The 288,358-nt window shown below is 40.7% G+C and overlaps 4 protein-coding genes across 13 annotated transcripts; 1 reads left to right on the top strand and 3 right to left on the bottom strand.

Annotated features, from left to right (window-relative positions):
- The first annotated feature begins 38,522 nt into the window (after positions 1-38,522).
- FZD8 (frizzled class receptor 8) lies at positions 38,523-41,816 on the top strand. The gene is given in 2 exon segments (XM_068404617.1): positions 38,523-40,249; positions 40,251-41,816. Coding segments are annotated over 2 exon segments (2,010 nt in total). The 5' UTR covers positions 38,523-39,206; the 3' UTR covers positions 41,218-41,816.
- An 18,025-nt stretch (positions 41,817-59,841) lies between these two features.
- GJD4 (gap junction protein delta 4) lies at positions 59,842-64,297 on the bottom strand. The gene is made up of 2 exons (XM_068405534.1): positions 64,234-64,297; positions 59,842-61,028 (listed from the first exon to the last, which is right to left on the bottom strand). Exons 1-2 carry the CDS (start codon positions 64,295-64,297, stop codon positions 59,842-59,844), a joined length of 1,251 nt encoding a protein of 416 aa, XP_068261635.1.
- Positions 64,298-81,434: 17,137 nt separating this feature from the next.
- CCNY (cyclin Y) lies at positions 81,435-217,264 on the bottom strand. Of its 2 annotated transcripts, XM_068404670.1 has the most exons (10): positions 216,859-217,264; positions 136,121-136,195; positions 130,245-130,279; positions 119,581-119,681; positions 115,974-116,009; positions 111,603-111,660; positions 111,383-111,502; positions 96,426-96,592; positions 89,501-89,663; positions 81,435-83,647 (listed from the first exon to the last, which is right to left on the bottom strand). In XM_068404670.1, exons 1-10 carry the CDS (start codon positions 217,010-217,012, stop codon positions 83,531-83,533), a joined length of 1,026 nt encoding a protein of 341 aa, XP_068260771.1. In that variant the 5' UTR covers positions 217,013-217,264; the 3' UTR covers positions 81,435-83,530. The 2 variants fall into 2 exon arrangements, with proteins under 2 accessions (XP_068260771.1, XP_068260772.1); XM_068404671.1 differs by lacking the exons at positions 130,245-130,279; positions 216,859-217,264 and having other exon boundaries at positions 136,121-136,196.
- A 12,396-nt stretch (positions 217,265-229,660) lies between these two features.
- CREM (cAMP responsive element modulator) lies at positions 229,661-284,055 on the bottom strand. Of its 9 annotated transcripts, XM_068404483.1 has the most exons (10): positions 283,920-284,055; positions 278,713-278,825; positions 277,924-278,047; positions 269,748-269,894; positions 265,029-265,120; positions 264,741-264,886; positions 258,062-258,250; positions 249,713-249,857; positions 245,820-245,946; positions 229,661-231,531 (listed from the first exon to the last, which is right to left on the bottom strand). In XM_068404483.1, exons 2-9 carry the CDS (start codon positions 278,751-278,753, stop codon positions 245,820-245,822), a joined length of 1,011 nt encoding a protein of 336 aa, XP_068260584.1. In that variant the 5' UTR covers positions 278,754-278,825; positions 283,920-284,055; the 3' UTR covers positions 229,661-231,531. The 9 variants fall into 9 exon arrangements, with proteins under 9 accessions (XP_068260584.1, XP_068260582.1, XP_068260587.1 ...); XM_068404481.1 differs by lacking the exons at positions 229,661-231,531; positions 245,820-245,946 and adding an exon at positions 246,892-247,611; XM_068404480.1 differs by lacking the exons at positions 229,661-231,531; positions 245,820-245,946 and adding an exon at positions 247,518-248,010.
- Positions 284,056-288,358: the final 4,303 nt, after the last annotated feature.

The following is a 288,358-nucleotide window of genomic DNA, read 5'->3' as shown; positions in this document are numbered from 1 at the left end:
CAATGTCATGACATTTCGAAATGTAATTATTCAATTAAAAAAATGTTGAAATTATGCCCTGCTCCATACTAAAGAAAACCAAATTTAAACTAAAGTTTAAGGTATTATTTTGGTGATTTGGGTTTTCTCCTCCCTCATTTGATCAAATCTTTGGTCAAGGAGCTTACTTTCAAAGTCAAAAAGCAGCACAGTGCTTGCAAGCAGAAAACTATGCCAATATTTAACTTGGACTAGAAGAATTCCCCATGTGTTGGTGGAATCAATGCACAGTCACCAGAAGAGTTGGTACTGACAAGGTATGTACCTGGAATAAGACCTCAGAAGCTTTGTTGTAGTGATCAGGCAGCATATTGCAATTAAAATCTGCTTTTCCAGTTTAAGCTAATACTTCTGGCAGCTGACAAAAATGAAGCATTTCTGGTAAATGCTTTCTACATGCTTTTTATTACTCACAAATATTTAAGAAGTTAATTTTCATTTGACAAAGCTGAATCTCTCTCTCCTGCTTGTCTACTTAAGGCACAGTGATGATGGTGTTTTCTAATGGTGCAAAACCTCTATAATAAGATGTCCATATCAATGTCAATTATATGTGAGAAAAACTGAAGCAGAAGTAAAAACAAAATGTTGGAACACTTTTTGAAGACTCTACAAGGTGTTTATGAAATTCTACAGAGGCAGCAGGACCAGAATATTTTTGCAAAATGCATTCTTTAAAAACCTTCTCAGTCCTTGACTCAGTAACAAAATGAAAAGGTGGGAGATAAGCATTACCTGAAACCTTACCAGCATGACCGAGTTCTCTGTTCTATTGTCAGTCATCATGACCAACTCCCAAGTCATGGTACAAAGGTAAGTTTCATCCTGCTTTTTCATGGAAGTCAAATATGTTCCTGCTCTCAAGGAAATCAATAAAACTTTTATATTCATGGCAAGAAAGAACTCTGCCCTACATAAACATCTAGCGAGCTAAAGAATTCAATTAAGTTTTCATTTCTCTCAGTCAACTGCAGATCACAGAGGAAGCTCCAAAGACAGCAGACAGATGATGAAAACCTGATCAATGGCTATCACTTCCATTTAGATAAAAAGTCACTCACTTTTCAGCTCTGCTTGGTGCCCAGAAGAGATTAGATTAAAACTAAATCAAGAGGAAAAAAAATCTAAACAACAGCCGAAGAAAACCTTTTCCAGCTCTTGTAAGTATCCTCAGTTAATCCTACCATGTAAAGTCAGGCTACCAGCAACAGCTAAAAGCAAATTCCAGAAGGCTTTTGAAAGTTATCAGTACTATTGGGCCTTCAGAGAAACCCAGCATGAAAAGTTAATCTACCTGTTTGCTAAAGTTGCCCCCCCTCAATACTGGATTTTGGACTATATTAGAGAACTTTCTAAAACATGACTGGGGCAAACATTGCAAAATTTTGTGTCTGTCTTACCCACTATTGTGTACAGCCGTGCTGTGTGTGATTGCAAGAAGTTCTGGCGTTATTCAATTGTTACAAAGTCACTGCAGAAATTTGCTAAGATCTGTCTATCATACCCTGACTTATTTCAGTTTTGTGAAATGCAGATAAAGCACTGAGATGCAGGATCAGCAGCTGATACTTTAATTTGTGTTGGATAACAGTTTTGCAAGTGGTTTCATAAAGCAAAATACAAAGAACGTGAATTCAGCTCATTGTTACAAACAGAACACAAGTAAAGGGAGAAGACATTTATTTCACCACCACAATGCTGTCATCACACATAGGAGTCTCTAAAGCAACAGAAGAAAAAATCTTGACATTATTTTAGAAAGTCTATGCTTTATTTAAAAGCTGAGGAATTACACTTGGTTCATCCTACCAAATTCTATGTACGGCAGCAGTTCAAATATGAATAGCATATCTCAGCGAATTCGCTCTCAGCCTGCCTCACCTTCCTAGATGCCCTTACACAACAGATACGAGGCCCTGGAATTGGCTGGGCAGACAACTGATGATGTGGATGTAGGTCCTTACGGGGTGGAAGGGTCATCTAGGCAGCCTACTCCCCATATCACAACCACTCATGCTAAGAAAGAAGGGTACTTGTCACAGATGACTCCCTGACTCCCTGTTCTGAGGGGAACAGAGGGCCCCATATGCCAACTGGACCCAACCCACAGGGAAGTCTGCTGCCTCCCTGGGGCCCGGGTAAGAGATGTCACTAGAAAACTCCCTAGTCTGGTGAAGTCCTAAGACTATTACCCGCTATTGGTTCTCCATGTTGGCAGTGAGGAGGTAACAAAGAGAAGTCCTAAGGCAATCAAAAGAGACTTCAGAGCTTTGGGAAGGGTGATTGAAGGATCGGATGCTCAGGTAGTGTTTTCCTCAATCCTTCCAGTAGGAGGGAAGAATATTGAATGGTTTAGGCAGACCCAGACGATAAACACGTGGCTCTGAGGTTGGTGTCATCAGCAGAACTTTGGGTTTTTCGATCATGGGATGGTCTATTCGTCACCGGGTCTACATACTTCCGATAGGACACACCTTTCCCAGAAAGGGAAATGGGCATTTGCTCAGGAGCTAGCAGGGCTGATTGACAGGGCTTTAAACTAGATTGGAAGGGGGAATGGTGCAACACCAGGCCAGTCAGTGACAAGACACGGGATGGCACGACACAGTTCAAAGAGCTGAGTGCTAGTGAAATTCTTCAAACTGCTCCATGAGATGATGGGCACAATGAACCGCATTTGAAGTGTTTCTACACAAATACGGGCAGTATGAGGAACAAGCAAGCGGAGCTAGAAGCACTGGCCCAGTCCCAGGGATACGATATTATTGGCCTAAGTGAAACCTGGTGGGATGAGTCCTGTGACTGGTGTGCCATGATGGATGGTTACAGACTCTTCAGGAGGGATAGACAGGGCAGGAAAGGTGGGGGGGTGGCACTGTATGTGGCGGAGGGTCTGGAATGTATGGAGCTTATAGTCGGCAATGGCACAGTTGAGAGCCTCGGGGTACGGATTAAAGGACAGACAAATAAAGCGGATTTTGTTGTGGGAGTCTACTATAGGCCACCTAGCCAGGATGATGATGCAGATGAGTTATTCTTTAAGGAACAAAGCGATGCACCTAAGTCATCTGCCCTGGTCCTTATGGGGTACTCCAATTTGCCATATGTTAATTGGGACCCCGGTAACTACAGGCCTGTTAGTCTCACCTTGGTGGCTGGCAAAATTATGGAGAAAATTAGTCTGGGAGTTATTGAAACACATCTCAAAGACAATGCAGTCATTGGTCCCAGCCAGCATGGGTTCATGAAGGTAAAGTCCTCTTTGACAAATTTGATTTCTTTCTATGACAAGGTTACCCACCTAGTTGACCAAGGGAAGCCAGTCAATGTAATCTTTTTGGATTTTAGTAAAGCTTTCGATACTGTCTCTCACAGTATCCTCCTGGGCAAAATGTCCAGCAAACAGCTGGATAAACACATAATGCAATGGGTGAACAATTGGCTGACAGGTAGGGCTCAAAGAGTTATAGTAAATGGGCCTACACTGGGCTGGCAACTGGTCACTAGTGGGGTTCCTCAGGGATCCATCTTGGGGCCAGTGCTCTTCAATATCTTCATTAATGATCTGGACACAGGACTTGAAGGACTACTATCCAAGTTTGCTGATGACACAAAATTGGGAGGAGCTGTTGACACTCCCGAGGGCAGAGAGGACCTGCAGAGAGACTTAGATAAATTAGAAAGGTGGGCGATCATCAACTGCATGAAGTTTAACAAGGGAAAGTGACGGATTTTGCACCTGGGACATGGCAACCCTAGATGTACATACAAACTGAGGAACGAGAGGCTGGAGAGCAGCCCTGCGGAAAGGGATCTGGGGGTTCTGGTCGACGGCTAGTTGAACATGAGCCAACAGTGTGCCCTGGCAGCCAAGAGGGCCAACAGTGTCCTGGGGTGCATCAAGCATAGTATTGCTAGCCCGTCGAGGGATGTGATTGTCCCGCTCTACTCCACACTGGTGTGGCCTCACTGTGTGCAGTTTTGGGCGCCACAGTATAAAAGGGATATGAAGATACCAGAGAGTGTCCAGAAGAGAGCCACAAAGATGGTGAAGGGTTTAGAGGGGAAGCCATACAAGGAGCAGCTGAAGTCACTAGGTGTCTTCAGCTTGGACAAGAGAAGACTGAGGGGAGACCTCATTGCGGTCTACAACTTCCTCACAAGGGGAAGTGGAGGAGTAGGCGTTGACCTCTTCACCCTGGCAACCAGTGACAGAACTTGAGGGAATGGCAGGAAGATATGCCAGGGGAGGTTTAGGTTGGATATTAGGAAAAGGTTCTTCACCCAGAGGGTGGTAGAGCACTGGAACAGGCTCCCCAGGGAAGCAGTCACCACGCCAAGCCTGACAACATTCAAGAAGCATTTGGACAATGACCTCAGACACATGGTGTGAATTCTGGGGTTGTCCTATGCTGAGACAGGAGTTGGACTCAATAATCCTTGTGGGTCCCTTCCAACTCAGGACATTCTATGATTCTATGATTAGCTGGCTGACATGCACCACACTGTGTAAAGGGATTGAAGTCAACCAGCTACAAGTACAGACAAGCCTTAAATTTCACAATTGTACAGACACTTGCAAAAGCATTGGTTTTGGCTGTGGGGTTTTTGTTGTTGATGATGGTTTTCATATTTTTATGTTACACGTTATTAGTCAATAGAACAAGAACATGGAAATGTTCCATGCAAGAAGGACAGGGAACTGCTAGAGAGAGTCCAGCGCAGAGACACAAAGATGATTAAGGGGGTGGAACATCTCCCTTATGAGGAGAGGCTGAGGGAGCTGGGTCTCTTTAGCTTGGAGAAGAGGAGACTGAGGGGTGACCTCATTAATGTTTATAAATATGTAAAGGGCAAGTGTCATGAGGATGGAGCCAGGCTCTTCTCAGTGACATCCCTTGACAGGACAAGGGGCAATGGGTGCAAGCTGGAACACAGGAGGTTCCACATAAATATGAGGAAAAACTTCTTTACGGTGAGGGTGACCGAACACTGGAACAGGCTGCCCAGAGAGGTTGTGGAGTCTCCTTCTCTGGAGACATTCAAAACCCGCCTGGACGCGTTCCTGTGTGATATGATCTAGGTAACCCTGCTCCGGCAGGGGGATTGGACTAGATGATCTTTCGAGGTCCCTTCCAATCCCTAACGTTCTGTGATTCTGTGATTCTGTGATTCTGTGATGGAAATGGTGCAATGAATAGCATTTCTCCAATGAGGCAGGAAAAGGGGATGTGTAGGTCCAATGGTTAAATTTTCACTGAAGCACTTCATGCCAGAAAACATCAGTTTAGAAAACTGCTGCTTCCCCCCACCCCCGCCCCGCTCAGGAAACCATCTTTATTAAACAACATTTCTCACTAAAAAATGAAGGACTGGTTCTTCTGCTGCAGTTTCAGACATTCATTCCAAAAATTGCTGGCATTATATTCTGAGATTTACTTCAATTTTTACACTGTTATTATTATTCTAACATCAATTCATAGAAGCACTGCAGAGTGCCATGGCTACTAGAGGAAAGTGAGGAAATAATGAAAAAATAAAAATCAAAACACATCAATATAAATAATAATTTGGAAATTAAATTACGAACTGTTATTTTGGAAGAACACAGTAACCCTACCCTCAAAGAAAAAGAGACACCCATCAATTACATTTTCATTGTTTCCATTCCAGAGGAAGACTGGAGAATTATTACTGTAACAAGAAATAGAAGAGCCAATATTTCCCACAAATAAAATTTATTATTTTACCCAACCCTACAACTGCAGCATCCCATCTTCAACTACATTTTCTCCCTTTCCTCTCCCCTCCTCTCCACAGACACATGGGAGAGATGAAACCTATCTGCAGACTTCACCATAACCAACAGCTTCCATATTTATGAAGACCCAGGAGCTAAGGTAAGCTTATTGCTAAGATGACAGTTGTGTCTAAGCAGAGGAAACACAGGGAAAAAAGAGAGAAAAGGGATGAAACAAAACACCTGAAGTAGAAAGACTAGCTCAACAGTAGCTTTTTAGATCTTCAAAAAAAAGCAAATGAATACAGAATATGGGCTGACTAAGCCTTGTCTAAACTAAGGCTGCTCAGAGGATACGTGGTAGCACACCTGTGAAGCCTCAGCTTCTCACAGCAGTGAAGCAAAGGGCACACACATCTCAGTATGATTTTGCATTATGAGGAACATCTACCACATAAAAACAGTTACACATCATTGTGTGGAATTCTGGGATATCTTCAGCTTTGCTATAAATTTACTGCTATATTATTTTTCAGAGACATTTCTTTTCCTAGATGCCCACAGTTAGCATTTGATTGATTAGCGTGGCTTTTCTAGCTTACCCGCTAATTTGATTTGAACAATTCATTTGTTAATATAGTGAAACACACGTTTGAGATTACAAATTGTTTAACAAGTCTTGACAAACAAGTCCCTTGGTGGTCTTGAAGTTTCTCAGAAGCAGATGGGTGAGGTACAATTTTATAGATTCTTTTTCCTTCTTGTGTAAAACTGCTAAAGTCTGAAATAGGCTTTAGTGCAAACAAGGGGCATTGTCAGACAATAGAGACAATTGCCTGTGTTAGCACAACAATTTATTTATTTGCAGAGAACCACTCAGTCTATTTGTTACCAGAAATGTGCTAATTATTCCTGCTAATTACATGCACAACCTTCATTATCACCTATATGAGGAAGAGGACTCCTCAGGTTTCAGTGACAAATTACTGTGTTTTCCTTCTGAATGTACTTCTAGACAGTCCCTGTTATCTAAAAAATAAATTGGCTAGCAGGAAGCTTGTCTCTCAGAGACATTCTGCAAACTAAAAGCAAACATATAAATATCATATCAAGTTACTATTGCTATTTTTTCAGGCAGGTATACCCAGAAGCTCTCAGAACTACTATAGTAATTTACAAGCTCCTAATCCTAACAAAATATACCACGCACTGCTAAATTCCACTATGTAACTGCTCTCAGAGCCCTTTATACATCTACAAAACAATGGATAAGATAGCAGGCATTAAGTTTTAAAAACATAGCAAATAAGCCCAATGGTAAATTACACAGTCAGTACAACACAGATATCATTTCAGTGAATAAATATTATTTAAAATTCATAATAACTGAAGTGAAAAGGACAGCAAAGTGGCTGAATTACCCACTCTTTCATTATCACCATTCTAATTCAACACATAGGACCTTGCCACCAAGTCCTTGCAATGCATGTCAGGGGCAGGGGAAGTTTCACACAGAAGGGGGAGGAAGAGGAGGCACGCAGGATGGAAGTCTTGGTTCAAAAGGTAGGAAACATGGTGAGTGAAGGAGTTACAGCACAACGAATCCAGCAGAGGGATGAACAGAGAAGCTGCAGTGAATTCTCAACACACAGATAAGTCAACCATTTTAAAAAAAAGTTTTTAACTCTTACATTTTGCTTAGTACCCATTAGGTAAGTTTCGGCCATTCCTGTATGACACATTGCCAACAGTCTGCCTCTGCTTCCATGAAAAGATGTTCTGGAGTATAGTACCCACTGTCCATCCTGCTTATAGTTACTTGAGGTCTCCTCAATTTCTGTGTTTTGCACAGCAGAACATCAATACCTTAATAATTCAGAGTAACAGCAGTGTCCATTAACGGACACATGAACATCATCGTACAATTCCAGAACGTGGACTTCAACCACAACTTTAGCAGCACCAACAACACTAAATTATACAAAGCAACAGCTAATCCGTGGCTGGATACAAATTGTGCAGTCCTGGCAATACATCAGGGATGGGACAGACTAGCTCAGACAGGGCTACTGAAAGGCTAGAAATACAGTTTCATAGTGAATCAGGTGATGATCAGCACCCACACGAAGTCATATTTCAACACCCACTCCACCTTACGAAGATAAAGCAGGAGTGGAGGAGTGGATTCAGAATCTGGATGTCTACAAGATACAGCCCCACCTGTCCAGACCATCAGCACCAAAATGCAATGCCCAAGAGCACTGAACCTAGCCTTAGAGACTAGTTCCTCCATGACTCACTGGATCTATGCCCTTCCTTCACATTAATCTGGGTATCACTTGTCATACAGCCCTCTCTACTACATAAAACGTAAGATATTTATCTTCATCTTTACTTGCATTTGTAGCCCATTCCTCAGACCCTCATATCTATTTTGTATATCAAGAGATTGACTTAAGCCCCTAATTCACCCATGATACCTCCCATGCCTACTTGTTTCTGTTTTTAAGTAACTGTGTTGGTACTTTCTGCAATGTTCTCCTTCAGAGGCAGGAAACCCCCATAAATAACTATATGGCAACTTCATTAGTCTTCAAGTCTCCCTTCATCCTCTCCTTTCACTTGAGGCCTTCAAAAACCTTAGTAACAACAATGTTAATGATACACTCAGCTTCCATACACTGTACTACTTAATACAGAGTTTCACTGCAGTTTCCACCTGTATATCTTGGTTTGTCTCTTGTGTCAGAGGGTAAGTTCTCCAAAGCAAGAGCCATCTCTTTGGTGTATTCTTGTAGTAGTTAGCATGTCTTAAACACTACTTGACTATAATTAATAATAATAGAAGAAATAGTAGTAGTAAGAGGAGAAGGAAGAACAGTACAAGTTTTCCAAACCAGAAATGCAGGGAAAGATTCAACATTTGGAGGCCAGCGAAAGATTCAACATTTGGAGGCCAATACTACTTTTGACATTATTACAAAAAAAAAAAAAAAATTAAAGGTCAATGGCAGACCAGCAGAAAAAGCATGCCAACTAGCATGTAACCACAGCTGCATGCACTTATAATTTTTATTTTAATTTTAGTCTATAAGCCTAACTGAGGTTCTAGCATATATGCATTGTCTATGTTTGTGTCCACTAGCTCAATTATCACCTCCATTCAAATAAATCAAAATGAAAACAAGTGGACAAAAAGGAGGAGTACTGTACTGCAGTAGTTATTTGTTTATTTTTAAGTCAGAGATATTCATGTAAAAGTTAGAACGTGTATGGTTTTATTTCCCCAAAATTTCCCCACTGCCATAGCAGCTGCTTTGTTGATAGGATATTAGTCCAGTCCATGAGGATAATAAACCAAACTTTTTACCTATGAAAAACTCTCACCTCCAAATCCTAGCTTATTACCAGGTTTTCTCTTCCAAAGCACAGGAAGGTTTCACCGGCATAAGCAAAAAATCCCGTCCCTGAAATTTAGAACACACTTTTTTAACCAGTATATCACCCTGTACAACTGAAAACCTGAAACGAGAACAGAATAATAAGCATTGCTGCTAGGCCTCTAACAAGTGGCCTCCAACCTATTGTACCCAAAAGTAGTTCAGATCCAGAAAATGCAAAATGAACCCATGATCAATCTGTTGAAAACTGGTCTCAACAAGCAAGAGTTCAGCAGCAGAATGCAAAAGCAGGGCATAATTTACTCATGATAGAAAGACTTTTTTTCCATTTATTGCAGCTCACCAGATTCTTTTATCTGTTTGTCAATAACAAGAACAGTAACATTTGACTGACTTAGAGAGATGAGGCCATGTGGCAACGAGAACAGGGGGAGTCTAAATTTGAGGCAAAAGTGATGGAGGAGGGGGACTGCTCTGAAAAATAGAGGTGCATAAAGAGAGCTGCATGGCATCAAAATTATTGAGAGCTGGAAGTGAAGAGGAAGATGGAAAAGCAGGTGATTTCAGCCTATTTTTGCTATGACACAGAGGAGGAACAAGACATTGATTTCACAGTGAAACATCTGAGCAATAAAATCATGAGTTTGCCTAGAAGGCAAACCCTTTCAACATGGACCTTAATATCTTGTAATTTGCCTGGACTGAATTACGAGGACATATTTTTGGCATGGCCTATGCCACAAAATATGAGTAGGATTAAGAGCATTCAAAGTAGCTGACAAGATGCTGAAGCAGAAGAGGACCTTCCCACAGAGAGTAGAAAGTATGGGTCAGCACTGGATTAGCTGACACATAGACTGCATCTTGTGTTCCAGTGGCTTAATCGCTTCACTTAAACCTATCAGCATGTAAAAGTAGCAATAGAAAAAAATTATGAACTCTTTGTCATAGCTGGAGACGGCAACTATGCGACAAAGAATGACTCAGTAATATTTCTTGCTTCTTTCCTGTGTATGAAGTTTTCAGAGATTACCTCCTTTCCTCTTATTCCTTCCAGTCTAATATTAAGATAAGAATTTCAGAATTGTTACAATTATAACAGTTCAGTAGTAAGGGCAATTTTTTCAAATGTAGGAGCTTAGAGACTTACACATCTACAGCTACGAAGAACATGGATCCACTCTTCCTGCCGATACCAACACTGGCCTACCAAGTTCTCCAAGAGAAGAAGCAAATACTGAAGCTGGAAAGAACTGATCTAACTCAGAATTATAGTACTACTAGAATTTATTTTATGAAAATCCATGTGCCCTAAAACACCAAGTAATTTTAAACTCATTTACATATGGTGGGCAGGAGGATGTAGTTGTTGGGTATGAGATTTTTTTAGATCTACATTTTCCTTCAGGTTTTCACATGCTCCTGCATAAACATTTCCTGGCTCAACATTGTGTTTGCTCACACCACAGTTCTTCCACAGAGGCATTTACTTCCTGCTGCAAAGAAGGGGGAGGGAGGCAGTGTGCAGTGTAGCACCATTTATCCTTTTCAGACAAGGCTTGATTTAGAAAAGAACCAGCCACAACTTGCTGGGTACCAGAAGCCAAATAAATGATTTTATTGTTTGATTATCCACATCATTCAAAGACACTGTAAGTGGCAATTGGCTTGCTTCCTGACATACTGGGACCTGGGTTGCTCAACAAGTTTCTCTTGCACAGAAATGCTATGTTCCTGGAGTTGAAAGGCTCCTGGAACTGTTTGTTTTCAATTATTTTGTCTTGGACTGAGCACCTTAACTCCTCCCTGTTCTCTAGCACAGCAGCTAAAATGGAGCCATCCTGCTGGAGCCTGTACAGCCAGCAGCTTCCCTAGGGACCCCCACACCCTTCCCCTCACATTAATGAGTAGCTAACTAACAGAGTAAATGGAAATAAATTAGCAAGTAACTTATCCTGGTAGATGTCAAGGAAGAAGAGAATCCCAAAGAGGAATTTAAACAGGGAAAAAGATGTATGAGCTTTACAGTTCAGCATAAGAAAGAGCACTTGCATAAGACACTGCACATAAGAAAAAAAAAGAAAATGGTTTTAAACAAAATTGAAAGTCTCCAAGGCTTGCACTACTAATGGAATTGAGAGGAGGGATGAAAAATGTTAGCATTATCTCTGGCTCAGGAAGTCCCAAAGCCATGATTCAGTAGAAGGTAGGAGAGTACACCAAGAAAGGATCATTACATGCTTGACATTTTCTTATACGCTCCCCCAGGCTGCTGTCAGAAACAGGACACCCGGCTAGACAGATGTTTAGTCTGATCCTGTATGACTGTTCTTACTTTGTGATAGTAAGACATAAATGTGGATAGGAAGAAAGTTATGTGCAACTCGGGGAGATCCCATGAAACTTGAAGTTGATGCAGGCATAAGAGTCGACAGTGAGGGGATTCAAACTGGGGGGTGTCAACTCTGGGCAAATTCTGATCACTATGGACTTCACCCCTTGGAGAAGTTCATGCTGTCCAAAATTCTTCTTGTACATTTCAGGATTTGTCTTTAGAACATGGGGCACCTTTGTAGTCAAACCACTTCCCCTACCCTCCTCTGGTCCTTTAGTTAAATATTTCATTCTTTCAAAAAAAATAAAAAAGCTTCTTTCCTCTCTGTCTGTGAATTAATATCTGTCATCATGCTATTGCCAATGTGGACATTTTCTGCAGTGCATTTTCTAGGTCTTTGCAGGAAAACAAATCTTCCCAGTGCCACCAGTCCTTCTCATATGCAAGTCACAGAATCACAGAATCACAGAATGTTAGGGATTGGAAGGGACCTCGAAAGATCATCTAGTCCAATTCTCCTGCCAGAGCAGGATTACCTAGATCATATCACACAGGAACGCATCCAGGCGGGTTTTGAATATCTCCAGAGAAGGAGACTCCACAACCTCTCTGGGCAGCCTGTTCCAGTGTTCGGTTACCCTCACCGTAAAGAAGTTTTTCCTCATATTTATGTGGAACCTCCTGTGTTCCAGCTTGCACCCATTGCCCCTTGTCCTGTAAAGGGATGTCACTGAGAAGAGCCTGGCTCTATCCTCATGACACTTGCCCTTTACATATTTATAAACATTAATTTACATATTTATAAACATTAAGTCAAAACATACTAAGTGCAGTGTCCATTATCATAGAATCATAGAAGGGTTTGGGTTGGAAGGGATCTTAAAGATCATCTAGTTCCAACCCCCCTGCCACAGGCAGGGACACCTTTCCACTAGCCCAGGTTGCTCAGAGCCCCATCCAACCTGGCCTTAAACACTGCCAGGGAGGGGGTATCCACAGCTTCTCTGGGCAACCTGTTTCAGTGTCTCACCACACTCACAGTAAAGAATTTCTTCCTAATATCTACTTTAAATCTACCCTCTTTCAGTTTAAAACTGTTCCCCCTCATGCTATCACTACATGCCTTTGTAAAAAGTCCCTCTCCCGCTTTCCAGTTATCCCTCCAGCAGGCATTTGGGAGCAAAAGCAGATATGCAGAGATACTTTGCAATATAATAACAATGTCAAGATGTCAACCATAATTTCTAAGTTGTACATAGATACCCCAAATCATCACAGTTCAAACACAGCTGGAACAGTGGGCCAGGAAGGGTTTTATTTCCTACTTTAGTATAGACTACAGCAAAATGAGGAGCAACAGTGACAAGGAATTTTCTTTCAGCACGGCCATCAGAAATACCACCTTTTCTTGCTCCTAGCCATTTTAATTCATGCTCTTGTTACAGTCAGGCAGGCTTGCTAAAGAAACTGTATATAGAAAACATTATATAACAGTTGTAGCAAGTAGCCTATACAGCAGCTTATTTGCTGTGACAAATTGCACAGCGCATGCCATGCACCAATACTCCATATTCTCTTCTGGGTCACTGAATCGATTCTCGTTCAAATTCCAGACAAACCATTTCATATGCAAAGCCACTAAAGGACTAGAACTATTTTCTTTTGCTAGCTCAGACTAGCCTCTACTGTAGGAGCTAGGACAGTCTGCAAGGCAATACGCAACATGGATGCAAGCCCACTCAGACATTGCTTGGATGACTATCTAGCCACTATATGTCACATAAAATGGAGCTGCACCATCTTTCTCCCAGCAGTAGCAGCTGTCACTGCATTTTATGAGGAGATGAAGCTGTCCACGGATATTTTGTGCTCTGGAAATATTTACCAGATCAGTTCTCCCAGGTAACTCTGATCCCAGAACATCTGCTTCCTGGATCCCAGCCAAGCTCAAGGAGCAGGGCAACCAGCTCTGATGAAACAGGGCTGTTTCGGTCCTCAGCTGCAACAGCATGCCAGGCACCATGTAACTGTAAAGTTGCTCGTGGAGCTTATGTGTCTCCACGGCTAGGCTGCAGTTAAGGATGCATTGTTACAGTCACGGTTTTGGACGTACAAAGCTTAATCTTCCAAATCTCATTTTAGGAAAAAAAAAAGGGGGGGACCTCAGTGACCTATTTCTCTCAGCAGTATTGTAGACTCTAAAGGTTATTCCTCAACTGATTGAGAAAATTACTTACTGGTTGTGTGCACCACAGCCTGATCCCTAAAATGAGTCTTCAGGACAGAAATGCTGTATAAATAATACATGAAATAGTTATAATGGAGTGATTTTCACTGTGGAGGTATTCATCTCACTTCATTTCAGCCATCTTTTAAAAACCAGTATTTTCTTAATTAATTATCTAGTGTCTCTTTCATAATGGGAGGGTGATTTGGTGACCATACCAGCTTAAGCAGCAACTTCAACAAGGTCAGACCTGCCACTTAAAAGAATAAAAATACTCATGGACAAAGTTTAAAACAGATGGAACAACTGGCCAGAGAGCAATACTTTCTCTCTGTTCTGACAACAGATGAAGAAGCATAGGCAACTAGCTTAGAGAGCAACATCCATGTGTTTATGTTATGATAGTCAATGTCATCTTGTACCAGAAGAAACAGGAGACACATGCAGAAGAATTTATTTAAAGCTAATGCACTTTAAAATACAGTGATACTTATTATTACGTTCTTAGCATCTATAAACTTTTTCTGCTCTGGGATTCTTGCAGAGTTGAAACTTATGCAACAGGCCAAGTACACGAGGCAAGATTCACACTATACTATTAAAGAGAAAAAGAAAAGTTTCTCAAAACAGCATGAGAGTTGTTTAATATATATTACCCTACACTGTCCATCAGAGTAACACTAGTTCTTATTGCTAAGTAAAAATATATGTGTGTCTATGTAAAGAGAGATACAGAGATGGATATTCTGTTAATTTAAAAGGTTAAAGACCTTTAATCAATCTTTACATATTAAGGAGCGTTTAGCATTTCTATCATAACACTCATTCCAGTCATAACGTTGTGCTCTTATGGATGACCACAATTAATCTGCTACCTCCCCAACTAATATTTTAATGACTTTAGAGTTATTTAAGACCCCTTTCAGATCAACAGCCCCCCATGACTGAACTGCATTTCAACAGGAAAAACTTTACTGGGGGAGGGGAAAAAGGTAAACTCTGTTAAACCTAATGCTTATCAGTGATACTGAGCAGCAACTTTTTTGATGCTGTCTGACACCAGATGAGAAATCACTTTCTAATTAAATGGAAAAGTAGCATATATATGAGGTGAGAGCTAGTTTCTGAGTGTGGAAGTAGTACCATTTTCTCATTTTGCAGGGTAAGTCTGCCCTGCTTCCTCAAAAGAAGACACAGTAAAGGAAAATGTGACCTTGGAAAGATTTGCTATGTATGACATACAAAAACTGTTATTCCCAAGACTCCACATCCCCTAAGTGTTTCAAAAACAGGCACAGAAGAATGAAAAACCAGAGAGGTGACAATGATGGCATCAGCAAAATACCTTATGCCTCACTCAAGTACTTTATATTCAAGGCACAAGTTACAACTCATGTATTTCATTAAATCTACCTAATTTATACCAGAATCCATTGCCTCTTTGTATTTCAAGGGAATAGAAATATACGAGATATTGTGGACAAAACTGGTACTTCTTGTGGGAATAAAATCCAAACAGAAAAAGAGGGAGAGAGAGAGACTTAGGCTTAATCTTCCTTATTACTTGATAAGAAGCATTTTCTGAGTAAAGGTGCAAGTCCTTTGTGGTTCTGAACACTCCAGTATGCTGTACCATACCTAAGAGTAGAAAATGTTTCAAATATTTAACAAATCAGGGCTAATTATATAGAATAATTGAATCCTCAATATAAAGCCTGAGAGACACTATTCTTCCAACGTTGCTTTCTGCTGATGTGAATACCATGAGAAGAGATAAAGCTACAGACCTGTTAATACAAAGAAGACAGTAAAAAATGACTTTCAGTTTTGAGAAAAACACTAGGCTCTGGATGTAAGTTAATTATTAAAGTTCAATTCCCTTTTTTCCCACCCAAAAAAAGTTATTTTAATTACTGCTTTTTTTTATGCCAAGTGTCTGTTTTACTTAAGAGGAGAAATGACTTTCTATTTGAAGCAATGCCTACTAGAAATAAGAGTTACTCAAGGGCAGTGTTTTATTGATAAAGCCTTTTTCTTTATAATCATCATATGTCATAACATTTCACAGGATTCATGAAGCTCATATTTTTTCAAAGGCAGAAACAACTGGAAGTTCTGATCTGGAGCTAACAAAAAACCCCAAAGCACTGTCAAGAGTTGGAGTAATTTTTTCATTTTAAACTCTAGATATAGTAAAAGACATGGCTTCATAAAAGTAGGAGAGGTTATTTGTTACCGTAAGAGCTACCATTTTTAAACTGTTATGAGTATTTGCATACATTTACATTCACTGAAAGCACAGCCATTCAGAACAAACAAGGTTCATTAAAAAGACAAACATGCAGAGTATGACTGAGTGACAATCTACACAATGGCTGATTTAAACTTTATCGGTTCTCCTCCATTCACCAACCATTCTTCTGACGAGGAGGGACAGCTAAGGATGCCTTACATCTCTTCGGCCACTTTTTATTTTTGATAAACCCTGGAGTTGCCTCTGTTAAGGTGAGAGAATACACTAAGCAGTCTGTCGAAACCTCTGATACGGTCTCTGACTTCTAACAGGCAACCTTAAATTAATCTATCTCAAGTAGTGGAATAGGTAGGAAAACTGGTTTAGCAAAAAGACATACACAGTTCCCTTAAACAGTTCAACTTTAAGGCATGTCTTCGTGCATTCCTACTGCCTGTGACAATAGTAACACTTCCTTTCAGCCTAATAGGTCCTGAGCCCCATCTTTTGTCTGCTGATTAACTGCTCTATTCATTGACCAGACCACTAATTGCATGCTCCTTATAGTTACCCTACATTACTGTAAGAATTAATGAGACACAATTACAGCTCCCAGAAATCTCAGGCCTAGCCAACTGCAAAGCACTCCAACTGAATAAGAACTCCCCAAGAATAAAGAGAAAAATTCAGCCTATTGTTCACAGGAAGCAGCATGTTTTTTGTTAAAAAATTGTATTTATTTGAAGCTGTTTCATAATTAGGCCCTGGAGAAAAAAAAAAAAGGAGAGAACAGAGAAAGAACTTGGGAACCAGCATTCACTGAGAAATCACAGTGGATGCAAAGAAACACGCAGACAGTTCAGATATGAGGACAAAAACATACAGGATGGAGTGCATGAAAAATCACTGCTATGATTAATACAAGCATCTATAACCAATCAGCTGTTTAAACAGAGCATGTCCCACTGTATAGGCATTACCACTAATGCAATCTTATATTTTACTAATATAGCTTCAGTGTTGAACAATGTAAAATAAGCATATGGCATGCTTCTGCACTCATGTCTCTGCTATGAGATGGAGAAAGAGGAATTTAATTTCCCACTCCTGGAATTTAACATGCATTAGAAGCCAGCGTCATTAGCCATGAAAGTCAAAAGGAAAGACAGAAAATGAGTATTTTGAAAATCAGCCATATTGAAAACTGCCCTCACATTTAATCTGTGTAATCAACAGCCACAGCTATTCAAAGTCTTAGTGACTACAATCACTACCTATTAGCCTGTAAATAGTTCAAAAGCTATTATTCTCACTTGAACAATTTTCCAATACACAAGAGACAGCATTAAGTTAATGAAGTTAACATGCAAAGTCAATATTCTTTGTTTTGAAGTAGTCTTCTTCCATTGGTTCAACATATTTTCACCATATAAATTTGATTTAAATTACATGTATAGTTTGACAAAGCCGCTGGTACTTAAAACAGAGCTTGAAATGCAGCACTACACTTTATAGTCCCGGTAACCATTTTCCAGGGTACAATTTATAGCAGCCACTGAGACCCCAAACTAAGAATGTCATAGACTGGCACTGCTACATTCCAGAATCAACAACTTTGGACAGAGACAACATTTTTTTGTACGACTCTACAGGGATTCTCAATAATTGCACCTAACTGCGGTAATAGTTTAAATTCATGGAAAATGGATGTTCTTCTGATACTATCGCTCACTGATATCACAGCAGAACGCTTTCCTGCAGGAAGCAGGCAGTTACCACCATGTGGTGCTGAATCCCAAGCAGGAAACAAGGCACGAATATGGATCAGAGACGTTTGTGTTCAGTGTATAATAAGTCCAATATCCCTGTCATAGAACAGCAATCATTAACTCGGGCATCTTTTGTTAAATGGCCCCTGTGGCTGGACTGGTAACAGCAGGGACTGAATTTGCAATTTCTGTATCTCAAAATACCTCCCTTTTATGGTCCCCGATTATGATCGCATCCAATACCATAGTTACACCTCTACCTACCATCCTCAAGACTAGATTCTTCTGTCAGGGAGACTGCAAACCCACAAATTCATGCATTTCCAAAGTAAGTCCCTAGGACTTGAACTGAAAATACCAATTTCTATTAACCTTGGCTGATTAATAAACCTCAGTGCAGGACCACGGAGCTTACATGTGCAGCTTTCACTCTGGCAGTACTATTTGAAATGGGCTTTCCACATCTCTTGAAAAAAACTGTGAAGGAAAAGGAAACCTTTGTCTCAAATAAAACTACTTAGCTTGTTCAAGCTATTCCTGTTTCAAGCCTGAAAAGAGAACAAGTCCAAATTCATGCAGAGTGTGATGTGAAATTATTTCTGCTAGTGCAAATAATGTATTCTGGTATCTGGTCAAGCCTTCATTTCCCATGTTATGAAATAACTTCAACAAATACAAAATATGCAGATGCTTGAGGCTAGCTGTAATTTCTAGTTAGGGTCTCTCTCTGCATAAGAGAAAAGGGAGCCCTTCCTGCAGACAAACACTAAGAGCCCACTCTTTAGGGCATCAATACCAACGAAGGCAGAACATCTAAATGAAAGATAATTAGAGGCATACAGGAACTGCATCTTAAGAGACAAGGGAAGGTTTCAAGTCATAATCTGAGTTCACTCATATCATTTCTACTCTCCTATTCCACTACCAATTTCTTTCAGAACTACTTGTGATTTATGGTGCTGCATGTAGGATCAGCAAAGGACAATTCTGATCCATCAAGTGCTTCCATGCACTTATTTTTTCTGGAACTGATTCACCCAAGGAAGCTTCCAGTTTTGTACTTCTCGTCCTTTAGTTTGTGTGTTGCATATCACAAGCTTCACTGCTAGGGAGTTTCCTTCCTTCCTTTTCATTGTTATATCTGCATCCAGCCTCCTTTCTTCCTGCAAGTAGTTCAGTTAAACGATGATTATGCCTATACTGTCTCCAAAGCGTGGCCCCAAAACTATCCTCAAGACTAGAACCACCAACAGGACAGGTGCTAAACATGACAATTCACGCATTGCCAGGCATTATTCATGCAACTTGCAGCTGTAAGACAACCCTGTAGACAAAAGATGAACAGGAGACAGATCACATACTATCCTAAGAGTTGCTCTAGAGGTTGTTCTTCAGAGCATTGTAAGCATAGGCTATGACATATCATCTCTGTGTGCAGTGATAAACTTGCATATAAGTCCCTACAGGATGAGGCCTACAGTTGATTTACACTAGAAAGGTTAATACAGAAAATATACTAACAAGACTCCTCTTCCCAAGCAACTTATACCTATCCCTCAAGAGAAGTAAAATGTACAGGTAAAAGAACTTCTTACACAACTTCTGCACTATGGTTTTTGCTGGCATAGCTATGTCAGCAAAAAATTCATATCCCTCCCTGACAGGCCTTCTTGATAACACTTTTAAGTGCAAACCAGGTGTCAGTATTTCAGTTATGACAGAAAAAGTTCTACAGTAGTCATGAGCTGAATACGTAGCCTTTTGTGACCTGGAAAAGCCCTTGCTTCCAAGGAGGTCAAATACTATGATCATGTTTCCCACCAGCATAATCTCTCACGAGCACTGATTAATACAGTACTAATATGGTACTGTGTTAACCCATACAGAGTAGGTGAAAATATCATATCAGTTGACAAGCCACTTACAGTCTGCATTCCCATCTAAGAAATGTTTATTTACACTACATTAAAGCCACAAAACATCCAGTGCATGGGAGGCACCAACACTTCTATGTAAAAATGTGCTGTGATTTTTGGATTAGACTAAAAATAATTTTAAATCTATTACTCTCTGAACATTTGGCATTCAGAAAGATGTAGATGATTCTAAGAAGAGATTCTATAGATTGAGTTCCCAGATGCATCTGATCATGAAACAAGATGACCAAGCACAAATATCCTTAATTTTAATCAGCATCGTTAGGTAGAAAGTTAATACTGGTTTGAGAGCAGCTAGATTGCTTTTAAATACAATGTTCATAACTAAATACATAGACCTACCATATTGCATTAGGCAACAACCCCACAGCTAAAGAGAAGACTGGAAGAAGCCATGCTGCCACAGGCAGAGTTGCAGAATGTCCCTCGAGAATCACCAATATTGTACCTGTTCCTCACCTAGTTTACCACATTCTCATTGTCTCCAGTTCAGTTGCTCTCCGATCCTATGAGATTATTTATGGAATGTGTTTAGGCCTTGCACTGATGTGGCAATAGATAAGGCCCTTTGAAAGCACCCCTCACTGAGACAAGTGCAAGGGCCATGGTCCACCTGGGATGTTCCTCAATGCAAGCGATGATGCCCTGTGATAAAAATCAGCATGAATAAAACAAAGTGTTTCTAACTACTTATACATGCAACACTCACGGCCATTGATTAGCCAAGCAGCATGAATCTCTGAGCTACAAGAAACAGTCAATCACATTAATGTCTTTAATTAGTTAATTAGATTAGACATTAGGAAAAATTTCTTCACAGAAAGGGTTATTAGGCATTGGAATGGGCTACCCAGGGAGGTGGTGGAGTCACCATCCCTGAAGGTGTTTAAGAAAAGACTGGATGTGGCACTTAGTGTCATGGTCTAGTTGACACAGTGGTGTTAGGTCAAAGGTTGGACTCGAGCCCAGAGGTCTCTTCCAACCTAGTTGATTCTGTGGTCGTGTAATTAATGTTCCTTCATTGAATATACAGAAAGAAAACAAGTTTCACAAGCAAAAAGCAGTCTGTGATATCTAAGCATTTAAATTATTACTGCAAAGTGTATCCTATTCCTAAAACCTTTTTTTTAGCATTTTTTATAATCCACTAAAATTACTCATAGCCAGAACTGTAGCAAAACTAGGATTGTGTGAAAACTGTCCACATACCACTAGCCGAGAAAAACACTGGTATTAGTCCAGAAACCAATTTACTTTCATAAGTCAGATTTATTCTTGCAAACAACACTGAAGGGAATCAATTTTGCAATGAGACAACAGCAACACAGAGCACATGCCCCCTTCCATCCTCACCTTATTCACTGCTCAGCAATCTTTCTTCAATCCATTTAGCTGCACAATCCAAAAATCGTATCATCACCTTGGACACCAGTCCGTGACAGGGCGATTTCCTCTTTCCTGTGTGGTTGGTGGCCTATGTATCCTCAGCATTGTGTGCTCTTAGGCTTTCTCTGTCAGAAGTCCACAAAACACACAGATAAGACGATCTGTCAGCCCACTCGGGCTGGAAACCACTCCCTGCATTCTCCTTCCCCTGGTATAACTTTACTCACTTTTTAGAAAAGGACTGTGGTACAATACTAACTGTGTTGAACAAATCAGGACCCCCCATCTCCACTCGTTCACCCTTTCCCTACTCCACCTACGCCTAGAAGCCTTCGCTTTCCCTCATCATCCACCCTAGAGCAGCTACTGACACTTGTCTAGCTCATCACCTGGGCAGCAGCAGAAGCCAACATCTGTAGGTTGTTTGCTTTCTTCCAGCCACTTTCATCTACCAGGACGCAGGGCAAGGGATCCCTCCTGCCTAAGACCACTGTGGTCCTGAGGAAAACTTGGTTCATGATCACATGAAAAAAGATGCACTGCAATTGAAGGATGGTAGATTTTACAGAGCATTCTTTAACAGTAGAGTCCTTGTTTACGTCTGTTTTCATCCCTTCCCACTTCTGCTACACTTTAAGGGAAATTTTACTGTGGAAGTTGAAAGTCTATCATGGGAAGAAAGCGTTATGCTTTCATTGTGCACTTCAGTTACAGATAATCTGCGTACCGAACTAAAGAACGGAGAAGTCAGATCATACACAGACAGAAGAAAGATTGATTTATGCCCTGATTTACTATTACTAGTTTCAGAAAAGCAACCATCAGAGCCGTTTCAGTGGCAGAGGCATTAGACTGACATAAGATTTTGCATTATTTAACTACCTGTGACATGTACCCCTAGCCCTACCCTTTTTGTCAGTCAAAAGAAGTAGAATTTGGCTAATATGCAACTTGCATATTGGGCATACATTGGTCAAAAAACAGACTGAGTGGACAAAATAGTCAAATCCTGTCAATTTTGAGCCTCAATGATTCCTTTTATATCATCTTTACAAGGTAGCTAGCTCTATTAATACCAAAGGTCTTATGTTTCATACATGCCAATGTGAGAGGGAAGATAGTCACTGGAAACTAAGTGTGCTAGTGCCTTTATTAGGTACACAAAGTATAAGAGTGGAAAAAGCTGAAAAGGAACAGACAGCCCAAAGAAATACAGGATAAGACTAGGAAGAAACATATCCCAAAGCAGAAGCATAATTAAGCATCCAAATTGCCAATTAACAGTAAATAGCCAACAAGGAACATGCATGGAAGAATGCAGGGATGTGTGGAGAATTAAGGGGCTATATTGCAACTAAGCTTTACTCATGGAGAATTTCAAGGCTCCTAAATCCTACTTAGGAACTTCAACTCCCACTCAGTTCTACAGGAAATTAGCCACCTCCACATCTCCTAGGAGTCAGGCTCAAGGATCGCTACTATAAGGCATCAGTGTACATGCCTCTGGTGCCTGTCTCGCTGTATTAGGCAACCAGAGAACATTAAGAAGAAACTCTTGATGCACCAGTGACTCAGAACAAAACTCCCACTCTACCATAAATACATTTAATGTCCTACACATAGGACCATTTAATGAGACTCAGTAAAAGCACTGGAAGAGCAGCTGTATTGTAGAAATGCAGAGTATGGGGGAAGGGAAGTTACAGGCAATTGCTTATCCTGAACCTACAGGTTCAGAAATTTCCCCTGTAAAGCTGCCAGCCTTTCTTCACACACAATTATCATGTACCATTTGTATTAATGTAGAGCCTACAAGCTCAGGTCATGGATCAGTCCTACACAGACGCAAAGAAAAAAAGAATATGCCTACACATCTGATGAAAGTCATGCAACCCAAACATCAGCCATAGCACAATTTTTAAAAATTTTATTGGCTCAGAGTAAATCTAATACTATCATCCATTGTAGAATTATCATTAAAACATTCTTCATGTTACAGGTGAACAGGCTTAGAAAGGAGAAATATGCATTGAACTACAAGGAGGAATACAGCTTGTATTACATATACTCTAGGTGGGCAAGAGGAATGCCTTCTTTGCATGCAGTGGGTTTTTTATATAGATAGCTGGATAAAATGTATTCCATGTAAATGACTTACAAAAACTGAAGAAACGGGAACCACTGCAGTAATTAAAACCTTGGAGAGCTTTCTGTTATAAACATGAGAATATGTTTGTATATCACTTGTAACACATATTCCCCAGCAATAATTTACCCTTCCACTCAAAACCTTGTGCAAAGATACTTCACTGTTACCATGCACAAAAATCAAAATAACTTATGAGAAAGCAACAAAGGAAATTTGCATCTTTCAGGCAACCTGACACTAATATCTTCGTAGAGTTAACTATATTTTAATGAAGATGTTCTCAGCAATACAGGTGTTTATACTTCTTTTTTTCTTCACACTTGGATTTTCTTTCATTTATGTCACCATCTACCTTGCAAGTTTCAGAAATGCATCATTTACTCATGACATCTACTTTCTTTCAAACCCCCTCAGTTACACAGATGACCAGGTTAAAGAAAAATCAAGTGGTTTGTCTGATAACAATTAGTGTCAAAACAAACCATATATGTTGTATTTCTGTTAGCTGAAGTCATAATAAAAAAAAACAACCCAGAAAACAGTGCTTCCTTTACTTTACCTTTTTCCAGAATAAACTCTCATAATTAAACTTTCTACTTTTCCAAGTAGCTGACTATGTATTCCTGCACAGCAGGAGGTTCTCTCCACAGACATATTGACTTGGACAATAAACAAAGCAGAAATCCCTGACTGGAATTTACAGCTAAATTTAACCATGCATATTGTTAGTAAAATTTGCATATCTGTCTTTCAACATTAAGAAAAAATAAAAGTTGAAATTCAATGAATTTGGGCACTGCACTATTTTACAAGGAAAAAAATGAGATTTAAGTTGTAATTTCCATATTTATTGAGGCTGTATGTCAAAGGAAATCTGTGCAAAAAAATCCTGGAGCTGCCTTGATGAGATTTGAAAGATGACAGCGTACTAATAGTAAAGGAGCCTCTTCTTAACAAAGATGGCTTAAACAGTACCCATAAAATACTGATGAAGGACCACTGAATTCTAGAAAACATTGTGGCCAAGAAGGCCAATGGCATCCTGGGGTGTATTAGAAGGGGTGTGGTTAGTAGGTCAAGAGAGGTTCCCCTGCCCCTATACTCTGCCCTGGTGAGGCCGCATCTGGAATAGTGTGTCCAGTTCTGGGCCCCTCAGTTCAAGAAGGACAGGGAACTGCTAGAGAAAGTCCAGCGCAGAGCCACAATGATTAAGGGGGTGGAACATCTCCCTTATGAGGAGAGGCTGAGGGAGCTGGGTCTCTTTAGCCTGGAGAAGAGGAGACTGAGGGGTGACCTCATTAATGTTTATAAATATGTAAAAATGTTTATAAATATGTCATGAGGATGGAGCCAGGCTCTTCTCAGTGACATCCCTTGACAGGACAAGGGGCAATGGGTGCAAGCTGGAACACAGGAGGTTCCACATAAATATGAGGAAAAACTTCTTTACGGTGAGGGTGACCGAACACTGGAACAGGCTGCCCAGAGAGGTTGTGGAGTCTCCTTCTCTGGAGACATTCAAAACCCGCCTGGACGCGTTCCTGTGTGATATGATCTAGGTAATCCTGCTCCGGCAGGGGGATTGGACTAGATGATCTTTCGAAGTCCCTTCCAATCCCTAACATTCTGTGATTCTGTGATTTCCAGCATCTCTTATCTCTCTGTCCTTCAACCACAAAATACATAGAAGCAGTTAACACATTTTGAAAAAATATCACCCATCTTTTCCCCTCTGTGTCGACCTTCCCCATGAAACATTAACAGATCAGTCAGCATTGGCTTCTTACAATTAAAGATGGTGGAAACTTTCACTGATACTTTTTCATTAATTTTTTTGTTACAACACTGTATCACCACTAACCCTCCAAAGCCATGAACCATAAGTAGCAAACAGTCACTTTCTCTTTTTTGATTTTTGTGTCTGTTCTCACAGCATCCTAGACACCTGGATGTTTTATGAATCTGATTGAAAGGAGTTAGTGTTTCTAACTCCTTTAAAACCAAGTTACTTCACCTGAGTCTGCCTATTCACAAAAATTAGACATTGGGATGCAGTTGTGCCAGCATAAAATGTTTTAAATCATCACAAATACTTCCACACTGAAGAGAGAAAGTCATACTACTTGAGGTACTTTTCCAGTATAAAAGTTGGATGTATTCCAGGGATTATACTGTTGGTTGGGTAGGGTTTTTTTTTTATTATTATTATTGCTGTTTTTTAAACTGAAGCAGTAAATTTTTATCAGTAAATCTCTCAAATTATGAAAATGCTCACACTACCACAGTGTGTACTTTATGGCTTTCTGTACTTGCACTTGCTCTGGGCAGGATTTCAAGGGCACCTGTAACCTACGCTTAGGTCTTTAGAGTTTGGCTACCCCTCAACTGGAGGATGGAGAAGGAATAAATGGCATTCTGGCAAAAGTGAGGAACTTGGTCATCACTTTAAGACATTATTTACTGTTGACTGTGCAGATAAGTGGCCCAGTCTTTCTTTTCTTAGGTATCAGGTGGAACAAACACAACTATTAACACTGAAACTACAAGATTTCTAACACCCCAGTGAGATGCACAAATCAGGTCATACCTCTCAGAGCACTTCTAGCATACCTTGTAGACTTGGGCAGGAGATCTCTGAATCATGCTCCTGAATTTTTCCTGCAAATATAAGTGCAACTTTTTTCTTTTCTAATAAACAAGCTGCACTGTGAGAGAAGTACACTACAACTACCACCTCTAGCATTCAGGCTGTGGCTCTAAACAGCTTCGTACCATTGCAAGGTCTAACTGAGGTTGGTGACACTATAAAGTAGCACGGTTCCCTACAGACTACTCCCTGGTGAGATACAGGCATTGCATCATTACATCAGAATTTTCAGAAAATGTTGCATTCAGATATTGTGCAACAAAGACAGCTGAGGAGGTGGGGGAGTAATTTTATCCTGCAAAAGTGCAATGAAAACTAGGTAAATAACCTCAGTGATACACAGCATTTACCTGGAAGTCACCAACAAGCTATCTGCATTCTGGTCCAATCATAGTAAATCAAAAAACTACAAGAAAATATGACTTCCAGTGAGGTAACCACAAGATGCTGAGAGTTCACTGGGATGTGTTCATGACATTGAAGTCAATGGGAGTCAAGGCCCACAATTCTCCAAATACAAATTGCTGAGTAGGAAACCAAGCCAGCAGTTAAACATTTCAGAATCAGGCTCTGAAATTAATGAGTTAAAGATTAATTCACTCACAGACTGTATGTACATGGTCACCTCATGGGGCCATCACCAGGAAGACAAGAGATCTTCTTAGAAGAACTGGCTCTACCTGAGACTAATTAACAAGATATGCTGACTGTAAATAAAAGCAGGAGGTGGTAAACAGAAAAGAATAGGAAGTTTGATGGGGCTCCCAACTGATGGTGTATGTCAATAAACGTCAGCTGAAACTTAGATACTGCTTTTGTACTCTCTTAAGGAAATCATTATTATCACATTATTCTGTAACACAGTCTAACCTAATCTCCATGCATCATACTAGGAAAGATATTTTTGATCAACTCTACATTTGTTAATTGCAAACCCAAGCATATTGAAGTTATTTTGATTTACATACAGAATGAAGCAGCTTATTTAAAATTGCAAATTATAATATTCAGTTTTACTGCCCATAAAACTAACAACTATTTCTTATATCCCAATTCAAATTAGGGACCCTTGTAAAAATACTGTTTGTTTCAAAAACACCAGTGAGATAGCACAAACAGCTGTATAAAATAGACAAGAGACTGATACACACAATGGCAATTAGGCTTTTTAAGCACAGAAACACTTTTTCAATTTACCCTCATCACTTCCCAAACCTGTAGAAGATATATCCCTTAACTCCGGGTTTTGGCATGAGTTTCTTTACATGTATTTCACCATAGCATTTTCCTTCACTGACTCTTTCACAAATTTTCTGACAATAAAGGGTTACCTGTAAGAAAAACAGTTTTGATAATACTGAACATTGAAAAGATGGTGATATTCATTATCCATTCTCTGCCCCACACCCCCAAAAGTTAACTCCCACTGCAAGTTGGACTTTGCTGTTTCCTAATGCCCTCCCACTTGAAGACCCGATTTGACAAACATTTTCTCAAGCAAGCAGACACTTTAAAGTAACGAGGATCACTGACATGAGGATAGACTATTTTGCATGAGAAAGTTTTGCAGGATGTAATCTTCCATTTTCCTTGAAGTTTAAGTAGTTACAACCTACTACTTAAATGAAAGAAATTTAATAGTCTCAGTCCAATTACTTCTGAACACGTTTATTTCACACTCAATTACTTCCCACAATTCTTCTAGTTTCAAAAGAGTGGACAGATCTGGCAACTCTACTTGCTTCTCACTTCTTGACACTATCATTAAGATTCAGATTAAGGCATACAAATGACGTGAGAGAGGTTGCACTATTCTTGACACACTTTAGAGACAGGATTACAATCTCTTCACTTCACAGAACTTCTAAGTTCATTTTAAAAGCATTTACATATTTTCACTGCATTTTTAGTAAAACATGGACATATAATTTTTTTCCTACTTTTTCCAACTCATGAATTCTATTGTACTAAAATTTCTTCCTTAGACAAAGATTACTTGAAGTAAAGCTAATTGACTGTGTAGCACTATGCTTCAAAAAGTATTTGGATTCCACGCGTGAACAGATGCAAAGTGGTACCATAGGAGCTCACTCTTATACTTCAATATTGCACTTCCCTTTCTCCATCCTCTTTCTCGCCACAATTATGGTACTAGAATGATGAATCTCTTTCTCAACAATACTCAAACTATTTCTTCCTTTCAAACGTTGTCTGGCTATTATATTTTCTTGCAAACATTTATTTAAAATAATTCTAAAATAATAACAGGGAAGAGGGAAATTACTGGTAGTCGACTGACAATGTACTATAATCAAATTCTGCTGACAGAAATTTGAAGGAAAAATGTATAACCTGTCATGAAAAGAAATAAAAGAGACCCCATCTATTTTGGTCAGTACAACTACCAAGTAAACTTAAGTACACAGGAGTATAACTAGATATATCTACTTCCAGGTAATCATAAAACTTCCGACGAGTTTATTAAAAATACAGAAAAAATTAGCTGCTGTCTTACAAAACTAAGCATATGCTCACTAACAGACTTGATCATTAATGCCCGTGAAAGCTACAAAAGCGTAATATTGCTTAGCAGTCATGAAAGATCTAAATTAAGTTGCCATGAAAACAAAGTTAAAAATATCTGGAAAGATATTTCTGTAAGAGTGCTAAGATGCAAAACAAGCAATAAAGAATAACAATCAACTTTTGCTTAAGAAACACCACATGTTGCCAGTTGCTGATAGATTCTGGCTACAAACTGCATTCTAACACTGAACTAATGACAGAACATAACACATACTAAAACTAATGTAGGTCATATTAACAATTTTCCTCTCTGAATTTCAATATTCACTTTGTTTTCTCTTCTTGCCTTAATACAAAGTCCAGTGAACTCTGCAGGAGTCTTACACTAATGTTCTACTCACCAGCTTTGGAAGAACACCCAAAAAAGGCTCACAGTTGTATTTAAGACACAGCTGTAGCAAATTCTTATTGCTACAAGAAGAAATAAAAGAGAAATGGAAGCTGCAAAAGCAAAAAAAAAATCAACAGAAAGCTTGAGACTCCAGAATCACAACCTATTCAGATGAAATTCTCTATCCCCATGCTCATATCTCTTGTGATTGGCTTACACTTTTCTTGGAGGAAGGGGTTTCATTTCTGGTAAGTTTTGCTGAATTCCAGATTGCCAAAGCCCACACTTACTCATTTATCAGTGTACTTCTCCTTACCCAAGGATGGCTACACTGATTCAGATCAAAGGTCCGTTTAGCTCAGTATCCTTCTTCCAAAAGCAAGCCACAAGTCAGAGCCAAGAGAAGAGAGCATGAACAAAGAAATCACATACATATTTTCCCAGAATAACTCCCCAGCCTTCAACTATATTCTGCTCAGGAATTCCTGAGACTGACGTGATTTATCTGTTTAGCTTGCCCAATGGGTCTTCTCTTTCAAGCACTTAGCCTATTACCCCTTAAACTCACGTATACTCACAACATCCCAAAGCAAGGCTACCTTGGGCAAAGAACTAAGAACCATATCGCAGTGATGCTACGTTTTGTGCATATTCAGTGTTCAGTGGATACAGCTACTCACATCTGCTTATTAAACCCAGCCAAAACAAAAAAGCAAGATTGACGCACCCCTTGAAAGAAACTTTGAGTTTGCACACATCCCAGCAAGCTGAGTCCAGTGGGAACTAGCATTCTGAGCACGGTAAAATGCTGCAATAGCAAGAATTATAACAAGGTTGAATATAGCTGGAAAAGCAGGCAGATGTCATGAGTGAAAACACAGACACCCTAACAAAAGCAGCAAAAAACCTCTGTGAGCCTCCCTCAGTCCCACAACTGAATTTTGATCCAAGAAGGTTAAATATAGGGCTGCTTGAAAATTTTCCACTGCATCTATTTTTGATGGGAAACAAGGCTTTCAGCTAAACACTTTTTGGTTGGATTTTTTTTTTTTTGGCATCTCTAAGTATGTGCTTCTGCAAATATACTTTTCTTACCAAAAAGCCAAACTTACAAACCGAAATATTTTGATTGAAAACAAAAAATGTTATTAAGAAATGCTAGTGTAGCATCTCATTAAATCTGTGGCTTACCTGCTTTATGTGGCAGATCTCCTCTATCAACTGGACTTACCATTTAAATGACAACTCTGATAATGGATCACTTTGAGGGATTCCCTACTTCCAGCACTCCCTTCCAAGAGGAAAGATCATGGCACAGTGTCGAAGGTGGTAGGCAGACTCAGCCTTGCAGACTAGGACCAGCAGATGATAATGTCAGAGGAGGATTACAGCAACATTTTTCAAATCAAGAAGTTTTAGTTTTCAGACAAAGCCTTCCAGTTCTCTGAATTCTGTCAAAGCATGTAGTTTTTCCTGGAAAACTAAGACAAAAATGGAAAAAGCTTTGTATTTTTTACCAAAAATTCATGCAGGAAATTTCACGGGTCAAGTAAGGTCTTACTAATTAACCTGCAGATTCAAACCCAGCATCTGGATCCATCCACACACAAATCAGAAAAACTTTAAACAGCAGTAAAATGTTTCAAATTTTCCATAGCAATCCTGTTAGCAGGACTGTTCAAAAGCCAAGGAGCTAAAACCAAACAAAAACAGTAAGGGCTCATTAGATGGAATAACTTAGTGTATGATGAGCCCTAAGTTATAAAAGACTAACCAGCCTAACATACAAAAGCAAAGGATGAAGATAAGATTCAAAAAATGGCTACACTTACTAGGTAAGAAATCTGTAATACAAAAAATCTGTAATACAAAAAAATCTGTATAGCAAAATTGGCAAAGTGGCAAGAAAATGAGATATTCCATTTATTATTCCCTTTCAGGGTTCTCTAATTCAGTGAGAGAAGTAATAAATTTGATAAGGCTAATGCAATAAAAAGTGAGAGTAGCAGCTATCCCATTATGGCTCTTATCATCCCTTTTCTTGGAACCCCACAATCCACTGGAAGAACTGAAAGCCTCTCATCCAGAAACAGGCCCTGACTAGACCAAGACAGACCCAACTAATACTACCAGGGACAATGTTAGAACTAAATTTCTATTATCCATCTCTTCCCTTGTGGCTGTTTCCTGCCATACAATTGTGTCCCCCACCCCAAAGGCAAAATAAATGTATAAATAGAAGAATTAAAGACATGAAATCCATCTTTTCCATCTTTTGTAACACTGTTGTGAGCCCACAAAAAACAACAGCAAAAAATCTCATATCAGTGGGGTACTATTTTCTTTTCCCCCACCACACACACAGAGGACTATTACTGCCATCATTAGCACCAACTAAGAACCAAGAAAATTCAAAGGAACTGGCAAAGGAACATCCTTATTAAAAACTCAGTGGGTGAAATGAAAGGAAGGACATTTTGCTATTACAGTGAAATTCCTCTCAACACTTTGCTTTTCAATCACACCATTCTTTTACTAAAACAGAGAAAGGTTTTTAAGAGCGAGTTTCTGCTGAGACTAGACACCTGAGAGTTCCCTATAAGCAGTTCCAAACACTGCCTAATGCTGATTCCCTGCACAGAGTTAACATCTTTGACTGTCTAATGCTATAAAGTGAAAAGTGCTAACACGACTTGTCGTTCTTGAGGCCAATTTATTCATCAAAATTAGCACAAGCCCAAGCCTGCTGTCCTTATTCATATTTGGAATCACCAGCCACTTACGTGTTGTCCCAGCAAAATTACCACAGTGAAGGATTAGTCAGGATCTAACCCTAGAGATAAAAAATTTGTTTAGAGTGAAATACAAAGAATAAATATTCAAAATGAGTGATGAAAGATATGTTTGTTATTTCCATTTTAACTCCAGGGCAATGAGTAATTTCAGTAAGAATTTCTCAGTGTGATTTTTATCATTCAGTATTTTAAAAATTCCTGCTGTGCATCCTCCGTCAAAAGTTGGGATTGAAAACAGTGAAACTTAAAAAATGTCCACTTCAAACACGTATGCAAAACATTATTCTCTTAAATTATGCTATTACTGACTTACGAGGTGCAAAAAGTAGTGTCAGAATTTATGAACTTTGTATTGTTCAAGGATTTAATGACATGCGTTCCTCTTCAAATCAGTTATACAAAGTTTCACTTTCTCATACCTGGGTTTTATCCTTATCCATGCCTTGCAACACAAAGTACCATTTTTTCTTCAGTTCACTTCTTACTCATAAGTGCATCACCTCATTAATTTCTCATTTAATTTACAGCATGTGAGAGGGCATACATGTAAGCTAATGTCTCCACATAGATTATGCAAAAGTTAGCAAGTCAAAGTGGACTACACTGCCTCACCTTGTCTCTGCATCAATTGAGATAGCCCAGGCTAGCCTACTGCGCATGGGGCACCCTTAGCTCAAAGCCTTTCGTATCTACTTCTTTCATGTCTACTTCTACCAGGCTGGACCAGCTGGTAGAGAGCTGCATACAGGCTGGTCTAGATTTCTTGCCAGGAGACCCACGGCTCCTTGCAGGGTAGCAACTGAGCCGCTCCAACTCTGATTTACAGTATATGAGAGAGAACCCTGCATGCCCAGCTTCTCTATTGTGGTTCTTCCTTATACCCTGTCAGCATCAATACTCAGAGTTGGGAAGAGTTACTCATGCTACTACCCTGTCTGCTATCACCTAACCCAAATATATATGCCACAGAGTTAAGTAGGTCAAGTTAATAGATAGAGCCCCCTTAATTCCTCCAGTAGATCTGACATCAAAGACCAGACACATGCCTGCCAGACCATCTTAAGGCCAGATTGTAATTTTTATTTGGAAGCTGCCCACCCCAGATGGCTATGGATCAGTCAGGTAAGCCAGGTGGCAATGCAGGACCAGTGGATATTTACCAGAAGCTTTGCAGGGGTTTATAACCAAGTTGTTAAAAATGAGGTCTCCACAACTGAAGACTGACCAAATGGACTTCCCAGCTCAAGCCGGGAGTAACAATGATGCATGTGCCATTTGAGGATATATGAGTATGAATGACATTTTGATGGAGCATGGAGAGAGGACCACAAATGTGACCACAGAAGTCACTGGCATGCTAGAGGTCTGGACAAGCTTTGACTTTTAGGAGAGAGTGGTGCTTGTGTATACTCTCATATTATCCCCCGAGACCAAACCTCTCCCTGCCAGCCTGGATCCACATCACCTTCCCAAGATTCAAGAGTGCATTTCCATTCTAATATTCTAGCAGTTGCCAGAAAGTAACCGTTATCTGGGCAATCAGAGGAAGACAACAGTACTCACTATGTCCATATATACTTAATACGGTTAGCAATTTAACTGTGTGATATTTGTGTAATTCTCCAAATATGGTGACAACGAATCAATAGACTGTTTAACTCAGGACAATTTGTCCTCAAAAGTCACATGATATGCCACATGTGAAACATCACACCATGAGGTATTACAATCTGTAGCACAGGTAGATTATAAATAAAGCTTGCTAAATAATGGGAAAAAATTAAAAAATAGTATTAAGGAAAATGAAAAGGATTGCCCTCAAGAACACTTATTTTCTTTCATAATCCTTATAATCTGCATCTGCTTGCATTCCTTCCTCCTGCATTGTTTCACTAATGAGAAATGAAGCAATATAGGATTACACTGAGTGAGCCAATACATGGCAGCCCAATCATCAGCTGCATAGTGCAGGAGAACAAAGTGCAGGAGAATAAAGGTAAGCCCTTCGATACACGTTCTTATGTTGCCCTCATGCTAAACTGCTGTTCCCAGTGACTTCTTACGCTCATTCTGCCATTCGTGCTGCTTCTCTAGTGGAGCCTACACATCCAAAGCAGCCTCAGGAAGAAGTCTAACCATGGTCTGCTCCTAAATTCAGCAGAAAATCTTCCAGCCACATTCAGGGCCACAACCTGCAGCTTCGCTGTTGGAGCAATCCTCAGAACACAGCACTGATCAATCACACTGTCATCCTCCTTTATGGCAAAGGGACAGCAAAGTACTCTTCCAGCAGTTTCTTCTCCTTCTCTGCCACCTGCTCACTGCACTCCAGAAGTAGCTACTGCAGCAGTTTGTACTCAGTCTATTTTATTTTTGCCTAAAGTCTCTCTCACGTCTCACTAACCAAACAGTAGCATCATAGTGCTGTGCTCATCTGTGACCAGATCTGACATCCCTGAAAAGATGTAAGCAGAATACTGTTCTTCTCTACAAAAGGTTCGCATGAATCACAATAAAATACAGGCTGCCTCAGAAGATGTGTCAAAGCCATTTAATTTGTTTGTCAAAGGAAAAGTATCTGTCAAAATACAAGATATATATGCATGCTGTACTCTCCCATCCCTGCTTCTTTGCAGGTTTCACAGTGCTGGATTTTTACTCGTAATTTCTGCTTTGCAGACTTGCAGAAGTACAAATCAATGCATTCCTTCCCATACTTGGACTGTCCACCATGTTGCTCAGTTCTGGACTACATGTGGCATGCGAGAGAAAAGGATGGATTGGAAAAAAAACAGTTTCTCTTACTTTTAATTCGTACTTTTTAGGGAAAAGCTGAACATAGTAAGATGCCACAACTCCACCTTATGCTGTCTACTAACTTGCCTGTAAAATACTCTTTCTTCCTGTTCCCATTTACCCTGCCCTCAAAAAGTTCCACAGTTTCTAGTTTCATTATGTTGTTCAATATACTGGCCATGCAAAATCCCTTGTGTCTTGTAGCTAACCAGTATTTGCATAGACAGTCTCTGGATAAAGCTCTGTGGGCTGTAATGGGAAGGAGATCAGCCTAGACAGCCCCTCTGGGTTTAATCCATGAAATTACTGCCTTCAGTCAAGACTCCATTCTAATAAGATTATTTGAACAATTTCCATGGACTGAGTTCTTCTTTTCAAACATTTTTATAAAAGCACCATTCATTGACCTATCCAATGCAGACAATGCCACACTAAAATTTAGTGGAGAACATTAGCTAGGAGTTAAAAAGCGATTTTTTTAATCTTAGAAACTAAACATCTTTATTTTTAAACCAACAAAGTACCATTTTAAATCCTAGATTTTGTGTGGTATTTTTCTTTCCAGTAAAAAAGAAATAGTAATAAACAAGAGCCAATTTACTAATCTTGAACTAAAATGTCCTGTAGTTACCTTTTCCTGGTTTGGTGTGATCAGTGTAATCCCAAATGCAAAGCCTTAGATGCACACAAAAATTAAGCTTATGTTAGAGGGGCCAGTGACAAACCTAAATGTTTGAATAAAAGAGGCATGAATATCTGTGGCAATAAAGACTTGTAGAAGTGTTATGTACTTGTCAAATCTATAGGTTTGCAAAAGGTTGTAGTACCTGTAACATTCTTGCTGGTTTTATATTTCTGCATGATTTGATGACTGGACATCTGTTTTGAAATCCTTGCAAAAAGTGCTCTGAAGTGATCTGTATTGCTATAGCAAAGCTCAGAAAAAGCACCTGCTGTATTTTCTGGAATAAACACATAAACCATTTCAAAGACTTGACCCTTGATTCCTTCAGCTCAGTACTTCTACTGACTTCAGGGAAGTCTCAGTATATGAGGCACACACAATGGGCCGTGATTCCACAGCCTTGAGCTATCCAGGCTGCTTTTCAGTCACATAAAGCAAAGCAGCCTCCCCACAGCTGTGCTGTTTTATACACCTGAAAGACAAATTCAAAAATTATCATGGTCTTACCAGGAAATTTGGATACGCAGCCATTACTAAATTGCCATAAAGTTCCATATTACCAATTTTGTCATTACTGAACAGCTTCAAGACACACAGTATCTTTGTGCTGCATCTCTTTTCACGCTGTAAGAAAACAAGAGCATATGAACGACAGTAAAAATGAAGCCAAGTGTATGGTTGAGAAACTTGGTATTCTCTTATTTCTAGGAGAGTTATAGTGTAATTCTAAACTGCAGCATTCAGCATGTCTCCTGAGCTTCCTTGCTGAAATAGTGCAATGGAAATTTTACAGCATCTGTGTTGCTTTTGGAAGCCATCACCTCACATCTGCTGTCTCTGTAGTGCAGAGCTTAAGTTCAGCATAAAAAGGTACTTTGTAATAGGCAATAGGAATCCTGACAGAGCGGTAATTTACAGACTCGCCCAGCTCTCCTGACCAGGCTCACTCGTTTCTACGTTCTGTAGAGATTTTTAAATAAAGTATTCTTCAAGCAGCCAACAGCATAACAGTCACTTAAAATGGACCATCACATCCAGGACTAGAAAGAGACTTTTTAAACCTCTGTCAGTCATGGAGATCTCAGCCAGATGACAAAGTTTTCATTCCATTTTCTTCACTGGGCATTGCTCAATCCCCTAACACTTTCAGTAGGGTATTAACTAAATTAGCACTAAAATAACCATCTGCTACTTTGGGAAAAGTTCTGATTTTGACCAGAAATACTACTACAGATGTAGTAGTGGGACTGATTTCACAGCCCGGGATGTGGAACACGGAGGAGCACGGCCACGTCCCCCGAGCACTGATCTGTCACGTCTGAACGCCAAAACCTTCCCTCAGATGGGCGCTGGGGTCGACAGAGGGGTTTTGCCAATTACCGCAATGATTGCCCAATAAACGTGTTTATTGCCCCATTATTGCCCATTTCCTTCTCACGGGGTAATCCCCGCGTCCATTTAAACAGCGAGACAGACGGGAGCGGAGAGGATCCTGTTAGCACCGCCAACAAACTTGGGGTTGCTGTTTTGTTTTGCCTCACGCGTTTAATTTCCTCCCGGCGCCCGCTCCCGCACCGCCCCCCGGGCTCGATCCCCTCCTCCCCCGGTCCCCCCCGTCTCCCGGCCCCGCTTCTCCCGGTTTGAAACCCGGCGAATCACAAAATTTCACGCCGCCGAAAGCCAAGCCCCGCCGCGCCGCCACCCCGCCGGCTCCCCGAGCGGCGTGTTCCCGAGATTACAGTCATTACAGCCCCAGCGTGAGCTCCACACAAGCGCGAAGCGCAACAGCGCGGCAATTAACAAACAAACGCCCCGTCCTGGGAGGACGACAACCCCCCGGGACGGCCCCGCCGCGCACCGAACCCGCGCCCACCGCCCACCGCCGCTCCTCTTAAGGTGGGCCGGCTACGGAGGGGCCGCCGAAACTGACCCCCCCCCCCACCGCCGCCAGAGCGAGCGGGGGAAAGCAGCGAATCCCCTCAGGGCCGCCCCCCCGGCGGGGAGCGCGGCAGGCAGCTGGGCCGCGGCCTACGCCCGCGGTGCGGCGGGCGGGACAGGGGGCGGCCCGCGGCCTTGTGCGGCGGTGCGTGCGCGGGCAGCGAAACGCGCGCGTGGCGCCTCAGCCGCCTCCGGCCCTCACGGCTGCCCGCGGCGCGGCCCGGCCCCAGCACCGGGAGCGGCGGATGCCCGCGCGCGGCTGGCGGGAGCCACTGCGCTCCTCAGCCGCGCCGCTGGCCGGCGTTGCTCCCTCGGAAACCGACCGAGTCACCCAGCCCTCGGCGGCTCAGGGAGTCCCGCCTGCGCTGTTAGGCTGACGCGAAAGCTCGGGGAGCCGCGGCCCGGCTAAAACCGGACACCCGGAGCTCCAGCCGGGCCGCAGGTGATTCGCCAAGGGCGCCCACCGCAGGCCGCCGAGCTGGACCTCGGTCCCTCCCCGGCTGCAGAGGCACCGGCTCGACCCGACCGGCCGCGCACACCTGCGCCGGGAGCTGCCCTGCCGGTGGCCGCGCCGGCCCCCGCGGGGAAGCGTTCACGTGCCGGGAACTGAGGTGCCCACGAGGAGCTTCGGCCGCCGCCCGGTGTCCGCTGTGCGCACCCCGCTGGTGTGGATGCACGCGCGTGCGTGTACCCGCGCACCGCGCTGTCTGCCCCGGGCACAGCGCTCGTGCTCGCTGCTGTCGGCTCTTCAGGGATGCCGCTGTTACTAATTTTGTATTTCCTCTTTGCGCGTCAGCCTGAGCCGTGACCCCCGTAGGGGAACAGCAGTACCGCATGTCGGGCTATGCGTGCCACACCGTGTACCGGCCGCTGTGCAGCGGGGGACTCTTGTGAGGCCGGGAAGCCCGAGGAGGCGAGGCCAGGTGTCGGCCAAGCCACCGCTCGGCGCCACCGGGTCCCGGCTTCGCCGCGCTCCCACCTCCTGCACTAACACGTGCAACAGCAGCCGGTCCGGACTCGGCCTTGGCATCGCGGTGCAGCGCACCCAGCACGCACCGAGGGACGAGCAGCGTGTGCAACGCTCAAACCGGCACAGGCTGGAAGCTCCCGCGGGCGTGATAGAAAACCGCTCCCGAGGGGACCGCGGGCAGTGCCTGACCGCGACTGCTGCTCCTGGAGCGAACCTGACTTGCCCGGGACCCCTCGCAAGGGGAAAGAAGTACCCTGCAGCAGCCCGGGCCGGTGTTTGCCCGCCGCAGCCCGCGCACCGGGTAGGGAGCGTTTCACGGTGCAGAACCGCACCTTTCCGCAGGGACAGGAGCCCGTACAACGCAGAGAAACGGCACCGAGCATCAGCCGCCGCGCTGCAGCCGGTTGCCCGCTCCACCTTAAGGAGGGCTGGGGCCGGCCCCCTCGCCCCCCGCCCGGACCCGTCTGATAGGCGGCTGAGGCCATGAAGGCGGGGCCTGGCGGCGCTCAGTATAAATATTCATGAGAGCGCGGCGGCCGGACTGGCGCTGCCGGGGCTGGAGAGTGAGAAGTGGCGCGGAGGCGCTGCCGCGCTCCCCCCGCGGCTCAGGTGGCGCGATCGCGGCCGGGGGCACCCGGCTCGCCCCACCGGCGGCGGCAGGGGACGAGGAGGAGGCGGAGAGCGAGAACCGGCCGGCTGGCGATCGCCCGCGGAGCTGGGCGCTCGGGCGGGCAGCAGGAGGAGCCGCTCCGGCCGCCCCAGCACCGGCCCCGCCGCTGCCCGCCCGCTCGGGGCGGTGGGAGCCCGGTGCCGCGGGGCGCACCGCCTGGTCCCCGGGACGCCTCAGCCATCTTGACCGCGCCGCGCGGGGCTTGACGGCGAAACTTCTCTGTCCCCGTCGCCGCTCCGTGCCCGACCGGCGCTGGAGCAGCGGCGAGAGAAGCGGCGACCCCCCCTGCGCAGCCAGCCCCGCGAGGAGCGATGCGACGGCGGCTGAGGGGCCTTCCGTGAGCGGACCCCCCCTTCCTCCGGCGCCACGCGGGAGCTCGCCGGTGGCTCCCCTTCACCGGGTGCCCTCGGGGCCCCGGGGGCTGCGAGCCCTCTCACCTGCGGCCAGCACGGAGGGGGCCGCCCTCCACCCCCCAGAGGGGTAGCCGGGGCGGGGGGGTGCTGTGGCGCCGCGCTCCCCGTGGCTGCTGAGCGGGACGGGAGAGGAGCCTGGGCCGCCGCCCGCCACCGAGCATGGAGTGGAGTTACCTGTTGGAAATCACCTCGCTGCTCGCCGCCCTGTCCCTGCTGCAGCGCGCCGGCTGTGCCGCCGCCTCGGCCGCCGCCGGCGCGTCCTCCTCCTCCTCGGCCAAGGAGCTGTCGTGCCAGGAGATCACCGTGCCCCTCTGCAAGGGTATCGGCTACAACTACACCTACATGCCCAACCAGTTCAACCACGACACGCAGGACGAGGCCGGGCTGGAGGTGCACCAGTTCTGGCCGCTGGTGGAGATCCAGTGCTCCAGCGACCTGCGCTTCTTCCTCTGCAGCATGTACACCCCCATCTGCCTGGAGGACTACAAGAAGCCGCTGCCGCCCTGCCGCAGCGTCTGCGAGCGGGCCAAGGCCGGCTGCGCCCCGCTCATGCGCCAGTACGGCTTCGCCTGGCCCGACAGGATGCGCTGCGACCGCCTCCCCGAGCAGGGCAGCCCGGACACGCTCTGCATGGACTACAACCGCACGGACCTCACCACGGCCGCCCCGCCGCCCGCCAAGCCCCCGCTCCGCGGCGCCAAGCCCGGCGGCCCCGCCAAGGCGCCCGCCGCCCCCGCCCCACCGGCCGAGGCCCCGCGCAAGCCGCGGCCGTCGCCGCCCTGCGAGCCGGGCTGCCAGTGCCGGGCGCCCATGGTGTCGGTGTCCAGCGAGCGGCACCCGCTCTACAACCGCGTCAAGACGGGGCAGATCGCCAACTGCGCCCTGCCCTGCCACAACCCCTACTTCAGCCCCGACGAACGCGCCTTCACCGCCTTCTGGATCGGGCTCTGGTCCGTGCTCTGCTTCCTCTCCACCTTCGCCACCGTCTCCACCTTCCTCATCGACATGGAGCGCTTCAAGTACCCCGAGCGCCCCATCATCTTCCTGGCCGCCTGCTACCTCTTCGTCTCTCTCGGCTACCTGGTGCGGCTGGTGGCCGGGCACGAGAAGGTGGCGTGCAGCGGCGGGGCGGGGGCGGGCGGCGCGGGGGCCGGGGCGGCGGGGGCCGCCGGCGGCGGCGCGGCGGGGGCTGCGGCGGCGGGGGGGGCGCGGCGCGGCGGGCGGCGCGGCCGAGCTGCAGCCGGAGCTGGCGGTGGCCGAGCACGTGCGGTACGAGAGCACCGGCCCGGCGCTGTGCACCGTGGTCTTCCTGCTGGTCTACTTCTTCGGCATGGCCAGCTCCATCTGGTGGGTCATCCTCTCCCTCACCTGGTTCCTCGCTGCCGGCATGAAGTGGGGCAACGAGGCCATCGCCGGCTATGCGCAGTACTTCCACCTGGCCGCCTGGCTGCTCCCCAGCGTCAAGTCCATCGCCGTGCTGGCGCTGAGCTCCGTGGACGGGGACCCCGTGGCTGGCATCTGCTATGTGGGCAACCAGAGCCTAGAGAACTTACGGGGCTTCGTGCTGGCACCGTTGCTTATCTACTTGGCCATTGGCTCCATGTTCCTGCTTGCCGGCTTCGTCTCGCTCTTCCGCATCCGCAGCGTCATCAAGCAGCAGGGCGGCCCCACTAAGACCCACAAGCTGGAGAAGCTGATGATACGCCTGGGGCTCTTCACCGTGCTCTACACTGTGCCAGCTGCCAGCGTGGTCGCCTGCCTCTTCTACGAGCAGCACAACCGGCCCCGCTGGGAGGCCACACACAACTGCCCCTGCCTGCGCGACCAGCAGCCTGATCAGGCCCGCCGCCCTGACTATGCTGTCTTCATGCTCAAGTACTTCATGTGCCTGGTGGTGGGCATCACCTCCGGTGTCTGGGTCTGGTCTGGCAAGACCCTCGAGTCCTGGAGGGCCCTCTGCACCCGCTGCTGCTGGGCCAGCAAAGGTGCTGCCGTGGCTGGGGGCACAGGGGCAGGAGCAGGTGGGCAGGCGGCAATCGCCACTGCAGGAGGACTTGGGGCTGGAGGCGGTGGCTCCCTCTACAGCGATGTCAGCACTGGCCTGACGTGGAGGTCAGGCACCGCCAGCTCTGTCTCCTACCCTAAGCAGATGCCCCTGTCTCAAGTGTGAGGAGGGGGAAAGAGGCCAAAGGTTAGGGAATGAGGGACACGGGCCTGCCTAAAATGCCCCGTCACTGTTTGGTGCCATTAATGAACCCCTAATGGTCCTTATTAGCCACAGCTTGTATAGAACAATGCAGCTGGCAGAGGCCCCAGGCTCCAGCCGCCTCCTCCTTCTCCTCCATTCATATGCAGAGAGCACATACTTCAAGGAGCCAGCTTATTATTTTGCTGGCAGAGGAGGGAAGAGGCTCACCCGTGTCTTGCAGAGGGCAAGGCAAAGTGGCTTCTGATTCACTCTGGACTAACAGCAGCTCTTTGCTTGTGGAGGGGAGGGTCTTCCTCCCCCTGCATCCTGAGGTGGGAGTCTGCTGGGACTGCAGCTTTTTGGGATCTTGATGACCAGGCAAATGCCTTACAATACAAACTGAATCAAAACATGTCTTAATTATACACCCCAGCTAAATACGGGTTTCCTACATTAAAGGATGTATTTATATAATTATTTGTTACTTTGTACAGATGTGTAAAATATGTATATATCCAAAGCTATACAGTCTGTAAATTTTTTTTGTAAAAAAGTTTAGAGGCTACCCCTGTAAGAGCAAATATGAGTATTCTATTTTGTCAATAAAATGACTTTTGATAAATGACTTTTTCAAGCTTTCCCCCTACTCCTGCCCTGGTTATTCCAGCTGCTCTGTCTTCAGGTGGTTCTATAACCTCTGAACTACATTCATGCTCCAGTCATTACTGTATAATAGATGGCTGCCTTTGTTGAAGCAGTAAGCTACTTGGACACAAGGAAAACAAGTCATTCAACAAGTTGTTCTGAAAAACTGTTTGCCAAAACTGGGAGGTGCCTCACCATAGCTCTCTGCTTTTTGAAAGATGACAGTGTCTTTAAGCTGAGCCTTTATGAAAGCGTCATCTCACATGTCATGTTAAATATCCTTTTAAAATGGGTGTCATTTTAGGAATGCGCACTCATGCCTCTCATATCTCTTGTCTACCCTTCTGTAAGCACCTGCCTTTCTGGGGATGCATACTGAAGTGTAAAAGGTTAATGTTTTAAATTCATAGATCATGTACTACACTGGGACAGCGAGGTGAGATTTGTTAGATCAATCTCTCCTTAACAGATTAAGCTAACATCTTAACCTTTCATACTTAACTTTTGTATATCAAATATGGTCCTTTTTCAAGAGAAAACGTATTGTTCTTCTGTCAGGGCTAAGCTAATTTATTTGAGCAGAAGGCTGTTGAATTAGCAGAAGAATGCTTTGGCAATTGTTGAACTTTTTACCTGTCTGCCCAGTGGCTCAGAACATCATTCCTTTAAGAGGAGCTAAATGAATAGGGTTAATCTGTAGGGAACTTGGTTTCTTTTGAGTTTGGGAAAACTTTGATCTTTTCTCTTCACAAAACGTGATGTATAGGCTGAAGTTTATTTCGCTGCTGCCTGGTTCCTCTTGTTGCAGACCAATTGGCCACCGTGGAGCCTTAAAGTTCTTCAATTAAATGGACGTGGGACTTTTTTTTTTTTTATTTTAAGAGGAAGACTTGTAACAGTTAGTGAACACCAGAGGGAAAAGGGAGAACAGCCTTTTAAACAGCTTTTCCCTGCATTGTTAGCCAGACTGCAGGCAGCAAGGCATGGCTTGGAGCATTATAGAAAAGAGCTATGAATGCCCTACAGGTGGTCTGCTCACATAATCTCCCCAATTTAAAACATTTTCCTTTACAGGACAATTGCATTACAAAACTCCCTTCTCTTTTGCTCCTAATTGAACCAAAGAACAACTACAAGATGTTCTTTAAAAACTGAGTGTCTAAAAAAAAAAAATTGAAAATCTATTAACTACATTCTAATCTGTTTTCTAAAATGGAATTGCTCAGAATACCAGGAGTAAAAGCTGCATTAGACATTATTCCAGATATTTTTATGCCTTCTGCTTATATTCTATCAAATTAGCAATCATTTAAAAGTAATCGGTTAGGTTGTGTGCTAGCAGTGAAAAGATAGCCCCAGGTCCCTTATTAACCTGTCAATCACCATAAGAGATGGGCAGCTACCCTACTAATGACACAGATATCAATCATGATTTGTGGGAAAAACCTTGTTCCATTGAGCACTGACTTGATTATTGGTGTCCCTTTCAAAGATCCCGTAACTTAATAGACTTCTCCACTTCTACAAAGTTACTGGGATCATGAAAAGGAGGAATTGAAAATGCCAATCTCTAACTCCTTAGAGGGAAAAATAATTTTAACTTCTCAAATGCAAAGGATGTTCCACTGGGATTTATGCATGGTGCCTATTTACACACCAATTGACCAGGATCAGAATATTGACATACCTGTAAGTTGAAAAGGCCCTAGTATTTTCCTGTACTGTATTGCTGGGAACATTTTATAACAGTTGCTGAAACATTTAAATCAATGTGGCCATTTTCCCTGCTGTCAGTGGGGCTGAGGTAGAGGTCTTTCTGCTGGGGAAGCCCCATGTATGGAAGCACAATCACTTCTTCAGATAACAATCTGTGTTCCTTCTCCTCCAGTGGGTTCTAGCAAGGAATACCAAAGCAGGGGTACAGCCACAACTACTCTGTGAGAAATTGTTTAGATAGGTCTCTCGCAGACTGCTGGTACAGGTTGCTAGCGCTGAGATAAAAGCATTCCTAGTAGAAGGAAGTAGCTCTGTGGCACAACCTACCCTGGAAAGAGCTAAGTGGTGCTGCAGGTGAACTTAGGAAAGCAGGCTCAGAACTAGTTAGGTTAACAAGATGCCTGCTTTGGCATTTGGAAGTGGCTGAGTAATACTGCAAAGGTTAAAAAAATAAAAATGAGACAAAATGCAAATCACTAAAAACACAAACTTGGGGAAATGGTGCTAGAGAAGTTAATTTGCAAGAGCAGATTTTTTGTGAATCAACATAAAATTTATGTCTAGGGAAAAAAAAAAAATCAGAAAAACCAACAGCAGGGCATTTAGGTATACAAGAAATAAAAATCCACAGCTACACAGAACTTCACATTATTATGATACCCTTTTTCAGACTTTAAAGATAAATATGCTATGAAGATCCAAAAAATATCAGTGTGGTGAGTTACATGTTAACTTTCAAGGTCTGATGGTAAACTGCCTTCTCCCTAAATTTGCCAGAGAGCTACTAAAAACAGTCCCAGCAGACCTGTGGCCCAAGCCCTTGCCTGTGAGCAGAAGTGCCCTGGGCATCCCTGCTGGCATAGGCTCACCCATGGGCAGGGCCAGCACCCATGCACCCGGCAGCCACGCCAGCTCATGAGAGCCGAGGGAAAGCCTTACTGTCACTGATGTGGCTCCATAGAACAACTTGTGTAGCAACATTTGGAGAGCTGGATAGATGGCAACTAAGAGGCTTCTGCAGCTCACAGAAAGGTCTAACTAAGTGCTCTGTTCAGGAGAGTGACTAAGCCAGCAGAGAAACATGGTTCGGGATTTTTTTTTTCTTCTCTAGTAAGCAACATACCTTTAGAGTGTTCCTTTTCTTTCCAGACCCCCTCCCTGCTTTAAGTGTTCCTCCTTCAAAAGCAAATCCTATGGATTCTTCTCCTGCTGTAATGACTGAATAATCCTGCAGCCTTCAAAGGAGCTGGCCCAGCTGCCAGTGGACCTTTTAGAAAGAGGAAGAGCAGCCCAGGTGTGCTGCAGAGCCTCAGGAGGGCCACCCCACCTCCCCTGGGCCCTGCTGCTGAGTCCCTGGGAGCTACCTGGAAGTGTCCTGCAACCTGCTCCAAAGTTCTCCCTGTGCAGGGGAAGCTTCCCTGGAGCTTTGATAATCAATTATGGAAGGGAAGGGACTTCAGACAGCGAGGAATTGGGAAATTCTTATATATTGAAATAATATGACTGTGGCCAGGCTTTCTGGGAAGGCTATGAAGGCTAAGACTGGCACACAAGGAGCCTTTTTTTTTTTTCCTTCTTTCTTACACAGTATTTTAAAATCAAAGTACTGGGGTGCTCACCTATTAAAGAGTTCTTCAAATATGCTTGATTAGTCCTAAAAGGTCTCCCAGGTGGGGTGGGAAAGCTGGAGGCAGGGGCACCTCCCTGTGCATACTACCCACAGCATGCTTCACCCCAGCTTCAGGGCCCAGGTTCTTTCCAGATTCACTCGGGCAGACACCTTGCTAGACACCTGAAGGTGGCTTGTAGGAAAAATCAACAACAGTTTGTCACAAGAGGAAACTAGTACTGGGAGCCAAAGCAGAATGCCCAAATTTAAAAAAGAGAAAGCTGAGAAAAAAATACCAGAGTCCTTGGGAGAAACCCAGGTCCACTTTGGAGGATAAAAACTTCAATACAAACGAGATACTACTGTTTGATCCCAGTGGCTGTGCTCAACATAATTCTTTCACAAGCACTACATGCAGCACAAAAGCCAAACCTAGCCTGCCCAGTAAGTTAACCTTCTTAACCAATAAAGACATGGAATTTTGTATTTTATAGACAGGCCACCTAATGTGGGGAAAAACTGACCTGATGATAATGAACATCATTGAAAAAAGACAAAAGTTGCTCCTAGAGTGAAAGTTCATCTGCAATCAAGATCATGCTGGAGGAAAGCTCAATGTGGGCCAGTCAAACCAGCTTGTAGAATCACAACCAGTTTCCGAAGTGCCTGTTACAACCTGCCTGTAGCACATGCCCTGCTCCTGCACTCTGTTTCCAGAGCCACACCGCCTGTGTTTCTCTAGGCACACGCTTCTTCCACTCCCACCCACCGTGGCCTACCCAGCTTCTGGCCCTACAGGGAAGCAAGTGAGGAACAATCACTCTCCATTGCCCATCCTGGCCACGTTCCCTTTCTTTTTGCCCTGCATACCAAAACTGAATGATATTGAAAAGACAGCACACCTCTTCCTAGAGTTAAAGAGGCTGGGCAACAAAGGTCACCCTGAAAGCAGCAGGATAAGCCTAAGAAGAATAAGGAAAGTGATTCACAGATGACGGTTCAAGGAAGAAATATTAAACATGGCAGACTCCCTGCATGTGATCATGATGAGTTCTAGGCAGCCTTTAAGGGAACTCAATTAGAAATGTTCAGACAGCTCTATTTCGGCTTTTATAAATGCCCATCATTATTGTAATCAGGTATATGAATTTCACTAGTTCAGCAGAAAGGATCACACATCATAAATGCTGTGGTGGTATGGAAATAACTAGTGTCTGGTATTAAAATGTGGAGCCATAATCTGAGGTGACTAAGGATAGTCAAATCACTTCAGAAACCTAAGGTCAAATGCTGAACCAAGCTTTTTGAAGGCTGAGATAATGCTTTTTCACTCCTACAATTCTCTTATCTATGATCTCAAAACACTTTACATTCACTTGTGAATTAATAGTCAAATTTCTTCTTGGGAGAAAAGTTGCAATAATACCAGACTAATGAAACTTCAGTGACAAGTCTAGGGGAAGAGCCTGGATGTTCCGGCCCTGTTCTGTGTTTTCAACAATGCTCCATTTCACAAGCACGTCCTCACACCTATGCCCTCCCCATCAACACACACACACACCCCCACACCCCCCCGCAAACACCACAGTCCCCCATGCCCAGGGTGCACCGCGTTTTCCCAGGCACAGCACCAAATCTGTCACCAGCTTTCAGTGAAGACGGCACTTTCGGATGCCAATCCCACTGCTGCCTTTATAACTTACAAAGTACCCTAGCCCTTACAAGGAGCCTGGGTGAGGGGTGTGATCCTCTTCATCAGGAAGACATGATTTAGGTGAAAAGCAGCAGACCCGCGTGGGGCCATCCGTGAGGCTTACCGAGCCGAACCTGCTCGCCAGCCAGCAGTGCCCTCCGCTGGGAGAGACTGGGAATGTCACCCCGAGGCCCTTCCGCTGGTCCCTGCTCCCGCAGGGCTCCCCAGCTACCGTTTGCAACCTTTTTCTCGACATCTCCTCTCGCTGCGGTGCGTGGCGAGGGCCGTGGCGTGGGCGATGCCGACCCCCCCCCGTCCCTGTGCGAGCTGGGGGGCAGCGCCCCGGGACCTGCCGCTGCCTGCACCTCGCCCTGCTGGGACCCGCTGGGCAGGGGTGACTGTCACCGCAACAGCAGGGGAAAATACAGAGCTGTGGTGTCCTTTTGTAAAACACAGCTTTCCAAGAAAATATAAATTTAGTCAGAAAGATGTGGGCAAGTTACTATACATGCCCGATATATTATGAAGGAGAAAGCTGGACTAGCTCTCTTGGCTACTGTCTGATCTGTTTAATAGGTTGCAGAAAAATAATAGTTCTTTTCCAATCATTTTTGCCTTCTGTGCGACTTGTTAGATGCTTTCATGTATGTTTTAAATGCATTAGCTAGATGTTCTTTCCCCCAAACATTTGTCCTTGCTAAATTATACCTAACATTTATCACAAAGAAGCTTTAGTCTCAATTATTTTTTCTACTTGTTTGGTTTTTTTTTCCAGAAAATAAACCTATGCCTAGAATGTCCCGTTTTCACATGTTCTGAAATTATGAAGAATAATTTTCATGCTATGAACTGACTTGATTCAAAATGTATATGTTAGACATGATACCCTTGTCATTTCTCAGCGGTTGAAGCCTAAAAGGTCTCTTTCAATGTAAATCAGAAAATGTAGCAAATCTGGCTTATGAAACAAATGACTTGTTTTGGCTTTCTGTCAGAATGTAGGGTGGGAATAAAATTAAATCTGACTTTTTGGAAGGGAAGGGGAAAGGTTTCCCATCCAGCTACAGAACCTGCAGGTTTGGGGCAGCTCATGTTATGTACCTTGCTGCCAGCTGGAGTTACAGGCTCCCAGCACGGCAGAGGGGAGAGCAGCCCCTCCGCAGGGAGCTGCGCTGCTTGCTTTCCCCAAACCTACTGTGCAGAAAACACATTTACCCTTATGATTTTCAAGCTGAAGTTACTTCTTTGCAAAACTCTAGGGAAGCGATATTTTGCCTGTATCAATTTGGAAAATGGTTTTCCAGGATATGGAGAAGGGCATTAGGAACAGTCAGATCAGGAAACCAGAGACCCACAAGGAGCTTCACTGCTGCCATCCTCCAGCTCATTAGTGTACAAGAATTGTGTGTGTTGTTTTTAGCAGCTAAAGAGTTGTTTATGGCTTCTATGTTCTCAAGCCAAAGTGAGTGAGGGGTGCAACCAGGGCAAACGCATCAGAGCAATGCAAATCACTGACAAGGCATCGTGAATGCAAGCTGAGCAGAATTTAAATACAATCCATGAATGAGAGGAAAGATTTGCATGAGGGAAAGAATCATTAGAATCTGATTTAACAAGCAGTATATAAAATGGACCTTTGCAGCTTAAAATGAAGCAAAGCACATTCACGTTATACATTCTCAATGAAAAAAAAAAGCCAAAATCACAAAAAACCTAATTTATTAGTAGAGCTTGGAATAGAAATGGTTTTCACAGAACACCTTTAGATCTTGATTCAGAAACTTGTGCTTGATTGCTTTCTTGAATAGAAGTGGATCATAAGCATGTAAGGTGGTAAGGACTATTTAAGTGCATGCCAAAGTCCTATTGATTTCAGTGAGATTTTATAAGATGCTTGAAGTAAGTGTCTGCATAAAAGTTTTCCTGAACAAGAGTGCTTTTCTGAATTAGGGTTTAACCTATGAATTTACACAGTGCTTTCAAACATAATTCCTGCTGGGAAAACAGGATAGATGAGAATAAAAATGAAAAAAATTATATACTTCTGCATGTCTTAAAAGAAGGTAATGGAGAATTATTCTGGGTAGAATTATTCAGGGTAGAGTTTTCTGTAAGGTCCAAAAGCCAACAGTGAAAAATCTGTAGAAGTTGAAAGTGAATAATGTTCATAGAGCAAATTTCATAGACCCTCTGCTGGTTTCATCCCAACTAAATTATGGAAGATTTTGAATATAAGGTATTATGTAGATAATGGCAAGCTCTTGGAAGAAAAGGGATATGTTATTTTACATTAAGTGATATTATATTTTATCTTTGAGAAAAGTAAGATAATTGCTTTTAAGAAACTCCTGCCATTTTTCATTTCTAATCAGTTGTCACAAACACTGGGCAGAACAATCTTTTATTTTATGTCTCCTAAAATGCAATGTGTCTGCCTCCAAATATCTTGTCTTTTGAAGCAATGGCTAAGGTGGCAGATTCTGATGTGCTGTGTTTTCTGATAATAAGAGATCATATATCCCTATCAACACTGTACAGTCTTTCATTTCTATTGAAGCACTGGTCTAGCTGTGTATTTACATCTCTGAGCACATTCCTGTGGAACTGCAGCGCTTCTTTTTGTGCAGTTCTGTCAAGTAAGTCATCAGCAACAAGACACATGAGAATTAAAAGAGCTCAGTCTACAGCTGTGTGGCCATATTGACTGTACTTGTGAAAGTTAGACTTTAGTGTCAATTTTCCTTTTGGCGTTTTGGAAGCTTTCAGAGTGTTGCAGTGGTGACTTGCAAGATGTCTTTTTGAAATCTATGAAAGGTATGACCAGTGTGGTTTTGGTTTTCCTGCTCTTTTCCTAAATAATTCTACTGTGAAAATGTTTGACATCATATGATATTCCAAGTCAATAGCAATACTATTCTCCTGACTTTGCTTTCTCTGTCTCTTTTGTTGAGCAAAATCAATATCACATTTGGTGAAAGGTAACATCCTCTACAGTAGTACTTCTCCAGCTGTGACTGTTGCTTAAATATTTGTTGATATTTTCATACTTTCATTTTTTCTTTCTTCTTTTTGTCCCCCCCCTTGCAAGTGCCATGTTTAGGTGAAGGCTGAGGTTCAGCTCAGGACTAAGACATCTAAATGCAGGTAGGTATATAAATATGTGGTTTTTAAAGGTAAGCTATTACCTAAACTCCTGTTGCAGTGCTAGTAATGTAGTCAGTGGGTCCTGGCAGGTGATTCAGTTCCCTGTAAAGTAAACTTGTGGGCCTTAATTCAATTGCCCAGTCGTAGGCTCCAGGTGGTCCTGGAGACTCCTAGCCAGTTTCTACCTGCCTCTCCAAATGATCATGGGTCTCCTGTAATTTTCTGTCATGTCTGAAAGCTGCAGGTGAAGCTCTCAGTTACTCTCTGGTAACTCTAATAACATAGGATACCTTTTGTTGACAGCTGATTGTGATACCAGACGGTTCAGTAAACTATTTTTTAAACATATCTCCTTGGAAAGTCGTGGGAGTTTGGACACCTACCTCACAGCTATGCGGCAAAATGTAGGTGACTTAATCTTGAGCTGAACCCTGCCAAGAGAGTCTGGTGTGATTCTTTTTACCAGCAGTCACATCTCTGTTGCAACATTTCAATATTTTCTCTGTGGTGGATTCTTTAATTGCTGCTTCCTCAAGTGTCACACTTTTTGCTGGGCTCTGTCATGTCTTTGTACAAGCTAGTACAATTTCTAGTTTTGTTTGTTCAACAGAGAGGTTGTTTCTTAGCCACTGGTCTGGCCTCTTTGACCCCCTTAAAAGCACCCTGCACATTCTCTGCTAACGGTTTGGGAGGGGTTATTCTTGACAAGGCCTTTGATTGGCATAATTGCAATTTATTCAGTGCAATTATAATTTATTGAAAAGGTGTTATTTTAGTATCACCTCTTTTGGCAGTCCCCTCACCTGCCATGATATCTATGTGCTTTCTTCTACCTCTTTGCAGTATATTAACTTCTCCGTTCTTTACTTGATACTTTAAAATTTATTTTGCTGCGGCTTCGTTTTCTGGCAACATTTCAGGGAGGCTATTGTTTACTTTGGTTTGCTTCCTTTCTTCAGTTTTCTTCATTTATCCAGTCTTCAGGATGGCTGAAAGTGCATAACCATGTGTTCTTAAACCATGCAAGTTCCATCAGCTCCTCTAGAGAGCAGCAAATATGTTCAAATAAAATGCAACATGATTCAACCTAATGTTGCCTGAAACACAATCTTTATTAACTGAACTAGCTAAGTACTGATAAAGACCGAAGAACTACGAGGAATGAAGATCCTATACCCGAGTCTGGCATTTTTCAGACATTGTCTGAGAACTGTCCTAGCCCTGGCGCTTAGTGTGGATGTAGCTTCCTACCCTCTCTAAAAGCCCTGCTTAAGCCCAACCCCAACTCACCAACATCTTATGGCAGAGCGGAGAAGGAAGGCAACGGGGGTGCAGACTGGTACAGGGACCAGGCTTGGATGCCCACCAGATCTGTGGGCTGTAAAGTTTCCCGTCCTTACACACACAGGTCTGTCAGCCAAGAGGAAGCACTCACTTTCTGAAAACCACCCACAAGTTCTCCATTCCTGATGGCCATCAGTGGGCGTTTGACAGATGGGGCTCTGTCTCCTGGTGGGTGCTACTGTTTAAGGGAACTTGGCACCTGACACAGAGCCACAATTATTTTTTTTGAAAGAAAAAAAGTCAAAGTAATGAAAAGTTTTCCCAGCTGTAGACCTCTTCAGACTAACACCACCATGTGTTTGGACCTAAATAATACACAAATCTTCAAGAGAAAGACAAGGCTCCCTCTGTTCTTTAAGATCAGTCTCCAAAGCAAGACTGACAGCTGCCTGCCTAAGCACTGGCACAGCTGACGTAGACCTAACAGCAAAGCTAACTCCTTCTAATGGGAAATCCCATAAAAAAGAGGTTTCAAAAACATGCTTGTGTTTGCAGGCCTGTCTCTGGTAAGGTTTTCTGCCAGTAAAGCTTCTTGGCTGATGTTTGAGTTTGTATTGACTGTCTAAAGCAGCTTTTGCAAAGGTTTTTCTCTCAAATATAAGCCTGGTCAATTAAGCCCACTTAAGCCATCCCAGAACTGCAGAAGGCCTATGGCTGCAAGCAGAGCAGCTTTTCCTCACGCTTTTCTGTGACCCCCACTATATTTCATCGCCACTACAAACCCCCTGCTGGCATTCACTTCAAATTACCAGGTACAGAGGTACAAATGGGAACCGCCTTCCCCAAAATAACCGCCTGAGCTCTGGTAAACACGAAGGGCACTAAGAGACAGCTCTGGATGGACAGAAAACATTGCCAGTGTAAAAGCTACTACCAAGGCCACACTGAAGCAAGGGGCTGAAATCCCTTCTGGAAAATGGACTGGAAAGGATACAGACGAGCTGGCCTGTGACAAAGCTGGAGGAGGCTGGAAGAGCCAGGAAGTGGATGGGGCTTAATATCTTCCATTGCTTGCCTCAAGGACACTCACCTCATCGTGGCACACTAGCCAAAGGGGTCAAGGCAGGCAAAGAGGTGAAATCTGGAACAGGTATGCCCAGAGAAGCTGTGAATGCCCCCTCCCTGGAAGTGTTCAAGGCCAGGTTGGATAGGGCTTTGAGCAACCTGGTCTAGTGGAAGGTGTCCCTGCCCATGGGAGGGGGGTTGGAACTGGATGATCTTTAAGGCCCCTTCCAACCCAGACCATTCTATGATTCTATGATTCTCTGAAATACAGCAAGAGGTAATGTTCCATATGCAGCTAAAGACCATGTTTATCACTGCATTTTCTCTATTCCTGGGTCATCTTTCATACCAGGATCCTGCCTCTTCAGTAACTGCATGGCACAGGCTAGGTTCTGCTGGTAGGCTGAAAAGGAAAGGCAGACACAGTCAGATACAACTAGTACAGCAACACAGGCAGTCTGGTAAACAAGTTCTGCCTCATTTTTGGAAACACGCTTTGCCGAAGATCCTGGAATCGGTGGAAGTGGTACGACAGGGTGGGTGGTGGAGGCTGTACCTTGCTGCTTTTTGAGACGTGTTCTGGTAGCTGGGGCAGCCCCACGTGAGGTGCAGCCAGCGTACTGGAAAACCACAGCCTTCTGCACCATGACACCCCACGTGGTATTGAGGCAGGCAAAACACAAATAAACGGGCAAAACTGGAAGAAGCTGACACTCATTAGCACTTTCCTTTTACAAACCAATTCCTGCAAACACTTACATGCACCCTGCATGGTGGTATGCTAAATTACAGGGAAAACTCAGTGCTCACTGAGATGGCAGATGAGGTCTTCTGTTGGGTGCTGACTGAGGCACCTATACCTTCATGATATTCTTTATATAATCTGTTTTCAAGGAAGATATTGCTGATTCTCCAGTCCAAATAAATTTATCTATAGTTAACTTTGCAGATACAGAAGTGTGCATACAATTATATTGCATAACTACTAAAGGGTTGTTCTGCAAGGTGGCCTTAGCTTTGTAACAATTTTCAATGTAACCCTATAGCATAGGATTCATTTCAACTGCTCTACTAATTTCTCGTGAATCAACAAAAGAAGTACTCCATGTTTAAGGTGCTCAGTCTGTATTGGCAGAGGCCTGCCTGCAGGGATGCAGTGGGCAGCTTTGTAGGGACTGGGAGGTCCTGAAATTTGTCTCTTGGTGCCCCAAATGAACTGTTCTTATGATGACTGCATATACACTCCAAAACCAGGGCAAAATTCATATAGAATTTGGTGTCAGAAGCAGTGCGGGACAATATTTAAACTGAGCTGTGCCCAGCTTCTAGTAGGCTGGACCCCTGGTCCAACAACAAGAATATTACTCACTGGTATCAACAAGCATTTCAACAGAAGTGAACAGCCTGAACATTTTCCTGAACCCAGACCTTTATCTTTAATTCATGGGATCTTTGGGCTATACCAGCAAGACTTCTCAAAAGGTAAAGTGTGCTGAGCCAAATTGTTTCTAGATCTGCATCTTTTAGGAATATTTTAGGAATCTCATATAAGAATAAAACAACTGCTTGGATGTTTTAATCAGCTCCTTTTTTTGTGAGAGCAATACTGTCCTGAGGAGGAATGAAGTGTCAGCTGCCAAGTTTAAACCACGCTGGTACCATTTTAAGGATTTTTGCTGAAGTACAAAGAGCTAACTAAATAGAAAATATGAAAATGTTGTTCTAAAGGATGTCAGTATTTCTGTCCAGAAGTCATTAAATATGTCTTTCGGACATGGGTAATTTGGATAAATTATTTCCTATTTATGTGCACATTTGCATGGTCTCTATTGCTATAGACTCTGAAAATTGAGATGGATTTCTTCTAAACTGAAGTAGCTGTGTGTTTCACGTAACTCCAGGCCGTGAGGCGGGTAATTGTTACCACCTCTATCTGTCTTTACTACAAACACTTCTGTGTTTAGATCATTCCTTAATTAGGCTAATCCTTCGAATTCATATGGGTTTGTGCTCCATGGGATCAATTCTGAGTGACTGGTGGGAGACAGGAGTGGGGCTGCAAGGCAAATTCTATTTTTTTCCCCAGTCTTTCAAAGAACAGGATCCTTTCCAGACTGTGCACCAAGACATATGTGAAAGTCTCTGTTGAACCTGTACAAACAGGTATCTATCAATGCATCACATTTGGTAAACCGTTATATATGTTCCATGTTTATGTTTCAGTAAAATGCTTTAGGAAGAGACTTGCTGAAGGAGAAGAAAAGCTTGGATTTGTTAGCCAAAGTATTACACGAGTTGTCCATCTGCCTACCTTAGAATATTTTCTCCAGACCCTCAAGGATAGCACAGAGCCTTAGGAAAAAGCAGGTACCAGAAACAAGGAGCTAATCACACTGTATATGGTCTGTCAGATGTAAGAATCACTCACACTGATTTCTAGAGAAATTAGCAGGAGTGGGTGTCTAATTCGTCAGGACAAGAAAGGCATTGCTTAACAAGCCTACTGGGGCTCTAAAAGCATCTTATCCTGTTTTTCTTTAAAAAAAAAAGAATATTGCCTATCTTCAGTATGAGGAAAAGGTAGGAAATCACAGAGGAAAATGCAAAAATTCATTCCACGAGGTCAAAAATCTTCTGTTTCTTTCCATTATTGTTATTTCTTTGCCCAAAGTAACACACTCAGCAAGAAAAGATCCCCAAACACACTCTGGTGTGTGGTGCCTAAAGTTTCACAAGCAAAATAGATGTTACACATATAGGAAAGACAGAAGTGAAAGGACTGACTTCTGATTGCCAACCCCAATTCCCCCATCTTTCTTGAGGGCATCTTATATAAACTTCAGTTTCTAAAGAAAAGCTCAGAATCTGGAGTCATCTTCACTCAGTAAATTGTTCCTCAGTGAAAGCTTTTCAAAGCTAATCCGCTACTCAACCTAAAGTGTTAGCTGCAGAACCTGAATTAGAGACAGCTCTCTAGCTTCTGGCATTTCCATGTTGCAAATGGCACAGGATCAGAAAACAGTTCTTGGAGTTAGCACTGTATGTGTATTCTCATAATTAAATCATACTTGTGGAGATGGCCTGGGACATCCTGCCTGTCAAACCCAAACGGAAGAAAAAAGAAGGGAAAGTGGGAGAAGGCAAAAGCTAGTGAAGTAGATTGTGATTGTAATCTAGCGACATGGATGATGGATAATTTTTATTGTAGAGTTACAGTTCCTACTTTCTGATCAGATTTCTGCCTTGCTGAACTCATTTTCCAGAATTGGCATTGCTGTGCATCACAGGCCAAGAGTTCATGCTCTGACTTTGAACAGAGACCATCTCATTTGCAGAACATTTTAGCAACTCAATTACATGATAAGAGCATTACATTGTAAAATTACTTCTCTATCAGTTGAACATCAGGCTATTAAAAGTGGTACAAAAGAACAGAAGTTAAAGAACAGCCTTTTCAACTACTCCCCTATTTTTGGAGATACATTTCTTTATTATCCTAAAATACTACAAACAGTAATAATTTATCTGTTTTCCATTGTAATCATGATATTAAAATAATGTGCAATTAATACCCTCTTTAATGATCCCTTCTAGAGAGATAATCACTGCAATAATGATGTATCACATAAGGACAGATAATTTTAATAACTTGAAAGAATACACTAAGGATCTCTCTACATTGTTAACTTCAGATTTAATACTTATCCTGGTCTGAACTGAGATATTCATGGAGAACAACAGCTGCTAATGGGAAATTATGCATTCCCTAGACACCTGTCTACCATGTATTTCACAAGAGGAGAGAGTCACAGCTTTCCATTATGCTGATGAGAGTAAATCAAAGTGACCCAACCTAGAGTGTGATGAAAGAGGAGAAAGTGATTATAACTGATTGAAATTTGGGGTTTGGCTTCTATTTTGGTATTAAAAAGCATATCCCAAACTAAAACAAAACAAAAGAAATAAAAAAATTTTGCTCAGAATAAACGTTTTAAAAGTCTATCTTATTTAGGGGTAAAAAAAATTCTTTTTTTTTTTTTCTTTAAATCATGCTGATACTGCAGAAACTCTCAGTGGTACTTGATTTTGTTGCATGGAAAACATGGAAATTCTGTGTCTCCAGCAGCCTAGTAGACACCTATTTAGCAAGAGAAGTGCTATGATGCAGTTGAAGATACTAAGAAAACAATCTTTTTTTAGGCATTTTATAATTTTCCAATAAAAATATTATTTCCCATGTGAAAACTATTTTATCACAGATTTCTTGTTCAGTTCCAACTCTTATTTCCAGGGGGCTCAATTCCTTTCTGTGTAGTCTCATGTTCAGTACCACACAAGACCGGGTGAGCAATATATGTAGCTTATTTATTGTTCCATAAACCCACCTCAGGGTGCAAGTGGTACTTGCGCTGCAGCTATGGCAGCCCCATCTGAATGCAAGGCAAAGCTTCCTGAGGGCAGGATTAGGAGTATTGTGTTTTCAACACATCTTCAGGAATGCTTTTCTAAAGTAGATAGGTTAAGAAAAGATTTGAAGAAACACTGGCAAAAGTAAAAAACAGTTTTTGTAACATTTTTCTGAGTATGAAATATGTTCTGGAAGGACTTATGAAACCAATTCACAAACTTAAAAGGCTAAATCTCTGCTTAAACAGCAGAAAATCTTGTTGCTTCCTTGCCCCACATCTATTACTTCTTTTATTCACTCTTTCTAGGATATTTAGACATCTTCACAGTACCTTAACATTAAGTGATATTGAATATAAGGAGAAATTAGAGGTGATCCTCTTCGTTCTTTCAAACAGATCTTCTTTCCTGGTTCCTCCTCCTCATTGCAGATGCCCCTGCCAACGATCTCTTCTCATTTGCTTGAGCTGTGGAAGCTCAGAATAGTTCAAACACATTTGCACATCTTCCCTTGGTCTTCCCTTGCTAGTAGATCCACCCAATTTGTAAAACCATGTCTTTGTAATTAATAAATGTGACTTGGAAATTGTTGTTGGAAGAGACTCGGAGACATTCCCTTAGGAGCAGGTTGTTGATGCCAGAAGCTTCTATTCACTCCCCAGTGAAAAGCCCATACAAATCCTGCAGTTTGTATAAACACATGAAGTGCCTATTACACTGACTCTGAATTACGAGTCAAAGGGTCCACAAGTCCTAAAAGCAGCCAGGTCTGCAGAATAAGGAAGAAGTTCATTAATTTCATTTTCCATTTCAGACACAAACAGGATCTTTCTGATTTGAAATGAGAGTCCCTAGTCATTGCAAGATGTCTAGCTAGAGACACAAAAAAGCAAACTGTGTCCAGCCACAACGCATTTATTATTTATCCTACCCTATTTATATCTCACACTGAGGGATGTACACGATGGGCTGAATCCACGTTTGTTCCTTTGCATTCCTTCTCGCAGCTGAGAAGATGCAATGAATCATAAAAGGTTTCATTGTTGCGATGTTTTGTCATGGTGTGTGTAATCAGCACAGACCCCGTTAAAGAGGCTTTGGAGGATGAGAAGTTTAAATATTTAATGTTTTTCAGCCTATGATAAGTTTAATAATTAATGCTGCTCCTGCCCTGGAAATGACAAATCATACAACAAGCACACATGATAAAAGAAACAAAAACAGCTAATAGAGAGGAAAACTTTACTTAGTAGTAATTAAAAACATCTGTAGCATACCTCAGGATCCCAAAGTACTTTGCAGGCAGAAATAAATTCTCCCTCCCGAACCCAAAGAGCAGTTCTGTCCATCTATTAAGATACCTAATTTTTGAGGGGATGCAGAAGATGAGGATAACTAAGTGCTAGACTTTACCTTGCATATGTGAGAAATGATACACAGGACATTATGAGCCAAACAGTCTTAAAGACTTCTGCACCCACAGGAGAGAAAAAGAACAACATGAAAGCTGTTGTCCCTTGATGTTCTGCATCTGGAGCCAGCCATTAAGTCACTACAGAAACTTGTTATATGGCAGAGTAAGAGCAAGACTGGATCTGTGTCTGTTTCCTCCTTTGCATGGGTCTAAATGGAGAGGGAGCTACTCTAGCTCCAAGCAGTGTCTACAAATACCAGCTCTTGCCCCTCTCTGAATAATCTGTTTTGTAAGACACTACCACCATTTCTCTGAGTCCATGCTCCTCCACATCCACTCCCACAGATGATCTGCAGGTATATGCAACCTTCAACCTCCACTGACTTGTAGCTGAAAGAAAATTCAGCTCATGCACTGCTGTGCTTCAGTGCTGGACCACGCTTATGTAAATGCAACAGAATTAACATTGATGGAAAGCACAAAGCATGACAGTAATAAAATCTCCTGTGATTCACTCAATTTAGACATGTTTTCAAATGATTAGCATTAGAAGTCTGTCAGACAAAGAGGGTGAGCACTTCAATATAGACATTGCCACTATATCCCTTCTCTTGGCGTAGAAACTGTTTTCCCTAAGCCCAGCTCTGAGATAATCACATTGTGGGAGAAATAGGTATATCTGGAAAGTGACTCATCTTACCTTCAGAGATGCCTAAAACAGGTCAGGTGACTCATTCCCCTTACTGAAATCCAGAGCCTAGTGTGACTATTTCAGACTGAGACACGTAACACCTTGTAGACATGTCAGTAGTATATCTGCACTAGGGCACGGTCAGTAGTGCTAGGGCACGGGCAATGCAGCTCAGGTCCTTGCACTGTCAGGCTGCTGGAGCACTCCCTGACACACTTCTGACCCACACCTCCTAGTCCTCTCCTGAGCAATTCTCGAGCACAGGACCATTCCCAACAGCTATTCTGGATGCAGACACCCTGTTTGGGGGGTTAATGGAGTTGAATAACTCAGACATGGTCTGTGCCAGTTGACCTTAGGGTGGGAGAAAGGTACTGCCATGGTGTTTCTAACTAGGAGGAGTATAGCCTTCAATCAGTAAGATCCAAGGGGTATTTTACACATTAATACTTTGCTACAAAACATTATTTTATTCATTGTCTACTCTTCTTGCTTGAATATCCTTTCTTAGCGTGGGCTTAGAGAACTTAGTATGATGAGATAAATTAACCTCCTGACAGTAGACAATGTACAACTGTGTTTAAAAGTCACGTCTTTCCTAAGCTCAATCTTTTGCAATAAAGCTAGGTTAGGGTAAACAAATGTTCACACGTAATCCTGGAACAACAGGTCAGTCACATCAGCAACGGTCCACAGCGTTTTAAAGTCACTTACTTTCAGAAAAACATAGAAATGTTACGTTTTCCAAAGAACAGTTCCCTTAATGTAATATTCTTCAAACTCTTATCCCAGGTTTTTGCTTCCTCTTCATTGGAGGAACACAGCATAGTAGAGTCTCTCTGCAGCATAACCTCAGCCGCGGGATCCAGCTGAAACTACCTGAAACCTCCTCAGTGATGCAATAACAAGTCCTGCCAGTGTGACCCTGACTCAGGGCTCTATACCCATTCTGACTTTTTTGACCTCAAGCAACTAGTACTGCTATAATTTGATTGTGCATCAGGGTTTTTTAGCTCAGCTGAAGGGTAGTATCCTAAAAGCTTGCTCTGAACCACAGAGGAAGAAACTCCAAGGTGAGACTTGATTTGAGGTCTCAAAGTCAGGACAGTATCTTTAATGAAGTCTTGCTGAAGCCTGGGTCTCACTTGCCTGCATGTAGTTCCTTGGTGGTCACCAGCACGCAAGGGTTCTTCAGTGCTATCTTGCTTAACAGCAAGATCTCCTGATACACAGGGCTTACTGCTGTTGCTGTTAAGGTTAGTGCTGGCAGTTTGCTGAGAGACCATTTCAGGATGAAGAACAGCCTCTTCTTCCTCTTCAGAGAGAAGTGAGCAGGAGCCTTCGCTGGTCTGGCTGTTATTGGATACTGGACAGTCTTGATTTTGAGGCGGAGAAGAGCTACCATGCTGTACTGGGGAAGGATCTGAAATGCACTCACTCTCTACATGGAGGTTTGCCAGCAGCTTGTTCTTTTGGTTTCTTGTTGTCATTGTCCGGAGAGCACAGACAAGATCAGCAAGGCTAAGCAGAAAGGATAGACTGCTGACCCCCCAGATGAAAATCATCATGATGGATTTCTCAGTGGGCCGGGAGATATAACAGTCAACTGTGCTTGTACAAGGTGAATGGTAGCATGAAAAGCGCTCAGGAACAAAAAATCCAAAAAGAAAGTATTGCGCAGCTGCAAAGACAGCCTCAAGTAGTGTCCTAAAAAAAAGATGAACAGTATATGCCCCAGAAAAATTAAGGACACTTAGGCTGTCTGCACCACAATCTAATCTATCAACAACAGCGCTTCTACAGAGCTCCTTCAGGTCTTTGGGGCTTGATAAACCCTTATTCCCTTTGCATCCATGCACCGAACAGTGCATTCTTACAATGTACATAGCTACCTTGTGCAAAACATAAATGCTGAATACCGCATAAGGTAGCAGGATAGACACAGTCTGAACGAGCCAGAATCTAAACTGAGATACAGGAGAGAACAAGTCATAGCAAACGTTGGAGCATCCTGGTTGCAGGGTGTTGCAGACGAAGCGCTCCTGCTCGTCTTGGTAGAGTGGATAGCCTGCTAATACTACCACTGCCATTCGCAGCAGAATTATTAACATTAGCCAGATCTTTCCTAGAAGAGAAGAATAAGTAAGAAAAAGAGTCAGAGGAGGAAGGGAAGGCAGGTAATATAGTGATGCTCTCTCTATACACAAGACATTTGAAGAAATAGCCTCTGTAATCAGTCTCCTCTCTGAAAAGCTTCTCTTTGGCTTTGCTTTGACTGGGACTGAAACTCCTGTGAAAATATGTTAGCTGACACTTTCCATAACCTTCATCTAGACTCACAGTGTAGTTTCATGTACAACAAGCCATGCCAACTGAAACCTCAGCCTAACGAAAACACTCTGAACATGTCCAAATCTGATAAAAAGAGCTCACAATTGAGCAAATAATCCCATTTCACTCACAGTTCTTCCTTGCTGTTGGTTTCATACACCTGCACCTGAATTTTGTCCTATTTCAATAATATAGATCTGCTAACATGGTATGAAACTCTTCTAGAGACAAAAGATTGTTTCATGACATAAAATTTGTTCTTGATCTTGGCCATAAAATAGTATGTAAAGTTTACTATAGTCAACAAAATCTCTCTGTTGTGTCTAGACTGGTATTTACTAGCGAGCTAGTTAACAGGTGCTAGCAGCAAACTTATGCAAAATGTACTAAAAATGCACATTTCTATGTGCACGTGTACCCTGCTTGTTTCTCTCTGCTGCTTCTTTGGTTGCCCCATCTTGATCATGTCTTCCAACCTTCGTTCACCTTGGTGTGCAGCTTCTCTCTCCATTCAGACCAAAAGCTCCCTTCTGTCTTGATACCAAGTGAAGCCTTACAAGTTTGGCATTTTCATACATTGGTTACTTTTATTCATCTTTCCCTGAATTCTTTCATATGATTGCTTTAAGTAGGGCTTGGTCTCATCCACTCCAGTGGGAAAGATCAGGCCTTATCCTTATTCCATTACAGTGAAAGCTCAGGCATTGCTACGCTACGTATCATATCCTTTGAATGAGATTGTATTGTTCATGATAGTTTCTTTGAGGATTTTTGGATGGGGTAGGTTTTGTTAAAAGTTTTTTGTAAAGCCCACACTGCAGTATTACTGACAAAGCTATTTATTCAAAAAAAAAAAAAAGGAAAAAAGAAAGGGAGGAGAAAGGGAGGAGAAAGGGAGGAGAAAGGGAGGAGAAAGGGAGGAGAAAGGGAGGAGAAAGGGAGGAGAAAGGGAGAAAAATAAATCCTTTTCCTGGGCAGGATAGAAAAGCCTAAAAATAAACTGTCATATTGTCAAAAATTAAAAATATATTCTGTACAGACCTGTGGAAAAAAATTAACACCTGAAGTTAAGTTTAGCCCTTGGATTTCTCAAGTTTCCTTCTGAGTCCTGTCACTGGTTCCCTACATGGTTTTGGAAAAGTCATTTAATTTAATAATCCCTTGCTTTAAATTCACATATTTTTAAAACGTGCCAAGAAAGAAAAAAAAAAACCCACACTTAGGAACAAAAAGAAAAAAAAAAAAGACAAAAGAGCAATAAGATTAATTCTGTGCTTTAAGGAACGGTTAAGAATCAGTTGTAACACACAAAGACAAACAGCAAGACTCAGTGACTACAGAGAAGCATGTTATATGGAATTAATAGCTGAGAAATGCACTGAAAACCTCAAGTCATTAACAGTGATTGCACATCTCACATGCACACAATCTTTTAAAGGCAGTCTGTGAAACAGCACCAATACGCATTCTAAAAATCCAGATCCCAAAGCATTGTTTCCTATAAAATATATGCTTATTTATAGGTATTGTTTTGAACAACATTCTTTTCTATTTCCTTTAAAGCTATTTCTCTGTAGTTGGTATGAATCTTAAATATACAAATATTTCTGCAACATTTTACGATACTTATTATTGTACTGTCCATGCAATTTGGATGCCCCATATAAACCATTTGTAGCTAATGGATTATGGGCTAGAACAGTAAAACGGCACTCTGAAGTGGGAAAACTTCAGCTGTAGAAAGGTAAGGATATATAAACGTTATGAGAGATCATCAGAGAAACCTGCTGTTCCTGGCAAAATAATGTATTATTTAAGCCTAAATAAATTGAGGCCTTTCCGTTTATCTTTAATCATCTGAACTTTAGTGGTGGTTTTCCTGTGTTTTCAGCTTCCTGCATGTTGGTGACAGGCTGTACTGTTACTCTCTTTTCGACAGAGTGTGGGTCAATAGCAGACACCAGCTGTACAGAATCAGTCATCTTTAGCAAGCAATGTTTCATATTTCGGTAGCATTTTTTCCCTGTGAAGACCTCAAAGTGTTTGAAGCTCATTTGTCAGTTAAGCTCAAAACATTACATGCTATTTCACTATCAATTTTTAATTAGAACATGTACAATAGGGAGTGCTGCTTAGGAAAAATCAATGGCTCCTTAGGAAGTAGTTTAGTATGACACACATTTTAGAGATAACCCCTCCATGCATCACCTTCCCTAATGACTCGATCTTGATTAAACTTACTAGAACAAGCCCCTGCAGCTTAGTTGGATACTCCCTGCAACAAACAGCACAAACTACAGCAACTGACCAGGATGGAGGCAAAGGGTCTTTGAAAGGCCCTGGAAAGTTTTTCTCTAGCTCACTCTGCTCAAAGTAGCCCATGAAAAAGGAACGGTGTCTTATTTAAATAAGAAGGGAAAAAAAAGAAGTACTCAGGCAACTGTTAGCTGAGGAAAAACCAACTGTATTTGTCTGGTTTTTTTTTTAATGCATGTGAACTTTGATCGTTTGTAAAAATAAAGAATGAAAAGCAATCGTAATTAACCACAACAGTAATAAACCACAAAGTTCTTCCTGTAAAAGAGAAAGGCGTTTTTTTTTCCCCTTCTTTAAACTTTTTAATTCATCACTAAAGCTATTACATACATTCTACTGCTCACTTTATGTGGTATAAATAAAATGTAACTTCTGGGTGTTTTCACCATGATGCCTACAACAGCCATTAGAGCTGACGGGAAGCTCAGGCACCAAGAAAAGCCAAATTTGAAAACCTTGCCAGAATTTTTTACATAAAATATCTGTCAGAGAGGGAGTAGGAATCTGTTTAACAAGAAAAGAAATACATTAACCACTCATATCACATATCTACATAATAACTCCTTATTGTAAGGATCACAGAGGGACAGCTAGAAATCAAAGATGATTATCAGTAGGACACTTGGGTAGCTTCAGGATATGGAGCAGCAAAAGAAAGAAGAGAGCTTTTTGAAAGTACTTACCTACAATAGTCACATTATAGTTGAGTGTGACAATCAAAAATCCCAGCGAGTCCCAGCGCTCCATGTTTGAACAGGTTCACAACACTTCGAGCTCCTGATATCCTGACAATTTTGGCATTTCCAAAGGAGATTAGACCTAGACAGGGAAAACAGGTGGAAAAAAAAAAAAGGAAGTTTTGGTAAGGGTCAAGGATGGGCATGAGAAACCCAGCCACAGCAATGTATTGATGAAGGATTATTTTGATGATTTGAACAGGACTGTTCCCTTTGGATGCTGGAACAAATCTTCTTAAGGCTTTAACAGTTTGTCTTGCAAAAGTTCTAGCTTCTCAGATCCAACTGCTCCTACCTCTTTTGTGGATCCTCTGTCCAGACAACTGCAAGTAGACAAACAACAACAGGAGTGATCTCTGCCATTGTGGGCTATTCTTACCCTCCCGGGGCATACCAGCCTCCTGGCATTGCTGAGATATTTCAGTGGTGAAAGACAGGGAGAGGGGAGAAAGGGAAGAAAAGCACAGACCAGGAAATAACAGACACCTGTCTGTCTCCACATGACAATTGCAGATGGACAATAGAAGGAAAGGGGATAGAAAAGGATGAGCATCCCTATGTTTGACAGGCACTTTCAGTTTAGCTCACTGGAAGCTATCCCATCGCAATTTCCCAAAGCAATTTTGTTTCTAACACACGGCCTCCCTGACAGAACATCATGGCCCTGTCAATCACAGCCGCACCAAATTTTCTCCTCTGTGCCGAGCCAGGCAACGGGCCTGCAGGCATGAGGAAAAACAGGGGAAGCTTTAAAAAAAAAAAAAAAAAGAAAAAGGAGGCTGGTTTTCAAGATGCCACACGTCACTTACTTTTCATTTATATCAGTTCTTTCTGTGTAAACTGCTTGGTACTCTGGACATCACTCGGAAGATCCTAGGGCTGATTGCCCAGCAATGTGAAATCCCAGCAAGCCTCTGCAGCAATGATGGAGCGAGCTGCCTCCTCAGAGCAGGACGCCCATGGGGTGCACACTCCTTGGCTGCTCGGGGCAATTGCACAGCGTGCCCTTAGCACTGTACAGCTGCGCTGTACCCAGGGAAAAAAACATGGATGGAAATAAGACTCTCACCTTTTCTTTCCTCACCCGCACTGTACCTGATTCCCTTGGTGAAAATAATCTACTACCATTTTCCACCCACTGTTCAACTACTTATGGGATGTTATTCAGTCCTTTTTAGTCTATGCTGTAATAGGGACAAACATAATATGGACACTTATTGTCAGGAAATCTTATCAGTAACTAGAAAAACAGCAGAAACAGGAGTCTGCATGTGATATAGCAAGGGAGAAAAGTGATGTTGTGACAACCTGACAGCTTGGGGCTGCCAGCAGTCTGGGCACAGGCTTGTCACTGCAGCCCTGCTCACGTGCTTCACCCCACGACTCAGTTCCTGGGGGGCAAGATGAGTCGGCTCAGACAGGGAGCTGCATGCTGATGCTGCATGAGTTACTTATGGTCAGTGTGACTAGGCTGAGCTTTATGACAGAACATGTCTTACCTGGAAAAAAAGGTAAAACTAATTATTTAATACAGTAAAATGTAACCCTACAAAGACCATTTCTCCCCAGCTCTCTGCTCACAGAGCATGCCATGCCTCAGCAGAACACACTGAGCATCCTTTCTGTAATGAGCCCCATCCTAAGGGAATCCTAAAAGTGGAGTGAAAGGATGGCACTTTAGAACTCTGTATCCATTAACTGCGTAGTGACACTTTTAGCTGCAGTAGTAAATACAGGAGTTTTCTTGGTTTCAGATTTGTTTTGTGTGAAATATTTGCCAAGCAACCATTCCTTCTGTTACTGAGTTTCTTTTATGATGTGTGATGATGGTTTTAGCTTCCTTCCCCTCACACACACACACTTTTTTTTTTTTTTTTTCAGGGACATGTGTGTGTGTGTGTGTGTGTGTGAGGAAAAGTATGGGAAGGAAGGAAAGCTGAAGGAAGGGAACAGAGAAAAGATGCAAATGGCCAAGATATGAATTATGCTGAGATATGAAGGTATTCCTAGTTAAACATCCTTTGTCAAAAATAGTCAGGAATGCCAAGATGGTGGCAGGGTAGGAATGTTCAGCAGCTGCATCCATATAATAGACTATAAATTGTCTCTGTCAATATTGCCAGTTAAAATATCCTTGCTTGTCGTTACTGTGAGATACCTCTACCATTTGTGAAATGAGGATAACAGCTAGGGATTTAAGCCCCCAAACTGTTGCCTGCAGGACTATGCCAGGCGACAAGATCTGATCCCTCAGCAAGATGTGCTGAAGTAGGACAGTCCATTTTCTTCTAAAAGAAAGCAAGCAACATCACCCTCCAGACTCACTGTGCAGCCTAACATAGTGCTGAATTTAGGTCAGAAAGCCTAAATTCTGTTTTGGCTTTTCCAGACAGCTTTAGCTTTTTTATTTTAGCTTTTCCAGACAGCTCGTATCTTACTTCAATCCAGTGCTTCTCCTTTTTGTGATGTGTCTTCTTCCTACGTTCAGTCAGAAGAGACCCAGACCATCTAGCCATCTGGGACCCCTCAGCACTGACTTGGATCTGTTGCACCCAGAGGCTTCTTTTGGCTGTGATCTGGAGCTGTTTGGTCAAAGAAAGGCAGGGAAGACAAACATTGCCAATGTCAGGGTACAGCCCTCAGGGGCACTGCAGTGACAAAAACTGCCTTTGAAGCACCCATGTGTCTGTAGAAGGACAAAAACACAGGCCACGGGCCTGCTCTGCTCTACAAGTCCCTGCCATCAGTCCAGCTTTGGGCTACAGGCTATGGTGGTCATTATAAAGTGTTTGGTCTGTGCAAAAACATAGACTGTAGTTTCTACATCCCTTGACTGAGCACCATCTTTCAAGGCCAGGGTTCCCATCTGAAGATAGATACTCCATATTGTACCTGAAGATACTCAGCATACAATTCCCCTCATTTATTATTTATCTGTAGCTGTTCCCTGTATTTCCTGTTCATCTGTAAAGACTGTAAGTAAATGGGGAAAGCAATACTACAGACACGGATATAGTAGCACAGGGACTCCAGCTCTGCAGTGCCACCAGTTGGCATGGCACCATCTTCCTCAGCAGAAGACAGGCATGTGGTGCACAGCCCCATCCCTCCATACATGCTCCAGTACTAGAATCTCTCAGACAACCATTCCCAGGCTGTAATAAAGTTCAGTTGTCAAATCTGTGAACTTGCACCGAATTCTAGTTAAATAAGAGAGACAGGTAGAAAACACGGATGTGGTTTTGGGTAAAGCTAAACTTTTAAATCTAGCGGTATCTCATCACATCTGATTTTAGAAAGGGTCCTAAAAGCCACTGGAAAATTTTCAGAGACCAACAATGAAACATAAGAAGACGTAATTAAATCTATTTTAAAATCCACAACTGCTGTCCACATTTCTAACCCCTTACCACAGATGCAGGGCTTGATCCTGCAAAAATTCACGGATGTGACTCCATCACTGTGAGTCACCCACTGAAACTTTCTGAACTACTGGAACTGCATTTCACTGCGGACCTGTGTCACGTCCCTAGGCTAAAACCTGGGTTACTTGGCACAAAGCCCAGCAAAGACACTTCACCCAGACCTTGGCTCTGAATGACATTCAGAGGTAATGTACAGTTAGCTTGAAGCCCCTTCAGGGCTTCCCAATCAAGGAGTAAGTCAGACTCACCTGAAGGGTGCCACAGTCTATATCACACGCCAAAACCCTGTGGAAACCAGAGGTATTCCTCTGGTATAGCAAATACACATCTCTCTTACTCAGTCAACACCCACACTAACGACATGTAAGTGCAGTGAAGTGGGAGTTACTACAGGAGATTTCACCCTACACAGCACCTGACAATAAAGCAGCCTCCCTGTACCAATTTAATTAATGTTAAGGCAAAACAGGTCAGCATAGCATCTTCCCTAATACAGAAGGGGATCTGGCATTTCAGTCCAGGTTCTTTAGCAGATTATGTCAGAAATATGCAAAGTCTCAGATGCATATTTAATATTTTGAAGTCTGATTTTAAAATCTATTTATAATTTTTCTAGCTAGCAAAAGTGATGCATTAGTGACCAATCTTGCAGTAAATCTAGCTCTTCAGAAAGTGATCTGTAAATTCAGGGCAGAAAAATAATCTGTTCAGGAGGATCAGTAAACATTAAAATTAAGGCAATTAATCTTGATGGCCTTATTTTGAAAATTTGTGAAATACAGCAGAAGGGTGAGAGGAAAAAAAACAAGCTAGCCATGAAGGACAATAGCAAAGAAGTAGTAGGAAAAGCTGCCCAGAACAAATGTTCCTTTTATGTAATACATAGTGCATATGTATGCACATAAACATGTCAGACAATCTTCAAAGTAATCCCATAGTGCATGTAAAAGCCTACTACAGCACACAGATAGCGAAGGAGCCAGCACAGTGTGCAAAGCCCTTGCTTTATGCAGGCACACGCAGCGCTGCACACTTTGCATTCCCTGGGACCTCTGTCCGTCTGCCACTCAGATAGTCACTGCAGGCGGAATACACTCAAAAGTAGCCTCTCCCCAAACATGGAGGAAACAAGAAAATTATAAAGTCCAGAATTAGGGCTATGGAGCCTACACACACTGAGGTAGGGGAGTGGTGAATGTTTTTCCATCATGAACTAGCCAATGGGGAGCTTAAACAACATGCCTCTACACCCCACTGCTCAGCCTCAAACCCCATCGGTCCCCAGAAGTGGCATAGTTCAGAAGGTCTTTTAGGAAACTTTTGAAGAACATGCCCCTCTTGCCCTTCCCTGTCTGTCCACCTTCCACTCCCAGGAAAGAGATACATGATACATACACACGTGCTCAAATATATATAAATGCATATGCATGTATGCGTGAAACAGTCCAGAAGGACATCCAGAACAGTGGAGTTCAGCTCATTTTTAACTGCTCACATTGATTGGACTTGAACTTCATAACTTCCACACTAGCTCAGGCATCTCAGGTACTTAAGCCTGGTGCCTATTATGTCTTGCATATGTCTTGTTGTCTCCCTCTTCCTCTGCTAATCTAGTAAATCTAAAAAAAAGTCTATGTTTTGCTGCATGATTTTAAGGATTTAGATTGTTTTAACTCTTACTTTGCCTTGAACAGATACCCTTACTATAAATATTTGAAGGTTCAGAAAGGTCATCTTTCTGAAAGGAGCCCACATCTAAGAGGACAACAAACGGAAAAAGCAGCTCTCCTTCAGACTTTCATTGAGCAGCTTCAAAGCTATTAAACCAAGAACTTTAAACATTTCAAGAATGATCTGAAGGGAAATTAATAGGAAGTATATTCTCTTTCAGGAGCTCGGGGCCAATTTCTTCAAAAGTATTTAATTTTACTAAGTAGTTAAAGTACAAAGTGAGTCCATGGGATTTTCAAAAGCACATTATCAATATCTGCTTAACTCCCACTGAAACAGGTAGCTACACCAGCACATGACATTATTACTGAAATTTGCTGTGGTGTAACTCAAAAAAAAAATCTAGTATAAGAGATGTTCCAGCTACTTTTTTAAATTTTGCACTTAACATTTGACACCAAGTTTTACACTTACATTTTTGCACAGTGCAAATGCAAATCTGAAGGTTTGGAAAGTTTGGGGATCTCATATTTTATGATGAAGCTGGTGAACACATGTTTCATTAGTGCCCAACACCTGATGTTAATGAGAGGCTGAGTTCTTCGCTCCAGTGGGTGCAAGCCTAGCAATGGCCAAGCAGGCAAAAAATATGGTGCACTGATATTGTGGAGATTGTTTAAATAAGAAAAATGGCTTAAGTAATTGGGAAATAGATTTCACAATAAACAAAGGATGGCCAGAATATCTTTGGCTGACTATGCTTTAAATGTAGTAGTCATATGTTATTGCTTCTCAGTATGAACATTAGTAGGTTTGCAGAGAGCAAATAGAACCCTGTTTTCAACGTGCACAACAAAAGGACTTATTGTGTCCATTCTGGGTATCAGTAAATAAATCTGTCATCTCAGATTTAACATACAGGCAGCCGCTGTGGAATTAAAGTAAGAGTTCTTTACACCTCCTTATATTTCATGGCTGATCATTCTAAGAAACAAAACCTGTACTGTTGTCTCTGTTACTGAGCACTGACACTGCTTTTCTTTCACTATGGGGAGATGAATTGTGACTACATGGTCACTCAAACCAAGCATTGGGCACCACGGAGGAAAGGCTAAACTAAAACAAAAATTAAAGAAGGGAGCTTTAAAGAGAAATTTGATGGGGTTTCCTCTATTTCACATACGGTTTAAGCCTCAGGAATCACTGCAGGCAGTACTAACTGTCGATTTCTTCTTGCATGTGAAGAAATGTCATTTTCAAGTTAAATTCATTCCTATGCACAAGTCAAAAGGTACATTCTTTTAAAGCTCACTGACGTCTTGAAAATATGCCTTTAAATCCTCCCCAAAAAGTTATGTCCTGTACATAATGAAATCCTTATCCAGAAGAGTATTTCTGTCTAAAAAGAACGTGTAAAGAATTTATCATACTGTTTCACAATGAGCGACTTTGACCTTCTGCTGCATTTTAAGAATAATGAAGAAAAACCCTAATATTTCTCATAGTTGCTAGTCACAACTTCCTAGGGAAAAAAATTAGTAGGTTTCTTGTATCAATATCAGGATGTACAAGTTACATATGTACATCTAGCCATAGGATGTAGTTTACAGGACAATAGATAAATGAGTTTTTGAACCTCATCTTGATTTTACAAGAATTATGACCTTAATCTGTGACCTGCTAATAGTCTGTTTATTGAAGTTTAAAGTGCCTTGGCAAAAGGTACTTTAAATAAATTGTAGGTAGGCCAACTTCCACAACATTGGGAAAAAAAACCAAATTATAATTTCAGGATTTGAATGTCCCCCCACCCCCAAAACCTTTGCTTTACAACCCCCACTTGCTTTGCTAAGTTGCTTACTGTTTCCATGGTTTCTGTTTTGTTTTCTCCCAAAGAGCGTTTTTAATAACCATCATTAATGAACTCAGAACACACTCGGCAGGACACGAGGAATTCCCCTGTTAAACTGAAGTAGTATTTTGATATATTATATCAATCAGGATTTTTTGTTTTAAAGATAAAAGCATCATAAACTTCAGCTTGATGGCTCAGTCCTTAATAAAATTAATAAGGAGTTCAATATCTGACTCTCATTTATGTCATTGAAATTTTTTACCATAACCCCAAAAGGGTAACGTGGATCCTGAAGGATTTATTCTGATGTTTTTGAGAGCAAAAGAAATCAGACGAGAATCACGAAGAGCTGATTTCCCTGCAGGACCCCCATCCCCAAGGCAGGCGGCAGCTGGGAGCCCACTGGCACTGCTCGCCTCCCCGGAGCCAGGTCCCAGCATGGTCAGGGGCAGGGACATCTCACACGGTAGGTACATCATCGGATGTCGTATTTGGGCCAAAGCAGAGAGCAGTAAGAGGTTTTTGCCAGGAGGGTAAACCAGGGCATAAATGGGTAAGGAGGCCAGTTTAGGTCCTGCTTCAGGTCCTGTTTAAGCAAGGGGAGATGAAACACAGCCCATCTCATTCTTGTGTTCAGGGTGCCACGGAGCTGCTGACCAATACTGCTGATACACAATTGTTGGCTTCATACTGATAGTAGCTGTCTTAATTGGTAGCAGCTATTTAGTTTTTAGCTATCAGAGGTTTTACAATCAGAGCTCTTGGGAAGCCACTACTGCAGGCATCTCCTGATGCTGAGTATTGGAGAGTTGAGTGGAAAAGCAAGGGATTCCTCAAGTCCTACGTGGTTCATGCTACCGGAGGAGGACAAGAAACATTACAGCTTCTGGAGACACAGTCAAGACTATAACATGCAAGAAAATATACAGCAAATACTTTGAATATGATTCAACAGAATATATCGGTAGCCTTACCCATAAAAGTGTTTAAGAAGTCTTTCTCTACTATCCCCATCAATAATGTGTTTTGTTTTGTTTTTAAATGATAGTTTGATAGTCTCTTTGCCGCAAAACAGCAGGGACTACTGATTACGCTCCGTTTACTTACCCAGCACTTGCACGGCACTTCAGCCTTTCCATTAGCTGTGCCCAGGACAAACGCAAACTAAACTACCTCGCGTATTCTTCTTAAGCTTTGTTCCAAAGGCAGTTTCCCCCCCAGACCTGAGAAACGCCTTCAGCCAACCAAGTTTTGCCTCAGTAAAACCTTCCAGTTTGGCTGGGTAAAGTTATTTTTGCCCACTCCAAGATATCTAATAGCTTCCACTGAAAATTCTTTTAGTACTGATAATAGAAATGAAATTTCATTACTCTGGGAAGGCGAGAACACAGCATGCAAAGACAAAACAGGACTATTAGCTCAATCTTTCTGCCTCTTCTGCATTATGACAGATCCTTTGCCATTTCAATCTAATCTACAAAATTGCTACCAATTACTGTGTTCCTGACACATTTAAAAATTGTATTAGTTCTTATAACTGGCCACAGATATTTATGGATATATTGCCTTGTGAACTGCATTGTGCCTCCTAACTGCTGGTACTGTTTCAGTTTCCCTGTTTTTTCCCCCCAGTTTGTTACATTTTGCTGTTTTCTCTTTTTGTTGCCTTCATTTCCCTTCATAGGAAAGAAATATTTAGGGCATCCAAGAAGTGTTAGGAAACATCTCAAAGAACAGTTGTTTAAAAGTACTTTAACCCACTCAATTTGCCCATGATGTTTTCATTTCTGGGAAAACAATCCTATAAATCACCAAATACCGGCATTCCTGAATGTAACTGTATTCTCTTATGTACATGACAAATGAAGTTATGTCATGTTTGTGTCTATCATCTAGACAATCAATCTTTCCTTCAATGATCAAATCCATTTATCTGCAAAAATATGCAACTTTGGAAGGTTATAATATCTTATATCTGAAAATCAGCATGAGTCCTTCAGGACATGTTTAAAGTGCATTCCCTTACAGTAATACTGTTGTTTCTCCACACTGAAAACAGGAGGACTTAAAGCTTTTTACTTACTGTTTAATGTTATGGTTATTTATGTATTGACTTCTGCTCCATTTAGTGGTTTGTGGCAGAATCCTCTAGACACCTATTTCGGATGTGCAGGAATTCCTGTTCCAGATTGCAATGCTCAGAAGTAGGCAATGGTAATTTTCACCTCAGGTAACGTGCCCCTCTTACTCTTCCTACCTTCAGCAATTATACGATTCACCTCCCAGGTTTAGAGATTTCAACTCCTCTAACACTGATAAAGCAACCGTAAATATCTAACAGTGCCTGCCATGAGCTCGGTGCTTCAGTTCAGCTCCCCCTCTGTTCTTGGCGCAGGTGGTTGTTAAACATTGAGGAGACTATCGTCTGCCCTGGACTTTCACTGATTTGGGTCTGGAGAACAAGTCTTACGAGGAGCAGCTGAGGGAACTGGTGTTGTTTAGTCTAGAGAAAAGGAAGCTCAGGGGAGACCTTATCGCTCTCTACAACTACCTGAAAGGAGGTTGTAGCAAGGCGGGTGTTAGTCCCTTCTCCCAGGTAACACGTGATAGGATGAGAGGAAATGGCCTCAAGTTGTGCCAGGAAAGGTTTAGATTGGATATCAGGAAAAATTTCTTCACTGATAGGGTTATCAAGCACTGGAACAGGCTGCCCGGGGAAGTGGTGGAGTCACCATCCCTGGAGGTATTTAAAAGATCAGTAAATGCGTTGCTTATGGACATGATTTAGTGGTGGGCTTGGTAGTGTTAGGTTTATGGTTGGACTCGATGATCTTAAAGGTCCTTTCCAACCAAAACAATTCTATGATTCAATGCACAAAAATCACTATATACACTGTTGAAGTATGTGCAGATGAATAAACCAAAGAAAACGCACTGGCTAACAATCCTGCTCTGAAATGCAGAACAAAGATTTCATAATTCCTGATGTAACCTCCAAATTCAATGTTACCAATGACCTGTGTAATCTAACACGAAGAGCAGCATTGCTGCTAAATGCAAATATCAGGAGCATGGAGGAGACCAGATCAGATCTGCTTAAAAACGCAAGGAGCTCTGGCCAGCACAGGGGTCCCGAGAGCCCAGCACACCCCGCACAGAAAGGAGGCCGTAGCGTGCACAAGAGCATCTCTGCACATCGATGCAGAGAGAAACAGCTGCAAATACGTGTTAGGTTAGAGATGCACTGGGGCTGCTTAATTATACAGACCCAATTTCAATTAAACGCATCGTGTACGTAAGCTGACAGCACAAACCAGAGCAGATCTGCAGAACTAGATGTTTTCCATGCTCAGGAGAGGGAGCTGGGTGGATTTCAGCTGCAAGGATGAGACTGAAGAATCTGTAGCACAGCCACCATGGGAAGCTCGACCTCCTCGCCTGCTTCCTCGGCCCAGGGGCTGGAGCTCAGCCTACCAGCACTTTCCACTGCCCCAAGGGATCCTCTGCCCCCGCTTCCCTGAAGTCCTTCAAGCTGGACTTCCCTGGGAGCCCACCTCAAGTCTGAAAAGGGATTGATGGGGTTGAGTTTTGTTTTCATAGAATCATAGAATGGTTTGGGTTGGAAGGGACCTTAAAGATCATCTAGTTCCACCCCCCCTGCCACAGGCAGGGACACCTTTCCACTAGACCAGGTTGCTCAAAGCCTCATCCAACCTGGCCTTAAACACTGCCAGGGAGGGGGCAGCCACAACTTCTCTGAGCAACCTGTTCCAGTGTCTCACCACCCTCACAGTAAAGAATTTCCTCCTAATATCTAATCTAAATCTACTCTCTTTCAGTTCAAAACCGTTACCCCTTGCTCTATCATTACACGCCCTTGTAAAAAGCCCCTCTCTCGCTTTCCTGTAGGCCCACTTCAGGTACTGGAAGGCTGCTAGAAGCTCTCCCCGGAGCCTTCTCTTCTCCAGGCTGAACAGCCCCAACTCTCTCAGCCTCTCTTCACAGGAGAGGTGCTCCAGCCCTCTGATCATCTTCATGGCCCTCCTCTGGACTCACTCCAACAGCTCCATGTCCTTCTTATGTTGGGGTCCCAGAGCTGGATGCAGCACTGCAGGTGTGGGGTTTCATGAGAGCGGAGCAGAGGGGCAGAATCACCTCCCTCGACCTGCTGGCCACGCTGCTTTTGATGCAGTACAGGGTACGGTTGTCCTTCTGGGTTGCAAGCACGCACTGCCAGCTCATGGTGAGCTTCTCGTCAACCATCACCCCCAAGTCCTCCTCCTCAGGGCTGCTCTCAATCCATTCTCCACCCAGCCTGTATTTGTGCTTGGGATTGCCCTGACCCACAGGCAGGACCTTCCACTTGGCCTTGTTGAACTTCATGCAGTTTGCACAGGCCCAGCTCTCAAGCCTGTCAAGGTCCCTCTGGATGGCATCCCTTCCCTCCAGCATGTCGACCACACCGCACAGCTTGGTGTCGTCAGCAAACTTGCTGAGGGCGCACTCAATCCCACTGTCCATGTTGCCGACAAAGATATTAAACAGGACTGGTCCCAATACTGACCCCTGAGGAATGCCACTCGTCACTGGTGTCCACTTGCACATCAAGCCGTTGACCGTAACTCTTTGAGTGCGACCATCCAGCCAATTCTTTATCCATCGAGTGGGTCCATCTGTCAAGTCCATGTCTCTCCAATGTAGAGACAAGGATGCCATGTGGGACAGTGTCAAATGCTTTGCACAAGTCCAGGTAGATGACAACAGTTGCTCTTCCCCTACCCACCAGTGTCAAACCCTGAGCAATTCTGCTTTCAGAACACAGCACATTCAGCAGTAGAAGCTCAAACCAGTTTTAAGGACACACTATGAAGAAGAAAAGCTGAGGGAGAGGGACAGATACTAGTCTGCTGAAGAAATCAAAGTTCCAGTTTTCTTCTCTTCCTCTTCCCCCCAAACTTCTGAAGCTTTCAGTTCATACTATAATTTGTAAAAAGTTCATTGTTCATGTTACAATATGAAGGGGACAGTGCCAAAACCTGCCATCTTGTATCAGTGGATTTACCTCTTCTTAATGAGTCGAAGAATCCAGACAAATGCATTCCTCAGGGGGGCAAACAAATTCAAATGACATTAAAATAATTGCTTTTTCTATTAGCATCTGCCATAAAAATTCCTTATGCAATTAATACCAAAAACGCTCACACGCACACTCACATACTGAAACTGTTACGGAAAATTCAGCTCAAGTCTGAAAGTATATAAAAAATCTGAAATGGGAAAATTAGATGCTGATTTGAAATCTATATATTTCAGAGAAAACTGATTTCTTGCCTTGATTTCTTTTTCTAAAAGAATTTTCTTTTAGAAAAGTTAAGGGGAAAATGTCGCCGCTGGGATCAGACACCTAAGCACACAGACCTACTCAATGCATGGTCTAGCTATCTGCATGCTTCAAGAAGCAGAAGAACTTTGCTCTGCCACATGCCAACAAAACAGGGCAGAACAAACAAAAAGCCTTTCTGATGTGCCATAATGTCAGGCCACCACGGAAAAGCAATGATTTCATGGTCTAGATTTCTCACAGGTCAGAAACAATGAAGATGTTGGCACTGACATTCAGGAGTGGATTCGTTACTAAACAGGGAAGCAGAAGAATGAGGCGGGTCCTTTGTTCTCTCAGGCATCCAGGCTTGGTGTCAGGGTGACACGACCAGCCAGTCTCATTTCTCTGGATGAAGTCAATACTGCCGCTTTATAGTAGTTATTTTTGTCCAGCAGAAGAAATCATTGGTCCAAAGCCTTAAATCCACACAGATCTGGAAGATCGCTTTACCTGACAGTATTAAAAAATATCAAGACATACCCTACTATTTTCCTAGGTTACAAGAATTATTCCCCTGGTTTCTTGGAGAACAGATTTAGAATTGGTGCCCTATAAAGTACCGTTAAAGTACACATTCAAATTGTGGACTCATTCCTATGGTAAAATGTAAGGTGCATACTTAGTGGCAGTAATAATTTAAATATTTAACATTACAAATGCTGGTGGTGATTTGGATGTTTAAACCATTTTCACTTTTGTGCAAAGTGACTACATAACAAAGTTGGAAGATAACTTTCCGTCTCTGTTCACAACTCTGCTAGTGCTAATGCAGAGTTACTGTAACTACAACAACGGACTTGGGGTTGTTTATTTTGGGGGGGTGGGGTGGTTTGCAATTCTTCTCATCCTCCCACACTGTGACTTCAAAAGCGTCACTGACACGTACTGGGAAGTATCACAAGCAGGAGACTCTGTTTACACCATGTTCATACTGACGAAGCCTCACAGCACTACCAAATTACCCCCAGCAGCTTTTGTTCTTAATAGGATCTCTTCTACATTTTTTTTTTTGGTAAAGTCTACATTCAAATAGTATTGCTTATATTCCAGTACTTGATACAAGTGTGCTAAGCTTTTGCATACACAGGATGACCTTTTACTTTAAGGCCACAAAAGGAACAGGATGTAATTATGTAAGTAAAGTGACAACCAATACTTTCCAAACACTGCTAGATTGTGTATCAACACCAAGACAGTCCTGCAATTCTAATGCACAATATTCAAGATTATCTGGTGTATGTATTTTACGTGTTGTTTCTGTGCCATTTTGCTCAGTACAACCTGGTTTTCCTCCTCCTAGGATTTATGGCAATACCATCTGCATATCCTGTCCCATTGAAAGGAGACAATTATCCGTCGAACTCCTTGCCCAAGAAATTTAACATCATCACACTACTTATCAATGCTTCTTGATATTAACACCACAGAAGATACAAATACACTTGCTCGTCTTTATTTCCTGGTTTATTTTAAAACTATGCACACCTAATTCTGCCTTAGAACCCTTCTAGCACACCAGTCTCCATCCTTTTGACCTCTCCTTTTTCCACAGAAGAATGCTTAGCTTGCCTGAAATACATGAAAGAGAAGTATGTGGTCACAGGATGATCTGTATTGTTTAGATATAAGGCAGCAAGTGTGTCACAGCTGCCAGTTCCCAAGATGCTGTTTCCATGGAGAATAATCTGTACTAATGTCTAAAATAAAGGGGCATGAAAAGCCAGAGGCAGTGAAGCAAGAAAACACACAGATAAGGGAAGAATTAGCTCTAGACAAGTGCAGTGCAGAATCTCTTATGTGAAGGAGGTGTCTTACTCTAATGCCTGGTTAGTAATGCATTCGTCACATGAGTAAGTCTTCACCTACCTTTTGAGGATGTGCTTCACTGCCAGTGAATTCAAAGGGGGTAGCAGTGCTAGTTCCAAAGATTTTCTAGCTTCAAAGTTTTACTGCATTAGTTATCACAGCATCCCAGTTTTAGTGTCAGAGATGCAAGGAAAAAAGCTCTGAAACTAAATTAAGTACATTCAGTAAGTAAATTAGGTAAGTATCTTGCGAACTTATATGTCACAAACACAATTTTTGACATTTTGTTATTTGCTGCTTTCAACCTGTAGAGTATTGACATTGACATCTTCACAAAAGATACTGTCCAGTGCCTTGAGTGAGCTTTACAAATTCTTTACAGAGATTCTGGACAACTCATATGGGAAACGTAGGTATACTGTCACCTACCACCACACCAAGAAGCTTGAGTAGCTTATCATCACCAAAGAGCACCTCCAGCTGTAACAGCTGAGTCTCCCCTGATAATGCTGAAACACATTACACACAGTGTAAAGGGCATGAAAAACCAACTTTGTTTTCCACGTCAAATTGCATCAGACCAACCACTCGAGAAGGAACACAAGAAATATAGTCTATTTGTACTGCTCTGTCACCTGCCTTTCTTCAATCTGCCATCCTGTTGCTTCTTTCTTTAATGGGAAGAGCCTGATGACCCAGCCCAAGCAACACAATTAAATTCAAGCTAACGTGTTCAGTCATTTCCAAGCTGTGGTTCTGGGATTCACCAGTCACTTTTTGTGGATGCTCATAAGTGAACCCAGAAAGCAGGTTCATACACACTATGAAACAATCATTTTCATCATCATAATTTATGTCTGCTATCACTTTTGTTTTCCTTATTATCAGCAGATTTTCTTCTAAATCGTTTCCTTTTTTAAAGCATTTTCTCCTAACAGTGGTCGCTACGTATCTTCTGTCATACCTTTAGTTTCCGCAACTCAAACTCTCATCAGTTCTGTGGTTTCCTCAAAATGTAGTTCAGTTGAAAAGAAAGAACAGAAACAGTAGAAAGACACTTACTGCACTTTAGGCATAGATATTAACATTTCCATATACATCTAGGTTACATTCACGCAGGTATATTTGTGTTTATATTGAGTTGTTTTCTCAGAACCTGTTAGAGATGCTAAGCAGGTACTCCACTGCAGAGGCAGGCAAATGTTTTCAACAACTGTCAATTCAAGTAAAAAAAAATATTCTGATTACAGAAAGTGCTAAAAGCTAGGTCAAGTGAACTCCTCCTTAAGACCACAACGAAGCAGAGAGCAATATGAGTCTGCAGTGGTGTGCAGCACTTCAGTTAGGAGTTTAAACATGTCATTGGAAAATGCAACGTTCATTACCAACAAAGGATGACTGTAAATAATTTGTTGCTTCAGCTGTCAAGGCTTTGGTTTTTTTTCTGGTTCTGCCCTTTCAATTCCTCTACCCCCTCCCACATACTGCTATTTTGATATATAGCCAACACTACCAGGTGTCACATCGTCAGCTGCCACCAATACACTATCACCCTTTTCTGATGAGGTTTTTGCTACTTCTAATATTTAGGTTATATTTAAGGTTTCTGGCATTAGGGAAGATAGGAAGTAAAGAAAGAGGTGTTAAGAAACAAAGTCTTAACTAAGACTCCATAAATGTAAACATTTCTTCCATCATGTTTTTAGTTTACATGATAAACTAAGCTAAATAAGCTAAGGGAAACTAAGCCATATATACTGATCTCTCTCTCTCTCAAAAAAAAAAAAGATAACAATACAATTATTGAAAATGATACTGTTACCCTGCTGTGGGACAGGATTTTGTATGTTTTTAGCAACAGAAAATGTGTATCATTTGAAAGATTGATAGGGTTTGTGGAAGGTGGAAAAGGTGATTTGACTTTTTTCTTCTTTTTGCACTTTATCACGTGACTCCAGCGTTGTCAGTCCCAAAGAACAGTGTCTGTCAGAATGATATATATTGCTGACAAAAAATGAAATATAAACATAAAATGAAATATAAACAAGTTTGCAGATGGAAAGAAGAATTAGGGAAACATCTCTGGGCTGCAGAATAAAACCCCTTACAAGATGCCTTTTTCACATATTTACCCAATTACCAATGCATAAATGACCAAATGGATGGCCCACTGGCTCAACATATAAAAATAATTCATTAAGACAATGCTGCTTGAAGGGACATGTTTATTACATCTTCTACACCTTTTCACTTCTGAGCCGGTGACCAAAGCAATAATGAAAACCTTAATCCAGAAAACATTTACAGCAAATTTAGTTTCAGGTTCTGAAACGAAAACCACAATGTATTTGTGCTGTTAATTAGAACAGTACTTGCTTCTCCTCCCTTCTCACACCCCAGCTGATTCTCTAACCTTGCAATGGCATTTCCCATACAGTAATGCTTAAAAAACTACACTAAACACAACATAATCCTAAATAATAATTCATTTTTAATTACATGGTATAGAATACCTTACAAACAAAAGACGTTCATTAAGATTTACTGACAGGTACTGTATTTTTTGGCAATCCTGGAACAAACCAGAAGAAAAAGCAAAGAATTACTTTATAACAATGAGGGAAAGAAACATCCATCTAAATGTAGAGGATTCATATGGCAAAACTTAAACTAAAGAAAAAATCCACACTTAGAGCAAATTTTTTTTTTAATTCTTAGTGCAAGAAACATAACCAAGTTAATCAAAGAATTAGTACTAATTAAGAATATGGAAAATTCTCCTATACAGAGGTAGAGTCCAGTGCACAAGGCTAAAACGATATTCAATAGTCTAAACAAGACTGAGCCAGGTTTTACGGAATCCACTTTTTAAAGTATCAGACTGTATGTACATACATACAATAAATAGACTATACAATCTTTAAAGTAGTTTAATAAACTTCACAAAAATTATAGTAGATGCATTGAGATCTTTACATAATTCAAAGTTCATATCTCTATCACCCAGAAATGGATAAAACCAATATTCCTGATATTAAGTTAAATGGAAAATAGTTTAGCAAAGTGTTGATAAATCAAAATATTTTACATATTTTTAAAGCCTAAATTTATGCTTATAAAGGATGAATTTCAAACGCTCTGAAAATGTTCCTTTTGATACTATCTGTAAAGAGGTTTTAAATGCTGTGACTTGCATTTGTATTGTTATAAAGACTTTCCCTACATTCCACGTTCAAGGGGAAAATGGACTTGGATACTCACAGTTCTGACGCATTGGCACAACAAGAAGTGATGAGAATTACATTATTTTAAAGGTCCAAAGGACCAAAGGAGAATTTATGGACAAAACCTTCATGTCTCAAACTACACAAATCACATTAGAAAGTTAACAGAAAACTGTTTGGTATTACTACTTCAGTCCTGTCAGCACCTCTCAGCCCAGAGGCATCCAACTAGCATTGCACTGGAAGTCAAGTGTGCATCTCTGGGTCCCTAGGTTTGCTACAAGCCCATAGGGCTTAATAAAACAAGTATGGAATCTTTATGGTTTACCACAGTAGTGCATACATCAGGGACGTCTGTTGCCATTCATTTCAGTGATAGTTGCAATGAAAGGATTTCAGGGAACTGGGATTTTTCAGCTATATCTTTCTAAACTGTGCAAAAAGAAAAAATGGGGAAAAAAAAAATCACCCTGGGGTGTTACACAGCAAATATGCTTATACTGACAAGTTATTTTCTATAAAAGGTTTTTACAAATTCCAAGGGGGCAACAGCCACAGTAAGAGGAAACTAGTAACAACAACAGAAGAGCTTAATAATCAGAGTTGAAAATTATGTTCACAGTTCGGTTACTTTTAATTTCTATAAGCACCTACACTGGAAAACACGAGGGTTTGTATTTTAGCTTCAAAATCGAATCTACTTTTGACAAATACCTTTTTAAGATTTCCATTCTGCTCTTCTACAGGCCTTCCCACTGGAACAATTTTTTTTATTATTTTTTATTTTATACAAACAGACTCACTTTGATTTAAAGTAAACATATAAAATTGAGAATATTGCTTGCAACAATGGACCTGGAGGTGAAGGAATGAACTAGTCAGGCCATACAAAACAAAAAAACTCCCTCAAAATGAATTCTGCTAAACTTCTAATGTTATGAAAATCTGCAAAAAGGATCACAAGATCTATTGCAAATTACAGAGATTTGGCCCAAGTCTTATCATCATCATCTGAGTACTTTAATAACTGTATCTTTACATTAAGGAAAAATAAATGATTCCAAGAACTCAGGAAGGCACACGCACCCAAGTATACTATAAATAAAACACATCATGAAATTACGAAGATCTTCTAATCCCTGTACACACTTTTGGTTCAGCACTATGGTCAAGTTCTTTCTCTTGAAATACAATAAAAGGCATACAAGAAATATAATATACACATAATAATTATGAAGAATAATGCTAATAAGACAGCTTACAGAGAAAAGTGCAGTGAAAAAACCCAACGCTATTTATTCAGGGGCTTGTGCTACTGTAAATACAGACTTCGTATTTGCTGCTGTGCAAGGGCAAGAATTTATCCTAGGAATTAGCAATGAGGAACGCAAAAAAACAATGAAAAATAAAGAAGATATTAAGAGAAACCTTTAGGATGGAACTTTCCCAATTTCATTCCTCTAGTGCACAGTCATCTGACTACATGGTTTGTTTTCATGCTGCCATTTCTCTTCATAAGTACAGCATATTAGAAAATGGCACAGTTCTTAAATATTTTTCTGCCTCTGCTTCATTTTTTTTTGTTTCTTCTTCCAAGCACCTGATTTGCTGTTTCTTCATAGAAAGGGTAAAGCTGTTAGCGAAAGTGAGAAGAAAACTGTTGCCCATCTTCTCTCCCAAACACTGATGTCTCCATTTCTCCTTCCACTAGGTATTTTACTTGTGTGCTACACAATGGGGAGGCACTGTAAAGGCAGCTTGACAGATTTAAAAATAAAAAAATCAAAAGTATTTTTTCTTTATCCTCTCGCCCCCAGCCCACCCCCCAAAAATGGATGGATGAAACAGTACATCCGTAGGAATATTCCAGTCTCCTCTGTTAGGAGATAATAGCAGGGGACCATCTAACCACAGTCAGATTGTCAGCACTGACTGACCGTTTCTTTGCGGCTTTCCTAAAGTCCTTGTATTTATCTTCACACAACCGGGAAATGGCCTGTAAGACAAAAGAATGGAAAAACCTCAATTGCATTGACCACAGCTGCAGAGGTAAAATAAAAACAAACGCAGATTTCTACATATAGGTAGAATTACAAAAAGCCACTTCATTGAGCAAAACACATAAAGAGCTTCTCCCCAAATCCTCTTTCTTATTTCATTTATCTTAAAAGAAAGAAACACACTGGCATTGCATTACCCACCACAGCTGCTTTTGAAGGACTCAGTGAGCATGTTCCAAACCTTCTCTTTACAGGTTAACCATCCCAAATCTCATCGAGGCAGTGGACAGTGATTACCCACTGCTACAGAGTAACTCAATACATCCCACTTCATTGGTAAAATTGTGGAAAACTTAATAAAACAATTATAAGAATTGTAAGTATATTTGGAGAATTTATTAAGAGGATGGCTCTTAATTTTTTTATTTCCTAAAAAGTCTTGTAGTAATTATATTTTTTTCTACTGATAAATGGTCTGGCAGAATATTCGCCCTGCTTTGCTTACAGAGCTGATGTTTACTTGCCTTTCGGAAGGAGATGGTGATTTCTGTGTGATTAAGCTATCTTATATGGTGCCACTAGGAAACGTAACTCATATTCAGAATAATTTAATTTGCATTAAAAATACACAGAAATATTAAAAACCTTTTAAAGAGAGAGACAAACATTATTCAAATGTCGACTCCTATTATACTACACTGGAGTTAACGTTTTATGTTTCTTCTACTGTTTTTAGCCAAGTTTAAAACAAATATTTACTACGGACCTCATATGCATAAATATACTGTGACCTAAACTAGCATGTCTATTAGAGTTCATATGGTTGGGACAGGCCATGGTTGGCATCAGCAGGGATGTTAACTCTGGCGATCAAACATGCAGAACTGCAGAGAAAGCTCACTGCAAGGAGTACTCAAGGTCAAATTAAAAAATAAGATGAACTAAACTAGTATTTTTATTTACTCAGGAATGCTTTTAAGTGGTGTCTTAAGATAGGATGTTTAATAAAAAGTACTGTACAAACAAAACCAGTACAAGTGTTTGATTATAAAACAAGGCAACACAAATAAACAGCCTGACTCCACTGATCATCATTTTCTTTCTTGATCTCTACTTCTATAGCACAGCAAGTTGTAGCAGTGAAGAGTCCTTTAATTTTAGTAGTCCTGAAAAGTTCAGAGGCAGGTACAACAGAAGCACACAACTCATACATCTGAAAGCAAGTTCACCTAACGCTTTGGTCAAGTCAGCCACAAAACATGGTTAAATAAAAAAAAACCAAACCTAAAACAATACAAAACCCACCACCACCAAGAAACCCATTGCTACTCTTTAGTTGGAAACTGAATCTCCTTTTGTTAAGACCATTCTTGAACACAGCTTTCTTTCTTGGTGCACATGAAGAGAACAACAGAATAAAATAATGTAAATATTCCCATTGCTTTGCAGACCGTAACTTAACTCACTTAAAACTGCTTAATAACATTTTATTTCATTTAACCAGAAGCTCAATGGACTAAGAAAGTTTATGCAATTCAATCAGATTTAAAATCCAATAGATGAAAAGCATTTAATCATGAAATAATGCACCAAGGCATGGCTTGGCAAATAGGTGTGCTGAGGTGGAGCTCAGCTTCTTTCAGCTGCCAAATCAGGCTATTCCCTTAGGCATCAAACAGCCAGAGAAGGTAATCACTTCAAAATTGCCTGTTCCACAGGAAAATTCTGTTCTGGCACTTCGTCAAACAAAATGAAATTTTGCTTGGAAGTGGCATTTAATATTTGGCATCTCTAGACTCTGGTGATTAATCATATGGATAAGAAACACATTCACTGCTGTTTAAAGCAATCTTCTATCTAAAGATGCCTCTTCATCTTCAAATACTTTACAAAAATGACATCTGGAGCCTATTTGGCAAGTTAGCAAGTCAACTTTAGCCAAACATATGGGGAAACAAGACAAAACCAGAAAAATGTAAATATTTATTATTGTCCTTCAGTTAAAATAAAACCAAATAGCTTATAAACACCTTTCTGTCATCTGATATTTCTGTTGCTTTAATTGCTAGAAAAAGAAACCAATGTTTGACATTTGTAAGGGACCATTTATCATATGAAACCAAAACATTGTTAAAAACAGCAACACTATTCAATCATGTGAAATTTTGTTGGACTTGATTGTAATATCTGTAATCAGCTAGGAAAATGCAGAGATATATATTCTTCCATTATATATATGCATACAGAACTAGAAGTCAGCTCCTCTGCTGAGTTATATGACTCTAGATGAGACATTGTCACTGGTGAAGGGGGCGGGTAAGGAGAGAGGAGAGGGGAGGAAGGCAGTAGTAGCAGCATGACTTTTGGCTGCCCGCGTATGTTTGCGCAGGGCAGGAAAGCAGCAGGGCTGGCTATGGCTTCACTGCTGGGAATGCACAAACGCACACAACTGCGAGTGCTGCCATATCCCCAAAAAATGGACAAACCAGAGAGAATTTGGCAGGGACAGACAGCACTAAGTCTGGAAGGATTATGTATAAGGAAAATGTAAAAGAAAAAAAAAAAAGATAACTAGAACTAGACGTTGTGCTGGAGGTTCTCCTTAATTTATGGAAAATGAAAAGAAGATAAATTCGGTTACTCCTGATAAGAGTGCAGCAGAGTTTTGCTCTTCTTTCTTAGCTAAGAGGGTTCTGAACATACAAAATACACAGGACTGCAATCAATCACTGCGACAGCAGGCAGCTGGAGGGATATAAAACCACTTCTCTACTTGTAACTTACATCTTTTTCCCCTCTTTTTTGTCTGTTTGATCTATGGGACTGTACCTCTTTAGGGTTAAGAAAATACAGCACGCAGTCAAACGGTTTGAACTATATGCTCAAGCACTACCCTAACAATAAAAAGCTCAGAAAACATACAGTCAGTTAAACTGGGAGTGCATTAATGAACGCTCTTACAAAATCTAGCCTTGAAACGAGCACAGCGCTGAGATCACAAGCAGAAATAGAGTAGGCACGTTTTGTGGACGTACCCCAAAGAGCAGAACCTGACTCATATTTAGCTCAGTACATGGGAGAATAACCAGCTGCAAGAGTAGGAAATTACAAAACAGTGGATTAAGGTTGGATATCCAACAACCTTCTTGGCAGAAAAATCTCCCACATTAGAAAACAGTTCTCAGGAGATGCAAAGGAAGCCTTGACGTTGACATAATTAAAAGGAAGGAGAAAACACACCACAACGTATGCTGGTTGGAACAAACAGCATTGGCAGGTGGACAGACTAGATGATCTAATGAAACGTTATTCGCCATTTTTAACTTGCATGATTCCATACAATGGGGTAAAAAAAAAGAGGGGTCACGAAAATGGTTTCTGGCTACTAAATTCAGGACAATTTTAGGCCATAGGCTGATGAAAAGTAAGAAAAAATTACTTTCGTGTAGTCATTTAAAAGACAAACCTGCTTCTTAAGTGTCAATTGTGGGAACGTTAAATAAGGAAAAACATCCACTGCAGATGCTCCAGAAAGCAATGTCATTTTTAACAAGTACTATAACATCTTATACCACCTCTAAGTTGATGGATCTTGTCCAGCACTTCCATTTGATGAGGAACAGTATTTACTAGCTTTGTCCTTGGTTTTCTAGGTTTTTTTTTTTCCATCACAGGTATGTCAACCTCATGATATCTGCAGAAATAGCAACAGAGGTTCTGCCATGCCAGATCTAATACTCCTGCTTTAGATATATAAAAGAGCTTGAAAAGGCAAAAGTAGCAAAAATATGTTATAATATAACCATTTCTCTATGTAAGACCTTTAATGATCTCAAATGTCAGTAAATAAGTTGTTTTAAATCTCAGGACTGAGCAAGGTCCTTTCAGTTTACCAGACAAGGCAAATCCTTCCACTGCATATGTACGTTCACTAGGAGTCTGTTGTCTTTCATCACAGACTGCAGCTTTTCTCTCAGTATAAAAAATATAACAGCCTGTGTGGTACTACAACTACTCCACTCGACAATCCAGGCAACTGTTTTAAAAACAGAGAACTCGAGGCTGAACAGCACATGAGAGACCTAGAAAAGTGCTGCAAATGCATTTTGCTAACTCTTGGCAAGCTCAAGGCTTCACTGTGCTCAAGGAACCAGGCTATAGATTATGCTGTCAACTGGTTTCAAGGGTACGCTAACGACAACCAAGTATTGCCAGGGAACACAGCAGTTCCCATCACGCTCCCTTCCTTATGGCCACAGAACAGAGGCCAGGAGCTGGTAGACCAAGTTGGTTTCACAGCAGATACTCTTCCTCTTCCCTGAAGACATCCTCTTTGGCTAGCAGGGTTAATTCACAGCCAACTTCTGCTAGCAGCACAAAGCATCCCCAACATGGGAAAATTTTTAATAATATGGATTTATTTAAAAAAATATAGTTAGTACAGAAGAACCACCAGTATTCTCTAGGTATTTACAGTCACTGACTATTTTATTTTCTAAAGTTTTAGGAGCTATTGCTGTTACCTTCATTTGTAACCCGCTGTTATACACTGTGTGAGATACAGACTGATAGCATTGGGAAACACTGTGTACCAAATTATCTTCAAAGAGCAATTCACTCAATTTTAATATATGTAATAGCACTTACTATCAAGACCCACCATCCAATAAATGAAAAGAGGTACTTTACTAAGTTAAGATTACAACCCTAATGAATTTTCTTTTTTTTTTAATTCTCTTCAATAGAAACAAAATCTCATGCAAATTTACATCACACTCCACACACAGAGTTGTTACATTCTTATTAGAGCTATCTGCGAAATTTAGAAAGAATAATTAGAAAGAATGAGAAATACAACTTCAGTGAAATCTGCTTTGATTCATTCTCCACCACTTTCTGTTCCCACTACAGTCACAAACAAGTCAATTAATCTTCCCACGCACCATTTCCCCCCACAAAAATGTGTACAGTACTGCCTGCCCGTCTTACAGCAGCACCAGGAGTTTCAGAACATGCAAAACTCACTCTAGCCCACAGGCAAACAACCACCAGTGCAAAGCTGTTATATAATTAAAGATGTGTGATGTTAAGAGCAGTTAGCATCTAATGACAAATTTCAAAATCAGTAACAAAATGTGTACACGCTCCTGCAATAATGCCCTTATTTGAAAAACTTTGTATCAGAAAGCTCAGGAAAAAAAATTCCTGTCTTGTAAAGTGCCCACAATTGGCTGATGATTTTAAATCCCTCCTGTGTCTGTGGGAATTCATAGTGCCCTGCACTTCACAGGTCCAGACCATCCAACATACTGCTTTCTGCACATGGTATATATATTCAGGTCTCATAAGCATTCCTGATTTATTCACTAAAGACGTCCGCTCATTTCTGTGTTCCCATTACTGAGAAAAACACCATGGGAGATAACAGACTTGAATGCATGTGAAGTGGAGCAGTAGCAGTTAACAAGCACATGGAATAGTTATTTTCAGCAATACTTGTTAACATTCTGTCCTTTAAGGTGGATAATCAGTTTTAAGAAATCAAATGAACACACAAAACCAGACTGTGAACAGAGTCATTGTAAAACTTGTGGGTACTTTCACAAGGCCAATTCAGACAACTGGAACTGAAAAAGAAATGGAAAGCAAGACAAACTACGAAGCAAATCGAGCTAAAAAGCTGTCCCCATATCCAGGAATACCTAAAGCACAAACAAAACAGCTATGGAAATCGGGGCACATGGTATTCTAACGCCTGATGGGAATATTTGAGGAGAGATGGGCGAAGGGAGAAAAAATGCAAAAATTCCAGATCCCCACATATATTCAACTCTGAGCAAGTGTCTTACCTCGAGTTTATATGCCCTGTCCCTGCTGAGGGGCTCCAAAGGAAAACTCAGGTTATTTGCTTCTGCCAGGAAACGCAAATCAAAATAATACTTGGCATAAACACTGGAGGGAACATTAATATTGAACTGCAACAGCTCAAGAAACTGGCGTTCCAGCTCATTCCTGTAGAAAGAAGATAGACGTGAAATCATATTTCAGACTGTGCATTCTGAATGTAATTTACTTTAAATTGCAAATGGTATAAACCAAGTTCATTTCTTATTCTTGCCAGATGCAATTATCCTAGCCTAACTCTACCAAGTTCTATCAGCATACGTATGCCAATGGGGAACACGAAATATGCTGCACCTTGCAGCTGCTACTGTGATGCCAATCAAACACAGACACAAACCTTTACTTGCAGAAGGGCACCTTTATCAGCCTAGCTAATACAATCTGGGAAAGAAAAGCTAGCAGGAAAAAAATTTTCTTGTAGTTTCTGCAGTACCTCCACTAGGTGGGTCTGCACCCACAGCCATGCAGACACAAAAGCACAGACAGGCCCTACATTTGTCAGGCATCTCTCATAAATGCCGCAAATTACTCTAACACCTAAATTACTGGAGAAGTTATTTACTCTCTTCAGTCTTTCACAATCAATCATTTAAAAATAGTCACGGGAAACTGGAATTTTGCAGCATACTGTCTTATCTTTCTTTATGAACAGAACGAAGAAATTTTTCCCTAGGACACGCAATCAAAATTCACAGTGGTGATCATTTGTTTTTCAGTACCTAAAACAAATGTGTTTGCCAAAATACCTGATAGGAACAGAGGTCCTATTTGAGCTCCCACCCCATGAAAACTTTGGAATAGCAATACATTATTACCTACACCAATATATTAAAAAGTATATTAAGAAATACGTAAATCAACAAAATTAAGGACTGGAAATTTTCATAAATTGCACGGTAACTAGATATCCTACATAATACTTATGCAGGGACATATGATATATTCAAAACAGTGATTTCAAGATATGAGAAATAAAAAACAAATGGGTGGTAAAAGCTGTACATGTTTGCTGAAGAGTATATGGACTGCACAGCTGTGTTACCAGCAGGTATTGACTATGATATCACATTTAAGTCACATTTTGACTGCAGTGTAAGTGTGCAAGGAATGTGCAGGCAGTTGGCAATAGAAGAGGAAAGATCTGAGGATAAAAAGAGAAGTACTGATACGGTAGTTTTTCAACACTGAATGATTTTTCTTCTTCTCATTCTTTACTCTTACATCATAATCATTGTCTTTCCTTACTTTCACAGTCTCTCTGCCAAAGTTCTATGTTTACATAACAATAAATACTAATTAACATTAAAAGACTACCTAAAGGCTGGATAGACTCTTTGACATGAATTTACACTGTTGAAGATTCTAGCTTTTAAAAAATCCAAATTTTAAAAAATTTTTAAAATTACATTTTAAGACATCTATCAATAAATACAGAAGGTATCTTTAAATGTCCTTTTATACTGCCAAGAGTTTAGTTTCTGCAAGCTAAGCCCAAAGGTCTATGTTAATGGATAATATAAAGCCTATTTTAATGGAGAAAGATGTTGGCTGTACCTCTTTTGAAGAGCATCCCCAAATCATAGAATCATAGAATGGTTTGGGTTGGAAGGGACCGTAAAGATCATCTAGTTCCAATCCCCCTGCCACAGGCAGGGACACCTTTCCTCTAGACCAGGTTGCTCAAAGCCTCATCCAATCTGGCCTTGAACACTGCCAGGGAGGGGGCAGCCACAACTTCTCTGGGCAACCTGTTCCACTGTCTCAACATCCTCACAGTAAAGAATTTCTTCCTAAAATCTAACCTAAATCTACCCTCTTTCAGTTTAAAACATTTACCCCTCGTCCTGTCACCACTTGCCCTTGTAAATAGTCCCTCTCCAGCTTTCCTGTAGCCCCTTCAGGTACTGGAAGGCTGCTAGAAGCTCTCCCCGGAGCCTTCTCTTCTCCAGGCTGAACAGCCCCAACTCTCTCAGCCTCTCTTCATAGGAGAGGTGCTCCAGCCCTCTGATCATCTTCATGGCCCTCCTCTGAACTCACTCCAAGACCTCCATGTTGCTATTATGTTGGGGTCCCAGAGCTGGATGCAGCACTGCAGGTGTGGGGTCTCACGACAGCAGAGTAGAGGGGCAGAATCACCTCCCTCGACCTGCTGGCCACGCTGCTTTTGATGCAGCCCAGGACACGGTTGGCCTTCTGGGCTGCAAGCGCATATTGCCGGCTCATGTTGAGATTCTCGTCAACCAAATCTTTAAGAACAACACATAGCCTCAGATTCTTACAACCCCTAGTTCCCAGATTTGAAGGTTAGATCAGCAGGCTAAGTACAACTGAGAAAGAACAAAAAAATACAGATATTTCAGATTTGAACTCATGTAATATAACTAACCACCGTACCATTCTTCCCCGATACATCCACATTAGACTGCTTTAGCATGTGCTTTCCTGTGGCCACTCCCCGAATTCACAAAGAAACTCAAGGTAATGCTACATACATGACTACAGACACGTACTGCAGCTCAGTCCTCCCAAGTTCTCTGTTAGCTTTTAGGCACAGTTCAACATACTGCTGGTGACTTATAAAACTCAAAAAGGTCTGCATGATGTTTTCCAAGATACACTTATGCTGAATGATTCACAGCAGTTAAGGATTTTGACCTAGAATTTGTCTGCCTTATTAATATAAACAATGAAAGCCACCATCCTGTGTAGATCTAGACACTTCAAAATCACAATACTGTGCTGTCCCAACTTTGCTTGGGACAATTGAAAAATAAGAAAGAAAAAAAAAATCCCCCACATTAGGGATAGGAGGAAAAAAAAAATTGGAAAAACTGGCAGCAGGAATATAAACATCAGGTCAACAAGCACCAAAATCTTTGCTAGAGGGTTCACAAGGAGGCCCAAATGCAAAGCCCACGAGCTATATAGAGAGCACCAAGTATCATATAGAGAGTACAGGCTCCCCAAAGGCTTCCAGTTTTGCATTTTGTGAGAACCCTAAAATCTTTAAGAAAAGGTTAAGAAGCTAAAAACTTTGAGGGCCAGGACGACTCACAGTTTGGCTTCGGAAATGCGTAGTGCCAATGCTAACACGGGAGCACAGGTCTGCCATGTGAGCAATGGTGTTACATAGCTCAAGTGCAACTTCTAACAGCAGAACCATCACGTGTTTGTCAAAAACAATAACCTCTTTTTTTGTTTCCTTTCACACCATCACAGTGTGCCTCATCACCTGCCTTCAAAACAGCCCTGAGAATCAGCAATTTCAAAACTCATATTTGTAACCATTCCTGATTAATACTGTCACACGGCACAGTTGAACCTGTCAGTCTCCTTCAACCTGTTCAGCACTCTACCGAAGCTCATGTCCCAGCTTTAGAAATACCATAAAAGCTCCCAATTTGTCTTGGAGGAGCAATGAATGGAGGGAGGCCCTTACTGCCACAGAACACCCGAAAGCATGAGAAAAGGATCAAGGGAAAAGTAGCAAAATCATTCAGGAAACACTCAGAACAGTCAAGGAAGCATCATCCAATTGTTCTGCATGGAATAATACTGCACACAGAAATGTGAAGGGTCTGATTCTTGTCTTCCCTATCCCGCCTTTTATTTTGGAAATCTCATTCTGTCTGGGTTATGTCAGAAAAGAAGTATCATCAACCATCCTTAAAGTAGCTTCCATATTTTAAAACAGATACTGACATGGCATTATGTGGTATTTCCCACCTCCATTTGGAAATGAGAGTTTTCCCCAAAACTAATGAAAGTACTTACAGCAGACCACAGCCATGCAAGCTGTGCGTCTTTGACTCGGGGAAAAAAACCCACCTTATTACAAATTGCTTGTTAATACAAGATCTAGAGATAGCTCTTCTAATACTTGAGCAATGACAGCTACTCACAATTTATAAGTCTTATCTAGCAGTGTCTGAGCATGTTTAACTCAAAGAAATCAGCTGACTACTAACTTTCCCTTACAGATCATTTTTTGACCAGCTATAAATCTGACAAACAGCGAACTATTAAACTAAATTATGTCTGCTTTAGCAAAAATGCTTGGCCTTGCACTGCTTTGAGATTGCAAACTGAGATTCTAAAAAAACGTTCTGTCTGTATAAATGTTTCTTCTCATCTACTTCCCTCTTCCCTCCTCCCAGAGTGCTTCTCCACAACAAACTCTCTTCAGTGGCTGCGATCTTGACTTGAGTTAAAGCAGAGACAAGTCTATATACTTCTCATTACAGATACTTAGCTCTGCTTAAAAGAGCTCTGAAACACAGAGATACTGTACTAAACCATCTTTTTAATAATTTTATTGTTATTAGCTCTTAAAAAAAAGGGTGCACTAGTAGACAGAAAAGGTCACTCTCTGAATGCACAAGCCTCAGTGGCCTGTCGAGGCATCCAGTCCCCCCGGCAGCATCCCAGCAACAATTCCAATTGCAGCCCTTCCAGTACCGCTCTCGCATGTGTGCCAGCTCAGGTAAGGGCACCTTGGAAAGTATGCGTGGTATATGACTCAGCTCTGAATGTATAGATGATCTACCTGGTCTTGTGCAAAGCATTTGACACTGTCCCGCACAACATCCTTGTCTCTAAATTGTAGAGACATGGACTTGACAGATGGACCACTCAGTGGATAAGGAATTGGCTGGATGGTCGCACTCAAAGAGTTACGGTCAACGGCTCAATGTCCAAGTGGACACCAGTGACGAGTGGCATTCCTCAGGGGTCAGTATTGGGACCTGTCCTGTTTAATATCTTTGTCGGCAACATGGACAGTGGGATTGAGTGCACCCTCAGCAAGTTTGCTGATGGCACCAAGCTGTGCGGTGTGGTAAACATGCTGGAGGGAAGGGGTGCCATCCAGAGGGACCTTGACAAGCTTGAGAGCTGGGCCTGTGCAAACCACATGAAGTTCAACAAGGCCAAGTGGAAGGTCCTGCCTGTGGGTCAGGGCAATCCCAAGCACAAATACAGGTTGGGTGGAGAATGGATTGAGAGCAGCCCTGAGGAGAAGGACTTGGGGGTGATAGCTGATGAGAAGCTCAACATGACCCGGCAATATGCGCTTGCAGCCCAGAAGGCCAACCATATCCTGTGCTGCATCAAAAGCAGCATGGCCAGCGGGTCGAGGGAGGTGATTCTGCCCCTCTACTCTGCTCTCGTGAGACCCCACACCTGCAGTGCTGCATCCAGCTCTGGGACCCCAACATAATAGCAACATGGAGGTCTTGGAGCGAGTTCAGAGGAGGGCCACGAAGATGATCAGAGGGCTGGAGCACCTCTCCTATGAAGAGAGGCTGAGAGAGTTGGGGCTGTTCAGCCTGGAGAAGAGAAGGCTCCGGGGAGAGCTTCTAGCAGCCTTCCAGTACCTGAAGGGGCTACAGGAAAGCTGGAGAGGGACTATTTACAAGGGCAAGTGGTGACAGGACGAGGGGTAAATGTTTTAAACTGAAAGAGGGTAGATTTAGATTAGATATTAGGAAGAAATTCTTTACTGTGAGGGTGGTGAGACACTGGAACAGGTTGCCCAGAGAAGCTGTGGATGACCCTTCCCTGGAAGTGTTCAAGGCCAGATTGGATGGGGCCTTGAGCAACCTGGTCTAGTGGAAAGGTGTCCCTGCCTGTGGCAGGGGGGTTGGAACTAGATGATCTTTACGGTCCCTTCCAACCCAAACCATTCTATGATATTTCTGCTCTTAACAAAGACAATGCTAATTTCAAAAGGAATATACAGTTAATAACCTCTACAAGGAATTTTATTTTTTTCTAAATAATTATGGTGAGTAACACAATATGATTTTTTAAATGGGGAAAGTATATTTGTATTTTTCATATTGTTGATTACATGGGGGGGAACAGGAAAAAAAACTTTGTTCTGTTTCTCTTTTTACACAAGTATTTGACTCTTTACAGATTTGTACAACTTGGAAAAAAATTGTTTGGCTACACTTTCTCTCACACTAAGGAAAAGACTGTGAAGTCTCAGAAGACTTGCTCTTCCTTTGTCTAGACATCCTGGTTTTTGTTTTGCGAACCGTTCTATGATTCTAAGATACAAACCCCAGGCACTTCAGCCAATACATGTAACACCTGCTAACCAACCAAACAAAAAAGCACTCAACTATTTAGTGAAATGAGCATTAATTTTAGTATTTGTAAATACTAAGATCTTAATTGTGTTTATTCCTACTACAGTTCATTTTATTACTTTTGAAGTATACTTTTAATATGACTCAGGAGTACCCAGCCAGCTACCACAACTCTCTGTGCTGTTACAATATGCACTTCTTATGGATGCCATCACACAAAAAACAAAAGGAAAAATGGAAATTTGTCTTTGCAAGTTAAAATACTAGATTTTTAACATCTTGGAAACAAACTCAGCAGGATACAGGGGGAAAAAAGAACCCAAAACTCAAAAGCCGTAATTTTGAATAATGGCAGTAAATAAGTGAGTGGTCATCTAAGGGTCATTAGGATCACGACAATGTTTTTTCCTGCCTCACATGTTCGTCTACTGTCTGTATGGAGAACTAGCACGACAGTAAATGTTGAAGTGAATACATGCAAGCTCACTGGATGTGGGTTTTCTGGCCAAGTCACACATTTAAATATTCTGCAGGTCTGTTTTCATCACCATGCAGAACATCCAGTGGTAAAATACACTTCAACCAGAAAACAAAAATAATTCATGTCTTCTATGTAAGCAACTGTCAAGTAGACCTCATGCCATCTATCAGCATCCACCATGTTTAGATACAACGCTAATATACAAACTTTATATAATTTATGAGAGAACTTCCCGTCCCCCTCATACACAGAGATCTTGGCATTCATTGACAAAGATAAACATACTGCACTCACATGTCTTCGACCGAGATATCTTTCAGGATCTGGCAGTAATCCACGTTCCACACTGCCTGGTCGTCCCAAACTTTGGATGCCAGTAGAATTGCACCCAATACAATTCGCTTCCAGTTTGCTGGACAAATATCTATCTCTGCATAAGTTAAAAGTCTTTCAAGATATACCTGTGGAAAGACATTAAAATAAAGACTTAATCTATCTGGCTATTAAGTAGAAATGAAAAAGGAAACTATTCTCATAAAACCATTCCAGCAACTTTAAAACAGTAACCTGCTCTCAAGAAGATTCTTTTATAAAAGCTGTAGGTTTCAATACATACATCTATGCCAAGCTCAAGACTGGATGTGATAAATTCATATTTTAGTTGGCCTTTGCCTTCTGATCATATTACCAGAACCAAACCTGTTATTTTTCTATCTGTAACTGTTCCTAATATAGCCATATGTTGGAATGAATTCAAATGATAGCTTAAAAAGTATTAATAAAAATAAATAAAATGCTAATTACTAATGAGGAAAGCAAGGGTATGCTACCAATAATAGTTACTAGCTATCATAAAAATAACTATAGTTGCAATTTACAGGCAATCAGTTATCAGATATGATATCATGTCATGCAGGGCCCCTCTGGTGAGCCTGTGTGAAGAGGCTCTATAGGCACCTATAGGATGGATGAAGGAACAGTTACCACAGAAACAGCAAGCTGAATGGAGAGCAAAAGTATGTGCTAAGAAGGTAACTCATAACAGTTTCCTCTGGACCAATAAGCTCTGGAGATGAGTAACACTAATCCTGTTGGACCTACAAGAACTGATAAACTCAAGACACCATGGTTTGGCCCAATCTGCTTAAGACCACCAACACAGGCTAGCATCAGCCAGAGCTCGTACAACCCAGACCTCATTCAAGAGAGTTGTGGCTACTATTTACAAAGACTACAGGATTATATATGCACATCTGATGAAACAAGGGACCCTGGAGGGACTTTCTGAACACCTACCAAAAAGCTGCTGGCAGGGGTGCAGTATGACCCTCTGTTTCCAAACATAGAGCTAGGCTGGTGCCCCCAGCTGATGCTCCAGCCAGGGAACTACGGGCGAATCCATGAGGGATCCACAGCAGCGAGTAAGTCAGCATGCTGTGTGAATAGTTACCTGCTATCGACAACAGCAGCTCAATAACATTAATAATAACAGACTGATAAACAAAACGCATTCTAAGAAATACTAGTTGTGGGTGATCTGTGTGGCCCCCTACGCTACCCCCTGTTAGGGAAAGGGAAATTACAACAGTTATGCATATTTACATGTGAGGTGAACAAAACTGACTACGTCTGCAATCCACAACATTCAACAGTTTATACACCATCTGAGCAGACATAATACATCTCTTGCAGTTTGACTAACTTAATGCTTATTAGCACCTAATCAAATAATACCCAAAGAATAGCTAATATATGTAAAAAAATACCCAAAGAATAGCTAGTACATAAAAAAAAAAACCAAAACCGAAAACCAAATAATACCTGAAGAATAGCTAATATATCAAAAATGCAATGTAGGATACATGCTGGTAAGGATTTGATGAGAAGGGAAAAGGGGGAACATAGGGCGGAAACTTGAAACCCAGAACAGCTCACTTGTATTTTTCTATAAGGATTTGCACTCATACAAGCACACAGAGTTCCTTCAGTGATTTGTGCTTCTTGAAAGGTCTAGTATTAGCAGAAAATATTATTCAATTAATAATAAAATACTAATTAATATATTTTGAAGCTCATTTATTTTTATGACTCCACAATAACATCAAGACCAATTACATCCTTCATATAGTTTTGTTGAGTAATTTTCACAATTATGATATGTACAAGTAATTAGAGCTTGGCAACAAAATCACTGAAAACAGTAGACAGCTGTTGTATAATTTAAAGCTTTACAGAAAAAAAATCTGGTTTATGAAAAAAACATTAAATATCTGAATACATGTACACAGATACTCAGCCCACAAAATGACCTGTCTCTCACACTCTGCAGTATAAACAGCATACTAAGCAAGAAAATCATGGGAAAAAATACAAACCACACAATATTAGACAACTTTTGATCAAAGTGGTCACCACAAAGTTTAAGTTCTTTACTCTTACTGAAGGAAAATAAAACTCGAGTTACAGCATCTGTAACGGTCGCTAATACAGTCATATTACAATGAATTCATGGGTAAAAAGTATACAACTTTCTCTCCTCAACAGACCACCTCTCCCAAGCAACAGACTTCTCAGTCCACTGTGAGGCTGTTACAAACAGGTTTCACTTCTGGCAATGATTTAAGTAAAATGAGATGCAGTCATTTATTAAGTTAGTAAATTCTGCTCTGATTTGGAAGGAAACTTTTGTTACTGCCTTCCCTAGCATCAAGGAAGTGAACCTGCTCTGCAGTTTCATTTCTTACCCGTGGAACCACTTGCTGTGCATGAAGGAGCAGAACTTGAGACTGGAAGTGCTTCGGCACGACAATGCAGACATATTTACTAAAACCAACAATGAGTCCTGATACGCTACTCTATAAAAATGCAGGTTTGTGTTTACTGAAGAATAATCTATTCTTTGTATCTTGTAATATATCTTATAACATCCTCTTCACTGCACTGTGATAAAAAACAATTAGGTGGTTATTTAGGTCTACATTGACTGAAAGAAACTAGCAGGAGATTTTATGAGATACTCTGATGAAAGTACAATATACATACAAAATATCACACCTACCTGAAAGGCTGCATATTTTATAAAAACAGAACACTGCTTGGGATTCTGAAGGACCAGCATTGTGTTTTAAATTTTAAATAACTGAAGAGATTCTTCTACAGATGCTGAAGGAAATTTACTTCTGCTCTAACAGAAGAAATACATGGCCGCCAAGAAAACTGAAAATACTCCTTTAAGATATATACATTTTAAAATAATGTTGAAGTTTTTTACTTACCAATTTAAAACATTTTTTTAAGAGGGACTATGACAGATTTATAGATAATTACTGAAACCCACTAAAACATTTAGAAAATATTTATCCCAAGCTTTGGAGATATCTGTACCTTCAAATAAATACTGGACTAACTTTAAACAAGTAACATAACTAACTTATAAAAGGAGCTTACATACAAAATGGTAGATGCATAGAAATCGTATCTGGGAAAACATCATCTCCTTGATACTACTAATGCCAAAATAGTTTCAATGAATTTTTGAAATTATAGAATACTCAAAAAATCTGAATAGTTTGAGTATGTTGGATATTACAGACTGGTCAAATAATTAAAAAAAAAAGGTCTCAGTAAAAGACCTTCGGCTTTCTCACTCCCCAAAGGGTGCTCTATTTTTCTTGTATTAATGAGGAATCAACCTTGATCTTGTTTTAGACACTTTGCTGAACTCAATCTATGTCATCAGGCAGAAAAAGACAGGCATAATAAACATTTAAAAATCTTTGTGAAAACAAAGTTATACTCAGCTACAAAGTCAGAATATTTACAGCATGAGACCTCACAGATAAAACTATTGATTTTTCAGGTTTTTTTTTTCTTAAAAAATAGAAATGTACAGGTAGCAAGATATCATTAAACTAAAGTTGAATTTTTCAAGAGGCCAGATACCAGACTCCTGAATACACCATTTCTTCTTTAGCTATGATTTGCCCCTGCATGTCATTCTAACACTAAGGAAAATCATAACGTTATCTTATAATACTGTAGAACAAAAGAGCATTAACTGCTCAAAAATTTATTTTCCTTCATAAGGAAGGCAAAATGCTATTTAAGTACAAAATTATAAATTCCAAATTATGTGTCAAGCCCATTATTAAAAACAGCATTTTTGACTTTTTAGTTAGAGCATCACTTTGAAAGGACTCTGAAGTACAAAATTTGGTACTGGGAGTTTTGCCTATGAAGGCTTTCCAAGTGGTATACGAATTCAAAACAAACAGCACAGTTTAAATGCTTTGAGAAACAAAAATTAAGTCCCTAAAAATAAGCAAGTAGTCACTCTAAGGCAAGGGTTCATGACAGAAACTGAAAGAAAAGTGTGTAAGTGGGTGAGGTGGTAACAGTGGTGGAGACTCAAAAGACTCACCATTCCTCTAAATGATCCAGTAACACTTATAAAACCACAGAAACACAAAGCTCAGTAAAAAGGTGGCACGTGGGTCTCACCAGAGCCTGCACTACCTGATGGTTCTACTTAAAAGGCTGCCTTTCACTTTCCAGGCAGCCTGTGTAAACAAACCCCTTTCACACTATATTACTCAAACAAATTTGTTCAACTTAGCAAGTAAAGCTGCTCCTTGAATTATGAACAAACAGCATTCCCTTGAATTGTCCCCGGGAAGCAGAAGACTTCTTTAAAGCAATACACCATGCTAATGCAGGAAGCTTCGTAAACAGAAAGCGTATGGAAGCCATAATATCATGCCACTCTTAAATTAGGAAATGAACTTCATTTGCTTTACAGCAGTGCTGAATTTGATCCTTTAGTGTTAGTGCACACCTCTTAAATTGCAATTTCTCAAATGCAGTTTTAGTAGATTTTAAATGAATACTCCACATCTATAGATACACAGAACATGCAAAAATCAGAAAATAGTATCCTTTCGTACGTGCAGATCTAGTTTAGAAAAAGAGATAAAAAAGGGAAAAAAAAAAAGGAAACAAAGTAAGGGTTCTGTTGTAGGCTCAAATTCAAAGGCATTCAGGAAAGAAAAAGCAAACTGATAAGAACAGATAACAATAACATTGCAAGGAAAGACACAAAGAAGAATAATTCATAGCAGATGAACTTACACCTTGAGCAGATGAACTTACACCTAAGTAAAAAGGGAGTATAAACTTGCTACTACATTCCCACCAGCATGAACTAGAGAAATCAGCTTTAAAAATTAAACAGGAGCTTGACAAGACACTATTCTTGTACCACCTTCATTAGCATATTTGAGCATCTTCCAATAGCATGATGAACAATATGAATAATTGCTCGAGTTCTTGGTGATAACTTGGGCTTAACTCCAGATATACAATTTGCTGGAGTGAAACTCTGTAACAGTTTCTGATAAAACTGAAGATGATAAATTCCTCGCCAGCAGAAAGGCGCTTAGTGCAGCTTCTGGCTCCTTTCCTGAAGATGCCTTAAAAGAGAGCATTTTGTTTTGTTCACTTGATGTGGCCTCCCTGACTCAGTCTTGGGTTTTAAGTGTGTGTGTTCAAGTAAGAGAAAAAGAACAAGACTTCTTCTTGCAGCAAACATTTGTAAAAGTTTACTGAGGTCCTCAGCTGATGTTGGAATTCACTGTAATCTAGGACTTGTCTCCCAAAGATACGCCAATGCTGTCACATTAGTGTAGTTCTTCAACTTCCAATCAAGCCCACTCAGTTACATACACAGTCTTCTTCCTAGCTCACTCTAGCTCTAGTTTGAAGAGAAGCAAGTGACTCTGCAGATAGTGAAATTTAGGCAGAGGAAAGGCTGGTACACACTTGAGCTCTCGCCCTACTGATATGGAGTATCCTGGTAACAGCAGTATATGCATAGTAAAGTGAGCTCTGTCTCCTATGCAAATGTGAGAAAGTTCATTATTCCTGACAAAGGGAGCTGTCAACCACTGCTTTTAACCTCAGAGCATTTCAACATACTAGGGCCAGGCCACAGTAACAGCCCAAGCACCAAGATTTTGACTTCGATGGGACATCAGAGTAAAAAGGAGAGGTAGAGTCTGCCACATGCTCAGCAGCCTCTGCTGCTGAAGGGGGATGCTTCTGGCTGCTGCAAGGATGTGCTGAATCAGTGCAGACTTTTGGAGAAGGGCCAGGTGGCTCTCAGCCCGTTTGAAGAGGAAGGCTGGTGGGTGTCACTACGCTACTCATCCCAAACAAACTTGTGGCTGGTGGGAGAATACCACCTGCTTTTGCTGGCAAAAGCAAGCGAGTCTTCCCACATGCAGACAGGCATTAAAAAACCTCTTTTTTTAAAAAAAAAAAAAAAAAAAGAGAAAAAATTACTGAAAACATTGACCCTGTAATGGTAAATGTGACATAAGGAAATGTCACTTGTATGCAATTATGTCTATACATTGAATAGTGTTTTAAACAGAATCACACAGAATCACAGAATCAACCAGGTTGGAAGAGACCTCAGGGATCATCGAGTCCAACCATTGCCCTGACACCACCATGTCAAATAGACCACGGCACTAAGTGCCATGTCCAGTCTTTTCTTAAACACATCCAGAGATGGTGACTCCAGCACCTCCCTGGGCAGCCCATTCCAATGTCTAATAACCCTTTCTGAAAAGAAATTCTTCCTAATGTCCAACCTCAACCTCCCCTGGCGAAGCTTGAGGCTGTGTCCTCTTGTCCTATCGCTAGTTGCCCAGGAGAAGAGGCCAACTCCCACTTCACTACAACCTCCCTTCAGGTAGTTGTAGACTGCAATAAGGTCACCTCGGAGCCTCCTCTTCTCCAGGCTAAACAACCCCAGCTCCCTCAGCCATTCCTCATCGGTCAGACCCTCCAGACCCTTCACCAGCTTGGTCGCCCTCCTCTGGACTCGCTCCAACACCTCAACATCTTTCTTGAAGTGTGGGGCCCAGAACTGGACACAGTATTCAAGGTGCGGCCTCACCAGTGCCGAGTAGAGAGGGATGATCACTTCCCTAGACCGGCTGGCTACCGGCTGGCTACACTATTCCTAATAGAGACCAGGATGCCATTGGCCTTCTTGGCCACCTGGGCACACTGCTGGCTCATGTTTAGCCGGCTGTCGATCAGCACCCCCAGGTCTCTTTCCACCGGGCCGCTTTCTAACCACTCTTGCCCCAGCCTGTAGAGCTGCATGGGGTTGTTGTGGCCCAAGTGTAAGACCCGGCACTTGTTCTTGTTGAACCTCATGCTGTTGGTCTTGGCCCATCTATCTAACCTGTCCAAATCCCTCTGTAGGGCCTTCCTACCCTCCAAACACAGCAGTCATTTTCTTAAATATGGCTTTTGTAGCAAACAGAGTTGAGATACTGTGTGTACTATGCACTTCAGTATATTCGTGTGTTATAATCAATTTCGCTGGCTTAATTTTCAAAAGCAAAACACTTTCTTCATTTTCTTTAGGACTAGCTGCTGTAAAGTCATATAATAAAGCTGAATTTTAAAAGCTCACTGTAGAAAAGAATACTGTAACTTGCATCTCAGAATACTGGAAATTTACTTATATCTCAAGAGACCAAAAAATGCAGAAGAAACAATGTGAGAAACAACTTTTTTTTAAAAAAAACAGATGTCTGAAAAACCTCATCTCCTCTGGCTTATTTCAGTAGGTGTTCCTTTATAGAACCTGAACTAATAAAAGATAAAATGAGCTTTTAGAATCTGGAAGACATAAGTTAAAATAAATGCCATGATTTGCTTCCACCCAATTTTAAGAGCTGTATCCATGCTTAAGAAAAGAACTAAAGTTTAAAACAAATTGAAGTTGTTATACCAATGTTACTTTTCTTCAATTTAATTCATCCTTTGCAGTGGCTCTTCTGAAAGTAAGCTTTTGTGGTAAAACTTCTGAGCACTTCTCTACGAAACATTCAGAAGCTGAATTCCAAAAAGACAACAGATTTATTCTGCCTTAATTCAACACTTAGTTCTCCTCAAACACTAATAGCTTCCAAGAGCCATCTTCATCACACCTACCACGACCCACTTAGTTCTATGACTCTATGTTTATGGATTTTTACAGAATGATAACAAGACTATTTAAATAAAAGATTAAAGTTACTGATGTGACATTAGCAGAAGCTCTCAGTGGCTTCAGTCAAACAACACATCATTCTGAAATTTTCCCAGCTTGCAAACAAGTATAACTCAGTGTTAATATCAAAAACACTACAATCTTCAAAATTCAGTTCCTAGCTGAAATGAAAATGCAGTTCCAATCTGGAAAGTATCAATGCACATTGGTCCATTAATACATTTTTACTTACAAACTCAATACCTCGGAGTCTGATGCCTCCATTATTAGTCTCCTGTGTTTGGGAATGAACCACACGGTTTTATACGACTGTCAGTCTAAAAAGCTTTGATGGACAACGCTTGCACCTCATTAGAGACATTTTAATAACCTGAGTGCATGTTAGAAGATACACTGCACAGAGTTACGATATCAGAAGAGCAATATTGGATTGTCTTCCCTCTCTTCTCACAGACTCACACCAAAATTTTCCAATGACTGACCTTTACACTTGGAATATCAGCAAACTATTATTTAATCGTAAGTGAAACCAGTTGGGTGATTTGCCTTTGTTAAGAATTCATTTATCTGAATTAAAAAGAATTTAATACTATTAATTAAATAAAATTACCACTCTGTGGGTATAGATAATCCCAAATTGGCTTCAAGTTCAACGAACTTTGGAGAGGTTCATTAGCTTAGATGCAGCACCACAGGAATGTAGTTAAACGGCTTCCAAAACCATTTCAGGTCCAGCAGAGGTACAGAACTGATTTGTTTCAGCACATATCTTGAGCTCATATATCTGCCAGACCCAAAATGGCTCCATGCTGAGCCTGTTTGGATGCCTCTGATCTTAACTCACAGGACTTGGACTTGCAATAGTATGGTGGAGAAGCATTTAGCCATCCATTACCACCACCATTCCTGGAGGGCTTTTTTTTAATCCAGACACAGAACTGTAACATGGCACAAAGCTAACCACATCGGCAGCAGCATCCGAGCTCCAGCAAGGCCACTTCTGAGCCAGAACTAATCCCTGGGGTGATTATGTGCAGTTGGGTGAATCCACCCTGGACTTCCTGGGTGTCTGATAGTAACCACAGCATCCAATGTGGTCCCAGTCATCTGGGATGTCCTGCTCCTGATGATTGTGGATAGCAGAGAGTTGGTTACACAACATCCCAATCAACAGAATATAAATCCATTTGAGGAAAGTGAAAACTAAAGATAGCAGTTCAGTTTTAATTAGTGGAATGCAGCATCTCATTTTTTCCATCTCAGAGGACATTATAACATACTTAGTATATTACATAATACTCTCAAGTAGAAAGAAAAGTTAAAATACTGGAGGAGGTTTATCACCTTTGTTTTTTTTTCCTTCAAGAGGATATATACCAAATATGTGTCAAATCATTTCATTTCAATATTTCATAATCCAAAGGAACACTCAAATTTTATTAAAATCCTATGATGGGGTTCTTATAGAAGTTTTTTTATCTTTGTTACTTCATTTTGAAGCTGTTTGACATTAACCTCCCAATACCCCACTGATACCTCTTATCACACTGGAGTTGCAGTCTAAGCACCCAAAATGCCATAATTTTTTTTTTAGCATTCCCTGAAAAAAATGGAGCAGGTTTTCTACAGAGGTTGTGAAATTTCCATCCTCGAAGAAATTCAGAACTCAACTGGGCAGGTCCTGATCAGCCTCATCCAGCTGGTTGTGCTCTGAGCAGGCCAGACCAGACGTAACCTCCAGAGGTCCCTTTCCACCTAAATTGTTCTGTGACTATATCTGTCTGCAGTACTGGAGTTTCCTGTGGTGCAACACGGAGAGGTCAGAAGTTGTGCACTGCCTCCAAGGAGGCTGAGTGGGAGTCCCAGCACACTAAAGAAACGGGCAATCACCGAGGAATGCCACTGACATTACTAGAACAATTCTGTATTTTGAGACAGCAGAAAGAGCAAAGCATTATCCTTTCCCATGCTGTTTTTATATTGCTTTATGTCAAATTCTATCTCTGTTTTACCAATAAAACTCTAGCGGCTTTAATTATTTCTCACTTGATTTGCATTGACAGAAAGGAGACTATGTTTTTGGCATTTTATTTACCATAATTGAGGATCTACAAATGAACACGTATTTGCAAAAACCTCATTCCCTCCCTCTCCCATTTAAACTCCATATGAACTCACTAGGTAACCCACAGCGTAAGTTGCGGGAACACAGAATAACTAACGAAAATTGTTTCCATCCCAACACATCACAAAGAAATACACAGTCCTCTCTCTTTAATGAGAAAACTTCAGTGTGTCACAATGCCTTGAAAATGAAAAGACATTTGTGCAGAAAAAATTATAATTGGTAGTGGGTCCCATATAGCCAAATTACGGCTCTAATACAATCACTAAATTGCCATATGCTCTGTTCTAAGCAATCAGACAGTTCCCTACCACGACTCTCCAGAAATAACTGTGCTTTGCAATTGCCCAGCTGGGCATTTAAAATGTTCCACAAAGGTCTGGTGCCATCCATTTGGTGGAAAAGGACATCACATCATCATGGTCCTTGCAAATTAATCCGATTTTTATTTTTGACACCAAATGTTGAAAAAGAATAACAACCGCAGTCAGAAAACTCTGAATGTGAAAAACCGCAAAGTACCATTGTAGATATTTATAGGAAGCACTAATGGAACTGAGAGAAAAGTCACATATCTCCAGGTTTGCCCCCTAATTTACTCATTTAAAGACAAAGATCTAAAATATAAAAATGCACTCAAACTATTAGGCAACATCAACTTCCCAGTCTAAAACTGGGATCAGTACTCATTCCTTGCCCACACAGAAGCCCTTAGAGATGCATCAGGAAACAGACACCCATTCTTTGACTGAATGTCCTCTGCTCTTGGGGATTTAAAAAAAATTCCTTCCCAACCTCCAGCTTGAACATTCTCTTTTTATGAAGTGTATATCCCAGCAGGCCTAAAGATGTATAAGTATTAGCCAACAATCATTCATGTGTTGTATGTTAGACTGCAGTCAAAAGATGAGAATAGCCCTAAAGCCAGGGACCAGAACCTGAGTCTTCTGCTCTCACCAGTGCCTGGAGCACAGGTATGAAGCCCCTGTTCCTCCTGGCCTTCTCCAGAGCATACCCTGACCCATGGCCAGCTGCCAAGGGGCTCAGGATGCACAGCACAGGTGGAAAGACCTTCTCTCTGCACCTGGGAGACCTTCTTCAGATGTGGCAAAGTGGTGGGCTTCAGCCACCTCCCAGGGAATGCCTGAAGCCCAAGACAAAGGTGGACACCAACAATATTGGATACACACAACTCTTCTCATGGGTTTCTGACATGAGGCGGAGCTCAGCTTCAATGCTTTGCCTTGCTCACCCAACCGCACTCACAATCCCTTACGGTCACTAGATGGAGAGTGACAGCGCCAAACCAAGCAACAAACAGTACATTGCATTGTACTTGGAGGTCTTCAGAGGAACCTGCATCTTCCATTAGCTGCATAAGGATGGGCAGTTATACTGGGCCAGCTGAAAAGGACCTCTGCTGCAGACCAAGTGTCTCTCTGAAATCTGATCACTTTTGTGCTTTTATTTCCTTTTAAACAAGTACCAGATTTTTGATACTTCAACTGAAATATGAAAAAAAAAAGGTACTTCATCAGCACTTAAAAATATCCCAGCTTTCTCCTTTCCTCCAAATACACAGAAAACAAAATTCTCCTTAAACACTATAATTTTCACAACACAGTTCAACAATATGCTCTCTCTACTTAGTTGCTGAAAATGTGACTGAAGAGTACAATAAGAACTCAGGAACATCTGGCTGGATTAATTAAATCCCTGTTTTTCATAAAGAGAATTTATACTTACGTACTTCAAATTTCCCCAATATCAAATCCCCTCACAGTATGAACTTTGTAACATATTTCAAAAGCACATTTCTCTGAACTTCATATAAATAATTCAGCTCACATATTGTATGTATTTACATACCACGGTATCTGATCAGTCTATAGCATGCAGACCTAGCATATTTGCCTATTTGCATATGCAAAATGTATCCTCACTGAAACTACTACAGCCATGGAAGTACATTAGGAGCCTTAGATTTGGCCTATTTGCAAAAAACTCTGAAAGTCGTGCCAAGACAAAACAGAAAACTTGGACCATTCTCCTCTTCAGGTCTAGTTAATAGGATTGTTTTTACAGAACAAAAGAACAAAGCATAAATATTTAATTCTCATGACATGCAAACACTATTGTTTTCCTGTTGGTATGGATAACGCTCCTGTTCACATTTTTTTTTGCTATCCAATTAGTAGATTAACATAAGTACAGCTTGCCACCTCCGCGCTTGAGAAGACTATGAAGATGAGACAGGCATTTCTCAGTTTTAGCAAGGGTGGGAACACTCTGGCTCAAGGGAGTGCATTATTTTTCTCACAAAGTCAGGTCACAGAGTACAGTTAGTTACAGTTGTTCACTGGGACAAAAAACACTATTTGAAAGACTTTAAATCAGCAACACAATTCTTAAAACTAGTTTTATTCTTATGGTGTTATTTTACAAATAAATAATGTGAATTAGTATTTAATTGTTTCAACCTGAGATTTTAATTTTTAACCTATCAGTATGGGAAATCTCTTGGCAGCTCTGGAGGCTGTGTGAAAATTAAATTTTTCGTTTAATTATAAATTGGTTTTGCTGTAATAGTGGAGGCTTTAATTGAAATATTTTAATTAAGTGCTTGAAGCAACATAATGCCGGCTTTTTGCTGGAGTCAAGCTTATCTAACAGTCTGGAGTTTCACATTTACTCAGCTCCTGTGCTGAACATACAGACTGCTATATAGCCAATTGCAACTTCTGCTTTTACCTGGCTAATGGCATGTAAGAAGACAAACAGCGAGTGCATTCAGCTACGCACCTTAGACCACATTAATAATTTGGGCAGTAAAAAGGGGCGGTTAGGACTCTTTAAAAATAATTAGAGTGAGTGAAAGAAAGACAGTAGTTGTTAGCATCTTGTTCAAAATGTACTGTGATCTCCACAGAGATACTTCCTGCCTTCTGGCAGCCCTCCCAGGAGGAACGAGGGGCAGACAGGACTATCAGATTACTCTCTGACGGATGGTCAGGCTATGGCAAAACATAAGCTGCAGCAGGGAATGCTGCTCTCTTCTGCTCCAGACAGGCCATCAAAATTGAAAGCACTTGCGAGGGTTCTTAAGTAGCAATATCAACACTATTAAGATTTCAGGAGTGTGGGGACAGGGGGAAGGGTTGATTGCTTTTTAACAGATTAATTTCCACATTTGAACATTTCAGAAACAATGCGATCTGTCTCTGGGGCCCCTCCTGATGACACTAACAAATAAAGAAACGGGATCTACAAATACAGAGGAAACTGAGAACAGCAACAGCAGAATTTCATACTTGTAAAACATAATTTATCCAAAAACTATGAAACTTTCTGGAAAGAGGGGTCAGGCAGGTGCTGTTATCCTGAAAACATGGGCAAGAATAGCAGAACAGTAATGCTGATCACTTGCACCAAATTTATCTGCAAACATCTGCATGGCTGCTTTAAGAACTAGGCTATATTACAGTTTACCTGTTATCATTGTGTTGGGTAAAAAACTCCAGCCACCTAAGGTTTCAATCACTAACAACTATAGAAACTGTCTCTGCAATAGAACAGATGAGTTAAAAACATTTATACTTCATTGCAGATCACAGCAAAAGAGTTACTTGCAGGGAAACCACATGAGAACCATAAGAGGCAAGGAAGTAGTTACAAATGAAAGGTATTGAAATATATGTCCGGGTTAATAAGATTTGTGGGGAAGAACTTTCCATGCACTGCAATAACAGGAAGATATTGTTATTAAAAAAAGTCCTCTTCCTCTCTACTAAACAGTACCCTCATTGATCAAATAACCTAAGATCTAACAACAGATAACTACAACAAGGTTCCACTGTATTTGACAGTAGATTAATTAAATTACACAAGAACATGCTGATTCACACAACGTATCTTGCCTCCAGCAGAAAACATGTAGGATGATAAAGAAGGACAAGTGCTTAGTGCAATTACGTAAACGAGACGGAGAAAACGTCATTTCAGAAGACAAGTGATCGCTGTGTCAAGTAACTAGGTAGAGTAATACTTCAAAATGCAAGAGCGGAGCACTGCAGGGTGTTATTTCTCTCATATTCCTGTTCTGTACTGGCTACTACAATACATTCTGACTGACTGAAGGAGAAAAGCCTGCCAACTAATCTTAGAAGCCAAGGGAGAGAGATTAACAGAGGAAATGAGTAGGTCTGGGCTTCAAAATTCACGTTCTCCCATTTCCCCTTCCTTCCATCTCAAGTGCATAACAAAGTTGTTATGAAACCACATGTTGTAGCAGTAAAAACCAATTTTGTTCTTTTAAAATCTCCAAGTCCAGAACATGGCCAAAATCGGGCCTGAAAGCTAAGAGGCTTGTCAGAGTTGGCAGGATAAAAATTTCAGGAAAATTAAGAAATTCTCAGCTGGTGGAGATCACTCTAGCTCCTTCAATCCACATTGCTATGCTGATCCACACCAGCTGAAAATCTGAACCTTCATTTGTATCGTGCTATTTTTAAGTAGCTAAACTTCAGCCTTGAGTACAATTGTACAATCCTATCAGGTGGTCTTGAAAGACAAGTGCAGTGCAAGTAAAAAAGGGACATCACCAACATGTCCCAGTCACTCACCGAATCCTTCATGTGCCCATCAATTCTTATTAGTGCTATTAAATTACCTACAGCTGTTCCCAAGTCTCTGCTGGGAGCTACAATGATACACAGCAACCCCCCTAAAAGTGGAAGCCTTTCTGCTTTTAACATTCCCTCCTGTTCAGACCACTGATGCCACCCGCATTTTCTATTAGACACCCTGGTGGCCTGTAACATTATCGCTCTGTGAGGGTAAGATGCAATCCTGGCTTTTGTGCTGCACATTACCCAATCTCTTACTCTCTCCGAGAAAATGAACTGTAGTATCTTTTCCCATCGAGAAATTCCCCTGGTCTCCACGGTGAGAAAAAAAATCCCCGGCGGCACCTAGATCTATTGAATCTTACAAACCCAAGCTTTGGGAACAAAACCGAGTCTGTCAGATGGTCGATGGCACCTCTCAGACACTCACCAGGGTGACAATGGCACATTCAGCAGTCAGTTGAGCAGCACTGAACAACGTCCGAACAAAGCGGTAAATCTGTTTCTGCTCTGGGTCATGTTTGTCATAATCTGGTGGCACTTCGGATTTCTAAGGAAGAAACACTTCCAAATAGGTGACTGAAACAAAACGAAGCAGACAGAAAGAAAGACGGTTCACATGAAAGGGAAGAAGAGGCAGATGAACTTACCGAAAGGGGATGAAGGTTTTCATCAAAAATATCTAAGAGCATTCTTCCGTCTGTGTCCCTAAAAAGTATTAAAACCAAAGCAGTGTCATTATCTGAACACGACAGCACACAGCTCTCATAGACACAAGTGCATCGTTAAAAGTCCAATACTCCTCATGCTGCGGGTGCTTAGAAACACTGTAGAAATGTGATTTTCAAATAGAAGTTGGATCTATTCTGCCATAAGGATCATGCATAAAATGAAATCCAGATTACAAAATATGCTAAAATTGCCAGTTTTCAATGCCCAAGATACACAGCTTTTGTGCTCTCTACTGTGAGGCTATTTCACAGCCTAAGAGGCACTACTATAAACTTATAATAAAATCAGCCCAGCTTACTCCCCTTTCCTTAACTTCATCATGTTAATCCTTGCCATATCTTAATTCCTCCTCCTCCTTTATTGTCAACATCATGAACATTTACAAATAGGCAACACTATTTTTACAGTTATCCTTTAATTAATATACTTTTTATTTATAATTCACTTTCTATTTATTTGGAAAACCTTATCCTACTAATGATTTCTGAAAGCAAAAAGGAGTACATACAAAAAAAAAAAAACCCAGATAAAATAATATTCATATTCATTGTTTTTATTTGCTATTTCTCTCTCAGATCCCTGTTGCTCAAGATCAGCATGCAAGTTGATGCAACTTCACAAGCCTAACATCCAGTATGCAATATAAGATTTTTGTTGTGTGTAATCTTGGCAGGAACACTAACAACCACAGAAGTGAGTGGTATAACAGCACCAGTTAGAACTGGTCACTTTCTGGACAGATGCATCCATGTGACCTACTTATTACAATCCCATTATTGCATCCCTGGTACACTGGTCATAGAGTTCTTAAGAGAGAAACCACTGAATATGTTTTCTATCTTTACTCAATAGCACGTGTCTCTCAGAGCATGCAAACACGAGTCTTACAGTGGATTCATGTCTACAAAATGTACTTATTATCAGTTAACATTTAAACCTTCACATCCAAAGGTGACGTTTTTTCTGCTATAAAGCCTGATAACTCGAAATAACCACTTTTTTTTAAAAAAAAAAAGAGTACCTAAATTAAAACAAAATAGCAGATTGAGATAATTACTAGAAGATTCCTAATGAGCAAGGATTTTAGGCCAGACTATTACCCCTACATAAAAAGGCTAGTATCTTAATGCAGAAGTAGTCTCACTGGAATCATTGATGTACTACAGTAAACCGTGGCTCTTTACAATGTGAAGAGAGAAAGAAAGACTTTCCTATTTTATTTCTTCATGCTGTAGCTGCTGCGTGCCATGAAGGCACATTTGATTGCCCTCAAAAATGCTATTACACCAAAAACAACAAAAGAGTTGATAGGTTTTCGTCTTCATTAGAACAAATTCATACTGTTACCTTTCAAAACTGAACCATCTTCTAATTAATCTAAGCATTTTTCACGTGTAGTTTGCTGGGGTGTATTTTATTTTATTATTGATTTAGCAAATTCACGGACACTTATGCATTCTTCCAAAAACAAGAAAGGTGTAGTCTTTTACACAGAATCACAGAATCACAGAATGTTAGGGATTGGAAGGGACCTCGAAAGATCATCTAGTCCAATCCCCCTGCCGGAGCAGGATTACCTAGACCATATCACACAGGAACGCGTCCAGGCGGGTTTTGAATGTCTCCAGAGAAGGAGACTCCACAACCTCTCTGGGCAGCCTGTTCCAGTGTTCGGTTACGCCCACCGTAAAGAAGTTTTTCCTCATATTTATGTGGAACCTCCTGTGTTCCAGCTTGCACCCATTGCCCCTTGTCCTGTCAAGGGATGTCACTGAGAAGAGCCTGGCTCCATCCTCATGACACTTGCCCTTTACATATTTATAAACATTAATGAGGTCACCCCTCAGTCTCCTCTTCTCTAAGCTAAAGAGACCCAGCTCCCTCAGCCTCTCCTGATAAGGGAGATGTTCCACTCCCTTAATCATCTTTTACCACTTAATGAATAGCTAAGAACAACAAAAGCTGCAGAAAGCAAATCAATAAAACAAAGATAGGAGTCACTGGGAAAAGAAGGAATGATAACTAGAATGTTACAATCAAATGAAATGTGGGAAACATATGAAGGAATATTCTATTTCATGTATAGTTTCTCAAAAAATTGGGATTGGTGTGAGTTTGGAATATTAGGAAGTAATTTAGTTTTAAGCCTAGTGTGCAGGATAAAAGGAACAAATAAATATTGTCTGAAAAGAATTCTGCTCTGGCAAAGCAGGTGCTTGAGTTGTTTTCTGTCAAAATCAACCTTGAGTCTATATCAGGGTTACAGCAGATTCTTACTCCCCACCCCCACGATGAACCAAAATCTACCACATACGTCAACAACTTCCTTTTCGCCTCTAATGGCAGGAAACGGAACATACGTTTTGCTATTGCTGTTTCAGCAGCAAGTACAACTGAATGCTGTTATCATGTCGTCCCTCTGTTCCTAAATCAGAGACAACTGAAGACAAAACAGTCAGTTCACATCCTTCATTTCAGAGTTGTTATCTAATGCCTGCTCCAACATCACTGCTGAGACCATCTGTCCCGAGCGCAGCGAAGGGCACGGTTACAACGCACCTCCCCGCCCCGGGCAGCTTCAGGAGGGACAAGCAGCAATCAGTTATTCCTGAATAAATCATGCCTCCATCCCAAAAGCAAAAGGACAGATAGCAAGTTTCCAAGAAGAAAACAGTCAGAATGTATTTGTTTTCAAGATACTGCCATGGAACTCTCTTTTATAAAGGTTTAGCCTCTCTGTCTACTAGTTGTAGAGCAAATTTGCATCAAATTCTGTAAGAGCATGAACAGGCATATTTTACTGCAGACAGAAATCAGCTCCATGGCAATCAGCACAAAGTGAGTCTGGTGTACTTTGGCTCTGGATCCCTTTGGCTCTGGATTCCTCTTGCTCAACTGTAAGCTCTTACTGAAGTTTCTCACCCTTTGTAGTCCCTAATGTGCCCCACTCTCCTGAGCCTTTTACTCAGCTGGCATCATACTTAACAGAGCACTTAAGAATAACTTATTTCCACAAAACTTCAGAGTCTGATTATCTTCGAGATCTCTGTTATTTAGTCAAGCATAGTAAAAATTGACTAGTTAGCCAAACTAACCCAGGGACGATGGAGGAAAGGGAAAAAAGGGAACCACAAATGGATAAACAAGTAATCCAAGCATGATCACTAATGCCTCATTTCCTGCAAAATGAGATTAAAAGTTTGCAAAAAGATTTCACTCCAACTTTTGCTTTACATATTGCCATGTTTCAGTCCAAGGCCCACTGATGTCCTGGCAAGTCTTCTAAGAGCGTTCAGCAGGGATCAAGCCCTAAGCCCTTCTGCCCTTGTGCTCTTCTAAAGGTTTCTCTTTAGATGTCAGCCTTGTTTCAAGAAGTGCAATGGGTTCCAGTGACCTGAAACATGGTCCCAAATGACATACCAGCTTAACTTCAAACTTATGAGTAATTCCTTTTGTTCTAGTCGGACTTCTTACAGTCCAGCAGAAAAAAAGGTGTAAGTGGCTTGTTAGATCAAGATCTAAGCCAAGTTCTCTGAAAAGACACATTGAAAAGCCATGGACACAAAAGTCACTTAAAGTATTTATACAATCTCTCCTTAGAAATGCCAGGAAATATTATTTTATGATATTGTGACATATGAGAACAGGGAATTTAGGATACAAAAGCACAATTCAACATGAAGAAAGCTAATTTATGTACCAAGTTATTTTTTAGAGAACCTATTTTCTATTCAATTTCAATCAACTTGACTGAGCAGAGATCTAAAACATACCATACCAGAAGCGATAAGCCAAGACCTGCTCTGTTTCTGAGGCATCTTGAATTACATCTATTCACAATGTCTCTTTTACTGGATAATTAATGGATTTTATTTCAAAATCCTTTAATACTAATTGATCATTGATTTACACAGTTAACTTTACAAAGGTGTAGCTAAAAAAATAAATGTGAAAGACACTATTCAAATTTCTCTATATGTAATTGCAACAGATGCAACAATGCAGAAGTGTCCAGTGCACATAAATTCAAACACTGAATCATCAAAGTTTTTCAATGCTGAACTGTACTTCCAGATTTTTATGGTACGTAATCCTCCAATTTTTATTTTTCTAAGCAAAATAATATATATAAAAATACAAAAGAATATGTTTCTATTTCTAGCATGGGAAATAAGAAAACTGCTACCGAAAAACATTTGAAAGAAACAGAGCATGGGTTTTTAGGGCTTGGGCAGTCCATTTGTTTGATTAAAGATATCTTCAGTACAAGATTGCATTTATTCACATACCTGTTTTTGATGTGGTAATATATTGCAAGAGCTAGACTGCAAAGAAAAATATAGAGTTAATATCTCAGGACTGTCAGATTATATTATTTTTCACATCAACATGCAAATTTCAAACCTAGCACAATGCACGACAAAGTATGCTCAACATCCCACCTTCTTGTGTTCACTGTTAGATATCAGGAAAACTGCTGTAAACAGACAATTTTATAATATTTGTTCAGCACACTCCAGGTGACTCCTTTTCACCAACAATGAAGTACCTTACAAAAATACTCATATGTCGTGTACCGAGTTGCACATACCTTCCATTTAATGCCCTACTCCACTAAAGTCAATGATAAAACTCCTACTCACTTCCAAGGTTGAAGATAAAGCATCACAGGCAGTGGACATTCTCTTTTATTGTTTGCTAATGCTGCCAGGTAAACATGAAATGTTTTAATCACCATTGGCTTATGATTTTATATTTAAATCCATTAACTTTTGGCTGTCTTTCTATGTAGTAGTCACTCACATACCAGACTCAAATACCAGGCTCCTACAGTTTTACGGCATTAAGTTACTTATTTTAACTCAGGAAAGACGACTCCCTGAGTAACTTCTGGCATTATGCATTTCCCATGTTCTCAACCACACACCAAAGTACCTCTGTTTATATTCTGCGCAAAGACAAAAAGCGTCCCTATATTCACAGAAAGCTAAGATTTTAATTATGTATTTACGTAATTATTGTAATTACGATAACTAATGGATCTCATTCACATTTGAGACTGAAGGAAATGAAGACATGGCTCCTCATGGTTATTCTCCAGTTTCCAACTCATGACTCCAGCGTTATTGAAGGACACATGCTTTACCCATGACAGAGCTTTACTGAAGGATAAAGCACAACCAGCACCCTCCCTACTTGTTCCAGCAGTATAAACCCAGTCAAAGCTAAAGGGGAAGGAGGAGGGAGGAGAGAGTTCACCGATTCATTGACAATTTGTCTTGTCAGTGATTCAGTGTAAGATGCTTATGTCTTATACTGACACAAAATTCCCCCCTTTTTCTTTTCCATTAAAGGCCTTTTAAAAGAGTCAATAGGTTGCTTTGTAATTTTATTCCAGAATGTTTACATGAAAAGTGACATACTGCATGTTAGGAAAACAATACGTTGGAGCTACCCCGTTAGCAGAATTTTAAATTATTTCAGGTTTTGTTAGTTTTTTGGTTTTGTTTTGTTTGGTTTGGTTTTTTTTTTTTGAACAGCCATGTACTGGAAAATTTTTTTTCTAGCTGAAAGTAAATATATTCTACTAACTTTGTATGAGCTTTATAGCTTTTACGTGGCTGCATTAGAAGTTTTTACATCGTAAATGTTTTATAAATTTTGGTTTTTTCTATAGATACATATTTAAGAAATTAAGAGGTACTGTGTACCATGGATGTTTAAAGGACACAGTCCTCACTGAACACAAAAACCACATTTATGAATGAATTTCATTTGACTGAAACTTATTCACAAAATTAATTAGTCCTAAAATTTAATTTTAAATTATGCCCCTAGGAACACACTTGCAGCTCCAGTTCACTTTATGAAAGCAGATGCAAGAATCTATGTGCAGAGCTCTGTCTGGTGCCCATATGGTTGCTTCTGTAACAAAGTGTTAAATTAAGTTTAGAAAATATTTACAATTTAGAAATCCATACCAGAATCTGAAAGTCTTTCAGAGCTGTAATAGATTAATTCAGATCCAAGTTTCACTCTGCTTTTCATATGCTGGTTCAGCTAGCACGCAGTGTGTGGGAAAGAAGCTTATGGAGCTTTCCATCACCCTACCCTGGCCACCCCACCGAAGCTGCAGATCTCCAGTAGATATGCTAATATTTTAAACACACCAGCGCATAACATGACCCAGAAGAGAGAAATGAGCTGGACAAAATACACCCCTCACAGATTCACCTACGTGCAATAGTCATTTATCTGCAGAGACTGTCAGGATAGGGGCAAGAAACAAAGCAGTACTACAAAAGCAACAATCCTGCAATCTCTCCAACCTTAAATGTGCATCCAGACAGGAGAGGAGAAGAGGAAAAAGACTCCTCACCCAGAGGCCTCATGTGCCAGAGTCCAGTTTCTCATCCCGCATAACCCCTTTTCAAACCCTCTAACCCCTTCCAGCTTCCAACCCTTCCCACGCCCACACCCTGGCCCCAGCCCTGCGCAACTCCCCACCCGGACCCAGCACCGGCTCTTCCAGCCTGATGTGTGTCCTCTCCTCCCTACAGCCCTGCCCCCTGCCACGCACCTCGAGCCTCTCCCAAACCTCACCACCTTGCTCCCACCCCAGCTTGTCCTTTTGTCTCCTCTTTCATAGGGCTGCTGCTGACCACCATGGCCCACTGAAAACACTTCTCAGCTGCTGCAGACAACTGAACCCATCTCAGTCTCAGTTCTGATGCAAAAAGGGACCCAAAACCCACCTAAAAGGCCGCACTTACAAAAATCTGCATGCAAAGGATTTTAGAGCAGAGGAGTACGAGATTCCAGGAGGGAAAAAAACCCCTCAAAAATGAAAAGCCTTTTCCTAGTGTTCATCTGAATTATTTTTAACTTACTAATTAAAGAAACCTGAAGAAAATCAAGACTATATTTCAGGCAGAAACAGCTGATGAGGAATTAGGTGTCAGTCTGACTGCAAATCCCTTCTCCACTCCCCTCTTTTTTCCTTAAACAGATAAATTAAGAACATGTTTTAGTGACCACCAACATTACAAATTCCTTTGGACATGTTAGTCTGAATATATTTGTCTCTCATGTAAGTACCTCTGTAGCACAGATTTTGTCTTAATAAATTCTTGCATTTGAGTACACCAAGGTAACCATCCTACAAAAAACTCAAGAGAGTCTATCAGCAACTATGATAAACAAACAGCACAAAATGCCTGAGCATTTGTTCTCTTTTTTTTCCCCTTATGGTACAAAATGTAAAGAACAATACTCTATAAATATTGATTTCTTTTCTTTCCAAATGTAAAAAGGCACCAGTGAAACCTGAAATGATCATCTGAGACATCACTCAAGGGTAAGCCCATGTGCACACCACATACCAAGTTCCCCACTGCTGTGTCATAAACTGCTGGTGCCCTTGTACTCACAATAAGGAAATGAATCTGGAAGCAATTAATTTCCATTTCAAACAGAAACTGGAAGGAAAGCTTAGCAAATGAGCATTTTCTCATGAACAGAAAAGAGCTCTTCAATTTTAGATAATTCCAAATTTCTGAATAAACAAGCAGCCAAGTAAGTTTTGAGGACTCATCCAAAGCAAGTATCCAGTTGAATGTTGAAGCACAAGGATTTCAGCTGCTAGAATCTGAGATCCTTAATTACTGCTTTCTGTTGAGATATGCAGTATTGGGAAGTTGATTCTGCAAGGGCCTAAATAAGAGTAATACCCTTTGCTCATCCTATTCACTGCCTCTGGAGCATGGGTGTATTAAATAAATTCACTACTTCAAAACTAAAACCTTTGAAGCTTGCTTAGTAGTGGTTCAGAAATACATATACATAAATACATATATATAATATAGGTTCTAGCAAAAAAAAAATTATAAAACCCACCATTTGATGGTATACTTGAGGTTTGGTTGACTGACTGTGCTGTCATCCAGGAAAATAGTGGAGCAGGAACTGTACTTCCTTCTCAACTGCCCAGGAGGATACTATGAAAAACATGCAAAAGAACAATGGCAATTATGTAATACCAAAGCATTCTTCTGAGGAAATGTAAGAATTTAGAAAAAACAAATTTCTCTGTCTCTCACAATGACGCACACAGTAATGTGATCATGTTTTGAAGCAGTTCAGAAAGTTCAGAAATAATTACCGTGCAAAAGTCACAACAATCCCTGCCTGAGCCTTGACTAATGCTTTCAAGTCCCAACCTCCTCTCCATCCCTCCTTCTCCAAAACCATGCAAAAATTTTTGTGCAGAATTACTCACATACATACATACATTTGGAAAGCAAAGATGAACAAGACCTATGTTTCTGTCCTCATTCCACAAGAGTAAGTGGAAGAGTGAAAAAGAAATCATGTTAACAATGAAGACTGATTTAGAAACAGATAGAAAACCACCAAATCAAAACAAACCCTAACAGAACGAAGTAGGGGAAAAAGGTCTTTACTGTAAAACTACTAAAACCTCTAAAAATTAATATGGAAAATTCAGAAAAATGAATTCATCAAGAATAGATTGTTATTATACAGGAAGAAAATTGACCAAAGTATGTAGGAGAAAGAAGATATGGAAAAAAAAAAGAAACATATTTCTTAATAGAAAAAGTTTTCAATAGATTTCAATCCTACTTCTGCACTACCACAGGAAAACACTGGAAAGCTCAGCCACAAAACGACATTTAACACTACTACTTATTTCTGAAGAGTTTTTGTTGAGAGGGCTTCTCCTTCAGCTGTTTAGAGCCGTCAGCACTCCACCAGTCTAAAGAGAATACTTTAATCACATCTGCTACTAGCTATCACAGTCATTAATGCTCTCTGATTTTATCCTTGCTTATTCTACCTACACTAGTGAATAACTTGACCAAGAACCTGTGTCAGCAAAGTTAAGACCAGTCAAATTACACGTTTAACTTAGAATAGGTTTAAAATTCAATTGGCACACGAACATGGAAATTTTAATTTGCCTTACAATTAATGTTGTTTCCAGCACTTTAGTGGAAAGACCAATGTCAATACCATTGCTGGAATCCACAGGCATTTACCAGCTCAGAGCAACTGAGTATCTAAGCTACGGTCCTGTGACTCCTACCTCACTACATCTTCCCCTGCCTAATTTCCAAAACAGATATTATCACAAGTGCCAGCACTCCATCTTCTCACTAACGTTTCATTTTCCACAGGCAACAGACTTCCTAGCAGCATTCATTAGATACAGAACAGTTAGACTCCTGGTAAAACCTACATGCATCTGACTCATGTTTCTATTTTTTCCCAGCTATGAGTGAAAGAGCATTCAAAGTCTTTCTGTTAATTGAAAAAAATAATTTTCTGAAGCTGTTACAATTGTAGAAACATTATGCTCAAATTATCTGAAAGCTCACCAACAAATTCCATCAAGGTCCCTCACTTGACCAATAAAATCACAGGCTGAACTGCTTTTCTTGGAAGTGAAAAAGTTTATTGAGAAAATTAAAATTATCCCCTCTCAAAAATTCTCCAGGAGTTTGGAAAGGTACTTTGTATACTTTGGAAGCTCACAATCCATCTACCTTCAAGGTATTATATGTTAAGCAAGGCAACAAACAGAAAATTTAGAAGCACTGGAAGCATTAATGCCATCAAATGGCATTATCTAGCATTGATGTATACAGAGAGAATTACTAGGGGACTGGTGATTTATAGCTTTTATTCTATCACAGTTTTTGTTCAAATTTCTGATTAGTCCATTGAGTACCTTCCATAGGCATGATAAAGGCAAAACAACTTAAAACCAGCTGAAAACGAGACTGTTTAGTGGTTGAAAAAAAGAGAGGTACAGACATTTCAGCTTCATTAAAAAAAAGCAGTGCATGGAAAGTTTTAACTCTACATTTTAAGTGTCAACATGTTTTAAAGGTTCAGATAATATTTAAGACAAATGGACGGATTCATTCAGGCAAACATGAGTAGAAAACAGAAAACAGCTCTGTAGCAAACACCACCATCAGATTTAAATTTTCTTATGTAAACAGCACTCTAACATTGATATGTCAATAACTAGAGCCACGCACCTTATTTCTGAAACTACCACATCACAGAACTCTCCACGGTTTTCAGCCCACATCACACTTCGTTAGGCTTAGAACTTTCACACTTCAGAAAAATGTGTGGTGTCTCATGCCTCACTTTCTGTTCATAACAACTTGGCAGGAAGGGGTACCTCTCCCAGTCTGAAGAATGGTGCCAAGTGTAAACCTACTATCTTGGGTACATACACACATTTGTGCCATGTGAACAACTAACCTATCGGTAGATCGACATTCCCAGCTTCTACTCTGACATCCAACTGCAGCCATTATGTTATGCCAGGTAACAGTTTTCTGCCTTTTCCAAATTACTGGAAAAACACCCTCAGTTTCATATTCTAGCTTGACTATGCTGAAGACATCTCAGGTCCCACAGTTCAGTCAAATAGTTTTTCTGAACCTCCATAAAATGCTGCACAGGAACCTTCTCCATCCTTGCAAAGGACAAAAGAGGTTACTGAGCATCACCTCAGTATTCAGCACTGTCCTGTACAGAAACCCTCTTTCTGTGTCCAATTTCAATGGAATAAGTCCACCTAAAACTGTACAAGAGCTTAATGACTTCACATTCAAATCCATTACATCTGACCACAAAAATCTTCCATTTAGACAAGTCTGAGAGGCTCTAAGCAAGAAAAATCAGAAGAGCTGAGAAAGAATATAGAGCCTTTGAAGAAATTAGCCAAACCCTCTAGCATTAATGGGATCCTTCTCAGGTTCTGTCTCACCATTAAGGCTGACATGGGGGAAAGAAAGGATTGCTACAGCTCCTTTTGTAAATCTTCATAGGGAAACATGACTGTCAGTACAGAATACATGTGGAGCCTTAATAATCTCTGCTATTACAAATATTTACAAATTAAAAGCACCTCATTGACATGAAGTGGGATTCACTTTAAATGTACTTTAACTTGCATTAGTAATATTTTTGTACCCAAGCTGAGACTCAGTAGATATCATGCTTCTCAACTTCAGCAAGACTTCTGACTTCATCTCGTGTAAAATTCCCAAAGGGCAGAACAAAGAAAACATGGCAGGTGAAAACTACTTGGAAAACTATACTCTGGTTACCCAGGGATCACTTTCAAATTGGAAGGTTGAAGGGACATTCCACAGAGGTCTGGTCTACTCAATATAAAATATTGAGCAGTATCTTTGATAACAGAATCAAGGTACTCTTTACTGTATTTGCAGCTGGCATTAACTTGTGGAGGACTAAAAAATTTGTTAGAAAACAAGGTTATAATCCAGATCAATCTTGACAAATTTGGGAAGTGGTCTGCACCAAAAATATATCCCTGCAATTCATTAAGAACGGACGCAAGGCTAGACACTTAGAGAAGAACCATCTGTCTAAATATAATATGGAAAGTAACTGTCCAGGCTGTCATCAAAGGATGTTGCAGATCACATGACAACAAATTCTCTCTTTTATAAAAAGGAAAATATCATACAAGATTTATAAACGGAGTTACCATGTATACAACAGGATGGAGCACCCTTCCACTCTGCTCAGTGGGCTTATGTCCAGTTTTGACCACTGTATTTCAAGAAAGATTAATTGATTTTAGAGAGTCAAGAGGAGAGAGCAGCAAGATTAATGGAGGTTTGAAAAACTTGATTTAGAAGGAAAACCTGAAAGGACTGGAGAGGTTTTCTCCACAAACGAAGCCACAATATTGGCCTTAAGTCATGCGAAGGAAGTTCCAAGGAAGGGAATGCTGGTCTCCATGGCCATTGTGAATGGGATAAGAAAGAGCAGGCTTATATTGAACTAGGGAAAATTAAGACCGGACATGAAAGTATGAGAGGAAGTGATGGCAAAAAAATACCCACTCCAAACTATCACCTTTTTCTAACGGCAGGCATAGCTTGAGTGACTTGAGGAGTGACAGAATCTCCATCGCTGAAAAGTTGTAAGGAAGAGGTAAAACAAACATATGCCAGGAATATCTTAGATGTTCTGAGGCAAGAAACCAGACTGAACAACCTCTTAAGATGAATTCTGGAACAACTTTCTATCATTTTGTGATTTCTTTTGGTGGAGAGGATTTGTAGTTCTTTACTCCAGCAGCAGTTGTTACTTTTCTCATTTCAGCCGAAGACGTTCATTAAGAAACACTGGCAATAGAGGTTACAATGAATACCTAATAGCTGTTTTGTGGAATTTCTTTCTTTATAGAAAAAGATGTATAACGGAAAAAATTGCTTTATAACTTCCTAAGCTTTTACATGTGTTACAGAACAAGCTCTATGAGATCAAGATTCAATGTACTTCCATTAATGCCACATGTTTCTAGCTCTTAAAACCAGCAGGTTTTCCTTCTTGCACAGCTAGTACTAAGGAAATATCACTGCTTTATTTTCTCCCAGCTTCATCCTGAAACTTTCCAACTTTCCAAATCACGTTTGTTTTAAGATGTTTGAACAATAGGATTTACTTGAAGTTCACATAAAATACATCTTATCAGAAATAGAATGGCTTAGTTTGCCATCAAAATCATACAAGCTCTGCAGAACTGCTTCTATGTACCTGCTATGAAAGGAATCACAAAAAATTACTAACTAATTCACAATGAGAATACACAAAAGGATGGATTTCTCTCAGCCTTCGTTTTAGTATCACTCAGAAATTAAACCTAAATTTGTGGGGAAAGGGGAAGTGTTACTATTTCTTCTGTTAAAATAGTCATTTTAGGGTTTTTTTGGGTAGAAATGTCTAACGGACGGGTGCATACCGACCAAAACCCACACTCAGAATTGACCAGAAGCGGTACCAGCCAGCTCTGTCCTAGAAGCTCTTTACCACACTAGCATGGCACTCTGCCCTGATGCTCAGCAGGATTTGTTCATTTGGGCGTAACATTTCCCTAATGAAGCTATACAGCTTTTGTACCAGCGCTGGCCTTCAGCCAGCCAGCTTCCAGTTTGGCAGATGAGCTTCAGCCTTTTTCAGTGTTCTTTTGCACTTGTCCATCAAAAAATAATTTGCAGCTTCTGTCCCAAATAATGATAGTACTGTCTCTTCTTACATCAAACCAGGTGTAAGTTATTGCACAGTTTTCAAATGTACTATTAAAAAGTATTTCCCCTCATGGAAAAATTGAGGCCTGCTTGCACCCGTCTGTGGAGACGTGCCCATTAGCTTCCAGGCAGTAGAGGCTGGCCAAAATGCTAGTAGGCAAAAGTGGAATGTGAAAGTACACACAAAGCCAATTTACAGCAGCAAGCAAAAATAACAGGACTGCTTCTGACTTGGAAAAGGGAGTTTCCTATCTTGGGGATCTTCTATTGCTTTAGGACATGATTTAGTTCTGACAACATTTTTGACAGAAGAAACATGATTTTATAGTTCAATAAAGTGTTTCCAAAATCAAGCAAGCCATGCAACACAATTCTCTGCACGGCTCTGCAAAGCTCTGCATTTATTTTCATCTTACATACTTTGATACTACAGCACAATTGCGTACATTTAGTGGCTAGATATGGGTATATTCACCTGAACAAAAGCTACAGGAAACTGCACCATTGTATGCTTACCTTTCTCTGCCAACATCTACAAAAAAAAAAAAAGATCCAGTCCAGCAACTCTTAAGTATTACCCATTGTACCTCATTAGTCCATGACATGATTCAACATTGTCCTCAGTTGATTAGTCTCACCAATGTTTGAGAATGTCCAAAACTGATGCCTTAGACTACATCTGTACTTGCAAGTTCTTTGCTCTCAAAGCTTGTCCTTACTCATGTGAACTATGGAAAACTATTGTCAGTGTACCACTGCGCTCCTGGGGGCTCAGCAACCATGGGTAAACTCTTTGGCAGCACACACAGGCCCTACTTAACCACTTATAAAGCACCCTGCTTTACAAACCTGAAAGATTAAATATTTCTTTTAACACTAAAAGTAGCTCAAAGGCTTATATTTACATAGCGTACAATTGCTAGTGTTGTGCAATTTGACCAGAGGAATTTTAGTAGGCTCCCAGCATGTATTGTATAGCAACCTTGTAAAAGAACTCTCCTGTGTGCTCTCATTCTAACTTAAAAGTTATTGTTTGTTCCTCCCTTTGCAAAAGTTTGTCACTTCATATAACTTATTGCCTTGAGGCTGATAGAAGAGGTAAAATTCTTCACCCCAGAGGACAGGAAAAGAAGCAAGGGGCTGAAAGACATCAGAAAAAAACATTTCAATCAGTAAGTTTAACTAAGCCATTAAAGAAAATCTGTTGATTCTAACTTATTGGAAGCCTGAAAAAGCACCTTAAACAGCATCTGTTAAGAATGGCATCAGTATAACAAATCTGCTAGATGGGCCAGATGGCCTATAAAGGCCCCCTCCAGACTTGTTTTTTTGTGATCTTGCAATAGAGAGGAGCAAAAACCAGATTAAGCAATCTCTAGGAGAGCTTCAAGAGCACCTGAGAAGCCTCTAATCTATCTTCCAGTTTATCTTATTCTTCTCTTTGAGTAAGTAATGTTAATTAAAATATCTTAAGGAGTTTGGACAGCAATTACAAGCCTTCACAATAGCCAGCCTCAGGCACTTAACGAGAACAACATTTCACATTTTATGTTGTGCTTTGCATTTTTCACAGATTAAAGCACTTTTTAGGCTATGATCCCATTTCAGCATGTACCATATTTACTCTTATAATCACTAGCTGAAAGTGTTTGATTACCAGTCACATGCCTAGCAGTTTTACAACCGGGAGGCAGAACAGCCTCTTTATCCACTCTGACAGGAAAATTTGGGGGCTACACAGAAGCAAATACCACACATCATTTCAAGCATGCATAAAGGCTCACAGAAATTGCTTGTGCCATACCACACACAGCAAAAGACCCCTCTGTTCTCCGCTAGTCCCCATCAGCTGGACTGTCGCTGGGAAGAAGCTTCCCCTGATGTGAATCGCTACAGGGTCACTTACAGGGACCAGGTTTCTGACATGAACGATGCCCAGGAACTTTTCCCCAGGATGCTGAAAAAATTTTGGTCTATACACAAATGTTAGTATTTCTACTTGGAACGACAAAAACAGTATTGGTCTGCTGGGATTTGAACATCCAGTTGCTGAGTAGCAGACAGGGGAAGTAATGTCCAGATCCCTAAACACGACAATGCTGAAAGGAAGTTGTTGCTACAAAGCTGATGAAGGGTCTGCAGAATAAAAGAAAATGCGGAAGAGAGATATTATTCCCCTTTATCTTCCTTCCCTTTTTCTTCCCGTTATCTTCCTTCAGAAATATTCCAATATGCAAAAAAAATCCCTTATTTTTACTGGATATTACTGCTCATAAACACAGATTCAACTTTAAGAGCATAGCTTGCCAAGAAGAGAAGAAGCACTTTGGCAAACAGCACTTTCATCTTGTCTGAAAGGGAAAATTTCTAGAAACACTTGATGGAGAAAACAACTTTTCCCTCCTCTGCCCTGCTCCTTTCCCCAGCAAAAAATAATCACCCAGTACAAAAAGAACTAACTACTGCAAACAATAATAAAAACTTCAATTTTTCTCCATCCAACCTCCCCAAAAAACTTAAAACATGTCTTCCTGTTTCCTTTCCTTGTACAGGCGGAGATACTGATGCAATCTCTCCTCTCTGAGAAAGGAAACGCCTCTATCTCAGTCTACATCTTTATCCCCCTCAGCAGCTTGACTAAGCAGATTAAAAGAAAAGACAAGTGCACACTGAAGCAGCATTAAAGCCGTAACAGAAAACAATAACTGCCAGTTCAACGGGAAAGGGAAGTAGAGTCCACTGTAACTGCTTAGAAATGAAAATAGGCTGGAAGAAAGCAAACACGCCAGGCACACTGTAGGTAGGTAACTCCCAGCACTGACAAGGATGCTGGAAGTTATGCAAAGGATCCAGCACCATCTCCAACCTGTCGTCTGTCTCCCTGGGCTCCGTGGGAAGACTGAGAGATGACGGCTTCTCCATAGCACCCTGTCACCCCCACTTACATTCCTTCCCCCTTGCCTTCCCCACCCCAAAGAAAGAACAGCTACTGGCTTCTTCCATCACACCTACCGACAAGGTTAATCTCCAGAGCAGATGTGGGGACCCAGAACTTCACATCCACAAGGAAACAGATGAGTAGCAATAGCTTCTGTTAGAAATGCACTTAGCACACACAGAAAAATGGTGGAAAAGAACCGATCAACCAATAGGGTATATCATAAATTCGCCGATCATGTAAATACTACACATAATTTGTCACATAAAATTGTTAAATTTAAGTGTTTCCTCAAATTTCTTCAAACAAGGTCGTCTAGGAAAATTATGATGGTTCCCTGCAGTCTCCAAACCTAAACACAGTTCCCAGTTAAAGGCCACAGCAACCACTTCAAAAACGATCACAAGTTTGTGCGTCAGCTTTAGCAGACTGAATATTTAGGAGGTGCTGAATGAATACTCACAGGTGTGCTGAAGTAACAACTTAAATATCACAGGCCACATTTGAAAATACAGTTTGTCTACAAGTATTGGCTAAAAAACTTAACTGACTTGTAAGGACACATACAGAGAAAGCTATGGTAAGGACTTCAGCTTAATAAAGGTTATTTTTAGGTTTGTAATTCAGAACAAGTACTTTATAAGTAGAAAGAAGTCAGACTTAAGGCAGCAGTAAACCAGACTACTGGGGGAAGTTTACATTGCTGCAAGCTTAGCCAATACTTTGAATGATACTTGGAAAAAAAAAGAAATTAGGTACAGCGCTTAGGGTATCAACTGCATAAGCTCCTACATTGAGCTCCCAACAACACAACTCCTCAGTGATATGATCACCCTTCCCTTTTCTGCAAAAAGTTCAGCATTGCCTGAAAATATTTTATACCAGGTTTGCAATAGTGTGCTTCCAGCAGCATTTGTAATAGTCGTTTTTGTTCAAACCCCCGGGGGAATCCACTCACAGTCTGCCTAATGCACAACACATCTTTTACATAACACGAAGAGATTCAGGACACATGAGAATTTCATCCGTGACACAATGTGGACTGTCATACCTTGCACGTACAAAGCACACACCTTGCTTTGCAGTGTCTAAATATTAATTTTTTTGCATTGAACCCTCCAAGTTTGAGGCTAAAAAGCATGCTGGAAGTTACTGAGCACACATCATTAAGCTTTCAGGAACTCAGTGCATTAGCTTTACAAGTAATTTTATAACAATACAATTGCACTGCAAACAGTCCTCACGTGCTGTAAACAATGGGAACGTTTTACAGGAGAATAGAAGGTGAGAAGCACTGGGAATATCTGCTAACCTGGTGGGGCCAACTTTAAGGCTTTTACAAGCCTCACAGTATCTTATGATTTCTCAAAATCTTAACTCTTAGGAAACCGAAAATCTCAGCTTGTTTTTGAAGCCAGGCAGTACTTTCAGAAACACTGAGCACAAACCAGTTCTGCCAACAAATGAAGCAGTCCTGCCCTCTCACCCCACTCAGCGGCTCACTCCTGCCTCTGCCTCCGCCTCCCTCCCTTTCTGTGGGTGCAAGCTCTGAAGTGAATACCAGTAGAAGATCCATTTTAGCTTTTAGCCATGCTGAATCTACCTGCATTCATGCCCCAATCCAGTTTACCTGGAGCTGCACAAACGTCCACCCCAGCACAAAGGGATGCAGAGGCTATAAACCACATCTGCTTCTTTCAGCAGCTGTACCGTCTTGAAAATGATTCATGAAATTATAGCCTATATTTCCAGATGAAGAAAAGTTTGAGAACTTCTCCCCATTTCACCCTACAGGCAAATACCATTTGGGAGAAAATTAGTTTTTTCCCTCTTCAATGTTACTGAGGCGTGACTCCAGATATTTCAGCACAAGGCTTAACATACTGGGAACCACACTGGTTCCAGGTGCTTCAGTACTACAAACAATACTAACTGGGGCAAAGAGCCTGGCCCTGTACCCAAAGCAGGCTACAGGGGATTTGCTCTCAGCTTCACTGAGAATTTGATTCAAACAGAAGAGGACTGAACTGAAAAATGCCCAGGGTACACAAGCATATCAAAACCCCATCTTCATACTCAGCATGTACTGCATGTCAATACACATTTACATTGCATTAACACTGGTCAGGGACTTCAGAACTTCTGCATAAATATCAAATTCTGCAGCTCTCTGACAAAGCAAAGTTGCATACAAATGTAATTTAAAGTTTTGAGAGTTCTTGTAATAATTTTAAAAATCATACTAATGTGTGCAGCTCTTTGTCCCAGGTACCAGTTACACCAGTTAACAACCAGTTACTACGTACACTGGTTGTGAGCATGATACTGTCTTCAAACCAACAGATCCGTTCAACTAACTCAATAGCTGAGACCTATACTTCTGGATCCTGATGCAGAACAGACATTTCAAGCATCAGCACCCTCTCACCAACATGGAAATCATGTGTGATAACTCTTATTTACTGTATAATATAGACAACAAGGAGAAAGCCACATAGCGAGGCATTTTCACTTACGTGGTTTATATAGAGACTCTTGCGTTTTTCTCTCACTGCAAAAACACAAAATATGATAGAAATATTACATGACTATTTTTCCCGATTAAGCTTATATACCATTTATAATAAAAAGAACACGAGGCTATCTATGTGCAACATTATAATTGCTTCTGCACTAACCAAGTATATTTATATATCAAGTGCAGAAGGAACATATATCTGTATGCATAAAGGCATTTACGCTCATTAGTGCGGTGATGGATTAAAATTCTCATCCATTTGGGTATTTCACCAGGCTCTGGTCCACATGGGAAAGTTAATATGCAGTAAGCTACAGCCCAAGTTAGCAATGGATTAGCCATCCTTCACCAGTTCTCTGTGTCGGTACTCCTGAGCCACCAGTGCCTTCGTGCAAGGTACCTTGCTGCAAAGTGGCTACACTACCTTGCAGGTATGAAAGCACCTAAACAGCTACACCATGGAGTTAGCAAATTCTCATCATAGCTTACTGTGCGCTAACTCCCACAGAGCAGCCTTGAAGCCATATGCATTACACCACTGCCTTCTATAATGATCGGGTGCAAGCCTGAAACTATTACTCATGTCGGATATAACAACTAAAATATTTTCCTTTGGTGTGTATGAACAAGTCAGCACAAGCAAGGGTTGCAAAGTCAAAGCCACAATTAGCCAAAATATTCAGAAAGTAAACAGCAACAACAAGGGAGATAGATGTATAGAGTCTTAATTGTCAGGCAAATGCTTATTACAGCTGATTAAATATACTCTATTAAATTTTTTAAAGCACTTTCCCAATTAACTCACCCCATAGAGAGCCTGTGGAGCTCTGTTCCAGTGAAAATACCACAGCATTTAGGATACCAGTCTGGAGGGCAACTAACACATAAATCAAACTGCAGGATTAAAATAATAATGTTTTCATGCTGTAGGTGATTAAATGCACTTCAGTGCACCACGATTTAAAAGCTATGCAACTCAATGAACTTAGCAAAATAAGAGGGTTGATAATGGCAGGATAGCCTGTCCATTCCCTGTTGGATGAGAAGCCATTATTTGTGATTTTTTATAAGCAAGCAATCTCACATAAACAAGGCTGTATGTGTGAATATTGTGAAATAATTGTGTTTAATGCATACATAAAATGAAAAGAAAATTAAGAAAAAACTTTTAAAAATCCTTACATAATTTTCCTCCCAGGGAGCAGAAAGGAGAATCACACATGACAGATGTTAGCCATGTCACTTAGCACATGCTCAGATCCACAATTACGGACATTATATAAGAAATAGAATTAAACAGGAACAGCAGGAAAATTCTGATCGTCTAGTAAATATATCTAGTAAATTTCTGCTCGAAATCCTGCTAAAACACCGCACTACACTTAAGTTCCACACACTGCATTTATCACCAGCAAGGGACATAAGTAATCTAAAGGGAAAAAACAAAATGATGGCAGATAATCACTTCTAAGAATAGCTGAAGTATTTGGCAGTATTTGGCAATTACAATGTACAGGCAGTATACAGTTCTGATAAGCTGCATGTAAACCTAATAGAGTACATAACTGAAAATTAACACCTATTAACTGTGAAATTTTGAACACAGTTAAATATTTAACAGTGTTTTAATCACAAACAATTATATCACATACAAAGTTTTTATGGACAAAATCCTATAAAGACAGCTTGCACATACACTCCAAATTCCATTTTAATCACCTTTTTTCCCCTACCTTAGTTTTTCTCTTCTGTGTTTTCCCTTGTATCCATCATATTATTTAATTCAACATGAAAGTACAATCATCTATTTACCAAAACAAGAATATCACTCACTGCTCATTCCCATTTGCTATTTCCAAACTCCGGAAGAACATATTAATGTATTTATACCCACCCCTCGCTTCTCCCTGCTCAAGCACTGCTCGTGCTGCACCACTCTTCCAAGCAGCACGTTGACCTCCTTTCCCCTGTTTCTGCCATATAACAGAAATTCAGTTAGCCTGGACTCTCCGGTGAGGGACTACAAGAAGGCAGACGTGCTTTTCTGCTCCCGGCCCGCTCTGCCACAGCGTAAGGCTCAGCTCTTTCCAGAACAGAAGCCGATGGGGCACTGGGCATAGCAGAAACCCATTTTGTCACAACCACTCTCTTTTGTGATCACAACCCTCCCTTTAAACAAGGGAAAGACAATTATCGCACAAGGCAAAAGGCCACTTCTGCCAAGCTAAAATGACTGTAAAGAGGTAATTCTATCATTGCCTTCAGTCAGTTTAAAGACCCTTTGCACTGCTCATGCAGCACAGTATGGTCTTCACCAGACCAGACTGCAGTGTTACAATAAACCATCATTTTGTAGCATAAACGTCTAACTGCAGCTCCAGGCTTTTGGCTTTCAAGTATTGAGATTTTGATGAAATGAAACTGAACAGATTTATAGTCAGTTTAAACAACTAAACTTCTACTTTCTTCCTAACATTTTAAAACTTGAAAGTTGGAATGGAAGTCTTCGAGTAGAGACTGAGATGCTGCCAAATGGTCTTAGTTTTCCTCATTTTAAGGTCAATGACCTGTTCCTATTTCTGCAGGCACTTTTGATTGTTATTGTTGAACTTTCGCAATAGGAGAAAATTATATTATCCTGAAATGAAAGGGGGAGAGAAAATACACACACACACACACGTACATGTGTGTGTGTGTGTATGTACATATGTCTGTATGTTTGATTGAGCTATAATAGAAACTTTCTTTGTGCAATTTCTGTAGATTATCTTAATGGTACCCGTCTCAGGATCGAAGGCAAAATCCTTGAGGATTACATCAATAAAAAAGTCTCGCATTTTGGGAGTTTGTAAATAATTTCTTTTTGTTTTATCCGAGACAAGAGACTGGTTCTAGTTAATGTTAAAGAGTAAGTGCAGCTTACTTCACTTCCATCCACTATATAAATACAATTTCAAAATCATCTTTGTCTGAAGCTCATTTTGCACCAATACTGCACAATGTAGCCAGTACATTGAATGTGTAAAGCCTCATGTAAATTAGTAGAGGTGGACAGCAGTAACCCACTTACATGAAAGACCATTGCCAGCACCCTGAATTAGCAACCATTGCCCTCTTGCTGTTATAAGGAAGGAAGTTACACTATGGGACTGCTAAGGTTTGGAAACCCTGGCTTAAACCACAACCACACACCAAACAGAGCATGGCTTTGCAGTCACCTAAACCATCCTGCTTACAGGCCAAACTCAGCAAACAAGGGAGAACTTGCACAAAGCACTCATATAAGTTAAAGACATAAAAGGTGATATTCTTTACTAGCTCCCTAAACAGGGAGAATTACTCAGGTAAGATTCAGCACCTAGAAAATTCCCACAAAGAGTTAGAAACATTCCGAAAAGCTACTTTAGTTAGGAATCAAACTAGTATGTATTGTGACTTCAACTTTTCTACAGTTTCGTTGAACTCTCAGGTAATTAAGGATGCATTCAGACTACCGACTAAGAGGGACAGGACAGATTTAGATGCTTAGCATGGCATCCAAACTTCACAGAACAATGGGAAATTTCAGACCACGTTAATATCCAGAGATACCACGTCCTGTCTCATTATGTTCAGGGTAGTCAGCTTTTTGCTCTTCACTCACATGTTGATCACAAGCAGCTCAAGCACAGCTCCTATGCCAGGACAGTACTACAAGATTACCAGTGAGGCTGAAAGAGTTACAGGGCTACTAGAAAGCCAAATATGGAATGACCTGACAGTAATGTTGCCAAGTCACTCTAGACTTGGCCCTTTCCCGATGCAGAAACATGTGGTGAACACTCAAGAGTCACAGCCAGATCTTGCAAGAAACATTGAGTCCCGATGTCTCTAATCTCTCCAATATGTATATTTTAAATGTCTGCAGCTCTTGTCTACAGAAATATTTTCACTTACAGTCAGCAGGACGGTTTGCCAGCCCAACACTATACAAGTAATGGGGAGAGGTAGTTACATGCTCAAGTTCAGTGTTTTCAACATTGCCAGCTCAACTCTCCCCCTTCTACACTGACTTAAGAAGTCTTGAGGGTCCTCTAGGCTCCACAGTAGGCTGTCAGAATACAATCCTACTCACCCTAAAGAAACCCTATTTTTTCCCTTTAACAAGCATTTTATTGCATTTTGGTATTAGGCAACATCCTTGAATACTGTGAGCACTCCTACAGCTCATTTGGTTCCACAAAGGGCCCAAAGTACAGCCAAGCAAAATGCTTACTACGGGTGACTTGTCCCACCCAAATGGGATGGCTCTTGGCAATACATCAGCAGATAAATGCTTGCAGAATCTTTTTTTCTTTTGTACAAGATAGACTTTGGATTTTTTCCACTGAAGGATAGCTGAACAGATCTTACACTCCTATTGATAATGTTTCTATATTGTTTCACTAAATTCATTGTTCTCATTCAAAAATATGTTCTTCATATTACTTAAACTAGAACAGAGTTTCATAGACCAACTCTAGCATGGGTGTAAACTGTCATTTAAAAAAAATGCTTACAATTAACTACATACTGTAATAAAGTAACTACTATTACTACAAGTAAGAATAATCATGAGGTCTGGTCAAAATTTTAGTTGTTGGACTTGGGATTTTTTTTGTCTTTTTTTTCAACAAGCTGTAACAAGAAACATATAGCATCCATATGGGATTATATAGTCTTAACACACTATAAAAACACTATAAAATAGACATCACTCTTCACAATACAGTGTACTGTGGCAATATTATCATATTCTTTTTACAGACTACCAAGCCAGATTAGAATGGTGAATTACACCCAAACCCACCTAATAAGGCATTGACAGAAGCAGGGCTGAATTCAGAAGGACAATTTGAAGGGCAAAAGAGGTACTCACATCATCAACTCTTCAATTAGGGCCTAAATGTATATCCTCTTTGTTCTAGTCATGCTCAAAAATTAGCAAAAAATATACAGTAAGTGAAAACTACATTATTTTTAAGTGATGTGTTTGACACTGCAATTTACTATGTAAATCAAAAATGGCATTTATAAGCAGCAGAAAGGAGGACAAAGAATTCATACTGAACAGACAGAATTACAATGTAGAAACTGCTTTGAAAGTCTTGGTAGAAAATAATTTGCATCGATTATTCGTCTACTTCTAAAACAACATGTCACACATGTCCAACAGGGAATGAAAGAGCCAGAATAAATGGCTTCTATTCTACTAACTCCATCAAGAGGCTTGCTTAACAGATGCAATTCCAGAGGGATCATTTTGTCTATGAATATAAAAAAATAGTCCAGACAAATATATGATTATATAAAATCCATAATGAGAGAAAAAGAGAGAATGTTTGGGTGGGATGGGGGTTGTTTTGTTATTAAAATCTAGTACTGAGCTCATTTACAATATCAGCTATATTGGAGGAAATTCTGGACTGTCTTCTTAGCTAATGTAAACTGTCATTTTCTCAAGAAAGTACTCCTCACACATCTCCCAGAAGCTTGGCCTAATGTTCAGAGGTTAAAAGAAACAATAAACAGTTACACAGGAAATTTTGGATTTAGGGAAAATATTTTTAAAATATTAAAATTATATTAAGCTTTATTCTTATTTGTAGTTCTGACACAATGACTACTTGGAACTTACAATTTCAGGACATGACAGAACTCAAACCTGTACCTTCCACTACTGGTCTGACAAAATAATTAACTAAAGGTGTGACTTCTTTCAACTCTAACATGATGCCTATAAAAGCTTCTTTTATTGGGAGGGGAATTATATATTAAAAGACTATCACATGCATTCTAACAAAGGGTTTAGAGATAACTGCAATAGCAAATACTGTAATAAATTCAGTAACCTACCATCTGTTTGTGATTTACTGAGAAATATTGTACTGGCCCGTGGATGATCTGATGGGTTGAATTCCATGTTCAAATCTGGAAAGAAAGAAAGAAGGAACAGCACAAAAACATTTATGATTATCCAACAGTACACACAGATTTTCTCATTCTTTTTAATAAGACCAAGTTTACATACTTAAGCAGCTATTCTAAAACAAAATCCATCTTGAGACCCACTTTTTTATCCTTCTTCACACAAGTGGCTGTTTTTGGCATGCAAATCATTTGCATCAACACATGTCTGGGATTAGACTTTGGGTTCTAATGGCTGCTTTGGATTAAAACAGATAAAGCAGCTTAAGCAGTTTGTACACAAGAAGTCAAGGATTATCCATTTACCACCAGTTTATCCCCACCATGCCCCAAAGCCATTGCTAAGCACAGGAACACAGCTTGTTATATGTAATTATATAAGAATTAAGTATTATAAAACAAATATGCAACCCTCTGTAAATAGATGGGTTTCCAAGATTAGATGTGATTAAAATAAGTAGTTATTGCAGCTGAACGTAAACAAGTTAAGTCTAGGGCCAGAGTGTTTTAAATGGTCAAGATTACAAAAACTTGGAACTTTCCCGATACTTCACAGATGAACATACTCTTTGCTGTGACAACTCCTAAAAAAAAAACCCACCCTAAAAACACATTTACCAGGTTAAAGATTCAAATCTATCACATCTTATACAAACTTCTATGAATGTTATTTTCCCTATGGAGGTTAAAATCCTTTGAATTTACTTGTTCCCAAATTCCACTTCACTACCAATGTGTTACAACTCTTACATGCCTGCATCCACTGGAAAGTATGCTACTAAGAACAGCACATCATTTTTTATCATTTTCTTCCTCGCCCAGTGTGGCTATCTGAACCTTGGTTCTCTTACATTCTCCTGATCTCTAGATATACGTTCTGTTGCATTTGATGCAGGCATTTATGCGAGACTACATATAAGCACTGATATGTTTCTCTTCCGTGATTATCCCAGGCTTTCTACATTTCTCTCACTCGCCTTTCATATCCCTGTGAAAGCTCAGCAAAACTGGAAATTAAGCCCCAGGTCTTATGAAAACAAAGCAAAGTCTTTTTGCCCAAGGGTCAAGTTCTCCTTTCTACAGCTTTCCCTGTTCCTTCACCAACCATCACCATACTCACTTCTCCCTTTCCCTTTTATTTACTAATATACTAGGTCTTCCACTTCCTTGCCTTTTTCTCCTGACCACATACCTCTCTACAAATGTACTTTCTATTTGTATTTTTTCCCTTTATGCTCTCTTGGTTTCCTTTTTATCTCCCTGCATTCTATAGCCCTTACATGCTGCTGGTACTTGGACATAACTTCTGGAATAAACATGATCTTCCCACTACAAGAAAGAACTCAGAAACACAGAAGAGCAATTCCTCAATTGGAAAGGAGGTTTATTATTATTACCAAAGCCACAAAGGAAAAGAAATCCAAGAAGTTCAAGGGAAAGTCATTCTGATTCTCCCAGAAACCACAGTTTGCAACCAAGCTTCGAGAAGATTCTAGGAAGGTCATCTGACTACTAGGAGTTCTGACATGAAAGGACTGTGAATTAGAAAGAATATTTTCCTGTTACTTTCTGCATCTTACTTAGACACAAAGAAGAAGAAGAAAAAAAATCATTCGCTGAGATAGATCGTGCTGGTAAAGATTGTTTTCCATTTCAGGATAGCTTTTCCATTAAGCTGAATTCACAATGCAATTCATTAAGTAAAGAGCAATCAGCATTTTAAAATGGCAAAATACATCGTCTTTTATCATCCTCTTCATCTTTTATTGAACAGCACAATACATCACCATAAACAAAAAATGCCTTTTTTTTTTAAACCACTACAGACAGTTTTTCTACAAATCTTTTAAAGTACAGCAATGCAAATTCAGTCAACAAAACAGGACCAGCAACATGAAACTGAACCCAGGTTACAAAACACTGCCCCTAAACAGACAAGTATTCCTTTCCTTCAGGCCTAGAAAATTATCTGCTCAGGGAGTAACAACCACCCGGTACAGGCTCACAGTCTGCCTGCAGGGCTGAAAAGAAAGGAAAACCAATTGCACATCTTGCACTCAAGTTGCAACTGAAAGATTCCTGTGCTATAAACGGCTGTTATGCAGAAGCAGTAAACCAACAAAGGACTTAAAAGTCTTTCTAAAAAAAAACACAAACTACCAAAAAGCACTGGCTCTCGGATAAACTGTTATTCTTCAGACAGGAGCTGAAAGAAGGCCAGCAAGATCCAACCTCAGCAGCTGCAGAGCCCAGACCAGGGATTTTGAACCATCTTAGGAGACACACCTACCCACTGCCTCCTTCCCACCGCTGAACCCCACAAAGCACCACGCATCCTCTTCTCTCCACATCCCTTCTCTCACATCCTCCCCAGCAACAGCAGCCATCAAACACATCCATCTGTCTTTCTCAAACCGTCTGCACAAAAATCAGAGGAGGAGAACATGGGTATGGGGAGCGGCAAAGCCTGTCAGGGGAGGTTACCCAGCACAAGGTGGCCAGAAGAAGACAAGTGCTGCTGAGAGAGGCTGGTTCCCCACCTCCCTTTGAAGAACAGCATAGGTCTCGTGGGCTTGCAGGCAGAAGAAAGCACTGTTTGGTGTGTACCTGCAACTCCATCGCTCCTCAGAAGCTGGTAACTCATCACCAAAGGGCATTATCCACCAAAAGGTTACTTCCATCCTAAAGAAAATAATATATTCATACTGCTTTTGTGGTATCAGTAGTTCTTTCAAGTATTTGAAAAGTATCATAAAAAAAAGCCACAATATGAAAGGTTTATCCGTTTTGTAAAGGAATAGTCAAAGATAAAGAGAGATTTAAACGCACACAAGCAATACTCTACTATTCGAAAAGAGAGGAAAACGAGAGTCAGAATTTCAGTTCTTGAAATCTGCACAACATTTTTCTCCATTGCTAGCAGTCTGCTCTGCGACTCATCACAGCCTTACAAAGGAAAGATTTAAAGTGGGTACTTCTTCCAACAGTTATCCTACACTCCAAAATCAGCTTTTAAGAAAAAGTCACTGTCTCATACACAGTGCAAACCAAAAATCTTTCACTGTAGATGTTCTTTCCAGTTAAACAGATGTGGAATATTTTCCTACATCTTTTCATAGTTCAAAGATCAGGTTTTCTTTTTTTTTTTCAGTTCTAAAGGATTGTTAAGTTATGCAAAATGTAACTCCTATTCTGCAAACACCTAAACAGTTTGACACTTCATGAAAATTTCAGGGGTTTTGTCTTCTCAGGATTAGGAACCAAAGGTGTGTGTGTGCCTATAAATACATGTATCCATACACATGTCTATATCTGTATAGATGCACATTTAAATCAAACCTAATTTTTGGTTAGCCAAAGCAAAGTCAGCCTCAGGCACACTTCAGCTAAGAGATCAGGTGCCTAACAGAATTCACACAATTTTAGAGGATTTGGGCAAGACCAGAGTTACAAATACATTCAAATATACTTAGGACTGCATTCTCTGCTTACTTAGTAGCATGCCAAAATAACAGTTATTATAATGGGCATTCTGATTTATCACATCACACTAAATTCACTCTCTCTCCAAGAAAAAGAAGTAGATTTTGCATATAACTTAATTCGGTTCATAACTGCGCTAAATTTAAGACAACCACCAGAAGATTGCAATGAGATTCACCCTGTACACTGTGAGAAACTTAGTTCCTAAAGCCAGAGTAGCTGCATTCAAATATGGCCATAAAAAGAAGCGAACTGTAAAACAGTTTGGTTTCAGACTTGGGCTAAAGCCCAGGCAAGATTTTAAATCTCAAAACAAGATCTTAAAAAGCATTACTGAGACCAGAAAATACTGAATACAGCCTCAGTTTGCACTTTTTAAAAGCATAAATTTCAGGTGAGTGTGGAAGAGAGCAACAACAATGACTGAAGGACTGCAGAAAATGCCTTCAGATGAAAAGTCTGAGTTCAAACTGTTTAGCTGATGAAAAAGGAAAATGAGGAGGTGTCTGTAGTTCACATGTACCTTCACAGAGGGAGAAGAAAAAGTACTGAAAGCTCTCTCTAATCTAGCACACAACATAACAAAACCAGTGGAAAATGAAAGCAGAAAAATCTTAATTATGAACTTGGATCAAAAAAAAAAAGGGGAGGATAATTAGGCACTGAAGCTATTAGGCACCCAAGGAATTCAACTTATTTTGATGATTTTCCCTTTCTAGAAGATTGCCTCAGCCAAACATCTTTAGTCCAGCATGAGTATTTAGGCTCAATTTAAGAATAACTACATGCAAGCTACTGGCTTGTGATTCATACGCAGGTCAGATCAGATGATCCCAGGGGCCTCTAGCCTAAGTTCTACAAAATCTTCAGCAATAGCAATATTTAAATTATTAAGCACAAAACCTCAGCAAATCCCAGTGGCACATCTGTAAACTTTCTAAAATTGCACCAAACCCTGCTGCAACTCTTCAGAAAGAGCTATGCTTTAAGACTTGTGATCAGAATACATTATGCAAGATAAAAACAGAAAAGAACGAGACTAAATCTTTCGTGGCAAAATTTTAACTAAAGGTTTCTTTAACTCATGAGTCGATTGAGATACAAACACGCACCACAAGGGGATGAAGGATGGGTGCTGTAGCAACTAATTTCTCAGCAACACGCATCAAAGCTTCTGCTGTGACACAAACAGGAAAAAACAACACAGTCGCTGCTTTTGTAACAGCGCACGTGGGCTGCAGCACAGGCAGCAGGTCTGAAAATGTGTTCATTCTATCAGAAAAATAAGATGTTATTTCCTTCCTTTTGAACAATGAAAGTTGAGCAAGTTTGCACTGCCAAAGGACTGATGCTGATTCAATAGTGAACTAAAGTCTAAACTGAGTAAAACACTTGCTTTAGACTTAAACAGTTCTGAAATAATCTGGTGAAATTACTTTCCTTCCTTCTTCACTCCTGGTCCCACAGTCTCTCACTGCCACTGCACAACCACCACTATCATTAAGGAAAGAGACAGTGTCACATATTAGTTCATTGACCTATTATGTGCTTAAAAATGAAATCAATCCATGTTTCTTCATCCCAGAAGATATATTTTTTTTAAATTATTTAAAGGGACTTCAGACAAGGAAAGAACAGACCCACCCAGGGCATGCCACCAAGGAAACTGCAGCTGACCAGGCACTACACAAATCAACCTCTTTGCCATCGTTTCTCCACTCACAACCTGACATTACAGAGCAACTGCCTGGTATGGCCTGGTGGGTGGAAAGCAACAAAACACCGCAAAGTTGCTTATCCAGAAATTACAAGAATGCAAGCAATGAGCAATGTCCAACTAAGCCCTACACATTTTCAGCAAGCCTGTCAAAAGGCAAGACAAAACAACTGCCACGGGAGCAGAGGGAAAGGGAAGCACAGGTGACCCGAGGGAAGGGAAAGGCTTTCACAGAGATGTCAAGGGCAGGGCTTTCGGTGCGCCCTAATGCGGGTGGGGAACAGCAAAGCTGTGCCTCCCTCGCCCACGCCACCGCCGTGGTACCAGCAGGACCCGAGATGTTATTGCACTGGGTGGCAGAAAGAGTGAAGCTGTTGGTGCAGCTTTCAGCGTACCAGCCCGTACGAGTGAGCTGATGTCATCTGTGGGAAGAGAAACAGCAACAGCATTCTCCAGGCACAGACCAGGAAGTAAGTTTCCCCAACACCGAACCTAGAAAAACCCCCTGAAATAAATTTTAAAAGTCTCATTGCACCTTACATCTTTCTGCTTCTCTTTTACTCTGGTGGCCTGCTCCCCTCTATTATCTATGGAACAGATCATCCTGAGTGCAGAACAGATCATCCTGAGTGCCATTACACGGCACATGCAGGACAATCGGGGCATCAGGGCCAGCCAACATGGATTCATGAAAGGCAGGTCCTGCTCGACGAACCTGGTCTCCTTCTATGACCAAGTGACCCGCTGAGTAGATGAGGGCAGGGCTGTGGATGTAGTCTATCTAGACTTCAGTAAGGCATTCGACACTGTCTCCCACAGCATCCTCCTAGACAAACTGGCTGCCCGGGGCTTGGATGGGTGGACTCTCCGATGGGTTAAAAACTGGCTGGATGGCCGAGCCCAGAGAGTGGTGGTGAATGGGGCAAAGTCCAATTGGCGGCCGGTCACTAGCGGTGTTCCCCAGGGCTCAGTTCTGGGGCCGGTGCTGTTCTATATCTTTATAGATGATCTAGATGTAGGGATTGAGTGCACCCTCAGCAAATTTGCAGATGACACCAAGCTGGGTGGGAGTGTCGATCTGCTGGAGGGTAGGAAGGCCCTACAGAGGGATCTGGACAGGTTAGATAGATGGGCCAAGACCAACGGCATGAGGTTCAACAAGAACAAGTGCCGGGTCTTACACTTGGGCCACAACAACCCCATGCAGCTCTACAGGCTGGGGCAAGAGTGGTTAGAAAGCGGCCTGGGGGAAAGAGACCTGGGGGTGCTGATCGACAGCCGGCTAAACATGAGCCAGCAGTGTGCCCAGGTGGCCAAGAAGGCCAATGGCATCCTGGTCTCTATTAGGAATAGTGTAGCCAGCCGGTCTAGGGAAGTGATCGTCCCTCTGTACTCGGCACTGGGGAGGCCGCACCTTGAATACTGTGTCCAGTTCTGGGCCCTGCACTTCAAGAAAGATGTTAAGGTGTTGGAGCGAGTCCAGAGGTCTCTTCCAACCTGGTTGATTCTGTGATTCTGTGATTAACAGCAATTAGCTATTTAAATGTACAGTAATGAAAATATTCCCTTAAACATTATTACGTTATAATTCCCTCAGGAGCTGGTAAGAGTTAAATGGGTACCCTCAGCCAAGAGAATCTCCCTCATCTGTCTCTAGTCAAATGAAGAAAAAAAACAAAAGATTACTTTAAAAAAGAAGAGAGAGCAAAGAAACGCTCTAGTATTGATGAAGACCAGGAGGCCTCCCATACCCTAGGGTGAAATTGGTGTGCTCAGCTCGCTCCCTGAAATGCCTGTACACCAATGCACGCAGCATGGGGAATAAACAGAAGGAGTTAGAAATCCGTGTTCAGTCACAGAATCAACCAGCCAACCAGGTTGGAAGAGACCTCAGGGATCATCGAGTCCAACCGTTGCCCTGACACCACCATATCAAATAGACCATGGCACTAAGTGCCGTGTCCAGTCTTTTCTTAAACACATCCAGAGATGGTGACTCCACCACCTCCCTGGGCAGCCCATTCCAATGTCTAATAACCCTTTCTGAAAAGAAATCCTTCCTAATGTCCAACCTGAACCTCCCCTGGTGAAGCTTGAGGCTGTGTCCTCTTGTCCTATTGCTAGTTGCCCGGGAGAAGAGGCCGACTCCAACTTCACTACAACCTCCCTTCAGGTAGTTGTAGACTGCAATAAGGTCACCTCGGAGCCTCCTCTTCTCCAGGCTAAACAACCCCAGCTCCCTCAGCCATTCCTCATAGGTCAGACCCTCCAGACCCTTCACCAGCTTGGTCGCCCTCCTCTGGACTCGCTCCAACACCTCAACATCTTTCTTGAAGTGCGGGGCCCAGAACTGGACACAGTATTCAAGGTGCGGCCTCACCAGTGCCGAGTACAGAGGGACGATCACTTCCCTAGACCGGCTGGCTACACTATTCCTAATAGAGACCAGGATGCCATTGGCCTTCTTGGCCACCTGGGCACACTGCTGGCTCATGTTTAGCCGGCTGTCGATCAGCACCCCCAGGTCTCTTTCCACCGGGCCGCTTTCTAACCACTCTTGCCCCAGCCTGTAGAGCTGCATGGGGTTGTTGTGGCCCAAGTGTAAGACCCGGCACTTGTTCTTGTTGAACCTCATGCCGTTGGTCTTGGCCCATCTATCTAACCTGTCCAGATCCCTCTGTAGGGCCTTCCTACCCTCCAGCAGATCGACACTGCCACCCAGCTTGGTGTCATCTGCAAATTTGCTGAGGGTGCACTCAATCCCTATGTCTAGATCATCTATAAAGATATTGAACAGCACCGGCCCCAGAACTGAGCCCTGGGGAACACCGGTCGGGGGGTTATGATCTAGTGGCAATCACAGAGACTTGGTGGGACACCTCGCATGACTGGAATGTGGTCATGGATGGCTATGTCTTGTTCAGGAAAGACAGGCCGCTAAGGAGAGGTGGTGGAGTTGCCCTTTACATGAGTGAGCAACTAGAATGTATTGAGTTCTGTCCAGGGGCGGATCAGGAGCGAACTGAGAGTTTGTGGGTACAAATTAAGGGGCAGGCTGGCAGGGGTGATACTGTTGTGGGTGTTTATTACAGGCCACCGGATCAGGATGAGGAGGTTGTTGAGGCATTACCTACAGGCAGCTGAGAGCAGTCTCGCAATTACAGGGCCTGGTTGTCATGGGGGATTTCAGCTACCCTGATATTTGCTGGAAGGCCTACTCAGCCAGCCATCCTCAGTCCAGGAGGTTCCTCCAGTGCATTGATGATAACTTTCTGATGCAAATGGTGGATGAGCCAACTAGGAGAGGAGCGCTGCTGGATCTTATTCTCACTAACAAGGAGGGTCTGGTTGAAGAGGTGAAGGTTGAGGGCAGCCTTGGTTGTAGTGACCATGAGATGGTGGAGTTCAGGATCTCATGTGGCAGGAACAGAATAGCTAGCAGAATCACAACCCTGGACTTCAAGAGGGCCAACTTTGGCCTTTTCAAGCAATTGCTAAGGGAAATCCCATGGGACAGGGTACTAGAAGGTAAGGGGGCCCAAGATAGTTGGTTAGCATTCAAGGACTGCTTCTTCCGAGCTCAAGATCAGAGCACCCCAACAGGTAGGAAGTCAAGAAAGGGTACCAGGAGACCTGCATGGTTGAACAGGGAACTGCTGGGCAAACTCAAGTGGAAGAAGAGGGTGTACAGATCATGGAAGGAGGGGCTGGCCACTTGGGAGGAATATAAGTCTGTTGTCAGAGGATGTAGGGAGGCAACTAGGAAAGCTAAGGCCTCCTTGGAATTAAACCTTGCAAGAGAGGTCAAGGACAACAGAAAGGGCTTCTTCAAATCCATTGCAGGTAAAGCCAACACTAGAGGCAATGTAGGCCCACTGGTGAATGAGGTGGGGGCCCTGGAGACAGAGGATAAAAAGAAGACGGAGTTACTGAATGCCTTCTTTGCCTCTGTCTATACTGCTGGAGGCTGTCCTGAGGAGCCCTGGACCCTTGAGGCCCCAGAGGAAGTCGGGATAGAGGAGGAGTTTGTCTTGGTTGATGGGGGCTGGGTCAGGGACCAATTAAGCAATCTGGACATCCATAAATCCATGGGCCCTGATGGGATGCACCCGCGGGTGCTGGGGGAGCTGGCAGAAGTCATTGCTAGGCCACTCTCCATCATCTTTGCTAAGTCGTGGGCAACGGGAGAGGTGCCTGAGGACTGGAGGAAAGCGAATGTCACTCCAGTCTTCAAAAAGGGCAAGAAGGAGGACCCGGGTAACTACAGACCCGTCAGCCTCACCTCCATCCCCGGAAAGGTGATGGAACAACTTGTCCTTGGTGCTGTCTCTAGGCATATCAAGGATAAGAGGATCATTAGGGGCACTCAACATGGCTTCACCAAGGGGAAGTCATGCTTAACCAACTTGATAGCCTTTTATGAGGACATAACCCGGTGGACAGATGATGGTAAAGCTGTGGATGTGGTCTATCTTGATTTCAGTAAAGCGTTTGACACAGTCTCCCACAGCATCCTCGCAGCTGAACTGAGGAAGTGTGGTCTGGGTGATCGGGTAGTGAGGAGGACTGTGAACTGGCTGAAGGAAAGAAGCCAGAGAGTGGTGGTCAATGGGACAGAGCCAGTTGGAGGCCTGTATCTAGTGGAGTGGATGACACACCAGAAGGCTGTGCTGCCATTCAGAGAGACCTAGACAGGCTGGAGAGTTGGGCGGGGAGAAATTTAATGAAATATAACAAGGGCAAGTGTAGAGTCCTGCATCTGGGCAAGAACAACCCCATGTACCAGTACAAGTTGGGGACAGACCTGTTGGAGAGCAGCGGAGGGGAAAGCGACCTGGGGGTCCTAGTGGACAGCAGGATGAGCATGAGCCAGCAGTGTGCCCTTGTGGCCAAGAAGGCCAATGGCATCCTGGGGTGTATTAGAAGGGGTGTGGTTAGCAGGTCAAGAGACGTTCTCCTCCCCCTCTACTCTGCCCTGGTGAGGCCGCATCTGGAATATTGTGTCCAGTTCTGGGCCCCTCAGTTCAAGAAGGACAGGGAACTGCTAAAGAGAGTCCAGCGCAGAGCCACGAAGATGATTAAGGGAGTGGAACATCTCCCTTATGAGGAGAGGCTGAGGGAGCTGGGTCTCTTTAGCTTGGAGAAGAGGAGACTGAGGGGTGACCTCATTAATGTTTATAAATATGTAAAGGGCAAGTGTCATGAGGATGGAGCCAGGCTCTTCTCAGTGACATCCATTGACAGGACAAGAGGCAACGGGTACAAGCTAGAATACAGGAGGTTCCACAACCATTGACAGGACAAGGGGCAATGGGTGCAAGCTGGAACACAGGAGGTTCCACATAAATAAATATGAGGAAAAACTTCTTTACATTGAGGGTAACTGAACACTGGAACAGGCTGCCCAGAGAGGTTGTGGAGTCTCCTTCTCTGGAGACATTCAAAACCCGCCTGGACATGTTCCTGTGTGACATGATCTAGGTAATCGTGCTCCGGCGGGGGGACTGGACTACATGATCTTTCGAGGTCCCTTCCAATCCCTAACATTCTGTGATTCTGTGAAACAAGACTGAATAAAGCAAACTCTCATCATCATTACCCATTTTCTTAAACTTTTTTTAAATCACCATGATTTATGCAAAGGAGCCATGATACAGTCTTCCATTTGAAAAGCTATGTGACTAAATCTAGTACTAAAGTTTCCATTTGAGAGGTCTGTATATTAATGTCTCTAAAACGCGGGATGCACGAAGCACTGGGACTAAAATAATTCACTGGGATGAATAAACAAACAAGGCACTGGGATGCTTTCTGTTCAGAAGTTTTTATAGCTTTTCAAGCCGAAATAAGACTGAATTGCATAGGCTGATTTCACTGGGTAATAACAATAACCGCATCTGCTTTTACAGTAAAGCTTCCAAGATGTGAGATCCACTACTAGAAGTTTCAGCTCATGCCATTCAAACATGACACAATCACAGCATGAAGATTTATCCACGTCAGACCACAAGATTTATCTGTACCTTTTTATGCCTTGTGTAAGCAGCAACTAATATACCCCAAATGAAAATGCCTCTCAGCTGCGTTACTGCCTGTAGTACTCTTGTAAGAACGAACGTTAATTATGATGTTCCAGCACTTTTTAACAGTGATTATGAGAAGAAAAGAAAGTTGGAAACTGGAAGGCTTTTTCAGGAGGCAACTGACTGGAAGGGTAAACCTCTTCAGATTTGGCTAGGCTGCTGGAAAAACTTGGATATGATCTTTGCTACCCTGGAGCTACGGGCATTCTCTGCGTACCATTCCAAGCAAGCGACGGGCACAACTTTTCTCAGCAAGCTCCAATTACACGGTGACTCTGTTCCAGGCTCTGCCCTAACCTCGGTCTTCGTGGGAGACACAGAGATAGTTCATCAATAAAAAGAGCCCTCTGTGGCAAATAATGCTCATTTCTGTACAGTTATTCCTCACCAGTCAGCCAAGTTACAACACAGTAGTTCTCATGGACACAGCTGTATTTATTTTTTCTTCTAGAAGGAAAATCACATACATAACTTTTCACAGAACAAGGCTGAACAAGTTTTGTACCCAGGATTTTTAAATTTTTATCATTTTTCAGGATTTGCGTTCCCTTTCACAGCAGTTTCTCCCAACTAGACACATCTCAAGAGCAAATTAGATCAGCTGACACAATGTATTTAAGTCTCTTTTGTGACATCTCCTTGTATTTAGAACAGAAAAGATACCAATTAATAAATATTTTCCCTCTCAAGTTCATCTCATAAATGTCTTTCATATATTCCAGTACTGCATTTATTAGTTTTCGCTTTAACTGTAACCAAAATGAAGGTTAAGTTTTATTGATTAGCAGAGGATAAAAAAAAAAAATGCAAGCACATATCCATTCCCGTCTCCCACCCCTCAAGCTGGTGAAAACAGAGAAGAAAAGACAATTTCTCCACATTACATGAAGAATTCAGCCTGTACTTAGAGGCCAACAATTTCGTGCTATTATTAACTCAAGAGCATCCCCACTCCTTAAACAGAATTGTCCACTGTAAAAAGCGCCTAATGCAAAAATATATGACTGCGCATATGTGTATTTACATCATACTCCTCCCAGATTTTGAGCATAACATAAAACATGATTCTTCATTACAGTACCCTAAAAACACCTAAAATGTAATGAAATAAAATACAACAAAGGCATACAGAACATGGTCTACTCTAAAAGCCAGTTCTTTATGTCAAAATATCTTGATATAAAGAATGTCATTTTCCTTTCACTTATCCAAATGGAAATCCAAGGCCAGCAAAGAGATGCAACTTGTCAAATACGCTACATTTAAGATTTTCCAGTAAAGAACAGTTTCCTGTTAAAATCAGCAAGAGTCATGACAAGCACGTGTGTGACCACACTTGCTTTCCCTCCTGCCAGCGTGCTCAAGATACCGTACAGCACAAGGGACACTGATAAACACTCAGTTGAAAACTGTCCTCTCAGAAAGCCCCCTGCCAGTGTTTTAAAGAGATTTAAATTATTTTTTTATGAAGCATTCAACATAATCTAGCCCAAGAATCACAACTGGACCCAAAACTTGTTCATACGCAGGATATCCAGGGATATAAAGTGGAACTGTGACGGAACACGGACAAACTGACTCCAGAGATGACGGACAAGATTCCCTATGACATTACCAGTTTTCATAGACAAAAATTAATTCTAAACCCCATTTTCATTATACTGACAGTCTAAACAGATTTTTAGAATTAAAAAATTACATTGGGACAGCACGTGGAGCCCTGCGAGTCCAACACACATATGAGTTTGCACTGCTTCTGACTCCTTGGCATGGAGCAGGAAGCGGGTTCCAGCCCAGCAGGTTCAGGCAGCCAGACCCAGCAGCCACCTTCTGAGGTCTCAGGTCTGCAACCAGCCACCTGCCTCAGCTCATCTGGATGAACACGCTGTCAGGGAAACAAAGCTGAAGCCAAGCAAAGCTGGTCTAATGCTTCTCACCGAAAGGCAAAGATACACACAACATTTCAGTTCTGCTGTTGGAATACACAGTGGGGCAAGGCTTGCCACCATTTTTTCAGAAGCATCGTCTGCTCTGAATATTATAAGCAATATAAGCAATAATATGAAGGCATTATTCCCACAGAATCTTTTTTTCAATAATCTTACGTGATATGGTTGTCCTCAAGTATTGCAAGACGGAAAGAGGAACTACAGTGCACATTTTAAGGAGTATCTTGCTTTGCACTTCTGCACTTTGCTGTGCATCTCCCATCACTGCTCACTTTCTCACTGCCGACCTTTCCATTTTGTTACTGAACACCGCTTTTTGGCACTTGAGAACACGGTACTCAAGTTCCCCAGTCCCCCCTTCTCTCAATAACCTTCCTCCATTACATGACACAGAGCCAGCTAACGCACGCTAGACATGATCGTCTCGGCACGCACCCATCAGAAACACGGGCTGGCGTCTCTCCATTCCAAGGGCTTGTCTAGGTAAGGCGGCAGAATGCCACCACCTGCACTGCTTCCCCATCTGTTGCCACAGGGTTTTATTAACACCCTGACTACTGCCTGCTTTTGTCAACACCACTCGTGCTCCACCTACAGCACGTGTCGCAACAAAAGGAACAAAGCCGCTGTCCTATTAACCTCAAACTGAAATTTATGCATTTCTCTAATGCCCCAGTGACACTGAACACCATGAATGCTTTTTTCCCTAGATGCATTTTTAGTTAACATATACACCACTTTAAAATTAATTTACTCTGCTCTATTAGATCCAAAGGTAGAAAGAATGGAATATACAGTTGTGAAAGACTTTTTAAAAAATTATTAATAATTTTTAAAGCCTTATTCTTCTTCCTATAAATGTATCAGAAAAAAATACATTATGATTCACTTATCACTCATTATGATAATGACTTAACACGATACATGTGAAATCTTTTACAGCTATAAACACAGTATCATTACAGACCAAAACAAATTATACCAGCTGTTGCCTCAGCAAATTATTTTACTTGTAATTTAAAAACATTTAAAAAGTACTATCACACTCTCCACCAAAAGAGGCCTGAAGCCATCAATGCCCCAAGTGAGGCTGGCTGTGATCCCAGCCACCCTTGCCACAGATTTAACCCAGAGGTTAGCAGCTGGCAGGGAATTATTAGTCACTGAGTCAAACACACAATATCAGAGTCAGCAGAAATGTTGGGTTAACCTACAGTAAAGTGAACCAATTGTACTTGAAGACACAGTTCAATACAAAGTCAGCAGCGTAATCATCATCATTGTATCACAACCGAGCTGACATTTTAAACTTGAATCTTAGATTGAAGCATTATCTGCAGCTTTGCACCAAGGTGTACGCGTTTCACCATTCCTCAAAACACAGACATTATTGTCACACAAATCATTAAGAAACGGAATGACCTTAAGGATGTGTTATGTTCTGCAAATCAGGGCACAGGAGTTTGAGCTGTAGCTCAACTCTTTATCTGGAAAAAAGTAACTTCATAATAGTGACTCAAGTTCTGAGGAGCCCTCACACCAGCCCAGCAGAGCAAGTCGAGCTTACCCTTCCTCATTCCCTTATGGAAACGATTTTAATGCCAGTGAAAACAGCATCCTTCCAGGATGTCGTCTTTTTCCTTTTGCTTCCCTACTGAGCTGTGTGACCTACAGTTGAAGTAGTTATCAAATAGCTAACAGGTAACCCATGAAATACAAACAGAAAAAGAATCTGTTCTCGTTTCTCAGAAAATTCAGTGCAAGTGTATAATAACACACTGTAAGGGTACATCTATGAATTCAAGGGCAGCAGCTGCTTTTTTAATATGCAAAAATATAATTTGTAATCTTTTCTGAGGGACACCACAGGATAGCTGGTAAACTACAATAACAGGCTTTCAATTTATCCCCTGCAGATCTGTACTCACATGGCAACCAAATTACCATGCTACCAAGACACAGTGTTAAAATCAGTACTACGCACAGATTGTCACCTAAAACTGAAAAGTGACTAACATTAAATTAAAAACCTCTCTCATCACTGAAACTCTACATTTGTCATGTATGCAAAAGCCCATAAACACATCCGGCTAAAGCACATGCGCATATCCATACACACGCCTGACCCACTGAGCACTTCCATTACTGAGATGCAGTGCTGTCCCTCAGCCCAGGAGGCTCAGTCTCCTTAAAGCCTTACGGCAGAACGCATACAATATAGCTAGCTCAACATATATGCCCTTCAGATGTAGCCATGTAATTCTTGCCCAGACTCCAGACACTATAGCTTCTGAATCCTAAAAATATGCGACCTCCAGGTATTCTGTCCGTCCTCAAAAACCCCTTAACTCACACTGACATATCCTATATACCAGCCAAAGGAAAAGTAGCAAAAAAAAAAAAGGAAAAAGATACACTAAACTTTGAAGAAAACAATTGCAGATCTTTAATTGACATTCATTCTCAATCTTTGAGTTCTTTAATGGACATTTGTTCTCAGAAGAGTCAGCTCAGAATCATTAGGTGCTGATCTCGGAGAAGCACCTTATAACAATTGAATATGTTGCAAAATTGTCACTGTAGGAGGTACCATTTCCAGAGTGATAAAAAGCAGTATATTGATATCTTGTTATTTGCTGTGAATTTATAATGATCTAAAACACTGCCATCCATCTTCATTGTGATTTACCATATTACTCTGAATATGTGAATAGCTCTAAACAGCCAGAGAAGTCTTACGTTTACTTTTAAAACAGAATCATAAAGAAATGTTTTGTTCTTGTCCCAAACATGGACTTAGTCCCAAAATTACATTGGCTCAATGCCCAGGACAAGTAACATTCAGTCCTAGAGCAGTAATTAGTTTCAGATCCAATATCTTGCAATTCTCTAGCTCTTATTATGAGCTCTGGGCAACTGAAAAAGGGATAAAAGCAGCTTCCTATTTGTTTTTCTCCCAGTCATGTGGACACAGACACTGCATGTAACATTCAAGTCTTGAGGCTGACCTGATCAGCCACAGGTAATGCAGCCATTCGAAATCCAGGCAGATAAAGCCTTACCAGGTCAAACCCAGAACAGGGATACCTGTGCTATTGCAAGAAGGGGGAAGGTCACTGTAAAACTGCAATCCAAAGACATGTTGCAGAGAACACATGCAAGGTTAGACTATGTACACTACAGATAAAATGCTGAAGGGGGTCCTAATATTTCCATTATAGATGAAGAACTGAGGCAGAGGAATAAAATCCTGGTGCCATTTTGCACTTAGTCCACACCTCTGCAGATCAGACTCCAGGCCTCAATCCACCTAGTTAGCCAATCTAGAAGAGCACATACTTAAGGACCATGGGACCGTCTTGTCCAACCTTAATATCGCTACTTTTAGATGCCCATTTCAGAGCTAGTCACCCAGTTGCTCTACAGTCAATAAAGCACACACTTTTAGAAGTGCATTTGTCCAGTGGCTCTTTGCCTAATCATAAAACAAAACTTTGGGATAGAACAGACGCATCATACTCCAGACATGCTGACTCTTTATCTTTCCTGACACGTTCCTTGACAAAGGTACCAGGGAATTAATTCAAAATATACATAAAGTGCTGCACTAACCCAGTCACAGTTTGCTATAATCTGCTTCTAATCATTCACATTGACACTATGTGCTGCTTATTTATTAAGCAGTAGCTTATTTCCAGATTGTGGGAATTGTTCCATGTACCAAGGCTACTGGAAAGATACATGCAGTGTCAGACACTATGTAATGTAATATTTTTGGATGAACATTTCCTATTATTGCCTGGCAGGAAAATGCTAATTTAACTGACCAAGTTCAAGTATTCTGAGCTATTTTTGCCTTAAATAGCTCAAGACTTTCAAATGTTCATTGCAAAATTCATACCTGTGCTCAACCCATCAGGTAGATACATTGAAAGCAACAACTGTGAACTGCTACCATAGAACAGTTAAAAATCACCTCATGTCAGTCTACAATACTGCTTTCAGAGTTGCTATAACAAAAGAAAATCAGAAAAGCAACATATTAAATCAGAAAAGATAACACCTAATGCAACACGCTAATCAGAATGATTTCATCAAGTCTTCTCCAAGACAATCTACTTGAGGGAATCTACTGACAGGGAAGAATAATCACATCATTAGCAATTTGTACTCCTGTCAGGAATGCATTTAGTCACACCATAGATTAAATGTTTAAGCAGTCGCTAAGCAGACGGGAAATTTTCCAATCTGAAGGCCTATGTCTAATCTGCCAATAAAAAATTAAATACAGCAAGTCATTCCACTCAGGACAGCAGTTCCTCATTTCAAATCTCATCAGCTTTTTTCATTAAAACAGGACAGACACTTGACATCACAGGAGAGATTTTACTGGCAAGTGCTGTATGTATAGAAGCAGATATCCAATCAAACTGACTGCCCTTTAAAAGTGAAAAAAATACAATTTCATACATTCAGGAATCACAACATAAAATGAACATGGTATTTACCTGAAGGTCCTACTCTTCTGAAGAACCTATTTTTAACAACAATGTCCTGATATTTAAAGTACCTGGACACATAGAGGGAAAGTCAAGAAGGTTTTTGTAATGGGATGTTACGTGCCTCAGACTTTCTGGAGTTCCTTAAAGGAGTAACAAACATTTGCATAATGATACAACCTGCCTGGGCTTTCAAAAGGATTTAACAAAAGTCACGGTTTAAAGCTGGGCTGGCTATTAAACCGACGGCAGACGCTCTCTAGTAACCCTCCTCCCTGCCCCCAGGAGGGAAAGGGAAAGACAAAAGGGAGAGAGACTTATGGGTTGGAAAGTTAAAACAGTTTTAATAAACTATAATAATGAAAAAGAGTATAATAATAATAATAGAAATAATTAAATATATACAAATATATACAAAACCAAGATCGAGCTCCCTGGATGTCGGTCACGTCACCCCTGGCACTGCAGGGCAGGCTCCGGGAAGGCCCAGGCTGGGCCCAGCGACGGACGGGAACTGGATTCAGTGATGCACGGATCAGGGGCAGCAGGAAAACGGACAGAGTCCTCTTCGGACACCAGCCATAGCAGAAGGGGCAAGACCCTTGTGATCCCCCCGCCTTATACGGAGAATGACGTGTATGGGATGGAATACGTTCGTTGCCCAATTTTGGGTCACCTGTCCTGTCCGCTCCTCCCTGGAGGTGCGACCCTCCTGCACCTCCTCACTCGTAAGCAGTGAGGAATTTAGCAGTGACCTTGGTTTCTCTAAGAATAAGTACAACAAGAGCCTTTCTCCATAACATCCCTACCGGTGCCTCAGCGATAAAACACAGGAAAAAAAATTTCTAACTTCATCTTCAAAATTATGAGCTTTTAATATTCCTACTCAGGAAATGTGTTGTAGCAATTTGGAACAAATGCACCTAGGATGGAGAGATTCAAACCACACAAATGGAAGAGGTTCTTCGGCAACATTAACGCTGTGGAACTACTTTCCACAAGACACTGAAGTTCCTACAGTTTCAAAGGGTTCAAAAGGGATTAGACAGGTTCCTGGAAGACAAATTCACTAAGAATTGCAAAGTACACAGCAGCTGCTCAGGAAGTTCCCAAGGTACAATTTTAGGGCAGCCAGGTATTCTGAAGAAACACTGTTACGTTTCTCTGTTCTCATATTCTGCCATCAGCTCCTGCGGGAGACAGGACAGAGAGGGCCAGGGCGAGCTTCGGTATACCCAACACTGCTCACATTAAAATCCTGCTACATCTGACAAACTAGAAAAATAAACAGTTTAAACTAAACCAAATAGGTCCTTTGTCTTTGATACTAAAGAGATATACTTTGAGATACACTAAAAATGTCTGAATTAACTAAACCCAAAGCAGGGAATTTACTAGACCAGCATGTACTATTTAAGCAAGGAGGAAAGCTGTCATAGCCTAGTAGTTTAACATTAACTAACTTTTCTCCACTGCTGTAGTTTTGTCAACTTTCCAGCATCAGATTTATTGTAGAACATGGACTTTCATCCTCAGAGAGCACTGACCAGACATGCATTTGTCTTTCCGCTAGCTGATGTTCTGGAAAGCAGCAGGAAAGGGAGGTACTGCATGCCTTGTGCATCGACCACAGGAACCAAAATACAGATGAATCAGAAGTAAAGCAAGTCCCAACGAAATATTCAGTAAGGGCCCAATTATTCAGCTGCCACCAGCCATGCTACCGCTCCAGTTAACTCTGAGGTCAGTGGACTGCCATGTTGCAGTTTTTCTGGATGGAATAATGCTCACGTCCCATCTAACACTATATACATGTTGATCCACCGCAAATTGCCTAAGAATCTGGACTAGTCCAGGAAGAATTGGTCACTGACCTTTATCCTAACAGTGTATACCTAGACTGAAGCCATATATTAAAAACCATACATCTCCGATTTGTAAAACAATAACCAGAGTTGCTAGTTCTGCAGGAAAAAAAATACAGCACTTTTGGGTAAAGAGGAACAGAGGCTTTAGGTTTTGGGTTTGGGCTGTTTTCCTCCACATGCCACTCTGAAAATAGATTAAATGCAGAGGATTTTGTAGGCCCTTGCTATCTGTGCAAGGAACACAAGAGGGTTTTCAGCTTTCATCTGGGTTGCTTTGCTTATTATGGTGCCTCCATTTTGCAGTGGGCAACTGTTTCATATGCATGAAATAGCATGAGAAACAGGAAAACAGAGGATGAAATAAACTAAAGAGAAACTTCAAATGAGACATAGGAAGAAAAAGAGGCACTATATTGGACTGGCAATACTGTGTAAAGCACAAAGAAAAGAAAAGCTGAACAGATAGTAAATATCTAAAATGCAAAAGCCTACTCAGAAACAGGCAGGGGAGACAGGAGTTACCATCTAACAGCTTTTATTGAACACTTTTGACTGATATTTATTAAACATGTTATTCAACACATAGCTTCCAACACGTTTATACAACAAAGTAAGGTTTTGAAAAAGCCTTGGCTGTAAGGAGGGACTGGACCCTGACTGCACCACAGTGGCTAAACCAGGCTGCCTGCCCCACCAGAAGCACACAACTCCTCAGTGAGAGCCAGCGAAACTTTTAACCCTTCAGTAAACGCAGATCAAGACTGCCGCTGCTTTTTATACACACCAAACCGTGGTGGAATTATTTTTTGTCAATATTTTTCAAAATACCCCAAGTTCACATTTCTAAAAATTAACAGGTTTTGGATGCAGAGAAATGTCCAATGTAGTGTTTTCATTCAGACACACACTTTTTAAAATAGAGTTTTCCCACACTTTGTAAATCATTACCGCTGCCAGCTAGAAAGACAAATCACAAATGGCACATAACAAAACAACAAAAAATATTCTCTTAAACTATGAAGTTTAAAAGTTCCCTCACTGTCTTAAATTTCCTCACAAATGTGTGAAGGTACAATGTTGTCTTACAATTTAAAGACCCAGCTGGCCTCTGACCACCTGCAAAAAGAACAGCGTTGTCTTTCTCTGAGTGCCCTTCATTCGCATCCTAGTTGTGAAGAAAAATTACTTGACTGGCCAGAGTTTCACCTACTGCCTTGTGTTCAGTTTGGATCCAATCTGTACTTCATCCTCACCACCCCCCATAAAAATTCCGTTACTTTTGCTGTAATAATACTGCAAAGTCTGTCAGCTCCTAGCCTCCTTTTATATAAGGCGAAGAATTAATTTCACTTTGCTATTTGTACTTTGTCCTAGTGACATGAAACACACATGGGATTTCATTATATAATCTCCAGATATGTGGGAGGGATTTGGAGGCTTGCCTGAAAACCTGCCACTTCTTATGCATTCAAAACCTCGACGGCATGTTTCTCCAAAGTACACATCCATGTAGCTGAAATCACAATTGAGTTCCTTCACTCTGTATCATCAAAAACATTAAAAAACCCCCAAAAGCTACACAGGCAAGAGAGTAAAATAAAAAAATTAAAAACACACAGGACATCTATTCAATAACTTGGGTTTGGTCCTGTCATAAATGAGAAGAGCTCCAAAGGAGTTAATGGATTTACACCAATTTACACTATCCGGTAACTTTAGGGGTTTCAGTGAAAATATCAGCAGATCAGTCACCGTAAAACACAGCCACCAGAACTGACACTGACACTGTTGTTGGAAGCTTTTTCTGAGAATCTGTGGACCGGCTGAACCCTAGCCTTTTTCAACACACACTCAGGCACGTAACACACCAGTAGTTCCAGTGACAGCAGTGTTAGACAGGTCTTGCCTGTTCCCTTTATCCATCACTCTTCAGTGTGCCTTGGTCTTAAGGCAACTGGAAGTCTTCCAGATATCAGTGAAGTCGTCTGTTTTCATTTACCAGCAATAGGCTAACAGTTTCAAAAATCCCACAGGAAAAAGTTCTAAAATTCACTTTGGCAATATTAAGGAAAGTTCCAATTATTCTATTTGAAGATTCACAAAACTGAAGAAAAATACAGAAGAGAGACAAGGTTCAACTCAACATACATTCACAGCACAAGTACTAGCAAGGTGAATCTAGCTGAAAGGTATTAGCCTTTGAAAAATCATTAGCATCATCTTTGTTTTCTGTTTTTCAACCTTTAAAACTTGATGCTGTCTCCAATCTGTCTGACTTCAAAAGCAGAAACTGATTTGTCCTCAATACAATTATATCTGCATACTGAAAATAACTTTATGAGCATTTTTAATTTTGACAGTTTTTACCTTACATTTCTTCTTCGATATGCAGATGAAACTCCCACAACTGGACACCAACTTGCTCCCAAATAAATAAGTGGAAAATAGCTAATCTATTCCTGAAGTCTTTTTAAGATCTTAGTCACTTTTCACCAATGCTGACAAGAGTTGTCCTAAATTATTTCCATCAACTGAATATGAAAATATATTCTGCAAGTTCACAGTACATCATTTCTTCAACGTACCAGAATGACTGACGAAAGAGCAACAATTTATGAGACACCCATCTCAAACGTTTGCCATGTGCCTCATGCCTTGGCTTTGGGTACGTACATTGTATTCCACGGCACTCATATGCCATCAGCCACCACTATTTCTGGCATTGTCTTTTCTTCAGCACGATAAAGGGAAGGTTGTCACTACAGTTGAGGCAACCCCCGAGATTCAGGCTAAGCATTCAACTCTGCCACAAACTTACTATGTGAATTTGCATAAATAATACTCCTAGACTCCCTGGTGTATTGACCCACTCACACTTTTACACCATTTCTTTCTGTAAGTATGCCACATAGCACCTCAAGGCTCATATTGCAGCCTGTAAGGAACTGTCTGCACTAAAGCAACACAAATTAATTTCAAATCGATAGCCACGTGTAATGATTCAGGGAAAGAGTTCACATAGTGCTTATGAAAACTTCCAGATTTTAAGAAGTTGCTACTAAGAGAGCTATCGTATCTTGGAGTGCCTTAGTCTATCCTTTCTAAAGAGCACCTTAGCACATACCTACCAAATCAAGATGACTGACTAAAACATCTGTACTTAAACCAAATATTTGAAGGCCTAATGAGAATGGTTGAAAAAGCTACTTTTCTTAGCTAAGAAAATTAGTTTGGGGACTGGGCGACACCAAATAAGGCAAGAGGACAGAGCTGACACATGCAGGCTTTGGGCAGGTTTGAGATGGAGAAGAGATGAACATGGGTGCTTGTACAAAAGAATCTTGGATCTTCCACCCAAGCCAAAACAGTATTCCAGAAGAGGAACCAGAGTAGAAGGTATACACTTCTGCCTAATCTGTGTATATTTTATACTACTAAGTAAATAGCAATGATGTCCTAAAATACTTTAAAAGTACAAGGTGACATATAGCACACGCTTATTTGTGCAGCGGATGCCCCAGAAAGCCAATGTGGATGGAGATCTGGGAGACTGTGGTGTTTAAGCCCCAAAACACCCTGGAAGGCAGCACAGATCTGAGAGTCTAAGGTGGTCGGGACATAAAGCTCCATTTTGTGACAGGGTAACAATAAGTCTAAAACCAGGAAATCTTTCAGACGTGCCAAGAAAGAAACAATACCACGGCCTCCTGAGACACAGAAAGCATAGAAGATGTTCCAGCACTGCTGAGACCCTGAGACCGAGAGCAGGCTGAGGAGTGTTCAAATAGATCACTGTCAACTCCACAGAAAAAAAGGACCAGTCAGATCAGCTCTGGAAAGGACAGAGAACTACAAATCAAAATTCCTGCATTTCTGTCACTGGCTGAATCCATCACTGCATGCGTAAGTTTCCACTTTCTCTTTTGCTGACACTACGCAAAGAGCAACCAGGCAAAAGAACTACACTTACAGTTTAAGTAACTCTACAGGCAGACCATGTTGGCCTATTCCCATTTTTTTAAATTTGTGAGACCAGAACACACCAGAAAACTGTTCCATATTTCCCCAACGATCTAATGGGATTACATCTTTTTCTTCTGATAAGCCATAAGCTATTTTTTTTCACTTTTGTTCTGCGTTTGTCACATTCGTGTCCGAAGAATCATATTTTTCGTAACAGAGGGCACCCTTTCCAAGTCACCGCTTTGTTCACTTCTGACTCCAAGGTGACCTTAACAAACATTCTAGCAAGGAGAAGAGAAGCTGGTCTCTCAAAATAGCTATAAGAAAGTTCTGCTGAAATGTTTTTTCCCAAGCAAATTTTCCTCATTATTTTCAACTGTCATAAGAAAATCTTTCTCTATGCTCTCCCTCCCACTTCTCTTCACTAGAAAAATTTTATATCCATTCTGTAATAAATTAGTATGTCTCCAGCTGTCATACAGTAACACATATACAATCAAGTGGAAAACCTTTCCCTTAAATCTACCACAGAAAGCAATAAGCAATAGAAAAAAAAAAATGGAACAGAATAGGAGCTTGCAAAATATCTTCATTTACCTCCCTTTCTTTTCCCAAGATCAATTTTTCTTATGGAATTTCTTCAAGAAAAAAACATTTGACACCACCAACAGCATTTTTAAAGCAAACTTCACATTTCCTGGAACGAAAAAAAGTATTTGAATGCAAGTTTTTGCCAGCTGTGTGTAACCTCTGCAGTGTTATAAATTTCTCCATGTACAGACAGACAATTGATTGCATATTAATTTTCCTTGAGACTTACCCTTTTCTGTTGAACAAAACTCTCAACAGAAGCTTTAAAAAAATTAGAAATGAACACATCAGCAAATGAAGCGCAGAAGCCTTAAGAAGACAGCTCATCTGCCAATTTATGTAAATGACAACAGTAATCCAGGCTGCACTAGTCTTCACTGTACTCACAGAATCAAACCCCTGTTCCCATTTTCTCACTTCATTTCCCACTTTCTCATTTCTACACTGGCAATTCCAAGCCTCGATTATCTTCTCACAGAATCACAGAATGTTAGGGATTGGAAGGGACCTCGAAAGATCATCTAGTCCAATCCCCCTGCCAGAGCAGGATTACCTAGACCATATCACACAGGAACGCGTCCAGGCGGGTTTTGAATGTCTCCAGAGAAGGAGACTCCACAACCTCTCTGGGCAGCCTGTTCCAGGGTTCGGTCACCCTCACCGTAAAGAAGTTTTTCCTCATATTTATGTGGAACCTCCTGTGTTCCAGCTTGCACCCATTGCCCCTTGTCCTGTCAAGGGATGTCACTGAGAAAAGCCTGGCTCCATCCTCATGACACTTGCCCTTTACATATTTACAAACATTAATGAGGTCACCCCTCAGTCTCCTCTTCTCCAAGCTAAAGACACCCAGCTCCCTCAGCCTCTCCTCATAAGGGAGATGTTCCACTCCCTTAATCATCTTCATGGCTCTGCGCTGGACTCTCTCTAGCAGTTCCCTGTCCTTCTTGAACTGAGGGGCCCAGAACTGGACACAATATTCCAGATGCGGCCTCACCAGGGCAGAGGAGAGGGGGAGGAGAACCTCTCTCGACCTGCTGACCACACCCCTTCTAATACACCCCAGGATGCCATTGGCCTTCTTGGCCACAAGGGCACACTGCTGGCTCATGCTCATCCTGCTGTCCACTAGGACCCCCAGGTCCCTTTCCCCTACGCTGCTCTCCAACAGGTCTGCCCCCAACTTGTACTGGTACATGGGGTTATTCTTGCCCAGATGCAGGACTCTACACTTGCCCTTGTTATATTTCATTAAATTTCTCCCCGCCCAACTCTCCAGCCTGACCAGGTCTCTCTGAATGGCTGCGCAGCCTTCCGGCACGTCAGCCACTCCTCCCAGTTTTGTGTCATCAGCGAACTTGCTGACAGCGCACTCTAATCCCTCATCCAAGTCATTAATGAATATATTGAATAGTACTGGTCCCAGTACCGACTCTTGCGGGACTCCGCTAGATACAGGCCTCCAACTGGACTCTGTCCCATTGACCACCACTCTCTGGCTTCTTTCCTTCAGCCAGTTCACAATCCACCTCACTACCCGATCATCCAGACCACATTTCCTCAGCTTAGCTGCGAGGATGCTGTGGGAGACTGTGTCAAACGCTTTACTGAAATCGAGATAGACCACATCCACAGCTTTACCATCATCTATCCACCGGGTTACGTCCTCATAAAAGGCTATCAAGTTGGTTGAGCATGACTTCCCTTTGGTGAAGCCATGTTGAGTGCCCCTAATGATCCCCCTATCCTTGATGTGCCTAGAGACAGCATCAAGAACAAGTTGTTCCATCACCTTTCCGGGGATGGAGGTGAGGCTGACCCGTCTATAGTTAGCCGGGTCCTCCTTCTTGCCCTTTTTGAAGACTGGAGTGACAATCGCTTTCCTCCAGTCCTCAGGCACCTCTCCCGTTGCCCACGACTTAGCAAAGATGATGGAGAGTGGCCTAGCAATGACTTCTGCCAGCTCCCCCAGCACCCGCGGGTGCATCCCATCAGGGCCCATGGATTTATGGACATCCAGATTGCTTAATTGGTCCCTGACCCAGCCCTCATCAACCAAGACAGATTCCTCCTCTATCCTGACTTCTTCTGGGGCCTCAGGGGTCCGGGGCTCCTCAGGACAGCCTCCAACAGTATAGACAGAGGCAAAGAAGGCATTCAGTAACTCTGCCTTCTTTTTATCCTCTGTCTCCAGGGCCCCCACCTCATTCATCAGTGGGCCTACATTGCCTCTAGTGTTGGCTTTACCTGCAATGGATTTGAAGAAGCCCTTTCTGTTGTCCTTGACCTCTCTTGCAAGGTTTAATTCCAAGGAGGCCTTAGCTTTCCTAGTTGCCTCCCTACATCCTCTGACAACAGACTTATATTCCTCCCAAGTGGCCAGCCCCTCCTTCCATGATCTGTACACCCTCTTCTTCCACTTGAGTTTGCCCAGCAGTTCCCTGTTCAACCATGCAGGTCTCCTGGTACCCTTTCTTGACTTCCTACTTGTTGGGATGCTCTGATCTTGAGCTCGGAAGAAGCAGTCCTTGAATGCTAACCAACTATCTTGGGCCCCCTTACCTTCTAGTACCCTGTCCCATGGGATTTCCCTTAGCAATTGCTTGAAAAGGCCAAAGTTGGCCCTCTTGAAGTCCAGGGTTGTGATTCTGCTAGCTATTCTGTTCCTGCCACATGAGATCCTGAACTCCACCATCTCATGGTCACTACAACCAAGGCTGCCCTCAACCTTCACCTCTTCAACCAGACCCTCCTTGTTAGTGAGGATCAGATCCAGCAGCGCTCCTCTCCTAGTTGGCTCATCCACCATTTGCATCAGAAAGTTATCATCAATGCACTGGAGGAACCTCCTGGACTGAGGATGGCTGGCTGAGTAGGCCTCCCAGCAAATATCAGGGTAGTTGAAATCCCCCATGACAACCAGGCCCTGTAATTGCGAGACTGCTCTCAGCTGCCTGTAGAAGGCCTCATCACCCTCCTCATCCTGATCCGGTGGCCTGTAATAGACACCCACAACAGTATCACCCCTGCCAGCCTGCCCCTTAATTCGCACCCACAAACTCTCAACTCGCTCCTGATCTGCCTCTGGCCAGAACTCAATACATTCTAGCTGCTCACTCACATAAAGAGCAACTCCACCACCTCTCCTTAGCGGCCTGTCTTTCCTGAACAAGACATAGCCATCCATGACCACATTCCAGTCATGCGAGGTGTCCCACCAAGTCTCTGTAATTGCCACTAGATCATAGCCCCCCGATCGAACACGGATTTCTAACTCCTCCTGTTTATTCCCCATGCTGCGTGCATTGGTGTATAGGCATTTCAGGGAGCGAGCTGAGCACACCGATTTCACCCCAGGGGGATGGGAGGCCTCCTGGTCTACGTCAACACTAGAGCGTTGCCCCAGTGGTGCAAGCCCAGCTACTACCCCATCCCCCTTCGAATCTAGTTTAAAGCTCTCTTCTATTCATGAAGGGAAGAACTCAACAGTAAAGGCATGAGAAACGATAGAACACTGCACAGAGAACTGAACTGCACCATGGTCAGTTATCTCAAGCCTTCATTATTTGTAGGAAGATGAAGGCTCATTCTGTTTATTGGTAAAGGCCCTTGATTAAATCTAAATTAAAAGAGGAGCCTATTTTGCCATAATTATTTGATTTCTACTCAGGCCAAAAGCAAAGCTTGAAGAAGTATGTTGCTATGGAATACCTTCTTTCTAGTTCACTCCAAGATCTCCTGCAAACATTCACATTCTCAACACTACTGGTGCAGTCTGGTGTCCACACAGCTGCTATCCTTCATCTAAGGGTCTGCTCTGTTCTCTTGAGGAGATTATTAGTCTCTTAATCAAGACATTTGTATACACACATTATTTTGGGAAGTAGAAATACTATCACACTGTCGGGAAAATTAACTCTTCTGTTCTCAGTAGTGTAGAATTAAACATTGCGACACATTTTGGATAACGTGTCACTTTTGGGTAAGATTCCTGGGCAATTGATACTGGCACGGATTGGTCCTCTGGTCCATCTGCAGTTAAAGCTGTGCATCATTGGTTAATAGAGCGCATCTGCCACCGGTTTAATGGCCGGCCCAGCTTTAAACCGTGACAGTTACCCTTCAAACAGGACTCCGTTATTACTTGGTCTTCAGTAAACCAAACAAAAAATTGAAAAAGGATGATGTTATCCAAGTCACCAAAAGTAATCCCTTCTGCAACTGATGTGATAATTTCCCCATCTCCAGGTACAACTAAGCTTGTCTACTTAGTAGTAGCTGGTGATCATCCATCACTTACCACCTTATTGCTTCATCCAAACACGTATTTTACCTCTCCCGCCTTATGCATGTCCCATTGCATCCAAGCATGTGCTCTAGTACATCCTTTCACAATAAGTTCCAATGTTGCCAGGCTTTGAACGTTTTTTCTGATCCCATCTTACTAGCTAATAAAACATTTGGAGAATGTCTGTCTAAACACAGTCTAGACCATGATGGGCTAGCAAATCTTAGCCAGAAGATTCCACTCTCTGTATTGAAAAGTGGAATATGTGCACTTTGCAAGTCCCCATGCCTCAACTTCAGACATAATTGTATAGGGGAAAAAACCTGAGAAAATAAACCAGTAAACAGTTACAAGTTGGTAGAAAACACATTTTAGAGATGGTCAGTGGGTGCCAAACAACAGCAGATGACTGTATTTAGAACAAATTCAGTGTACTAGCAAGCTGCATCCTTGAGGTTTCTCTAGGAATTTCTACTCAGCTGCTGTGGGGAAGAACTCATGGCTCTGCAGAAGGGCTTCTTGCAAGATAGGAGGCTCTAGCACAGGCCCTCACAAAGACCTCCTGCAAAGAAGAGACTCAGAAAAAAGGTCTGTGATCCTCCCACAAATTCAAGGTGAGGTGCAAATGAGAATAGAAGGGAGAAGAGCAGAAGGAAAAAAGTCTTAGCAAAATATAAAACTGCTCCTGTCCAGTGCTAGATAGAAGTCATCTAGAAAGGCAGCTGTTAATACAGCTCTAAAGCCAGGGATTGGTGTTCAGTGAGAACAAATTTCATACTTCCATTTCCAAAAGTCTGTGAATAATATTATCTTACAGTATCCTCTGACTGTCAAAGGTCTGTTCCACAATAAAGTCCTGCTTTGCTGTTCCCCGTCGAAGCTGGGGCAGAAATCTATGCAAGATGAATGGGAGGGGAAGTAAGGGTCAAAGGAAGGTATTTAAATTAAAATTTTCCCTTTTTAAAAACTAACCATTAAAAAACTTGGGAGTTTTGTCTGTCCTAGGCTTAGGCCTCAGAGTGTTTGCTTAAGTTTTCCCTTACGTTTTCAACTGATGATTTAAAAAGGTTCAATTCATGCAAATTGCTGGCCAAACGTTCAACCAGTTTGTGTTAATAATGGCTTCTTCTGCAAGCGCAGAAGCTATTTTCATTAATGTAACTGAGTGAAGAAGTCAAATTCTACTTGAAACAGGAAAGCTTGCTTACTCTATGAATAAAACCAGTAGAGATTAAATCATTAGTTCTAAAATTCAGAAGGATGAAGGGTCTAGAAACAGTACAATAGTTATTATATCTTCCTCCTTAACAAGAAAAATACATTAATACTTTCTCTTTCTTGACATTCTTAACATATGGGTTACTTTATTCAGTAAGACAGTTTTAACTGGTTTTGTGCATTTCTTCTAAATCCTAAATCCCTTGTAAATACAGCCTGACATACACCACATTTAAAAGTGAGTTATGTGTTAGCACAGTGTTTCAAGTATGTATTTTTATTTTTATCAAGCACAACTATCCATACTGACACCTCAAAAAACAGCATCAAATATCACCAGTAGTTATCCTTGCTATACATCAGACTGCTTATCATCCTGTAGCAGTTTGCGTATTGTTAGTGATACATATAGCTTGGGAAACCTTATTCTCGTGTAAATAAAAAAAATCATTGAGCATCTTCTAATAGAAATATAAAGATTAACCTATGTAATTGATTAAACATTACACTATACAGTTGCTTATCTAACCTGTAGATCCTTCTTCTCTTGTCAACAAAAAGAATTACTATATAAAACAGATTCAACCTGTTCTCCCTTAGAAAACTGAAAATGTAAAACATGAATCTAAATCCAAGTTTCCAATTTCCTCATTTGAATAAGGATTAAGATACATCCTTACTCAAAATAGCACCCAATTTTTTATTACTCTCTTCTAGACTTTGTTCAAGAACTGAAGAAGTTCATTGCAACAGAGCTTCAATGATCACACCACCTTTCTTCAGAACTACCACAGAAAAGCATATTCAAACATTTATTCCACTATCTACAGTTGCTACTGGAAAATACATTTTGTTGCAAAACTGCTCCAAGATTAAGTTTCTGTTAATAAACAACTGAAAATATAAAGTAAAGCTTGCCATTTAGAATCTCATTTCTTGTACTGCACCTTTGAAATTCATCATGCATTATGACTAGGATTGCACAGTTAAATAGGAATTCCTTGTTAATTTTAATTTGCATCAAATGAACTGATATTCTACTATCATTCTGCCATACTACAACATTGTCTAGAGAATAGGCTGTTGTTTTTAACCTACAATGATCAATGGCATGAACGACTATGTCAGCAGACTGGCAAATAGTTCTATTTTTTAAAAATCACAAAAACGTATGTTGTGGCTTTATTATTTCATAGAGAGATGTCACCAATCATTAGTGAAAGCAAACAGGAATATCTGGCACTCTCATTTTCCAGCTCTGGTACCTAGATCTGTTCTCATTTTTTTCCCTCGCCAAAACATTTTAGACCCTTTAGGTACTGGTGAAAGATCTTCCTTACTCCTTAGAGATTTTTTTTTTTAATGGGGCTATCATTAGATCTTGGAGTTAGTTCAGGAAGATTTTTCAACTAAAAGTGATAGTGTCTTCCTGTCAGGTGATCTTTTTCATCTTGCTTGAATTCCCACAAGTCTATTAGCTCTGAGGAACAACAGTACATTAAGTTAAAAAGAGAAAAAAAAAAAGGCATGGGGAGGGCTTTCCCCATTCTGTTTTACTTTTCACAAGCGGCATCCGAAGACAGCTTAAGAGGAAAATCATGACAAAAAGTGCCTGCAATATACAGAAACAGGAGGAGGAACAAAACCAACATGGAGCAGAGACTGATTGGAGCATGCAAGGGAAAAGGGAAAAGAAGAGGTTCATTTGTACCTCTCATCAAGCATTTCTCTACTAATTGATTTTTAGCATCATCCTGATAGTTGGTAATAGGCTGCAGTGACTGAAAATGCCAATGAAAAAACGTTGCCCATTCTCCTGATGCAAATAAAAGCTTTGCTCTTGGCTCACTCTCCACCTGTTGCTGTTGTTGAACAGCAACACAAAGATAAAAAGACTCCCCACGGGACAGAGCGCTGGACTGCTCCCGAGTCATCCTCTCAGTTCTGCCAATGACTCTTACTACCTGTCTCACTACATTTAGATTGTCATGCATCTTCTCAGTGCCATGAAAATTTAAACTTTCTTTTTTTTCATGAAGGCTGCGAAAATCTTGCATCCTCTAGCTCTGCTTCTAAGAAAATGCAACCCTGGGATCTGGAATGCAAATTCAAAGAAAACAATATTTGACCAAATCTCACCTTTTTTTCCCCCCTCCAATTTTAGACAGTGGAAGACAGCAAATGAGGCACCATAGAAAAAATATCAGAGGACCAAGACAGTAGAATTTACAGGTAACTTAGCAATTAGAACAGCCAGTCACTAAGGAAAGGGGTACACCTGGAGTCCGTCAACATTCCCTCCCTTCCTTCCTTGACCTTTTTTATAGAATATGGTGATAAACAGATATACCAAAGGTGAATTAACCTAATTATTTTCAACATTAAAAGAAGTAAAAATGTTGAAGATGTTAATAAAGAAATAAAGTATGACAAAAATGAGAAGGAAAAAATACTACAAATTACCATTCTAATGGACAAAGTCTTTTTGAGAGAACACAAAAACCACCATATGACTTCACTTTCTTGTAGTGGGGTTGGTTGGTTGTTTTTAATAAAAAGAGAGAACAAAAAAAGCCTTCGGCCACTAGGGAAAAGTTTTACACTAAATAACAATCTCGGCAGAGTCATTCTGGATTTATATAGATTTGGTTGATTAGTTGGAAGACCAAAAGACTAAAAGAGCACCAGGGAAAACAATTACAGACCAGACTCCAGAAAAATAACTAATCAGGCATTCAGAAAGATACAGGGTCTTATTTACCACAATCATCCTTTCTGGAGCTTTATTGTATACAAGTAGAAACTTTTCACGGAGAGGTTTATTATACTTCATTTTGAAGTAGCAGGAAGTCTGACACTTCACACAAATGTATTCTTCATGAATAATTAATAAAAAGTCAATCAGCTGGCTTGTCTGCTTTAAAAGCAGCTTGATTCTTTTGTTTCTTTTTAGCTGTTACCCTTCTACTTGTATCTGTAAGGCAGGCAGCAACACTTTCCTTCATGCCAAAACAGAAAAATACTCCTTAAATATATAGGCTGAAACTTTCTAGATTACACAGGGATACAATATGTCACTATTCTCTCTGTAATTTTTATCTCCAAAAGAGAGTTAAACTTTAACACCTTGACTTAAAAATATTTTGAATAACAGCTCATAATTTTTTTTTGCTCCTTATTGATATTTTAAGGCAATGTAAACTGGTAATCAATATTAATAATATTTTTAATACCTTAAGATGCTTTGCATAAAGATGGGCAAACTGTATTTTTTTTGTATTCCATAATAAACTAAATAAATGTTATTGGTAGAGCACATCAGACTCAGCCAAACCATATACATTTCTCCATAAAAGTGTAATACAATATAAAGTTCTGTTCTAAAATGAGAGATACAGTTGACAGACTAAGGGAAATTGTTAATTTTTAATTTTTTTCCACATTTTTATAGAGAGAACCTGGATCCTTTTTGGTTTTAGAAGCAGAAATACCTATAGGAGTATCTGAGATTTCTCCACATATATTCTGTGTCCATTCTGAGTAAGTATCAGTACACTATACCAATATCAATTTCACTGGTCAAAAAAAAAGTTTGTTATTTTATACAGCCCATAAGAGCCATTTCACAATCACGTTTAATACCTGCTACTGTAACAGAATTTCAAACACAATTTATCCTTCTAGTGCATGACATAATCACTACACGGACATATTTTCTATCTAAACTAAATAAATGCAGCACAGCTCAGCCAGATGGAATACTCTGAAGGCTAATAACATTTACAGTTACGAATGCTATGCGGGAAACGTAAGTGCCCTGCCACAGGACATAAATTCAGGATGGCATTCCCTTTGACTTGTCAGATATATCTAGCAAGAAGACCATTTATTCATTTTGCTCTGAACCCTGAGCTACTAAGCGGACACTGCAGAAGAAGGGTTCCCAAGCTGGCAGACTGATGGTCTGCTATGGTACCGCAAATTCTGCTCTGCAAGGTGCCAGTCAGGGGGCCAATGATACGCTAATGAAGTCTGAAAAGGTCATCACTCAGAGGTCTACACCACCCCAGTCAAGATTTCTGTTCCACAATAGGGACGCTATCAAGAAGGAATATTTCACTACTGAGTATAACTTTAATATAAATGCTTCCCTTCCTAAAACCAGGTTCTGCACTAGGGGGATGTCCAAAACTCATAAATGCTCCTTTCCGTTCTGCTTTCCCTTCACAATTTCTTTACCTACTTCCTATCATACTTCCCCATAGTCCCACACTGAAATTACTATTTTCTTTATATGAAACCTTAAGTGACGTATCTAGAAACTAATTCTCACCTGCATGGAGGAAAGTCCAACAGAGCCAAACTCTGTGACTACAGAATGAATGGCTGGTCTTCTTGTTGCCAGTTAGACACAGATCAGGAAAGAGATTTTGGAGCAGGGATGGTTAATACACAACTCACATGTGATTCTCAAGAATTCAGGTGTAGCTCCCACACCAGAGACAAGGGGGATTTCATGAACTACCTCTCTGAGGTTCTCCCCAAGCGATTCTTCTGTGCATTTGCAGATCAGGACACACGGCCCAACAGGCTCCTCTCTCTGAAGGGTGCCAAGAAAATGTACAGTAATAGGATTAGAAATAACTGGCATGTGACACTACAACTGAAAGCATAAGCTCCCAGTTAATTTCTATTATCCTAAAATATCCTGAATCATTATCTTAATTATTATGTTCTAAATTATGATCCTAAATATCCTGAGATACCCTGGCATCTCCCATTTGTTGGGCTAAGGAAACTTTTACCACTCGTTCAACTGAAGGTACAGTCTCACAACTGAAATCAATACACAAGGTATTGTTTTATGTATGAACTTTCTGTGTACTGTGTTCTGAAAAATTCACGCTTGGCTAGGTTAGCAGCCTCCCCAACGCTCTCAGCTGACCACCTCATGTTTCCAATATGCAGACTTGGACATATTACTTAAAACTTTGGAAAACTTTTAGTAAGCAGAAAGCTTTCAAACATAGTTCTCAGACTTGGGAAGTTCAGCCAAAGCAGTCTGGTCTACATGCAACTTTAATCAGGCCTCCTTCATTTTGACAGCCTTTACTTATCCCAAGTATAAACTCCCCTCTCCCTAGTGATTACAGGGCCACTAGACACAATGCACAAAATACGCCAGCTGTAGGAACAAATCCGCAGCACTGAATGAAGGTAACAGTTAATTTGAAGGATCTCTTCCTCTCAATACAGAAAACAAGCTGTGCAGTAGACTGTAAAAAGAGAAACCAGTCTCTCATGACAGCAGAAAAAAACGGTTCCTCTGCCTCCAGACAGTGCTTGTTTGCTGCTAGGCAAAACCCAAACTTCACAGCAGCAATCCTCAGCTGCAAGTTCCTCATAGTCTGCCTGTCCAACTCTAAGGTCTGATTAAAAGCCTGCCGGAGTAATCAAGAGTTGCAACCCTCAACCAACAACAGCAGCTTTGCTAAGAACATGAACCACTACGTAATGCTCAGTACCCAGAAAAATGAGCTCCTGGGAACTTCAAAATGAGCACTAAATTAGCAGGCATTTTCAGAATTACTCTGTGCATCAACTCACCATCTGCAATGTAAGGATTAACCTGATAAAACTCCTGAAAGACTAGGAAAACCACTTGTGTCCACAAGCACTACTCTGTAACTTACCTTGAAACAACATTGGAATAGTGGAAGACCTGGGCCCACAAAGTGAACAATGGATGAGAGAAAGGCTGAAAAGCTGTTTGTTACATGACCAATACTACCGAATAAGGCAGGAAAGAGTGCGTGAGTCTGGAATTCGCATAACAAGAGTGGAACAGCAAGATGAATTAACTTCGAAAGGCAGCTTTAACTCCTGACATTTCCTATTTTTCAAGTCTTCGATTTTTGGATCTTAATATTCTTTGAATGCACCATTTATAACACAATTCATACAGAGAATGCCCACTGCCCATCTGCTTCATAACATGTTCAAGAAATGTCATACTGTATTTGCTTTGTATAAAAAATTTAGAGTAACAGCAACTGTGCTTCACAGCTGACCACTATTTAATTTTAAAGGCAGGTTCTTCTCTTTTGGTTTTCCAGCTGAGCAACTTTTTCTGAAATAAAAAACTTAGTCCAGAATGAAAATAAATGAATAAATAAATCCCCACTGCACTATGGAAAAAAATGTAGCATATACTACTAACAAATAATTTAATTTAAATAATTTTTTGAATAGCTACTATGAATTTGAGATCTTTCATTACAAATGCAACCCTGAAAGAAGTTTTTAAACTTGATTTCATTCTGGATTATCTATTTATTGTCTCCAGAAGGCAGGAATTAGAAGATAAATACATATTTTTTTATTGTCAGCTACAATAAGATGTTCAAGAGAATGAACGGTTCCTGCTCTAGAATTCAGGGGTAGAACATCACAACAAAAGCTATTTGGCTCTCAGCTTCCCAGGCATGCAATAAACGACACAGTCCTTTAAAATGTCTGTGAACTACTTATTTGTAAATGATAAAACATATTATGCTAGTAAGTAACTACACAGATCCTAATTCTGAATAAACACTGAGTAAATCAAGTCATAGTATTAACCGAGATAGGCAAATGTTTGCCCAGGGTCATTTGGTTTGCAGTGAAGAAAAAAAAAAAAACGTGAAGCGCTCAGAACCATTTTTAATACTGTATTTTCAAATCCATTAATGTGTGCTCTCTTATACTACTGCGTGTTTACCAAGTAAATAAAGTAGCTAAACTCTTGGTGTCATTAATCTCCAGTTCTTCATTAAATACCAAGCAGCACTCATTTCCCTGTGAGTTTTGTTCCACTAAAAATTGTGCTTACCTACACAGAATACTTTAGGCAGATGCGGGATTGCTCAACCTCATCTCCAGGGACCTTACGACTACATTAGCATACCATCGGCTCAAAGCACAGCAGAGCCTGCTACCCTGCTAATATTATATCGTGTAAACACACCTGTAAGCCTACCAAGATCATCATTATTCTGTTTTGCATCTTTGTGGAGAGTGCCAGATTGAACAGCAACACACAGGGCTTTAAATGCATCTCCCAGATTCTACTGCAAGTATTTCTAATCATATTAGAAATCTGTTGCCTGTAATGGGGTGAAACAGCTAAAATTGATTTGCCCTACACTTACAGTTAAGCATTATTAATAGCAATTAGAATTCGTAAGACAAAGACTAACATCAGAAGAGTGACCGAATAAACAACTAGGTTGCTTTTCTGAGAAAACAGGTGCTATATTTCTGCAGATTTCAACATGGAATCTTACTTGAAATCACAAAACACTATCATCACCTTGGTAAAATGCTGCCTTCTTTTAAAATTTAAAGCCAAAATATGTGGCTATTTTAAATACGTTTTGTATAATCATCTAAAAAGACACTGACAACAGAGGAAAATTGGAACAACAAATGCAGGTAATATTCAGGACATAAAAATAAGCACTGGAATTCGAAATTCACACAATATTTCGCTGTTGTTTGTTCCAGTAAGTGCTGCATTTCACACTAGCAGAGCTGCCCTTGAAGAGACCAATTTTTCCACTGGTTCTTAACTAGCTGGTATTTACTAGAAGATATTGGACAAAAAGCCCCATTACATGGAAATCTAAGCATTTGTATGAGGGCCATTGCTCGAACAGCAACTGTCTTCATCCATCTTGGCAATAAAGCAGGTACACACGCATAAAGAGGCTCTAGATTTGGGCAACACAAACAGGGAGAAGTATGAACCACCTGCAGACAGAGTTTTCATTACTATTATGCTGCTAAAACCAGCTGCCTTAGGGAGATTTTCATCAAAACTCAGTGAAACTCAGGCCACTTGGCAAAGTACTGCTTGGCATGCAGAGTACACTGCTGACCTCAAAGGCCCAAGCAGTCTACTAAAAAATAAAATAATGATAACAGGGTCTTTTATATATGCAATAATTTCCCTGTGCAATCCATTTTACTATTTTCTAGATGTGCTTCTAATTGGGTGTGTATTTAGTTAGTTCTCACACAAATTCTGCACATAGAGATCATTCATGAATGTATTTTTACTATACAAATCAGGTCCTAGGTAGTCAACGACATCAGAACATTTATCATCTATTAAAAAAAAAAAAGAGAGGATAAAAACCAGGAAAAACAAGAAAGAAGGGCAAAAAAAGAAAAAGAAAAGACAGGATGTATTTGGGCAAAACACTAAGTATGAAAGTACTGAGAGTCTTACTATCTAGGTCAGAAAATTTCAGCTATCATCTTTTCTAAGTTGACACATACAGAAGTGCCATACTTGCTTATTTTTGTTGTCCACAAACAGGGTTCACAGACAATAGATGATGTCAGCTTCTTGGCTTGTAGATAAATATTAAAGCACAATACTATTTTTAGCTCACTTCCTAAGGAAATCGGGCGTATGCAACTGTGTTAACACCCAGTCCTCTCAGTATTTTTTGAAGTCACAGCCAACTTCAACAAATTTTGATACAAGGCTAAATATCTCAAACGTACAACCCGCCTGCATATTTTGGGAAAGCTGGCAGGCAGGTGTAGGAAAGGCAGCGTATTGAAGACCTCATTAAAAGGAAGGAGGGAGTGACGGTTCACTCCAAGGGGCAGTGGCTGGCCAGCGCCCTGCCATTTCCAGCCCAGGGACAGCACTCACATCCAAACAACAAGACAGGAACATGGGAGGAAGACGGGGCACAGCAGCATCGGGTACAAGTAACAAGCATCTATTAAGAAAAAAAGAAAAGCGGGGTGTGCGGAGAGACTTCATTAGACTTGCTGCTCATGAAACACCATATATACATCTGCATGTAGCAGGCTATGCTCTGTCTTGGCAGGAAGATTAGCTCAATTGTTTAATGGGACTTATCCATCCCTGATTAAAATGGTCCTAAGTGCTCCTCACAATCTTTAAAATATGTTCCCTGGCACTAATAATTTTATGATGAAGGCTAAATTATGTTCAGATTGAATTAAAAAAATTGAGGTAAATTGCATTAGGCTATTTAATACAAATGTTCATTCTGAACAGCAGTTACGTGTTTATTCTCATATCCTGTTGGAACAAGGACATAAAGGTGATCTGTCTTAACAAAAACTCCAGATGCAATGAGAAGCAACAACAGGAGAACTTAACTAACGGCATCTGATTTTCCTCTGTGTCAGTGGCCTTACGGCTGGTAACCACCATAAATTGCTTTTGTATCATCAAGTGGGAAGTCATACCACCATGTGTCTAGTCCCATTAACCTGCTCCTGGTGTTAATTTTCCTTCACTTTCCAGATGTTCTCTTTTCTTCCACAACAAACTCTAATGTTACAGTAACATGCAGCATTATCTATTCATACATCTTCTCCTTTCCTGAATTTAGGTTTCCTGCCCTGTAGTCACAGAGTTCAATTTTTTCCCCTCCAGATTTTTTTTTTCCAAAGTTCCATTATTTATCTTATCCCTCTTCTCTATTTATTTGTCTTGCCCCAGGGCTTTGTTTTTACTTTTACTACATTTTCTCTCTTTCCTCTTCCTTACTAGAAGAGAAACTGGAGACAACTTTATTTCTCTCTCCTCCTCCGACATCAACACTGAACACTCATTAGTTATTTCTTCACTAGGTTCACTTACTTCCTATGTTTTCTTTACCCACTTCCACCCATCCAGAAACACATGTAGCACTGAGCAAACATGAAGCAGCTGCATCAGTGGCTGCTCATTCTAAAGCAGCTGAGTTACCTAAACCTCCATTATTCCAGCACCAAAATCAGAGTCTGATATAAACTGGCAGGGCTCACCTGAGGACTTCAACACTGAGAAGAACGGCAGGAACAGTCACAATATGCAAGAGGTGAAGTGGCAATGATTTCTTAGGCAGTGACGTGCTCACGCAGTCTACAGGCAATGCCTTTACTGCAGGGGCCAGATGGCTTCAGGTGGCAAAAAAGGCCCAGAGTGAAGGAGAGGAGATAACCCAGAATACCACAACTGACCCTGGAAAAAGACAGGAGCATTTCTAACTTCGGAGAGCCACAGAGATGCCGAAGCCGGGTGGAACAAGGGAAGCCTTATCAATTCTTTCACAAGAAAAGGCCACGCTACATTTATGTTTTCAATATTAAGAAATGCAGTTGCTAAAATAGAAGATTGCTATGTAGGGGAAGTGTGCTAAAGCATAAAGGAGCTTAAAGGAGGGCTGTGGCCTAGAAAAACAGAAGCTTAAAGGGGTTTGCATGAGAACAGTCAGAACAAGCATGAGAACAGAGAACACACTATAATACTAAATTGCACTTAAATATCAACTAATTTTCCCAAAAAAAAAAGAAGAAAATCCTTTTGCTAGGCTCACACTCAACCCATCTTGCTAAATAAAGCCTGAACTTTGGGCTAATCTCCTCCATCTCCTTTTACAGTTGACAGAGGTGAATCTAGCACCTATGGGTTATTCTGTGCACATTTCAACATGGAGATAAAAACAGAAATTGACTCCACTTGGAGAAGAATTTCCTAAACACCAAAAAATCCCTTATCATGTAATTGAACCACTATATTCTTTTGGTATGTTTGCAGAACAGCAAAAATACAGCAACTAGATTTCTAAAAGTGTGTTTAAAACCGAAATAGTGTGGGGCTGGGAATGGGATTTGCTCTCCAACCTTTCTAAGCACACTGTTCTCTCTCACACGTGGTCTGCAGCTTCTCTGGTCTCCCCATGCTCACTGCCCTTCAAACGGTTTAAGTCCTCCTAGACAGCTGACAGCATCTTCGATTTTCTTCCAAGCAGATCTGACTGATCTTTGCCTCCTCCCAGTCTCTGATTTCTCTAGCAAGCTCCCAGTCCTCCCACACTGCTGCACTCTTACCATGGATACCTGGCAAGCCAGGAGAATGCACCACCAAACGTGTGTATCCCTTTCATGTGTTCTGTGCCATAACTCAAACAAAAGTGCATGAGTACATTTAAAACAAAATAATTTAAAAATATAAAAGAAAAAGACACAAGGATGTTTCATTTAAAAATATAATGGTACACTGCATATCTCATTTAATAATGTGTATAATTATGCATATATACTTTATATCATTCATATATCTCACACAAATGGAGGCAGGCATCAAAATGACTATAACCCGATAATACAAGTTTTATCATTGGTCTCCTGTCTTGGTAAGAACTTCACACAGATGGTTCAGGAAACATTTCATGTGCTTTTCCTGTCCCTACATATCTGAGCCTACGGATGGGAGCTGCTATGCACCATCAGATACACTGCCCACTTACACCAAGACTTTCATCTTGTAGATACCAGCATTAAAAATTTCAGGGGAAAGTGAAAAAAAGATGCAGACAAAAGAGAGAAGAAATAAAGAAAAGAGCAGGCAGATGTAGGTTTTCACCTCCAGAGACATCACTCAAGTTACAAATGATGTCAAACAGCAAAGCACTAGATCATTTCTCCTGTCCAAAACTTTGTCAGTTTTCAACTCACTGCTATTTTGTCATCTTATTGGAACCCTCTCGATTTTCTTAGCATTAAGCCGAAGCAATAGTATTTCCCAGTGTTCTATATTCAAGATGCAAGCCTAAACATCAGGCTAAATTAAGGGTGTTTATACCCCCCTGAACGAGCAGAACTAAATGGTTTTCTGAGTGATGGGTACTTTTGCAGAATATCTATCTGCACTTCTAAGGCATCTATCACTATAGATGTTCTGACAAAAAAGCCTTGTTCTATTTAAGTCTCCAAAGACCTTCATGTTCAGTGCTGGAACACACTGAACAGAAGGTGGAAAAAAAATAAATTGCCACATAAATGCAGGCGTAGAAAAATCCTTGCAAATCCCACATTACGTTACTGATTTCTTCTCTGCTTTGTGCACACAGGATTGGTACAAACAAGACAGAATCACATGCACACAGCAGCCAGCCTGGGAACTCATCAGGGGCACATTTGAAAAGGCATGTACTCAACAACTAATTGCTTTGGGAAAGAAAACAGTACAGAGGGTTACACCTACAAGGATTCTAAACTCACTGTAGAGCAAGTAACACTCAACCCTGAATTACGACAGGCCCAAGTTTATTACAAAGCTCCAAAAACTTTCTCCTGTTCTGTTCCACAAAACACATGCAGAATCAAAACTTAATGCTTGGGCAGAATATTTCAGCTATATATTATCATGCCAAAACCTTCAATCAGAAAAACAAATTAAGAAACACAAGTCTTGGGGATGAGTCTTTTGCCATCTCTTCTGCATGTTAACATGTGCATCATCCATGCCTAGCACGAGGGAAATAAGCATCACACACTATGAACTCACTACTCTTTAATGTGTTTGCTAGTGAAAAAAAATATATTTACAGAGGCCCATTAAACATCACTATAAAGACAGAAGAAACACCTTAGTGAGGTTTAAAGCTCTGTTGAGGACAGACCCCAGTACCCCTGACAGAATAACCACTGCAATACTGAAATTCATAGTTTAGAAGAGGTACACGTCTTTGTAAGGCAATATTCGTTATTAAATCAGTAGTTAAATTTTTAAGAGATATATAGATGCCACATAATTCTTTGTTACTGATAAAAACGGCAAATGTTCTGCAGCCTGAAATGTTTGCTTACCATTATAAAGGGAAGTGAGAAAAATTCTCTGAACAAGACAGATATGCATTTAAATATAAAAAACACTAGGGATTACAGAGGCACCCGTGCAACCTCATTAGGTGGGATGAATTCAGGCCTGTTCATCTCTTGCAAGGATATTTTCCACAATTTATTTTTAAGAGACAGTTATGAATTTTGAGCTCAATGCAGTATAATAACAGCTTTCTGTATACAGAAAAGCTGATAAAACAATGTTCAACACTGTATTAAAAGAGGTAAGCTTCAGATCTGTAAGAGGAATTACTGTTCTAAAACATTTTTGTCCAATGATGTTGCTGGCCAAGGGATGGGGAAGTTTCGCAATATAGGCGTAATACAGGCATAAAAGCTGGAGATATACCTGCCAGTGGTTTCAAAATAATAAGTTAAAAAATACATGTAAGCACATAAACATCAACTGCATTTTTGCACTTAATAGGGCAAAACTTTGGCTATAAAGAAAACACACAAATAAAAAACCCACAAAAAAAATCCAGCCTTGACAGATTTTCCTCTAAAAATAAAAGCTTGCTTTTTAAAAAATTTTATTTCCTTACCTATTTATGAAGGAAATAAAGATTTCGCTTCCATTCACATTCAATCCCAATTATTAGCTCTGTAGTGGCTGGTCAGCAGCTTAGATGAAACCAGAGCATCAATACTAGCAGGACCACTGCTATGCCATATATACCAAAAAGAGGCCTGTTTTTATTCAACCGAAGGGTTAAAATGGAGTGGCAGGGGGAACTACAAGGACAAAGTATCCCTACCGAAAGGATCACAGAAGCAGCCATGAAATTAGCCCTCCATCTCAGGCCAGTTCTGGATAGACTGAGCATTCATACCACAGAGTGGCTACTCCAAACTGTCACCCCTGTTAGCGGGTCACTGGCAGAGGTGGCGAGTGAGTGACAGTGCTGTCCTGCAGGTATTCTCCTACGGGGAGAGGTGGAATCCATCGTGGGCCAGTGGGAAAAATGCAGAGCAAGCCCAAAGTGACCCTGAGACTGTGACAAAGAGCTGACAGCTCCAGAGAACCTCTGCTATTTTTTTGCTAGATGTATATTTATGTACTTTATAATGTACATCTAGAAGCCTAAGAACAGTCTTTGTTCTACACTCTTCCTCCTGGTCTGCAAAGGCTACATCAGAAGTCACGCCTGCTCATTTAGGGATTTTACATAACTGTCCTCGACAGCCACACAAACAGCATGTCAGCACACGTGATGCCTTCCCAAACCAGTCTCTTCACTACTAGACCTCACCTGGACAGCTTCTCTGGTGGGAAACTGCAAAAAGAAAACACTAGCTGGAAACCTCAGACCCAAATATTCCACAGAAGTTCAAGGCACTATAAACCTGGACCCAGATCCAAGTTTATCCAGAACACATACTGCCCAGGAAATAAACAGTGACATTTTTAGTTTCCTTTAACAGCTTGTTGGCAGACAAATTAAATACATTAACAGGTTATCATAGCCAAAAAAGGGAAAGGAACTGTCCCAGTCCTTCTCCTCCTGCCTAGCAATGTGGTTTTAACTGTTCCCTTCAACAGCACTGGGTGCAGGAGACCCTCCCATAAGCTGCTCTTACTCTCTGCTTCTGGAGGGAGTTACAATCCAGCAAAATGATTTAATGATATTTCAAATTGCATTTTCACTTATTAAATAGGAGGCAGGACACATGCAGACTTGTCCTGCAACAAGTACTCCCCTACAACAGCAACGAGGCTCAGAAGAAGAAGACGACTAACGCCACGTAGGTAACTACAGACATTGCTGTGCCACCCAGTCACTGGGGTTGGTCCCTCCAGCAGATATGGGGACCAGCACCTCCTCTGCCAACCCCAGAAGGACACCCTGGACCCACACAGAGAAATCAAACCAGACTTTTCTTTAGAAAAGGAAAAACATGCCTGTTCAGCAAGGTCTATAAACCAGAAATTGGTACTCAGCTCAGTCTGACAACTGGATTACAACCACAGCCCCTACACAAACCAGGAAGGATGAGCAGGGACTCCCCAGCGACACCGCTCCACCGCCCCACACACTGCAGATGGGCACACAGGGACACGTATCTGCAGCTGGGAACCTGCATAAAAAGAGGGTGAAGGGGGGAAAAAAGGCAAGGAAAACCCTTCCCAGGGCAGGTGAAGGTCAGAATAGGAGAGCAAATACTGGATAAAGGCAGTAGTCTACTTTAAGAAAATGAAAGTATAACACTGTAAGCTAGCATCCACTACTGTAATAAGTGAGGTTACTGTGGTAGTTTGCCTTGAACAGTGCCCAATGACATTTTAATAAAGTGATCCAAAGGTTACCTAGTTCTGCAAGAATTTTTATCTGACACAGAATACTATTTTGCAGCATCAACTGTATTTTTCAGGAATTTTAATTCAACTTTTTACCTTCCAGAGCAGCAATTCAACATGCTAAAATGAAATAATGTTCCCTCTCCACTGGGGGTAACAAAACACTTCAGTGACAGCTGTGTCCCATAAACAGAGTTAAAAACTTCATCTTACAAAACACTTCAAGACAGTTACAATAAACATAGTCCTGGACTAGAAAAACAGAAGCCTTGAAAGTAGGCATTTTACAGACCATATTAAAAAAAGAGCTTCTATTAATATTTTTGTTTTGTACTGCTCTGACTTAATTCTATCCAGCTTCTGTTACTGCTTTGCACATCTCACCAATCACTTTAATTTTCAGTCTTCCTACAAGAGCTGGGCTGCCTGCTCTCAGTGTTCACCAAGCAGTGAGAAACATGGACAGAGGGGACAGTGTTACTGCTTCAGAGAGCTCATCTTGGAGACTCAGGCTTTGAGTGTATACGGAAGTTCAGTCAAGTCCTTTTTGAAATATTTTTTAAAGATCATTTCTATCGGTGCATTAAACAAACAAAGGGGTTTTATCTCATTTAACCTACTCCTTTAATTTCATCCTTATACCAAGCTTCACTTAATATTTGAACTGGCAGATTTGTTATTCTTGGGACATTAACTATTGAACCACAAAACATGCTCTTCTACGGAGGTAAGAACCGACGTTACTCCACATGCACGCTCTGCATGCTGGCTGCTTAAAACAGAGCAAGAGAGCAAAACGAGCCACTACATTAAACCACTGAAAAATATCCGTAATGAGCTGAGCGCGCCTCTGAAGTTGAGAGAAAACAAATTGAATTAGCTCAGTTGTTTTCACAACGTCAAAAGGGACTTGAAAATTTTTCAGCTGAAAACAGAATATACACAAATTAGATACTGATTTTAAAAGCCAGGAAGGAAACAGTTCAAACAAGATGCAAAAAGAGAGACCACAAATTTTAAATTACCAAATAGACTTGGTTTGTCCCTCTGCAGTACTTCAGCAGGATGCACTGACTTTGGTTAGATCAATACTGAACAAACAGAAAGCAAAAGTCAAACCAGACCTAAGGCATATGTAACACACCCTTCATACAGCAGCCACAAACTCCTAGGACAACCCCTTGCTTCCATGAGCAAACTGAGGAAACAGATGTATCACCCCACTAGCAATTCCTCTTGTTCTAGTTCTATCATTTTCCCTCCTAGCAGCAGAAGCTTTTTTTTTAAAATACATATTTCATCTTAAGTATCACTGAACCTCCATAGGTCTCTGCCACCTGACAAGCACCATGGCCCATTCTATAGCGTGCTACAGCTTGAGTAAAACAAATGGGCACAAGATCTTTGTCAGGGATATATACTTAAGGTAATTTTCCTCTACTTAGAAGACTTGGAATAAGAAGAAAAGCATCTCTGAATATAAGAATAAGACAGATTAAATACGCAAAATTCTCTTGATAAATTTTTAAAGCAAAATATTGAGCCTTGCACCACTGAAATTATAAAAACTAACAAAACAGAACACCACCACTACAACATGCAGTTTCACATCTTATGCAAGTAGAATTACTACTGACAGCAAGAAAGTGAACAAATTCATCCACAGAAATGTGGTGCTTATTTTAGGAATAATCTTCATGGAAAATTAAAAATCCCTTTCTCAAGGAAAGAAATGTAGATGAAAACATCTGGGGCTATTGGTAGGAGAGATCACTTTCTTACTAAAATACAACTACATTACCAAAACCAAAGAGCAAATGGTAGCAGTGGACAATCTAAGGAAAAGCAGAGAAAGGCAGCACAGAAAATTTTGTTGAGCAGCAGAGTATAAGGGAGTTTAAACCTTTTATTACTAAAACCTGAAGAAGGAACGACGTATAACTTCCAGATATAACAATTTCACCAGGAGACAATAGGAACTGTTTCCCATTAACATTCTAATAATGGAAAAACGCCCAAGGGAAGCAAACCTGTAATGCAGCAGAAAGCAAACATTTCAAAAAGTATTTGTGGCAATAGGGTGCAGAGAGCTCACACCCACCTGCTTCTCTCCAGCCGGCTCTGCTGAGCCCCACTCCACAGAGCGGCGAGCACCGGTGAAAAAATGGAGAACATGGGGTAGAAACAACAGTCCACACATACAGATATGTGGGAAAAGCAGTCAGGAAAAAAAAAAAAAAAAAAAGGGTCAGATAACGGACGCCCCTTCTGAAACTGTTGGGAGATGTGAGCACAGACGGGCAACTGGAGACTGATGTTTCAGAGGCTTTGTGCTGCCCTGAAGGAACACTTCCATCTGTGGCCTTCTGCTGGTAGAAATGAAGACAAATACACTCCAAGTCCTCAGAACAACAATGGCAAAAAACACTGTGGGTGGTTCGGGTTTTTTTTTAGCTTAAAAATTTTAAAACAATAACTGGCATCAAAAGGGAATCTGAGCGTGTTGTCTCACTCCATCAGCACGGTTAGTTATTAAATTGTGTACCTTCTCCCTGAAGCAGAGTGCCTTCTGCAGCAGTGCCCAAACACAGCCTCTCCAGGAGGACATGTCCCTAGGCAAATGCATACTTCTCCTACAAGGAACTCACGCTGAAGGGAAACATTTATATCATCTCTAGCACCCAAAATCCATAACCCCACAGCACAGACTAACCAGTTCTACTGATATCACTTAATTTTTGAAGAGGACTCAGAAGATACGGGGACAAACAACAAAACAAGGGCAAAACAGATTGGCGGGTTGTTGTCACAGTCAACGAATGAAGAGTAGCTATAAAAAGGACACTGGTTACACACAACATTTTTTCAAGTATTTATAGGAAATCGTTGTCGGAAACCCACAACAGGCACACCTCTCTCTAGAGAGGAGCTGGACACCAAAAAAAACCCCCACACCCGAAAACCCAAACCCCATTACTGGAGAATGCACAACACCCCTTCCCGCAGTGCTGCCAAGGCCGGATGAATAAAGCAGTTCCCACCAGCACACGCTGGCTCTAACGCAAGGCATTACGTACGCATCGGCTCACAGGGACGCAGGACCAGCTCACCACTGTACAGCCCACTTCTCTGTCCATTAACGACAGCATTTTCTTAACAACTGAAGGACAGTAGTAAATGTTCAGGAAGCTCACTGAGTCCTCACACTTTTTTCTTTTTCCATGCACGTTATGCAACAAGATTTCACCTATAAATACTTTCACTAAAGCACAGAAAACTGCAGTTAACAAGAAAAATTATGCGAGTTCAGGTAAGTTCAGGACCCCCTAGGTCCACTTCATCCCTTGGCAGCGTGCAGAAGCTAACCATCAATACCACCGCTGAACTACCACAAATAAACAAAACCCAATGGAACTGAGTATCTATTCCCCTCCCTGGCCGTGTTTAAGGCCAGATTGGATGGGGCTTTGAGGAACCTGGTCTAGTGGAAGGGGTCCCTGCCTGTGGCAGGGGGGCTGGAACTAGATGATCTTTAAGGTCCCTTCCAAGCCAAACCATTCTATGATTTTATGATCTACTCAGGCCCATAATTAATGTACAAAATATTTATTGATGGATGTCAGGTAAAAATGACACTTGCTTTGGGGAAACAATACTTCACAAAGTGATTCAGTCAGGGAGAAACTGATAATGAAAACAATTAGAACATAAATACAAACAAATGAATAGCTTTTAACTTAACCATCCAAAAAAAGGTATAACAAAGTGAAAAAATTGGGGATTATTTCAATTGTTTTCACTGTAAATGATTATTTCTAAATATCAAGGATTTAATATAGTTATCTTCCTATTAAGTCAATTTTCTTTAGAGTAGCAGATTCCATAACCAAATAAGTATATGTTTCCAATACTCCAATTCTTGTTCTATCTTTAAAATAGTAATAATAGTAACTACTCAATGAGAAAAGTGGGTTCAAGTAAGTCCCAGAATGCACAGGCAGCACACTACACAGTCCATTCCACCCAGTATTAGATTAATTTTGGAGGAAGGAGAAGGAAAGGAAGATTAGTTACCTAAATAAACCTTACAGAAGGGGAAAAATAATCAGATTGTAGAACACAGAACTAAGGTTTGTCTTACAAAAGTAAATATAATGTTTGTATACTTACCTGCACTTTATTCCGAAGCACGGGAAGCCACAAAACCTTATCAGTTTTAAAGATGGTTTAAAGGCATATGGAAATTTAAAGAAGAATGCTGAATGTTTTGAAGAAGAATCCTGGTCTATGAGATGTGATGCTGGCATATGTGGTTGCGTCTAGTTGATTTTTCTCTACAGTTCAGTATTTTAAAAGAAAAACAGCTTCCTTCGGATGAAGACTTATTAAAGATTTTGTGTAATCCAGCTAAAACAGATAAAATCTCCACATCGGGAGTACTTAGGTGACTTAATATTCTTGGAGGCCTAAGACAAATACAATGGCAATATTCACAGATTGAGATTTGATTAGCAGATAGATGTCCAGGTCCGACCCAAAGCCGCTATAAAAGGCTATGGCTCTTTCACAGAGCAGACAGGACTCCACGGCAGGATGGATATAACAATGCTGTTGCGTACTATCACATCAGAAAGATTTCCACTAACCATAATCTCGGTCCCTCTCTTTGGTCACTAACTATAAATAGCATCAACCCCGAAGCATTAGGAAACACAACATGCTAAGCGGAACCTCTGCTAAAAGAAATTGATTCAACCTCAAGCCCATATTTTGATGTTGGCAAATAGTTTCTTGAGACATAAGATACAAAAGCAGACACGTTAATGCTGTACACATTAGGAGCTCAAATAATCCAGGCCTGAAGAAGCAGGAAGCATGAAGCTTGCTAGGGAAGTAAATATGGATTTTAGTCCTGAGCCATAAGCAAGTAATACACTGTTTACTTGATCTCATTTTGTAGTGGACAAGCCCACTTAATTCATTTTCAAAATCAAACTTCCACCTATGCAAGCTTCTGCATTAAATCTAACCATCTAAGATGGTGGCCAATGAGGGTTTCAATATAATTTGTTACTAGACATAGACAGAAGCGTAGATTTAGCACTGGGCTAAAAACTTCCAGTGATGCAACCTTAGAAGCGCATGGTACATCCACTCAAATCTTGAAACTGCTTCATTTTTGGTGTTCATGCAATGACTAGTATTTTTCACCTGGGAAAAGGCTTGCAGTAGCTGGCAGCGATTGAGGTGAAGAGATGCCTACTGACATAGAGTGCAGCTCCATAACAATTTGAATCATGAAAGTGCATTACAGAAATTGATAAATTACAATAATAAAAGCAGGTGTGATAATAGGGGAGGAACTGTAAGAAATATTTTCCCCATATAATAAAGAGTGCATCTAATATGCCATTGGATTTATTTTTTGCAAGTTTAACCATGTTAGAAAGTATCTTACTGTGCAAGTATTTCTACCAAATAAACTGCATAAACTAAATAAAATGTTACAGTTATTGAGATAGTGAATTAGAGTGGCAGATTTATCAACTTTGCAAAGTAAAAATGTATCGTATACCTACACTGCTAAATATTTTATTAAAAAGAATCCAACAACAAAAGTTCTGCAGTGAATCAAGAATGCAATAAGTGCATTTCTAATGAGAATGCTGCTTTGATGTACATCTGTGTTATGGAAGCAAAGACTTCTTCCCTGAACAGAAAAGAAACGATACTAAATGTCACCTAATCACACACACACACAAACCACCACATAACCCCACCATCACCTTGTCTCCGTTTCACAGGACCCATCAATCTAAAAGCAAAAAATGCAACAAATATTGTAGTGTCTTCTCGGACTTTGAGATCACATCCCACAATATCTCCTGTACCATTAAAGGCATATAGTTATGAAGCAATTTCCAGGAGTTCATTTCCTCCTACACCGTGCCCAAAAAAACCTTGAGGGCAACTCCTAACACTATTTAAGTTACAGGAGATGCATGTAAAAGGAAAGCTGCAGAGAAGATGTTGGCGGGGGGGGTGGGGGTGGGGAATCTTTAAAAAAATATTTCCCTAATTATGCTTCAAAATTATGACAAGCATCTGCCAGGGAAGATGACAAGCATACCACTGCCTGAAAGATTTAACATCCTGAAATGGAGAAATCTGGAGAAAAAAAAAGAACACCAAAACCTCTTTATTAGTAGTTCTTGTAAAAAAAAGATAGTAATGGGCTGTATATCATATATAATCCAAAAACATGAGAAGTAGACAATTAGCAAGTAATAATTCTACAAAAGACACTTTAATCTCTCATCATTTTAGATAAATTTCAACCACCAGAGGCTGTCAATGATTCCTTATGTCAACTATGCTCCATATAAGTCATCCCACCTTTAAAAAAAAAGTATTTTGAAATCTCAGACCCTGAATTTTTCTTAAAATACTCTCCAGCGCATCCACAGTTTATTAGGGAGGAAAAAAAAAAAGAAAAGGGAGAGAGAAATCAACTATTGCATACCCAGATGAAGAGTCCCCCTGCTTCCAGCAAGAAAGCTGAGAAGGAAAGCTACTGTGAATTCTTGCTGTGAATCCTGTTAAAGCTAAAAATCTGAAGTCTATACATCTTAAAGAAGATAAAGGTTCATCCTTCCCTTAGCCAGCTATTAATGTGAACAAGCTTCTGAAGCGACGGGTTTTGCAATCATTGCAATAAAACAGTCAAGACCTCCGAGCAAGATCTAAAACAATGCCAATACGGTAAGTGATGGAGGATTTCTTTTTTAATTTCCAAGAACACTTAGAAGCATTTGTTTAGATCTTAATGGAATTTACGATAGCTTTTGTCCTTCTCAGGAATCACTGCCCGTTTTATCTATCTGTACCAGAAAGGCAACTGCTGCTAGAACATTATGTATTAGGGTCTAACATTTTCAGAAGAGAAGACAAACATTTTTCAAAACTGAGGTACTTCTTTAGTCTCAGGCATACTCAACGGAGCAGGACAGAAATTCACAGCGCGAGAGGGGTAGTGCTCCTCACTCTTCTCATCTGCAGTGCAAGAAGCAGTGACATTTAGAAATCGTAAGAAAGCACCCCCAATTCAGGTGACGTTTGCAAGGAAAGTAATGGAAACCACAATTACCAATCACCATTTGCAGTTAATGTACATCTTAAAACCAGCATCACCATGGGCCACAAATTAGCATCATATTAGAGAGATCACAGAATCACAGAACAGTGCAGTATCTTTTTTTTATGTAACATGATCTTACAAAGTAAAATCAATATACAACCAAAGATATTTAAAAACACCAAAATTAAACAGAAAAACAAAAGCATGTTCAGAACAGAGAATTTTGGTTTAACTTTTGAGAAAAATGTAACTTTCATTTAAATTCTTTTTTTTAAATGAAAAAGATATAGCTGATATAGCAGATCTAACTTGCATATTGCCTTGATCCACAGCTTAGCCCTGTAAAAACTATATTTACAGAAAACATAGCTGGGACAGATGTCAGAGATGTTTTCCTCCTACACCTCAGTCACCTTATTAAAATGAAACCTCAGTGCAAAATTCAAACCTAGTGTAATAAGCACAGTAATTTTTTCTTGAACAAAACTAATTAATCCCAAAGCTCTATCAAAGCTTAATATAAGCTTGTACAGGGTTAGGAAAAGCAAGAAGCTTTGAGCTCGTCTATGCTGCATATTCTTCATATACCAAAGTTTGTTAGAGGAAAAAAAAAAAAAATCGAAAGCATCTCAAACAAATAGCATGGAAAAAAACCCCTACACTCCAGAAAATTAAAAAATAAAGCCAAATTAGCATTTCACGTCTTCAATTTTTTTATTCCTTTTTTTAAAACTTGTGTAACCTCAATATTGTTGCGTTTAATTGTGCAATAATTCCCACCTGATCAGCAGTGCAGTTAAAAACACCACCTCTCTCCAGAACAGGGCAGAAACACTGCTAAAATACCAAACTTCCCTGCTGGGCAGTTTGCCAGAAAACAGCTCCGAACGCCTGGATTTCTTCCCAACGGTGTGAACGTATAACAGGAGAGGAAGAGCCCGCTGCCCCCGCACTCCCCTCCGAGCGGAGCACGGCGCACCCACGCCAGCAGATGAAAGGCGCCGCGCAGCATCCTTAAGTGCCTCGATACCCTCAGACCGCTGCTGAAAACAGAGCAAACAGCAAAGATCGTGGATGGCTTCAGGCGCTCTTGAGAGGTATGACTGACCCTGTCTTATCTCTGGCAGCTTGCCTTACCAAGCCATTTGAAATGCTCGTGTTTACTGCTTGCACTGAGCCAGCAGCTCCCCAGGGCAGAGCGAGCCGCAGCTCTCCGCTTCCCGACTGCGCCTCAGAACCCCACAGCTGAAGGCTCACCAGACGTGGGGCGAGACGTGGGTGCCCGTAACACCCGCCACCAGCCACGGCCTGGCAGACAGGAGTTCTTCGCACGACAAAGAGGAGTCCGACACCAAAAGGCAAAGCCCCCGCAGTGCCAGCCCGGCCCAACACTGCCGGGGGGCAGCCAGGCCTGCTCGCACCTGTGCCACTCACACAACTTGCAGTTTGTCTCCACGATCCCTCCAAAGCCATTTACAAGCATTCTTCTAGAAAACCACCTTCAGCTCCCTTTACTATAAGTAATAAATTGGACTGGTTTCTTGCTGTGAAGGCTCTCACAGGTTTTGTGGTTCATGGCGTACCTGGTAGACATAATGCACCAACACAAAGTGCAGGCTGTCACGAGCTATATTACAGACAAGCCTTACTACGGCTAAATTATGCCCCAGAGGTTATATGACAGACAACATCCCCTCTACTATCATCAGAGCAGCGCACAAACAGGAGAGAAGAAGCAGAATATAGCCAGCTCCTTCTAGAAGAGTGGGGAAAAAAAGCAGTTGAATAAACAGGCTGGATGGGGAAGATTACTGATTGCCTTTCAAACTGATTACTGATTACTTAATGGAATAAAAGACTAGGAAATAAAAACATAATTTACCACTCCAGTAATGAATAAATTTACCAGTCAGAGCTGGTATGTGAGAAAGCACAGTGCCCAAGAATCACTGACAGCAGTATTTTGATGAGCACTAAACTATTAAGAAAAAAATTAAGTGGAAATTGCACGGGCACATACGTACATAGTAGATGTAATATAATGTATTATTAAAACCATAGTAAAACCTAATAGCTGGAAGCAGTGATAAATACATTTAGATAAAACTTACATTTAACTGTGAGAATAATTAACCTTTGAAAGCAATTTATTTATTGATGTGGTGATTCCTCTAAGTGTTCAAATTAAAGTTGAATGTCTCTAAATACACTTTAAGAGTAAACAGTCTTCAGTTTTATTTTGCTACAACAAAGAAAAAAGGGAACATATGAGGATAGATGCTTGGATTTGCATAGTACCAAAATAAATCATTTTATCCAAGCAAGATTCTTGCTCTGAACTCACCTGAACATGGTGTTTACACAAAATATTTCTCCATCAAATAATGTGAACTTACAGGTATTTTTCTATATTGTAATTATAACCGCACATTGGAGAAGTGTACCTGGGGACAACACAGGTATTTCTGACCTCTCAGCTGACAGAGGGATTTCCTACACCGCCTCAAAACATCAGAGCCTGCCACGTGGTATGCAATGCCTGAAGAAAAAGCACCTCAAAATATCTGAGCCATTTGCTTAGCAACAGTGAATCATTAAATGATTTTGAGCGAGTCATCTCTATGTCAAATCCCCGATAGGAAAGACTAAGCAGGGATGGGTACTATATATCCAGGCTTCAAGATTTTAGAAATACAACAGCAAGACAGTCAGCAGACACTTTCAGGAGGTTCCTTCCCATGCACTTGCCACTGATACATTCGCTGTGCCACATGGGTTCAAAACTTTATTTCTTAACGCAGCAGTTTAGGAACTAATTAAAAAAGAAAAAAAAGATTTCAAGTAATGGACATAAACAATCCTTTATACTATAAATTCAAACTGATGTTTTCTTTTGTTTTGGAGAGACAGGGCACATCCCTTATTTCTGATACAGGACCACAGCCACCGACCTCCATGACACAAATAACAACCTGTTTAATAATCCAATGTTTATCTGCAGGCTCTCTGAAAATCTTTGCAAACCTATTAGTAGCATCATTCTGTTTCAGTTACAGGCTATGGAGAGTTAGCAGGGGTGGTAAATTCTGCAGCTTTTTTTTTCTTCATGGTAAATTAACATCAATCTAATCTCCATCAAACATAACACTACTTTAAAGCCTGTGCCTGCCCAGACTGATACAAACGGCAAAAACTCCACTCATAAACTGTATAGGCTCATAAAATCTTGCATCTTAATTAAAATAAAGGAAACAATTGTAAATGAGAACAGAGTCATGGCAAGAAATGAAATTATAATGGAGCTGCTTTTAGCTGGAACATAATAGTCATAAAGCAATTGAGCAAGTGCAGGAATTCTCCGTTTAGATGTACTCCAGTGTAACAACTCACCCATTCTTATACTATTAAGAGAAAAACAACACTAAATATTGACTTTAAGGATAAAAATATCTTTCAGTGATCTAGCCCATAACTATAACACATGTGCAACTGTTCCACAAATCAAGACACTGTATAAATTCAGGCTATTAACAACAGAACACACTTTATGAACACTTTTTAAGGCTGTTTTTATTTCACAGTCTTTGTATGGTGATATTTATTTTCCTCTTCCCCAAGCCCTACAAATATTAGCTTCAGAATAATATCTAAAGAACAGACTAGACTGAAGAGGATGTAAGGAAAAAGTATCCTCTAATAGTGACACAAACTTAGAGTGTACTTTTTAACTTTCCATATGTTTTCCAAACTGCAAACTCACAGACTAATAAATTCCTTAAGATCCTTGTATACGACAGCTTATAATAAACATTAAAAATATAAGTTAATTTAGAACTAATTTTTTTTAAAAAGTTCCCAAAACATTTTTCATTTCCAGAGTCAAGGAGAAAGGAAGTCTGGAGAACTGAAGATCTGGAGAACACTGGAACAGGCTGCCCACAGAGGTTGTGGAGTCTCCTTCTCTGGAGACATTCAAAACCCGCCTGGACGCGTTCCTGTGTGATATGGTCTAGGCAATCCTGCTCCGGCAGGGGGATTGGACTAGATGATCTTTCGAGGTCCCTTCCAATCCCTAACATTCTGTGATTCTGTGATTCTGTGAACTGCAGGCAACATTTTGATTTCTTATACACTACCATGTACATTAGTGATTGTAAGGCAAGAGACTCCTCAGCGCACTGCAGCTATGCACTCAAACCAGCTTTCTCCTGCTGTTCTAACAGACATATTTCTGAACGTACCAAAAATATTCTGAAGGCAACACTTACAATAAACACCCACCACAACCAAAAGGAATTGTTATATTGACGTGGTTTCTTTCATCTTGATTTGCAGTCATGCCGAGATCCAACAATAGCAAGAAACACAGAAGGCAGAGTTTGTCACTGTTCTTCGCTGCATTTTTGACATCTGTTTCACAGCTCCTGGAAAGCCCATTTCCATTAATCTATCACGAGAAAGGACGGGAGATAAAATTCCCAGACTGCAGAGGGCATTAGGAGACCTTCCTAGCTGACTGTACATTAAGAACGAACTGCAATGGCCAAATTATATTACTGGGAATAGACGGAAGATGCTGTAATTCTATTCCTCCTTTTGTCTTAATGGAGTTATTTATGTTGCGATCTTGAGGGGAGACCATTTACCAAAGGCACTACCAGCCACCTGACACAAAGAACCAGCAGACAAAGAACAGAAGGCAACATCCTGGTCCCATTCAGCAGAAGCAGGTCTATGCTTCTCTATGTTTCTCTGACTTTGCCTACAAATTATCATTTGCAAAAGTTTACATATATTACTCCTACTGCATATAAACATTTACGCAGATTCATTATCAAATCTAGGTAAAAGAGAAACCATTAAAGGCCTCATCACAGAGAGTGCTTTAAATGACTTAAAAGCATAGCCTTTGTAGCATTCATACATTTTAAAAATCAGAACAAAATCCGTTTGCCATTCAGTATCATTAAAATATAAACATAACAAGCTGCTTCAAAGTTGAATACTTTCCTAAGATTAGTATCCTAAATCAAAGGGGGATAACATGCTGGTCATATACAGCTTCCACAGAAATAACGTACACTCGGCACACCGTTAAAAACCGGGCTTCTTTTATTTAAAAGCTTAATTTCAAGCACCCAGCCTTGAAAGCATGAATCTCAGTTTATATGAGAAGATTCCAAACTGGCTTCCCTCATACACAAACAAAAGCAACACTAAAAACAAATACAGGCTCTGACAACAACAGAGGCTTGTGGAGAACAAGGAATGAAAACAAGAGGAGGAGAGGGACGACTGTTGTTACAAAAAAAATGCATTAAACCATTCATTACATATATGTAACTCACGGGAGATTTTAAAACATACAACAGGTTTTCTATTTTTCTGTAGGACACTACCACTCTGTACTCATCATATTTGCTACTGAGGAGTAAAGAAGTCACTGAAGAGCATCTACCCACCTTATGTAACCTTCAGTTACTAACCCCAAACTCTAAGTTTACAAAAGTAAATGTTAGAAAAGCACCTTCAAGCATGAAGGACAATCTGTGATATGAAAGTGTGCTAGTACTCATTTTGCAATCCTGAGTACAGAAACACAGCGGTCAGCCATTTGAAAGAGAAAAATAATTGGCACTAGCTCCTCTGGATTAACTCAATAATCAAAAAGCCCAATGTTATGGATCCATATGGTGGGAGCTGTGCATGTTGAAAGATATTTCACTTCTGAGAGTCTACTTTGAAGCCTAAAATAGAGTAAGTGTGGTGGTCTCAGCCCAAGTCCCTCCAAACACTGCTAAAACTCATTTCATTTAATCTAGACCAGCTGACTTCCTGGTAGGGTGTGTGAGAAGACTGGCGGTAGGAAAAACAAAGCACAGACAACTTTACAGCACAGCTAATGGTCGCAGAGAAGGTCTCTGTCTGCATTGGTTTAAGGAACAGAGAACAACCACCTCATTGCCTTCAGGTTGTTTATTATCTAGCATCATAATTAATGGCATTTCAGTTAAACTGCATATGGGAAAGCAGCAGGAACCAAGAGTAAATACCAAACTCCTGTCAAAAGGAGTATTATTTCAAGAAGCTACAAATACTTGTCATTATCTGTGACTGTAGTTACTAGGCTTTAACTTGCTCTTAACAGTTTTCATACAATCCCAGACAGCACAGTAAACAACAAGACTTCAAGTTTGTTCAGTTTTCCCCACTCGAGATGGGGCAGGAGACATTTACATTTGTAGGGATTTATAGAAATCATTATTTTCCAGACAGGATTTAAACACAATGCTACAAAATACTTCCCAGTTGAGGATGTTTTTGGGGAACAGGAAAGGTTTTGGGAGACAACACATGTCTTAATTTGCAGCCTGCTTTTCATGAAGTAAAATATTCACACTACATTTCTCTAAGTATGAAGGAAACCAAGGTAATAGTCCAGTTTACCATACACTTTGTGGTTCAGCCACAAGAAATAAAAAGTAGTTGGTCCACAGGAGAATGTCTGTATGCACTGGTGCCGTGCTTGAACCGTAACTATCCCAAAGACTGCTTTAGCTATGACAAAGCAAGAAACAGAAGACCCTGCTTTATGTATCACATAGTACACTCAGCATTCTACTTTTGTTGTTGTGTGACAGTGATTTTCACTAGTTGGCATCCATTGAAAAACATATACATATTGAATTATGCTATATACAGCCCTCGAGCTACAGGCATACTTCTATGCTTATCAGCAAGATACCTTACATCATCTGTAAGGATGGAAGTCCTTCACTTCCACCACCTAGTACAAATTCATTCCTCCTTCGTTTTCAACTTTATCACACTAGAAAATGGTAAAATTTTATTCATTTCTGTTCCTCTATTTTGTCAAGCTACCCTGAAAAAGAAGGAAAAAGTTCTTCATCTATCATCGACAGTGAGTTTAACCAGAGAAACATAAGACAAAAGAGAAGGCCAAGGAGGGATGGGTGCTTCAGATGCAGGAATCCAAGCTGTAATCTTACAGACAAAAATGCAAGAAATGTTTTATTTTTCTCTTCTTCCTCCAACATCACACTACTGCTGAAATTGTATACAAAAACCACAGGAGAGGACAAACTCAAAAAAACTTGTTACAAAAAGACAGCCAGGGACAAAATCAACGCTTGACTTTATTTCAACCCAAAAGAAAAACAAACTTCAACAGAGGGAAGAGCAAACACTGGGAAGGGTGACCATTTGCAGGCAAAAAAGGTCAGACATCTGAACAAACTTGCTGCAGCAGGGGAGCTCTCCAGAAAAACACTTCCATTTGGCAAACATCTTCCCACTTGCAAGACACTTTCCCCTGTGAAAACACAATACATTTACAACCTTCCGAGTGTACGTAATGTGCCACTGGGCACCTGATATATCCTCATCATGTTACCAAAAGTTAGCCCATAGCAGAAGTCTCCAAGGTTTGCATCAACACATCCCTAAGATACAGAAGGATATGTCTGGCTCAGGCTACGGGTCCACTTTGGTTAAGCACGCTTGATCAGACAGGCACAAACATGAAGGTTTTCTTTCCTGTCACAAAATGCTCAGCCAAGGGAAGCATGAGCAGTAAGTTAAAATGTAACAGTACTGTCACTGTAGCACTGAAATTAATACTATTTCTTACAAACCTTGATATCAAAAATGAAGTTAAAATGCACCAGGTTTGGAAGAAGGGTTATTTGGGGACAGGGGAGAGAAGGAGGAAGCCTATTCAAAGGCATTTGGTAAAAAGCTAAACTAATTTACAGAAAGAAGATAAGCATTTCAGCAACCAGAAAATAATTTTAAATTATTATTCCCCAGTGACATAAACATGTAGAAACCATAAATTCAACAAAGAGGCTGGAATTGGGTCACTTTCCTCCCAATATTATCAGCCTATGGGAAACAGATCCTAACTTCAAATTGTTCATTCTTAAAAATGAAAACAACTTTGTCAAATTTAAAGAATAAGCTATGCAGAGTTCTCCAATGGATGACTCCTGGCATCCAATTATGTAGCACTTCTGTTTTCAGAAGACTGAATGATTGGGGGAAAAAAAACCTAAAAGATGACAACATACATGTGATTCAGAATCAGAATTTAAAGGTATTTCCAGTGCATCAGTTACATTTCTATGCAATAACAAAAGAATCGGGGGCAAGTGTAAGACCCGGCACTTGTTATTGTTGAACCTCATGCCGTTGGTCTCGGCCCATCTATCTAACCTGTCCAGATCCCTCTGTAGGGCCTTCCTACCCTCCAGCAGATCGACACTGCCACCCAGCTTGGTGTCATCTGCAAATTTACTGAGGGTGCACTCAATCCCTACGTCTAGATCATCTATAAAGATATAGAACAGCACCGGCCCCAGAACTGAGCCCTGGGGAACACCGCTAGTGACCGGCCACCAGTTGGACTTTGCCCCATTCACCACCACTCTCTGGGCTCGGCCATCCAGCCAGTTTTTAACCCATCGAAGAGTCCACCCATCCAAGCCCCGGGCAGCCAGTTTGTCTAGGAGGATGCTGTGGGAGACAGTGTCGAATGCCTTACTGAAGTCTAGGTAGACTACATCCACAGCCCTGCCCTCATCTACTAAGCGGGTCACTTTGTCATAGAAGGAGACCAGGTTCGTCGAGCAGGACCTGCCTTTCATGAATCCATGTTGGCTGGCCCCGATGCCCTGATTGTCCTGCATGTGCCATATAATGGCACTCAGGATGATCTGTTCCATCACCTTGCCTGGCACCGAGGTCAGGCTGACAGGCCTATAGTTCCCTGGATCGTCCTTCCGACCCTTCTTGTAGATGGGCGTTACATTTGCTAATTTCCAGTCAGCTGGAACTTCTCCAGTTAACCAGGACTGCCGGTAGATAATCGAGAGTGGTTTGGCAAGTTCATTTGCCAGTTCCTTCATTACTCTAGGGTGAATCCCATCTGGGCCCATAGCCTTGTGGGTGTCCAACTGGCACAGCAGGTCACTAACCGTCTCCTCCTGGATCATGGGAGGTTCACACAGCCCCCCGTCCCTAACTTCAGGCTCTGGGGGCTGAGTCTCCTGAGGACAACCGATCTTGACATTAAAGACTGAGGCAAAGAAGGCATTGAGCACCTCTGCCTTTTCCTCATCCCCTGACACTACACTACCCTCCTCATTCAGCAAGTGGTGGAGGCTCTCCTTGACCCTCCTTTTGCTGTTGATGTATTTGTAAAAGCTTTTTTTGTTGTCTTTGACTGTAGCAGCCAAATCGAGCTCTAATTGAGCTTTGGCCCTTCTAATCTTCTCCCTACACAACCTGGCCACGTCCCTATAGATCTCCCAAGTTACCTGACCCTTCTTCCAGAGCAAGCAGGCTCTCTTTTTTTCCTTAAGTTCTAGTCTAAGTTCCCTGTTTAACCAGGCTGGTCTTTTTCCCCGACGGCTTGCCTTCCTACAGACTGGGACAGCCTGCTCCTGAATATTTAACAATTCCCTTTTGAAGCATGTCCAGCCTTCCTGGACTCCTTTGCCCTTCAGGACCGATTGCGAAGGGACTCGGTCCACCAGCCTCTTAAACAGGCTAAAGTCAGCCCGCCGGAAATCTAAGGCAGAAGTTCTACTCTTGCCCCTCCTTACTTCCCCCACTATCGAAAACTCTAACATTTCATGGTCGCTACTCCCAAGACAGCCACCGACCCTCACATCTCCCACTAGTCCTTCTCTGTTCACAAACAACAGGTCAAGCAGGGCCCCTCCTCTAGTGGGCTCATTTACCACTTGCATGAGGAAGTTGTCCTCCACACATTCGAGGAACCTCCTAGATTGCTTCCTCTCTGCCATGTTGTATTTCCAGCAGACATCCGGCAAGTTGAGGTCGCCCACGAGTACAAGGGCCGGCGACCGGGCGGCTTCTGACAGCCGCTTGTAAAACGCCTCATCCGCCTGCTCATCCTGGTTGGGTGGTCTATAACAGACTCCCACCGTAATGTCCGCCCTGCCGACCTTCCCCCTGATCTTCACCCATAAACATTCAACCTTGTCATCCTCACCATCTTCCTCAATTGCAACACAGTCCAAGCACTCCCTAACATACAGCACTACCCCACCGCCTCTCCTGCTTCGCCTGTCCCTCTTAAAGAGCTTATAGCCATCCATAGTTGCACTCCAGTTATGAGAGTCATCCCACCACGTTTCTGTGATGGCAACCACATCATAACCTTCCTGCTGTACAGTGGCTTCTAGGTCTTCCTGTTTGTTGCCCATACTGCATGCATTGGTGTAAACACACTTCAGCTGGGCTAGCGGCCTTGCCCCCAACGCAGGCCTGTCATCCCTAGGTTTATTTGTGGCTGCCCTGGTCTTATCCCCCCTCCCCCATCGAACCTAGTTTAAAGACCTCTTGATCAGCCCTGCCAACTTCTGGGCCATAACCCTTTTCCCCCTTCTGATTCAGCTGTTCCCCATCCGGCATAAGCAGGCCCGGTGTCATGAAAGCCGCCCCGTGGTCAACAAACCCAAAATCCCACCTACGGCACCAGTCTCTTAGCCACATATTAATCTGTTGTGCTTTCATAGTCTTTTCCCTATTTTCACCAAATACCAAAGGAATTGAAGAGTATATCACCTGCTATATCTATAGGAAGAGCCTACCTGAGGAACTCAAGAGCACACACAACTCGTGTGGCCGTAACCACTACATATTCAAACAGGTGGAAATCCAGCAGGGACTTTGCAAAGCCCTCAGAAACGAGGGCAGCCAAAGGCAAACCACAAGTTAACATGAACTTTCCCCCCAGGCCTGATGTAACTTGACAGGTGAGAGTTATGCACCTCTGATAGCCACAAATCAATGACCAAGAAAAAAAACAAAAATAAGATAAAACCCTCAAATCAGAAGATAAGTTTTAGGAAGATTAAGTAAAAGCAACATTAAATTCATTACTATCAGGTAAGACAATATATTAAACTTGTGCAAGAGTTTTGTGATTTACACAGTTTTCTTACTGTTTGTTTAACAGTTGCCCATGCTCATTTGCACAAAGCTGAAAACCAGATTGTTACAGAGCTCCAACATTTCCATTTAGTGCCAGCTAAACTCAGGTCTATTTTGCAGCAGTCTCAGCCGTAACCAGAATTACTTCAAAAACAAAAAAACACTCCTTCTCATAGTCAATTCTCTGATGGCAGTTTTCAGCCCTCTCAGTCTGCAACATGCCATAATATAAGCATGATCAATCAAACCATTAAAAATTTAATTGATGTTGAAACTGAAAGATTAATGGGGTCCTACTCCTGAAGTATCTCAGAATTAAAACACATTCTGGCATGAAACAAGCTAACTCCACAAGTTAGGTTGGAGATTACAGGAGCTCCAAATTCAGTTTGCTGCTTATCTTTAACAGTACTATTCTGGGAAGAAAAACTGCAGGTGTTATATAGCTCTGGAAAAGACCTCTGAAATCTCTCTCTCTAACACATGAAAACAAACATAGATGACTAAATGAAAACCGATCTCAAGAAAAGGCACACGCTACTGCTTATTCAGAGGCTGGTTACATACGAAAATTTTGGGATCCCTCTGTTTGTTTTTACAACTCCCAAAACAAAACAAAACAAAAAAAAAAACAAATAAAAGCCCCCAAACCCCATATAACATTTTAAGAATTTGTAACACTTTGGTTATCATATCTGCCATATATTTTAATGGTCGGTATCTACTCTTGCCCCTAAACAGGAGACTGCAATTCCACTCTATCAGAAAACTGTATACCTGTTAGAAATTATTTATTCACCCTCTGTTAGACAACACCCTCTGTTTACAACATAAAATACAGCCTCTACTAGTTATCCACTCACCTTTCTGAAAAGACATAACTGGTTTAGGATCTGTTTTTGTTTTACATGAACTTTAGAACGTATATAGTTCCCTTCCAATAGAGACTGAGATGCGGGGAACCCTACAGGTGGACCTTCACAGTGTCTCCACTTCAAGTCCACCCCCAACTGATTCCCAAAAGGGAAGAAGCAGTAACTCTACATTCATAGTGGGGGGGGGGGGGGGGGGGGGGGGAAGAAAAAAAAAAAAAGAGAGAGAAAATAATTGCTCTTTTCTTACAACAGCAACACAATGACTTCACAGACAAATGTAAAAGAGCTTTCAACTGCAAAGTAAGTGAGGACTATCCAATCTCTCTCTTAGAGCATGTCAGAGTCCCCTTTCCATTTTGCCAAGATCTTAAGGCCAGCTCTGGTCGCTAATACTTCTATGGACTGAAAGACCCTTACATCTCCAAGAAGGAGAAGCAACACATACAGACAGTATGCAAATTTGCTGTATTTCCATCCTACGGGGTTTGAGGCAGGGAATTCTCCATGGAGCAGCAGACTCCAAGCCCACCGTCTCATTCACCTCATAAAACTCTGGGAACAAATACACAACCTGAATCTGCAAGAGCTCTCCCAAGTCAAAACCAAGCATGCTGTACATTTTATGACCCACAGCACCACTGCTTGATAAACAGCATAGTCATCTCACAAGTATTATAAAATTTGAAGTCTTTCACACATTAATAAATTTATTTACATGTATTTACATGGCAGCTTTGTACCAAGTGCACAAGAAACATTATTTTAAAATTACAGTTTCATATTGGTTACTTATTGGTTATTTTTATTAGTTCCATAGAAAATAACTGACCAGCATAGCATTGTTAGAATACAAACATAAAAGGATTATACCACAAATTTTGCCTACTCTAGGCATATTATGGCAGACAGAGATAAAACTCATAAGGCTCCAGCCTGCCATGGCCTCAGATGGTATCAGTGATCAACTTCAGAGTACACAGGAGTGGCTTTGAAAGGAGACACTGTGACACGAGCCTGCAGATTAAAGGGGAAAATTCAAGCCCTTGAAAAGGGATTACAGTGTTGAGATAAATGAGCACAGGTGTCACTGGTTTATCTGGAATTAGCATCAGATTTTGGGACTTCCAAGAATTTAGAATGTTTAGAAGTCTGTAAATAAATTAATTTAGTGAAGGAAAATAATCTGTTAAAAGAACTTCATTACTTAGGGGTTAAGTTTCTCAACCACAGAAGCAAAGATCAGAGCTAGACAAAACACACAAAGATGTTCCTTCCAAGGGATCAGTGTGCCCACAGAGACCAGGGTTAACCCTGAAGCTTTTTTGCTCTCAGCACACTTACAATTCTGTTCTGACTTCAGTTTTGCTAGGAAATGAACAATCCCTGCATTACAGCATCAAGCAACAGGCTAAAGCAGCCTTAAAAAGAGAAACTCCACTTACTTGTGATGGAGCAATTGTTTTCCAGCAATACTATTAATCAATACAAAACTAACATTTTAAACACTTAAATGCTAAGGCATACAGATATGATTTGGTAAGTGTCTCCCTAAAAATAACACACCTGAAATTCCATGGAAAAAAAGGCCAATTATGCGCTTGAAGCCAACTGAATCACTCATTCTCTTAAAAGGGGACAGGAAAATAACCCAGCCAAATCTTTCACACACTTAAATGCCAAAACAGAGGTTTTAAAGATTAAGTTCCTGTATCTTAATTTCACAGTGCCACCCCAGCAAGTTACTTAAATGGAAAAATAAGCATGTCTCCTAAGATAGCAGATCCTCTCCAACTTCTGAGAATAATACAGACTTGGGTTGTTCTCGCTGATACACTGAGTTGCACTCCATTGAGAAAGATTTTGATTCCTCTCTTTGTGGATGTCTACTTTATGAACGGAGAAGCACAACAGAAGAAAATGAGAAAACTCTCCGAAAAAAGGAGACCCCCATTACTCTGATTTGGCACTTGTTACAAATGGCACATGTCCCTGGCCTTTCCTAACTGTGTGAGAAGTCTCCATTCAAAACTGGGAATATAATGAAACTATTTTTAAAAGTTTTAAATTCAGATAATTAATCACATCAAAGTTATAATAATGAAAATAGCAGATTCACACTTGTAAAGAAGTTAATTTGCATGCTTAGGCATTCATTCTTTAATAAAATTAAAATAAAAATATATATTTCTTAGTTTAGATCAGTTTCTTAATATGACATTTAAACATTGTTCATCTCACTTTCTAGCATACTTATATTTCAAGGTGATGTTATAAATATTAATCCATGTTAATTTTCTATATCAAACATTTAATAAGCAATAGGTAATACATAAACAGAGAGGGATGGGAAGAGAGGGAGGGACAGAGACACTGTATTTGCTTAGAATCTCCACAACAGTATTTTTGGCTTCTGTGCCACTTTGCTGTGTTTTGCATGTGTCCCACCTCAATATCCTGCAGTGTATAAACAGTTAGGAGTCCCAAACCATTCTCCATGATTTTAAGTGTGTGTGTATATATATATATATATATATATATATATATATATATATATAAAAATAATGCAAATAGGCCTATGTGGGAATTGTCATTGTTACTAGAAGGATTATTCAAATTAAAAAAAAATTAAGAACAAGCATATTAAAACATAGCTGAGCTTATCAGCATACAGTGAATTTACCCTATGCAAAAGGACATTTTCCACATAGCAACAGAGAAAAGAGAAGAGCAGAAAATAAAGTCAAGAGGACTATAAAGGATCACTTGAAATGGAAAACGTTGGAAGTAAACTGGTAAGATTTCAATTGTAACAAGAAGCTTCTGAAAATATATTAATTCCAAAACCAGAATATTTAACTATTCAGAACATGGAAAAAACAAGAACAGTTTCTAAAAAGCAGACAATTCGTCATCAGTCTATAGGGATTTCTACACATCAATCAGCATGAGGTAAGGAAATTCAACTGAATCAGAAAACAGGCAGTATTCATGAATAACAGAAAATTTTCTTCTAAGTATGAAAATCTAATGAATACATTAAGAATATTTCAATGGCAATACAAATAAAACTGGAATTACTTACTAATAGTCTAAAAGCTAACATCAAAATGACAGAAGAGCAGCCTCACAAAGAAAATGCTTATATATCTTGGTTAGCAGACACAGTTGAAAGGATAAACACAAACCAAAATTATCAATATTAAAACCTGCTTGCAATTTGTTTTCTTTAACTGGAGCAACATTCTTCCACTCACCAATGAAAAAGTTAAAACAGAAGAAAGAAGTGACATGGTAAATGCCAAAGACTTTCATTTTGTTAAATCTAAAAGCTTCCTGCTGTCTTTCCATCTGCCTAGCTGGAGTTTCACTGCCCGTCACTGAACAATTTCCAGTCAAAAAACAATAGCAGGATTAAAGCTAATAGTGGACTCTCATTCTTCATCCATCAATTAAGTATAGCCACCTGCGAGCAGAAACACAACATGTGTTTGCTGGACCTTGTCCCTGACACAGCTACCACTGCTGAACACATCCAATTAATATAAGATACAGAATACAACCAAGAGCAACACTGTGCAGGGGATACTTTGCTAAAATGCCCATTTTGCATGTAATATTCCATGTCACACTGTACACTTGCACTGGAGGTACTTATCAGTTGGTTTTCTCTTATCTTTAGATACAAGAAACTGCAGAACACCAGAGGGTTGTTTATTACCTGTGTATAAAACTTTTACTTTCAGGAAACAAGCAGAAAGGAACCTCAGAGACATCAGTGAAGTCACAGGCAGTGGCTAGAAGTAGGTAACAGCAAGCAATAATATCACCTTCTGTCTATCTACTTTCATATCCAGACTTTGTAAAGTAACATCAGACAATGCAAAGACTTCATTGCGATTTCAGAAATGACTGAGGAGGGCTCTAAAACAATGATAGAAGCTATATTAAAAACGGACATGATTTCAAACCTCAGAATTTGAGCTGGATAAGGGGCAGTTTCAAAAGTACTGACAGCGTAACATTTTGCAGGTTTTATCTGTTGGCTTCCTCGTTAGACTTCAAATCAAGATATGCAAACAGACATGTAAAGAAATTAGATCTTTTCCTTTTTTTTTAACTACCCCAAAATTGCTGGGGTAAAATGTGAAAGTAAAAGTCTTTTCTTAATCAGTGTTCTCGACAGGCTTTAGATAAAATACATAAAAATTATGGTCTAGCATGTCACCTATCCTAAACTGAATATTCTGAATACTAATCTTTTCTGAAATGCCGTCTTTGGAAAAGGTTCTTCTATTCATTGGAAATGAAAGGGAACCGAAACAATAACGCCACAAATGCATGAACACTTGACTGCAGTCTCAAATTGCAATATTGCTTCCTCCTTGAATATCTATCTTGTGAATAAGTGCAGTATGGAATGGGAAGGGTGGGGGGGAATGTTAGAAATTTTTTTCCCCTAATATATTGTTTAAGGCACCATCAGATTTGACATGCACATCCACTTTTACCACGTGGCTAGTCCTCAACTTTAGCTTAGCCTCTGAATTTTACTTACCTTTCAAGTATGTAATTTTTGCAATTACTAAAGCTGCCTATATAATCAAGTGCAGTATATTCTGGAAGACACCTTTTCTAGAAGCAAATGCTTCCTTTTATCCAGTAGTAACGCATTTCCTGAGATAAATCCAGTTTTCTTCTCAGTGCGCTAACAATGCTCTCCAATACACAGAGCAGCAAAAATCTAACTGCTGTTAACAGAAGTTTCACATTTCCAGTTTCTTTTCCCCTTCACACACTGCTATGAGGCAAGGAAAACCCAGACTATGAAGCATAGCTGATGGTTTCACTGCATTCCCACCAACAGTATTTACAGGCCGTGTAATACCCTAATCACTCCCAGCATTCTATAGACACCATGAGGCTGACCAATAGCTCCTTCAGAAATTAGGAGGCCAGGACTGAAGTAAACTAAGAACTTTCTTCTGGAAAGCTTATGCCATTTCCATAGCTGACTGGGAACATCAGTCTGTAAGGGCACGCAATTTTACTGCATAAGCACTAAAATCATATTTCACATTGAAAATCTAACCTGATTTGCACGTCCTTATAAAACTTTTCAGTATGTGATAATTGCTTTTCAGAATTATGTTCTGTTAAGAAAAAAAATAAGCAAACAAAAAAATCATCAGTATTTTTCAGCATTCTAGTTGACTCTGAGAACTTGTCACAGTGTGCTCATAGACCCCAAGTGTAGCCCTAGGCCCAGCAAAATCAAAGTAACAAATATCTAAGGATGTCTGCGGCTCACGTACCAGCATATTTCTGTAGGACTCTAGCATGTGTCCTTCTGCCTGAGAAATACAGGGGCACACTCCAAAACAACCCCAAGAAACTTACCTTCCTGTACCAGAAGCAATCCAAATGTCATACAGAAGTTTATAAACAAGCGATGTAAAAAAAACTTTTTTTAAGACTAGTATTATCTTTCCTTTAAAACTAAGGTCATATCCAAAGACTATTTCTTGTCTGTTTTTTACATGCTTACAGGTATTCCTCAGTTCCGTAAGGCTCTTCATCCAAAATAGCACAGTGCAGAAGTTTCTATACACATTCTTTGAGCAGCCACTGCTGTTGGAGACAATGGCTTGACCAACTGTGGGATTTCTCAAATTCTCTGCTACATGCACGAGAGCAAAGTTGCTGATCTTGTCTTACCTATGTCCCAACCAACTACCTTAACAAGCATACCACATGCTGTTCACCTTGCAATCCCATAAGGCACTTCTCAGGATATGTCCTTCACAACTTAACAGTAAGCACAGAAGAAAACAGTTTTCAGCCAGGAGCAGCGAGAATGAAAAACTGCTGTGAGCCATGAACTAAAGACCAAAACCCAGAAGGATACCTAGTTTCTGACTGCAAACAGGAAGGTTACTTTTACTTTTTTTTTTTTTTTTTTTTTGAGAACAAACAATAAAAGTCAAGAAGACCCATTGTACAGTGTACAGAGGCGTGAAGAAATTAGCAAAATAAGTCTTTGGCTGTTATCAGCTCTATATGATTTCATGTTCCTGGCAGAAACCTACATCCCAATGGCTTCTACATTCACACAGAACCCCTGATTTTCTTCACAGGAAGGTTTTGGTTGTGGGGTTTTTATATAGATACATACATGAATATATATACACACACACACACACTAAAAACCAACCCCACAACTAAAACCAAATCTATTTCATAAATCTTAAATCATTATTTTACTTTCAAGGAAGCAATTTTGCTACAAGAACTAGATTAACTTTTTACTTGGTCTGAACTGGCAGAAAACCTCTCTATTTCTTTTCTTCCAGTCCTCAGAAAACTGATCCAGTCTGAAGGAACTCCCAAAACTTGGACTTGACTTCAAGAGCTGCCTCGATACATCACCTTGGAAAATAAAGAGATAAATTTTCTTAAATGTAGTTCCACTGAGTTCAGTTAAGCTTATTTACAACAGATTAGTATTTAACCCTAAGTGAGTTTTAGAGCTGAGAAAAGGGTATTTAAACAAGTAATTTAGGGATGCTGAAATTCCTACTACAGTCCGTAGTACCACTAAAACACTATTTCCCTACCCTTTCACCATATGTCTTCTAATGTGTTTCAAGGGGTTTTAATTCTCTCACAAATATTACTTGTTGACATGGAGATTGCTTTGCTTGAAAGATGCCTACTGTTACTTTTAATGCTAGCTTGAGGCATCAAGATACTGTCTTTAAAAAATAAACACCTTTTATATCGGGGAAATAAAAAAATTGCCATTAAGGGAAGAGGACATATATTAACTTAAAAATATATTCTGCTCCCAAGAGTCAGGCACAGTATTTGCAAGATTATTTAATATCCAAATCGCCTTCAGCTTGCTTTGTAAATCTCATCAATCCTTTTTGTTTAATTCCAACTTTCTGGTAAACAGAGAGCTGAGGACATTTCTTCACTGCTGTCTGAGCCTGAAAACACAATAAGTCACCTATTATTAATATATTATATTAATAAGCACAGGCATGAATACATAAAGTGTTGTTCATCACAACAGCCTTCAGCTGCAAGTAATTTCTGGTTCTCCATTGTTTACTAGGTCAATATACCATCATGGAGATGATAATGATCCCTTTTAATCACAGGAATGAAGCTAATAGAAATAATTAATGGTAACTACCAATGTATTGGCTGTTTATTTAAGATACATAGGCATGTGCCTGGGGCTAGCTGCTATATATTATCATAGGGAAACTGTGACTTTTTCCTCCCGTCTGTTTTAAGCTCCACTAAGAAACCACACTAAACACAAGTTTATTTATGGGATCAAAAAATGCTATCATGACCCAGTCCTGGATAATAACTTCAGCCGGCTAGGATAAGAAAGCTTACTTATTGCAAAACAGTAAACCCTGCCAAAAAGGGATAAACTGAAGACAAAAGAGAAAGATCCAATGAAAATATAGCAAGTGAACAAAGAAATCAGACCCAGACAGCAAGATAAACAGAGGTAATGCCATTTAGCAATGACACAAAACTGCTTTCTTGAACCAAGTCTTAGGTTTTTCTCCAAATGATAAGTAGATATGGTCAGACTCTTGAAAGATGCTGCAGAGATCTTTCCAGAGATCAAACAGGCTCCTGGGTCAAATTATGTTTCAGATAACAGCTAGATATTACCAACTCTCTAGAAGACATCAACAATAAAACTTTATCAGCACATACTTTCCTTATTATTTTCTAACAGATATTAAAAAAAAAAATACCCGAGTTACTTGATGAAAGAGAACTGTAGCAAGCAGTAGGAAGTTACTAGGACTATTTATAAATCAGATGCAAAATCCTATCTCAGTAAGTGCTTTGCTGAACAGACAACTGAATGCTAAGCATCTTGCACGAGCAAGCTCCATGTTCTCAATTATTTCAACACGCATTATTCTTATACAGGTCCTGTTTAGCAAACTTATCACAGGACTTAACTGCAAGATAAGAACAAGCTCAGATGCTTTAATATCATTGCAAATATAAGCGCTATACAGCTAGCAACGGACTTGAGCGTGCAGTTCATGTGCACTGTTGAACCAGAGCTTCACAATACTTAATTATACACTGCTGCACCCCTGCCAAAGTGGTTATATCAGGAGTTATATTTTTTTTTCCTCCCCTTATCTGACAGGCTACCCTTAACAGCTTATTTCTGGTATACCTGCATAAAAACTATCTTGCCTTGACGAAAAACAAGATTAAAATCCCCATGTAAGAACCGACATTGGCTCAAGCAAGTCAGCACATTCTCTTGAGATCTAGGTGCCTCCACTAATTTTTGTCACATAAATAAGATAAAGTCATACAGCTACAGCAACATCTGGCAGTGTGCTGACTTAACATGTGATATTCCCCACAGGTTTGATTAGCATAGCATGATTAGACTGAAGGAGCTGCCTGTGGAGATGACGGTATGGCCAGCAAGCAGAGCAGAGGAAGCACTCATGATCATTTCAGCAACTTTCTGCAAAACACTTTTTAAGAGAAGTAGACAACAGGGCTGGAGAGCCTTTCTGACCTACAGAGCCACAAACTAAAACCTTCACATGGAGAAGAGCCACAGACCAACAAAACCAATGGAAGGAAGAGTACTAGACATGGGCCACAGGTGGGAGATGGAAACTCCCTCTTGGTCCCACCATTCCCCGGCAGGACAGGGCTGGGCTGCACATGCAGCTGGACCCCAGCAACCCATCAGCAACAGCACAGCAGCCCTTCTCGCCCTGCTAATCCCCAGGGTGCCACCCGGTTTGCAGGTCACCCTGGTCAGAACAGGCCAGTTGCCAGTCCCATCAACCACCTCTGAGCTCAGAAGTCACGCGCTCCCACTCCCTTCATACAAGGAAAAACCTTTTTCAGCAACAGATCCTGCCTTTCAATTAGGCAATGCCAGATTAATCAGATTTGATTCCCCAATTAGAAACCAAGGAGACTCCTCATTTACATGAGGAAAGAAATGCAAAAATATGTAGTTAGAGAAGATTTACATACAGCTGGACATATTGAAGCATGGGTAGAGTATCAATTATACAGATAGATAGTAATTACCAAGAAATTTCCTCCATGAATTGCAAATCTTAATAGTGCTACTAACTAAATCTTTTTTCAGCTTTTTATTTGGAAGAAAGCAGTGTATATGCATTCCACTACTCTTTAAAAAGGAAAAACCTACACAGCCTCAGAACCTATTTAAAGAATTACAACTCATGCACTGAGGTTTATTTCTAATACCAAACTGTAACCCAGGACATAAATTCATCATAAAGCACACATTTCCAAAAGCCATGATGAAAATATAGAGATTGAACATGAAAACACGTTCAATGCTACTTGAAAGTCCAAAGATACAACGGGGAAATACAGAAATCTTACCAATATGTGGATAACCATCACACAGATCTGAGAGAACAAGGATTATTGTATTTGTTTGACTGTAAAACATGCAGAAGAGGTAGGAATAGGTTGCCCGGAGAAGCTGTGGATGCCCTCTCCCTGGCAGTGTTCAAGGCCAGGCTGGATGGGGCTTTGAGCAACCTGGTCTAGTGGAAGGTGTCCCTGCCCATGGCAGGGGGGTTGGAACTAGATGATCTTTAAGGTCCCTTCCAACCCAAACCATTCTGTGATGATTCTATGATTATGAACTTTATCTCTATGAAACTAGGAATGTGCAGCAAATGTTGAAATGCAAACATGATGTAATCTAAAACAGGGTTTTGAAATCAACATTGGAAGTTATGATGCCATCCTGGAGTCATCACGCCGACCCGGCTCTAGAATGTACTGTATGTGTTGTGTACTTCTCATTGCTCAAGAAGCACAGCAAAACATAAAGGGTCAAGTAAGAGGTGATGAGATCAGAGACAAGAACTTCTGTATGTTGTGCGTAGAAAAAGCTTGGGCTGAGAAGCACAGGCAGGAGGCAGGAAGGCAGACTATGACAGAGATACAAAAAAAAAAAAAAAAAGGGAGGGAGGAGGGAGCATCAGGTGGGATCAACACATAGCTTATAATAGAGGCACAACCCAAACCGTTCTATGATGATTCTATGATTATGAATTTTATCTCTGTTGACTTCAGTTATATAGTTTCATAAACTTAATTAATAAGAGTCCTTTGAAGTCCTCCAAAACAACAAGAAAACAAAACAAACAGGTATCAGAACAGATTATAAAGATCCTGATTCATAACAGCTGTGATACGATCTCCCAGACACACAAGAGACTGCAATCCTATAATAAGCAAACCAACAAACTACCTAGAAACAAAAATTTCTATTAGGCTTATCTACATATTCTCAATCATAACTTTTTTCTTTTCTAACCTGTATTTCACACTGGTTATTTTAACAGAATTCTTTGAGGAAGAGGAAGGGACACACACACCCACCAAATCAGTAGAGACTACAGCTTACTGAATGTAAACTGTACATATGACAGTAGAACATACAGACAACTTTTTTCAAGCTAGAAAAACAGATGAGATCTAAAACTCCGAACATCAGCCTAGGAATCAAGAGCTCTAATTAATTTCAAATGCTGAAAGACCTTCTTCAAGGTCTTTACATCACTTGCATCATTTTACAAAATACCACAGCTCACAAAGTAGTTGAGGCATGTAACTACCGCCCATAAAGCTCACTGATCACAGCCTGAAAGCTTCTTTTAGACAAAGCAGGGAAGCGTGTCCTGCCTTGTTCAGGACCAGTTAACAATTCCCAAAGTCTGGATCTTCAACTAGTGCAATCTCCTTCCTTAAGAAAGTCAGAAAAGAGGATAAAGAAATCACAGTATATTTAAGTGTAAAATGGAACTACTGACAAATACTAAAAAAACCCAACCACAAGCACAGAAGCATAACTACTGCCAGTCATTTCACATACATAACCTCACATATGCTCATAATTCCTAAATTACTCTCTCCTTAGAGAGTTTGCACAGAAGCAAGAAAGTGTAGGATAGCATTTCAAAACATCTTTGCTGATCAAGCATAGCTTCTTTCTCATGCAGTATTACTTTCAGCATCCGAAATCAGTGCATCCTTTGCATGAACAAACATGGCAGGAAGTTTCTTTATCAGTTGGAAGCATTCAGTAAGATGTCATAACACAAATAACACAGCAACAAAAAGGTACCATCTCCCAGAATACCAATGTGCAGGGATAAACTGCATACCAGAAACAATTTTAAGCACAGCAATAATCCACTAATTTTGCTCTAAATCTAGAAAAGGATCCCTGTACCACTAGTCTCGCATCTTCGTTCAGTAACAGGACACCTTATCACAACATTTTGGGTAACCTGGCTTTATAAAACCCTGGAGCACTTCCCACTCCCTCTGTATCTTCTGTAACAGTTTTGCCTCCTTACAATCCAACTTTCGGATTCAGGAATAACTCATCAATTCCCACTCTTAATGAAATACCAACACAGCAAAGAAAAGCAGCTTTTAAAATGTCAACACAGTCTCATATTGGTTTCCATACTGTTGAAAGTAAATCTTCTCACTTCCCATCTGACACCTTCTGGATCTCAGCCACAGGTGTATAGGAATCATTTTGCAGACAAAGAAACAAGTAAGCAAAAAGCCTGAGATACATTTTTTTCAACTAAAGCTGGTTTGTTTTTTTTGTAAAGAAAATTATGAATGAGTAGTTGAAGGCTGACTCTTCTTGCGAAGAGAGAAAGATACCACAGAGATACCAGTACAGACACTCTTCCCCTCTAAGAACCACAGTGGAGGAGAGTGTGGGAAACGTTATGCGAGGTGGATGACAATTCGCTTTTAATCTTAGGATTAGCTCCACTCTATAAACTTGTCTTAGCATTCAAATATTACAGTTTTCTGCAAAATTTTTACACCAACAAAGATAGAAATAAAGAAAATCTTAATCAGATGGCAGTGCGCTAATAAAATTGGTTAGAAGTAAGTTCAATTATGATTAGTCTTAGCATGTGTGCATCTGAAAGCTTCTACAGCTAAATATGAAAATACTGACTTCAAAAACGGTGTGAATTTACTGGTTTGATGTGAAAAATGTGAAAGCGAGGTTTTAGGAAGGTTTTGTACAACATGATGGTGCCTCTTTCAGAAGCAGGGCACAGCACAGAAAAAACAGATGAAGCTGATAGCGGAAGAAAAAACCAAAGCTGTGAGGTATGCATCACAAGCAGTATGCAGAATGGGACTAAGTTCAGCGATGTAGGCCACAGCAGGCTCTATTTTTAATTTTTGATGCACAAGATTGCAGTTGTACCTGGATACATGACCTCTGACAAATGCTTAGGTAGGTAATGCAAACAACAGTACTGAAAAGCACATAGATCACCTCTCTGCAGGAATACTGGCGAAGGGAACATGAAAATTTTTGAAAAGAGACTTTTCTGTAAACCAAAGAAACTTTTTTTTTTTAAAGAAGGGCTATCCTTTTACGATCCAGCTGTTAGCAGGAACATCTCTGTGCAACATACTAGATCTTTAATATGCTTCTGAAGTGCTTATAGCTTGACTTTTGTGAATGTAGGTCAGTTCCTTCACAGAGTGCAACCCATCATGCCCTAGCTCTTCAAAACACCAGCATTCCCTTTCAGCAAAATTTCATTAGGTGTATGGGGCAGACATTTTAAACCTTTCCTGTATTTTGCTAGAAACTCATAATTCTTATAAAACCCAGTAGACAGTGATAGACAATTACCAACTAACCTCATTTCAGAGACTCCCATATGCTAGTTTCAAGAAGGTGGAGAAAAAAATATGTAAATTAACCAATAAATGGCTTTTAAAGAACAGTCCATTCTTACGAGCCTGTGCATTATGAAGCAAAAAATTAACATGATTGGCCCATCATGAAAAGGGCTGAAGAGGTTTATCAGTGATGCCCAGTTACACAGGATGACATTATCTGAGTTAGCAATGAAAAATGACCTAGTGACATTAGCGGGAGTTTACAAGGAGGGGGGGACGGATCAGATTTTTGAAAGAGAGGGAAGGATAAGACAGGGGAAAGGCTAATCATGAAGAACTGTCTTTCCTTCAAACAGCCTAGGAACTCTCCATCTAGCCTCTATTTCAAGAACAGCCTTCTGGCAAATTTCATTACAGGGTATCAGCTTTGCTTCATGCCATCGTAATGGTAGTAAGACATCCTCTTTGCCCCCTCGCTACAGCTCCACATTTAAAAAGCTCACCACAGAAATCATGCTTCAAACAGAGAAATCACATTTGAGCACATGAGCACACGCTGCTTTTTCACAAGTTAAACTAACAGTGGGTCTGACTGTGTGACCCGCTGATGTAAAGAATAAGCGGAGTCTAGACTATGGTCAGTCCAGCTAGCCAGGATTTAAACAGTGCATACACCAAGATGCTGACACCGCTTGCACAGACAAAAGTTTATATGCAAATAAGATACAGAATCTGATACATTAAGGTTTCTACCACTTTTACTTGTTGTTGCCATTATCACTGCTGCAAAAAAAAATGTCTTGATGGCAAACAGAGCTAGGAATCTGCGTATCTTGAATCCACTGCCATAATTTTCTTAAAGTAAATTTTTGAATGTGAAGCACTGAAAAATGTTGAAGCTCCCCCTTAGCAACAAATCATCAAAAACAGACGGTAACCTCTGTATGTTACAATTGTCCTCTTGCTTTTTCTCTGAAAAAAAAAGAAGTAAAAATCTGTTAGGTGTTCTTCATTGCCATGAGCCTGTACAAAGAAAAAAAAAGCATTCTGGTGACTGCATAATATCCAGAGAGGCAATTTTGCACATGTGTGGATTTTTATAAAAGTCTGTTACCTTCTCAGAAAATCTGGGGGGAAAAAAAGGAAGAAAGAGAAGTTCACCATTATCATTCTCCAAAATGAGTCACTTGATAAATTCCTCCTAATCAAATCTCTTTCAAAATTCCCTTCTCTTTCAGATACCACTTCATTAACAGTTGTGAAATATTACAGAAACTGAGATTTTCTGACAAGGTACCAGTGACATAGAGGTAAAATCTTGCTATAAAACCCATTCCTACTGAAGTAGAATTCCTCCAATCGTTCTTTGAAAAACTATTACTAAATTGGGTATTGTACCTGAATTACAGGAGACAATTCAAAGGCATGATCTTGAACGCAGATTTGACGAATATTTCCTTATGATAAGACTGGCAAACTTCAAACAGTTCCACTAGTAATAAAGTTTCCAGTTAAATCCCTCTTAAAGGTTTGACATCCCTCCATTTTTTTATTTTTATTTTCCCCCTCATACTGCCAGAAATCGGGCCTACACTGATCCCTCTTAAAAGCTTAAACAGCCCACAGCTGATTTAAAAGTTTTCTTGTTTTATTCAAGCAGCTTTACCCACTCCAAAAACTAAAATGTTTCATGAATTTCCATGAATATGAGCACAAAGGCAACTTCCACATGAAACACATTAACTAGGACACTGCATGTCATGATTTGTCACAGTCCCTGAAAGTACCACTCGCACGGTAAACGCTTCCTAGGGACACAAATTTGCTGCGACACGTACTGAGACGGATGGAAGGGCTCTCACTTGAACAGCAAGAAACACAAATTTGAAGTGTTAAAAAAAGTTTCCTTTCAGTGCATCAGCCTTTGTCATCACCTATTAAAAAAAAAAAAGTACGTTCAGCAACACTACCAATTTGAGAAACTCCTGGCAACACTTCATGATTTGCAGGAATACTAAGGAATCAACATCCACCATTTTCTCTTCATGACACAGATAACCAGACTATTGTTCTTTCATTGTAAAGAACATCATTGTAAAATGACAAAAATATCATTAGAGTTCTGTATTGTGAAGGTTTTTTTCCCACCCCAGTGCCTCATCCGTAAACATCTGCATGCCATACAACTTCACACAATCTAATAACAAAAACATAACAGTTAGTCTAATAGGAAATAAAATTTCAGGAACACAGTATCATCTTATTACATTTAGTAATCAGTCTATCATCTTTGACTGAAAGGCCTTCAGTGACTATGACTCCGGGGTAACAGACCTGCAATAAAGCACATTTCAAAAAGCTGTTTTACCCAAAGCATCTCCCTTTGTTTTGTATGTACAGACATTTATTGTCCATCAGTCTCCTCAGTGAAAACCTATTTCTCAGACTCTATCCATAAAAAGGGGCAAGACTAGAGTAAGGCACAAAAAGGAAATGCAAAACGTGTTGCTGTTTTACAGAACTGAAGACAGCTTTCCCATTTGAAAATGCGACACTGCATCAACAACAGTCCTGGATCAAAACCAGCAAAATTTAAAATAAATAATACACAAGGTATTTTCAGTTTTCTAATAACAGGTTACAACTCCAGGCTTGAAACATGCTGCACTTTAAAGGAGAAGAGAGACAGAACACACACATGCCTTGATCTAACAAATGAAACAACCAACCAATAAGGAATTTTTTTTTTGCAAATAACTACTAAGGTGCCGGAAGTTATCTGCATTACCTGCACATTTTAACAAGCACATGAGCACTCACTATTTCCACCTATGCCCTTCTTCCCATCCAGAAAAAAAAAAAACCCACATCAAGAATAAGGCACAAAACCCGCACATCTCTGACCAAAAACTTTACTGTAGACTCTGTTGGTATAGATGGAGAAATCCGTACCATCAGAGAGAGCTGCATGCTGCTATGCTGGACAACACTGGTGTTGGAAGAATTAATCATTCATAGATCAACAATTGGTTCTTTCATCTCCCTGGCTTTCTCAAACCAGACCATTAAGTATTTTTTTCCACCTACTGATCCTGTTACACTCCAATTTTTCAGCTGCATGTAGCAAAGACATCTGAAAAACATTCATATTTCCAGAATGTATCTAATTAAAAGAAATAATCTTACCAGAGAGGGAACCTATCTGCTTCTATGGGTTTCATAACTTTGCCAAGTGTCAAGAACCGACTTAATATAAAGCTCTGTAATAAAATCACAATTGAATAAGCTATGAAAAAATGTGGAAGGCAAATTAGAGTGCACCAAAGTCCCTTTTTCTGGCTTTCTACCAAAGGCAGTTCATGTAAACTAATCCAGGAGATAGCCGACCTTTTACCAAGTTTTAGGACTAAATACTTCAGCTAATCAAAAACTAAATTACATGTATACATTAAACCACATCTTTAAAATTGAGCTGTATTCTGATTATCCAAAGCAACAGCACATTCAGTCATTGCTAAACCAACAGGAATATGGCTTTTTTGAATGCCACTGCAGAGAAAGAGAGGGAAAGGCGGTATTCACGATTTCATAGAGCAGTGCCTCATCGTGACAGTAACGGGGGAAGAAAAAGTCACTGGAGGAGAAGGTTGTCATGGGAAACATTGCTCCCGCTTTCACTGCTGGCTAGGTTTGTCCTTTACGTTCGCAGCCCTGCAGAGGCCTGGCAGGTGACATACCCGCCGGGTGACGCTGGCAGGGCACAGCGCGGCCCGCACCGCGGAGAAACCTGCCCTGGGCCAGAGCCGACCCCCGAGATTTGGGTTCGAGTCAGCCGGGCCTCCGCGGTGCGGAGGAGCGCCGGGAACGCCATCTCACCCCAGCCGGGAGGGAGACGGGGCTCGGCAGCGCAGCCCCGGGGCCGAAACGCTGCACCTTGCCAGAGGATGCGGCGGCGGGGGGTGCTGCCCTGCCCTCGCTCGAAGGGTCCCACACACCGCCCCGCACCTCTCCCGGGGAAAAGGTGCGGCGCCGGAGGCTGAATCCCGCGCAGATGTACCGCGACACCCCCGCGAGCCCCACAGGGGCGGACACGGGGACCAACACCGGGCCGTCGCGGCACGGAGGGACACGGTGTCAGGGCAGCGGGCCGAGCCCCACCCGCGGGGGAAGCCTCGCGGGGCAGAGCCGCGGCCCCGCCGCAGGGAGGGCAGGGGAGGGGAAGGGAAGTGAAGCGGGGGCTCCCCAGGCCGGCCGCCCGCCCGCCCTCACCGTCGATGTTCTCCCGGTCGCTGATGTGCTGCAGGTTGCAGCCCGTGTCCTCCCGGCTCAGCTCGGCCTCGGGGCGGTAGGACTCCAGCCGGGAGTGGGCATTCCTGCGCAGCTTGGGGCTGGAGGAGACGCAGCAGGAGGTGGTGTTCCCCATCTTCTCAGCCTGGCCCCGGCTCGGGAGGAGGCGAGGGGCGGCCGGTCAGCAGGGGCGGCGGGAAGCCATGGGCAGCGGCGCCGACGAAGGGGAGCGGCGGGGGAAGAGGTGGCGGCTGCGGCGCCCTGCGTCTGCACTCGCCAGCGGATCCCCCCGGCGGTTCATCCGCGGAGGCAGCCCCGCAGCGCGGTCCGCCGGCGTGGGCTGCGGCAGCTAAGCCCTCCTCCGCGGGCAGGCAGCGCAGGGCCCGCCGAAGCACAGCCCCATCGCCGGCGGCGGGGCCGCCGCGCTCCTCCCCCGCCCCCGCGCAGCCGCCGGGCCCACTCCACGCACGCAGCCTCCGCGGCAGCTGCAGCCGCAGCAGCAGCCGCCACCGGCGGCCCCGCCAACCGGTTCCGGTTCAAGCGGGCGGTAACGCCGCCCGCCGGGCGAGCAACGAGAGCGGCAGCCGTAGCCGTAGCCGTGCCCGCTCCCGGGGGACGGTGGTGCCCGGCTCGGCGGAGCGGGGCCGCCCCCAGCGCTGCTGGCGGAGCCCGCCCTCCGCGGCGGCCCCGGGGGCATCCGGGGTGCTGAGGGGGCTGCGGGCCGCCACGGCCGTGGTGCCGGCTGGCGGGAACCCAGCCCTCCTGCTTTGAGCGTCCCCAGTCACCCTACACACATATACATGTATGTTTACATAATGTAAGAGCAAAGCACGTTGTTTGCCAAGGAAGAGAGGGGGTAGCAGCAGCTGCTGCCTGGCCGGGCGCTGAGCGCTTTCCTCTCCGAGCGGGAGGGGCGCAGGGCAGGGAACCGCAGCGAGTGATGCCTGTGCGGTGCTGCTGGCCCGGGGGAACCGTCTGCCTGAGGGCAGCCCCGCGGTCATCGCCACGGCACGTTAGAGTACAGTCTGATGAGGAGCGGCTGAGGGAACTGGGGTTGTTTAGCCTGGAGAAAAGGAGGCTCAGGGGAGACCTTATCCCTCTCTACAACTACCTGAAAGGAGGTTGTAGCGAGGCGGGGGTCAGTCTCTTCTCCCAGGTAACAAGTGATAGGACGAGAGGAAACAGCCTCAAGTTGCTCCAGGGGAGGTTTAGATTGGATATCAGGAAAAATTTCTTCACCAAAAGGGTTGTCAGGCACTGGAACAGGCTGCCCTGGGAAGTGGTGGAGTCACCATCCCTGCAGGTATTTAAAAGACGTGTAGATGTGTTGCTTAGGGACATGGTTTAGTGGTGGACTTGGCAGTGTTAGGTTAGTGGTTGGACTCAATGATCTTAAAGGTCCTTTCCAACCAAAACGATTCTATGATCCTATGATTCATGCCCATGGAAGCCCTGCATGCGGCCGCATGTTCGTAACTTCGCCTCCGATCTGGGCCCAGCCAGCGCAGTGGCCAGACCCGGGCCAGGCACAACACTTACCCCATGGTTGGGCGGTCTGCACGCAGCCACCTGCTGGGAATTTTCACAGCTGTCTCTTAGCTTTTAGAAGAATGTACAAATTCCTTGAGAACTCATTGTTAAGAGCTCCGTTAGACTGACAGTGTCAAAGATAACTGGCCAAAGAGGATGGAGGATGTGTAACGTGCCCCAACACACTGCTTTCCCCGTGTTCAGAGCTTTCCTAGTCAAAATCCACTTTTTTGGTATCAGTGGAATGCGAAAGATGGGGATTGTGCATGTTTTTCTTTTTTTTTTTTTTCATTTTTAAAATCTCTGTAATCTAAGCAATTCTCATGATTACTAGCGGTCTGAGTCATGGTGGTTGAATGGTTACACTGATAATTTGGTAACAGAAAAACACATTTGTGTGTTTATAAAAAAATGCTTTGACTTATAGCCCCATGTCCAGGGAAGCGTTACTTGTTACTCTACCAGGCATCTCATGATATCTGATGTTTTCGTACGATCTCCTCAAGTCAGATGATTACATGAAAGACTTCCAAGTTTTCATCCTACATTTTTTTCAGATCACACATTGCAAAGAAAAATTAATTTCTAATTTTCAACTATCTTTGACTGTTTATTTGATGCAAATATACCCTAGTGGGGTACAAAGAAACAACAAGAAAGAAAAAGAATTTTTTTTTTTAAAAAAAACGATTCTGAGGATGTTTTCTGTGACTAATTTTGTGACACACACACACTCCCCCAAGCATGGATGGGCAGTGGTTCGTGAGTTACATTGTCCCTTTGTGTTTGCGTAACTCAAGATGAATAAGAATAGGTTTAGCATCTTTTGCATATTAGTGTCTTCGGTAGTTTGCGTCCAAACAAAAGGACATTAAATATTTGCTGGTGCTCTGGTTTAGAAATGTTATCTTGTAGGATGTCAGGCTAGCTAGTGCTTTCCACCACCATGGTGGTTCTTGCTGAGGGTACCTCAGGTTCCTCCCTTCGAGCACACCCTGCTCTCCGGCTGTCAGCTGAGCCTGCTCGCAGCCCGCTCTTCTGCTCAGGCAGGGTTGATTAAATCTCAAATGGGCATAAGCAGCAATCACAAGATTTCAAACACAATTCCATGAGATCAAATCAAATATATATACAATAGAATAATAAAATATTACTGAAATGCCTAGCTTACCATATCTCCCAGGAGGTCCTCAACAGAGCTAGAGAGAGCCTGTGGAAGACTTACCTGTTTGCCTGCCTGCCATGGCAAATCCTACCTTCCTGTAGGAATCAGGGACACTTACCCATTTACGCCCTTTTTGACCTGCAGTCTCCCAGCATGACTACTCCTAGGGCACCAGTGCCCTTGTCTTTTAAGTACATGCTTGGGTAATGTTAACAGGGAAGCCATTGTTTTATCTTGCCTTGCTGTATCAATCCCACTAAATTTTTTAGGCATACAGCAAACATTTCATAACCCCTAATTATTTAGAAACTTTTTATCAGCTTTGAATCTATCGGAGCAAATCCTTAGTCAAATCTTGCAATTTATACTTATTCCACAATTTTCATAAGCTTTGAAACAAAACAGGCAATGACATAATGATGGAGATGGGTTAATTGCAAAGTCTGCTTCTCTAAGTAGATAAGCAGAGCTTAAAAAGACATGTTTCCTTCATTAAAAAGGAATGGTTTAAACTTTGGTCTATATTTAAAACTAATGTTCTACATGTAAACATTTAAAATGTTTTAAAATATAAAGTATTTAAAACTTGTGATCATCAGTTGTGACCATGTAATCACTATGTAGGTACCTATTTTCTTACTTGCAGTCTTTTGTTCTGAATTTTTCATAAACCTTTATACCTCCTTTCACCCTAAGAGCTTGCTAAGTACGCTATAATGACAAAAGTGCTACAATACATATTTAAAGATAAAGTCAAAGAAAAGGAATGCTGCTCTAAGGTAATGGTCTCCTGCTGGTATCTAAGAGCTGAGAAAAGTACGTAGGTGAAATATATGTCAGGAAAGCCTATTTGGTTTTCAATTATGATTACTTTATTTCAGCTATATCAAGTGTATGATGCAAATGTAATTGTATTATTTGATAAATATTGGTACAGTAAAGCAAGAACAGTTCACTGCACCTTACTGACATGCTTAGATGTCACATATGTCACAAGAAGTTCTTGTGTCTGACTTTGGTTAGAGACCATTCTATTCTTGTGGTTTAAGATTACGTATTTTAATGTGTTTGTCCTCCTGAGCAACTTCACGCATCAGCTGAGGAACACCATAAAGCTCTTTCAACTAAGGCCAAGACTTTCAAGATCGGTCAATGCTGAGGTACCTGTTTACAAAGGGCTTATTCCTACATAAAGATATTTTTAAATCTGTAGCATCTCCACTATACAGAAGACAATGAATTTTAATAGGTTAAATATTAATGATGTCACCCATTAAATTCTGTGCTTGAAATAGTCCTGGAACATTGTCGAAAAATGTGTTTCAAACAAGCAGATGTAGGTCTCTGTTTTGCTTAGATAAGATTTTTATCTATTTTGAGTAGATTAAAATGATAAATATTATTTAATCTAAAACTGCTTTCTGCTTGCAAACCAAACGATATGGAAAGGACAGTTAAAAAAAAAATCCTTACGATAACTCATTGGTGACAAACATCTTTTGAGTCTGCTTGTCTTTCAAATAGTCTGAGAAATTTGTGTCACGCAATACCTTCCCCACACCGCCATCTAATGTTTAATAAGAGAAGAGTCCTACTAGCCATTTGGGCATACATTCCCTCTAAAATGCCATATTGTCAAATTTATCACAGAGCTAATTGTTGTAGGGAGTTTAAGCAAAAGCTTAAATTGAACATTCCTATGTAAAAAGTGATCTGGCTGGCCAACTGGATCATACCCTAAACTCTGTTGACTGTAATAACTAAATTTCTTTTGACTATAACATTAAATTCCAAATCAACTAAAATCACAGTGATGAACACACCTGAGGAATGTTAATCATTATCCCTCTGATAATTCTATTTTTTATTACTTACATTTATTGTTACAAGACTAAATTCAGTAGCAACAAAAGACTTTCTTCCTCAAGACAAGTTCAGAATGTGTCATGCTTGATTCTGACCCAGCCCATATGGTGAAGCCTTTCACAGTGTTCCTCAAGAGAATGCATCTGTGGATCATGTCTTAGGTTCCCACCCCTATGGATTTGGATGGACTGCTCCTGTGGCTGATTTCCCCTTTGCTTAAGGTGTTGATTCTTCTAGGATTAAGGAAGTCTTCTCTTTCTTGGAGGGAAAAATCCAGTACTTGCCAAAATATGTCCTTTCAGCCTGGTCACAAGTTATGTGAAGCCCTTTCTATGCCTGCCCCAACCATTGTGCTGTCACCAGAGGTATCTGGAGGTTTCTGTGGTACTTTGCTGCAGTTACTGTTCACAGGAAAGCCATTAAAACCTAACAAGAAGTATGTAAGAGATGGGAGTTACTGCTCAGTGTTACCATTTGAGTATTTTTAAGCCAGGTATCAATGAAGTTAGTCCTTTGGTGAATGGCACTCTTGTTTCTCAGAAATCAAGTATCTTATTTGAATCAGAGAGAAACGTGTGAAGAGTAAATCAAGACTTCTTTTGAAGGTAAAGGGAGAAATTTGGGCTACCTACTAATGTATTTAACCTTAGGCATAAATTAGGATATTGATCTCGTGCTAGCCAAGGAAGAGATACTATTCTAAGCAATAATTCAGAGCACAAAGTCAAGGTCCTGCTCTGAAGGGCAGGGCAACTAGAGGATCCTAATCCGAGTCCTCCTCATTGACTATACAGGAGGAAACAGGCAATTCAAGAATGAAGGTGATACACTAGAGTGCAGGTGTTAGAATACTTCCCTAAATGTACATATCCCAGATAAGTTTATATTATATTATTTTTCATTATTATTGTTGCCATATTACCAGCTTGAAATCACTGCAGAAAGAGGCAGTTTCCCCTCAACTAGGGAAAGATTGTTCATTGTTTCAGGTGAAGCACTTCAGCAACAACTACACTGGAATATTTATATATATCTAACTGTTCATAATTTCTTTTATTTCTTCAGGGATGGAACAAGATAAGATCTGCACTTGGAAGCAGCCAGAAACACACACATTACGCGTATGAGGGAAGATCACCCATACAGCACAGATCTGCAATGAGAATTGGGAAGGGAGGAGTCATTTCAGCAAATTGTACCACGGACACTCTTGCATTGTGGAGGAAGGCACGGGCAATTGGATTTAACCAGCTGGGTGGGATTTGATTGGATTAACTTTGTCACAGTTTCACATACTCTTAATTCATCAGTGAATGGAATAACTATATTGGAAAACTACTGGGGAAAAACAACATTGCCCCTGATGCTACTGTCGTAGGCAGATAGAGCACAATCCCATACAGTCTCTCTCTGTGTTTTTCTCTCTTCATTGTTCCCTAGTTAGGTTTTTTTGTGCCAGTGTGTGTCTTCCCAACCCAATCAGGACTGGCTGCCTGTTCTTGATCTGAGATCTTGGCACGTAAAGAGCAGTAATTACTGCATAGTATGGCTTGATGACTACGAGCAAGGGTGGGAGTGCCCCCTCTTGAACAATAAAACCCCTTGTAGAGAAAAGCCTAACTAAACAAAACAAAATAACGTGTAAAACCAGGCAGTGCTGCCACAAAGCACTTTGCCAGCTAGAGACTCTATATGGAGTATGAATAAGAGCCTACTGTGTTTTAGTCCTTTCTGCTTGTGAAAGATCCTGTTCTATAAAGAGATATCTGTTAATCCGTTCTGATTTCATAGAAGTCTAGGAAAGTAGAATTTCTTTAGTTTCAATTAAGCTAGTCCTAATTTACACTAAGAATGAGATCTGAACCAGGCCCAGCAATGTGGGATAGCATCTTCAGACAGAAATGTTTTCTCTCAGATTCATCTTAAGAAAACAAAAAACCCCACTTTTACCCAACTCTCAATACCTAGCAATTTTGAGTATCAGTTGTGGTAGCTCACAGTTAGAAACATTTATGTGTAGTATGAGCTTACAAGTCCTGTATTATGAAATAATATAGGTTAATATGCAAGGGATTCAAGTATTCAGAAACATAGCTCACCAGAAAAGCACGTGCCTGTGCATACATGTGCTCAGGCTGAGCCCTCTATATGAAGAAGAGCATCAGGGAAGTTTATTACTTTAGCCTACAGCTCCGTAGAAGACCAGCCTTTTTAACTAGAATAATAGAGAGCTTTGTTTGAAGAATAAATTTGAAGAAAAGTTAAAGGTTTCAGAGCCAGGGAATCAAGCTAAATACGGTGAACTGTACAGACTCATCTTGAGAACTGTTCCTGTGAAACACATTCTCAAACTGAATCACAGAATCACAGAATGTTAGGGATTGAAAGGGACCTTGAAAGATCATCTAGTCCAATCCCCCTGCCGGAGCAGGATTGCCTAGACCATATCACACAGGAACACGTCCAGGCGGGTTTTGAATGTCTCCAGAGAAGCAAACTCCACAACCTGTCTGGGCAGCCTGTTCCAGTGTTCAGTTACCCTCACCGTAAAGAAGTTTTTCCTCATATTTATGTGGAACCTCCTGTGTTCCAGCTTGCACCCATTGCCCCTTGTCCTGTCAAGGGATGTCACTGAGAAGAGCCTGGCTCCATCCTCATGACACTTGCCCTTTACATATTTATAAATATTAATGAGGTCACCCCTTGGTCTCCTCTTCTCTAAGCTAAAGAGACCCAGCTCCCTCAGCCTCTCCTCATAAGGGAGATGTTCCACCCCCTTAATCATCTTCGTGGCTCTGCGCTGGACTCTCTCTAGCAGTTCCCTGTCCTTCTTGAACTGAGGGGCCCAGAACTGGACACACTATTCCAGATGCAGCCTCACCAGGGCAGAGTAGAGGGGGAGGAGAACCTCTCTCGACCTGCTAACCACACCCCTTCTAATACACCCCAGGATGCCATTGGCCTTCTTGGCCACAAGGGCACACTGCTGGCTCATGGTCATCCTGTTGTCCACTAGGACCCCCAGGTCCCTTTCCCCTACGCTGCTCTCCAACAGGTCTGTCCCCAACTTGTACTGGTACATGGGGTTGTTCTTGCCCAGATGCAGGACTCTACACTTGCCCTTGTTATATTTCATTAAATTTCTCCCCGCCCAACTCTCCAGCCTGTCCAGGTCTCTCTGAATGGCTGCGCAGCCTTCCGGCGCGTCAGCCACTCCTCCCAGTTTTGTGTCATCAGAACTGAGTAAAGTTCTGCTAAGTATTAACATCTATATTAAGTGAAAATACTTTCCTCAGTTAATTTTCAAATCAAGAGGTGGAATGGAAAAAGTGAGGAAATTCTCAGTATGAAAATTAAAGTTCTTGAAGTGTCCAAGTTTTCAATAGAGAAGTGTCTAGGCATGAACCTTGTTGATTTTTAGCAAGGTACTACAATTGTAATTTCGAATTGGCAGAGGCCAAAAATCACCCTTCTCATGACAAATCCCCTAAGTTTCTGTGTATATGCCTGGAAAATACAGAAAATGAAATACAGATCTTAGAGGTAAAGAACCAAAAATTAATTAATGCACTTAACAAACAAACAGCAGGTATATCATTTTGAGGGCGTACTTCTTAAAGATTTTGTTCTGCTTCCGCAGGTCCTATACATTATTAGGCAGTACCCTTTCCTTTGAAATGTAATGTATGATTGAAAGCTATGCACCTAAACGGACCAGAAGTTTTTCTTTCTTTTCTATTTGAACAGTGAATTCTGTCCACTATGAATGGGCATTGGTATCAATGTCCTTTGAGTAGAAAGGCTGGCCTACAAAAGTAATAAATACATTAACTTCTTTGTATGATTTCCAAAGTCCTTTCTCTCTCAATGAAAAAGTACCCAGGACATAAGCAAGCCTACAGAATTAAAATTCAGGCTCCCATATGAATATTTAAAATTTTTCCTTCAAATATAGCAAAGCTGGTGTGATCATTAGAATCAGTATCCATCACTTTGGTAAAAAATGAAGGAAAGGCTTTCTCCTTTAACCAGGTGAAGCTTGCTTTATTTTTACTTCATTTGCTATCAGCAAGCCTTCAGTCAGACACATCATAAGTGATCCAAAGGGGAAGCCTGAACTCTTTCTGCTTATTCATTTCCTATATTTTAAACTACATAATCACAGGGTTAGCAGTACGGCTTGCTTTGTTTTTGAGAATAACCACCCACTGATTTGCACATAGTCATGGAACCCAAATTCAGTTGTTTGTTCCACTGCAGACTGTGTGTAAGACACTTGAAAACCCCTTCATCCCTGTTCAGTGAAATGGGAATAATATAATCTCATGGTATCAAAGGGTATTTTTAAGACTAAAATCTTTAAAACAGCACATTGTTCATGTGTTATAGGAACGGGGCCCAAATAAATAAAATGGCTAGATTGCTCTGTAATCATAGATATTCTGTCCTATCGTGGTACTTCTGATGTGCACACTAACACTGCTTGATGCAGACAGTGACTGTACCTGTCATTAAATGTGAAACAAATCCTTGTCTGTTGTAACACATTTTGCCACTTGTGCAGCTTATTAACTTTGCTGTCATCATCACTCAACAAGCAGACACATCAGCTGATAGAAGAAATGCCACTGTGAGAATAGTAAGCTCATAGGTTAAAAAAAGTCATCTTTTCTCTATAAATAGAGTCGGTATAAATCACCAGGGTCTGCAAAATGGGCCTGGGAAAATTAGTCACTGACCTACAAACACTTCCCGCTGGATATCTGTGAATCCGTTTCACACAGTTAGAAGCGACAAGAACTAAAGCAGATAAAGAAGCAGGACCACATGGTAAAATAAAGAATAGAGTGCCCTAGCGAACATGAAAATAGAACCAAGAAGTACAAGTAATAAAAATACATTAATACTATTGTACAATCATTCTAAATAATCAAAAGGCAAAATGACTCACTAAGTTACTTTTTAATAAAAATCAGGGAATATTTTTTAAACTCTTAATGAGGAAATTATTATATATTCTCACTGTCCTGCAGCGTTTGTGGCAGCTCTGGAATTTTAGCAGCTGGCCAGTCAGGCAGCCTTGTGATCTGCCATTGCAGCTAGCGACGTGTGCTTAAATGGGGAACTTGGCACAGCAATTTCTGTAGAAAACTGCTGACTAACATTGGGAAAAATCTAGTCAATTTGAATTATTCTTCAAATTAAAGAGAATATAATTAATGAAGACATTTTTATCTCAAATAAGGATCTAGCTTGCTGGTTTTCCCCGTTAATGCTGCCCTTCTCTGCTGGAACTCTTCAGCTAACACTTTACCAAAGTGTCCTGTGCTGATAGACCTCTGTCACTCATAAAATACACTGGGTAGTGCTACAGGAAATAACACACATGCATTAGAACAAGTATTTTCTTTGGCCCAGTTCACTGCATCACCAGGTTTATTGTAGCATAATTTTGTTGCACTCATGAGTGTGATACTTTAAAAAAAAAATGACTGATTTGGTGATGAGTCTGTCCCTGTATTTTAAAGCTACTCAACTGGAAAGGATTTAGAGACACAAGATTTTCACATTCCAGGAACTTTGAACTGTCATATATTTTGACAATTTACTAAGCTCTAATAAATAACATGAAAGCATATTACAATATATGACTATAAATTGCAGCCCTCCTAGATATGCTTGGCTCCAAACTGAGAAAACAGACCTCCTCAAATTAATTTTTAAAAACAGAAAGGTATCTTGTATAATACAGGACAGAATATGTGTCTATAAGTACATGCATGTTTTCTTCAAATTTTATTATAAAACTTCTAAAATAGCAGCAAGATCTTTTCAATAAATAGCAAAAGCACAATAAAAGACGACATCTTTTTCTTCTGCAATCTCCGAGTTAAAATAATTTCTAATACTGGGTGAATTACATGAATTGCAAAATTTGGTACAAGATTACAAAGCAAAATGCTTTCTTTGGAGTGCTTAGGCAACTCAGGTCAGATGTTTGCAGTTGCCCCTTAAAGCCAATGAAATCCAGTCTTTGGACTTTATTTATGTATTCACGTTATACAAAGTCTCTAACCCCAGCCTTCATTGTCTTTGTCCATAATAAAGTTGCTAAAGATACATGTCACTGTTTAAGTATGGTGGCTTATTCATAATGATAATACAGTATTGTCTCTGAGTCTGTTAACCAGTTTCATAATTTTCCCAGTTGTTCAGACCGAGATATGTTAAGAATTCACAGCTGGTATGGGACTGCCTGCATAGCTAAAATATGTGTCTCGGTGGTGGCTAATATTTCTCATCGAATATGTGCTGGCAAAGTGTTTAGGTTCAGGACAATTCATGCTGCTGGCCACAGTGCAGCCAACAAAAGGAGAAAAAATTATACATTAAAGTAATGCAAAATACATTTTCTGTCATTCATCTAGAGTGTTAGAGCTCACAGATTCTTTGAGTTTGATCTATACCCTTAATCATGCACGTTCCTGTTGACAATAGTAAAAAAACCCAGAAATACAAACACCAACTTAACTGTCTCACTGCAAGCGCTCACTCTCTCAAATATCCTGCTTTTATAAATGCTTAAAGTTTATGTACAAATCTGCAGATACTATCGATGCAGTAATGCGTCAGGGAGCCTGTGCAATAATGCATCACTAAAAACTGAATCATAAGGTCCGTCAATAGGGAGATTCCCAGCAATTCCAAGACCTAGCCTGAGTAGCTATTCCCTCCTTCGTCCTCACTCCAGCAATCACTGCTCAGTTTTAGCATATCTGTATTTATTAAGAATATTCATTTTTTTCATCCAGGATAGATCACGTTGTGAACAGTGTATCTCCACTGACACTGCATCAAATCACTCAGGCCCAAAGACAGCAACGCTTACACATATTTAAGAGGGTCATTTCAGAAGGGAGATTTGCCACCCTGAACTTTGGAAGTAAATGCCTCATTTCCAGTGAAAGCAAACCAGAATCAACGGCCTAACTTTCATTTGCACCATTAAAAATCTCACCCTACAACAGAAGTTTCCAATATACAGAACTCCAAGATCCTGCTAATGGTACACAAATTATTTCCAAATGGCAAACACAGACACAAAACTGTTCCCCTTTCCTTTCCTTGGGAAAAACCACAGTACCTGACCAGAGGAAGGAAAATCATTGTATTATTTCCTTCTGCACATAAATGTCCAAGTCGAAAACTTTTCATAGAATCATAAAATGTTAGGGGTTGGCAGGGACCTCTGGAGATCATAGAGTCCAACCTCCCTGCCAGAGCAGGACCAATCTAGGGCAGGTTACACAGGAATGCATCCAGACGGGTCTTGAAAGTCTTCAGAGAAGGAGACTCCACAACCTCTCTGGGGAGCTTGTTCCAGTGCTCTGTAACCCTTACAGTAAAGTTCTTCCTCATGTTGAGGTTGAACTTCCTGTGCTCTAGCTTGCATCCATTGCCTCTTGTCCTATCACAGGGCACAAGTGAAAAGAGGTTGCCCCTTTCCTCTTGACACCCAGCCCTCATATATTTATACACATTAATCAGATCCCCTCTCAGTCTTCTCTTCTCCAGACTAAAAAGCCACAGGTCTCTCAACCTTTCCTCATAAGGCAGGTGTTCCAGTCCCTTCATCATCCTCGTAGCCCTCTGTTGGACTCTCTCCAGTAGATCTCTGTCCCTCTTGAACTGGGGAGCCCAGAACTGAATGCAATACTCCAGGGGAGGTCTCACCAGGGTAGAGGAGGAGGAGGACCTCCCTCAATCTGCTGGACACACTCTTCTTAATGCACCCCAGGATACCATTGGCCTTCTTGGCCACAAGGGCACATTGCTGTCCCATGGATAATTTGTTGTCCACCAGGACTCCAGGGTCCTTCTCCATGGAGCTGCTCTCTAGCAGATCACCTCCTAACCTGTACTGGTGCATTTTATTACTCCTTCCCAGGTGCAGGACTCTGCACTTATTCTTGTTGAACCTCATTAGGTTCCTCTTTGCCCAGCTTTCCAGTCTGTCCAAATCACGCTGAACGGCCGCTCAGCCTTCAGGTGTATCAGCCAAACCTCCCAGCTTCGTATCATCAGCAAACTTGCTGAGAAGACACTCTGTCCCTTCATCAAGGTCGTTGATGAAGATGAACAGGACTGGACCCAGCACTGATCCTTGGGGGACTTCACTAGTTACAGGTCTCCAGCTGGACTTGGCACCATTGATTACCACTCTTTGGGCTCTATTGTGTAGCCAGTTCTTAATCCATCTCACTGTCTGTTCTTCTACTTCATACTTCCTGAGTTTGCTCACGAGGATGTCATGGGAAACTGTGTCAAACGCCTTGCTAAGGTCAAGGTAGACTACATCCACTGGTCTCCCTGCATCTACCCATTCAGTCACGACATCATAGAATGCTATCAGGTTAGTCAAGCATGATTTCCCCTTGGTAAATCCATGCTGACTACTCCTGATAACCTTCTTCTCTTCCATGTGCTTAGAGAAGACCTCCAGAATGAGCTGCTCCATCATTTTTCCAGGGATGGAGGTGAGGCTGACTGGTCTGTAGTTTGCTAGATCTTCCTTCTTGCCTTTTTTGAAGACTGGAGTGACATTGGCTTTCCTCCGGTCCTCAGGCACCTCTCCTGTTTGCCACAATCTTGCAAAAATTTTGCTGCCTCCAATGATGCAGTGTCCTAACTTTTACAATGATCCCCCCTAAAAGCCAAAATATGCTATCTGAAACTCAGTCTAAATCATAAGTGTGCATGGTTATAAAACTGGCTGTCCTGCTTTCCTGTATGCATGATCATGTCTCTTCCCCTCTGCCACCCTTATAGGAAGCTACATCAGGAGCCTGTTCTGGTTGAAGCTAAATCAGCCAAAAAAGTTTTCAGTCAGTTTCTAACTCAGCTTACCAAGTAGTTGTGCTGACGTTATTAAGAGAAGCAGTGGAAACACGCAACTGGGGATAGATACAACTGTTTTTCTGGGTCGTGGTCTCACTCGAGGGGCTTAAGTGACGGAGACAGCAGCCTAAATTTGGGAATCATGTCTGAGAGCAAATGTACTCTCATCGATCCTTGCTCTTTATTACTACTCCTACACTGTCACTTCCTTTTCCAGGACATTTCAATGTTTTTTCCAAGTAAGATGTCAAAATAAAAGCACGACAGTATTTTTTATCAAATGAATTTGACTAGTGCCAGACAACTGTAGCTTCAGCAGTTTAATTGAAATCTTCCACCATGCTGTTTTCTTTATGTCAGTTATATCATTTGCTTCCACTTCGAGAATGTGGAACCTCACACTGCATTGCTGAGCACAGATCAAGAATCAGAAATACACCATAGAGATACTGCAACAAGCACTGTGTTTTATTAATCCTGTTATCTTTATCTATCGTATTGGAAATCACAATTCTGAATTATCTAATTTCACAAGCGGAGCTGCTGGACCTCTGTTTGTATAAATTTGGAAACATATGTTTAAGTAAGAGATGCCATGCTTTCTGCTGTGCCGAAGGAAAATTAGAATTATAATGTTCTGTCAGAGAAGGACTTATATACAACAGAAGAAAGTTCAGCTGGAAATGAGAGGCTATGCAACCAAATGAAATTTAATCTCTTTTCATGCTACTTCTCAGAAAGAAAATATTAACAGCTACTGCGCAATCACCCACCACTCCATTGGTTAGATATGTGGAAATGGCAAGCTGCTGGCTTCTGCTTCCCAAGTTGTCATGTCATGCTAGTCTTGACTTCTCGCAATCTACTTGAGTGTTAGAGGAGGTAATGCAATAGAGAAGACTGTGTAGGAAACAACCAGGTAGTATCCTTGTCAAAATCAACAAAAATATATCACATCAGGAAATAACCAATTGTAATAAATTTGAGGTGATTTTCCCTTTGAGGAAAGGCTTACAAATGCAAAGCTCTCTCAATTCTTCCTAATGCTTTTGAGATTATACAGTGATATTTTTTATGAGAAGCATTGGCACAAGAGTCCTAAGAAAATAATTTTCACACACTCTTAGAACAAGCATAGCCTGGAAGAATTAAATCCTAGCTTCCTTGCAGTTGTCTCTGAGTTTACTGAATTCCACCTGAAAGAAGAGAAAAATTACCCTTTCAGCTCCTGGACTCTAGGTTAAGAGTGGGCAGGTTAAGTTCTAGGCATTTCTGAGGATACTTGCATATTGTTCCAAGTATCTCATTAATACTTTTACTTACAAAAAAGAGTATACACGTCTGGGACTTCCCCTGGAAATATTTTTATGGGCAGAGGTCAAGGTTTTTCTGATTTTGTCCAAGATTTCTAGACCTAGATATGTCCAGACTGAACTCATATATTGTCCATGTCATCTGCCTATCAACTCTACGTGCGTTAATTTTTCACATTTCCTGAAAAGTTTCAAAGCATTGTATATTCACAGCATTCACAGCTGTGTATACCAAGTATACCTGCTTCTTCTTGCCCATGAGATCTAGGAAATCCTACTTTCTTCTCTCAGTCCAGGCATTCCAGTTATTCTTTTCACTTCACACTGGAGGGAAGCAGGCCCTCTTTAGTACCTCTATTCTATTCATGTTAGCATCATTCACATCTTTGAAGCTTCTCCACACACAGTACATACAGTGCTGAGTTATGGCTGTCTTGGTTACCAGACCCTGTATACACATGAAAAATCATAAAGACTAAGAAAAGCAGAGTAAAAGAGACAGTTAAAAATATTATTTGGAAAAAAATATTTTTAGAATAAAATTGTCCATCCACAGTGCAATTTTGGCATATATAAATGTGACTTAATAAAGAAACAATTCCTGCCTTCACAGTCACGTTTCTGCTGCAGAACCTGGAAGCTGCATAAGGCACATGTTGGCCAACGGCCCTAGGACAGAGTTCCCAACACAGGCAGGCCTCCATCCTTGTGTATGCACAGGAATCCACCACCTCCAGTCTTCACCCAGTTTTTAGGGCAGACCTCTGGGGAATAGAAGGTTCACATCAGAAGTGAACCTTGCCTCATTTGTGTAATTAGCTATCAAGGCAAAGGAAACAAAATGGAGTCACTCTCCTACACAATAAAAATGTGTTCTTTACAAATAAGGGATAGAGTGCAAGCCCTCAGACTCCGGTGGTACAAAACCCAACCTGACTATAGAACAAGTAGATTCAAACACTTGGCCTGAATAAACACAAAACCCAGCTCTCTAATAAGGCCTGAAACAGAGAAGCATTGCACAACCCAGATTAGCATTTTTCACACGATATCCATATATAAGATGTGGGACTTACAGTAGAACACTGTTCTCAGCTCAAGCTTCTGCACATAAAGATGTGCTGTCTTCACTAGCCACCAAACTCAGCAGAACTCCAATGTGATTTACAGAATTCTCTTTGCAAGACTATCATCCCAAGCGTTCTAGAGTAAGCGTAGGCAACAAACTAAGGTATCAGGATTTCACTATGGGTGTAGCATTTAGACCTTATTCGTGATTCATCCAAGAACTTGGCGTATATAGCAAGAATAGGAATTAGGTTACAGGTTCACAGATTTGAGATTCTGAAATCACAGAAGTAAACATCACAATGAGAGATGCATATAGGTCACTAACTAAGCATTATCAAATACACATTTACACTAAGCTTTTGCTTCAATTCCTAGCACCTAATGAATGTAGCACAGAGAAGAGCACACAAGATATTCTGTTCTGCTTAGTCTCTTATTTTGAAATGCATCTTAATTGCACAGCCCCATTCTTTCATCATATATCCAAGGAGAACATAGGAATTGTCGTAACAGAGCAGGCACTGTAACAACAGAATGGTTGGGGTTGGAAGGGACCTCTGGAGATCATCTAGTCCAACCCCCTGCCAAAGCAGGTTCCCCTAGAGCACATTGCACAGGGTCGCGTCCAGGTGGGTTTTGAATATCTCCAGAGAAGGAGACTCCACAGCCTCCCTGGGCAGCCTGTTCCAGTGCTCTGTCACCCTCAAAGGGAAGAAGTTTTTCCTCATATTCAGATGGAACTTCTCATGTTCCACCCACCTTCACTTCCTGCATCATGGATGCAAGTTAAGTGGCATGCGTGGTACCAAGCCGGTTTCCAACAAAAGGGTACCCCGTTCACCTCATTTTATACTTTCCAGTAGAGTTCATTTTTCTGAAAAGCCATAAACCAGATGGCATCTTCATCACGCCCACTGGTCTCTTCAGGTCAAGAGGCCAATGGAAGATATCACGGGGAAGTTTAATGTTGTTATATGCATTTTGAGGTTTTATCCTCCTGAGCTGTCTAGTCAGAAGCCTTCACTGGCATCATATGTTCTATTTGGGGCTTCTTGTGTGGGTTTTTGTTGGTTGATTGGTTTTGTTCTGGGTTTTTTTTATAGTAAGAGAGACACTGGAACAGGTTGCCCAGAGAATTTGTGGCTGCCCCTCCCTGGCCGTGTTTAAGGCCAGGTTGGATGAGGCTTTGAGCAACCTGGTCTAGTGGAAAGGTGTCCCTGCCTGTGGCAGGAGGGTTGGAACTAGATGATCTTTAAGGTCCCTTCCAACCCAAACCATTCTATGATTCTATGAAATATTATTCCATCACAAACAAAGTATTTTTAGCCAGGCATAGCAGGAGGCAGTTGCCTTTATCACTAACCAATTTCCTTCTTATAATAAAGGGAAAAGCACTGCTGAAGAAAGTATCGAGGTGCTGAGGGGTTGCAAGTAGAGACTAACTCTGTGTCTATGGGATTTTCTGAGGGAGAAGGAGCCTATTTACCTCTCTCTCTTTGGCAACTAAGGAGCTCAGTTTTGTAACTCTTTACGTCATTGTTGCTACCACCATTGATCTTAGTGAGTATCCTGGAGTCCTATATTTACTGCACATATGCATTGGAACCCTATTATGTATGTAATTTAACTATATGGACCAAAATAACACCCATTTTCAGGGAAAGCTTCCCTAACAGTCTATTTCAACAAGACAATCTGTACTTCTGTATCCATATGTACTGGGCATCACCAGTTAAAAGACTTTGCTATCCTACCTACTAATGCAAATCAATTTTATCCCAATCTACCAGATTGTATAAGTAAACAGAATGATGAGGTACAGAGGATAACACACAGAAACTGCAAAAGTGTAAGACAACCACTGGATTCCAGAGGGGATTGAATAGGTCATAACCATACAGAACTGTAGATGCAAGATCCATAACTCAACTCTGTAAGTCAAGATTTTTTTTTTTTGTAAGGAATTGGTAAAACTGAAAGCATACGCTTAAATACAGGATAACAAATAGGTTTCTGTCTGCACAGAGAAGTAATCACACATGTCCTAAAGCTGCCAGCATCAGTGGCAAGTGGCACTGCAAGTAAAGACAAAAATAACTTCAAACATTTTCAGATCTGCACTGATTATTAATTTATGTTGTTCATCTCAATAACATAACTTTTGAAGTTGACATCTAGAATGCAAATAAACTAAATAACTATCTAGGTTAGACTGGAGATATGGGTTGGGAAACTTTATTGCAATATACAATTTGCACATTGTACAATGTTCAGTTTTAAACCTTCCTCCCTAACAAAAAAAAATATCTTGTGAAGAGTTCAGGGGTTTTGTTGTTAGACTGTTCCACAGGTAACAATGAATTCTCATTTACACACCATTGCTGACAATTAACTTATTGACAAAAATCCAACACAAAATAGCTTGAAAACACTTCAGAATCTTCCCCTGGGATTGTGTATTATCAGTTCCAAATGAACATTTGACTCATTCGCAAGAGTCACACATTAGTTTCAGCCCTGTTTCTATTCTTATGCAATTGTTCAACTCTGTAAATATCCATATTTCTAGAATACATTCAAAAGTTTAAGAACTACTCAGAAATAATTAAGTTTTTACTAAACCATGGGTTTTGCTAAAAAAGGTAAAATATGCTAGCTGATAAGGAAGAGTAAAGAAAAGAGAAATAAAATAATCATTATCTAGTATTTAATGGTCATGGATATCTTTGTAATTTAGACTTACAAAAGTATTTATATCCACATTCACCAAGGTAGAAAAATTAATGAGAACATGGTGAGATATCTTACTAAACATACTGCAACAAGGTCAGATCTAAAGAAAGGCTTCACTATTTAAAGTGGGATATGAATGAACTTAAATATCTCAATTCTTAAGACTAAGAGCTCCTGACATGACTACAGTTTTGCTCCTGTTAACAGCTACATTTTTTTCAGTCCTCGTAGGGTTGCTTACACTCAACCTAACCAGAATCCAGAACGCAGGTCAATTAGCTTCAAAGTTGCAAAACCTCCCTCACGCTTTTAGATCAGACTTGACATATGAAGCCAACAAAGCTATTACTACTCTTCAAAATGACATAATCCCTGCCTGGGATGTTTATGGAGCATCTCCTGTGGCACAGAATCAGGATCACACTCCCAGATGTGCGGGACCCCCATTCAATTCCTCCTCTGCCCAAGACAATTCAACCTTACCTCTCCTGGGAAGAGTCTTTAAATACCACACTAGTCCGGGTCTGCCATCTGTACACCATTGTTCTGACAATACAATCTCCACTTCCTTACCATAGGTGTTCCTCTCAGATTTTTTCCTTCAAGACAAAAGTTGATCTGTATTAAAAAAGATCAGGAATTTATAACCTTGGTGTTGGATGTATTTTGACCAGCTATTGAAAAGTCAGCCCTCTCCTCCTAGCTCTTTTCTGAACTGCTTGTATGGTCAGTAGAAGGAAAGGGACTTCATCAATGGCAAATAATTCCATCCTCAGAGAGTTATGGACTGCACTGTGGAAACGCTGCCTGCTGAAACAGACAATCAGACTACAGAGGAATACCTAGATTTTAGATGGCCATTGTTAGATAAGACAAATATTACTTCAAGCAATTAAACTAGTCCAGGAGTCTGAAGAAATTAGTCTTGGACTCTCCATGTCTGCTCATACAAAATTTCCAAATTTTAATGTAAGTAGTTATGTATTGTGTAGAGAGTTTGTGCACATTGAGAGAGAGATCCAGTTATCATACTCTGGACCAGATATCTAGAGTTTAGACATGCAACAATTTACTGTATGATCTAATGTCTAGCTCTTGAGGTAATACTATTTCCCACAGTAGGTTCACAAATGCCATTGTAATTCTCTTGGGTACCATCAACACGGGATGCTCTTTAAGGTTTCATCCCCTTGAGAGACTCTGCAGTGATGAGGCACAGGTAAATCTGCAGTTCAGAGTTCTTACTCTGTTCTTCAGGCAGTTCTGCTTCTCTCATCGTTGAACATATTCAGCTTCATGAGTGCTGAATGAAAACCAGGCATAGCGCTCCAGACTAATTTTGTACCACTCCTACTGAATACTTGGCTAAGACAGCAGGCATTACTATTTTTTCCATCCCATTTGTTCCAGTCAACTCCTTCATTTTGCCTCAGGTACCTGCTGGGTTTGGGGTTTTTTGTTGGTTGGTTGTGTTTGGGTTTTGTTTTTTTTTTTTGTTTTGTTTTACTTAGATAAGTAGCTTAAAAAAGAAGACAACTGTAGTATAGCATCTGGTGGTTCACATGGAAAAGCTGCTGCCAGGTCCAGCTAAGCTTTCTGCTACAATTATCCACTGACATGAGCAAACAAAACCTGCTGATTTGGGCTAAAACCCACATACCAAGTATCACTTGGTCATGTATCAGCTATATTCCCTGTATTTTTGAATACCTTTTATCTTGCATTATATTGCTAAAGATTCAAAGCAGATTAATTCATCAGGAATATAATCTTTAACCACATTTAAAATGTATTTAGCCATTGTGCTTATGAAGAGATTTTATTCGACAGGTTTATTTCCTTATCAAGTATGTATTTTAAAACTGAGCTGCTGTTTTTACACCACTTCTCTATATTACTGAAAAGTTAATGTTTTATTTTAATAGGATTATTTTTATATCAGAAATTAAATTGTGTTTCACTTTACTGGGCATCTGTCCAAGATCCCAGATAGCTAATCTTTAAAAAGTGACCCACATACTTAACCATTGTGCCCGTTCATAAGGGACACTAATTGACTTGTATATTGTTTGATCTATACACAATTTCTCTTGTGTAATTGCATAAATCATTACATATTAGTCATTTTTTTCTGTATATGAAGATTTTTCCAAGAGTAATTCAGAAAGATAAAATTTCCCTATATCCTAACCAAAAATTAAGTTTATCTTGACCCTGTTAATTATGTTTTCCTCTGTCCTAAATATAGTCTTTATGCAGTGCATAATAAGCCCATGTAGCACTAAGTTTATTTTCTTATAATTTCAGCAGAGGTAGGCATTGGAATCAGATTTTTTTTTTTGATATAACCTGCTGTAAACTGATTCTTTCAGACTCTTCAGACTTACTACACAGCTGAAATTTCGTATTTTCAAAACATTTGCAGGGGGCAGAGGAGTGGGTGAGGAAATGCTTTGGCCAGATTTAAAGTCTGTTATGAAACTTTAGAGCACAGCTTTGATAATTTTATTATGGGGGTGCCCTTCTTGCTAGGAGGAAGCTTTGCCTTTATAAAGGCGTATGCCTTCATTTTACCTTAGTACACTTGAAAAAAGTTCTTCGACACCTCTGTAGCCATTCCCTTAGTGTGAAATGTGTATGAAAAAGCATAACAAATTCCATTGCCAACGGTGGAAGCTGACAACCTTTCTAGAGAAAAATTCAAACTTGAACGTTGTTCCCTAGAGGCAGCTAGATCAAACTCTGCTACAATAGCTGTCACTCCAAGAAAAGACTGAAAAACAAACTAAAAGGAGTTGATAGATACTTGCAGAAATGCGAGTAACTTCTTCAAGTTCCCTTATATCTGGTTTTGGGCAAATGACCCGTAGAGAGCAGAGGTTCTGTTCTCAGTCATTTATTAAGGAGATGTGGTACAAGTGTGCCACTATGAGATGGCTCTGACTTGCTGCCTGCAGATCCTGCAGTGCATATTTGCACAAGTTGTTTCTCCTCTCCCCTCATATGTTTTCCAGTCAGACAGCAAGACCTCCACTGTTAGTACAAGAAAAGAGCTCAGCTGTGTTATGAGGGAAAATCCATTTCTGATCCCCAGGGCGCTAATGGCAGATGCAGGAGACGAAGCAAAGACTTAAGCATCTCCAGGGCTAAAATACTGGCTAAAGACATGTAGCATTCATTTCTTTCAGTCTAGAAGGGAGGGGGTGGAGGGCAGATTGGGAACAGAAGGGCTTTGTCTGTGAAACCAACTGGTCTACTCAAACAGCAAGAGTTTGAGTTATGTTAATGTTAAATGTTGTTTGAGCATAATGTTTCTAACCTCAGGAATGCTCCAGTCTGGGGAAGAGATACACAACCAGATCCAATATTGGCCAAACCAGCTATGCTGAAAACAGCTAGGACAGCAGATCGACTTTATGAGCTTTGCAGTCATATGCTACAGTGACAGTGGATACCAACACTCTTCAGACTCTCTGTTGCAACGCAAACTTTAAGAAAGCTTTAAACTGTGACCAAGTTAACAGTATATTTATGATTGGAAATTGCATGGTATTAGTAACTGATTTAACAGTTAATCAAATTGTTTAAATATTTAAATGAATCTCTTAGTAACAGCAATTCTGACATCTATCTTTTAATTTTTCATAGAACAGGTGCATTAACTTACCATATGGAAATTCATTTGTTGTGCTAGATCTTGAGATCACATCTCATGTATTTGGCTAATTTTCTTGAATGAGGAAAAAAATATTGTTTAGTAGCTCAGTTCAGGCTTCAGAGGAGCTATGGAAAAACACTACACTGCACACTCCTGTATAATCTATGCATACAGAGAGCCACTTCCAGACGTGACTATGGGATGAAATACTATATATTCATGGTTGTAACGCAGAAGTGAGCAATTATTAGAAAAGTGAAATCTATCTAGCCTGAAGAATGGATTTTCTTCACCACTGTGCCTTTATCTTTTTCTGTTTTCTGTATTCCCACTTTTTATCTCCTCCCCCTTTCTATTTCCAAAATGATCTTTCCATATGCCTGGATTAAAACTGCATTATTTCCTTTTCCCTTCACACCATTGTGTTTCAAAAGATAACTAAGTTTTTTATTATATTTCATTTTTGTGATCTAGAACTACTAACTACTGTGCTTCAATAGCAGTATTTGTAGTATCATCTTTTAAGTATTTAGATAACATTCTATGATTATTAGAATTTATATAAATCATGACTAAATAATTCTCATTTTGGCTTTCATTAAAAGGGACTATCAGTCCAGAAGACTCTATAAATTGAAAATTTGTCAATACGATTTTTCTTTCCTGTTAGAAGGCTATCAAATTATAAATCATTTATTACTAACTACATATTAACAGAGGAACAGCACAAAAAATGAGTCTGTGTTCTCAATAGTCATAGAACACCCCACCTCCCATCTCCCCCCGACTGGGATACAAGAAATACTCTACTTCTGTACTATCCTTTGGCTGCTTAATCAGTTTGGAAATAAAGCGTATACATTTATACTCCACGAGGTGTCACTCTAAAACAGCTGGAAAAAATTACATCTTTTTGTTTCAAACTTAACCTAAAAGGTCAGAAATGACTAGCATTTCAAATTTGACAGAGCAAACTACCAGACTCTCTACTCAAAGCTACTACTATAACAGTAAAGGCAGTGGGTATTTTTTCTTGTAAATAGTGTATTTCAAAACCAGTCTATTTTTAACTTACTTGCCTAGCTGAAGTCTGCAAAATTGTCAGTAACTGTTTAAATCTGGGACAGCATCCAGCAAGTATTTTATCAGGGTACATTCCATCGCCCTTTAGTCAACTGCTGCTGGCTTAGTGAAGAGGCAGAGAACAACTTCAGACCTAACAGCTTAGGTCTACAAGGCATTTAAGCTTTTTAATAAAATACACTTTGTCTATAAACACATTTTCATTTTAAATAAATGTGGCGTATTCCATAAAAATTTGAACATCCCCCAAAAATACAAATAGTTGTCAGCAATGAAACTAATGAAACCTCATTTTCTGTGGTTCACCTTCAATCAGTGAATTAATTCACTGGACTCTAACAGGAAAGAATTCCAAGTTTTATTAGCTAACAAAGCCCACATTGTAGCTTCTCCTTTAGTAAGTCCATGCCTTCTTTGGTAACCACCTATTTCCATGAACTTTTGAGAGAACTTTGACACATCTATCAACTTTAATTGAAATTGACCATCAGGTTCAAAACATACTAGGAGAAATCAGGCACAGACATGAGCGCCTAACTGTCATTTCCCAGGAAACAAGATTAATATTTCAAGGAAATGAAAATCATCCTTGAGAAAGGACACAGAATGTATGGAACAGATCTGTTAGCATGAGGGAGATAGCTATAGGTGACAATTTACACAAGATGCAACAATAGAAACTGGAAGCAATTTTGAAATGTTAATACTCTTCATCCTGTGTTCAGTCCAGCAGAGCTCTGATCCCTGCACAGACAAGCAGGATTCTTACACAAAAAAAAAAGCAAAAAAAAAAAAAAAAAAAAGTCCAACATGCAAATTGACAATACTTGCCTACTTGTGTTACTCTGTAACACTATAGCTTACAAACACTGTTCACTCTATCCTGATTTTTTTCCCGTTTCTCTCTGGCCATATTTCATGTTAGGCCCATTTCTAGTACACACGCTTCAGAAGAGCTAATCAGGTCAGGTCTCAAATGAGAGAAACAGAAGAATATCTGCTTCAAAGTTCTCAGCAGATTTTGGTTGCCCACTTGTGTGAAGAAGGCCACAGTTCCAGGCCCGTGTCTGGATCTCTGAAGGTGATAACTGACACCTTCCCTGGTAAAGAGGCAGGTGTGTAAGGATTTAAGCATTTTCTTGTTTCTGTGGCAGCTGACAAAGTTCTGAAAATTTTTAGTTCATACAACCAGGATCTTTGAGAATCTAGTTCTTCAAAGCAGATTTCATCAAGCAAAACACCTCAGTATGCATTAAACTTAAAAAATGTGTTTGTGCTTCTCTCACTTCTGTAAGAATTAATGAAAGCTAGAAACATGATAAATACCTTGCTGAAATTAAAAAAAAATTTTTAAGAGAACTACTTTAGAAGAAGCAGACCCTATGGTCCAGACTGGTCTTGTTAAACAACTCTGCTGCAGCTTTTACCTGGTATGAGCACAACCACATTTGAGGGGGGGGCGGGGGGAAGTCATGAAAATGAGACCACTAAAAGCCTCATTCAAGGCCATTTGGAAATTATGTTTTTGAAACCACAAAACAAGAACAATGACTTGGCTAGGTAACCAGACTTCTGAATTGTGACATTTTTATAGTTATAATTCCATTCACAAGATGTATTAATCACAACCGATTCCACTGATATGGCTATTAAAGGAGAGGAAAAACCTCAGCAGTTGCCATAACAAAGACACTTCCTTCACTGTTTTTTTCCGTTCAAGTCATACATAATACAATGAACTTGTTATTTTTCCTTAGTCTGCACACAGCATTCAACTCTCACACTACCCTCTTTCTCTTTGAGACTTTGTGCATATACACAGCGTCTGCTTCGCAACAAGCAAGTTGCAATAAGGAAACTCTATCTCAGAAGCAGGAAAAAACAGAAACCTGAGAAAATGGGACTAGAAAAGCTTCATTAGAGACAGAAGAAGAATAAACTGATTTTTGCTACCTGCCATTGCCAGACTGCATGAGATACTAGTTAATTTTTAGGGAAATTTGATAACTCATTTTCTTCAGTTTTTTAATTAAGAAAATATAGAACTAACACAACTTTTTGCTGGAATAATGAAGTCATTGTTATCCCTCATCCAGAATAGCGTCATAGTGCCTTAAAAAAAAAATCCCCAACCAAATTAAACCCACTCCCCATAAGACAATATTTTATACAGGAATGCTGACAACCAAAATGCTGCTACTTTTATCAACTGCTTAACAGCTCAGCATTCAATACATTCTTGTCATGTACACACCCATGCACAAAATACCAAGTGGATAAAACAGAAAAAAATTGTGGGCAAAATGAGTCAATCCAAACCAGAAGCTGAGCAGACCCCTTTGTTTTCTTTGAAGTGATACTTCATTCAGAAAAAGATCACACTGGATTTAGCTACTACACTGATTTCTGCAGGATAACAGTATAGATCAGCAATTACGTTTGATAAGAATAGAAGGAAAACCCTGGAGAACCAAGTGGGAGACAACAGAGCTTGCACTTCTTAGAACTGTATCAGTGCAGGCAGAAAAACTACACGTATTCTTGCAAACAGAAAAATCCATGGGAACTAACAACCAAAAAAACCACCCCCAAGAAATCCTCAAAGAAACCAAACCCACACCTACTCACACAATATTCTTATTTTAATCTTTTTTTTTCCCCAGGCCCAACAGCTGAGGCAGTTTTAGACAGTCCAGACACTGTCCAGAGCTCTGCCTGGATAGCCTAGAGATCTCTCTTTATAACTCTGCTCCCCACTCTGTTTAGATGGGGAAGAAAACAGCTGTGACTCAAAGCTGTACCTTAAGAGGAAGCTATTACATTCCTCATCCCCCACAACTCTAGGAGGTTGAAGACATTTTTCAAGAGACTATTTCCCCGAGCTACATGAAATTCTATTTGAAAAAAAAAAATCCATGCATTCTTGTGTACACCTTCCTGTAAAGGCAGATCCGCTAGCTAGCTGTCTCAAATAAATGTGCAACAGTTGCGTGGTTCCAGCAAGGGAGAAGAGTTTCATACCATAGGGATGCGATTTTCTTACAGAAACAAAAATCACAATTATTTCAGCCTTTTTTTTCTTGTACTGGAAAAAAAAATCCTGGCTCTGATAAATCAAAGCTTAGGCAGTGCTCAAGTTCTCTTGTAATAAATAAACTCAGATTCATTTAATATTTCTGTACTAAAAATAATACTGTGTTCAAAAGGCCTTTCTCCTGCACCACACCAAGCACTCTGCTTCACAAATCTGAATTGGAATCAGATTCCTATGGAAATTATATTAGTATCCAGAGCTCAGAGCTATGTGTTTTTATTAGAGTAGTAGGTGCTTTCCAGCCTTGTCAAATGAAGACTGTGACACATCCATCGAGTAAGATAATTAAGACTGAACGTCTCTTCAGTTGCTATTTGTACATTCTTAGGAACCTCTCAGAGTAGAAACCACATAAAATGGTGGGAAAAGGCACTAAAACTAGCAATACACACATGGTACAAGACAGAAGGCGGGTTTTGATCTTGTGGTCAAGAAGTTCTTTGGAAAGAGTACTGAACCCAAAGCCTGTTCAACTGAGAACTGAAGTGGTAAAATGGGGACAGAGGGCAAGTCCCGGTACCCACGTGAACCACAACAGTCACTGATACTGTGTTTCCTTAGGTATGTAATTGACAGCCACATCACAGACCTTTCACAAAAAAATCAACAGTTAGTTTGCATGCTTGCACTGTACAATTTTAGACTATAATACTTTCAGAAAAAGGGATGAATCTATCATTTACACAAAGAATGAGATGTGAAGAAACTCAAAGGGACAGCTTTTCAGCCATTGTCACCAAAGGAAATACTTTGAGCTCAGTGTCCGATTCACTTGGTAATTCTCTGCAAACAGATTGTTTGGCCTTTGGATGAACCAAAAGTGGTCACAAAATGAGGAGACAGACAAAATGCAGAAAGCAGTTTCTCCCATCAAAATGTATCCTCAGGAAAAAGATCAGTAACTGTTTTTGATAAAAACCTTAAGACTTACCCTCGGTAGTTCAACACAATCATTATAAACTGACCTTTTCTTGGCATGGTATTCACAATGTGGGTGCCATTATACAAGCATAGACAGTTTCGCCCAGACTGTTATGCAGCACAGCTCCAAAAATGTGTTAGTGTCACCTCCCAAGAACTTCAGCAGTTACTAATTCAGGCCCCAGTCAAATTTCAGTTTTCTTCCACGAAGAGTAATAGTTCCAGCCATTTTCACTTTTTCTGCCCTTGGAGAGGAGGACTAGCCAGCACAGGACTTGTATGCACAAATGCAAGCTTGATGGACAGCAAGTCAAAAGAAAAATTCTCTTCTCCTTCATAGCACATGTGCATCTACTCTAGATTACAGTGCTGACACACATTCAGAAACATGACACTGACATAGAATAAAATGAGTCCCACAACTGCTCTAAAACTTGAGAAGGATATATTGACACTTTAAAGAAAAAAAATAAACTGAAGGAAGACTTAATACGATTTATTTTCCTTTATAATCTAAACTAATTTGTATATCCTAGCATATATCTGATCTATCACTTTAATCCTCTTACATGCAGTTTGAACAGAGACTCAGGCTCCAGCAGTCCCATCTCATGTAAGTATTTTGGTATTTCTCTGTCAAACCCCAGTGGTACAGAGTTTTCCTTCAAATCTTTGTTTAATCTCAGGGAAGCCTCTTACAAGGTTTCCAATGCACATCTCTCAAACCAATTCTACTGGATTTATTGTTTTAAGTAGTATTTTTTGCAGTAGCAATGTGACAACAGATTCTTGGCATTTGTGCAGACCTGCCTTTGCTCATTTTCAATTAAGTTATTTCCTTCACCACAAGATGCGTTTTGGTTCTAATTTACCAACCGTCCAATCTTAAATGTTCTTATTCACCAACAAACTCATTTCAATCTCACTTTAAAATACAGAAATGTGTGTTGCTAATTCTGTCAAAATTTATGCTATACCAAACTGAATTACTGAGAATGAAAGAATAATACGTCATAAACTTTTCTTTTTTCCTAGTCTTAGTCTAAACGAGACAAGTTTTGTGCAGCTGACTTTTCTGAAGAAGGATACTTTTCCTTGGTACAGATGAACAGATCAAACGGAGTTTTCCAGGGTGATCACGCTAAGAGCATTTGGGTTTAGCTCCCATTGTTAACAAAGCACTCACCCACACACAAGTAATTATTTGAATAAAAAATAAACATTAATCAAATGTTTTAAAAGTATTAGGAAAGAAATTACTGTAGACTACATAGATGTGGAACAGACAAGGCTTCCTCCTACCAAAACTTCTAACTACAGTTAGTAGCAGATACTATTGGGAAGATAAAGATAAGTTTTTACATCCACCATATACCTAAGTTTCTTTCCACTTAAGTTTCCAAATCCCTTGAGAGTCAGGAGTAATACCTACCTGTAACAGAGCCACAACAAATAGTTTGCTGGACAGTTCTGTTGCAGTCTACAGGCTGCAACATGGACCTCCAGACTGTACTCAACCTGTCCAACCTTCACAGAACCTTTGACCTCTGCTGACTTACGCACTTAAGATGTAAACTTTGAAACATCTGTTTCACTGTGAAAATACTTTACTTATGTTCCAGATCTGAAGCAGAGCCTGTGGGTCCAAAAGGCAGCCTGTTTCCTTCTTAAATCAGCTGATGTGACTCCAGGAAGAGAGAGATAATACCTCTTCTTACAAATGGTCTCACTTAGGTACCTAGTGGGATTTTCAAAAGATTTGAGAAAGTTATCCTGTGTATTTCAAGTAATCTGGGAAAGCTAAAAGAAAACCAGATTAAAAAAAAAAAAGAGAAAAAGAAAAAAAAGATACACACACACCCTGCCCCAACAGTGTCAGAGTGAAGACTGGGTTAAATGTGAATTCAGTTTAAATTAAATGAAGAAGTCTCAGTGACTTTAGAAAAGGTATTATTCCATCCCTACCCCCCTCCACATGCACACACTCCCCTCAGTAAAGCCAATTAAGTAGAAACTAAGCCTTTCTTCCTACCACATTAGTAAGGCAATGGTGCTGCTAGTTTCAGCAAAGCTCCCGAATACTCTGCTCAGAGTATACTTGCCAACAATCAATTAGATCATTCCTGAATTCAAGAAATACCCAGAAGCAATTTTGCATAAGCACTGTTTTCTTTCAAAGCACAATGGAAAGTTGTCTGTACTACATTTACCAGAACTGTAATCTGGTTTAAGCATGGGTTTATTTTTAAAAATCTCCAGCTCTCATCTATAGGCTATTCTGGAACCCTGTGAATCAGCAGATAGTTACTGTTTATTGGAAAGCTTCCTTCTTTAAGTCACCTTTACTTCCTCTCAGTACTTTGCAGACAGTGTGAAAAGAACTACACCATCAGCCTTCACTATAGGCAACTGTCTACAACTGTCCAGAATCTAGAACATGAAGTATTCAAGATGCAAAAATGAATTTTGATAAATAGTCCTCTAATAAATCTAATAAATTCTACAGAAAATTTAAGTAAATAGCAGCCATATAACAGACAGCTTTTTTCAGGTATCTACAATATACTTAGCATCATGTCAGGAGTTTAGGTATGCTTTTTGCCTTTGTCCTCTTCCAGATACTCACGGGTTGTAAAGCATCTCAAACAACCAGACATTTAAAGCAAATCAGACACGACGCAGGTTAAACAACATGGTTCTATTAAAAACTATCTTTAAACATGGCACTCAGTGACAGCAATACAATACTTTTTTCCACAAAGCAACTAATATAAAAATATGCCATAAAATCATCTGTAGACTAGTACGCTAGTACATACATGTAATCATAACATTCTTGTATAAACTCTTTCCTGAGATACCTTGGGTTGTTTGATTTTCTTGTATTACTGGATGTATTATCTTTATGATTCATCTAAAACAATTGTAAAATATTTTGTATGTGCAGGACACTCAGTAACATGTAAAAAGTAGTATGTAAATATATGGTAAAGAAACAGCTCTTAGAAATTATGCGCTTTTTTACTTTGTTACATTTTTTTAACATTTAGCTCCTTGGGAGATGGAAGGGAGGAGCATGAAAAACCTGAAATTACAGCTATGAATTGACAAAAAGCAGGAAAGCATTTCAGGAATGTTAGAAGTTGGAATATAATATAAATGTCACAAAGAGAAAGCCATAATTCATGTTGGCTACGTATTGCTTTATAAAGCAACTGGACATATTTCAGTCAGTTCACAGTATAATAAATATTTTTACTAATCTGTTTGGGAAGAGTAAATGTGTTTTAGGGTTTCAAGCTCCTCTATAAGTTTCTTGTTCTGAACTTCTAGCACTGCAACACGACTCTCCAGACATTTTATGTATTCTTTCTTCCGACGTCGACATTCTTTAGCAGCTTCCCTGCAAAAAGCAGAAGTAAAAAGTGCAAACAAAAAAGCCATTTGCATGCCATTAGAAAGCTCAGCAGAGTATGGACACTATGACAGAATTCCAAATTTTGGAATATCTCCCAAATCAGTCTGAAAACACTAAGCAAAACTGGGTTCCACAAGGGCCTCAAGTGTCTTTCTCAAGTTCATATGGCAATCTGTAGAATTACTTCCTCTCATGCCTTGATTAAAGTTCATAATAAACAAGGTCCAAATGAAAGACAGTTATTCTGCTTTATGACAATAAAGATCTTTGAGGGCCTTGAGTTCCTCAATGAGAGTCTTGTTTTGGTTTTCAAGCACAGCCACACGATTTTCAAGACATTTGACATATTCTTTCTTCTTTCTGCGACATTCTCTGGCAGCTTCCCTGGAACCAATACAAGGCAAATGACTACAGGAACAGCCACAATATGGCAAAGACTGGATAAATGAAACTACCTGCAGTCCCTGCGGTTCCACAATAACAACCACCACCAACAACTGTCAGATTGCACAAACAGAACAGCGGATAACAGCCATAAGCAATAACATGGTCAAAATACAAGTCAAAACAACTAGAACTTGAAACAAATTCAGCATCCACAAATACAAAGATGCAATTAATACACAGAGGAACTGAGAAAAACAGTGAGTAAAAGATAATGTATTGACTTGAGCTGTACTAAAATTAAGACTGAAAGCAGCATTTCTTCTTCAAGTCACATTCCATTTTGCGTGTTTATCAGGAGTATTATCTTCTGCAATCAAAATCTTAAAACCAAAGAACATACTTTCAGAAAATACAAGCATAACACTACTCTCTTCAGATAAAAAGCTAGATGCCAAGCTTACAACCTACTGTAATTTTTTTACCCTAATATAACAATCTACAGTAAAATTTAAGTCCAAACAAATACAATTTATCAACATTTTAGAACTGTCCACCTGTGGACATTTCAGGCACGTGCGTCTGGGGATTTTTTGTTGCTGGCAAATGGCAGTCTGCAGCCATTCTCATAGCTCTGCTCAGAACTCTTGTTTTATTGAAGCTACTTTGGGTAGTATTTTCAGAAGCATGTGACTGAACAAGCATTCAATTACAGAAGAAATTTTAGAAGTACTGGGAGTCTACTCCTTTAACATCTTGGAACATGATAAACTGTCAGATTGTGAGAGTGTAACATTCCAGCAAGTTATATGAGAGATAGCATAGACATTAGTTTTAAAACTGAAGAGAGGAGAAATAAAAGGAGGCACAACAATGCAGTGATCCTCGTGAGTAATTTAAAATAAAGGACAGGCATGAGAGCAAAGAAATACCATTAATTCAATCATAAGGCAAGTGGCTATTCAATGTATTAGAGATCTTCATAGCAGACTATTTCTTCCATTAATCTAACTGCCATTGATAGCGGTGGCTACGCATTTGAAAAAAAAGAGTCCCCTAAGAACAGCAAGAAGGATGCACAGAGAAAGATTGGCATTTAGAGCATACAGTCAAGTCCATGCCAACTAATTAAAAAAAATATACAGCCACCTCACAATATGCCTCACAAAATGACAGGGGCACTGCACAATAACTTAACCAGTAGCCAAGTATTTAGGAAAGTCTATAATTATCATTCCATCCTAGAATAAGTCCTCTTCACAGCATCATTAATGGACAGCTGCTAATGAGATCCTCAGGTATTTTCCTAACCAGTTCTTTGCTGGGATGTTTCAAGATGAACAAACCCATACTGGTCATTTTACTGTCAGTAGGGGAAAAAAGAAGAAAAAAAATTAAACAATAAGTATACCTACAGATCATCACAAAAATAATCAGAAAGGGACAACACTAATACTGATTTCTGAACTACCATAATATTTCAGAACTAAAAATCCATGGTGATAAGGTCAACTCTAACTTTCCAGAGTTAACAAGCAACACTCAATGCTATAAGGATGTGGGATGACTGACAAAGAATTTCTTGCCTTCCCTGTGTCAATCGCAGGCAGTGCTCATGACCTTAAGAAGAAAATGTCATTAGAATGTTTTGGGTTTGGTTTTTTTTTTGCAACACTAGCTATTAATTGTTACATAATCTTACCTATTTTTCATAAGTCTCAGCTCTCTCTTGCGTGTTGCCTCTTCTGCCAGTTGCTGAGGGCTATGCAAAGTCCCTGGTGAGGCTGCCATTACCACTGCCTGAGGGGGAGTTCGAATCTGGTAAGCTGGCATGTCTCCAGTGGTAGCTGTATAAAAGAACCATATTTTAAACTTTATGGCAAAAAAGAACTATGCAAAAGTCTCTCTGGAATGAACAGATTTCTGTTGATGAGTTATCCAGGATCCTTGCTACATAAAATATTTCACAGGCCTGTAATGTCACAACTGTATTTGTTATCTTACTAGCTCTTATTTCCATGCTGTAAAATAAGTTATCTAAATTGCTCTAGCATGTGGCCCCATTAGCCAGCCAGACTGAAGCCTGTGAAAGCTTCCACACGGCTCTTTTCAGACAACATAGGGAAAGCTGTTTGAGAAACACTGTCAGAGCATCCACACTTATTTCCTGTTTGCACAATTCCACAAAAAGATGGTCCTGGTGTTGTAGCCACTAAGGTTCATATGCTACCCCTGTTCTCTAACAGAGGCTTCCTGAGTCAACTTGCTTCAGAAGTCAGCTTTCTCCTCCTTCCCTGTGAAAGCAACAGGACCAGCCTTACGGCCTCTCCTCCCTTTACAGCAGCAGTTTGGCAACCCTTGGAAAACCAGCGAGAGCTGCTGTTGCCAAAATAAAAGGAACAGACAAGTGCTCATGGTGAACAGGAGTATGTTCCTTGAGGAAGAGGACCACGAATAGGATGCTGCGGCATTAGCAGGAAAGAGGAGGTAGTGGCAGTTGCACAGGAAGGGGTGTAGCTACACAGTAAATTGGAGTGCAAAAGTTCAAACTCAGCTCCTGAGCCTACCAGTTTTGAAGTCTCCTCAAGCAAAACCCAGATCTGAAATGCGACATGTTATTTGGAACCAATACCTTTCTGATAGTCTCACCTCATTTCTGTATTTCTGAGGTACTTTGTTCCTACGTGATGAACTCCAACTTTAAAACACTGTGAAAGTCCTAAGTACTTGTGTCTTGTCTGACACAGAAAAAAAAAAAAAAAATCAAACAAAAAATGTATCCCTCTTCAAATTATAAGCAAGTGTTTACCTACTCCTTTCCATAAATATTTATATTATCGCAGAACAAAACTTCAATAGCTTCATTAAAGCAATTGAATATAAAACATGAAATTTCAGGGGCTGTTATGTTATACTTAATTTATACTTAATTCTTTAAAGCAATATTCAAACAATGGAAAAACTTAATTGATAAAATAAAATGTAGACAGAAACACTTCGGGGAGGCTGATGGGTAGAGCAGTAAAGAGACATCAGTCAACTACAGCGGGAAAAAAACCTAAACCAAAACCTAAACTTAATAAAAAGAATTACTGTTATTCTTATCAAGTTCATGTAGGTGCTTCACTAATTAAATATATAAAAAAAAAAGAGGATCAAGCTGTGTTTAGACTACAATTCCAGAGCCATGTCCTGAAATAATTATCAGCTTAAACACTTTGCACCTCCCCCTCTCTCCGTCCTGCGGGTAAAAGTGTTTGTGGAATTACAAGATGAACAGGACCAGTGAACTGACCGGGGTTATGGATAATCCCCTGGGATGGGGGAGGGAGAGAGAAATCAGCCCAGGACAGCCCTGTGAGCACTAACAGGCAGCCACCGTAAACACAGGGCTTGGTCTTCTTGTATATCTACAAGAGAATTACTTAACCCTTTCTTTAAGTTCTCCATAGCTCTTAGCAGTCCCAGATATGTCAATGGGCTGATACTTCAGCTCACTATTTATAAAAATGGAATTTTAAAAACTCTTCAGGCTCACGTTTATGCTGGCCACATTACATACATTTCATAGACTCTATGGTAAGAGCTACCTTTTTCCATCTCTCATCACTAGGTAAAAAAGATAAGTTATCTTGGTTTGCATTAGCTACAATGAATTAAAAATCCAAGTGAATCATTCTGTAGATCAAGTCATGGGGAAAGACCCATAACCAGGGTCACCTCAGCCTGACAAGACCAACTACTTTGTTGTCTTTATTTCATTTATACTCAGATGTTAGCTAACAGCACTTAACTGCTGATGTTAAGAGGACTCAGTGTGATAATGCACCTGCAACATGGCTTAACAAAAGTGAGTCCCTATCTCAGCTGGGATCAGCAAACACCATGGTAAGTAACCACACCTTGCAGGAATAGTTTGATCAGGTTCCAGTAGTGTCTCTCCCTGCCTAACAGTTGGCTCACTTACAAACTTACCAGCCTGGTAACAGAGATAAATAACCATTTCGGGGGTATAGACCTTGTAAACAAAGACACCGCAGTTAAAAAAAAAAAAAACAACACAAAAAACCCCATAGCATTCACAGAGTATCTTTTAGTTGTGCAGTAATACGTGCTTTATGATACATTATTGCAAATCAATTATTTCAAAGTCTGCAAAATTTTTTTTTTATCTCAAAACATTACAATAAAATGCTGTTTCCCCCGAAAAAGACATTGGGAAAGGTGAAACAGGCTTTAAGCAGAGGGGATAAAATACCCTTGAAAAAAAAAAATCATAGTTCAAGTCTAATAATGTATCTACATATTACAGAGAAGGGTCCCTTCCATTTCAGCATCTGAGACGACAATCCCACACACCTTGATTCAGACTGACAAACCTCTGTGGCTGGTTCTAATGAAACGCCATGGAGGTTTAGAGTCATTCCTAACATATCAGACTAGGACCGAGACTGTTAACAATGCAACAAACCTGGAGATGGTGTGTTTCCCTAACACATTGCCCCAGGCCATCTTTTTTTTTTTTTTTTCTTCTCCTTAAAATTGCAAGGGAGTAAAAAGCCACTGAAAACCTGAAGCTTTGAGTTGAGACTTACAAAAAGGAAATTATTAACAGGAAGACAAACAAACAAAAAAACAATCAAAAAACCAAATCACATTCAGAAGAGTACAAATTAAGCTCTGAGAATTTAAAAAGAAAATTAAAAAACGAAACAACCAAAATCAACCACCTTGTATCAGCAGGTTCTTGGAAAAAGTAAGTTGCTGAACACTAGAGAGCACCCCTGCACTTGAGTTCTTTCAGTGACTACCCAGGAGGAAAAAAGCCTGCGGCATGCCATGTATTAGTTCGTCTATTCTCCCCTTCTGTGAGTCATAATGATGGGACTACATTATCAAAGGGTTTTTAACTTCACCACTAAACTGGCTAAACAAGGCACGAATCATTATCCCTTTGAGCACAAAAAAAAAAAAAACAAGCCGGGGACTTGGAGAAGATACTTATCTTTAGATTAATGAAACAGTATGTCCCAGCAATGAGCTGCAGCACGTAGGTACCGGCTGCGAACTGGTTAACATTACAGATCTGCCAGAGGCAACTGACGAAGCAGAAAGGAACTGACTAAATCGCAGCATGACTTGGAGCTGACGTCAATGTGTATCTTGTTGGGAGTTTAACTTTTCCAGTTCCCTATTGCAACGCGATTCCAGGAAATCTAATGACGTCAGCCTTTTGAACTCAATTAGCTGAGGAACAGACCATTTTAACAACGGAGGAGAAAACAGGCGTTACAATACTTACATTATTGCGCTCTCAAATCTGTTTGCGTTCAGTATTTTCTTTAATAATGGAAGCATAGGGTTTATTTACACTACTGAAACAATGCACACCTTTCTCTTACAGCTATGCTTAAGCATATTTTAGCTATCAAATCTGAAGGGTTTATTGCTAAACAAAAAAGCAGCGTCATTTTTACAAAATAAAAAACAATTATAAACATAGTAACATATACGACTATCTCCACAATAAAGAATGATTAAAAATAAGAGTGGTGGATTTTTCAGCAAAATCCTGGAACAAATAGTAAAGATTAGTTATCTGAATCAATCTGTGCAAGAACTCATGCACTAACAGTGATTTTTTTCCCCCCAAATGAAACTGTTAAAATTGCCCTGAAATCCTACACTGACTGGATCTAACCAGAAGCTATTTATACCAGTTTTGAAAGATGAAAGAGTTCCAGCAACAGGTTCAAAAGAAAACGTCACAAATACCAACTAAGCACTGCTTAGACATACAAAAATATCATGTAAAAGAGTAACAAAATTTTTACCTGTCTCATCTCCTGTTACAGCCATGATCAGCTTCTGCACACAGGATTCTCCTGTTCCTCTACCAGAGCTCGGCATGAACTGTTCCAAACTAGCAAGCATGTGCAGGATTACAAGCAAGAGCACTGACATCACAGTGACCTCACTTGCTTACCACTGTCATTAATATGCTCTGTCACTGGAACAGCTCACTGAAACTGCAGCCCAAAGAACTCCTTTTCCAGTAAACCTTTTTTTTCCCTTCCTCTTCCATATTTCTATAAGCCAGCTTTGTTCTTTTTCCCTGAATTATTCATAAAGCTACAGAAAGCACTCACCACAAAGCTGGCTGTAAACCAAGACCTGAAAATTCACAGCACTGACAGAAATTAAGACATGGCTCTACAATTCATGAATGAATCAGAATGATAAAGTCATGATTGGATAGAAAATAGGGAAATGTTAAAAAGGCGTGCAGTTGTTTTGATTGGAGCAGTTCCACTAAGAGGCAGAGAATTCTGTTGGACAGAAGAACAAGGCAGGAAAGCTTAATAAGCTAGAACAAATAGGTAAATGAAAGGCTAAAGCTCCTTGAAGTGGGGGGGGGGGAAACCCAGGGGGGAACCCACCCACAACCCACTCATTTAATTTCAGTTAAAAGCTCCAGAAACAACTGAAGAAAGCTCATTTCAGATGCTGTAACAGGCAGAACAGTAACTCTGGGAAAGCACTACCTCTCCCCAGTTCCCTTATTTTTCAAAATAAATCCAAGAGATCTGGTTGACTTATGTTTAAAAAAATAATAATAATAAAAAAATCTCAGCTCTAACAAACAGAGTTACTCCTTATTTACATCAATTTAAATGAAATGAGTTTCAGACCAGTCCAGGCACTGGTCTGTATGTAGGGCATAGCAAACTTCTAAGGCCTTTGTCTGTAATAAACAAATTCAGACTAGTAATTCATCAACTGTGAAACTATGCCAAGGACAGCAATAATGGAAGCATCAATGCTTAAAAGGAGCACCTTATGATTACAGGACCACTTCAGGATCATATGAGCAGAAGACCAGAACCGAAGCACACAAGAAATTCAAGCCACAGATCTCAAATATCACTGTTCATATCACTGACCGTATTATGAAAACACACATAGATCCCAACAGAATGATTTTTGATACAACTTTTCTACACTCATTTTCACTAATAATTAAAGACTTTCTTTTCCTTCAGCTAGCAACAAACCCCTTAACCTGTATTAGAGACCTGTCAGGATATCAGAACTACCTCTAATTTTGCCTATGAATGTAAACTTGTAGTAAATGAAATATCACTCAGTTGGATCAACACCTTTGGCATTTTTAAACTAATCCTTTTCCCGCATCACAGGTTATCAGGAAATATCAAGCACAGGGTTTACGTGAAGCCATCCATTATTACATGAGATTCATCAACAAATACTTTAGAAAAAAATACAAACACATATGCTATCTGAAACATTCTGAAACAGGTCTTTTCTGCCCTAGGACTGATATTTGTTACTTTTTTTTTTTTTTCTCTTTCTTTTACTTCTATGATTATTACAAATAAAGTTTATATGCTGTCTACCCAAAACCATTATAAAAATATACATAAGTGGAAAAATTACTAAGCAGAATGTTGCTTTCCTATTATAATCTGTGCTACCATGATATTAGGTCAACAGCCAACTACAAAGTGTACGTAAATGACAAATGCTCATAAACTATATCCCTACGGGCTTTCTAGCACAGGCAAGATGACCAGTAGTAAGGACATATTAGAGATTTGTATATAACATATAGACTCATACTCGGAAAACATGCACTACCAGAGTGGGAAATTTGTTTGGGGGACAGCCAAACTTGGGTCTTAAGGCTTTTCCAAGAATGTATTAATAATAATATTTAGGGGAGTTATAACAATACTCTTTGCATGATAAAAACTAACATTTTGGTTTATGGTTTTTCATATTATAGTCTTAGAGCTTCTTTGAAATGCTTCTGAAAAGTCTTGGAAAGACAATGTATTTCAGCAAAGAATTAACCAGAGACAATGGAAGAATTCAAATTTGGTATCGTTATTTAGCATTGTCTCAACAAGTTCAGGTATCTACAAGCTCTTAGCTTTATTTACATCCTGGGCTTCCTTTACGAAACAGCCACTTAAAGACAGAACTTATTTCAAACATCCATATTAGGGCAAAAAAAGCACCTCCACCTGGACTTCACCAACCCTCTTGGATATCTGTGTCTACATTTAGTTGATGACTCTCATCTACTCCATGAATACACATTTAAAGTCTTCCTAGCTCTTCTCATGGTTTATTTCAGATAGCTGTTTTGGCTTAAGAAAGCATTCATACAGCCTTCCCTCCTTACTTCTTTGTACCAATGGAAAAGAAAAAAAAAAAAAGCAAAAGGCAAAATAAATTCCCTATATCCTCCATGGCAGCCATTAATTTAGTGTCTCCATACAGAAATCTCTTCCCCATTTTCAAAGATTTTCCTCAGCATAACCCAAATCCCAATCCTGCTTTCCCTGGTGTCGATAAGAATCCAACACACCCTTGGCCTCAATCTCCCTCAGCATTTCCAAAAGGCTAGGAACAGTGGAAGGAAAAAAAATCCTGCATAAAATACAGTAAGGTTCAGGAATTCACTATTCACAGTTCAGTTCACATGTGTGCATTTTATAGGACCTACAAAGTGTTCTTCTGTGAGAAAACTAGCTTCAGTAAAGGATCTCCTTTCTAATAACTGCAAGAGTCATAAGTTGCAAGGAAATTCTGCCCTAAACATATCCAAAGAACTTCAGAACTTGGGTTCTATTAAGACTGATTAACTGCTAAAAAAAAAAACAAATTAGTTTCATATATTAAATGAGATGCAAACTCAGCATCTCATTTCAATCTGAAACAGCACTTTTACTGCAATTAAACTTATCTCTCAAAGTCTAGACAAAAGAATTCAAAGTAGAAAGTGATTTTATACTCTTATTTCCTCCTTGTAACTTTTTTTCTTTAAAACAAAACAAGTAGCTGCTTTACTGAGCAGAGAAACTGAGCCTCCTCAGAATCACAGAATCAATCAGGTTGGAAGAGACCTCTGGGATCATCGAGTCCAACCATTGCCCTGACACCACCATGTCAACTAGACCATGGCACTAAGTGCCATGTCCAGTCTTTTCTTAAACACATCCAGAGATGGTGACTCCACCACCTCCCTGGGCAGCCCATTCCAATGTCTAATAACCCTTTCTGAAAAGAAATTCTTCCTAATGCCAAACCTGAACCTCCCCTGGCAAAGCTTGAGGCTGTGCCCTCTTGTCCTATCACTAGTTGCCTAGGAGAAGAGGCCAACTCCCACTCCACTACAACCTCCCTTCAGGTAGTTGTAGACTGCAATAAGGTCACCTCTGAGCCTCCTCTTCTCCAGGCTAAACAACCCCAGCTCCCTCAGCCGTTCCTCGTAGGTCAGACCCTCCAGACCCTTCACCAGCTCGGTCGCCCTCCTCTGGACTCGCTCCAACACCTCAACATCTTTCTTGAAGTGCGGGGCCCAGAACTGGACACAGTATTCAAGGTGTGGCCTCACCAGTGCCGAGTACAGAGGGACGATCACTTCCCTAGACCGGCTGGCTACACTATTCCTCATAGAGGCCAGGATGCCATTGGCCTTCTTGGCCACCTGGGCACACTGCTGGCTCATGTTTAGCCGGCTGTCGATCAGCACCCCCAGGTCTCTTTCCCCCAGGCCGCTTTCTAACCACTCCTCCCCCAGCCTGTAGAGCTGCATGGGGTTGTTGTGGCCAAAGTGTAAGACCCGGCACTTGTTCTTGTTGAACCTCATGCCGTTGGTCTCGGCCCATCTATCTAACCTGTCCAGATCCCTCTGTAGGGCCTTCCTACCCTCCAGCAGATCGACACTCCCACCCAGCTTGGTGTCATCTGCAAATTTACTGAGGGTGCACTCAATCCCTACGTCTAGATCATCTATAAAGATATTGAACAGCACCAGCCCCAGAACCGAGCCCTAGGGAACACTGCTAGTGACCGGCCGCTAGTTGGACTTTGCCCCATTCATTTCCTCCTAAGACTTTCATCTTGTTATGTATAAATATTTTATTTAATAGTGCAATAATGTCAACACAAAATAAAAAGCCTTTTAAACAAAATTGTTTTATATGAAAACACTGAAAACCAGTAGACTAATAAAACATACCTTGAACAACAACTGGGCTTCCAGGAACAAAATACTGTTGTGTGCCATCAGGTGATTGTCCTGCATATTGCACAATGGTAGCACCTGGCTGAGGAGTTCCTGAATTTGTCATTGTTAGTGCCTGTAGTCCATGGACACCATCACAGGCTGGACTAGAAATCTGGATTGTACCACCTTGAGTTATAGCAACTAAACATAAAACGAAAAAGAAAAGATATTTAACACATGTTAAAAAGCACATCTCCCTTTTTAAAATAAACATTGTCTGACAGGACTCCTGGTCCTCTCCTTGCTTAAAGATCAACTGCACAATAAAACTTAAATAATGTTAACAGTGATTTCCACAAATATAAAGCCTGGTGTGCAGTACATGCCACGTGGATAACAGATAAAAAGCAGCGTTCCACATTTTATGTCTATGCTTCCAGAAATATTAACTCTCCTAAAATAGTTTTAATACAAGAAAAAAATAGTAGCTCCTAGCCATAGAGAACCCTTGTTGTTTTAAACACTAATGTAAAAAAGTTATTTTAAAAAATAATAAAAAGCTATGTTTATAAACTCCCACAAAACAAAAACCAGGATGTCTAGACAAAGGAAGAGCAAGTCTTCTGACACTCACAATCCTTTCCTTAGTGTGAGAGAAAGTTTAGCCCAACAATGTTTTTCTAAGTTGTACAAAGCTGTAAAGAGTCCAATACTTGTGTAAAAAGAGAAACAGAACAAAGGGTTTTTCCCCCCCCATGTAATCAACAATACGAAATATACAAATATACCTTCCTCATTAAAAAAAATAATATTGTGTTGCTCATGAGAATTATTTAGACAAAAATAAAATTCCTTGTAGAGGTTATTAACTGTATATTCCTTTTGAAATTAGCATTGTCTTTATTAAGAGCAGAAATATCATAGAATGGTTTGGGTTGGAAAGGACCTTAAAGATCATCTAGTTCCAACCCCCCTGCCATGGGCAGGGACACCTTTCCACTAGACCAGGTTGCTCAAAGCCCCATCCAACCTGGCCTTAAACACTGCCAGGGAGGGGGATCTACAGCTTCTCTGGGCAACCTGTTCCAGTGTCTCACAACCCTCACAGTAAAGAATTTCTTTCTAATATGTAATCTAAATCTACCCTCTTTCAGTTTAAAACCGTTACCCCTTTTCCTATCACTACACTCCCTGCTAAAGAGTCCCTCCCCATATTTCCTGTAGGCCCCCTTCCGGTACTGGAAGGCTGCTATAAGGTCTCCGTGGAGCCTTCTCTTCTCCAGGTTGAAGAACTCTCTCAGCCTGTCTTCATGGGAGAGGTGCTCCAGCCCTCTGATCATCTTCGTGGCCCTCCTCTGGACCTGCTCGAGCAGGTCCATGTCTGTCTTATGCTGGGGGCCCCAGAGCTGGATGCAATACTCCAGTTGGGGTCTCACAAAAGCAGAGTAGAGGGCGACAATCACCTCCCTCAACCTGCTGGTCATGCTTCTTTTGATACAGCCAAGGATGCAACTGGCTTTCTGGGCTGCGAGTGCATATTGCTGGCTCATGTTCAGTTTTTCATCCACCAATACCCCCAAGTCCTTCTCCTCAGAGCTGCTCTCAATCCACTCACTGTGCAACCTGTATCCATGTTTGGGATTGCCCCAACCCAGGTGCAGGACCTTGCACTTGGCCTTGTTGAACTTCATACAGTTCTCACGGGCCCACTTCTCTAGCCTGTCAAGGTCCCTCTGGATGGCATCCCTTCTCTCTAGAGTATCAACCACAACACTCAGCTTCGTGTCATCCACAAACTTTCTGAGGATGCACTCAATCTCACTGTCCATGTCCCTGACAAAGATGTCAAAAAATACCGGTCCCAATGCGGACCCTAAGGGACACCACTCATCACTGGTCTCCACCCAGACATTGAACCATTGACCGCAACTATTTGAGTGTGACCATCCAGCCAGTTCCTTGTCCACCAAGTGGTCCAGCCATCAAATCCATGTCTCTTGTGTTAATTAAAATAATCCTGGAACTTTTAGATGAGAACCCAGTTCCCAAGAAGTAACGAAGTTCTTTCTCCCCAAAAAGATATCTAAACTACAATCACTGTCATTGTATTTAAAGTGGTCTGAGATGGTAAAAAAGTCACATATAAGTACAGATTTAGGACTGCCAACTCCTCTGATTTCACTGTCAGATTCACAATATTTGATGACTTTCTGGAAAGTTCAGCTCTGGTCATCCAAGCACATGATTTGTTAGACACTCATGTGAGTTTTGGAGATAGTTGTTTTCAAATGTTCTGTCTTGACAATAGTAGGTTATCTTGAAAGGGCAACATCAAGATAATAACACTTCAAAGAGCACTGAAATACTAACAGTTGATTAGTAAACTGTTATTAGTAAACTAAGACAATAGTAACTATCTACTAGAAGCTCAGCTCATTTTTTGAGAATGTTATAGAGTTATCTACCAAAACGGCCAAATCCTGGCAGCTAAATTAGCTTCTTTTAGGGGAAAATGGGGAATTCCTCTTGTGCTGAATGAAGCACTGAGCCCTATCTGCAATACTGGACCAGGGTTCAGCATGGACCTCCAGTCCTACCCTCAGAATGGGGAAGATCTAATGTAGGAACTAACTGGGTGCTGCATGCAGGCTCCATAAGGCATTGAGAGGGAGGCAGGAAACAAAAAAAACGAGCAAGACATTGTTTCATTCTGGCCTCCAAAGCAGAAAGTGCCCCATTTTGGGGCAGGGTGGAAGAGAGAAGGAAGGAAAATAAATCATTGTCTCCTCTATTCTTCATGAGATCCAGGACAAGAGCAGGTTCCTGGCAGCATGTGAGCTTCCCAGCAGGATTTGTCGCCTCTACCTCCCAGAGCAGTTACACACAGCTGAATTCTGCTTCTCACAGAGTTAGCACCAAAAACAGTATGTCTACACCATCACAGTATCACACCGCATAAAAAACAGTCAGTTTGGGTTCCTGAGCAGTAAACCATCAGCACATAATCATACAAAGTTCTTGGCTCCACAGTAAGCCAGGGTAAACAATTATGTCACAGCTGTCCTGCAATTATTCATTCAGATTACAATCCAGTACTTTCTAAACAAGAGTGAATTAACTCCAGTAACTCTCTCCCTTACAGTATTGATTCCTGTCATATTACCAGAACACCACACTGCCCCCACTGCATTCACTGTCCTGATCTCAACCACTGCACAGACTTGTGTTGTGCTGGAGCTCTACTGGAAATTGGGCCTTCGATGAAGAGTATAGGACTTTGCTGGACAGTCCCTGAAGCTGTACATCATACAGGTGCATGTAAGTGGCATCTTCTCTTCTAGCTAGGACTGGATATGATACTATAATACCATTCTCTGAGTATGATCAACAGCTCTAATCCAGAAAAATCAGATCTTTCCCTCCCTTCCAAAACTGGGACAAGCAACTAAAGTTAGTCTTTCCCAAAAGATTTCTTAATTCTCCCATTGTTAAAAACCTGTCCTAAGACAGCAAGCAACCCAAACAGATGGCAAAAGAACTAGTAATTTTCATTTACCCTGCACCATTTCAGACAGAACATCATGATACGCACAAGTAGCCAAAGGGCAGGAGGGCAGTTGATTCACACACTCCAGTTGAACGAACAACTCTTGCACGGTTAGACCACCACCACAGGTGAGGCAAACCAATTTTTTTTTCAGTACTCAATAACCAACATGACAGACCTACAGGCAACAGAGTAGGTTTGTAGTCAGATCAGGGTACGAGGCTCATACAGAAGACACCGCCTTATGCAAAACTATCTATTGCCCTTACAGAAAGATAACACAGATGTTGATGGAGGCAACCAGGAAAGATGTTTTATCTAGCTGGTAATGCCTGTCAGTCTGTCGGCTTCCATAAGCCAAAGCCAAGAAGCTCTGAGGAAAAATATATTTGTTTAGAAACCATGGCAACATACCATTTTGGCTGGTAAAAAGAACGCAAAGAACAGCCATCACTGCTGCTAATAGAAAAAAATATATTTGTTTTTCAGAAAAAATTGCTTATCAAGTTCTTCCAAAAATAGTCATCCCAGACATCCAGACACCAACATACAGTCAAAATTATCTTTTCCACTAAACTACCTCTCATGCAGGAATAGAGAGTAGAGAAAATAAGGAATCAGCAAATGTAGTAACATATGATATCTGTTTTAAACCAGGGCACAGTGCAGATGGCTGTAGTGACACTGCAAGACCAGTTCTTCATTGTCATGGACACTGTACAAACTTAATGCATAAACTGCCGGATGCTGGCACAAGAGAACCCATGCAACCAATGCTGGCCAAGAAGAGAGGAGTAATCAGATAAAATAATGATAAGCAGAAGTAAAGAGCTATTGACAGGAGATGTAAAGATAAAATAGATACATGTAGTGACCTTCTGTATCACATGCAGACTGAAATCAACACAGGAGATGCTGCATTCCTACACAGAGTTCCTGGTTTTAGCTGAGAGCAGTTCCTGAGGATCACAGGCAGCCAACAGGATGGTTGCTCAGAAATGCTGCAGATCTGTGCCTTATACGTCTAAGGACTAGAAGTCAACAGTCAGGCTCTCTTTGGTAAATTCCAAATTAAGACCCTCTCTGCTACAAGGAGATGACCATCCTTGCTACCACTTGGATTCAACTTGAAATCTAACTTTTCTGGCAAGTGATAACTTTAAGGGTAATGACCAGCATCCTAAGAAAGATTTTAATGTAATTTTTCCTAACCAGAATTAGAAAGAACACAGAGACTTCACTGAAGCAAAAGATGTGTGGTATTTTAACTTACAAAGTTTAACTTAAAAAAAATCAAATTAATGAACGAATAAATTGGGCAAGAAAAACCATTTCCAGGAAGACAAAGCTCTCAAAACAAAGTTTGTGAGCCAGAATCAGAAGAGTCTATGAAGGCTGACAGTGCATCCTGAAGTAACACCTCATTATGGATGAGAACCTATGTAACAGGTTAAAGTACTTTAAGTATACAGCACATATTTTAGGCTATGAATATAACTTATTCAAAGGAAAAGCAGCATAAGACAGAAATTTTCTATGCCTGGCTCACGCAAATGCCAAGTTTAAATTAAGATTTAATTACATTTTTGTGGACTCTGTTAATTCAAGCACATTGTTGGTGATGCTCTTTGTTGTTTGATTTTTCAGAAATAAATGTTTGACTGAATGAGAAAGCAAAAACTGTGAATTTCATTATTTTTTTATACACTTCCCTGTCACTGTGATTTATAGCTATGTTCAAATTAAAACATCCTCAATTAAGAAGTGAGAATCACCTCCTGCAAGACATTGCTAATAAAAGTACAACTCTGGTTTCCTAGAGGAATCTACGGTTAAGAAACCTAAACTCCTAATTTCTTAGAAATCCTAAAGGTTTGGAGGCTCACTACAACATAGTACAGACACTACAGCACTTCTTTTGAAGCCTAGAAACTACAGATATATATTTTTTTTAAACTAAACCTAAGTCAAACCAAAAACATAATTCAAAAATTGAAGAAAATAATTTAATTTGGTCAAGGATATCTGCCAGATTCTGTACTGGATAACTGTCATTTAGCATGACCGCAAGTCCACAGAAAAGAGCACTTCAGATGCTGGACATCATGAAGCAGATATTTATTTATGTCTATACGTTACAGAAAGGGTAAGAAAAGCAGCTTAGGAGCCCAAGCAAAATTACCTTCTATACTGCAGGGGTAGATAATATTGTAGTGAATTCTGCTTTCTCAGAGTTGATAATTACTTTAGTTGCATAAATAAAAATAACTGAAGAATTCTAAGGGTGGCTAGAATACAACTAGAGAGCCATTCTATCCTCTTTTATATGCCATTGCAACGTTTAAATAGACTTCCTCTGTTCTCTTGTTTCAGGATCAAAACCCCACAACATTCCTTCTGCAATTTTCCTGTCATTATATGAAAGGAAAAATACTTGCATTTCAGTGTGGCTACACATGAAGAGACATGAAAAAAAAAAAACCTGTAGGAGTGAAGCTATATCCAATACACAATTGAAAAAAAGAGTTATTAGGAAGTTATTGCTTAGATAATATATGATTAAGCCCAAAGAAGCTATGGGGAGCTAGTTACACATTTTTAACATAAATGCAGGAACAAAAAAACAAACAAGCAAACAAATCTATAGAACAGAACCGTGAATTTGTGTTTGAAGTACCAAATGTTGGATACCACAATTTAGGGTAATTCTGCAGCTAAAGTAGGTTCATACTTGACAATTGGAGAGGAAGACACATAGTTTTTAAGAAAGAAAATTTGAAGTTAAGAAATAATTTCATACTCTAATCTTACACTTTAAAAAAAGTCTGACTCACTAATTGTCATTTCGTGTAATGAATAGCACTAAAACATAGTAAATCACAGTAATTTGAAACTGCAATGATTTATAACACTGAACATTCACATAGAAGTGTCAACATATTACATTTCCCTGAGCCTCACCTCCACATTTTTAATGCATAGCAGTTCTACAAGGACTAAATCTAGCAACCAACAAATGTTACAAGAAACAGACTAGAAGTCTATAATGGCCACATTAGGAAAAATTAAATGTAAAAATTGAAATTATTTAGAAATACAGAAGTTCTCATTCTGCAACATCACATAGTATCTTTGCGAACATACCGTATTGCCCTGCATTAGCATGATACAGGCTGGCTGGCATGGCCATTGGAGAAACTCCAGAAGGCGCTCCTTCATTTTCTGACTTTTCTTCTTCATCAATCTTTGGTACTGCAGGAGCGTCTGATGACAGTTCATTCAAAATTTTGCTAAAAAAGAATGTATATAATTTTATATATTTGAAATTCCATATCCATGAGAAAACTAAGTCACTGGCTTTTATCAGACAGTTTTGCTGTAATATACAAGCTGCCTTTAAAAACCAGCAAAACCAAAATGAAAAGTCCTTACCGGTATGAAGGCCTTCTTGAAAGTATTTCCCTACGTTTTTGAGAATCAATTATCCCTTCTGATTCCACAGATTTATCTGCAATCGATGCTACCTGTAATAGCAAAGTTTCTAAAATTCATAACTTCATAAAAAAAGATAGCAACACAGTAAAAGATTATTTTTAAAAATTCCTTCCATGTTTGCATACAAGAAGTTTGTGCACTTATCACTGATCATGGGATCTTAGACTTCTTTTTCCAAAGCAAAACACAAATTATGAGTTAGCAACACATAGCCACTTAGATGACAGCTTCCATTTGAAAAAGAAAAAAGTCAAAATAATCCAGGTTACTTTTTTGTGAGTGACACCTAGAAAAAGTACTGAAGACAGAAGATTTCTTTAAATATAAAAATATTACACAATTTAGCTTTCAAAGTGAAATTAAACATTTAAAATAAAGAATACTGAACTAATGTACCTTAAACAGTATGCAATACAAAAGCCTCTTCCCAACCACACCAAAGCTATTTAGAAAATAAGTTTATTTAAATATACACATTTATTACACTTACCAATACATATATTCATAAATACAAATACATTGCTTAGCCATACTGTGCGAGTTTTAGAACATGCTGACAAGTCCACAATGTCTTATTTTCTCAGACCTTTATTAGTAGTATTTTCACAGGTTTTTTCTCTTAAAATTACCCAAGACAACATTAAGGCCTGGAGCTGAATCACACTCTTTACCAGCAACTATCTTATTACACAGACCTGAAAGTGATTACTGAACAAGGAAAAGATGCTATTTTCTTGATTTATTTAACTACTCAGAACTATTGGTGTGTAAGATTTCCAAACTGAAACAGTGCAGTAAAGTGAGTGCGGAAAATGACCTTTTCAGATAAAGATAGACCAGACTGCAGTTTCAGACTAAGCGCTGTGTTAAGCTAACGCTGAACAAACATGAGTTAAGTGACTAGAAGGCTCAAGTGTTTGACCTGGGTGCAGTGGAGGCTTCCCTGCAGCTCGGGGAAGTCAAGGAAGAGCTCTAGAAGTAATGCGGCCGCCAGGCCCGAGTCTTCAGTGCTAGAAACAAAACCTGCACGACCCCAACAGAAAATGACTGGCTGGAAGATTCTCGAAATTTACAGGCCTGGGTCACTCCAACTCAAACCTATAAAACGACGCCTTGAAAGAACTACAGGTTCTTGCAGAATGAAATTGTCTCTTCACTTGTTAAATTTATTACATTCCAGTTCTGTGTAAAAATATTTAAAGTAGCCTTATCATTTTGCTGGGTAATACATAGGAAATGTCATTAAAACTCTATGCCTGCCTAACTAAAAAAAAGACTACCTAGAAATAACGAGCGGTACTTTTGCATACGTACAGATGTATAGCTCCAAACCAGGCTTCAGAGCTGACTGGCAGAGGTACAAAAGCTTCAAGAAGTTTGTATTCATTCTTTTGCAGGATAAACCAATGCTGACCAGCAAAGAGATCTTCTGAAAGGCATTTCTCTCCACTGCCCTACAGTGATTTGCTTGTGGATCAACCTTCAAGCTTCTGGCATAAACCTTCAAAACTAAGGTAGTATTGCACAGCCAAGAGCCTAGGCATCCTATCTCAAAATAGAACTCTCATTCTGCAGGGGAGGGGGGGGGGAAATCCAAACCAAAACAAACAAACAAAAAAAATCTCTTTTTCCCAGGATAAACAGCAGGTAAACAAGAACCGAGTCCCTTTAAACCTTCCCTTTCCACTAAAAGTTACTAATAGGCACCCCTAGTTTGTGAAGATGGCCAGAGAAGTCAGGAACAGTCATACTTTGGGATGAAGGTAAGGAAATTGGCCAAGAAGGCCAATGGCATCCTGGCCTCTACTAGGAATAGTGTAGCCAGATGGTCTAGGGAAGTGATCGTCCCTCTGTACTCGGCACTGGTGAGGCCGCACCTTGAATATTGTGTCCAGTTCTGGGCCCCGCACTTCAAGAAAGATGTTGAGGTGTTGGAGCGAGTCCAGAGGAGGGCGACCAAGCTGGTGAAGGGTCTGGAGGGTCTGACCTACGAGGAACGGCTGAGGGAGCTGGGGTTGTTTAGCCTGGAGAAGAGGAGGCTTGGATTTGACCTTATTGCAGTCTACAACTACCTGAAGGGAGGTTGTAGTGGAGTGGGAGTTGGCCTCTTCTCCCAGGCAACTAGTGACAGGACAAGAGGACATAGCCTCATGCTTCGCCAGGGGAGGTTCAGGTTGGACATTAGGAAGAATTTCTTTACAGAAAGGGTCATTAGACATTGGAATGGGGTGCCAGGGAGGTGGTGGAATTACCATCTCTGGATGTGTTTAAGAAAAGACTGGACATGGCACTTAGTGCCATGGTCTAGTTGATATGGTGGTGTCAGGGCAATGGTTGGACTCGATGATCCCAGAGGTCTTTTCCAACCTGATTGATTCTGTGATTCTGTGAAATCACAAGACGATTTAAGCATTTTAAGGTGGAAAAAGACATTTTCTGCAAGAAATTTCAGAAGTTCTAATTTGCATCAGGACAAAGAGATAAATGTTTCAGCTTGTTCTAAAAGCAAGCAACCATGTTCACAACGCTAACCAACAGAAACCATTGTGATTTTTTCCTGGACATCATTCAGACGTCAACTTTACCACACCGCTCTGCGTTTGAACAAATTTAACTTTCAGCTCATGTTAGTCTGCCAATACTTGATACATTACGGCGGGGGGGGGGGGGGGGGGGGGGGGGGGGGGGGGGGGGGGGCAGGGGGCAAGTAGAAAAGTCAAATATCAAATAACAGTCTTTACTTCAAACCTTCCTACAAGTAAAACAACATTAACAAATCAGTAAGGAACATCATGTAGATAAGCACTTCTTTCATCCCAAAAGCAACAGCATTACAAAAAAATTTTGAACACCTTCCGGTTTAAAGCTGCAGGTGTTTGAGGGAGAGGTCATGCAAGCTTTAACATCAACCTTCAGCATACCTTTTTTTTTTTTTTTAATTAAACTGATATCATTTCCCAAGTTCCCCACTGTCTGGCAGAGAGAGGATATCAAGTTAAAGCCAAATGATCTGGAGGAAATGGCAGGTGGCAGGATAAAGTACTTAAGAGGATCACAGAAGTGTTGAACAACCTCTGTAATAGAGTCTTTTACAGCATCTTCAAGCCCTTCTTGTAGAGTCACCTTATTTGCCATTAGCATGCTCAAATGAAACCAAAGCAAAACCCTGGAACTAACTACTCAGTATTAATCAGGACACAGCTTTCCTGTCTCTATTCATTTGGGAAAGAGAAGACAGCCAGAGTTCACTCAATACAACAAATATTGTATTGCTCCCCTAAGAAGAGCAACAAATGCTCCCCTAAGAAGACACAGCAGCAGCTGGCAAGAGATTCCAGAGAAATTCTTCCTTCTCAGCTTTGGAGCAAGTCCTTCATTTTTGCATGTATGTCCTAACTATACTGACTTGAAGAAAAGCAGTGACAGAAACCGGGATTGACTGTAATATGCTTACCTGATAAAGTTCACTCTGGTAAATTACAGTTACAAAGAATTCAATTAAAAAAGTATTTATTTTGAATACTCTGATTTGACTTCAAGTTTCACTAAACCCAAGTGCCTCACCATCTACTGCATCTGTTTCAACAGGGATCTAGAATTTCAAAACTTTACCAGGTCCCATTATCTACACCTACTGCTTACAAATAGAATATTCAATACCTGGCCCAGATTTTACCCTTTTTCTCTAATCTGCAAGATAAATCATACTTACGTATGCTTTTTTTATTTAGTATACTTGAAAGCTACTAAGACATCTCAAACATTAAAGGTGGCTTCTCAAGAAGACTGAAAATGCGTGTCTTTTCCTTAACATGTTGTCATGAGTGCAGGCAAAACTGTTCACAGATAACAGGTATATAGTCTCTTTTACCAGAGATATCAATTCTATTTCCAAAAAGCAATTAAGTTGACATTTCACAATCATATTTTAAGAAAACTAGAGCAAAGCCATTCCTCACTAAAAGCAAAACACCAGTGGGAGGCCAAGTCATTTTCAAAACAGTGCAAGTTCATTCTCTCTAATCTTTTTCACTATTTAAAAGCTCTGAAAACTCAGATGCATTTTGCACCAGTCCCCGTTTTCTAACATCAGCAACTTCAAATATGTGAAGATTTGCCAAATAAATATTTATTTTGAGGCTACCCTTATTTTTGGTCTTTACATATCCACACCCACAAAAAGCAATACCAGATGCTCTATCAGGGCCTGCTAAGAATGACAAGGAATCATTTGACTATAATATGTATACTTCCATTACATCCAGATGCTCTCCAAAAACACAGAATGAGATAATTGCAAAGTTATGAGTCTGAAATTTCGTTAGAAACATGGTCACAGAATTTAACAAACCTGAAAAACTGCAAGATACACTAAAGTAAGGCCACGTTATTACACAAATTTGCTGTTGCGTAAGTTCAGGGTTCCAAGACACAATTTCTTAAAAGATAAACAGGAAGCATTAAGGAATTGCTACACAATGCTTGTAGAGCTGCTACTGGTTGGCAGTTTGCCACCTTCCCCCGCTCCCCATTTCCCACACCACATGAGTAAATCTTGCAGCACTGGTAGGAATGAAGAGAAACTGAAGATGGGGTTGGGGAGAAGAATTATGAAGCACCAAATATTCATGAAAGTGTAACAATAAAAGAGCTAACCTGAACCGCTTGCATTTGTGGTGACTGAATGACTGAGGGCTGTGTGGCTTGAATGACACCCTGGACATGAACAGTTTGACCAGAAGGCAACTGCACTAGAGTTACAGCTGGAGATCCTCTTCCAGCACTTGACGCAGCTACAGAAACCTGCAAAAATTACAGTCATCATGTTCAAGTAACATGCCTTAAGATGTGAGCAAATACTTTTAGAAGTGTAGTAAAAGAAATTGGTTTTGATTCCATATCTAAAATAGCTTAGATGTGTGTAATTATCACACACAGAAATAAACTAGTTTTACTAACAAACATTTGGTGTGTCTTTCAAAATGGTATGGAAAGCTTAAAACTGTCCCCTATCAAATTGCAAATCTTTATTTTTTTTTCGCTCCAGAGACTTCATGTTTTCTTTTCAATTAAAAACAACCCTGAGCTATCACACACTAAATCTGCTGCTGCTAGCATGAAGGTTAGGAAGAACCTCAAGGAACATAACAAAAAAAAAAAAAAACAAAAAAACAAACAATATTCACTGAAGTTGTATGTTGCTGCAACAACATACAGGGCAGAATGTTCTTAGAAAAAAAAATAAAAATAAAAAAATAATCTAGAACTGCTTTGGTTTTGCTTTGTCTGTTAAGCAAGAAGTTTAGTTTGAACTTAGGCTTTTCAGATAGATGTCTCAAGAGATGCAAGAACTTTTCGGATAGTAAAAAAAATATTCAATAAAGCAATACACGGATTCGTAAATTGTTTTAGTTCAGTAAATCCTCTTTTTATGTATATTTATATATCAAGAAAAACAGAGTTGGAGTGTATCAGTGCTTTGATACAACAAAAATAAAGAACAGCTGTATCTTCTTTAAGCTTAGCACAGCTGAAGGAAGTGTTCTGTTAAGGAATAATCTGATCCCTTTTTCTGATGACACTTTAGAGCACACACAGCTTTCCCCAGCCCTTGGCTCTCCATCACTGGTACTGAGGCTGAATGGGTTAAGAAACAGTTAAACACTATGGGCTAAGAAACAGTTCAATATTTATGCTATTACTGTTAAATCTATTAACAGAAACAAATACTGAAGCAAATGGAAAACACTATGATTGAAGTTCTGTGTGATGAAACATCTCTAAACTCAGAAAAGGAAGAGAATGACAATCATAAACCATTCAACAAAAAGAGATAGTGTTTTTCAAAGTAAACTGCATTGAAAAACCTTATTTCTATATTCTGCTTGTACAAGAATAAACCCAGACTCATATCTAAAATTCTGGTATTATACCCTTCCTAGCTTGGTTCTCAGCCCCAAAAGGTATCTGGTATGAGCAGTAAAGGTAAAAAGAGATGACAGGGAGAAGAAAAACATGATGAATGCTGAATATAAAAAAAAAACATGTTAAATAAAGTTTTGTATTTTTCTGTATTCACACTGAAGGGTTTTTCGAATTCCAAATATTAAACAAGCTTTCATTCCTGATCCATAAGCCATTGCTTATCTGGGAAACATTCCTTTCTTGAGGCAAGAGAAAAGTTTTAACTACTATTAAGATGCACAGCTATCAAGGCAGCCACATGTTGGCTCAAATTATCTTGAAGAAAAAATGTTTCTAGAAAACTGAGACAGGATCTTGTCAACACTCACTATGTAATTGTTCAATTGTTATAGGAAACTGAACCGCTTTTCAGGAAATAGAACAATTGAGAGCATTTCTAACCCTGAAATGGAAAGGATCATTCCTTACACGGCATTAAATGGAAATATGTAAATAGGACACACACAACTTTTTCCCAGTCGATAAAACAAATATTAGCATTATTATCAGAAATAGATATTTGAGATTGAGATCTAGAAAGTCTTGAAGATCTGAAGACTATGATCTATTTTGTGTCAAAGCTGACCTCACCCTAAACCCAAGCTTCAAGGAAAGAGCACAGAGCAGTCTAAATGTTTACAAAGCATGCTCACTTTTTAAAACATTACAAAGGCAATTTCACCAAACCTTTCCATTAACTGCTATCTTTGTGAGAGCTGCAATCTGATACAATGCTCTGTGTATCAGAAAGAACTTTCTGAGCACAACACACACAAAACAGTACAAGGTGAACCGTTTATGAGTTTGTTTTTAGTACACAATGGGTCAAGCACATATAATTAGGAAGTAAACCAGTACTCAAGATTAAGAAACACTACATTGATTTAAAAGCTCCTTATTCAGTACAATAACACAAGAAAAAAAGAAAACCACACTCAGCTAATGCTCTTTTAAAAAGAATAAAGTTTACAATATCACAGGAGAAATTGTTTTGTTCCCATTAATTCAGATAAGATATTAAATATGGGGGTAGGGTTGAGGGAAGAGAAGATGGTAGCATTTTAAAACTGCATCAAACCAAAAGTGATTTGTTTGTTCATTTATATCTATTATAAATAGCTCAATTTGTTTTGATCACTGTTTGCTGAGTTTCCACAAATATCCAAACATAACACAATGTGTAACCTACAAACTTTACTTTAAAATCTCTGTGATTCTTTTGTATTAGGTTTGTTTCCCATAACTAAGACTGAAAAAATTCTTTCCAACTTCATATTCTGCATCTCTCATAAATATTAGAAATTTTTAAAACAATTCCAATTCACATTTCCCTTTACATTGTTTTCAAATTTAATATTCCCGTGTTAACCAAAATACTAGAACCTTTTGACGCTATCATGCATAAATGCTGACTGAAACAGACTTGGCAAAAAAATTACTTTCTGACATCAGTGATGAGCAATGCTACCTTTAACATCATTACTTCAAGGGCTGTCTGGCACAATGACTGAAAACAATGCACAGGAGCAACTCAGGAAACAGAGGGTGAGGTAACACTTAACACATTAAGCACCTGGTTGAACAGCGTAAGGGTTATGTCCGTGGCAATGGCAAAGAGACTTCAGATGTTATAATCTGTCCTTTTGGCTTCTATCCTCTTAGGTATGCAACAGTCAATTCTAACAGCTTCTGCAAATAGCAACCATGCATTCCGTCATAGCAGTATGGTCCCATACTTCATATGTTTGGAAATAGAAGTTCTCCGTCTTCCAAGAGGGGAGACAAAAGTAGCCAACAAAAAAGATCATGAACTACCCTCATACAGCACACATTCTTTCAAAAAAAGGAAGTTACTCATCAGTTATCTGACTTCAAGATGCATTTCCATCTGCACAGTTATACTGTGGATGTACGCACTCTCATCACCCCAGGTCAGATAAGTTCTCCCTACAGAGTACTACAGAAGTTATTGTTCACATTCAACGCCTCATACCTCAGGCATTGCTGTTATGAAGTATGCAGTGCACAGCTGCATCTGATTTCTGTCCCTGCTGTAGAATCTAAAGACGACAAGGACTCCAGAAGTAAAGTGAAAAGTACTTCTGGAAAAGGAAAAGACAAGGCAAACCCATACTGGATTCACCTAATAAAAGAGCAAAGGACTCACCACACTCAGGCACTGAGTAGCCTCTATAAGGAAAATCTGAAAACAGGGAAGCTTTGGTCAATTCCAAAGCTAATGCCAAAAAAGCAGCACGTAGCTTTAAGGAAGACAAGGTTAGGCTGATTTCAGCCATTTGGTGACAGCATACCCTTGATGAACCACAACATGGTGACAAGGCTGCAGGTTTATAATGCTCTAACATCAGCTTTGCTAAAGGTCCTGACTTGCATCTGGCAGGCTGGTTTTGGAGCCGTATTTACAACAGCCTGGCAAACTTCTACAGGACTCAATCTGTTGGGAGCAAGATTTAACACAAAGTTTGATGCCAAGAGCCCACAAGGAGAATATCCCAAAAGTGCTAAACCTGTAGGCTCTGGAAAACTCCTTCTGCTTGCCCTGACAGCAGTTCTCACATTGTAAATCCTGACTCATGTTTAGTTCAGGGCCAGCACTGAGAGGTCAACAGTATCTCAGACCAAGACAGCAGACAGCTCTACTGATAGAGCCCATCAAGGATGTAGGATTAAAGAAAAAAACCAACACAACTGAAAGTATTTTGTAAAATCTGAAAAAGGTCTAAGTACATTCCTCTTATGTTTTTATAGCTATATTTAGCGTAACTGAGTCAGGGCAACACAGAATGCATATGTGGCCTCTAGAAATCCTGCAAAAGAAACATCTTATTTCTCTTTGAACACCAGTGCAGATATACCCATCCCAGATACAAGTTTGACTATCATCAACATTATCAGAATATTTCAATCCAGATTAAGCTCCTTTTAAGAACAGCCCTATATGTATTAATATAAGATCTACGCATGCGAGACAGAACCCATGAAGCCCATCTCAAAACAGGCTGAGAAGATTTCCACCTTGCACCTTTGTTCTTCCCCAAAGAAAAGGCATCAAATTTCTGTACAAGTGTTCTGTACATTTCCCACAGCTTCTTAAGACAACCATACCATTTTTTTACAAATCAGTATTTTCTTACCTAATTCTTTTGGTGTCTGGATCACCAGAACAATACTGTGTCAATTCATTAACTAGCTGAAAGTGAGGGATGCAAGAAATTCAACCATAAATGCTATCTTATTCTACATTAATTAATTTTATTTTAAAAATAACTCTTTAAAGACAGAAATCGTCAATTTTGCCTCAATGGATGAAAGATGCATATCATTTTTGCTAGTTTCTAATTTACTAATTTTTGCTTTTGCAGCAAAAGCAGTTTTACTTTCATCACCAAAAAATTGTAGGAGTATATAGCAATATCTATTACACAAGCTAGGAAAAAAAATACTATCTTTTCTCTATTAATAAGGTGTAACAGGTCCTCCTTAGCATTGTAGGTTATCCCATCACACCACAGTGCTCCAGCCCAGACATTCTTAATGTCTCCCCTCCCTCCCAACAGGGGAGACATTAAGAATGCTCCAGCATAAAACACTGTCTGCCCTCCAGAGATTATCATCTTATTGAATACCTTGTCCATCTTTTTAAAACTTTTCTTTAAAAAGCCTGAACTCCAGAGGAGGGAAAAACCCAGAAAAACCCCACCTCCTAAGCAGCTGTATCCCTCAGCATTTTGCTAGTTGTTCCCTGGCCAAAGTCACAATTAAACAAAAAAATGAGCAAATTAAAAACCATGAAATTCCATCTGAACATAAGAAACCCCCACCTTTTTCACTGTGAGGGCAGTCAAACACTGGCACAGGTGCCCAGAGAGGTTGTGGAGACTCCATCCTTGCAGATATTCACAACCCAACTGGACACAGTTCTGGGCAACCTGCTCTGGTTGACCCTGCTTGCGCAGGGGTGGTTGGACTGGAAGATCTCAAGAGGTCCCTGCCAACCTCAACCATTCTGCGATTCTTTGATAATACACAGAAAACTTTAAATTGAGTATTAAAAGATAGCGTACTAAAATGCTTTACTTCTGACTGAACAAAACCAAGGTTGAACAAATATTTGGCTGAAAAAAAAAAACAAACAAAAAAACCCCACAGAGACGTCCGAAAAGGAGCCCTCAGTTTCAGTGACCAGGCATGTTACCTCCCGGTAAGGACCAAGTCATTATCCTTTGCTCACATTTCTGCATATTTGCAAGAAAATTAGTAGGAGGTGATTGGAAGTTGGTGCAAGGTACATTTCAATCACTTTAAGTGGTTGTCTTGTCTTAACTGCACTCCTCCAGAGGCCAAAGAGGGAGAAGGAGCTATCTGTGCTCTTCTGTAACAGTCAAAATAGACAGATGCCGGACCAGCAGCACAGCCACGAACTCCCCAGGAACACCCTGAGTTCCCCATTCCACACCAGCAAAAGCAGATGGGAGATGTCCCACACGAGGTCCCTGCCTCACACAGCAGTTAACCTCCCAATGGCCACCTCTAACCCTCACCATGACAAAGCGCCTCACCTTCAGGACCTGCCAGGTGGGAACGTAAGGCCAGAAAGTCCTCCACATCTTAGGCCAAATAAATGTCACAACGAGGCCTTTCAGCAACCAGCTTTCCGTTGGAGCCCACTTTACCACAAGAAAGGCTGTGGCAGTTGGGCCTCACGGCGTGGCAGTCTCCCAGCTGCCCCGGGCAGGGCGGGCGTCAGCATGGCCGGCGGGCCCAGGGAGCGGCCAGCCAGGCCCGCAGTGCTGCCCGGTGGCTGAGGCGGCAGGGCTCTCCACCAGAGCCCTCTCAGCTTCGCTGTTTTTCACAGAGTGGCACAACTGCATCAGCCCCACTTTTCTGGATGGCCCAGGAGAGGGACATGGACTCCAGCTATGAGCGCAGAGGAGCTCTGACAGGTCCAGGCCAGCTCTCTAGGCCACCTGACCAAAAGGAGGGACTCCCAGATGTAAAGTCCAGACTATTATACTGAGCCTTCAAACTGAATTGCGTGTGTTTCATTTTAGTGCTAATTGACCAAACTCCATCAGCACTTCAGAGTTATCAGTTTTACGTGAAAGACCTGAGGCCCATGCCCAGCGTGGCTGAACCTTCACATACAGCACTCAAGCATTAAATTGACTGGAGCATCTCCCTTATGAGGAGAGGCTGAGGGAGCTGGGTCTGTTCAGTCTGGAGAAGAGAAGCCTAAGGGGGGATCTTATCAACACTTACAAATACCTTAAGGGTGGGTGTCAAGAGGATGGGGCCAGACTCTTCTCAGTGGTGCCCAGTGACAGGACAAGGGGCAATGGGCACAAACTGAAACATGGGAAGTTCCATCTCAATATGAGGAAAAACTCCTTCCCTTTGAGGGTGACAGAGCACTGGAACAGGCTGCCCAGGGAGGCTGTGGAGTCTCCTTCTCTGGAGATATTCAAAACCCGCCTGGATGGAACTCTGTGCAACCTGCTCTAGGGGAACCTGCTTTGGCAGGGGGTTGGACTAGATGATCTCCAGAGGTCCCTTCCAACCCCAACCATTCTGTGCTAAAGTGTTTTCCCTGGGCACTCGGCAGAAGCCCTCCTACAGCATCAGTGACAGCTTTGTCTCTAGACCAACATTAAAAGTCCCAAGTGACAGAATTCACAGGTATTTTCTTCAAAGACTATTGCACAAGCCAACAGATTTTACATGTAAATCATCCTATCAAGTTAAAACACAAAATTTGAACTGAACTATCAATGAAAGAAGAAATGAGGGGATGACATCAACAGAGCAAACCAAATAAAATTATTGGTTCCATGCTCCATTCTTAAAGGAAAAAAAAAACAAACAGTATTCCCAATGCTGCAGGTATCAAAACCACAACAAATGCCGTAGGTAACAAAACCAACAAATAAGCATTCATAAATATTTTGCAGTCTACTTTGTGTCTGAAGACCCAACAAAAAGCAGCTGCATTCAGTCTTGAAAATATACCTATAATGTAAATCAAGTATCTAACATACCAAATACATGGCATCAAATCTTACCGAGTAACTTCCGATGATGAAAAAGTTCTGTAAGATGTTTTTTAAAAACAGTTCCTTTATTTCATGAAGGGTTTTTGAAGATCCTTCTAACGGGTCTATACAGCTCCTTGAGGCTATAAATCTTAGTACTTGCAAGAACACTTTCTCTCAAGCACTGAACGTTTCAGTGCATATTTTTAATGTTTGAGAACTATTATTATGTCATCTTTCATCCATTAACTACCGAAGAAGACTCCAGGTATGGCTACCATACAGAACATGTAAGGTATATTTTTAGAACTCCAGACGCTGTTATTGGATGCACAGGGATGAAACAAAACATTAAAAATGTATTTGCAAGAAGATGAAACACGTTCTGTACTAAAACTGGAACTAGGAAAGAACCATGGTTATTTTTATTCATTTTTCATTTTTGTTATACACCACATCTTCAAGATACACACACGTTTTAGCTATGTTTGATCTTTCAGCCACCTCAACTCTTTAAGACCCTATTCCCATCTCCATAACAAACAACCACCTTGTAAAAGCGGGGCAGGGAAAAAAGTGCCTACTGATCACTCTGAAAAGCCTGGTCTCCGAAAAGTGTTACCTTTTAACAGACCTGATGTTATCCTAGCCCTTTGTTAAATACCACAAGCATAGTTTTCAGTATACCTTTCCTATATTTTTCCTATTTAATAACAAGACTTATAGAACATGAGAAATACAAATTGATAATTTAAAAATCATAGCAGTTCTGAATACCACTTTATTGATTCTTCTCATCTTTCCACATTTCAATTTACCTCAGATCCTGGGGAAATCTGACTTCGACCCGACTGATTCTGAAGGTGTCCAGCATCTTTCTCTGGCACAGAATCCACTGCATTGTCATCCTGTTGTGATTCAACCATTTCCATGGTCATCCGTCTAAAAGTAAGTACATACACATCTAAATAATGCAGTACAGGGAGGTATATTAGGCACCTAGGGAGAAAACAGCAATTCCAGACTATTTTATATTTGGAGCAGACAACTAACAACGAACAGAAAATAAAGAGACTTCTCTCAAAACTATCAGATTAATTAAGTCCTTTCTTCCCATTCCCCCATATTAAAATATTCATTCATACAGCCAGGAGCTCCAAAACAAGTATTTTGGAAAGCCGCAAGGAGGGGCAGTTCTGGAAATGGTTCTCGGGGGAGGGACAAGCACAGAGTCCTGGGGTCTCATGCGGTGTCCACAGCAGGGCTGGGAGCACAGCGCTCCACAGCGGCTCACCAGCACTGCCTGCAGCCAGTCCTTTGTGCCTCACGTCTCCCACCGGACAAGGCTCAAGTTGACCAGCAGCCATGTGCTGCTACAGCCCTCTTGAACCTTCTGAGATACCGACTCCTAGCTGGGATCTATGCTTGAATTATATGAAAACTACTCGTGGCTCAAGATCCACAATGATTCTTCTCATTTTGCAGATTTAAAAGTAGGGTAAGTTTCACAGAATAAACAGCAACTCCCTGACCCTCAATTTAAACTGAGTTTTTAAACTCCACAGAGGAAGCTTCCAAATATATCTGCTGTATAAAAATGCAGTTACCTGACAGTTGCTTTTCCATATCTCTTGGCACACTTAGTCATAACGGAAGGTGTGTGCTTTAAAACAAGAGCTCGGTTCTCTTCGGCTCCCCTTCTCTCCTACCAAACCCTGCACTGAAACGGCAAGATGGAACAGGTGAAGTTACAAACGTTGCCAGGGCAACAGGTCAGTTTACAAACAAACAGAGACAGGACAGGGTCAGGCACAGGATAGGGTCAGGCAGGACGCCCCACGGGTATGCTCCCACCTACACCTTACTTACACAAGGAATTGAGGCCGCAAAAGGAAGACGTGATATTGATGTGGGACTTCAGATGCAGCAAATCTTGCTTGCTTAGGTTCCGTTATTGTAACTAGGGGATGGCAAGCCCCTCTGAACTCAAAGTTCAACTGTTTCAACCAGCTGATAGTTACTGGAGCTTCTTCTCAGGTCTTACACTGAGAGAAGAAACTGGGAAGGAAGTCTGCCACACGCCTGACACGGAGGGTCCTGAATTTAGTCCCACATTTTAAAAGTCAACTACATTAAATCAAATCAAATGTAAACCCAATTCCTTTTGCGGCACTATTTTACAGAATATTCCAAAATCTTCAAAGAGAATAAATATTAAAAAAAAAAAAAAAAAAAAAAATCACTCTTTTTGCCTAGAATAAAGGCATTAAAATAAAAAAAGGAATCCAGTCACAACGATGCAGAGAAACATAGTTCTAGCTTGTATTCCTCTAACGGTATTCTACCAACCGGACTTAACAGACTGCTTTGCAAGCACGACCTCAGGCGCTATAGCACTATGGCTAGTGGTAGCCAAGCTGTACACAATTCAAGGTTTTATGGGTTAACATTAGTATTTCTGCCAACAGAAGTTACACACTCTGTGCCAGAATCAATTCAGATTACATTCATAAGCAGACATTTTACACCTAAAATCCTTCTACATTCCTGTCTTGTTAGTTATCACTAATTACCTTTTTCTCTAGATAGAATCTAATTAAAGATCCACTGAAATTCACCAAAGTTGAGCAACTCTAGGGAGAATGTTTTCACCAAGCTTTCCACCATAATTTTCCATAACAAGATGTTTATCTTATTAAATCATTCCAGTTTTATATATACATCCAATATAACAATAGTAATAAAAAAGTAGAAAAAAAAATGTTCCTCCTTAGTAAACCAGGACCATCCGTAGAGTCTCAAACATGAAAGTCCTATCTGATTCATGTAAGAATGCCTCCATAAGCTTCAAAACAGCTCACACACCAAGCAAGATTAAATAATGCATAGGTAGTGGCAACATATTCATTGCAATTTCTTCCTAAAGATGGCAATAGAGTCAGAATTAATTCACTTTATACAGGCCCTGAAGTATCTTCTTATCCAAAGCCATCTGTCACAGACAACCTACTGCTGGAAACAACCCCAGGTATTTTTATTCCCACTTAATGCATTCCATAGAAATTTTACCTGGGAAGAGCCATTTTTCCCGCTGTGAAAAATAGGTTTACTTTCTAAATTTTAGCTTAATTTCTCATTGATTGCAGAACACTATAAAAATGTATTTATTTTTACTACCTTGATTATCAAGATTTGTCTCCCAGTCTTTTCATCTGCTGTGCTCCAGTAACTGAGTTAGCAAATAGCTATGAAAAGAGCATCAGCGTAGCAGAAAATCTAATAAAAAGTTATTCCTAATACTTCACAAAATACAGTACAGAAAAAGGAGTGTATTTTTAGATTATTTGCTTTAGAAAAACAACAGCAACTATTATACATGCCAGTGAAATGACAAATATAATTAAGACTTATGACATACATGAAAAACTTAAGAATTTAAATAGATTTTCCATCTATAATTGTGTATACTCTGACTCTTAACACAAATGATTGCCTACTTTAAATCTTTAGCAAAGTGGAGTAAAATCAAAAATTTGTATACTGCTTTTAATTATTTTTTTTTGACTGCCATAAAATGCATCTGTTACCCTAGAACACAGCAAAATACTCTTTCTAGCTAAGCTAAAATCCACTTATTTTTGACAACCTGGTAATTGTAGTATGTTTGTAAACTTGACTAAAAATGCCATCCAAATACAAAGACCCAACTAAAGTCTATGAAAGCGAAACAAAAATAACAAAGGACATGGGGAATTTTAAAAGACACACTAGTTATCTTGGCATAAAACTTCAATGAGAAAGATGACTAAAGACAAAATGTAGCACATTAGTATCATAATTCAGGCATGGCACAAGATTAGGAATCTTCGGTAGACATAACCGTAGGGGATTACTAAACTTGCAGGTGAAGGTCAGTTGGAGTCATTTGAGCCCACAGGGTTTAAAATGGTACAGCCACACAGGGCTGTCACATGTCACTTCATGCAGGTTTCTGCACAGCTCAAGACCACGCACGCTAAGGAACTCCTGAATTTCACAGTCCAGTCCAGGTTATCACTGTTTGTAGTGCTCATAAGCTAATTTCTATAACCTGAGTTGTACAGGTGTTGTATTTCCTGTATTTCTCATATATCATTTTACTATGAAGTGTTTTCAATAAATATACAGAAAAATACAGAGCAAGATCATGACTATGTTTTTTTTCAAAAATATCAGTAATACGGACTGTGGTAAGAAACGGTTATTAATCCAATCCAGAAACTACCAACATAAACAGTTTCCACATGTATCACACTCAGTCTACATCACAAGCAAATTCTATCATATTTATTGGTTTTAAGTTTCAAAGGAAGAAAAAATAAAAACCTTTTGCCAAACACTTAAAATGTTTTATAAAAGTGTATCAGTAGTAGCATACATCACACTTTAAACTTTACATTACCTTCCTCCTACTTTAAAGGAAAACCAAGCAAACAGTTTTAAAGTATATGGTCTTAGGTCCCGTTTAAAATTACATAATGTTTTTCTTCATTGTATGAGTAACCATATACAAGCTTTAGTCTCATACACAGTATTAATACATTCATTTCTTACATTTTCCACTTTGGTTCCTTACCACCACTGAACAGTAATTTTAAATATTAGTCTGGATTTTTACATTAATAAACAAGTTATACCTCTCCCCTCCCATAAAAGAGGGCAAAAATGGCTTTCCATAATGTAAACAAAGATACCTGCTGCTTTCTAGAAAGTAGCAAAGAAACCTTCAGAATCTGGCAGGAGGTTTAAGTGTTAACTAGCTAGTAACATTTCAATATATATTAGCATGTGTAGTCACTGAGACTAAGGTACAGGTCAGTAGCAGGTAAACACTAATTAAGAAGATGCATATTAGTGCACATCAAAAGCTTCTTCAGCTGATGGCAGCAGCTTCCCTGATGGGACAATACTGACAGACAGCATCAGCTAAAGGAAAATGTTGCCCAGGTGACCTAGAAAATTGGAAGTCATTTATAGCTAAAGGTGTGAACCTTTTATATTCATGCCCATAGATAACAGGTTAAGGATAGCATCCCTATCAGGATGTGCTCTTATGTAACAAAGAGCACAAAAAATCCTTTCACTCCCCCCAATACTGCTGTTTATTTTACAATTACATTACTGACTATTAATATAAATCTTTAATGTCTGTTGGTGAAATTAAACTGCATAAGCAAATTGGTACAGTATTTTGCATAACTGGAGATGTGTGACTGTCTAATTAAATACCCAGAGACATTTGAAAGAGAACGTCTTTATTTCAATAATACTTTTTACATCAGAGGCTGTTTACAAAAGTGGCTTATTGCAAAGCAAATTGCAAGAGGCTTAAGAAATATGTTTCAGCCCTTGCTCCAAATCTCTTTGAAGGCTTTTATTCACAAGGAAGTTACTAGAAAGCAAGGATGTGAATTTACAAACACCTGCTTTGCATTTATTGATGACCCCACGGTAAGCGTGGAAACTCTCAGAACGAACTAGTGTCAGAAGAGCATTGTGATTTCAGGGATGAAGTCTATGACCTGTTTTACTACATTGCTTTGTGAAGCACACCAGCTGGCAAGGTGGTCACAGCACTCAGCCAGGTAAAAAGAACAACAGTGCAACCGACCAGACCGTGAAAGTGTAATCTTTGTTAAGTTTTCAGTATCAGCAGCATACTAAGTTTCCTGTGTCTCCTAAACACTAATGTGTTTCCTCATTTTCTTCTTCATCCTTTTCTTCCTAGAATATCTTAACAAAATCCTCAAAAAAAAAATTTAGCAGCCCAACCTGCCAGTACCATAAGCACAAGCATGCTGTCACTCTGCATCTGCCACCTCAATAATGCAGACAAGACAGTGCTGAGTTTGCTGTGAAGAGGACACATGGTCCCCGTTTAGAATAGGCCAACCGGTCCCTGAACAGGTTAGAGGATCATTTATGTGTCAGTACCTGTGGAATCGTTTAACTGCTACAAGTCACACTGCTCCACTCAGCACCAAGAAAGATGCTGACACGGAAGCAGTGGATGTAGACAAAACCCCCAAACTTTAAGCAAGACGTAGGACTCACGAAGCCCCCTGTGATCCTCTGCCACCTGTTTTCCCGCCCCAGCTCGGAAAACCCTATGGGCACAGCTGTAAGCAGGCCTACCGGACTGGGGGGTAAAAGCCACCAGCACCACGGCCTACCTCCCACGGCCAGCGCCCTCCCCTCCACCAGGGCACCCCGCCGGGCACGTGCCGTCCCGGGGCCCTCTGCCCGCAGCGGGCAGGCACGCTGGCCCGTCCCCTCCCGGGCCGGACCGCCGCCAGGCCAGTCGAGCACGTCTCCCCAAGCCTCGCTCCGCAGGAAGGGCCCGAGTCGCAGCCTGACAGGGCCCGGAGGGCACCTCGGCTCCTGGGCTGTAACGGAGCAGGGCGCCCCGCACGCCCCGCTTCCCCGTTTGCGGAGCCCTCTCGGGGCCACTCGACACAACCGTGCCGGGCAGGCGAAGCAGGCAAGCCCTGCCTGAGCAGGGCGCGCTCCCGGCAGCCGGCGGGGACGCGCCTCCGCACCGTCCTGCGCGGTCCCGGCGGCGGGGACTGAGCCGAGCGGCACAGCGCCCCCTTCCCTCCCCTCCCTTTTCCTTCCCTGTCCTCCCCTTCACCTCCCCTGCCCTGGGCTGCCCTCGGCTGCCCTGCCCGCCTCTCCGCGGTGCCCGCGCCAGACGCAGCCCTCTGCGCTCCCCCGCTGCCGGCCCGCAGGGGGTCGGGCTGCGCGCACACGTGTCCCCGCCCCCTCCCGCACTCACCCGCCGCCCTGTACGTGCTGCCCCCGTCACAGGGGGTGGGGGGGATTGGGCCGGGCGGAGCCTCTCATCGGCCCCACGTCAGCGCTGATGCAGCCCCGCCGCCGCGGGGGCGCTGAGGAAATGGCGTCTGCGACGAGTCCCAGCCCCAGCGGCCGCGGAAGGAGGAGGAGCCGGGTCTTAGGCGCCGCTGCCGATTGGTTACAGGGCGCCCAACGGCTGGCGGGCTGGCCAACCGCCGCCGCGGGGCTGCCAGCAGCAACTGTCATGGCTCGGGGGCGGAACGAGCCGTTGGTGTGGGGGCGGGGCGGGCCTCAACTCTGCCGTGGGGCGGTTGGCGGCCCGGGGGGCCTTTCAGGCGGGTGGTGGGGAGCTGGGTACTAGCCGGGGCGGCCTCACCGGCGGCCGGCCTCGCTCCCCGGACGGGGTTTGCACTCGAGGTGTGCGATAGAAGGGGCGCGGTGCCGGCCGCTCGTCGTGCCCCGCCGATAAGGGTGGTTGGCTGGGCCGCGCTGGCCCCCGGCGGAGCGGCCTCCCCGCAGGGCCCAGCCCAGCCGAGGTGAGGTTGGCGCTGTTTTCCCAAGGCCAAGTTGTCTGAAGTGAAATACAGCCATCCTAATTAGAAACTATCTTTTCACGGCCCAGTTGTCCGAAGTGAGATATACCCATCTAAATTAAAAAAAAGGCTCCCTTTGTTTATTTATATAACTAGGTTAGTCGAATGTCTAAGGTATTTACAACATCCTCTTTGTTCTTGGGGCCCTCAACCGTTTCATTGTGCCCAGGGAAGGGGCTGCCGCACAAACCGCTGGTTGTCCCGTTGGCGGTGCCGGAGTAGTGAGGTACAAGGACACTTGGTGAGGGGCCGGCAGGCATCCGGCCTCTGGGTGAGCCGGCAGCAAGGCCGCCCCGCCGAGCTAATGCCCACAGCTTGTTTTTAAATTATTCTCGTTACTGAAAGCATATCCCTTAACACCAGTTATTCCTAATATGCCGTATTTTTCCTTTTGAAGTACGACATCGTAATTTGTATTTGTTCGGCTAAATAAATCAGAAATTGCCAAGAGATAACGATCGGGAGTGACGTGTGTGTTTCCCTGCTCACTGCCACAGGAGACGTTCAAATGTCATGAGTCACGTTTGGTTTGTACTGTATGATTGAGCATTTCTTGTTCCAGGAAGTATAAGGCCCATATTCTCAGCTTTAATAATACTGAAATGCCATAAATACTTAGGCCTTAAACTCTGTTACTAGTGGTGCTTTAATATACATGTCTTACTGCTGTTCAGTATTTTACAAAGTAGTGTCAGAAGGGATTATACTACATTATAGTTTAAATTACGTCTATACATCACTCCACTTGTATTGTGTAGTTACATAATGTATTTACCCATTTTTACGTAATTTTTTCTGTGAGAAACTATTCAATAGTGTGCTAAATAAGAATGAAAAACCTAAGTTAATTTCTCATTGTGATTGAAGAATTGGAGGATCTGTGTGTCGGGATTGGTAATATGTCTGTACAGGTCAAATATTCAGTCTTATTCATGAAATGAAGAGAACCTAGGTACTGATTTTGTGTGTTTAAAAAAAGCCAAATAACTCTTATCTCTGACTTCATGAAAGATTAATTAGATTTATTTGCCTCGCATAAGTTAGTTAACACAGCCATCAAAATCACAATCCAGTGCAAAGAATACAAAATTTTTAATGTCCCTATTGCTTATGCAAGTTTTCAGTTTTCGTCCTACACTCGCTTTGTTGAAATATTGAACAACACCCCCTTCCTGTTTTGAGTTCTGTTTCCCTCCTTTTTTTTGTTGCATGTATTTTATGTGTCTTTTCAGGGTTTTAAGTAGTTTCTCTTCCCATGATTAACAACCTTCTGGTTTAACATCTAACCCATTAGGTACAAAATTGTTATGCCCATTCATCAAAAGATGTGCTTTACCAGAAAACCTCTGGTGAATTAGAAAATACTTGATAGAATAGTAAGATAATCAAACGAGCAAGCAAGTGTAAAACTACTGAGAATAACTCTGCTGAAGCCTTTGGAAGAAATTCCATCTTTGCTTAGTATACTCAAAAAAACAGAAGTAGCTGTTGTGATACTAGTAGCACCTCAAAAATATTTTTGAAGGTAGAAGTCTGGTTACAAACGGGAAGAAATTTCGAATGAGTGTGTTAAATAACAGAAACCACTGGAATGAGTTATTTATAAACAAGCTGAGAATTTCCATGGAACTCTTACAGTGTGAATTTGGAAAAGCAGTTATTTTCTATTTATTTTCAAGTAAGTCATAAGCAACTTTGAAATGTTATCATCTGATAATTTAATGAAGTATATCAGAGGAGTAAGTGAAAGGGATTTAGTCCTTGGTGATATAAAGACGACTAACCAGCTTCAGCTCTTGACATGGTTTACTGAAGTTGGTCAAGTACTGCCAGGGTTTAGTCTGGCCACAGGGCTGGTGGGCTGGAAGAGGAGGGCAGTGAACAGGAAGTGTTGCATTCTTACTGTGGCAGGATTGGGGTGCTATGTTTGTTAGCCGAGGCCAAAACAACCTTTGCTACAGAAGTGCATCACTTGAACTAAAATAATTCTAAAATTATTCTAATTCGATTGGTATCAGTCCCTGATATGAACCATTTTAATTTCAAATGCTAAGACCAAAAGCAATCCATAAGAAGACCACACAGGTCAGGATTCTTTATGATTGTCATAGTTTACATAAGATTGTTCTGAACATAAATTTGAAATCCAAGCAGTCTGCTGACATCAGAATGACTACCTGGCTTGTCTTTTCTTCTGACCTGAAATGTCCAATTGATGCTATGTCCTGCAGATTCAAGGAAGTATCAATGATTCAATAGCTGTTACTTTTTCATTGTTTCTTGGCTTTAGCGGGCCAAGTAGTCAAAAGTTCTGTAAAGAGAAGTTAAAAGTAACTGAAAGAGTAATGTCAATTTAAGCGCCTATATTTCATTCCCACCCCCTCAGTTACATTGATTCAACTGCTTGGGAAACCCAGAACCCTGTCTGCAGAAGTAATTCAAGTCAGAAACAATATATCAAGAAAGAAAGTTTCTTTCAACCTGGATCAATGCTGAAGTCTGGTCCACTGCACCATCACCCAGAGAGAAGTACCACCTCAGCTGAGGAGCTGTAATATGTGAGCAGGGAGTTAGAGCAACTTCAGCTGGCGCTGACACAGAAAGAAATGCCACGTTCTTTGCAGAGAACATAAATACTTCACTGATGCATATTATGTGAATATGATTGCCATCTATGTAATCTTCAGACAACTGATTTTACATATTGGGTCTTCACAGCTCTCTTTTAAATAGATTTTTTTTTTTTTAATTAAGGAATAGGGTTAAAAGAACTTGCATTTCAGTTATAATCTTATGAAACACTTATGTGGTTTTCTTGTAAAAAAGTTCATAGATCGTCATGGCATAAGTAAAGACAGAAAAAGGGATATGCTACTTATATTGCTTTTTTATTAGGATTGAGACATTTGAAAATAATATAGGTTAGACTGACAGAAAAACAGACTGGCATTCTATTTGAAATAATACTGATATGTAATAATTTTGTTTTGATTACGCATTATAGAAATGACCCTAATATTGCCATCTTGACTGATGTTTAAATGTTCGTTCTGTGATTTTTTTTTTCATCCTAGAGCCATTTGGAGTATAACATATCTCTCTTTTCAGCCCATGCCACACCTACACATTCTAAACATGATTAAACTATAACTTTTAAGGTTAAAGAAAAGCCGTTATTCAAATTATGTCTGAAATGCCCTAAATATTATTTATGTAAAGAAAATGATAACTTATAGATAGTTCATTATGCCAGAAATAATTCCCAGTGAATGCTTAGCTAAAAGATGTCCAGCAAATGTATTCTCACATATCACTTAATGAAGCTCACTGTTAGGCTTTTCTAACTGTGTTCTGTTTTTCTTCACTTACTTACACAATCTGATATTTGATGTCTATATCTTTGTCTCCTTAAAGATTGCATGTTTATCATTATTGCCATAGGTCATAAATTAATTCCTTATTGGGTATATAAACCTAGAAGAGAATGAATTACCATAAAATAATTGCACCACAGATCTCTGCATGGACCACTCAAGTTTTAGCTGCTCATTAAATAACCCTACCTCTACTCTTTCATTGCTTTTAAAGGAATAGAAGCACAAGTGCTGAACTCATAGGGTGGTCACAGGAAAGTGCATAGCCACTGTTTTTCACACTTATTTTGTAAGTGTGATGAAAGTCAAAGTAACCAATACCCTCATGCTGCAACAGAATCCTGATCCGTCTGAAACAGAGAACAGATTAGGCAAGAAGTACACTGTAATGGGTACAAAATATAAACACTGTAATAAATATAAAATTAAGACCAATAATTTATTTTACCTAT

Source organism: Nyctibius grandis, chromosome 7, assembly GCF_013368605.1.
Source record: "Nyctibius grandis isolate bNycGra1 chromosome 7, bNycGra1.pri, whole genome shotgun sequence".
NCBI classification, from domain to species: Eukaryota; Metazoa; Chordata; class Aves; order Nyctibiiformes; family Nyctibiidae; genus Nyctibius; species Nyctibius grandis.
This window is presented reverse-complemented; position numbering and strand designations above follow the sequence as displayed.

Bases quoted from the DNA above. Each gene is read 5' to 3' on its own strand.
- GJD4 (XM_068405534.1), bottom strand. From the start codon at position 64,297: ATGGAGCGCTGGGACTCGCTGGGATTTTTGATTGTCACACTCAACTAT. The intron at 61,029-64,233 runs GTAAGTACTTTC...CTTCTCTTCTAG, and splicing joins CTATAATGTGACTATTGTAG to GAAAGATCTGGCTAATGTTA.
- CCNY (XM_068404670.1), bottom strand. From the start codon at position 217,012: ATGGGGAACACCACCTCCTGCTGCGTCTCCTCCAGCCCCAAGCTGCGC. The intron at 116,010-119,580 runs GTGGGTTTTATA...TTTTCTTTGCAG, and splicing joins CTCAAGTATACCATCAAATG to TCTAGCTCTTGCAATATATT. The intron at 111,503-111,602 runs GTAAGTTCATCT...TTTCTTCCTTAG, and splicing joins AAAACCTTCATCCCCTTTCG to AAATCCGAAGTGCCACCAGA.
- CREM (XM_068404481.1), bottom strand. From the start codon at position 278,753: ATGACTAAGTGTGCCAAGAGATATGGAAAAGCAACTGTCAG. The intron at 265,121-269,747 runs GTTAGCTCTTTT...TTGCTATTACAG, and splicing joins CACAAATGCAAGCGGTTCAG to GTAGCATCGATTGCAGATAA. The intron at 258,251-264,740 runs GTATGTTCGCAA...TTTTATGTTTAG, and splicing joins TGCTAATGCAGGGCAATACG to TTGCTATAACTCAAGGTGGT.